This window comes from Antechinus flavipes, chromosome 5, assembly GCF_016432865.1.
Source record: "Antechinus flavipes isolate AdamAnt ecotype Samford, QLD, Australia chromosome 5, AdamAnt_v2, whole genome shotgun sequence".
Taxonomy (NCBI): domain Eukaryota; kingdom Metazoa; phylum Chordata; class Mammalia; order Dasyuromorphia; family Dasyuridae; genus Antechinus; species Antechinus flavipes.
The window spans coordinates 45,898,681-46,187,038 of record NC_067402.1 but is presented as its reverse complement, the minus strand read 5'-3'; the positions used below and the strand labels follow the sequence as shown (position 1 = coordinate 46,187,038).

Genomic DNA, 288,358 nt, shown 5'->3' with positions numbered 1-288,358 from the left:
ATTCAAATTATGTCAAAGTTATCAATAAAACTTTTAAGTTAACATATCCATGTCATCTCAGAGTTATCAGCAACATTTAGTGTTTTGCTGTTCTTACTATGGATATGTGAAATATATACGTCTGAGATTTATATAACAAAAAAACAAATAATCCTGACAGCAAAGCCTAGATAGCTTCCCTTGATTCAATACACATTATCAGGATGCAATATTTGGTTTATATATAATACAGTTTGTAAATTATGTTCCTTTGATCTTTGAGATGGTTGTACATGACTTCTAGGTTCCTTTTGCAATCTTACCTCCTACTATTGAACTTTATATTGGCTACTACCTAATAAACTTAATTACTGACTAGAGGGGGAGGAGAGGTGTCAGGGCACCAGAAAAAAATGCAGTCCCTTTAATACTTCATTGAAAAAGTATAACTTTGAAAAATATATCAGTAATATCTACTTCAAAGGCTTTTCTTACAGATTTAGTATAGGATTTTATATTGATTGTTAAGAGCCAAAAAGAGTGTTTAAGATTTTATAGTTGTGATGTGTGGGGTCTGGCACCAAATAATGTGGTGTGAGGACCAATATGATATGGGTGATGAAGATACAAGATAATGGTAAGCGCCAAAAGTTGAGGTTTGATCATGGGAAGAATTCACAGTGGCAGTTCTCTTTGGAAAAAAAGGTAAATTCATTTAGGGAAGAGGTTACAAACAAAATGAAGGGATACAATAGACACCAGAAATCGTAAATATGAAATGGAGTGGGAGGGCACAGAAAGGAGTTTTAATAATTAATGATGGAAAGGACAAGTTGTCTAGTGGAGAAAAGAAACACCCCATGAGTTTGCTGGCAAGCTAAATCCTGAAAGGGACATAGCACCCCAAAAGGGTTAGCTAGCTGTAAGGAGGAGAAGTGGGTTAGGAAGCAAAGTAGAGTTAGAAGGGATACCAAAATAGCATGGGGGAAGGGGAAAGGGAATGACACCTCGTGGCAGAGGGCCATGGCAGACTGACCCAAAGGAAGGCAGCACCCATGGGATGGTCCATAAGTAGATTTTATGGGGAAAATTTAACCTCAGGAAATGAATGGAATTTCTAACAGGGCATGGCAAGGCAAGACTGCTCGAGACCTCCCCAGAAGGTGGGACCATAGAGCTAAACTGATCTTTACCAGAGCCTTCTCCCTGCCTCCTCAGGGATCAATTCCTCTGCTAACCACACTTAACACCAAAGACCTCATCAGTTGGAGCTAGAATTTTTGAGAAACTGAAAAGAAAGTTAATGAAGATGGTTTGAGAAAAACTGTGAAGACAGAGAATGAGGAAAAACTTCTTTCTTTGGAAAGCTGCTTAATATAGTGAAACATCATAAATATATACTCTTTTATGTTACTTTAAATATAAATACATTTTATAAGTATGTTGTTTTATATAAAAATATGCTGTTTTATATATAGGAAATCTTAAGCTCATAAGAAATCTATAAATAGCTTGTAAGGAGTTCATGCACTTGGATGTGAAAATGGTATCTTTATTTTAATTAACCTTTAAATGGAATTTAACATTTCCTTCTAGTACAACTTTTTAAAAATATTATTCTGAAAAGAGATCCACAGATTTCACCAGACTACCAAAAGTCCATGAAAAAGAATTTAAAATCTCTGAAATATGAGAATTATTTTATGAGGAATGACTAGAGATTTGTGTGAATTATGGCTTGAGAGAAACTATAGAAGATAGACCAAGAATATAAGGAAACTTTCTTTCCCCTATATTTTAACTTTAATCTTGAATAGAATAAAAAACAGTATTCTTAAGAATTCTGGAGACTTTACTAAGAACTGTGAGTTAATTGAAGGATGAGACTATGTCTCCGGAAGTAAGGAAGGTTCATCTGCAATTAAAGCAACAAAACATTCTATGATCATTCTCATAGCCAAAACATAAACAAGTATTTCTGTTATTGTTACATTATTAATAAATTACATAGTTAATAACTTTAACATTTATTAATTCTATCAGCTTCCTTCAAAGTTCTGAGCCATCTTTTCCAAAGTAATTCTTGCCATTTTCCCCAGTGATCCTACTTTGAAGTTATACACACTGAAAAACACTTTTTGTTATCTTCCCCTATTATCTCACATTGAATATCAAGTTTTCTTGATATTCAATACACACTATTGAATTCAATTCAAGACATTTTGAATATCAATATACTGAATATGAAGGCATACACTAACATGATTTAGAAGACATTGTCAGGTTCTTCACAGAATTCTTCTGCCCCTTCATCGGAGCAACAAATGGGAGACAGGTTTTGTTCTTGTTAGCCTCTTTATGACTCCATTTGGGGTTTTCTTGGTAATGGTTTGCCATTTCTTTTGTAAACCGCAATTATCTTTATGATGGTCTTCTTCCTCTTGCTCACATATCTGATAAAATTAAATTTCTTGTTACCTTTGGGTGCCCAATAAAAACTCTGCCAACTCCTTTATTTGCTTCTACAAAGGGAATGTGTGAGTCATCTTCCCTTTAGCAGCAACTTTCTCAATTATTCTGAAAAGTCAGGAAGAAAGGAAGAGAATTCCAGAAGCTACCATTATGTTTAAAAAATTCATTTTTAAAAGAAATAAATGTAATTCATGTTTGTCTATAAACATGAAGCCTTTGGTATCCTTTGTTCCTTTTAGCCATTCTGACACCATCATCGTACACAGAAGAAACAGGTGGGGATCTCCTGGATTTGACTTTTCTTTGATTCTTTGAGTCACCAGATCCAAAGAATTAATTGCCTAGTGGATGACCTGATGACAATTATTTTCTCTGCTTACCAAAGATAACAGTCAATCATTAAGATCATATTGAAAACTATTCCAACTTAGTAGAATCATCACAGTCTATGAAAATCCGACCCTCTCCACATCTTCATGAGACATGAAAATGAGACTTTTATGGACTACTCTGTACTTGGCCATAGCATAAATGCAGCTTAATTTTTTATATTGCTGTGGAATGTTCATTCATTCTTTGAACAAGCATTTATTAAGTACCATCTATATATTGGACACTGGGCAGGAGGAAGAGGAAGGAACAAGCACTTATTAAGTGCCTATTATGTGCCAGACCAATGATGTCATTTGCTATTTATCCACATCTCTTCAATCAGTAAAGCCCTTTTCCATGACATCTTATAAGATGGGGTTCTTGACCTAGGTCAAGCAGGAGCAGCAGGAGCAGGAGCAGCAGGGTACATAAACTTGGGATTTTAAAAAAATACCTTGATATCTGTATTTCAAAATAATTTGTTTCCTTTGTAATTCTCTGTACTGAATTTTATGAACTTAAAAATGTTACTGTGAGAGGAGGTCCATAGGCTTCACCAGGCTGCCAGTAAGGTACATGGCAAAAGGTAAGAAAACAATGTCTAATGTCAACATTAAAGCAATGATAATTTTCTAGATAATGCAAAATCCCTCAAATAGAAAAATGACTGAGATCTTCTTACCAACCCATAAATATTATCAGATTTCATTATAGCAGAATTGATACCTTATAATTTAGTAATAACAATAGTAATCGCTGACATAATAATAATAGATCCATTATGGAGTATTTGACAGTTTAGAAAGCTGTGAATTGTAACTTCATGGAATGAGTCAATTATGAGCTAAAGTGTCAAGGTGGAATTTTAGTGTGGGATTTTTTTTAAATGGCAATAATATCAATCTCTCTTTTGAAGACTTTATAGTTAATATGAATTTACATCTATGACCTGCTTCTCAAAGCATGATTTAAGCTATCTAGCCCATTTCATTGCTCAAAACAACCAGGCACTGTCGCTGTAGTTCCCCAAATTTAAATCATTAAAGTGAGATTGGTCTTTGAATTTTTTAATGATTTGCAGTAAAAATATCAGTTTGAGATTAAGTCAATAAAATTAATCATTCATGACCCTGAAGGCGGAAGGGGTGAGGGTAGGAGGGAGTGGGAGGAAATTGGAAAACACTACAAAATTTAAAGCTGCCAGGAGGGAAGGGACTGGGGGAATTACAGTTAATTCACCACGGTCAAATTCAAAAACAAGCTGTTCTTTGTAACTCAACTTTGGATGTCGTGTTCCTGTCACTATCTGCAAATATAAGCAAGAAATATGGTCAAATCAACCAACGTTGGTGCAGACGAAGTTTGATATAATGGAAAGAACAAGAGCTGGAGAGGATCAGTAAACTTGGGTTCACCTTAAGTTTCAACATTTATTACTTGTGCCACTCTGAACTTATGGCTTGGTTTCCCTACCTGTCAAATGAGAATAATAATGCTTGCACTCTTCATTTCACTTTGTTGTGAGAAATGTGTTTTATAACCTTCAAAGTCCTATATAAACATGTTTTTATACTTGTCTCATTATATTTTATTTTATTTTATTTGGGTGAGAGAGAGGTTTTGACCTGTGCTTCCATTGGTGGAGAACACCTTCTCCCAATGCAGAATGGCAATTCATCAGTCATTCTAAGACACGGTCTTAGAAAATTTCCTGAGGAATTGAGTGCTTTGTGATTTCCTCTTCTACCTATCTCCAACTCCGCTTGATCTGAATTCCATGGAATAAGATGCCCATAGGATTAGCCAATTATCATTCTGTTTGACTCAAATACTCAGCCCCTTCTAATTCCCTCAGCCTCCTCTCCCAGAGGATAGAGCCCAAAGCTTTCTTTTATAGAGGGCTGGACCTGGACTTTGCAACTCACTCAGCTTTCTATCTCTAGCTCTGCTGGATGATACAAGAGGATCCTGCTACTACCTGGTGTCCTCCACTTAGCCCCACACAATCCCTCTACATCCTTCACCTCTGTTCTAAACTATAATGGCAGTAGATTATTTTTGTCTTATCCATCACAATCTATGATATAAACACTGCCTCTGAGTATGATAGGCACTAACCCGGTCTTCCACATGGAACACATTCTTCTGGTCTGCTTAAAGATGCAAACTTATGTAAAAAATAGGAGTTGTAAATGGGGAATGACAGAACACAATGCTTATGCTACTGCTGTTGCTCCCCCTGCTCCTGCTGCTGCTGCTGCTGCTCCTCCTGCTGCTGCTGCTGCTGCTCCTCCTCCTGCTGCTGCTGCTCCTGCTGCTACTCCTGCTCCTGCTGCTCCTCCTTCTGTTGCTGCTCCTCCTGTTGATGCTGCTTTCACCATGCTGAATTTCTATAGCACTTATTGTCCAAGCAGTCACATTTCATTTGCAAATCTATTCCAGCTTGTGTTCTCCATCTCCAATGTATTCATCATCTTCCCTATTTCCAATTTTGCAATCAATATTTATCAAATGAATGAATTTATCTACAAACTCATCCACATCATCATCCACAAAGCCCTACAACATTCTAAGAACTATAACAGGTAATGGAGAAACAAACAGTATACAAAAAGTACAAAAATAATCCCTATTCTCAGAAATCTTATATTCTATCAGAGAAACAAAGCATGCATGTATAAATAAATACAATCATATACAGAGTAGATGTAAGTTAAATTATGAGTGGGAGGCACTAGCTATAGCAAAGGGGCAGAAAGAACAGGAAAGAAAGGTGAGCGGAGGAAGGCAAGGGAATAGAAGGAAATAACCATGTCTCTAATGCCTGCAAGCACCAGGCATTGTGCTAAGTGCTTTGCATCATGTGATCTTCACAACAACTTTGCAAAGCAGATTATTATCGAGTTTTACAGATGATGAAACTGAGGCAGACATAGTCAAGTGACTTGCCCAGGATCACTCAGCTACTAAGTGTCTAGCTCTTTCAGACCACGATACAAAGACAAGACCCAGAATGTCCTGCATGAAGAGAAAGTAAGCCATTTTCACTGGTAGTCTGAGGAATTAATGATGTACTAGGCCTGAGAAGAGAGAATGAAGCCAGATTTTGAAAAGCTTTAAATGCCAAAAGGAAAAGTTTGCATTTTTTTCCTATAAGCAAAAAAGAGAGCCTTTTTGAGCAGTGAATGAATGAATAGTAAATGCTCAATAAATATACCTGCTCTGACTGCATGATTCTAAAGACAGCACATGTTTTTATTCTCAACTTAGTTCAACATCTCTTGCCCCTGGAAAGTGTTTACTATATATCATGACATATAAGTGGGTCTTTTCAAGGTTTTTTAAAAAAAAAACCCTCCAGAAGTGTGAGTGTTCCAAGCAGCTGAGCCCACCTCAGTTGGCTCTATTCTGTGACAGTGACAACAGCAGGTTTCCCCTTACCTCTCTCCTAGAGGAGGATGCCCCATTCAGCAAATATTTATTGAGCAATCACTTTGGGCAAAACACTGGGCCAGGCTGTTTCTTATACCAGTCCCAAGTGGACAGAGATAAAGCTGGCTCTGCTGCTGCTATTGCTATTACTCATTAATCCTATGCCAGTTCTTCAGTAAAGTCAAATCCTGCATTTTTCATATAGAAAAAGCAAGGCTGACATACATGCTAAGCCCAGCTGGGCTTTTCAATGTGCAGTGAACTTACTGATAAAAACAGGTCGGCCCTAAAGAACAGCTTTCTTGACTCTGAAGCTAAATGAACATGTTGGTTTGGAATGAAAATTTAACTAAACCAGTCAATAATCCACAAATACTCACTATGTGATTTTGAGCCCCTACAAGGCAGGAATTATGTTTTGCCTTTCTTAGTACCCCCCAAGGCAGGCACATAATAGCTGCTTACTAAATATTTATTGATTATTGCCCGTGTATTTTGTACATACTAGGCATTGTGTTAGGCGTTGGAGGTATGAGATAAAAATGAAATAGCCCCTGACCTTATGGCGCTTGAGGGTCTGCTATTTAGCACCTGCTCAAATCCTTCCCTTCCCATGAGTTCAATCTTGTGCCAGATCAGAGCTGTTGAAAAAGAGCTGGTCTCATTAGTTTTAGTAATGAGGGCCATGTTAGTCAGTCTAGACTCTTTTTCCCCCGCTAAAGGTGTTTTCTCTGTCTCTGTCTCTGTTTCTGTCTCTCTGTGTCTCTCTCTGTCTCCATTTATGTCTCTCTGTCTCTCTCTCATTATTGGTAGAGTTGCGAATAAGTACCAACATTTTGGAAAACAATGTGAAATTATGCAAATTAAAGTAGCTAAAATGCCCTTGATTTTTGAACCAGAGATTCTACTACTAAGCTTGTGCCCCAAGAAACCTTTTAAAAAGAAAGTCTGTCTATCTGTCATCTATTTATCTATCTATCATTTATCCTATCTGTCTATCATCTATCCCATCTGTCTGTTTATCTACCTATTTGGTAAGTCTGTTGATCCTGTCTATATGTCTATCTATGTATCTATCTATTCATGAAGATCAAATGATCTCTAATATCTCTTTTTTGCTCCAAAGCTTTTTCCTACAAACAATAAATTGGGAAAACATTTTTACAGTCAAAGGTTCTGATTAAGGCCTCATTTTCAAAATATATAGAGAACTGACTCTAATTTATAAGAAATCAAGCCATTCTCCAATTGATAAATGGTCAAAGGATATGAACAGACAATTCTCAGAAGAAGAAATTATGGCTATAAATAGTTATATGAAAATATGCTCCAAATCATTGTTAATCAGAGAAATGCAAATTAAGACAACTCTGAGATACCACTACACACCTGTGAGATTGGCTAGAGTGACAGGGAAAGACAATGCAGAATGTTGAAGGGGATGTGGGAAAACAGGGACACTGATACACTGTTGGTGGGATTGTGAACACATCCAGCCGTTCTGGAGAGCAATTTGGAACTATGCTCAAAAAGTTATCAAACTTTTTGCATACCCTTTGATCCAGCAATGTTACTTCTGGGCTTATATCCCAAAGAGATACTAAAGAAGGGAAAGGGACCTGTATGTGCCAAAATGCCCTGTTTGTAGTGGCTAGAAGTTGGAAAATGAATGGATGCCCATCAATTGGAGAATGGCTGGGTAAATTGTGGTATATGAACGTTATGGAATATTATTGTTCTGTAAGAAATGACCAGCAGGATGAATACAGAGAGGACTGGCGAGACTTACATGAACTGATGCTGAGTGAAATGAGCAGAATCAGGAGATCATTATATACCTCAACAACGATACTGTTTGAGGATTGTAATGGGCTGAGGCTTGAGTTGATGCAAAAAAAAAGAAGAAGAGAAACAAACAGGAAGCCAGCTAGCAGAGAAAGTGGGGCCTGAGCTCTCCTCCCCTTCCTTTTCCACTCCCCTGCCTCCACCCACCAAAATCGTCATTTTCTATACAACACATCAGGACTTGCACAAAGAGTAGGCGGGGGCCATTCTTTCTCCAAGCTTATATATTAATAGAGTATGGTCCAATTACTATTTAGCCTCATGTGCTTGGGACCTCAGTGCATCAACTCAAGCCTTAGCCCATTACAGAGGATGTATTCTGATGGAAGTGGATCTCTTCGATAAAGAGAGCTAATTCAGTTTCAATTGATCAAGGATGGACAGAAACAGCTACATCCAAAGAAAGAACACTGGGAAATGAATATAAACTGCTTGCATTTTTGTTTTTCTTTCCAGGTTATTTATACCTTCTGAATCCAATTCTCCCTGTGCAACAAGAGAACTGTTCAGTTCTGCACACATATATTGTATCCAGGATATACTGTAACCTATTCAACATGTAAAGGACTGCTTGCCATCTGAGGGAGGGGGTAGAGGGAGAGAGGGGAAAAATTGGACCAGAAGTGAGTGCAAGGGATAATGCTGTAAAAAATTACCCTGGCATGAGTTCTGTCAATAAAAAGTTAAAAAAAAAAAAAAAAAAAGTGATAAAAAAGCTTTTTCCTACAAATCCACTTTACAAGCTAGTTGGGAAAGGAGTCGCTCAAACAGAAACAGATACTTCTTTCCATTCTATAACAATATCAGGAATTTGATTTTTAGGCGTATAAAAACTAGCTTTCAGTTCATACCTTAGAGATAAATAAAGTTTCTGCTTGAAAAGGTATTAAAATATCAATAAATAAATGGTCAAAACACATGAATAATCAATTCTCAAAGGAAGAAAGTCAAGCTATCAAAAAGCCAACGGAAAACTGGTTCAAATCATTAATACTTGGATAAATACAAGCCAAAACAACCCTGAAATTCTGTTTCATAAGTGACAGATTAGTAAAAATGACAAAAAAGTAAATCACTTTTTTTTAGAAGCTTCAGGGAAACAAGTACATTAATACATTATGAGTAGAGCTGTGAATTGGACCAGCCATACTAGAAAGCAATTTGGAGCTTTATCCCTAAAGTCACCAAACTATGCATATTTTTGACCTACCTATACCACTACTAAACTACTAAACTGATAAACTAAAGAAATAAAAGAAAGACAAGTAGGATTCATATATACAAAAAAAAAAATTTTAGCAGCTCTGTTTGTTGTAGGAAAGAACCAGAAACTAGAAAGGGAGTATGGATTAAAACAACACATTTTCATGTACAAAGACTGAGGGAATTTGTTTTTGCTTGACTATTCATATTTGTTAGGAGAAAAACGAAATTTGGGGGATTATTTTATTTCTTTCAATGTGGTAGAATAGAAGGAAGAGAAAATAAATTTGTTAATTTTTTAAAATAGAGATAGGGATGCTACAGATGCATTTTCATATGAGGTTACTATATTATTAATTTACATATTGTTTTATTTTATTACAAGAGATCTCTCACAAAGTGGGAGTTCTGTAAATGTATGTAATATTAAAAATAAAACATACCAATAAAAGTTTGTTGTTATTTGGTAGTTTTTCAATTGTATATGCTTCTTCATGACCCCATTTGGGCTTTGTTGTTGTTGTTTTGTTGTTGTTTGGCAAAAACAAAAAAACTAGAGTGGTCCCCTTTTCCAACTCATTTTTACAGATGAGGATCTAGAGCAAACAGGATTAAGTGACTTGACCAGGGTCACACACTGGTAAGTGTCTGAGGACAGAAGAAAATGAATCTTTATGAAAATGAATCTTCCTGACTCCAGGGCCAACACTCTATTCACTGTACCACCTAGCTGCCCCCCTTCCTTGCCATTAGGACTGGAAATTGAGTTTTACATACCATTGTGACACAATGAAGGATAGAAAAGAAAGATAAGGTGCCCACTACTCTGACTTCATCCTTGTCCAAAACTACCCTGGGAATAAAATTATGCTATCTTGCCTCCTGCCAAAAAACTTAAGTTATAGCCCCTAGCTTTCCAAGAATGGTCCTTCTCCCTTGTCTGACAGGGCCTGAGCCACAATCCAAAGTTGTAAATACCAAGTTAACTCCTCTCTCTCTGAAATAAAGATAATAACAGCTGCAAAATGTTAGCCTAATTGCATTCTCAGCTTCTGTATTCTGCTTGCAAACCCTAATTAGCTAAAATCCTATAAAAATTCCTCAGTTCCTCAGGACTAAATGATTATGGACATGAGTCCCATTAGGTAGGCTAGTCTAAACTTTCCACATTAAAGATTAAAAATCAATCTCTGTCTTGCATCAGTTTCTCTGGTATTACATAATGAATACAATGGAAAATTCTTTCACTATAAGAAATGACAAAAGGAATAGTTTCAAAGAAACTTAGGAAGATTTGCATCAACTGATACAAAATAAAATAAGCAAAAGCAAGAGCACTTTTATACAATAGCAACTTATAAAGACTTAAAAATTCTAATCACTGGATTATCCACAGTTCCAGGGAACAAATAATGAAGAATTTTACCCACCTCCTGTCAAAGAGATGAAATTAAGGTGAAGAATACATTTGGGAGTATGACCAACATAAGGAAATGTTTTGCTTTGCTATGAATATTTCTTACAAGGGTTTCTTTTTCTTTTTTTCAATGGGGAGAAGGGAAAGTAAGAGGAAGTAATAAGGAGAGTTTTAGGGTTGCCCCCCTCAAAAAAAGAGAAAGGTCACTGAAGCATTTTAAAAGACAGAAGAAAGCTGAAATGGGTTCAGAAGGAAGCAGAGAAAAGCAGAAAAATTTTAAATGTTATATGTTGAATTTATCATACACAGATTTACAATCCTCATTTTCTCTTCTATTTTGTATGTGTATGTGTATTTGACATTTAAGTTCAGAATTTTAAAATTTTTTAAATTAATAAAGAGAAATGAAAAAATATTAATATTTGTGTTTTTAATTTTTTAATTTATGCAATGTATTTATGTGTTCTGTTCTTTTACAACAAAGAATTGTAATGTAAAGCTGATCTATCATTTTAAATTTTAGTCTCTCTGAAATTTAGAGTAAGAAAGAAATCATCAAAACATCCCAGTTAGCAGTAGCCAGATCTTGCTAACTGTTCCTATGAATTATATTGTTAGATATCTAATTCAAAGATGATAATGATAATTGCTTTACAGAAAACCCAAATAAAACCTTTTCAACGATTCAATCTCACAGGATTATTGTGAGATTAAAATGTAATAATGGACATAAATATTCTGGACTTTCATACCAATAAAGCTGAGAAAGCTTAGCGGTAGGTTAATTGCTGAGTCCATTCTATCATTTAAATTCATTTAGAAGCTTTCCCTTCTTGATGACCATACACACTTGTAAGTATCTCATGTCAAAACCATTTGGCCATCTGAATGTCCTTTATTCTCCATTACTAATGAAGTTGTAAATACTTTCATACTATTAAATCAGCAGAATTCCCAAACCCTGATATCAGGAACCAATCAGTCAATGAATAATCATTTATTAAGAGCCTACTATGTGCCAGGGAACTACCTGGTGCAATGGACAGAGTGCCTCATGTAGAGTTATGAAGACTCATCTTCTTGAGTTCAAATCTGGATTCAGACACTTACTAGATGTGTAACAGTGGACAAGTCACTTCACCTATTTGCCATAGTTCCTCAACTGTAAAATGAACTGGAGAAGGAAATTGCAATTCACTCTAGTATTTTTGCCAAGAAAAACTCAAATGGGGTCACAAAGAATTGGATACTATTGAACAACAATAATTTGTCAGGCACTGTGTTAAGTCCTAAGGATACAAAGAAAGTTAGAACACAATTTTGCTCTTAAGAATCTTACAGTCAATGGGAGAGACCATATGAATGCATCTGAGTACCAACAAAATGCATATAGGATAAAATGGAGATGCTCAACAGAGGAAGAAGATATCATTAAGAAAGATAGAAAAGGCTTGTAGAAGGTGGGATTTTATCCTACCAGAGCAGCTAGGAGGCTAAAATGAGGAGAGAGAAAGTTTCAAGCAAGGAAAAACAGTCAAGAGATGAAGCAAGGAGGAAGAGTACAGGAAGGGTGAAATGGGGATATAAAGTGTAAAAAAGCCTAGAAATGTAGAAAGGTACCAAATTATAGTGGATTTTATAAGCCAAACAGATGGTTTTATATTTGATCCTAGAATAGGAAGCCACTGGAACTGAGTGAATTAGATCTTTCCTGGCAACCATTCTCTATTAAAAATCCTATCACTGCACTTTCCTGTCACATAGAGTTAACACTGAGATCTCAAAGACTAAATCAGAAGAGTATGAGCTATGACAAGTCCTTCCAAAATGGAAAGAATTGGAGTATGTGCCCAGGAACAGATTGTGCATTTGTCTTCCAAGGACCAGCCTAAGTTTTCCTTGTTCCCTTTCTCACATATGTCCCTCACCTACATATATTCTCCTACCAATAATTTGTAAGCAAAGTTTTCTTTCTACTTCCCATGTTCACATGATAGGCTCTATATCTTGGCTTGACATACTATTATTGGAACAAACTTTCAGAAGATAAATGTGAAGATGTATTTGACAGTTTATGGATCATTGAAAAAGTATGTGAGAACCAGCAGGGTGGAGGAAGGAAGCTTTTCTTGTCAGTTACCTAGCTCTACTATTTAACTTAAATACCTTTTTTTTAAGAATGTGTCCTCTAGTTTGTTCCAGTAAAAAGAAACATCAGTGGGGGCTCATAAATCATGGCTTTGAATGACTTAAACTGACTCAAACATTCCTTGAATCAAAGTCCTCATGCTTCTCATTTAAAAACTGTAAGATTCAAAGATGGAAAATATTTTAGACAACACTGAGTCCAATTCCCACATTTTCCAGAAGAGGAAACCAAGAGCCTAGAGAAATGGAATGGCTTACCCTGAATCACAACCAGGAAGTAGCAAAGCCAGGATTGAAACTCTGGTTCTCCAACTCCAAATCCAACACTCTTTCCATACCATCCCACTGACTTTAGCATCACATTAGACAAGGATAATGCTCCCTTATTCGGAAAGTAGATAATAATTACTGAGTGTTCTCCAAATGGACAGAAGCTTAATATCCAGCCACTTAGTATATAATGAGCTGAAGTATGACCAGTGAAGGGAAGGGAACAGAAGAAACATTTTAAGGATTTACTGAACCACAGCTTCAAGCTATTTGGCATAGCTGTGGATCGTTGGCAAACCAAATACAACCCACAGACCAACCTGGCACACAACTATGGGGAATAGAATTGTTCTCTTTGAAAAAAAGATTTAATTAAAAAATTAAAATCAAAAATTGGAAATACTGACAGGCTCTTCAAATTGTGGCCACTCCATCTTAGGAAAGAAAGGATTTAAAAACATGGAGAACTGGCTGAATGTTTGTTTCAGGTTAGTCAAAACTAAACGGGTAAGCAGAGTTTCCTTTCCATCTGCCATGTCCACAGGACAGTCTCTAGATTTTGGCATCTGATATTGTTATTAGGGTCATTTTCAAAGGGGTTTAAGTGGGGCATAAATAGGAACACACAATTGCCAATGGTAATGGAGGATGCTGTGATTGGAGAATAAATGGAAAGAGGCTCTCTCTCTCTCAATAAGATAGATAGATAGATGGATAGTTAGATGGATAGATAGATAGATATAGATGTTGAGGTATTTCATATGTTATTCATTGTGGATGACACATGACTACAGCAAGACAAATTGTGGTCAGGATTTAATAAATGGAAAGAGACTTTCTATAGCCTCTCTCTCTGTATCTCTTTGTGTGTGTGTTTCTCTCTCTCTCTCTCTCTCTCTCTCTCTCTCTCTCTCTCTCTCTCTCTTTCTGTCTCTGTCTGTCTCTCTGTCTCTGTCTCTGTCTTTTTTGGTCTGTTTGTTTCCTCTCTGTCCCTCTGTCTCTATATATAGAGACAGATGTTGAGGCTTTTCATATGTTATTCATTGTGAATGACACACATGACTACAGCAAGACAAATTGTAGTCAGGTTTAACTCAGAGAAGGAAGAATTCAGAGACACAGAAAATTGGCTAAGTAGTTTAATTAGATCACCCCAAGCTGAATTGGTGAGCTAAACTCCCTTTCTACTTGGGCTAGAGGATCTCATAGAACTCTTTTAAAAAATATATTTCCCTTTTCTCCTCCATCACAGATATTAGTATATAAACTGTCAATGTCATCATGGTAGCCTTTGTTCACAGAAACTCAAAAGATAAATATTATTAACCTCATTTTATAGATGAAGAAACTGAGACTGAGATAAGTTAGATAATTTCCCCAAAATCACACAACTAGTACATGTCTGAGATGGTGTCATGAACCAGTTTGACAATCTGGTAAAGCCCATGAACTCCTCAGAACACTATTTGTAAATGCACAGAATGAAATGGATAGTTTACAAAGGAAACCAAAGATTAGTGAAAATAAAGGTGTAATTTCCGCCTCCCCACCTCCCATTCAGACTGAAATCCATGGTTAAAAACCTCTATTCTTAGAAAAGATTGTCCTGTTGACTGTTAAACCCAGACCTCACATTTAGAGTACCAACAGTTAAATGAATATGTATAACTTTTTTAAAGTGTTCATTGAACATTAAATGTATGGCATAACAGATAGACAGTTAGCCTGAAAGACCTGAGTTCCAAGATCTGTCTCTGACACATGGTATCTGGTCAAGACATTTTTTGTGCTCTAGGCAACTCTATCTACAGACAACTATAAGTTGAAGAATAGGTATCAATCTACATAGATAGAATTTTACTCACTTAGAAGTTCCATATATCAACAAATCTAGTCCATGCTCCAATTTTTAAACATACTAAGTGCTAAATAAATGCTTAGTGAATAAATTCTAACCATCTTCAACACTTCATCCTCTCAACTAAAAAATAACTACATTATCTTAAGATGATATAGTCACTGAAACCTTCTTTGAAAGTAATAATGTAATATCACATTATCATTATGCTCATTTTTATGTACATAGACTTCTCAAGTCATGAATCGTATACCTCTAGATAAAAAATTAATTTCTTAACAATCACTATAGCAATTTTGTGATGAAAGAAATTATTAAAAAGTTGATTTTTTTAATGTGAACTTACATTAAGAAAAAAGTAATTTTTTAAAAATTTGAACACCAATTAGATCAGATAGAAATATATATATTTTATATATATACATATATATATATACATATATTAGATAACATTATACTTTCCCCCATAAGAAAAAACTTCCACTGAGTAATCAAAGAAAAAAAGGGTAATAAATAAATGGTTTTTTTCACTAGTTCTAAAAGTTGCAATCACACAACCATACTTGTAAATAGCAACAATTCTTCAAAACTAGAATCCATTTACAAGGATTGTTTCATACAAACAAGATGCAAATTGACTGTCCATATTTTCAATTCATTTCATACTCAAAAGGTAAGATTGACCAAAGTTCAAGGGTAAACATTTCATTATGTTCAAATGGTCTCATGGTATTCAAACCATATGTAACATTACAAACCATCCATACCTGTGTGTCCTGTATAATTCTCATCCATGTTCTCTTACAAATACTCCATAGCAGATCTATGCAATGTGCTCAAAGTTTCTTGAGTACCAGGGTACCAAATGGACTATCCATTTGTTTTTTTTGTTTTGTTTTGTTTTTTGGTTTTTGGTTTTTGGTTTTTTTTTTTTTTTATTATTATATTTCAATTTTATTTTATTTTTTAATATTTTATTTTATTTAATAATAACTTTGTATTGACAGAATCCATGCCAGGGTAATTTTTTACAACATTATCCCTTGCATTCGCTTATGTTTTGTTTTTTCCCCTCCCTCCCTCCATCACCCGCCCCCCCAAGATGGCAAGCAGTCCTGTATATGTTAAATATGTTGCAGTATATCCTAGATATAATACATATTTGCAGAACCAAACAGTTCTCCTGTTGCACAGGGAGAATTGGATTCAGAAGGTATAAATAACCCGGGAAGAAAATCAAAAATGCAAATAGTTCACATTCGTTTCCCAGTGTTCCTTCTTTGGGTGTAGCTGTTTCTGTCCATCATTTATCCATTGAAACTCAGTTAGGTCTCTTTGTCATAGAAATCCACTTCCATCAGAATACATCCTCATACAATATCGTTGTCGAAGTGTATAATGATCTCCTGGTTCTGCTCATCTCACTTAGCATCATGGACTATCCATTTGTTATCCTTCTTTCTTACAACAGAATTAGCCCACCTTGATTCAACTTAGACATTTTTGTGTGTCCATTATTTACAAAGTACTGTCCTTTTCTGCTGGGGATACCAAAACAAACACAAACTAGCTCCGGCCTTTTAAAAAATGTACATTCTACCTCCTTTTCTTAGCTGTTGAAGAATTAAGATGGAATTTGTGATCAAACAATTCTTGCCATTGCTCATTTCACCTCCAACTCACTATAATTTTGAATAGAGCATTTCACTTTTCTGTATCTCGGTTTCCCATCTATAAATGGGGAGGATAGTATTTGTCAATTATTTTTAGCATATTTAAAGAATAAATAAAGAACTGTGATATCTGACAAAGTGAAAATCTGGGAAAGAAATCACTAGGTCGGAATCTAACATGATGCTAATTATCTCCAGTCTTTTATCCAATATAATCTTGGTGCAGGACATACTTTACATGTAAATATTTAAAAGTATCATTTTCATCATTATAATTAATAAATATTTATCGACTGTCTGCAGGGTATATGGCAGTTCACTGAGCACAGATCTTACATCAAATAGGAAAAGATTCACACTATAAAGGAATAGAAAGACCTGAAGCAAATTACAGAAGCTGGAAATGGAACAGTTCAACTCAGAGAAGAAAAATCCAAAGATAGAATTAGTGGCACCTAAACTGCGGAGTTGAACTACTTTTTATTTTCAAATAAACAACCAATTTATCAAACTATCTCTATCTTATATTACCAATTAAACTGAGCTGCACGCATTTGTGGGGTTTGCATTTCTTTGTTATTTTTCAATATAAGCAATATTAAACATCATTGCAACTAAGTAAACATGACATGGTAGATAGAAAGCTGGCAAGTGGACCTGAATTCATGACCTGTCTCTAGCATATATTGGTTTTGTGATCCTGATCAAGACTTCTAAACCTCTTAATAGTCTAAGCAATTAAATAAGGTGCAAACCTACTCTGGTAGAGGAACTTTACTCACAAATCACAGATCCAGTCACTATCAGAACAACCAAATAAACCGGCTTTGTGACTATTTATTCTTAAATAAATAAGTTTCAGTGCATAAAATGACATAACTTTTCAGCCTCTCTTTCTAAATCTCACTAAGGATTCTTTATTTGCATATTCATTCCAATTAATTTTCCCTCTCATATGGTCTGGGTTAGTCTGAATTCCATCTTTTTGGCAGCTAAATTAGTTTTTTTTCTAATTGCCATTCCTTCACATTTTTTGCCTTCAGACCTGTTTTATTCAGAAACACAATTCTAATGCCAGTTGATTGGCCCACAGGTCCAGAGATGGCTAACATCCTCCAAAACATTCCTTCCTACAATTTTGTGAATTGAAATCAGCTGTTCTCCATAGCCTATAAGCCTCTTACCCAAGGGAGCTTCCATATTAATAAAATTTCAATATCCCTTAGGTCTCCTCTACCTGCCCACTAAGTATCTTCTGTTTAGAATTCTGGACTTGGCTTCCCAGATTGAGAAATTCTTATGCCCCATTTGTAGAGATTCAGTCAAGACAGGAAATGGCATGTTGCAAGAGAATTAAGTCAAGCCCTCACTGTCGGGGGCCCTAAACCTCATTCTCCATTTGATGCATTTTATGACACTGTGAAAGTTACTTTACCCCTGGAAATCTTTTTCTCATCCAGTAAATGGAAGAACTAATGCTTACTGCTTTGATCAGGAGGTTATTGCAAAGGAGGGGAAAATGATCATTGTAATAGACTTAGCAAAATACAAAGAACTATAGAAATTTTTATAATAAGAGGATTGTCTTTTAAAAAGTATCTGAGAGTTTCCTGTTCCTCAGTATCACCTTCTGGTGAACTCACCTTCTTCTCTTCAATAGACAAAAGAAAGAACCTTCTATTTCCTATCCACGGAAGACTTTTTTCCCGAAATATCAAAATCTTTTTTTATGCTCATGTTGCCTATACTCCTGGGCACAGCTTTCTTTTCCCCATCATTATACATGCAAAATAATGAAGGATTCATACCAAACCACCTGCTGATGTAAACATTTGCAAGCTGGTCGGATAGCCAACAGATGTGAACCTGGTTCATGAGAAACACAAGAAACTTTCTGCCACTTAAGAAAAAAAGAAAGAATTCTCACTTTAGGATTCTGGATCTCAGTATTGTAAAATTCCTATATTTTGTTGCATATGGCTCCCTTTATTATAATTTAGAATCATTCAAATAATCCATCTCATCCATCCTCTAGCATGTATGCTTCTTCCCATCTCAGCACCTTTCTGCAGGCTAGCTTCCTCTACCTGGGGACATACTCTGTCCCTTAGAGAGACTATTGTTGGTATTATGATCTTCAGAATAATCATAAATTTTAATGATGTGAGCCTGTGATGAAAAGGAGGTGGATCTGTCATGTGGCAAGAAACATGAATGACCAATGGGCAGCCCAAGAGTTTTAGTGGTACATATAAAATGTTAAAAGATGTCAAGGAGGGCTTCAAGAAGAGCATGTACAAGAATCATAGAAGAGAAGTCATGGATGGGTTATGATTTACATGCTTATTGATGAGAACACAGAACCAAAAAAAAAGTTAAAATATGGAAGTTTTAAAATACTGAGATTGTCTCCCATTTACTCTGTATGCATGGTTGTGTATCATATATTGTATGTGTTTATATATGCACACACAAATAAACCTACTTCTATAGATATATAGATTTTCTATATATAGCTATATTTATATAGCTGTAGATATATATATAAAAGCCCTGTTCCAAATCCCTTTGATTCTTCTTATAAAGAGAGATGAGGGTTCTGCCCTTTGGGAGGGGAAGAATATAGTGGTCAAGAAAAGTGAAAGCTTCACTTCAGAGCCAATCCCCTGTAAGACTGGTCAAGCTTCAAATTTTCTTTGAGCATCAAGTTACTTTGGGTGCTCCTAGCTTCCAGCTTCAAGAGAAAAAATGGAAGGGGTCAACACCACTTCAGATTGCTGAAGGAAAAGGCTCTGGGAAGATATAAGAGGAGTAGGTGGTCTTCATTATATCCTTCTCCCCCCTCTTGCTACTGTAGAGACTTCTGGAGTTTTCCCTTGGGTGAGATCAAGGATGCTCTTTCTTGGTTGAACTCAATTACCTTGCTCTCAGTGGGAGAACTCTTTCATTCTATATTGTCCGGGAGATTATCTCTTATCTGATTTCTCCTTTGCTATTGATTTGGATAAATGGATTCCTTTGCTATTTGCTGTGGAACTGGCATTAGTTGGAGAAGGAGGCAAACACTGGATATGGAGCTTGGGATCCTCCTTGCCCTCCAAAAAATGACAAAACATCCAAAAGTTAGATGACAATCAATCATATCCCCTACATGAACTGTCTTTAAGAGAGCAAATAAATATAATTCTTAATTCTAACTCTATGAGGAAAGACAAGGGGTCTCAGACCCCAAGCTCCAGATCCACTTCATGGCAGAAATTAAAATCTCCCGTGGAAATGAGTGGGGGGAGAAGAAGCTAGAAATGTTTGTTCTGCCTCCTTTTGAGTCACACAAAATGACAGCCCTCTTGCCACAGTATACTCATCACACACATACCCCCTTCCTCTTCCCCCCACCACAAGCTCCTAAAGCACAGATAGTATCGTTTGCCTTTCTATGTATCCCCAGGACTTAGCAGAGTGCCTGCTTTGTAATAAGCACTTAGCAAATTCTTTTTGAATGACTGACAGGTATCCCACCAGAAAATGGCACCAATTCACCCTCAAATGACAATTTTATGTGAGGGGGCACAAAAACTGTTGAAGCTATCTACTAAGTCACTGAAGAGATCTCTGACAGCTGATGGAGTGGTAGGCTGCCCTCCGCCACTTTGGAAAACTGTTCCATCCAGAGTTTGAAGGGCTACCTAAAAGTCACCCCATCCCTAGTTTATCTCCCAAAGTAAGCTGTCTTTGATGGCCCAGGGAGTGCTTAGAACTTAGAATCAGTGGCATCTAATTGACAACAGCTTTGATTATCAGGAAAGGTCATCATGGATTACTCAGCCTTGCTTTGCAGCACACTGTGTTCTTCACAAACAGCAGTAATTAATTTATAAGATGAATCCTCACTTCCACAAAGAACTGCACCATGTGCACTTGGATCTGCTGTCAATAACAGAAGGAGATGACCTTTGTAAGGAATGATTTTCAGTTATTTTTCTCACTACAGTTAAACTCACAACTGTAACTCTTCAGTTTTTTTTTCCATTTTAACATGTACATATATTTCTATTTGCTCATTTCCAAGATAGCAAGAAAAATGCATTTTATTGTTGTTGCTTTTTAATGGAAACTTGGGGTCACAAATGGCGTGTTTATAAACCCGTCTTCTTTTTTTCTTTTTTTTGCAAATCTCTTTAATTAAATTATTCCTTCTTTTAATCAAACACCCTTCCAACTTGTCTTCCTTTATTGTACTAATGATTTATTATTTCAATTCACTCCAATTGGCAAGAAGGAATGAACTGGTGTTCTGTTGTAACATGTTTCATTCCAATTTTTGTTCTTCATAAATGTGTTACAGTCCTTCCATTGGCAGTCAGGGAAACTTAGTACAAAAGCAGCATTTACTCTTGGCTCCAATAGAGCCAAAGAATACATATGCAATTTGACAATTTGGAGTATCTATTTTCCAGCATTAATCTGGAGTTGTTATTGGAGCCATTAAAATTATTTTTCTACCCAGTTTTTAAAGGCACAGGACACGTTAACTTATCCTGATGGGTGATATAATGTGTTCACATAAAAAATAAGGATCAAATAAAACACGACTTCAGTGACCAACACCTCCTCTTTGCCATCCCTTGGAATCTCTATGTTTGACACACTCCTTATTAAAAGTGGCAACCAGGGGAAATAAAATCCCAATTTCTGCTTTTCTTTTTTTCTTGGTGATATTTGCACCTCTTATCTGAGCAGCAGACATTTGTGATCCAAAATAAGACTGAATTTTTTGCTTTCACATAAAACTAAACACAGATGGTTGATTGAAAATGTAGAATGCCATACAGACCGCCTCATTTAAAACAGGCCCATTTAATGCCACGTTCCATTACATATGACCTACTTTAAATGAGACAGCCTATCCTACAAGAGACTGACTATTTGGGCCTGTCTGTCCCTATAAAAGACTTTGCTTCCTTTGTACAGGATGGATACTCAAGCTCAAGAGAGAAGGTGAACAACTAAGACATGAAGAGCATAGGTGGGTTGCATTGCAAACATTAGATTCGGTGTCTCCTATTTTGGAATTTGCATGATGCTCTCCCATTAAAAACAATGCTATAAATGGTGGCTGGGTTCCCAGACTAACCTGTAAAAAACTAAATTATCATTAGAGTGTTAAGTGTCGGGGCAAGAAGCAAATCCTTGGATTCTGAAATCTGTCCACTCCCATTATGCCACAGAATCTTCCGACTCTCACTCGGAGGCATCTATAAGAGTTGAGAATATAAATACTAAGACAACAAATAAAGGGTGTACCCCATCCTTTCTCTCCTCAGCAGAGGTCTTCTGCTTATTCACATGTCTAAAGAAGATTGCTCATCCTTCATACAAAATCTCAGAGTAGGAAAGGACCTTAGGTTATAACTCACACCTTCTATAACATGCCCAAACAAATGATCATCCACCCTTACCTTTAATATCTCAAATAAAATAGATTGCTCAGTGGATAGAGCATTAGATCCAGAGTGAAAATAGCCTCTGACACTTATAAGGCATGTGATCCTGGACCCTGTGACCCTCTATTTCTTCTGCTATAAAATAAAAATAATAATAGCACCTTGCTCCCAGTGTTGTCATAGAGGATAAGATTAGATGGTATTCACAAAAGGGTTTATAAACCTTAAAATTTTATATAAATACTATTATTGTTATTATTTCCTGAGGCAGCCAATTCTACTTTTGAACGATTCTAAAGGTTAGCAAGTTTTCCTACTATTTAATCTTCATCTGGCTGTCGGTAGCTATCTTTAATTATTCTGAATTCTTCTCTAATAGGGCAGATGAGTAGCGTGAAGGATAGCACCCTAAGCCTGGAATTATGAAGAACATTGAGTTCAAATTCAGCCTCGGACACTTAATAGCTCCATAACTCTGAGGATACCATTTAACCTTTGCCTGCCTCCAGTTTTGTCAATTATAAAATGAATATAAGAATAGCACTTCCTTCTCAAGGTCCTTATGGGGATTGAATGCAATAATATTTGTAAAGTACTTAGTCAGGTACATAGTAGGTGCTTAACAAATGCTTAGTTCCTTTCTTCCTTTCCTATAGGATCAAGCAGAATAAGTCCACATGACACACAAACCTTCAAACGTTTGCACACAGCTATCACATCTGATCTAAGTTTGTTTTAAATAATATCTCTGCTTTTTTCAACTGCAAGTATATGGTATAACTACAAAGCCCTTCGTTATCCTAATTGCTGTCCCTTGACTGCTTATCAGCTAAACAATATCTTTTCTAAAATGTGGCTCTCTGAAAGTAAATAGTTTTCCAGATATTATCTGACCAGAGCAAAATAGTAACAAATAAATAAACAAGCAAATCAGTCAATCTTGGAACTTTATTTTCTGCAATTCTTGGGTCTGAAAAGGCATCATTCTGTTTCTTAAAATGCCTGGGCTGGTCTCAGCTTGCTGATGTCATAGGCAAAGATTCTAGTTCTTTGGGCGTGTCTACAAGGTGTGAGATTGAAACGAGGAGCATTTGAATAAGAAGGGAAGGTGTGAATGGGGTAAAGGAGAGCAGAGGAGCCCGAAACCGATCTAGAAGTGTCAGAAAGCAGACTCTGTTCACAGCAGTGAATTAAAGGGGAACATGAAAGCCATCATGATCCACCCAAGGAATCTGAGCCTGGGAAAGTGAACTTGATCCCTGATGACTAAAAAGTTAAGGGAAAGGCTGATAGTATTGACAGGTTGCCCCCAAGATATTCTCAAGAAAGAAATCCTAAGGGATAGATGACCCACATTGTAAGGTTGGCCACAAGATCAATGAACTCTAAAGAAACTATGACCTCCCTGAAAAAGGCTAGAAAATCAGATTTATTAGACTATAAATCCCTTGTTAGGATAGAAGACCATTTCTATTTGTGTCTTCATGCTTGAGTTTATTTTACTGGTTGATTGATTCCCTTGCCTTGATATCAATATGGTTTCCTATCCTAAATAAATAGTTGGTAGATTTGTGACTTCTGCAGCCCAGCAATAGAAAAAGGATTGGATTGGGGGCTTCAGGCCCTGAGTTCAAGGAAAAACACAACAAAATAGCTACCTCAAAGAGAAGAAGATTAAGAAGGGAGCTGCTACAATTGTATCTCACAAAGTTTATAAAGCACATCATAGGTATTATCTCACTACTGTGTGTTTGATGGGCATTGTAGGTATTAGTATCCCCATTTTGCAAATGAGAAGACTGAGTGAAGTCCTGAAAAGTTAATTGATTTGTTCATAGCTACACAGCTCATTATTATTCCTGATTCAAAAGATCCACTATGCAAGTTATTTTTTGATAGGATTATCACTTCTTTCTTCCTTCATTCTAATAGATACTCCATTTCTTCACTCTTAGATATACCAAATGTAGCTCTTTCATTTACTATATGATCACTTCCCCTCGTTTTAGAAACTTAAAAAATGGATGGGTGGGATCAAATGATAACCAAAGTCTCTCCTAACTCTAAATCTCCCAGGTACTCTAAATGTGAAAGGCCACAGCTCCCACTGTCATATTTTCTGTAGAAAAAAAAATATCAAATTTAGAATCAGTCATTCAACTAGCATCAAAATCCTGTTTCTGCCATTGACTTGTTTGGACAATCCCAAGCTCATCAGAACCTTAATTTCCTCATCTGCAAGATGAAAAGAATATTTGCAATTAGCTACTCCTACCAGAATAAAGCTACAGAAATGCTAAATAGGTAAGACCTAGAAAGGCCAGATAGTTACACTGATCAAAGAGCTAAGCCCTGGTCTGGTCCATTCATTCAATGAGACCTGGAAGACAATAGAATTTTTTTTCTCTCCTCTCCTCTTGCTCTTGGAAGAGAAGGTACCTAGCTTGGGAAGGATGATGGAGAAGTTCAAAGGTACAGCTGGGTGGGAAATGAATAGATAGCCAACCTGAGTATCCTCCTGTATTGGAGATTTCTCCACTCTCACTCCACTCTCACCCAGTCTGTCCCAAAGTGAGATAAGATCAAAAGCAAGAAACCAGACCTACTTTCTCTGATAGAATATAAGGTCTTTGACAATGGAGACTGCTTCATTCATGCCTTTGTACCTGTAGTACCTAGAATTGGCATATAATGAATACTAAATAAATACTTATTGATTGATCATTTGATGAAGAAGGGAAAAGGGGTAGCATGTGGAAGCCCAAAGTCTACAGCATCAATGAAAAGGTGGGCAGATCTGGGGACAATCTACCTGAGAAGTCATTTGTGCCTGAAAAAGGCATTCCAGCAGTTAAAGATCCCTGCTTTGTGTTGTGAAATGTCAATTTTTAGGGTTGGAACCTTGAAAACATGCTCAGTTGTGATAAGTGCCAGATACAAGCTATTGCCTCGTCATGAGGCTCCAGTATAACAGATGTCCACTAACTTGGCCAATTAAGAGGTGCAATGCTCTAATGAACACATCATATGGTCTAATGAATAGCTTTACCCCAATTCATCTTCTTGCTCATTTGGGCTCTAACAAACAAATACTTATTGTCATTCACTTGTATTTAACAACCAAATATAAGATCACAAATTTAAACCTGAAAGGGAACTATTTATTCCAGGAGTTCCCAATCATATATGGTCTTCATCCCCCTTGAGTCCCAGGAAACTTTCCCATTTTTTTTTTAAATTCATGCACCATCTGACAGTATTCCTTTGGACTTATCCACCACACTCCCATGTTGGGTATCTTCCCTTTCTTCCCTCTGTCCCTTGCTTCTCAATTTCCTTTTGAGCGCTGTTTTCCCTAATTAGATTGTAAGTTCCTTGAAGGTATTTATATCCCCATTGCCTAGCATGGAATCTGGTACATAATAATCACTTTAAAATGTTAAATGATTGACTAAGTATGAGAGGAAATAAATTCCACAGTTTGTCCATCCTTATGTTAAACTTTCTGGACATCTAATTTGTACTCTAGCTTCTTCCTTTCTCCTTCTGAAAGAATTTGGATCCCCAGCTCCTGGGACTTTGGGCTCTGATTCACCTTATCTTACCTGGTCCCAGGTCCACCACACTATTTCCTAGACAAGCACTTTCTGATTGGATTCCCTATCAAGATTCCCTCTTACTTCTGCAACCTGAGTTAGACCAGTTTTTCCCTGATAGCTGGCAAAGCTGTCCCAGCATTTGATGGGCAAAGGGAAAATTGCGCTTCCCCCCCCTTGCAGTTTCAAGATACCATAATGGCTTCCTGGTTAACTAAGAACATTAAAATACTCTTAGAGCATTTTAGAGCTGGGGCCTTTCAGACTTGATGAATGTTTCAAAACTGACCATACCATATACATACATATAGATAGATATAGATATAGATATATACATATATATAAAGATATAGATATAGATATATGTACAAAAAATCCATTTCTAGGTTCTAGAGTATCTTTATGGAATATTTCTATGTTATAGCTAAGTAAAACTCCCTTTGTCAACTATTGAATGATTCATTCCATTCTAACAGTATAGTAACAGTATAGTAGCCTGAGTATCCAGTTCCACTCTATGTGGCTCTCCAATGTTCCTTCTTATTGGAATGTAAGACCCTTGATGGCAGGAACTAACTATAAATACAGGCCTGTATTTATATTTGTTTCTTGTTTCACCAACATTCATAGGATTCAAAATAATATTGACATTTTTGCTTTGTACATAGCCCAAGATAAATGATTTTTTCTATTATTGATATCTATGTATGAAATGAAATTAAGTGATTTTTCATTTAAAAAACTATTTGGTAGATAATATTTTAGCATTGTAAAATTGCATAATGATTATCAGACCACAGTCAACTAAATCAGTGAGAATCTTGATTCTCTTGCTTGTCAGCCAATAGTTTTATTCACAGAACAATTTTTGAAAGAGATATCTACATTTTATATTCAACTTCCAATTTATTTCTTGCTTTGGAATTGAGAACAGGATAGAAATTTTTGATTCACAGAAATAAGTTGTTACAAAAAGAATGAAATGTTGTGAGCAGCACAAAATGGGATAGATACCCAAAAGGTATACAAAAAAATTGGCAGTTTTACTGAATATCAGTTCAGAGTTAATCAATTAATAAATTTTTATTAAGTTTGTATCAGGCACTGTGCTAAGCACTAGGAATATCCCACTCCCCACAAAAAAGGTAAAAACTTGTGTCTGGCCAATCTAATGGGGAAACAAGACACAAAAAGAAACTAAAAATTAGGGGAGCATCTCTGGTTATTCTGAAGCCAATTAACACATCTTTCATTAAGTCCCTATGGCTGACTTTTTCTAGCTAAATATGAAAAGTTTTATATCTAAGTCTCATTCATTTCGTTCTGATCAATAGGAATCATTCCTTCAAATCTTTCAGATTTCACAGATGTTCTACAATACTCCCTTCCCTTCCAATCCTTTGGAAGGTTTCTACACCATTCTTTCTTCAATATGTTTTTTTACTACTAATAATAATAACAACTAGCATTCATATAGAGCCTACTATGTGATAGGTATTATGCTAAGTATTTTACAAATATCATCTCATTTGATGCACAAACAGCGAGGTAGGTGCCATTATCATCCTTGTTTTACAGTGGGGGAAACTAAGGCAAACAGAGATTAAGTGACTTGCTCTGACACAGTAGATATCAGAAGCAGGATTTGAATCCCACAGCATTCCTTTATCCAATCCCAGCATGGCATATACTGTGAAACACTGCCTCTATTGAATAGACACTTGAAGAACCAAATAGACAGACAATCCCAAAACGCAGGATAAGAAGCTCTCAGAGAAGGTGGGAAAAAATCCATTAGTTAAAATGTCTTATTTTTACAATGGAAAACTGAGGTTTAGGCAGAGCACATGATTTGTTCATGGCCACACAGCCAACTGGTGGCAGAATTTGAGTAAAATCCAGCTCTCCTGACAGCCAAACTAGTACCTCTTTAACTACAGCAAACTGCCTTGAGACCTAAAAACAAAATAAATATGTATAAATAGAGCATACTTAGGAGTATAATTTTAAAATGTGCAGACGTACTTCTCTAAAAAAAAGTTGTTCTGGCCAACATCACTTTGCAATAACATCATTAATGCATTATAACCAAACCCCACCCTGAAGTCAGAATTTCCGGACAGTAATGAATCCAGAAGACCTGTTCATCTCAGCCCTAGTGCCCAGTCTGAGACTGTTTTTCACAAAGAGCAAAGTCAAAAATCACTGATGCAAAAAGCATTTTCTACAAACAGGCCAGGGCCCCATTCACCAGAAAGACTATCAAGTTAATTGCATCACATAGCTGCTTTTGGAACACACACACACACACACACACACACACACACACTGGAAATTCTTGAGTGTTTTCATTAAAAAAAAAAAAAAAAAAAAAACCTTTTAGCCTAAGTTACTGCCCCACTGATTGCCCTGCTTTTCCTATCCCTTAAAAAGCAGAGTGGGATATCCGGGGGATTTGGTCCCTGAATCCCCAAGTTCCAGTTTTCATTACTTTTCAGTTGCTTTTTCCCCAAGGAAAGGAATTTAGCTCCTCCCCCATCCTCCCATTACCACCCCCCAAGTTGTGGATCATAGATTTTATTTTATTCACTCTTTCATTCCCTTGTTTAGAGAAACTATCCAGACACACTCAAGAGTTATCATCTCTAGCTTGATTTTAAACTAAAAATTGAAGGATTCCAAGGAAGGAAGTTAACCTTTTCCCCCTTCTCTTTCCAGGATTTAGCTGAATTCTTGGCTTCTTGGTTTCTGATCATCCTTCATTCTTCTGTCCCAACCCCAGAAATTTGCCTAATGTCTTAATCTCTTGAATTTCTACCTCTGTCTTTAGAAGTCCTGCTCAGTTCAGGTCTCTAGAATCTCAGATGTCTGTGAAGACCAATTTTAATAAAAGCCCAAATTGTATTTATTTGAGGATTTTCTATTTATAACATGGTTGCTTTGGAACAGACTTCCTCCTAAAACAATATTTCACCTAAAGCTATATTTTGGGAAAATCCAGTTACAATAGGTAAGGGTGTCTTTGTAGTATAGTAGGTGGGGAAGGGATGCTTAATTTTTATGGAACTGCTCAATCAAGACTTTAGGCATGGAAAAGAGAATACGAGAAAGATGGCATCTTCACTTAATGATAGGATGCTACCGGGCCAGTGTTACTGAGTCTCCAACTCATTTAGACATTTAAAAACATGCTACTTTGATGTCAACTCACAAAAAAGTTAAGAATTGGGGAGTTTTAACCCCTTTGAGATTCTCTCAGTTTCTCTAGATTTTCAGTTTTTGCATTGACTCAGATCAAGATGATCTCTTCAGATTTCTGATATATCTGGCAACATGGGTTCAATGGCTTTCAAAGCTGGTTCTCCAAAGGTTCCTGGCCCTGGAACCATGCTATTGCCATGATGACTAGTCTCTGTTCACTGGAATTTCTGATAGGCTGGCATCTTACAGGCTTATCTTTAGGGGGGCCACTAACCCAGCTGCACTCACCACCTCCCCACCCCACCCAGACCCCTACTGGGAATCTTTTCTAGATCATAAAATCTTTGTTCAATTTTCCTTGTGGCACAGTGGACAGAGCCTTAGCCCTGAAGTCATGAAAATATGAGTTCAAAACCCACCTCAGATATTTACTAGTTGTGTCTAGGCAAGTCTGATCTGGTAGAGTCACTTAAAAAAACTATTTGTCCCTGTTTCCCCATCTGTAAAGGGAAGATAATAACTATCTATATCAAGGATCAAATGAGATAACATTTGTAAAGCAGTTTGCAAATCTTTGAATAGTCCATAAATACTATTATAGCTATATATTTGGGACTACTTCCTTTCTTATGACATTCTATATTCTCACATCCCCTATTTTTCCTAATACTTTGATCTTCAAAGCCATGGTGTCTGGAATAACCAAAGCATTGCAATAAAATATTAGATGAGTAATGAATAACACTCTTAGTCCATACATACTCTGCTAACACATTTATTTTAAAGGTCTTCTGGATAAGAAAGAAAAACATTTCCTTCCATAATTAGAAATGGAAACTTGTTCATTGAAATCTGTGAACCATAAGTATTATAATTAGGTCCTTGATGAAAAGTTAAAAAGAATACCTCTCAAGCTTCTACGAAAAGAACTGAATTTAAGATAAACAAAGGCATCATGGACTCAGTTTCCTCGCGTATGAAGTAAGAATTTTGGATCAGTTAAGGGGACTGGCAAGAAGGAAAATAAGCATTATTTGCTACCTATTTTGTGCTTTATAATTATTATCTCATTTGATGTTCACAATAACCCAAGGAGATAGATGCTATTATTATCCCCATTTTTCAGATGAGGACACAGGCAGACAGAGATTAAATATCTTGTCCAAGATCACATAAATAGTAACTGTCTATAGTTGGATTTGGAATCAGGTCTTCCTGACATTTAGCAGCCTCTAAGATGATCTCCAAGATCCTTTCTAGCTAGCTTCAATATTCTTAGTTTGACAGACACCTAGAAAAAATTTAACAGACAGTGGCTCCATTTGGGATTTCCTCTCCACCATCTCATGAGATCGTAGAAAGGAACTTAGCCCAAGAACTTAATTTTACAGATGTGAAAGTGAGATCCAAATAGTTAACTCATGCCCCAAGGTCACCTTGGCAGAAGTGGCTAAGCCAGGTTTGTGTGATTTAACACACAAATCACTGGACTCAAGCTTCAGCACAGCTGTACCTTATACTGTATTTTGTGGATGTTTTGTCAGTAGCAGGTTTACTTCCACTTAAAACAAAGGTCCTACTTATCTCATGCATGGATGACGAAAATTACATTGGAGAACTTGGCTTATCGTGGCTCGTGGATCAGGACAAGAAAGGAGAACCTTAGAGTATTCCTATTTTGATATTCAAATGAGATGAGCTTCCTGAGACGATTTGAACCCAATGTGAACTATAACCAGAGCACCCCAAGTAAAGACCATTTCAGAACTGCCCAACACAGCTAACTGGCAATTGATTTATTCAAGGGGAATATCAGAATGACTAACTATACAAGGCCAACAGCTTGTTCGTTCTTTTAAACAGACATTAAGCTATGAGAAAAATAAATAGAAATGCATCCAAGAGTTATCAGTGTGTTTTCTCTCTGCTTGAGGCTAACAGAATTCACAGATCAAGTGGCCGGCTGCCAATTTTCCCTTTTGGTATTTAAAGGAGTCTTTGCTTAGTTTTAATTAGCAGTGGGGCTTATAGGGAACTCTGTTTGAAAATGTTACCTATGAGAAGCTCTACCAGTCAACCCTCAGTCCCTCAGCAGTCCCGCCTGGAGCACATGAGGCTTCGAGTACATCCCCGCATTTGGCCCTTAGGACCTAATTTTAATCCATTTGCCAAATGCTGAATAATTGCCATCTGTGAGAAAAGTCACATTTGAATATCTTTTGTAGATTTTTTATGGCACTTGCTTAAGCTGAGAAATTATAGTCACCAATGCTATATATGAACTACAGGTCTCTACTATGTGATAGAGGCTGAGAAGAAGAAACGGATTGCATCTCCCACCTCCATGCCTTTGCATTGTATCTCCAAAATGCTTGGAATGAATGCCCTTTCTCCCCCACTTCCCTTCTTAGAACTCTTAGTTTCCTTCAAGGTAGAGTTCAGATTGTCAGCTCTTACAGAAAGTCTTTCCTGCTTTCTCTAATTTGTTAGTATTTTCTTCTTCCTGAAATCATGTTGTATTTATCAATCTGTTTCAATGTTTCATCAACTATAAGAAGAGAAGAGGGGGAGGGAAACAAGAACTTCCCTAAGACATTCTCAGTAAAATAATACACATACACAGACACACACACACACACTCACACACACACACATATATATGTGTGTGTGTGTGTATACATATATATATGTGTGTGTGTGTGTGTGTGTGTGTGTGTGTGTATATACACACACATATATGTTTTCAAGGGAGTCAGGATTAGTGACTTGCCCAGAATCACACAGCTAGTATCAAGTGTTCGAAGCCAAATTTGAACTCCGGTACTCCAAACTCCAGTATTCTATCCTCTATCTACTGCACTGCCTATCATTATATATGAAATGCAATCCAGAAAAGTCAATGTTTGCTTCTTTTTAAGCTCACATGAAATACAAAAATAAGACTTAGACATGTTAGTGAGACTTTACAGCATATATACTTCAAAAGATGTATATGTTATTCTTTAAAACAAATCAGATTTTCTATTTTTGCAACCAGTTCCGATGAGATCATGGAAAGAACAGTGCCCTAGGAAATAAAAAGTCTAAGTGAATAGAGAGCTGCCCTCAGAGTTTGGAAGATTTGGATTTAAAATATGCCTCTAGCATATATTGGCTGTGTGACCCTGTGGCTCCAGCAAACTCCATGTAACCATAAATTGCAGGGCTGCTGCAGATCTGGATTGGAAGAAGTTTCCTATATAAATTTATAGATCTAATTTTTTAAAAAAAGAAGAAGAAGAGAGTGGGGAGAATAACATCATCTGACCTGTCTCTCTCATAGAACTATTCTGAGAATCAAATTAAGTAATGTCAGTCACCCAGCATTAAGTCTTTATTATGCACCTGACAATGCTAGAGATATAAAGGAAGGAAAAAAACATTCTCAACATTTATTTGGGCCTTCAATATCATAGAAGAGACATTATTTATATAAATGTCTAGATTCATAGAAGATTTTTACAGTGTAGATGAAGCTAATCTGAAAGGGGAAGACATTAGAAGCTGGAGGAGAATGAGGAAAGAGTCTGGGAAAGGCAGAAAACCTCCTGCAGGGGGATTTGAGATGAGCTTTGAAGAAAACCAGGGGAGCTAAGAGGCAGAGATGAAGAAGTACAGCATCCGAACTTGGAGGAGAGCCAAGGCAAAGGTAAAGATAGCAACTACCAATAGGTTAATGTACTTGGTAGATAGAATGTGCAGGGGGGAATAAGTCTGGAAAGGTAGAGTCCCTTGGCATTTAAAGCTTTTCACAAGCTGGCCTCTACCTTTCCAGTGTAGATGTTCTGAAAGGGGGAGGCATTAGAAGCTGGAGAAGAAAGAGGGAAGAGTCTGGGAAAGGCAGAAAACCTCCTGCAGGTGAGATTTGAGATTTCCAGGAAATCATTGGAGTTTACAGAACAAGGGAATTTGGTCAGACCTATATTTTAGAGAAATGTCCTTGACAGTTAAATGGAAAATAAATTGGAGTGGGAAAAGATGAGCTAGAAAGACCTATTGGAAGAATTCTGCAGTAGTCTTGTCACAAGAGGTGATGAGGGACTGACTACTGTTGTGGCTATGTGTATAGAGAAATGGGGTCATAGATATAAAACACTGAGAAAGTAGAAAGAACAAGATTTGTCAACAGAGTAGATATGGAGGATGAGTGGTTCCCAAGTAAGGAACCCAAGGTGATACCGAGAGAGCAATTGGAAGAATGGCAGTACCCTGGACAGTGTATGGGGAATTCAGAAAGAGGGAGGGTAAGAGGAAGGAGTAGGTAGAGATAATGAATTCTATTTTAGACATGTTAAGTTTAAGATATCTCTGGGATATCTAGTTTGAGATATCCAAGAGGGAGTTAGAAATATGAGATTCTGGAGCTCATTAGAGACTAGATTTCTCCATCAAGGAAGCATTTAACACAGAGATGATAAATGAACCCATGGGAGATGATACAAGCCAGTGAAATAGTATAGAGAGAAAAGGGAAAATATCCTCAGATAGCACTTAAGGGATACTCAAGGTTAGAGGACACGATGTAGAAAAAGAACCAGTAAAGGAATCTGAGAATCTAAGGACTGGTCAGGAGTAAACAGTATTATAGGAACCTAGAAAGGAGACTGGAAAGGAGGATGGGCGAGGAGGATGAGAAGTGAAAAGAGCTCAATAGATCTGACAATTAAAAGATCACTGGAAATTCTGGAGAAAGTCAGATTACAGAGGGTTTGGGATCAAGCAAGAGGGAAATGGAGGCACTAATTATAGATGCCTTAAGGGATTTAACCATAATAAATGGGAAAATACTTTAAGAAACATAAGATAGATATTAAGAGAAGGACAAGAAAAGAGATAGTTTAATATGATGGAAAACATAATGGAGCCAGAGGACCTGAGGTTAAATCCTTTGTTAGAGGAATACTGCATTCTGGGAGAGGGCCTCCATTTTCAGTCATGCTGGATTTCTTGTGATCCCATTTGGAGTTTTCTTGGCAAAGATACCGAAGTGATTTATATTTCCTTCTTCAGATCATTTTAAGGATGAGAAAAGTGAGGTAAACAGGATGAAGTGATTTGCCCAGGATCACACAGCTAGTAAGTATCTGAGCCACATTATGTATCAGGAAGACCAGTCTTCTTGATCCCAAGCCCAGTGCTCCATCCACTGTCCAATTTAGATGGTTTGCTTCTTCTCTCTCAGGTATTCAGTGTCCTATGCTGGCACCTTACCCAGGTAATATCTGGGACAATTTAATATGCTCAGATATAAAATGAGTTTTAGACTAGAAGGTCTCTAAGATCTTCAAACTCCAGTTCTATGATCCTACGGATGTTTTTTATTTTTGTTTTACTATCCCAAAACCTGGGCTCATACCCGTCATGTAGAAAATACTTCAGTCTGATACTTAATTCCCTCATCTGTAAAATGGGTATAATATTTGGATATAATAATACTTCATAGGGTACTTGTAAAGAAGAGTGGAAGGTATACTGGATTTGGACTCAAAGAATATGGCTTCAATTCTCTGCTCACTCAGTTACTAGATGTGTGACAGTGGTGAATGACTTAGGCTCTCTGGACCTCGGTTTCCTTCTCTGTAAAATGAGGCCATTGATCTAATGATCTTTCAGCTCACAAATTTCCAGCTCTTAAAAAATATAATCCTAATTGAATTATCATCATTAGTCCCTTATATCTAATTGACCCACCAGATGGCAGTATAAGCTAACTTTTCTAGGTCTCCCCTTGGCAAAGCACATTTTCAAATCTACTTCCTTCCAGATACATCAAAATGATTTAATTAAATTATACCAGATGTATAGTGGGCATTGGATAAGTGCTCCTTCGATTGACAAATCAATCAATAGATCAATTAATAAGAATCATGAAGCATCTACTTTGCTCCAGGCATTAGAGCTGGATTTTGGAGATACAGGATAATGAATGAAATGAGAAAAAGATTGGAGAAATATGCATAAAAATATTAAAGTATAAATAAAAAGAATATACACATATATGGTAGTGATGTATATACAATCAGGGATCTCTGGAAGGGTATAGACATGAGATTCAGCCAACAGAAGGACCCAGAAATGAGAGATCATTTGATGAACAAAGAAAGTCAGTTAGAATAATTCACAGAGCTTTAAAGGGAGAGAAATTTCCAAAAAGGCTGGAAAGGTGGTTTGAAGCCAGGTTATGCAGGCAAGCTTTCTAAAACACAACCATCCTTGACGTGTTGTTTAAATAACAGCTTTGAATCCTCTCTAATAAAAGTTAAAAATGTGGGATATCCTGTATTAATCAAAGAATGTGAAATTTAAAACCCAAGGTGATGAAAAAAAATTAGATTTTTTTTTTCTTCAAGGAATCACTACCCTAATGTAATCAATTCTGTCTAATCTGAACATCATCAACTGACAACTGTATTCCAGTAGAAAACAGTGAAGACATAAATCCTTCTTTGGAGGCAGATAGCTGATAATGTGCCACACATGGGGTCAGAAATACTAATCTTCCTGAGTTCAAAACTGAACTCAGAGACCTGCTAACCATGTGATCCTGGGCAAGTCATTTAACTCTGTTTGTCTCTGTTTCCTCATCTATAAAATGAACTGGTAAAAGAAATGGAAAATCACTCCAGTATCTTTGCTACAAATAGAGTCATGAAGATTCCAACAGAATTGAAATGATTCAACAACAAAAAGTCCTTCTTTCCAGGAGAAATGCAATTTGAAAAACTGCCATCATTGATCTTTCTAACTCCCAAATAGTATTAAGGAAGTCAGATCACCCTATTAAAAAAATTTTTTTCCAGGCAAAACAGGAAGAGAATAAGCATTTATATAGCACCTACTATGTGCTAGGCACAGGGTTATATGTTTTATACATGTTATCTCATTTGATCCTTTCAACAACTTTGGAGGTAGGTGATGTTATTATCTCCATTTCACAATTAAGGAAACTGAGGCAAATCAGGTAAAGTGACCCAGTGCTAAATATACTGAACCACCTAGCTACCTGATATGAAAAAGGCATAAAGATGCATGTCTAATAAATTACTTTCTGGGAATACACCAGCAATCTTCTTGACGGGCAAGCAGGTCACTGTGGATAAAGAGTACACTTGTCACAACATGCTATGAGAAGCCTTGTGGACCAAGGGTCAGCGGTTCAAATCCTGACTCTGGCACATATTGGCTCTAGTCCCTCTCCTGTGGATTTTTGCATCACATTCCCAGGAATCCCTTCATCCTGCAAGATCACTTCAGCCTAGTACCTCATGTGTCATTCGAATCCTCTGCCCCTGAAGTCAAGGAGAGGAGAGGAAAGGAGAGGGGAGGGAAGGAAGGGGAGAGGAGGGTAGGGAAGGGGAGGAGAGGAAAGGGAAGAGGAGAGGAGGAGAGAGGAGAGAACCTTCCTCCCCTCCTTTTTCAGCTTCTTTTTCTGTGTTTTCTTCTCCCTTTGTGGATTGTAAACTGCTTGAGGATAGGGGCAGAATTTTTTTTCTTTGCCTTTATATTCTTAGTCTGTGCTAAATCTGGCACATAGATAGGTGCTTAACAAATGTTTATTGCTCCGCTCTTGGGCAAGTCCCTATCTCTTTCTAAGCCTCGGTTTGCTCACCTCTAAAATGAAGGAATTGAAATAGTAACTTCAAACACCCTTGTAGCTCTAAATCAATTATCCTATGATTCTAAGTACCAAGCTACTAGCAAATGGTTCTTGTTTGAGAACGTAAGCGCCTTACTGGAAGGAACTGTTTCATTTTTTGTATTTTTATTGCCAGAGTCTGGAACCCAATAAACGTTTAAGTAAACCACTTGGGATTGTTGTTGTTGCTTTAAACCTGCTTATTGTTTGATTGGGAAAACAGGAAAAGAAGGAAAGGAAAGGAGAAGGTTAAAACGTCTCAGGCCCTTATTCCTAGGCAAGGGTAGCAGAAGGCGGGGAATAGAAGGGGTTCAAACTCTTTCCCACCACTACCCAACCCGGCAAATGATGCAGGACCCAGACCCAGCCGAAGGCTGGGGAGAACGGTTTAGGGTCTCCTTATCCCGCCCTGGGGCAGGTTAGCAATCCAGGCTCAAGCCGGCTGGGTACTATAGGGAGTTGTCTCGTAGCCAAGGTCACGGCCACGGCGTCTAAGCCACTGCAATGACGAGCACTTCGGCGGCGTCCAGGCTCTTTGGAGCCCTCACACACCTCCGCAAACTTCTTCGGAGGTGAAAGTCCAGAGGAAGTTTAGAAGAAACCAAGATGAACAACCGCCCTTTGCGGCTCCGGCCCGTTCCCCGGGCCTGCGGACGTATCCGGGCCGAGTCCAGCAGATGGCAGCAGGAGACCGCGGAAGATGCGGCAGAGAGCCGCCAGCTGCCTCCGCCCCTACCTGAGATTTTGTAGCTTGGGTCGGGAGGACCACCACCCTAACCCTCCGCCCCGCCGCTCACCCTCAGCAGCAACCACCGTTAGGGCAATAGTGACCAAAATAATAGCTGGAGTTAGAGTGTCTTAAGCGTCTCAAAGCGCTTCGAGATCACTGGCTCTGCGCTTCTCGATTTATCCAACGCTGCGCCTATACATAGGAGCGGCTGCAGTGCCCACAATTGTTCTACACCCCAGAGTGGGCTGGGGAGAGACGGAGAGGGAGGGGAAGACTGACGCGGACATAAACAAAGAAGATGCTCCTCCCTTGGTTGTCCTAAGCGCACACACGCAAGCAAGGATGTATGTAGAGGCTAACTAACTCCACGTGATATCGATGTCTATTTGGTACCTTAATATTATTTTTTTTTTTTGGTATTACCTTTTCTTTTTTATTATTATTATAGCTTTTTATTTACGAGATATATGCATGTGTGGTTTTACAGCATTGACGATTGCAAACCCTTTTGTTCCAGCTACCTTAATATTACTTTGTTACCATTCAACTGCTCCCACAATACAATTTTGTGTGCGCATTAACACCTCCAAACAGATCAACTCAGAGGTTAACACAGGAGAACGTGGGTATGATCAGAGCGCACTGCCTGGTACTTTGCAATTCCGTAAAATCAGCTAGATAAACAATAGGTAAGCAACTCACAGGAGAGTTCCATTTGCCAACAAAACTGATGTATCCTGCAACCTTTAATCACGTGAGGGTTTTGGATTGGGATACTCTGAGTCTTTGTAGATGTTTCCTGATTTCAGAAATTAATTTGTTTCTGAGGCGTGTTATAGTTTGTTTTTTGACATATTGGTGGATTAGGATGTTTAAATAATAATCATAACAACAACAACTTGGAAGTAATCAAAGAAAACAAGCTTCAGTATGGCAGTCTGTGGACCCTTTATTGTGTGGACTGCTGTTGTCTCCAACTCTTTTCTCCAACAAAAGGCTTCTCAAGCTTTGGGAGTGGTGAAACAGTGAGCTCTGACTGCCACTGGATGGTGTCTGGTCTCACTATGCTGCATTCAAATCGCTAGAGTTCAGAACAGCCATCTCTTCCTTTGTGTGGAGAAAGACAATACCTTAAAAATGTGATTAACACCTGCATTAAAGATGAAGAAAAAAAGAAAATGGGGAAAGGGGGAGGGCAGTATGGAGAGAGGATGTTTAGAGCCAGCACTGAGAATAAGGTCTCGAAATTTAGGGCTGGATTAATTCACTCACTCATTGAACATTAAGTAAATACCTACGAAGTGCCAGGAACTGTGTTAAGTGACAGGAATTAATTGCCAGTAAAGAATCATTATCCCTGTTATCCTCCCCAATGTGGATGTCCTAAAAAGAATTTTTTAAAATATTTTTGTTCCTCATCACCTTCATTTTACCATTTCCCCAAATCTCAAGATCCTAGCAAGTCCTCCCCAACCTAGAGAGTCAGCCTTTGTTAATAAAGAAAGGGAGAATAAAGCAGCTCAGTAAAAATGACCAAATGTGTCAGTCTAACAGTATATGCTATGTTCCATACTCATAGACCCCTCTTCTGCAAAGAAGGGAAAGAGGTACATTTTCCTTCTCTCCTTTGGGGACAAACTTAATTGTTATCATTAAATAGAATTCTGTTTCAATTTTATTATTGTTTTTCCACTTGTATTATCATAGTCTTCATATACATTATTTTTCTCCTTTTTCATTCTATTCCAGTTCATTTATGTATAATGCTGTTTCTGCTTTATTCCATTCAATTTTCATTCAATAGAATTGGGTTGCCAGAGGACAGCTAGTAGTTCAGATTCTAAGGTACTCTTCACCATATTGCTTCCTCTACCATTGCCTCTCACTTAGTAATCTGTAATATAATAAAAGACCTATTAGAAGGTTTCCAGAAGATCAGATAAAGCCTCCATGAAGGATTTATGGAAGGACATGGACAACAGTCATGAAAGCTAAGAAGACGGGTAGATTACAGGCTGCTCTAGTGGAGGAACTGATTACTCACACTACTGAAATCCTAAGATCCCAGGTTTTGAAATATTATCATCTAGAAAGAGTAAGCCAGAGTGAGGGGACAGCATAAGACACTGAGTACTAGGGAGGGAGGAGAGGAGCACATGAAAAACAAACCCTTTAGTTCATAATTTTACCCAGGAAGGACCTTTCCCAGAAGACTTAAAGATCTATGCTTGAAAGTTGCCCATCTGAAGCCAGAAAAAAAAAAATTCAAAATCATTTTGAAACACTTCATATACATACTTATCAAGTATCTTTTCAAGATTTAAAATTAAATTTTATTGAAGTATTTATACACTTCAACAACAATACTATATGAGGATATATTCTGATGGAAGTGGATATCTTCGACAATGAGAAGATTCAATTCAGTTCCAATAGTTCAATGATGGACAGAATCAGCTACACCCAGAGAAAGGGTGGACTACTTGCATTTTTGTTTTTCTTCCCAGGGTTATTTTTACCTTCTGAATCCGATTTTCCTTGTGCAACAAGAGAACTGTATGGACCTGTACACATATATAGTATTTAAGATATACTTTAACATGTATGAGACTGCCTGCCATCGAGGGGAGGGGATGGAAGGAAGGGAAAAGTTGGAACAGAAGTGAGTGCAAGGGACAATGTTGAAAAATTACCCATGCATATGTTCTGTCAATAAAAAGCTATAATAAAAAATGTTACTGAAGCATAAATACTCACTTGGGATATAGAAAAATTCATGCAAGAGAAATCCCTGAAAAAGTACTCTCTTATTAATTTCTTAGAGCTCAACAAAATCCAGAGAGATTTGAAATTCTTCCTGCTATTACTTTTTTTTTTTTTGGAACAGTATTACTGAAGAAAAGTATTCTTCAAAATATCCTGTTGCTTCTTTTTTTTTCTTTTCTGAATGTAAATGTGGTTTTCCCCCCTTATTTTTAAAAAATATATGTATTTATTTAATTGATATTTTTCCCAGTTACAGTCAAAACAATTTTTTTATATATTTGTTTTTAAGATTTTTGAGTTCTAGTTTCCCTCCCTTATCCCCACCTACAATTAAGAAACCACATGTGAAGTTAGGTAAAACATTTCCACAAAAATCAAGTTGTGAAAGAAAACATAGATCTCCCACACTAATGAAAATAAACTCTCAAGAAAAATTAAGTTAAAAATAAAGAGACAGAGAGAGAGAAATGGAGAATGCTTCTATCGGTATTCTATCTCTATCAGTTCCTTCTCTGGATATGGATAGAATTTTTCATCATAAGTCCTTCAGAGCAGTTGTGGATGATTGAACTACTGAGAATAAAAAAGTCATTTACTACTGGTTATCCCAGAACATTGCTAATTATTATTACAAATTATTACACTGTATTATTACAAAAGAATATGTATACAGTATATATCACTCATTTAGCATTAATAATCAGATTGAGTAAGAATGAGAATCTATGACCTGAAAGCTAGTTTTATTTATGTACTATGTACATATATACACATAGATGGAAATAGAATGATATAGATTTATTAAGTAAGTGCTTGTTGGGTTCCAGGCACTATGCAAAGCCCTGGAAATACAGGTAAAAACAGAAATAAAAACTGTTCTTGTACTCAAGAAGCTTGCATTCTAATAGGGGAAGTAAACACACACACACACACACACACACACACACACACACACACACACACAAAGAGCTGAAAAAGAATGGGAGGAAGGAAAGGAATGAAGATATCCTGGATCAAAAGCACAATTAGAAATAGAATTCCATCATGATCATATTCTACATATTGTTCAGCCATCCTCAGTACTGAGTGATAGCTTCTCAGGGATTTCTCTTGCATGAATTTTTCTGTGTCCCTAGTGAGTATTTATGCTTCAATAAAATTAAGTTTTAAATCTTGAAAAAATACTTGATGAATATGTATATGAAGTCTTTCAAAATAATTTTCCTTAAAATTGAGTTCATCATTTATTTTTTTTGAAAGACAGTATTTAATAATAGGAAGAACTAACATTTATATACAATCTATGTACCAGGCATTTTACTAAGTGCTTTGTAATTATTATCTCATTTAATTCTCAAGACAATCATGAGAAATAGTTCCAATTATTGTTCCTACTTTACAGGTGAGGAATCTGAGGCGAACAGATCACATAGCTAGCAAGTATATAAATATATAAATATGTGACAAAATTTAAACTCTGGTCTTCCTGATTCCAGATCTAATATTCTCTTCACCAGGTCTTGGTTACTTCTAAATGGGAATTATAAAGAGTACAGATATTCCTTAGCAGCTTTTCCTAAAATCATGTTTTAGGTTGCAAAGGACTCTAAAAGAAATGGAAAAAAGAAAATTATAATAATAAATACATCTTTTGTAGACCATAATGCAATGAGATAGTAGAGTTCATTATTTCTTGTAGCACAGTAGTCTTCCATCATGATCATTCCACATACTGTTCAGCCATAACTCAGTTGATGGATATCCTCTCAATTTCCAGTTCTTTTCTTTTCCTTTTTCCCTATCATTTTTTGAAGCAGACCTAGTGGTGGTATTGCTAAATCAAAGAATATGGGCAATTAATAATGGGATAGTTTCCAATTCATCTCCAAAATAGTTGGATCGAGCAGCAACCCTGAAGTCAGGAGCGCCTGAGTTCAAATTTGGCCTTAGACACTTAACACTTCCTTGCTGTGTGACCCTGACAAGTTACTTAATCCAATTGCCTCAGGAAAAAATAAAAAATAAAAATTATTGGATCAATTCACAGTTGCACCAACCATGAATTACTGTCTCAATTTTCCCACATCCCTTTCAACATTTTTTTCTGATAAAGAAATCAAAACAATTTATAGTCCTATGAAAAATGCTCCAAATGTCTATTTATTTTAAAATGCAAATTAAATTAAACGCCTTTTTAAAGACATACAGAAAATAGGAAGTGAAGGCAGGTAACAGGAGATAACAGGAGCACAAATCTGAAAGATTAGTATCAGAAATGTTAAAGTTCAGAATGAGCTGAGTTTGATGAGGAAAACTAAAGATTAGATAAGGTATTTTTCTTTAGTTAGTTAGATTAGAGTTAAGAGAAGTATCAAAATGACAAGTCCACTGCTAAAGATGGAGAGGAGAAGGGTGATAAAAGACAAGTTATGAAATAAAGAACTGATCAATTTTTATTTTGTTTCAATTTCTTCTGCCAAGGGAGAGTGGGCATTGACATGGAAAGGGCAGCACATAGATGGAAATAGAATGATATAGATTTATTAAGTAAGTGCTTGTTGGGTTCCAGGCACTATGCAAAGCCCTGGAAATACAGGTAAAAACAGAAATAAAAACTGTTCTTGTACTCTAGAAGCTTGCATTCTAATAGGGGAAGTAAACACACACACACACACACACACACACACACACACACACACACAAAGAGCTGAAAAAGAATGGGAGGAAGGAAAGGAATGAAGATATCCTGGATCAAAAGCACAATTAGAAATAGAATTCCATCATGATCATATTCTACATATTGTTCAGCCATCCTCAGTACTGAGTGATAGCTTCTCAGGGATTTCTCTTGCATGAATTTTTCTGTGTCCCTAGTGAGTATTTATGCTTCAATAAAATTAAGTTTTAAATCTTGAAAAAATACTTGATGAATATGTATATGAAGTCTTTCAAAATAATTTTCCTTAAAATTGAGTTCATCATTTTTTTTTTTGAAAGACAGTATTTAATAATAGGAAGAACTAACATTTATATACAATCTATGTACCAGGCATTTTACTAAGTGCTTTGTAATTATTATCTCATTTAATTCTCAAGACAATCATGAGAAATAGTTCCAATTATTGTTCCTACTTTACAGGTGAGGAATCTGAGGCGAACAGATCACATAGCTAGCAAGTATATAAATATATAAATATGTGACAAAATTTAAACTCTGGTCTTCCTGATTCCAGATCTAATATTCTCTTCACCAGGTCTTGGTTACTTCTAAATGGGAATTATAAAGAGTACAGATATTCCTTAGCAGCTTTTCCTAAAATCATGTTTTAGGTTGCAAAGGACTCTAAAAGAAATCGAAAAAAGAAAATTATAATAATAAATACATCTTTTGTAGACCATAATGCAATGAGATAGTAGAGTTCATTATTTCTTGTAGCACAGTAGTCTTCCATCATGATCATTCCACATACTGTTCAGCCATACCTCAGTTAATGGATATCCTCTCAATTTCCAGTTCTTTTCTTTTCCTTTTTCCCTATCATTTTTTGAAGCAGACCTAGTGGTGGTATTGCTAAATCAAAGAATATGGGCAATTAATAATGGGATAGTTTCCAATTCATCTCCAAAATAGTTGGATCGAGCAGCAACCCTGAAGTCAGGAGCACCTGAGTTCAAATTTGGCCTTAGACACTTAACACTTCCTAGCTGTGTGACCCTGACAAGTTACTTAATCCAATTGCCTCAGAAAAAATAAAAAATAAAAATTATTGGATCAATTCACAGTTGCACCAACCATGAATTACTGTCTCAATTTTCCCACATCCCTTTCAATATTTTTTTCTGATAAAGAAATCAAAACAATTTATAGTCCTATGAAAAATGCTCCAAATGTCTATTTATTTTAAAATGCAAATTAAATTAAACGCCTTTTTAAAGACATACAGAAAATAGGAAGTGAAGGCAGGTAACAGGAGATAACAGGAGCACAAATCTGAAAGATTAGTATCAGAAATGTTAAAGTTCAGAATGAGCTGAGTTTGATGAGGAAAACTAAAGATTAGATAAGGTATTTTTCTTTAGTTAGTTAGATTAGAGTTAAGAGAAGTATCAAAATGACAAGTCCACTGCTAAAGATGGAGAGGAGAAGGGTGATAAAAGACAAGTTATGAAATAAAGAACTGATCAATTTTTATTTTGTTTCAATTTCTTCTGCCAAGGGAGAGTGGGCATTGACATGGAAAGGGCAGCACAAAAATGGCTAATAAGGATCTGATATCCAAGATATGTTGGGAAATTGATGCTTTTGATGAGGTCATCACAGTCCAGCTGAACTGCATCTTAATGGAAGTGAAAGACATAGCACATGTGACTGGTGAACTTTGAAAGATCACATAGAATGAATGAGAGAAATAGCACAGAATTACAGAAGAACCAATGTCTCATCTTCAAAAAAAGGAAAAAGAGAAGATTGTGCATTTTAGGCACCTATGATTTTTGACTATAATTCTTGGCAAAATTCAATAAAGAATTATTCAAGTGATAAATTGAAGTGCTTATCCCAGAGACAACATGCCCCCATCAAGAATAGATTGTGCCAGACTAAATTAATTTCCTTTTTAATGGGATTACTAGATTTTTCCTAGAAAGCTGGGGCATGATATAACAAAGTAAAGAGGGTGAGGGGAAAGAGGGAAAAGAATTCACCTTCTTAAAATTGAACCTGGAACAGAGAAAGTTCATAAGAACAGAAAAAGGAATGGACTCGGTGTCTTAGCCCTCTAGAACCAGGAGTGATTCCACAATATTAAAGATAACAACATCCCTATCCTCTATTAGGAGCATCCCCTTTCATTGAGGGAAAGATATTGTTACAGAATATCACAGACAACAGACTCTCAATTCACACGGACAACAGTATTCTTTCGGTTCTGATTATTCCTCATCTGGTCTTTTGGAATAGTCTACTAATTGTCTCCTTGCCTCTGGCCTACTCACTCCAGTCCATCCTCCACACAGCTGCCAAAATTCTATTTCTATGACATTTGACCATGCCACCGGCTTCCCAAGAAGTACCAGAGGTTCTTTAATGCCCATGGACTAAAATATACCCCCACCCCATTTGACATTTCATACTCTCCATTCTCTGGCTCCATTCCCCCTTCTCAGTTTTATTACATATTGCTTCCTTTCATCCCCTCTATGTTCTAGCCAAACCTGCCTAGTAACTATTTCAGAAAGTTAATATTCCATCTCCGGTCTCTGGTTTTACACAGGATACTCAATGTGCCTGAAATATATACCCTTCTCACCTGTAACTCCTGGAACCACTAACTTCCTTCTAGACTTAGCTCAAGAGCCACCCTCTTAGCCAGAGCCAATCCTGACCCTTCAGTTAACTGATTCTCTTCTCTCACCCCCCTTCCAGATTTATTTTTATTTAAATGTTATATATTCAATATATTTTATTTATTTACTTATTTTTGTACATATTGTTTCCAAAAGAATGTAGGTCCAAGAAATGCTTATTCATTAAGGGCTTACTATGTAATAAGCATTCTGTTTTCAGGCCCCAAAGAATTCCATTTTCCTGCTTCCCCCGGGTTTTTTGTTTTTGTTTTGCCTACAACTAGTAGCCTGTGCTGGCCACCATGTTTCAATCTTCGTCCCTCAATGAAGTGGGAAGATTCTGCTACAGACAGGGGTGTAATGGAGGAAGCCCTACTCAAATAGTCCAGCATGACCCTCATATGTCCCAGTCCCCACTCCAATCCGACAGAGTAGGTATGCCTGGTAACTAGGAAAAGTGATTTTTTAAACACCTTGGCCATGAAACCCTAGTTCTGAAATTAGAGGACTTGGTTTCAATCCTACTTCTGGTGCTTATGGGACACAACTTCCCTAGGATTCAGTTTCCCTACTTGTAAAATGTGTAAATAGCTCTTGAAGTCTCTTCCAGATCTAGACCAATAATGCTTTGACCCTAATTGTTGTTTCACAGTTCTCTTTTATTATCCTGACTTAGTTTCCCTAATTATCCTGACTCAGTTTCCCTAATTGTCCTGACTCAGTTTCCCTGAATTAATCTGCTCGATCCTGCAAAACCACCCCCTCCCTCTTAATCATCAGAATATTTGATAAGGATAAAAGAGCTTATATTTTAGAATATCAGAATGCCTCTCCCCATCCCAATCTATCAGAATATCAGATACCGTCTTATCTCCAGTGCCTCCCCCCATTATGTCATCTCTGGTGCCTTCCCCCCCACCCTGTCAGAGTCCTGTTCCCACTCTTAGCACCCTGACTCCGCCCCTGCCTCAGTCTATTCCCTGTATCTGAGACACACACACACACACACACACACACACACACACACACACATATATATATGTTATTGAGAACTCACATTGTTTGCTGGATTCTCATCTATTGTTTCATTCAGCCCTGGGAACAAACCATGGATCCATTTGGTCCTAGTAAATCTTTCCCTTTCAAATAAAATATTAAATACTTTCTAATCTCTATCCTGTCTCAGTTTCTCCAGCCTTACACTAATTAGGATGTTATAGATTCCAGAAATCTTCACAGGAATACACTCTATTTAGTTTCTTCATCTCATTCCAATTCATTCTATAAATCCTAGTTCCTAAATCCCTTCTGCTGTGGCCACGGTCCCAGTGTTTTGTTCCCTCATGGGGATACTTTGGTTTCACATCTCTGCTGAGGCAGGTTACTATCCAGGTAAAGCCCAGACTGATATAAAAAAATCCTCAAAAAGCCATGACTAGCCCCCATCCCTCCTATGAGAAGATAGAATTAGACCAAAGATTTCCCTCTTGGAAAATAAAGTGAGACTAGAGAACCTAGTGATTGACATGGCTGAAAGCCACAGTTAAACTGTGTTCATTAATGCTTAATGTCCTCATCATTCCACCTTCTGCTAGGTTGTCAAAAGATTCACATGCTGGGTGAAAAAGGCAATAAAAAGCTTGTCCCCTAGTAAGAATTATTCACAGGAAAGGGAGTGTTTTGTACACATCAAACTGACTAGAATAATTAAATGTGGCTCAATGTGGGCTGAGAACAATTATAGAAAGACTATTTACATTATTCATTGCAGGTAAAATTGTAAACAGAATTTTTTGGAAAATCTGTCACAACAAAAGTTACAAAAACAACCATAGTTTTTGAGTCAATAATTCCATTTTTGGTAAAGGGGGATCAAAAAGAAGCAAGTATGAAAAAGCAAGCAGGAAAATTTTATAAACAGTTTCTCCAATAAAGTCTCATATCTGAAATATATAGAGAAATGGTTCTTAAAGTAGTTCAGAGAATTCTGAAGCTGTCTGAAACTTTTTCAGAAGGTCCCCAAATTCAGAATTACTATTTCTAATATAGCAAATATCTATAAACATAATCCACATAAACAAAACCTCTTTGGACAGATCCTCAACAATTTTTAATAGTATATACATACTGAAAACAAAAGTTTGAGAACCACTGATATGAATTTAGAAATTTAGAAATTTTAGAAAATTTAGTCATTTTTATTTTTAGAAATTTAGAAAATTAGAAAATTTAGTCATTACCCTATTGATAAATGATCAACAAATAGGAATAGGTAGTTTTTTAATGAAGAATTCAAAACTCTATGCAGTTATATGAAAAAATGCTTTAAATCATTATTGATTAGAGAAATGCAAATCAAAACAATTTTTTTGCTATAATATCACATCTATCAGATTGGCTAAAATGTGAGAAGAGAAAAATGACAAATGTGGGATGTGGCATGTGGAAAAATTGGGATCTAATGCTGGAGCTATAAACTGATCTACTTTGGAGAGCAATCTGGAATTATGCCCAAAGAGTAATTAAACTGCCTCTATTTTTTGACCCAGCAAAACTACTATTAGGTCTGTTTCCCAAGATGATCAGGGAAAAAGGAAAGGAAATATATTTTCTAAAATATTTAGTAGTAGCTGTTTTTGTGGTGGCCAAAATCTTGAAACTGAGAGGATGCCTATCAGTTGGGGATGGGATCCAACATCCCCAAAAGAATCCTCATCAGTTGAGGAATGTCCAAACAAGCTGTGGTAAAATGATTGTGATGGAATATTACTGAAATGATGAACAGGTTGATTTTAGAAAAACATGAAAGATTTGCATGAAATAAAGAGTTAAATGAGCAGAACCAAGAGAACACTGTATACAGTAATAGTAATATTGTTCAAAGAATGACTAAACTATTCGGAGTATTATAAATATTCCAATGAACTGCAAAGGACTGATGAAGGAGGATGCTATCCACCTCCAGAGTAAGAACTGGTAAATAGAAATAAAAAATAGAAATGCATAGTATGATTTTTACATATATATGTATGTATAGTTTGTATAGGTATATACCTATAGATATAGTTAGATATACACACATACGTGTGTATGTGTGTATTTGTGTTAAATTATGGCCTTTAATACAAAGTGGAGAAGAAAGGAAATGGTTTGGAATTTTAAATGTAACAAAAATAAATTTTTAAAAGGAGAAGTAAGCAAAGATAAAGTTAATTGTTCAGAAGTGCTCATGGTAACAATGCATGCCTCTCTAAAAGGCTGAAAACATCCTAAATGACAAATAATAGGTGATAAAATAACGTAACGAGTGGCAGGACATTACAATGATATACCACTAGCGTCAGAGGCAAGAAAACCAGGAATCAAGTCTAATCCCTGGGCAATTCACAACCTCTCAGTTCTGTAAATAATGCTCAAAGACTAAGTTTCAGAGAAGATGCTAATTTTCATTGTTAGCAGAAATTCCTTTACAGAGATTCCATGTGCAGACTGAATGACCGATGAGATAAAATCAAAAAATGAATGTGTCAGAATGCTATAATGCACAGTTAAGACCAACAAGCATAAAGAATCCAAAGAAATAGAGAAAGAAGTTTGTAAAATTATGTAAACTGAAAAGAAGAGTACAACGATGCATACTAATTATGATGAGATGAGGAAATGAATGGGAATGAATAGACCAAGAATCCTAATGAGAATTTGGAAGGCCAAAAAAAAAAAAAAAAAACTGTTATACTTTATTCATTGAAATCAATTCATTTAAATGTAAAGATTTACTAAGCAACTTTAGTTGGTTGAATTGATGTTCAATGTGAATCTTTAATAAAATTGCTTATATTTTTAAGGGAGGAAAGGTAAGTTTAGAGTAAAAACAATTCAGATAAAGTCCACAAAGAAATCCACTGAAATCAGGGCCCAGATTAACAAAAGGATGCAGATTCAAAAGCATCTTTGAGGTCCGTACACAGGGAGTTCATCAGGCTGGGGTTAACAGAGCTCATAATCACTGAGGTTTTCTTGCTTGAATAGTAATCTTCAGCTTTCTCTAGCTTTTAACTCTATCCGCCTTGCTTTCTGATTTCTACTGCAGCCTTGAAAGGAAAGACTCATACTTTATGATTAGGTTTTGTTCTGTTTTGTTTTTAGCACATTTGCATGCTCCTGGAAAGAACCCTCTGCTCACATATTTGAAATATTACAAGGGATGTCAGCCATACTGAGTGTCTATAAAAGCCTATTAAAATGGGTAGCTGAATTGACTTTTCTCCTGCCCCTTTTTTCCAAATGAAAGCCGGTTTATTGCCCCTCTCTGCACTCTCTCTCTTCCTCTCTATCAGTCTCTCTCATACAAACATTCTCAGTTGGCTTTGAACAACAGATGAGTTGTCCTTGATCATTGTTGTTACTTATAAGCTGGAGTGAATAAATGAATGACCCAACATCTCTTCCTCACCATCTCTTTTCTTTCCCTTCATAGAATAATGCACACCCCATGGTCTCTCTTTGTTCTCTTTCTGCCACAACTCACAGTTCAGTTATTTTTAACTCAAGCCAAATCTTTCTCACACATATCCTCCTTAATCCTTTTTCTTTGTTATTTGCATATGGTATTTAATAAATGTTTATCTGAATTATTTTTACTCTAAACTGAATCAAACATAATCCAGATGGGCTAGAACATAAAATGTTTATAGAGAAACACTGTGAAATAAAGTTAGAAAGGTAATTTGGAACCCCCTTGCAGGGCACCTTGAATTCTGTACTAGGGAATATATATTTTATCTTATAGGCAAAAGGATTTGTGATTTTTGAGCCAGAGAATGATGATCAGGGCTGTGCTTTAGAAAAATTATTTTATGTTTTCCATAATTTCACATGTGCTTTCTTGATGGGGGCTGGCTAAAGAAAAAATCAGCAACTCAAAAGTTTTAAAAACGAATATAAAAATGTTTTAAATGTTAACTGGAGATTTGAAAAGCAAAAAAAAAAATTATTTTAATAATTGCAATATAGGTTGAAATAGGGAATGTCTGGAAGCCAGTTAGGAGGCTTAGCCCAAGTAAGAAAAAACCCTGGCTCTGGTAGTGTTTATGTGATTGTTTTTAAAAAGGGGACAGATAAGTGAATTGTTGATGCATAACAACTAATTGAATGAAAGAGATGAGGGAAAAGGAAGGGTCCAAGATTGCTAAGGTTCCAGTGAAAAAAATTCTAAAGAAGTATGACAGAAGCTAGCTATATAAACCAGTATTTCATACCCTGTAGCAAAATAAATTCAAAGTGGGTACATGATTTATGCCTAAAAGGTGATAGTACAAGTAAGTTAGAAATTATCTGTTGGTGTATAGGTAGGAGAAGAAGAATTCATAACTAAACTAAAAATAGAAAGGTTCATAATAGGTTATATGGATAATTTTGAGTACATAAAATTTAAGTTTCCGTACAAACAAAACCAATGCTGTAAAAATTAAAAGAAAAATAGGAAACAGAAAAAAAATCTTTGTAGCAAATTTCTCTGATAAAGGTCTCATTTCTCAAATACATAGGAAACTTAGTCAAATATATAAAAATAAGAGCCATTACCCAACTGATAAATGTAATAATGAATATAAATAAAAAATTTTCAGAAGAATCAAAGCCATCAATAGCCATATGAAAAAAAAATGCTCTAAAATAGTGACAGGGGTCACTAAACTATTCCTAAGAATTCCTGCAGGCTACCTATTTTCTCAGAAAAACAAAACATATATTTTATGGTATTTGTATTTATGTTGCTAAATATTTCCCAATTATATTTTAATCTGACTAAAATTACATTTTATTCTCATCTTCAGGCCATGTATTTGACACCCCTGCTTTAACTACTAATCATTAGCAAAACACAAATTTTAAAACTCTGAGGTTCCACCTCACACCCATCAAACTGTCTAAGATAACTAAAAAGAAAAATGACAAATGCTGGAAGGTCTGTGGAAAAAGAGATATACTAAGATACTACTAGTGGAGCTGTCAACTAGTAACTATTCTACAAAGGAATTTGGAACTATACTCAAAAAGGCATTATTAACCTATGCATGTCCTTTTACTTAGCAATATTGCTATTAAGTCAATACTTCATAAAGATTAAAGAAAGAGGAAAATGAACCATATGTAGAAAATATTTATAGCAACTCTTTTTTTAGGAGTAAGGAAATGGAAAATGAGGAGATACTTATCAGTTGGGGAACAGTTGAATGAGTAACAGTATATAAACATGATGGAATATTATTGTGCTTTAAGAAATGATGAAGATGGGACATCTAGGTAACATAGTGGATAGAGCACCAGCCCTTAAGTCAGGAGGATCTGAGTTCAAATCTGGTCTCAGACATTTAATACTTCCTACTTGTGTGACCCTAGACAACTCACTTAACCCCAATTGCCTCAGCAAAAAAAAAGAGGAAAAAAAAAATGATGACGGTGATGATTTCAGAAAAACCTAGGAAAACTTGTATGAACTGATGCAAAATAAAGTGAGCAGAACCAAGAGAACAATTTATACAACAATATTATAAAATCATCAACTTTGAAAAATTTAATAACTGATCAAGACAATGACCAACCACACTTTCAAATGATTTGTGATGAAACATGACGTACACATCTAGATAAAGAGCTGATGGCCTCACAGTAAAAATCAAAGCATATTTTCTTCTCTTTGTTCTTTCTTCATTCCTTCCTCCCTTACTTCTTTCTTTGTTTTTTGACATAGCTAACTTGGGAATTTGTTTTCTATGATGACTACAGGTATTTATAATGGGTTTCATTTTTCATGCCTTATCAACGGATGGCAAAAGGGAGAGGAAAGGGAAAGAAATAAGAAATGAATAGAAAATACAATTTTTTAAAGCAAAAAAAAAAATTCCAAGCACTATACATCTAACTTTTTAGAGCAGAGGCTGCAAATTGGAAATAATATGTACCATATTGATCAATGATAGACTATCTTAAAATAAAGACTATAGCCTTAAAATGAAATCTCTTTGGATAAAAACAAAACAAAAATAAACAGAAAAATATCAGTTGTAGCTTGGACATGGATGTTTTATAAATCAGATTAAGTAGAAATCATAAGCTATGTTTGGACCAGTATTCTGGAAAGCAATCCTGGGCAGACGTGAAACTGAAAATGTACTCCACCTTCCAGTGTCAGAGGAGACAATTTCTTTGCTTTTTCAGAAGAATCAAAGAACAAAGACCCCTCAAGTTGTTTACTGCCCCCTCCAAAAGAATAAAAGATTTTTAACCTGAGGGGAATATATTGTTTGTGAATTCCCCAGAGGATAAGGGTTCAATAAACTATGGCTGTCTCTGTACACACAATGTAGCAGAACAAAGAAGTCATAAGTATTGTTCATCTGAATGAACAATGATTTCATTGCCAGGATCCACCCTCGGAAAAGTACTTTAAAGCTCTAATACTTATAACATTAAGGATTAGCTCTTTAATATTTGAAAGATACAACTAATAATAGTGGTTAGAATTTACATAGTGCTTTTAAGTTTATAAAACTTAATGTGTTTAATACACATAGTATTTGTAGTAAGAATTTACATACATTATCTTGTTTGATCCCTGCTCACAAAAAAATGCTGGGAGGTTCTATTATTATCCCCTTTTTATAAATAAAGGAACTGAGGCACACAAGACTGAGCTATTTGCCCAAGGTCATATAACTAGCACATGTATGAAAGAGGATTTAAAGTCAGTCTTCCTTACTCCAAGTCCAGTGCACTAACCACTAGACCACCTCAATGTCCAATAGGAAAAAAGAATAGATTTGGAAGGAAGGAGGAAGCAGGACCTATTGAAGGACAGAAAAATATAGATCCAAGATAGACAGATCTTATTAATTGTGATATCATTTACAGTGATATATGTATATTTGCAAAAGCTAATTAATAGCAAAACTGTTTCGTTTTTTCAAGGGGTGTGCCAAAAGGAATGGGGACTCTGACCTCTAATTTGGAAGTAGCTAGAAGTTATTCTATTTAAATGTCTTAAGGAAAAATTAAAACAATCATCAATTTTTCCATGCTGCAGTGTTCTGCATGCTCTGCATGCTCTGCAGTGCATCAGAGAAAATAATTATTAATATGAGAGCTCATATATTTCTTGTATGTGTGCTCTGCAATGCACCAGAGAAAATGATTATTAATGTGACCTCATGCATTTCTTGTATTTAAGTTAACCATCATGAGGGCACTAAATTATCTGCATTATTTAAACCCTTACTTAAATTTCTTCTCTCCACATATCACTCCTTCAGACTAAATTATTCACTTTGTCAAACTCCCTAAGCTGTGGAAACAGATCTATTTTCCAGCTAAAGTCCTGTTGTGAAGGAGACTACCAGGGCAACCAGAAAAGCTACGGTCCTTTTCCTGTTAATTAAAAGATAAAGAAGAAGATTCATCATGTCAAAAAATAGATATGTGAAGCTCAAAATCTGTCAGACTATTTGTTATACAGCTCCAGGATCGAGAAAACAAAGACACTCTGATTCTTCAGAGGGTATGTATGCATTATTGCAGTCTGGTGAGGTGATGGGTTTTCAGTACATTTGTATGACAGTCACCATTTTAATACCACTGGGGGACAAAAGGAGCTGAATTCCAGGGCACAGTGGAGGGAAAACACTAGCAAAGGAGGATTGTACGCATGTGTGACTGTGCCCACGTTGTGAGAATGCACAAAAGCTTTAAGCAGGGCTGATTTTTTTTCTCCCACATAGTATTCATCAGAATTTTCTCAAGGAAATTCAGAACCATATTTTTTAAATAAACTAGGTAGCTAGTAAATTATTTTAGATTACCAAATTCATAGTGGCCTACTTAATATGTTCTGAAAGTACATACATAATAGATTGGGCATAATATAGGGTCTTCTTTAAACTATCTATATAAAAACATGATATTTGACTCATTTATAGGATTTAAGAAAGATCTTAGTTTATATTGAAGTTAATGAATTTAATATTTCCTTTTTTTATTTCTTTATTTGATAGTAATGACTCAATTATTAATAAACCCCAACACACATCAGAAACATTAAGTATTTTTATATTGTAATGAAAATTCAGCACCCCAGTTAACCAAGTATGACAGTTAATTCTCTCCAAGACAGTATAAAATACATTAGCTACCATATGTGACTAGTGGAGACAATTAGGGGAAGAAGTACTGTTTTAATTTAAATCCTAAAGAGAAGTTCACTCTCTACATTGTTTTAATGCTTTGGACTATGTAGACACAGCCTCTGCACCATCTTGACAAGGCCATGGAGTCTTGACATTTTAAAGCTTAGGAGATGTCAAAGTCTTTAATAGCTTGTCAAGGACGGGGCAGATTAGTTGCCAAGGCTGAAAATGTTTTGTGCTTCTGTTATTGATTGATTATCAACAAAGAAAAGGCCATTCAGTGCTTTGCAACAATGAAAAGGAAGAAAAAGAATGAATAGTGGATAGGAAAAGCAGGAGCAATCTTTAGTCAATAAGCATTTATTAAGCTCTGCCATGTGCCAGACATAGACATGGGTACAGCTGTTAACTAGAAGGGTCTTTATCCTCCAAAAACAAAGAAGTTTTAAAATATAGTATAGAAAAAGGTACAGAGGAGGATCACAGGATCCGGGTTATCACCAGGTTATTTCTAAGTTTATTGACAAACAATATGGTTCAGTAGAAAAAATGATACACTTGGGGAGTTACAAGATCTGGATTGGAACCCCAAGTCTACATTTGTTGTGTGTGTCTGTAGGCAAATCACTTCCCAGTTTTCTTACCTGTGAATGCAAGAGATGAACTGGATAGCCTATAAGGGATCTTCCATCTGAAATTCTGTGAACCTATGAAAATTACTGATTGCTAGTTTCTGTTTCAAGGCCAAGAAAAGCTGTTGAATCCTTCTCAACTGCTACAAAGAATGATCAGATTTCCACTTCTACTGTTATTAAAGTTATTTTCCTAATAATGCTAATCATAACTTTATAATTTATTTTTATTTTTTTATTGAATCTGTAATTCATCCAAGTGGGAATTTGCTCTTTGGGGAATATTGGGCATTTGTTTTGCAGTTTATAGTCTTATAAAGATGGCAGAGGTATAGAGATAAGTGACTTGCTCAGCATGGTAAACACCATTATGTGGCAGAGATGGAACTTGACCCAGGTCTTCTTGACTCTGAGACCAGCTCTCTAGCCATTATACCCCTCGCTGCTTCTCAAATAATTATAAAATAGAAGAAAACTCTCAGGAAATTTATAATGACTGTCCAAACAACCAAATTCCTAATTAGTCTATTTTTGCCTAACCTGAAGGATAACAGGAAAATATTGCAAAGCAATTAGCTCTTATACATGAACTGATAAAAATTAATAACAACTTCTATTACAAGCTAAATGATATTTAGAGATTTGCCACCACAAGATATATATAGCAGATTAACAACAACAATAATAGTAACTAGCATTTATATAGTACTTTGAGTTTTGTAAAGAGTTTTACATGTTATTTGATCACCACAAGTCTGAGAAGTAGATACCATTATCTCCATTTTACAGATGAAGAAATTGAGGCTGAGTAGAGAGGAGAAATTTGCCCAAGTTCATAGTTAGTAGTATATGAGGCTGAATTAGAACTCAAATCTTTCTCAGTCTTATTGCAGAATTCTATCCATTATGCCAACTAAATGCCTCAGACAAGTTTGGGGAAGAGTGCTGGATTTGGAGTTCCAGTCATTCAGTCAGTCAATAGCATTTTTTATTGTTTGACAGTCACCATGCTAACCATTGATGATACAAAGAAAGACAAAAACACAGACTGTTTTCCTAAGGACCTCATAGTCTAATGGAAATGCAATGTGCAAAAAACTACATATCAATGATATACACGTGTGATTATGAGTGTATATAATATATGTGTGTATGTGCATATGTATGTATTGTAAATAAAAAGTAATTGTTCAAGAAACTAGGGTAGGGATAAACTAGGAATGGTCTCATTCAGAAGATAGAATTTAAACATAATCTTGACAGAAGAAAGTAAAATTTTGAGTTGGAGGTAAAGAAAGAAAGCATTCTGGGTATGGTGGACAGCCAGGATAAATGTACAGAGGTGAGGGAGAGGTAAGGTGAAATGTCATGTGAGAAGCAGCAAGGAAGCTGGTATACTTAGATCATAGAAGGAATACATCAAAGGTCGTCAAAAGTAAGAAGACTAGAAAGGTAGAAAGAGATCAGTTTGGGAAAGATTTTAAAAGCCCCAAAGAAGAATTTCTATTCGATCCTTCACGATCTAATCTTGGAGCCACTGGAATTCATCAAATAAAGGGATAACATGGTAAGACCTAAACCTGTAGGACAATCACATTAACTGCTGAGTGGAATGGAGAGAGACTTGAAACAGGAAGACCAGGTAGAGGCAACTGGAGTTGTCCAGGTATAAGGAAATAAGGACCTGAACCACAGTGTTCTTGTTGTGAGCAGAGAGGAGATAAATTAGAGAGATGTAAAAGTAGACACTTCAAAACTTGGCAACAAATTGAATTTGGAGGTTGAGTGCAAATGAAGAGTTGAGGATAATCCTGAATTTGTGAGCTTGGATGAGTGAGAAGATGATGGTTCCTTCTAGCAATAGAGAAGTTGGGAAGACAAAATGGTTGGGAAAGAAGGAGCTGAGATTATAACTTCTGTCTTAGACAACTTGAGTTGAAAGTGTCTATGGATACCTATCCAATTTGGGTTTCCCAGATTGATGGTTGGTAAGATAGGATTGGAGCTCAGTAGTGAGATTAACACTAGAGATATATATTCTCACAATACACTGTGAGTTTATGGGAAAAGTGGGATCTACTTCAAAGGGATAGTGAAGCACATGAATAGAGAACAATGTGGCAAATGGGTAGTTTCCAATTTCTGGTCCTGGAAATCTTTTTCTCCCTTTGTAGAGTACCCCATGGAGTTTGCTGGAAAATATGGAGTTAGTAATGGGCAAGATATACCACTGTTCAGCCAAGTCAAACAGGTTGCTCACCTAAAAAGCTAGTTCCTCACTGGGATTGGCTATTGCTAGACTGGTTTGAACATGTTGCTTTGCCACTAGGCACAGCTGCTGCTAGACTGGGCCAAGTTGTCTACTTAGCCACTGCTGCTGAGCCAGCTCTGGTTGTTGCTACTACTCCTGCTATTCAGCTTGGATCTCTAATATGGTTCCTGCTAGGACCTCCAGTTCTTCAAAATTTACAGGGTCAGCTGGCACTTCTGGCTTGATATACTCCTTTACTTCTCACATTCTCAAGACAAGCTCAAAAATAGCTCTTTCTTGATGAAATTCAATTATTTCAATTTCAATGAATTTCAATTATTATGAAATTCAATCTTCATATCAAGAATCTGAATTTTATATATATCTTATATATAAATAAAATTCAGATTCATGATATGAAGATTGAATTTCATAATAAAAAGACTTGAGTTCAAATCTCAGCTTTCACATTTAATAGCTGAGTGACTCTGGGCAAGTAACCTAGCTTTTCTGTGACTTTTTCTTCCTCTTTATAATAGCCATTTTGATACTTGAAATACAATCAGATTTGACAACCCCTTTAAGGAGCTAATATATGCATTGCCCTGTGCTAAAATCCACAATTTGATTCTTCTTTTTCAAAACTTATCATCTAGTATTTCTGAGGTGCCTATAATGTGCTTCCAATGAATGCAAGAACCTCAAACTCCCATAGCCTAATATCATTCTTTCTTCCTTTTCATTTCTTCTGGCTTCACATTTACTCAGTACTGACCATCTTTAAGACATGCCAGGATTTAATATACTGATCCCCTTTTCCCAAGGATGATGGCATTGCACATAATAATTCAGGGATTTAAAGAGAATTGATTTTACATCCCCCAGACAACCCAGCCTCCCAGTACAAATTCAGAAATCAATCTTTTCAGCTCTGGAATAATGCATTTTGCGTGTTCTCCAGATGCCGCTGCCATGGTGACAGAGTTGCCAGCAGCATTCTCTCCTGCCTCATTGTAACGAACTGCTTGGCTTCTCTTTCAAGCAGAAGAACTGAAAGAAAAAGCTGGGGCAAAGATAAAAATGAAGTGCTCTTGAGTCACTCCCTCTCGTGTGTATCCATGGTGCCTGCCCTGCTAAAAATCCAACCATATCTGTCCTAATATCCAGTCATTTCTCCCATGCTGAAATTATATGCCTTTTCCTAGTCTTAAAAAATAATCGCTGAATTCATTTGCATTTTGTGGTTAGATGGAATCAGTGAACTGACAATTCCAGGGATATTTTATTAGCTATTTGAACAACTATTTGCCATGCAATCAATTATATCATACAAGATGATTAGAGTCAATTAATATGGCCAAAGACTCAAGATTCATTAATATTTTATCTAAGTCAATTACTTTTAATATAATTATTATCAATGGGAAATATTTCACAGTAATTTACCTCTCAGCCACATCTTGTAAATGATTCTGACACCAGACTGTAGTGAAATAGCTCCATAACCTGGTTCTTCTCTCAACTTCCCTGTTTCTATTTAGGTCACCATCATTCTTCCAGTCACAAAAACTAGAAATCTCAGAGTCATTATCCACTGTTCCCTTTTCCTTTTCTCTTCCCCCTACTTTATCTCCCAACTCTAAGCATGTTCTGTGACTTCCCTTTTCTCCCCCACCACCCACTATGACTGAAACTCTCTTCCTCCTTATCTCTGCCTGTTGACATCCTAGGCTTCCTCCAAGTCTCAACTAAAACCTATCTTTGCAAGAAGTCCTTCCTAGTCCTCTTTAATCATAACACCTTTCCTCTGAGACTATCTCTAATTTTCCTTTATATACTTGTTTGTAGATAACTATTTCCTATTTATATTCCCAGTGCTTAGTACAGTACTTTGTAAACAGTAAGATCTTAATAAATGTTTTATTCATACATTCATTAGACTGTGTACTTCCTGAAGATGGGGACTACTGTTTTTTTAGTCAAGTGTCTGGGACATAGTAAGTGCTTAATGATTGCTTCTTGACTGTCTCACCATCTCTCAGCCTGTTCCTATATTTATTCATTTAGCAATTTCTATGAATTCTGTCTTGATGAAACAATGAATATGTTTACTTCCTTAAGAGTTCTTGCATAATCACTCACATAATTCCAGTCATTTCCTGTCTGGCTATTGTCATAGCTTCTGGACTCTACTGCCTATTCTTTCCTTTCTCCAGGTCATCCTTCACTATGCTGCCAAAAATAATCCTTAGTCAGTTAATGGTTTCCGAAGTAATATTCATGTTGGATGAATGAAGCTACAATTTGGGAAAGACAACAATAACTTGGAGCATATACAGAGTTGGTCAAATAAATATTGAGGGTCTTTGAGCCTGTCATATAAGTGCTTAAGGCACAGAGACACCATATACACTTTAGTATGTAGATAGAGAGCTGTCACAGAGATACTTTATATACTGTAATATACAGAAAGAGAGCTGTCACAGACACTTTATATACTGTAATATACAGAAAGAGAGCTGGCACAGAGACACTGTATACATTGTAGTATATAGATAAAGAGCTGGCACAGAAACATTGTATACTGTAGTATATGAATAGAATACTAGCATAGAGACATTGTATACACTGTAATATATAGAGAGCTGGAGAGACACCATGTAGTATATAAAGAGCTGTCACAGAGACACTGTGTACATTTTAATATATAGAAAGCTGTCCCAGAGACACTATATGCACTGTAGTATGTAGAAAGTTGTCATGGAGACACTGTATCCACTGTAGTATATAAATAGAGAACTGGAATAGCGACATTGTATACACTATAATATAGAGAGAGCTGTCACAGAGACACTATATGCACTATAGTATACAGAGAGCTGGCACAGAGACACGGAATACATTGTAATATATAGAGAACTGTCACAGAGATGCTATATATACTGTAATATGCAGAAAGAGAGCTGTCACAGAGACACTGTATACACTGTAGTATATAAATAGAGAACTGGCATAGAGACATTGTATATACATTGTAATATAGAGAGAGCTGGCACAGAGACACTATATGCACTATAGTATACAGAGAGCTGGCACAGAGACACGGAATACATTGTAATATATAGAGAACTGTCACAGAGATGCTATATATACTGTAATATGCAGAAAGAGAGCTGTCACAGAGACACTGTATACACTGTAGTATATAAATAGAGAACTGGCATAGAGACATTGTATATACATTGTAATATAGAGAGAGCTGGCACAGAGACACTATATGCACTATAGTATACAGAGAGCTGGCACAGAGACACTGAATACATTGTAATATATAGAGAACTGTCACAGAGACGCTATATATACTGTAATATGCAGAAAGAGAGCTGTCACAGAGACACTGTATACACCGTAGTATATAAATAGAGAACTGGCATAGAGACATTGTATATACATTGTAATATATAGAGAGCTGGCACAGAGACACTATATGCACTATAGTATACAGAGAGCTGGCACAGAGACACGGAATACATTGTAATATATAGAGAACTGTCACAGAGACGCTATATATACTGTAATATGCAGAAAGAGAGCTGTCACAGAGACACTGTATACACTGTAGTATATAAATAGAGAACTGGCATAGAGACATTGTATGTACATTGTAATATATAGAGAGCTGGCACAGAGACACTATATGCACTATAGTATACAGAGAGCTGGCACAGAGACACGGAATACATTGTAATATATAGAGAACTGTCACAGAGACGCTATATATACTGTAATATGCAGAAAGAGAGCTGTCACAGAGACACTGTATACACTGTAGTATATAAATAGAGAACTGGCATAGAGACATTGTATATACATTGTAATATATAGAGAGCTGGCACAGAGACACTATATGCACTATAGTATACAGAGAGCTGGCACAGAGACACTGAATACATTGTAATATATAGAGAACTGTCACAGAGACGCTATATATACTGTAATATGCAGAAAGAGAGCTGTCACAGAGACAACATATACACTGTAATATATAAATAGAGAACTGGCATAGAGACATTGTATATACATTGTAATATATAGAGAGCTGGCACAGAGACACTATATGCACTATAGTATACAGAGAGCTGGCACAGAGACACGGAATACATTGTAATATATAGAGAACTGTCACAGAGATGCTATATATACTGTAATATGCAGAAAGAGAGCTGTCACAGAGACACTGTATACACTGTAGTATATAAATAGAGAACTGGCATAGAGACATTGTATATACATTGTAATATAGAGAGAGCTGGCACAGAGACACTGAATATATTGTAATATATAGAGAACTGTCACAGAGACGCTATATATACTGTAATATGCAGAAAGAGAGCTGTCACAGAGACACTGTATACACTGTAGTATATAAATAGAGAACTGGCATAGAGACATTGTATATACATTGTAATATAGAGAGAGCTGGCACAGAGACACTGAATACATTGTAATATACAAATAGAGAACTGGCATAGAGATATTATTTATACTGTAGTATATAGAGAGCTGTCAGGATGATTTCAAGTCTTGACTCTGACCAGCACTGTTTGTGTGACCCTAGTTAAATCACTTAATCTCTCTATATAGAGAAGTTGATACTTTACATGTGTGGAGTGAATTTCTCCACTAGTTCTTAACTCTTAGGAAATCACAGTTCTGGAAAAAAAAAATTTTAAATATGCTTGACATTATGCTAGGCACTAGTGATAAAAATTATATTATATATTATATATATAGACAAAATTATATACCTTCCCTGATCTCCAAGCTTTTATATTCTATCAGAACTAACAATATGTACACATACAATTGCTACATATTAAAAATATATCCAAAGTAAATATAATTACCCTTCACTCATACCAACAGACATTTTCTTAACAGAGTGTATCCTTATTCCCTCAAGATTCATTAGTATTTTATCAAGGTCAATTACTTTCAAATACAATCAGTTACAATGGGAGACACTGCAGGTAATTTCAGCAAATTACCTGTCAGCCATAGCTTGCAAATTAATTCTGAGATCAGACCATAGTGAAACATCTCCATCTAAAAACTAATATGATGATTTTGATAGGAGAAATGTTGATAGAGGATACATAATAATAGATTAAAACTTCACTTACATCATATCTTAGACAGTTACAGGGCATTGGGCTTGAGTTAGGAAATGCTGAGTTCGAATCCTACCTTAGACATTTGTCAGCTGAGTGATTCTAAATAAGTCACTCAGGCTCAGTTTCCTAATCTATAAAATAAGAGAGTTGGAATAAATGGCTTTTAAGATTCCTTCTAGCTCTGCAGTTATGATTGTATGAAATGGAATGTTCTAGAGCAGTGGTCTCAGGATCAAATTTCATCTTTGTTGCAAATTAATGCCATTTGTCAATTTTCACTGCTACTAATTCAATATTTGTTTTTCTTTGCAATGATTTGTTAATCTGATATATTCCTCTGAACAAAAGGACAAAGGACTGGAAGCAGCCCTGATGCTCAGGGAAGCTTAAGGTCCATTTTTTTTGTTTTGTTTTGTTTTTTAATTTTAGAGAGGCAACTGGGGTTAAGTGACTTGCCCAGCATTACGAAGCTAGTAATTGTCTGAGGCCCAATATGAATTCAGGTCCTCTTGACTCCAGAGCCAGAGCCTAATCACTGTATCAACTAGTTGCCCCTGAATTCTACATTATTAAAGACTAAATCTTCATGTGCTGATTTTTTGTTGTTGTTGGTTAGTCTAAGAGAGAATGTGCTTACAAACATCCCTAACTAGATAAACAGAATAGAGCTGATTCACAGCATTCATGCATGGCCTTCCTTCTAGAAGTTCCATAAATATATGGTAGTTAAACTAAAGGAGTGGATCTAGTGTCAAAAGAATTGGGTGTGAATACTGCCTGGGAAACTAAATAGTCATATAATCATAAAAAAGAGGAAAAGAATCTTTTAATGCACTATTTTCTTTACTTCTCAAATGAGATAATGAATGAATTAATGAAAGAAAAAAGTATTTACAAAGCACTTACCATATGCAAAAACTGTGTTGAGGACATAAGCATTAGAGATAAAAAAGAAAAAGCAAAATAGAATCTGCTTTCAATACTTTATCATAAACCTTGAATGCCTGCCTCAGAAACTGGTTATGATGAAAACATTTTGTGCTTTAAGTGACATATAAATGTGAGTGTCTATATATGTTATATTTGTATGTATATGTATGCATATATAGTTGTATATTTTATATTATATATCTTAATTATAATAATAGTACATATGTAATTATAATTAATATCTTTATAAATGCTACTTTATTCTGGTCTGAAAGTAGAAAAAAAGAGGAATGATCTATTGTCAAAATATTGATATAGCATATCAAGATGCCAAAAACAATGGATTTGTCATCAGAAGACATGAATTAAAATTCTCTCTTTGGCAATTAGTACTTTTGTGGCCTTCAGTAAGTCATCTAATCTCTCCAGGCCTTAATTTATTAAATTATAAAATGAGAATTGGAGTAATCCTAATCTTACAATCTCCTCCTTTTTCTCTTCCCCTTTTCTAATATTCCCAGTGAGAAAGGTTGTATAGAAAAAAACATAATTTTAGGAATATTTGTCTTTCTAAGAGGCAGTTTAGGTAGTACCATAGTGCAGAGAGTGCTGGCCCTGGAGTCAAGCAGACTCTTCTTCCTGAATTCAAATCCAGACTTAGACACTTCTTAACTGCATGATCCTGATCACTTAACCCTGTTGCTTCAGTTATCTCATCTGGAAAAACAAGCTAGAGAAACAAATGGCAAATTGCTTCAGTATCTTTTTCCAAGAAAAATCCCAAATGGGGTCACAGAATCAGGCATGACTGAATAGTTGTTCTATAACCTATTAGATTCCTTGAGAGCAGGTCCATGTCACACTTTTGTAATACAAATACAGAGTTTTACACATAGAATAAATTTTTCATGAAATGAAAATTAATTGAGATATAAATCAGACTGATTTAGTAAGGTAACACTAGACTAGTTCACTGCCTTGGAAAACCAGAGCAGAATTAGAGAAAACTGACATTTGTCATCTTACATGTTAGTCCTAAAATAATGGCACACTTGCAATCTATCACCATGGCCAAGGCAAATTTGAAAAGACATTAAGTTTTGTCTTTTATTGTCTCTTCCTCCCATTACTCTTTTATCAATTCCTTTCTTCTCTGTGTCTCCCTTCCTCTAGCCATCAGACTTCCAATAGTCTCATGCTGACTCGTAGCACTATTTCCCAAGGTTTTCAACACTAATCCTTCCCTCCTATATTCTTACAGATATTCATACCCTTATCCTTGAAACTTTTTCTGATCCTTACCTTACTCAACCCTTCAACTGCCATTGTCCTAGATCTTTTCATTTGAGTCATAAAGCCACTATTGTTGAATTGACATTAAGAGTCTCTGATCTCATTTGAGAATTAGTAGGGAGAGATGTGTATTCCTGGAGTACTGCTATGAAGTCCTGATACCTTGTTATTCAGTGGTGTCTGGGTGCTATAAGAATACTACAAAATAACTGAAGCTTAATTCTATATAAAATAGATTTGACCTATCTTCTCTATAACTCCACTTTCTAACCTGTAAAACGGGAATAAATAATACTTGTGATATTCATATCAATCGGTTTTTTGAGGGAAATTGTATAAACCATCTAATGGTAGAAAAAGGGATACAATAAAAACAGCATAACTTAAAATCACAAGATCTGAGTAAGATTCTCAACTCTGTTGTCTACAAACTGTGTGACCTTGAGTAAGCAATTAGCTTCATTGACACTCAGCTTTCTCATCTACCAAATGAGGAAATTAGATTCCATGGCTTCTAAAGTCTCCTTATTCTAGATCTCTGATCTTATTCTTGATTTGTAATTTTGAAACTATTTACACGCTATGTTTAGGCGTAGATGAAGGGGAATAAATATGAATGCAACCCAGGACAACTTACTCTGCTGAACTATCTTTGGTTTATAGTTATGTTTCTACATACCTTCCTGAGAGCAGAGTTTAATTTCAAATTCAAAGACTGAGATAGCTATCTCCTATATTGTTTTTCTTCCCTCAATAAAATAATCAGTTTAAATAAGAGCAGGGGCTCCAAATTATTTTTGCATCATGGATTATCTTGAGCAGTCTGGTGAAAATTATGGACTCTGTTTCTTAAAGATATTAAATGCATAACATATAATACATAGAATTAAAAAATGAATTCTAACACATAGTTATTTTTAAAACATTTAAAAAAAACACCATGTTCATAATCCCCAGGTTAAGTACCTCAGATTCAGAGATATCTTTTTTTGTCAGTTTACTCAAAACATTCTTCTGTTTCTGCAGCAATGACCACTTCAATCTCTTCTCAACTTCAATACATTTTCTAATTTTTTTGCATTAACTTCATAGGGAAAAATCTTCACTTTTAGAAAGATCATTAAAGTAGTACAGCTAAATCTGGATTACTTTCATTAAGAGGTCACATTACCTGAATTTTCATGGCATATTTTCATTGGGCTAGAACAAATTACCATATTTTGTGTATAATTAATCTCAAATAATGCAAATTCAAAGAATGCCACTACACTTGAGGATTCATTAGTCATAGTGACATAGTAGTTTTGCAACTTTTTGCAAATTCATTCTGTCTTCAATTTTTTCACTTAGTCATTTTGATGTTGTTCACTCATGTCCAATTCTTCATGATTCCTTCTGGGACTTTCTTGGCAAAGATACTAGAATTTTGCTATTTTTCTTCTCTACCTCAATTTACAGATGAGAAAATTGAAGCAACTAGAGTTCAGTGACAGAGTCAAGCAATTAGTAAGTATCTGAGGCCAGATTTGAACGCAGGAAAATAAAGCTTGCTGATGGCACTCTCTCTACTATGGAGTACCTTGTGCTACTTCCAAGTTGTAACAGACTTAATACTTCAGGGTACCAGACACAAGAATCTAATATGCTGCCAGTCAACAGTAAATCAAGAAATATTTACTTATTTATTACAAACTTATTATGTAACAGGCATAATACTAAACCCTAGAGATATAAAGAAAGGCAAGAAGCAGTACAATTAGCTTATAGTTCAAAGGTTTTTAAATATAGTAGCAAATGTTATAAAAGAAACCCAAATATTTCATGAAAAAAATAGAATCAATCTTGATTATATAATATAACCTGCAATCAAAACGTGACCTAAAAATGCTACTTTACTGCTTCACCTGCTGTTTAGAATAATATGTATCCTTAGACAAGCAGATAGAAGTGCCAAAGCCTTATGACCCAAGCAGGATACCATTATTATTTCTTGTCTTTCTGTTTTATAAATCCTCAAAACACTACTCACTCTTTTATTTATATGACTGTACAAAACATATTAAATTCTTTGTAGTCTTTGAATTCTTTGACTGTTTACTTGTCATAGAGATTATTGAACATTTTATGACTAGTTTCCAATTAGCTTCCTATAATTGATATATAATATGTATATATATATATATATATATAGTACTTACTATGTTATTGTACATTAAGGATTATAAAGATGAGATTGCATACAACAAAAATAGGATGATTAGATTTTTTATAGAGTTGTCACTGGGATGACAAATATCTTTTTGTTATTGTTGTTAACTCATTTTTCAATCATATCGTACTCTTTATGATCCCATTTGGAGTCTCTTGCTAGAGATACTGGAATGGATTGCCATTTCCTTCTCCAGTTCCTTTTACAAATAAGGAAACTGAGACAGTGTTCCTGACTCTAGGCCCAAAATTCTACTCACTGCATTATCTCTAGTCTCTTTCTAAGGAGACTTGGTTAGTACTTGCTTGCTTTAGTAATCTCTTTAGCTAAACCTTCAGTGTGGTAGTCACTCTAATATCTCTTCTCTCTCCCGCTTTTTTTGAGAGCCATTATGCTGATCTTATTGTTGTATGCCTGTAAAACCTAGAGAGTATTCCAGTGCCATTCCAGGAAACTGAATCGCTTCCATTTAAATTGTCTTAGGAAGATCCTGAAAATCACCTGGCAGGATAAGATGCCAGACACTGAGGTTCTTTCTCAGACTAAACTGCCAAGCTTTCCAAATCTCCTGCAGAGAGCACAACTCCTTTGGGCCAGCCACATTGTTCGAATACCAAAAGTACACTTGCTAAAAAGACTATTTTATGGAGAATTCACACAGGGCAAGCACTCACAGAGTTATCAGAAAAAGCAATACAAAGACACCCTCAAGAAAGCTCTTAAGAACTTTAGAATTAATTATATGATATGGGAGACACTGGCATAGGACCACCAACATGGTGTGCCTCCATCAGAGAAGGTGCTGTGCTCTACGAGCAAAGAAGAATTGAATTAACTCAGAAGAAACATGAAATGCACAAAATTAGAGAAGCCACCCCAGATGTTCATAGGAACTATATGTGTCCGACCTGTGGCAGAACATTGATCAGCCACAGTCGGACATACTAACTTGATTTTAATATAGTGATATCATTTTGGTCCTCTTCAAAAACAAAGAGCCACAACCATCAACCAACCAATCGATCTCCTTAGCAAATGATACTATCAATATATGCTGTCATTTCATCTCTGAGGGCATTTACTACATCAATATAAGTTCCAATTCTTTCACTTCTTATCCTATGTAATTTTTGTCTTTTACAAGATTTATCTAAAATGCCAGAAGCCTTCCACTAGTTGTTGTAGTATTTCAGAAATAACAAGATAACATTCTGGCTGTCCATCTGCCATTCCAATTCTCACTCTACATTGCACATATGTTATAACAAGTTGCTACCAATAACTTCACTCAATTCACTATGGAGAATTCTTCTTTGTACTTTTATAATGAGATCAAAGTGTGAAGTAACAGTGGCAAGAGCAGGTAATATCTGCTGGTTTGCTTGGTTTCATTGACCTGTCCACTAAAATCTCACCTTTTGGAAAAAGCCTTTCCCCATCGTTTTTAATACTACTGCCTTCCTGCTGTTGATTATCTCCAATGGACTCTGTTTGCACATATGTATTTGCATATTGTCTCTCCCATTTTGATAGTGAACTCCTTGAAATCAGGGACTACTTTTTGCCTTTCTTTGTATCCCCAGCACTTAGCACAATACTTAGCATATAGTCAGTGCTTAATAAATGCTCCCTGACAAAATCTGATTTCCAAATAATCAAGGCCAACATAAAATCTAAATAAGATGTTGAGGATCCTTTGAATAAGTGAATTATAATATGAATAAGTAATTTTTAAAATGTCCATTAAAAAACTCTTAGTTATTTGTTTCTAGTGGAAATGTATAGTACATATAGATATATGAAGATAGATATGTATATTTAGAATTTACAAGGAAAATTAGAGAAAAATTAGGAGAATTGAATAGTGTAGTTTGAGAAAATTTAGAATTTATTTGAGAGAATCAAAAGCATATCTTGCTGTAATTCTCTACTCTTAAATAGAGAATAAAAAGAAATTATTTGAAGTCATAACAATGAGACCTTAATTGGCTTTAGGAAATATTATCAGATAAAGGTAGCCTAATCCCAGAAGAATTGGTCAGTGGTTTGGTGATGATGAAAGAAGAGAAATGAATTACTGACTGCAAGTCATTGAAATATGAGAAATGATGATATTGGAGATGATGAAGAAATAAGAGGAGGCAATAAAGAAGAGGCTTTGAATTATAGGACAGGTGAGAAGTTCACCTGAATTAGAGGTTGTGTCTACACACAAAAACCAAAGTGATGAGCTGTTACAATTAGTTGAATATTTCAGTATAGACATTATTTTTATTTTTGAAATGAGTTATACAAATAATTGCCTAAAATCTCCATGTAATGTTGCATGGATAGATTCAACCTATATGACTTATCAAAAGGGAAAAAAATCCAAAATGGAAAACAAGTAAAATTGGAATAAGCTCCATGAATTTATTATTTGTATTCCTTATTCCCCTAGAGTTTATTCTGCAAATGTATATGAAAGTTTAATTAGATCTAGACACATAAAAGAGAAATTATCGCAAGAAATTAAGTAGGAAAGCATTTAGTATTTCTATCAGTTGAACTCTCAATTGAGGAAAAATCACCCCAAACCTAGTAATATTGGTAATGGAATACATTATCAGAGTTTTGTGTTTGAAGCAATCAGCCTAAAGGTTTCTAAAAGCTATTTTTAAAAGATTCATTTAGTTGATGAAAACCATTGAATTTCATTGACATGTACCTTGACATGCCTTCTTCCTTAATTATTCAGAGACAGGATGCAAAACCTAAAAAAGATGTTCCTACCCCAGGCAAGGATAAGTTTTGTGAAGTGGTTATTTATACTTTATGCATCTGAAGGAAATGTACAGGACATTTTTTGATAACACATTTATATAAATCTGTTGTATTATTTACCATTGCTTGAGTTGTTTTTTTTTTTTGAGAACTGTCAAGGCCAAGACCTTTTTGCAAAGAAAATGGAAATCAAGCATAGCCTGGGAACATGATGATATGAAAATTTTTATAGTGGTGTTTATTATTCTAAAAAATAGGACTGAGGTAAAAGAGGCGGGGAGTGGAAAAACTTGAACCATTTTCTCCTTTATCTACAAAATGGGTAAATGTTCCTTATGGAGTAAAATCTTCTTGATCAATGAAGTTTTTTTTAAATTATATTAAAATGTCTGCTTTATTATGATTATTCATTAAATGTTAATTAAACAGAATTGATGTTCTGAACAAAACTTTAAGGTGGTCAGAAAGAAAAAAATTTCATAGTTGCATTGGTATCTACTTAACTGAGCATGCCATCAAGAAATCAACAAAATGTCTATATTCAATATAAAGACTATAGACATTTTGGGGAACATAATGTTGAAGCTGATATTATTAATGTAAATGCAGCAAAATATAACAAATACGTTCTTAATTTCATGCTGTTCTCTGATTTTATATTCTGCATTAGTAATCTTTGCTGTACTTTCTATTAGGGAAATGGCACTGGATCCTGTGTTATTTATTTTTAAAGAAAAATTTATTCTTTTACTATTAAGAAGGTGCATTAGAACACCAGAGTATCACTTACTATGTTCCTGAAGATTCCAATATCCTTCTTCATTCTGGGTTTCAAGTAAAGAATTGTAGTAACCTAATAAGTTCCAAAGGAAGTTCAAGAAATTTATTGTTATCACTAATATTCTAAAATGAAATTTTCAGCTAACAACTATAAATGCTCTTGGGAATGGTGTTATTTTAACAGGTTCCCTAAATTATATCTGTCTATAAACAACTATTACTACTACTGTCATTACTACCACCATCACCATTAATACCACATACACACACACACACACACACACACACACACACACACACACACAGAGAATATTTTTGCATGTTTTCATATTGTTGTATTCTTCCTGTTCTTTGTGGTAAAATCTAATTCAGATTTTTTTTTGAGAAGACTTTGAATGGTTTGCAACTATGTTGCCCATATCTTATAGTATCCAGTTATAGAAGAGATCATTTGAAGAAGCCATATATAACCTTTAAAATTTAATAAGTAAATATATATCAATAGATATCTTAACTAAGATTATCACATAGGTTACCACAAGTCTTTTTTCTTCACCATACATTAATTTTCTTTTCTTTTCAATCTTTCAACAGTAGCCAAATCAAATAAATACATAAACACATCTATCCATATATCCATAACTGCTTGGTAATTATTCCCTTTCCTCTTTTGTTCTCCATTTGATCATTCATTTATGCATTTGCATATATGTTTTCCCTTTCAAATCTAGCCTTACTTAGCATGTATACTGTCTCCAGTTCTGTTTGCTTCATATTGTTGTTTCATGTATCTCTATATTTCTTTAAATTCCTCATCTTTGTAATTTTAAGAGCATTGTGATATTCCATTACATCAACAGTTAATTCAGATATCCATCCACTGTTGGAGAGTTTGGTCATCTGTATTCTTTACAATGACAAATAATGTTTATATACACATATGTATACGCATAAAGATAGACATAATACATACATGTCTATTTGACAAATTACCAATTAAATTAGACTCGGGAGGTTTGAATTCCAAGCTGATAGACATGCAATACTGATGTTGTTTACAAAACTGCTTCCTTATTTATGCTAAGGATCCTGAGCTATATCTGCTTAATTGCAAAATAGTTTTACTCCAAACATTCCTTAGTGTGTTCTGGCTTTTTATAATGAGTTCCTTAGTGTTTTATCTTTCTTGCTTTTGTGCATTAACTTACTCATATATCATAGAAGACCAGTCACATGTGAGCCAATATTTACAAATGCATATTTGCATTTTATGCTTCCCTTAATACGGTAAAATTTTGTATTTATGAACATTCATAGACATATGAACAAATATAAATTTGCTTGTTGACACAGCATATTATACAGCTTCTATTAAAAGCTCGCAGCACTTAATTCCCCTTTCCCCTGATATCCAACCCGGGAATATCAAGTTACAAAGGACATCCTTCACATTTTAAAAATGAGCTCTGTTGACTATCCTGTGTATCCCTGAAGATCATGATATGCTGATCTGGAATACTGTTCAAAATGTGTTTTTGGACAATCTCTTTTTTTTAATGTATCTTTTTGCCTTTATTATTTTACTTTTCATTCTTCGTATTTATCTGAATTTAATTTTCATTCATGATGTAGTTTTTGAGTTTTTTCGTTCTTTGAGCTTATTTGAATTTAATTCTGATTCATAGCTTCCATTCTTACAGAAAGTTTTTATTTCAGATTGTTTTATTTTTAGCCTAATTGGAATTTTAAATTACAATGATTAATTAAAATGCCACTGATATTGAATATGATATTTTGAGGTTGTAGTTGTCAAGAGTCACACTCAAATCTGACTCCATTCTCTCCGACCCAATCCAGGCTGCCAATTTATCACGTCTTTAAACTGAATCTCTTGCTCTCACATGCATATAGGCTCTGGGCTACCTATGTAATGGAATGGCTTTTGCTCCAGAAAGAAATACATAAAAAAATCTTTCTCATTTCTGCTACTCTAGTTCCTAGTTTGACTTATGCCTTTGGCCATACTTAGATCACCAGATCCTGTACTAATCTTAAGCCTTTCTTAAACTGCTGCCTTCCATATATTCTTTGGCTCATCTAGTTCCAACTTCTCAACTTTGACCATTTCCTTGGTTCTAAGAGGCTGTGAGGTACAATTTGGTTCTTTTTAGTGAATCACTTGACAAGTACCCACTAAGCTTACAACTAGTAATAAACAGAATACGAATGAGGCACCAGAAATTATCCTAGTCCCTGATAGTGTTTATTTCCAGTTGAGAAAATGACCTTTAAAAGAAATTGTAAGAAATGACAGCTAATGAAGGTAAAAGAATTTATCACAGGGGATTCTTAACTTTGAGTCCATGAACTTTTTGCAAAAATATTTTGATAACTGTATTTCAATATAAATTTTCCTTTGTAATCTTACATATTTTATTTTATGGCATTTAAAAGCATTCTGTTAAGGGGTCTACAGGCTTCACAAACTGCCAAAGGGCACCATCTTTCTCTCTCTCTCTCTCTCTCTCTCTCTCTGTCTGTCTCTGTCTTTCTCTCTCTCTCTTTTTCTTTTTCTGTTTCTCTGTCTCTGTCTCTCTTTGTCTTTCTAGCTCTCTCTCTCTGGCTCTCTCTTTGTCTCTATGTCTCTGACTCTCTCTTTGTCTCTGTCTCTGTCTCTGTCTCTCTGTCTCTTTGGCTCTCTGGCTCTTTCTCTTGTCTCTCTGTCTCTATTTCTCTGTCTGTCTTTGTTTCTATCTCTTTCTCTCTCTGTCTGTTTCTCTCTCTGTCTCTGTCTTTCTCCCTGTCTCTCTTTCACACACACACACACACACACACACACACACAAATTAAAAACACTTGATGTAAAAAAGGAGGAGAGACAGATTATGTGAGCTAGGCCATCATAAGTTAAGTATATAGAGAAAAGATAGATAGAGAATAGAATAGAAGTAAGTGTATGCTAGGAGGGAAAAAAGCAAGAAATAAAGGCCAAAAAATGCCATTGTCTTTTGAGGGATCAGAATGCAGAATTCCTTTTGAGAAATAGTGAGAGATAAGTTTCCATGATAGAGATAGATAGGTTCCAGAGATTGCAGAAAACTTTAGAAAGAAAAGTCAAGGCTTTTTCACCTAAATTGTTAGAACAGGGAACATAGCTGAATTACTTATGTGTTTTCCCCAGCATCCAACAGAGTGTGTTGCATAGAATACAAACAACAAATATTTGTTGACTGAATATATGCTGAATGTTCAGATGAGGGAGGAAGTGGCTTTTTTATAGGTGTGACATAGTGAAAGTGGATTTTTTGTTGTTTTGAATTTATCTGGAAGAGTTCTGAAGGACTGATTGATGAAGGACTAGAGGTGGAAAGATTAGCTAATAGCTTACTACAGTATTTCACATATGAGATAATAAGGCAGAAGTGGTATGGGATTGCCAAAAGAATACTGGACATGGAATAAGGAAGCAAATTATAAATATGCATTTATTAAGTTACTCTTGTATACCAGGCACTGTGCTAAGCATTCAAAATGTAAAGATATTAATGAAGTCACCCTTGCCCTATAAGTGGTAAGAGATGGAATGTCATGTCCTGGAAAGAACAAGCAGACCAGTTTGGTTGTAATATGGGGTACATGAAGATGAGTCATGTGTCATTAAATATGTTAGTGATTATCATAAGGTGCTAGGTTAGCATTATAGTTATGAGATGAATTTATTCCCTGGAAGGAAAAAATAATAAAACTTAGTGAGTTGATTCTGAGGGATAGAAAGTTTTGTCTCCAGTAGAATGGGCTAGGCTGAGTCAGTGGCTGGGGCCAAGACTCAGAATTAAGTTTGGCTAAATTTAGAGGAAAATGTACTTGGAAAGATGGGGGAAGGATCAATATCATTCATCATATACAATGGCAGAACTTATATCCTTAACCTTACATTCTTAGCCTGAAGTCTGTGAACTTATTTTTTTTATTTTATTTAATAATAACTTTGCATTGACAGAATCCATGCCAGGGTAATTTTTTACAACATTATCCCTTGCACTCGCTTATGTTTTGTTTTTTCCCCTCCCTCCCTCCACCCCCCACCCCAAGATGGCAAGCAGTCTTATATATGTTAAATATGTTGCAGTATATCCTAGATACAATACATATTTGCAGAACCGAACAGTTCTCCTGTTGCACAGGGAGAATTGGATTCAGAAGGTAAAAATAACTCGGGAAGAAAATCAAAAATGCAAATAGTTCACATTCGTTTCCCCGTGTTCCTTCTTTGGGTGTAGCTGTTTCTGTCCATCATTTATCCATTGAAACCCAGTTAGGTCTCTTTGTCATAGAAATCCACTTCCATCAGAATATATCCTCATACAATATCGTTGTCGAAGTGTATAATGATCTCCTGGTTCTGCTCATCTCACTTAGCATCAGTCCATGTAGGTCTCTCCAAGCCTCTCTGTATTCATCCTGCTGGTCATTCCTTACAGAGCAATAATATTCCATAACATTCATATACCACAATTTACCCAGCCATTCTCCAATTGATGGGCATCCATTCATTTTCCAGTTTCTAGCCACTACAAACAGGGCTGCTACAAACATTTTGGCACATACAGGTCCCTTTCCCTTTTTTAGTATCTCTTTGGGGTATAAGCCTAATAGAAACACTGCTGGATCAAAGGGTATGCACAGTTTGATAACTTTTTGGGCATAATTCCAGATTGCTCTCCAGAATGGTTGGATTCGTTCACAACTCCACCAACAATGCATCGGTGTCCCCGTTTTCCCACATCCCCTCCAACATTCATCATTATTTTTTCCTGTCATCTTAGCCAATCTGACAGGTGTGTAGTGATATCTCAGAGTTGTCTTAATTTGCATTTCTCTGATCAATAGTGATTTGGAACACTCTTTCATGTGAGTGGTAATAGTTTGTGAACTTATTTTTAAGACTATTTGGATAACTCTGTTTCAATATAGTTCAATGTAGTAATTCTGTGTATTTCATTTTATGCAAACATCATTCTGAGAATAGATTCATAGACTTCATCAGGGATCTATGATTTTTTTTAAAAAAGACTAAGAATTCCCTGTTTCACTATTTTGCCTGAAGATAATCTATCTTGGGGGTTAGTAGACAAGAGTCTGAGACCTCATTTGTAGATTCAACAGGCTTAGGAAGCAGGGAAGAATTTATCAAGAAAGGCCAGCTTGGGAGGAGGGGGAGAAATCTTGGTCAGAAGTCAGCACCATGGATGGCTCCAAAGGAAGCTTGTTGCTCTAACACCTTTTATAAGTGAGGCAAACTGGATCCTTTTCTCTGGAGGCAGGCTGCAAGTTCTTGGCTGGTTGTCTGCTATGTTTTAACAGACTAGGTCTGTCATATAGAGTCTGTTACAGTCTATTATATACAGCCTACACTTTTGGATTTTCCTCCCTCTTCTGTTTGAACAGCATTTGAGAGCTTATAAATCATATTCCTCACAACAGCTTGTGAAGTAGGTTGTGAAGATAGTTCACTTCCCATTTGCCTCATCTACCATGTCACACCCTCCTTTGCCTAGGAGAGTAAGAATTTGGTGGTTATGAATTGGACCAGAAGAACTATGAGACTTCTACACTTCCAATATTAAAATTGCTAAAATTCCAACACCAATTGTTGTTATCACTTTGATAAATTCAGTTGTGTTATTTTACTAAAGTTACTTCATTACTTCATTAATCAGGATTGTTTATAAACCCGATCATATGTAATAGCACCATATTACCCAAAATATGTTGTACCTGAAGTTCAAAGTGATTCACTCTTCTTCTTTGCCCTTCTGTCCCAAGCAATAGCTATTCTACAACCATTACTTAAGAAGAAAATTTTCTCATTATTTGGATTTCTGGAAGAGAAAAGTCTAATTATATAGACCCTTATGAATCTCCACTTTCTTTGATGGTTGGCCATCTTTGTGGAATAATCCTGCATGGTGTCAGCAATAGGCTAGAAATCTATGATGAGTTTTGGTCCCTCCTCCCTTCCCTACAGCCATAGAGATGTTTGTATGAAACACAGTCAGCTAAAGCCTTAGTATAGCTTCATATAACATCTTACCAAAATGCTCAATGAATTTTCTGGCTGATTAATCCCCAAAACTTCTTCAGGCCTATACCCCTCTCTGTGTGGTCAATAGTTGGCTTTTCCTATGACTAATATATCTTTCCACCTTCCTATTATCCTAATCCCAGACTGTGGGTTTGGAGTATGGAAAAACTTGGACATTAATACTATCCCAGACATATACTAGTTTCAAACTAGGACAAATTCCATGAGCTCTCTGTACTGCAGTTTCTGAGGTAGAAATAAAAATGAATGAATAAAAAAGCATTGAGTTGAGGACACATAGTGTTCTAGACACTATTCTATGTACTGGGAAAGAAACACAAAAATAAATCTAATTTCTGACTTCAAGAAGTGCACAAATTTAAGGGAATCATGTCTAAAGAAAAGTCCTTCCATTTACAAAGCCATTTGGAATTTAAGTGAAGTCACAGGAGAGTTGTTTGAATGTTCTTACTCAAAAGAATCTCTAATATCATAAATTCTCCCATTGAAACAGATGACAATTCATCTATGCTTGAACATCTAATCTCTCAATAGACTAGAGGTCTTCTTGCTTGCTCCTGACATCAAGAGAGTATGAGTGAAGAATCCTGTCATCTCTCACCCTTGTAATGTGTGACCAGCCCATTTTAAATTCTTATCACATAATTTCTTGATGTCTTTTACTTCTATTTTTCTTTAAGCTCCTTGTTAGTCATATGTTGTAATTTGCTCACACCAACCAAAAGCTCTCTCCATTACCCTCTTCCTTAGATGCATTTCTAATTCTTCAGAAACTGTTGGATTCCACGCCTCTCTGTCATATGACAATACCAGTAAAATGCTGGTATCGAAAAAGATGGTATTTGCCTTCAAGTTAAGCCTAGAATCATTAAAGGGGATTTGAAATTTCCTGAAGGCAATCCATTCTGCTTTCCTTCTATTATTCAACTCTAGGCTCAACTTACTGATCATTTATTACAAAAGTGTAAAGTTTATGGCCCACAGACCCTCAAAACCCTCAGTACTGCCCAAATCAAATGAAAATGTAGTTGGGGAAAGTCCAAGAAAATAGATGAAAATATAGTATAACATAAATAATGTTAATTTGTGATTTTCTAAGTCAATATAAGATGATTTGTTCCTTGCTTTCAAGGGGCTACATGCAAATAAGGCGCTTCTAGGTGGCTACATAGTGCGCAAAGCACTGGGCCCGGCGTTCAAATCCAGATTCAGATACTTACTATCTGTAAGACCCTGTGAAAGTCACTTCACCCTTTGCCTCAGTTTCTCCATCTGTAAAATGAACTGGAAAAAGAAAATGGCAAAGTATTCTGGTATCTTTGTAAAAAAAAAATCCAAATGGGGTACAAGAGTGGGACATAACTGAAAAATGACATAACAACATGAAAACTATGTTTAAACAAGATAAAGATAGAATCAATTGGAGATAATAACAAAAAGAAGAAATTAGGAGAAGGGACTGGCATTAAAGGGAGAAGTACAGGCTTCTTGTTTAAGACAGGGTTTTATCTGGGACTTCAATGAAGTGAGAAAAGTCACAAGATAGAGATTTAGAGGAAGATCATTCCAGGAGTGAGGGTGAGGGAAGGGGAGGACAGTCAGTGAAAATGCCCAGAGGAGGGAACTGGGCTGTCATGTGTGAGAAACACCTGGTGAGCCAGGGCCACCAGGATACAGAGAGTGAGGAGGTAGGAGGGAAAAGTAAAGTGGAAGAAAACCAGAAATGTATTCAAGTTATGGAGAACTTTGATAATCAAAAAAGATTTATATGTGATTCTGAAGGGTGATAGGGTTATTGAATAGCAGGTGACATGGTCATTCCTGCACTTTAGGAAGATCATTTTGATAAATGAGTAGAGGATAGGTCAGAGTAAGGTCAGACTTGAGGGAGACTAACCAAAACGCTGTTGCAATAGTCTAGACATGAAATAATGAAGGTACAGGTACAGGGAATAGTCCAACTGAGGATGCAATTGTTGCAGGAAAGAGTTCATCCCACTAAGAATTCCACTCATACTCTGGAAAGAGTAAGAGGAAAGGTGGGCCCTGGAAGAGGGGTACCATGGTGATGACATTGGGGTTGCCCTGACCAGAAGACAATTGTGAGCAAGAGCAAGGCATTCCAAGGCATTTACAGTTTCTAAATCACTATGAAGAGGAAGCATGAACTCCTTCCCCAACCTGGCTTCAGGCAAAGTCCTGGATGTTCTGCCCTAGTAATATGACTCATGGTAAGAGGATTTGATAAATTCAGGAACATGGGATGACAGTTTCTTAGAAATTCTGTCATCATAAAGGCCTTGATGCATTCAAAAAGAGTGACTGAGGAATAGGAGGAGAGAGATGATAGACCAAATGCCAAAGACAATGAGATAGATGGGAGAGTATTGTAGATGAAAGTGACAAGAATCTTGGACCCTGAAATTCCTCTCTCTCTGAGCAGTCCTCTGTCCTACCTCGCCCACTACTTTCCTCCCTTCATATCTATTCTTTGCTCCCAAAAGGCAGGAAGGGGGCATGGTGGATAAAGCACTGAACTTGCTTTTTCTGATGTACTTCAATCTCTATCTCTCTTATGTTCTATTTCAAAGAAATCACTGTTTGGGTCTACTATCTCAGAATATATCATATTATCTGTCTCCTTACTTTTAATGTCAAGACTTCTAGAGAGAGAAGTTTATTCTTGCTGCCTTCTCTTTTTCATTGTGCATTCACTCTTCCTTCCTTCACTTTGACTATTGACCTTACTGGCTCCCTTCATGTCAAAACTATTATCTCCCCTTCTACCATAAATCTTTCCCATCCCTTATTAATTCTATTGCCTTCGTTTAGTTAATTAATTTGTATTTATCCTACCTTTAACTTGCTTTGTATATATTTCTTTGCATGTTGCCTCCCTCATTAGCTGCTTTGGGGCAGAAAATTTCTTTTGCCTCTTTTTGTATCCCCAATGCTTAGAATAGTGTCTGGTACAGAGTAGACACTTAATATTAAGTTTACTGGTTGATTATCTTTTATATCTAACATTACTGAATCTGCTGTTTCCAAAGTCACTAATGATTTCTTTACTGTCTAATTTGATGGGTTTTTAAAAATTCTAATCTTCCTTAACTTTTTCTTTAACACTTGAAACTCTTGATTGTCTTTTCCTTTTGGATAATTCCTTCTCCCTTCAATTCACTTCAATAAACATTAAATGCCTACTATTTACAAGGTCTTGGAGATACTAAAAATGCCCATGTCCTCAAGGAATTTATATTCTAGTGAGTGATAAAAACAGGCAAATAGATAAGGAAACACAAGATAATTTGAGGAGCTTGGGTAAACATAGAAGATAGCATCTAGTGGAGATCCTCATTGGAACCTAAGGATTCTAAGAGGCAACAATGTGGAGAAAGTCCATTCTGGGAATGAGACTATGCAAATGAAAAGGCACTGGACAAACAGATGGAATATCAGGTTTGGGGAGCAAGTGGGTCAACTTAGCTAGAATTTAGAGCACATGAAGGGATCAATGTGAAATAAAATCTGGAAAAGAAGACTAGAGTCAGATTCTTTTTTTTTCTTTTTTTTTTTTTTTTTTTTTGGAGTCAGATTCTAAAGGGTTTTAAAATGATGAACTGAAAAGTTTTCAAGTATTTAGGGAGCTGTCATTTGGAAGGGGTATGAGATTTATTCTGTTTGTCCCCAAAGAACAAACCCAGGTACAATGAGGCTGCAAAGAAGCAAATTTAGGCTTGATTTCAGGAAGATTTTTCTAACTATTAAAGCTGTCCCAAAATACTATGGGTTGTATCAGGAAGTGATGAATTTTCCTCCCTGAAGGTCACAAGCAAAGGCTAACTGACCAATTGTAAACAAGTCAAGTCAACAAATACTTATTGAAAATTTATTATAGAACAGACTTTACTAAATTGAATATACTGGTTGGGCATGTTACATGGGGGATTCCTTATGAGTGCAAATTAGCCAGAGTGCTCTTCCAATCCTGTCATTCTAAATTTGTATTAATATAGTACTACTAAAGATTCTTAATCAAAGGAATGCTATAGGAAGATCATTTTGGTTACTATATAAGAAATGGCTTGAAAAGGGGAGAGCCTGGGAACAGGAAGACAAATTGCCAAACTATTATAATAGAGATGATGAGGGCCTAAACAAGGGCCATGTAAGTCAAGAAAAAGAGACAAATTTTGAGTGATATTGAAGTAGAACTGGCCAAATTTGGTAACTTAATATGGGGGGGGGGAAGAAAGGAATGAATCAGGGATAGACTGGTTTTGAAAATGTGGATTACTGTTAGATTGGTAGTATCCTAAATAGAAATAGGAAAGTTTGGCCTTGTTTAGGGGGAAAGGTCATGAATTCTGTGTTAGAGCTGCTGAGTTTGGGACGCCAATAGGACATCTCATTGAAAATGTTAAAGAGGCAGCTGGTGACGCAGGGCTGGAACTCTGGAGAATCATTAAGGGTAGATTTGGGAATCATCTTCATAGAGATGATAATTGGACCCATGGGAACTGATGAGATCACCCAGAGAGCATAGGAAAAAAAAAAAAGAAAGAAAGAAAGTGCTCCTAAAGGGAACCTCATGACCTTTTTTGTACTTAATGCTATTTTATTTTCTTTGAATTGTATTAAAATTTTCAACATCCACTATTATAAGATTTTTTTCTTTTCCTCCCTCCTCTCTCTCTTCCCCAAGACAACAAGCAATATGATATAGGTTATCCATGTACAATCATATTAAACACATTCCCACATTGGTTATATTGTGAAAGAAGAATCAGAACAAAAGGAAAAATCATGAGAGAGAAAAAACAAAAACAAGTGAAAACAATGTGCTTTGATCTGCATTCAGGCTTCATAGTTCTTTTTTTGGATGTGGATAGTCTTTTCTATCATGAATCTTTTGAAATTATCTTGGATCACTGTACTGCTAAAAAAAAAACTAAGTCTATCATAATTTATCACTGTACAGTGTTGTTACTATGTACAATGTTCTAGTTCTGCTCACTTCACTCAGCATCAGTTCATATAAGTCTTTCCATTTTTTTCTGAACTCTGCCTACTCATTATTTCTTATAGTACCATAGTATTCCATTACATTCATATATCAAAAATTGTTCAGCCATTTCCCAAATTCTTTGCCATCACAAAAAGAACTGCTACAAATATTTTTGTACTTGTGGGATCCATGATTAAGATACAGATCTCTTGGTTCTCCTCCTACCACTCTGGCTGATTCTTTTTTGGAATCTTTGCTATCTTCTCATGCGTGTATCAAGGTTCTGTCTCTGCCTCTCTTCACTTCTTTCTCTCTGTCCCTTGGTGTTCTCAAACAGTTTCTGTAGCTTCAATGATCACATTAGAGAGGTGATAAAAAAAATTTGCTACCATCTGGTTGGTGCCTTCTGCATCTTAAATACTGAATATAAATATTTGTTGAAGAATATGTGGGAGGAGAATAGTGAAACCAGCTGTCTAGGACAATGATAGTAAGTTTTCTAGACGGAGAGATGGTAGAATAGTGACACCATTAATTAAAAAAAAAAAAAGTCAAATTAGGAAATGGAGTCATTCAAGGGGAAAAGTTCAGAACTTAGAAATAGATCATTTTCTTTTTTTAAGTTTATCACATTATTTAATTTTTTTGCATTTTTCTTATTTTCTTTTTTTAAGCTTTTTATTTTTAAAATATGTACATAGTCTTCAATATTAACCTTTGCAAAACCTTATTTTCCCATTTTTTTCTCCCTCCCTTTCCTTCCATTTTTCTCTTAAACTGCAAGTAATTCAGTATATGTTAAACATATGCAATTCTTCTATACATATTTCTACAATTATCATGCTGAGCAAGAAAAAATCAGATAAAAAAAAATGAGAAAGAAAACAAAAAGCAAGCAAACAACAACAAAAAGTAGTGGAAATATTATATCGTGATTCACGCTCAGTCCCCACAGTCTCTCTCTGGGTGCAGATGGCTCTCTCCATCATAAGACCATTAACGGGCCTATATCATATCATTGTTGCAAAGAGTCAAATCCATCAAAATTGATTATTATATAAACTTCTTGTTATTGTGTACCATGTTCTCTTGGTTCTACTCACTTCACTTGGCATCAGTTCATGTAAGTCTCTTCAGACCTCTCAGAAATCATCCTGCTGGTCGTTTCTTACAGAACAATAATATTCCATAGCATTCATATACTATAACTCACTCAGCCATTCTCCAACTGATGGGCAGTCACTCCGTTTCCAGTTTCTTGCCACTACAAAAAGGGCTGCCACAAATATTTTTGCACATGTGATTCCTTTTCTCTTTTTTATGATCTTTTTGTTATATAGGCCCAGTAGTAACTCCTTCATTTTCAAATGAGAAAAGTGAAGATCAGGGTTTTTCTCTTTCTCTGAGGTAACTGGGGTTAAGTGACTTGCTCAGATACACACAGCTAGGAAGGAAATATAACTATCTTAGGTCACATTTGAATTCAGTTCCTCCTGACTTCAGGGTTTGTGTTCTATACACCACACCATCTAGCTAATCCAAGTTCAAAGTTTTTCAATGATTTTCCCAGTATCACATAGATAATAAGGGGGTTGAAATAGTATTTGAATCCAAATCCAGTAACTTTTCTGTTTTGTGGATAGTTGCAGGATGATAAAAAAGAAGAAATGTTAGCAGTAGGTTGGAAATAATCCATGAGAGATTGCAATGGAATAAAGTCAAGCAGAAAAGTACAAATCTGGGCTACTACTTTTTATACTTAGAAATCATTAGAAACTAGCAGATCTAAACCACTCTACTCTAACAAGAACTTAATTAAGCATCTGTTATGTGTAAGGAATTTCAGATAGAAAGACAAATAAAAAATAATTTAGATTCTACTGAGGGAAATAGCAAAGAGCAGAAGACTTAAGTGAGGGAGAGTCAAATACAATTTTGTGTACTTGTCCATTTTATAAACTGAATAACATGTTCAGAGGCACAAGATTTTCAATGTTGTACACCTTGGCTCTTTATTATGCTAACCAACATGTTGACAAGCATTAAAAATAATGCAATTCAATTCTGTGATTATTTTGTTCCATCGTACATATTTATCAAAAAATGAGGAAAATAGGTGTATTCTTTATTGGGTGCATAATTAGATGTTATTTAGTCGTGTCCAACTCTTTATTACCCCATTTGGAGTTTTCTTAGCAGAGATAAATTCTAGTTTGCCATTTCTCTCTCCAGCTCATTTTATACATGAGGAAACTGAAGCAAGTAGGGTTAAGTGACTTACCTGGGTCACATAGCTAATAAGTACCTGAAGCCAGATTTGAACTCAGAAAGATAAGACTACCTGAAACTCTATCCACTTCCCCATCTAGTTGCCCCAATTAATTAGGTAGCATTTTCAGCCTGTATTCAGACTGTATTATTTAGCATTTTTATCACTCACTTCTATAATGGAATAAAGAGGTTGCTGGTTTTTTCTTTTGTTTTATTTTGGTGTGCCAGTGGGTGGGATAGAATGGCTGGTACCTTGTAATCCTGGATTAACAATTTTAAAAATTCAACAAATTGTAGAAGTACTTATGATGACGTTGAATTAAGCTAATGCATTCACTCAGGCAAGAACAATTTACAACGTGGACTTGTGAAGTTCACAGGAAGAAGTTTTCAGTGCAAACAATCTGGATGTTTAAAGAAATTACTAGACAAATGATCCAATAAAAAAGGGCTGTGGCTTAAAATAAAATCAACTAGGATAGGTAAACTGGAATTTAGAAGGTAGGAACCCCAAGATAATCTTGTTAAACATTCCTTTGGCCTTTAGTTGAAAGCTGTCAAATCTAATGGCCTGCAAACTTGAATGAAATATGGTGAACTTGGGATGGATCCAGGGAGAAGATTCTATTTGGCCCCACGAGAAATTCTAAAGGGGTAGAAGTTACAAAGAGGAAGCACTGCAATATATTATTATATTATTTTTGAGGGGAGAAGGCAATCCGGACTAGGTGACTTGCCCAGGGTCACATAGTTAATAAGTATCTGAGGCCAGGTTCCTGACTCTAAGGTCAGTGCTTTATCCACTGTGCCACCTACTTGTCCCAGAATTACACTATTATAACAGAAAGCAATTCAAATTATATGAAAGCTTAATGGGCTACCATAAGGGGGAGTGGGGCCTGCTTTTTTCCTCCTCTCCACACCCACTCCTATATCTCCCAGAGGTAATCAGTAAGTAGATGATTACTTGAGGAATCAATAAGAATTTATCAACTGTTTACTCTGTGCCATGCACTGTGCTAAGTGTAGAAGGTTCCAAAAAAAGGCAAAAACCAGACTCTGTTCACAGTATGTTTAGAGGGAATTTCTTGGATCACTTGTTGCCAGTTCTATTAACTAAATGATATAGTTTGGAATATAGGTATAGGTTGGTCTAAAAGATCTTGGAAGTGTCTTTCAGTTCTAAGAGACTATAATTCTAGGACTTGAAGTTGTGATAACTGAATAACATAGAAATGGTGATCATAAAGACTCTGAAGAAAAATAGCATATAGGTCTATATTTAACAGGATGTGTAATTTTATTGATGAGAGATCAATGCAAGCTGATCTATATCAAAATCCTCCCTACCTTAATAGCTAGTTTCATGAATTGTGAGAAAATAATTTACTTGTTGACCCACCTTTGGGTAATAAACCTCTCCAGACTCACCTAAAATGCAGGTGGTTAATTGTAAAGTCATGCTCTAATGTTTTTATTAAGATATTGAAGTTATCTTGGAGACATTTGTGTGTAATTTATTTTATATACCATAACTTGACATTATCCAACTAAAAAATACAACATACAACTAGGAGGTTCCTTTTAAAAGTCACTTTAAAAATTTTATTGTCCAAACAAAAAATAATAGCTAATATTTATATAGCACTGGAAAGATGCAGAATACTTTATATGTACTGTCTCGTTTGATTCTCATAACAATTCCTCCCTTGCAAGGTAAGCACTATTATTACCCCATTGCCTCAGTTCCTTCTCTGTAAAATGAGCTGAAAAAGGAAATAGCAAACCATTCCTGCATCTTTGCCAAGAAAATCCCAAATGGGGTCATGAAGAGTCAGACATGACTGAAAAACAGCTGATTAAAAAAAATTAAATTAAAAAAAATTTAAATAAAAAGAAAAAAATCCAAGATTGAAAGTGGATAAGGACTTGCTTAGAGCACACAGCTAGCATGAGGCTAAACAGTACTTGAACTTAGATCTTTCTCCCTCCAGGCCCAGATCTCTGTATGCCACAGGACTTCAAACAAAACACTAACTTTGCTGAGAATAAAATAGAGGACTCCCCATCTTCAGTGATGTAAGATCAGGTTGATATTGAAGAAAACATAAATCTATTAAGATATTAAGTTAATTTTTTAAAAAGATTTTTACAATTTGAACAGAGAATTATGGAAAAGTATTGTCATATAAGTTAGAATCTGTAACACAAGTAATTTTCACTAGAAAAACATTTTCAGAGTGAGGGAGCAGAGAGAGATGGAGAGAACTCAATTGAAAGTCAGGAGATCTGGATTCTAGGCTTGGCTCTGCCCCAACTAGCAATGTGACTATAATCTTTCTGGGTCAATTTTCTCATCTGTAAAAAGAGAAGGTTGGGTTAGATGATCTTTAAGGGCCCTTTCAATTATAAACATCTATCATTCTACTGTTTGAATGTCACATGTCCCTGAACTGGTGTTTCAATGATGGAACAAAAAAACTGAATAATTTAAAACTGAAGATCAAAAAACTCCTCCCAGGCTAGGCTTGTTTTTCCTGTGTGGAGAGATTTAGCTGGTTTACTCCCCTAATAAAAAAGAATTAAAAAAAAAAAACCCAACAATATAGAACCACCTTATCCCTGTTCAAATTAAGAGCAACTGACACACTCACATGCTGGGTTCTGAAAGTTGCAAAAACACAGAAACACATATCAAATCAGGGGTGTTGTTCATTCTTTCCTTTGATATCATCTTGATTTCCTCAGCACACACACCCCTTTTCCAGATTGCTAACCTTTCAATCCTCCTCCTTAGATGCCTTAGACTACACTTGTCCTAAGTTCAGGGCAAGAAAGGACCCTTTAAGGTAACCCTTGGGATCCTTGTCATTTTTAAACGACATTTCTCCGAGATTGAGTTATTGTTCAGCTCCAGAATTTGAGAAAGAGGGGGAGAGAGAGAGAGAGAGAGAGAGAGAGAGGAGAGAGAGAGAGAGAGAGAGAGGGGGGGGGGGGGGAGGAACGAGAGAGAGAGAAGGAAAGAGAGACAGAGACAGAGAGACAGAGACAGAGAGAAGTAGGGAGGGAGAGAGGGAAAGAAAGAGAAAGAGAGAGAGAAGTAGGGAGGAAGAAAGGGAGAAAGGGAGACATAGAGACACAGAGAGACAGACACAGAGTCAAAGAAAGACAGAAAAATACAGAGACACAAAGACACAGAGATAGAGATACAGAGACAGAAAAGAGAAAGTGTGTGAATGTGAGTGGTGCGGATAAAAGGGAAAAGAAGAATAGTAGTGGGAGGGAATTGGAAGATGGGGAGAATGAAATTAGAGGGATGAGGTGAGGGGAAGGTCCAGTTAATTCAATCTAACTAACCTTTATAGATAATTGATTATGTGCATGGTAGCGCCTTAAGGATCTAGAGAATAAACACAGAGATGAGTAATTCCATCTCTGTCCTTAAAAATCTTACAATTCTATTAGAAACTGGATAGGTTGGTTCCTGTCTCACTCAGAAGACCTCAGGGCTTAACCCAGTTAGTAAACTGAAGCTTGGGGTACAGGGAACTTCCTCAAATCTCAGCATTAAGGTGGGGCATAGGGGTGTGCCCACAGGGGACCAAATCACTGTCATTCACCCAGTTTCTTCAAGGGTAAGATGAAAAAATTTGTAAGGTCTTTTCCAGGCCAAATCCCATGACCTTTGGGTCATCCCCTTCACTAATCGTATCTTCACAAACACTCTTTCCTTCCAAGGTCATGGGCAAAGAGCTGATTGGAATCCCTTTCTTTCCCAGGGAGATTTAGAATCAAAGAATTATATCATTTAGCAACCTCATACTATGTATAAGGCACTGTTCAGAATTTGGGGAATAAAAAGATAAAATCAAGATGTTCCTATCTTTCAGGAAATCAAATTCTACTGGGATAATGCAACAAGCACATAAAGAAAAATAATACAAAATAGGGAGTAAAGAAATTAGCAAACCAGATAAAATGGTATAGGATAATGTGAGGTGATTAACTGGGGAGAATTAAGGAGGAGATGGCACAGAGGAAAAAGTTGAGAAGTTAATGTATCCCAGACAGAGGAGACAGACTGTGCTGAGAAGAGTTTTCCAGAACAACTCAGTCTTTTAGAAAATCTTTTTGAAACTTTGCCCATTCTTCTGACCCTCAGGTGAGCCCTCTTGCTTCAAATCAGCTTCAAATCCCCCCCAGGTCCCCTAGTACCCCCTTTCCCTCTACCTTGCATTAGTTATCTAATGATATGTGGAATAGGATTTCCAGCTGCAATGGAAAGATTTTGAGCCAGGGAACAGGGATTTTAATCTCAATTCTGCCATAACAACCCGTGTAACCTGGGACAGGCCAGCTAACTACTCTGAGCTTGTTTCTTTATTAAAAAAAAAATCTATCTCTTAATTAATAATCTAATGTTACACTGCCTGCTCTTAATAATAATAAAGCAGCTAACATGCATATAGCACCTACTATGTGTCAGGCACTATCCTAAGTGCTTTATAAATATTATTTCATTTGATCCTCACAACTATTCCTGGAGGCAGATGCTATTACTACTAATCCCATTTTACAACTGAGGAAACTGATGAAGGCAGAGGCTAAGTAATGATACTAATGATAATAGCTAACATTTATATAATTATGCTTATTATGCACCAGGCACTATGCTAAGGGCTAACACTCATTATCTCATTTTATCCTCTGGACAACGCTGAGAGGGAAGTGCTATTATTAACCCCATAGAAGATAAGCTGTTTTGAAAACTAAAGTAGAACTTAGAGATCATGTCTTTTAGGGGTTCTTAACCTGGGATCCACGAATTTTTTAAAAAACTATTTCAGTATATAATTGGTAATTCAATATAAGGATTTCAATTCAATTGGTTTTCTATTTAATGCTATGTATTTTATTTTGTGTATTTAAAAATTCTGGGAAGGGAGTTCATAGACTTCACCAGCCAGCCAAAAGATTCTCGGACATAAAAACGTTTAAGAAACCCTGTTTTATCCAATCGCCTTCATTTTACAAGTGAGGAAACTGAGGTCCTGAATGTTAAAGCGTTTGATAGGATCTCAGATTAGGAGCTAGAAGGCACCTTAGAAAGACCTAGAGGGTCATTCCTTTTACAGGTGAGGAAGCTGAGACACAGACAAGCCAGAGGTTTGCCCACCCCCTTTGTCACAGAGCTAGTGTTACTTGAGACCGAATTTGAATCCAGCCCCTCCCTTCCCTAAATCCAGCACTTGTATCTAGTCCTCCACACTGGCTCTTAGGGCTCTACGTCCAAATCCAGAGCTGTTTCTAGAGATTCCATTCTTGGTCCCTTGTTTGAATAAAGCCAAAGAACAAGTGTGCATCAAGGGCTAGAACAGAACCTTCCTCTCCAAGCAGTGAGCGCCCTTTAAACTATTAGACAGTATTCCTGGTTTAGAATCTTAATCCTCTCTGCTCCTCATTTGCTAAAGAGCTGAGAATCAATGCACTTCTCTTGCCTCAGTTTCCCCATCTGTGAAATGGGGGAGCGGTCGCAGCGACAGGTCCCCCTCCAAGCTGTAGATTATGACCCATCTCTACTCTCTCTCGCTGGACCTGGAGCCTCTCCCATAGGAACACCTGGCCTGACTTGCCCAGTCCGTAACCCTAATGTTTAGCCCCCGGCACCACGTGGTGTGTCCTTAATCTAGGCTGCTAGCCTTGACTTAACTGGCAGGTGGGCGAGCGGTAGGAGGCGGGGCCTGAAGCGCGGCGGGGGGCGGGGGGCGGGGGGCGGGGCCTTAAACGTGGCGGGGGGTTCAGGGGGCGGGGCTCCCGGCGCACCTGCAGGAGTCCGGGTCAGCGGCGGCTGCGCCGACGTCCCCTTCTCTCTCCACCCCCCACCCCCCCCACCCCGCCCGCGGCCTGTCTGTTTACGTGGAGACGAAGATGGCGGCTGCGCCGGGAACAGTCCTCCTGTGAGCCGGCTACGGGAGCTAGCGCGGGGCCGGTGGGGAGCGCGGCCGGGACCTCTGTCTCAATCGGGCCCTTCCTTTCCTCTTTCCCTCCCTCCCTTGCTCCCCAGCGCGAGCCATGGAGGACGAGGAGCGACAGAAGAAGCTGGAGGCCGGCAGAGCCAAGGTAAGCCCGGCCCGGCCCGGCCCGGCCTGGGGAGGGCGGGGAAGGGAAAGCCCGAAGCGAGGCCGGGGCCCGGCCGGGGCCCGGCCCCTAGAGTGGGGTGGTAGGAGGCGCGAGGAGGCGCTGCCTTCGCTGCGGGGGTCCCTGCCCCGCCCCTTCTTGGGCTGCCTCCGCTGTGCCTGCGGAGGGGCTGCCGACCCCGCCCGGCATTCCTCGGACAGCGGACCCCGGCCGGGGTGCTCTCCCCAACCCTGGCTTTTGTCTCCTCCGCGGCAATCAGCTTTTGCGGACTTCTCCCCATTTCCCACCTTGGGGAAGGGCTGTCTTTTGTCTCCTCCCTCTCCCCCCTCCAGGTTGATGTCTTTTGTCTTTTCCCTCTTTCTCTCCTACACACCCCCCAAGACACACACACGCACACGCACGCATGCAGCTGATGTTCAGGTTTTGACAGGTGGACTCTTTCTTTCACTGCTCCACAGTCGCAGGAAGAGCCCCCACCCGGGTTTGAGAGGAGCCCATTGGCGCCTCTGGATCAGCGGGATCGGCTTGTGACAGCTGTCCTGGGACAGCCCTGCACAGCTATGTCCTGAATGTGCCACAAGTGCCAGCTGTGAAATGCTGCGAGGGAAGGGGTGTGTTTGGGAGAGAGGGGGGAAGTCTCCTCTCTCTGGGCATTTGAAGTTCTTTGTGATGGGAAGGGGGCTTGGTGTTTTGTGGAGCTTACAGATTTGACAAGAATGGAGGCTTCTGTGAGAATCACTAAGCATGTTCCACACTTCCAGGATGAACTTGGCTCAGCACTAATAAATCTGGGGCAAAAGGAATGGACATGTTAGGAATTTCATTTTTTTTTTTTAGCATCATTTCAAATTACTTTTCAAAATGGTTGGATCAGATCACAATTTCACCTTACAAGATTATTTCTATCTTTTATGTTTGTGATACTTTAGCTATATATTGTACCTACTGTCTTAAGAATCTTTGACTTAGTATTTTAAGTTTGCAAAGTATTTTTTTAATTTTCACCTTCCTACATGGTGGGTGCTATTGTTGTTGCAATTTTACATATAAGGAAACCCCACTCAGAAGTTGTGACTTGTTAATGTTCCTACAATTAGTATTTGAAACAAAATTTCCAGTGAGTTATTAAGATCATATTTACAGTAAACATTATTTGGAGAGGTGGCTTGTAGTGTAGAATATGATATCATCTAGAATCAAAAGAAATGTAAGTAGGTATGAATCCTGCCTCTATCAGTAGCAGTAACTCATCTGCAAAGTAAGGATGATAATGCCTTCCTTATGAAGTTGTAATCAAATTATTCTATGTAATGCTTTTAAAAGTACTACATAAATATCAGGTATTGTAGACAAGATGCAAATTATAATAATGAATCTCTTTTTTAAAATTTCTGCGTGAATTGTTAGAATTCTCTAAAATGCCCTTGAGTTTTTTGGATCATATTCAAAATGTTTTTATAACTTTATATATAATTTTAGTACTTCAATAGTTAAAGGATTTAAACTCTCACACTAAAGATAATTACTACTATTTCGGTACTTGAAGGATTCATGATATGGGTATATCGACCATTGATTCAAATTAAAACCTCTGTTGTGGCCTACCAAAATAGTCAGCACTTGGTATTCCAATCTGCTGAAGCTGCTGTGTTTTCAAACTTAGCTAGGCTGGTCCTCAGATAAGGAACTACGTCTATACTTTTTAGTCTTTCCTGAGTCTTGCCAAATCTGCTGGCATAGTTTTCAAGATTCCAGTGTGGGCTGCGAATAAGATTCCTCTCAAATTTTGTCCCCTCCAAGTGATTTCAACAAAGGAGTCAAATTTGATCTCTAGACAAATTTGTGTTAACTGTTAAAGTTTTAGTGAGCACAGTTTTAATTGAATCTTCACATTAGTACATCAGGGCTTACTTTTCTTAGAGTCGAGTCTTGAGTGACTGAATTTACTGATCACTGTTACAGTTACAGTTTTTTGTAAGTGATGGGAGAGAAGGGAGCATGCTTTGAAGCCTCTTGATTGCTGCTTGAATCTATGCATCCTGAGAACCTAAACTTACTTTCTGAGGCTTATATACAAGTAAAGAGAGCAAAGAGGCTACACCTTCACAAAAGCTAATAAAAGATGAAGTGGCTTAGTGAAAGATTTGATTGAGAGCCAGGGACACAGTCAAGGACACCCTTAATATCTGTATGACCTTGGAGATAGTTTTTTATCCTCTTTTATTTGAAGTTCCCTTATCTGTAAAATTAGGGAGGGTTTTGAATTCTTTGACCTCTAGGGCCATTTATAGTTCTAAATCTTTGATCACATGATCTGATTTATGAAAAAGCTGGTTTGACTTTTATCTGGAATTTTGTCTACCTTCAATCCAGATGTCATTCTTTAACTGAAAATTAAAATCATTCTTAAAGAACATAGCTTATTGTTTGGGTAATGATACAATGTTTTATTTTTCTCACAAGGATCAGAGGCTTACAGAACTATAAAGATCATCTAGTCCACCTCTTAAGCCCCCAAAGTAAAGAAACAGAGGTGAGAGAGAAGTTAAGGCCTGGGATCACCCTGTAGTAGAGAGGAAATTTGAACTTAGGATTCTCACAAAACTAAATTCTAAATCTTTAGGCTTTTGAAAAAAATCATCTTTGAAAATTCTTCTTGAGAAAGAGGGACAGAACCCTGATTCTTCTTATCTGATCCTATTTAAAGAAGCAACAGGTATGATGTGGCAAAAATGCTATGGTTTTCCATGGGGTTGAAAGGGACTGGTATTTATAGTAGCAGATCTCTTAGGTATCTTGCTAACTATCTGGCTGCCTGTGGGAAAACTTAGTCACTTTAAGCTTTAGGTTTCTTTTCTATAAAATGCAGATAATAATGTTTCTGCTGTCCTCCTACCATCATCGCCCCCAATTGTGAGGACAGAAAACCCAGTATAAATCATAAATTCCTATTATTAGGATTTCACCTTTAACCTTTAAATATTGACTTAATGTGGAATTGAGTTCTTTTTTTTAAAAAAATTGTGAACTACATTTGAGAAAGATTTTTGAAAAGTAATTTTCTGATATTAATGGAATTTAGGTTGAAAAGAGCAAAAAATGTACCTTATTTCCTAAAATCACTTATTATAATTGGGCTTTGTAACTAAAGCCCTAGTATTAAAATTTTTGTCATTACCCTCCAGGGGCATACGATTAGAATCACATTTTATTTCTTAAAATATATTTATCTTATTTTTATTGATATCTTTTGATTTTATATTCATTTCTAAATACATGTTTTTCTTATACTGTTAAATAATCATTTGAAATAATTATTTTAAAAGAAGGAGAAAAAAGACAGTTCTGCAAAACCAACAATCCCTCTTAATTCTAGTGCATTCCCTCTGTTGATTATTTCCCATTTTGCTTCTAAATAGCTTGTTTGTAAATATTTTTTCATGTTTACATGTTATTTCCCCCATTAGATTGTGACTCCCCGAGGGACTGTCTTTTGGCTTTCTTTGTATCTCCGGTGCTTGGCATAGTGCCTGGAACATAGTAGCCATTTAATAAATGTTTATTGACTGACATACAGTATATGCAGCATTCCATACCAAGAATTCTCTACCTCTGCAATGAAAGAATAGTGTATTTTCTCAATTATTATCTTTTCCTTCCCCTCCATTATCTTGTCTTTATATTGTATATTTATATATTAAGTGTCTTCTTTCCCTATATTGTCTTGAAGAATGTAAGTTCCTTAAGGTCAGGAATGGTTTCATTTTCTTTTAATATCTCTTGCATAGTGCTCTAGTAAGTATTTAGTAGTGGTTTATTGATTGATTCTCCAAGGACTTGTTTAGTCCTTATAATTACATAATGTTCAGTTTCTTGTTTTTTTCCCATTTATGTTATCATTTATTACTTTTTGGTTCTGCTTTCTTTATAAGTTTGTTCATATTAATCTTCAAATTCTTATCTGAATTCTTTGTATTCATTCTTTAGTAAAATAATACCCATTACTTTCATGTGTTTAGACATTCTTGAAATAATGGGCATCTACTTTGAATCTAGTTCTCTGACAGCAAAAAAGAGGGCATCTGAGAATGTTAGAGGGTATTTGACCTCCCTGGGAAATATGCCAAGCGGTAGGATCCTTGAGTCAAAGAGTATGGATATTTTAGTCACTTAATTTTGTTGAAGAATGCTTTCTAAAATAGTTGGATTAGTTCAGGTTACAGCAATAGTGTCTGATGTTAACAATTTTTCTCTGTCATCTTTGCCAATTTGCTGGTTGTGAGGTAGAACTGTTGAGTTGCTTTGATTTGCATTTCTCTTATTATTAGTGATAAGAAGTAATTTTTCATATGGTGCTTGTAGTTTCTTTGAGAACTACTCATGTCTTTTGACTACTTATTTATTGGGGAATAGCTCTTGATTTTATATATATGTTTTAATTCTGTATACAAGATGTTTCAAAAGTCTTCATGCAGTTTTAAACTATTAAAGCTTAGATATGTTTCCTTATCAGAGATTTTTGATGCACAAAATTTTTTTTTTCTAGTCAGTGGTTTTCTTTCTCATTGGATGATTTCATTCATATAAAAGCTTCCTGATTTCATGTAATCAGAATTATCCATTTTATCTTTTGTGGTTTCCTCATTATTTTTTGTTGTTGTTAAGCATTTTCCCGTGTCATATTTATGAAAAGTAACTTGGCTCATTATCTTCTACTTTTTAGTGGTGTGACATCTCATGTTCAGATCAAGTTTACATTTTGAGGTTATTATGATATAAAATGTCCATGTCTGATTCTTGCTTAACAAATATCTTCTACTGATCTGCTTACCTTAAAAAAAAAAAAAAAAAAAAAAAAAAAAAGTTGATACCAAATAGTTTTAGTGATTTTTGCTTTATAATAGAATTTGAAATCTGGAAGTATTTCCATTCTCATTTCTCTCTCTCTCTCTCTCTCTCTCTCTCTCTCTCTCTCTCTCTCTCTCTCTCTTAAATTATTAACTTTTTCCCTCACTATCCAATGTCAACATTAGGCATGCTTTTGGGATGTTTTTAATAGGAAACCAAGTAGTTAGATTTTACTAAAATTATTAGGTATTGAATTAGAATCAGCCTCTGAATCAACCTGAAAGCCATTCCTATGAAACAAAACATGAATTTTAGTGTGTGGCTTTGTGAGCACCCATTGTAACAGCACAAAGGCTTTTTCACCTGCTTTGTTCTAAATGGCCAAGATTACTAGGAGGATTTGTACTAGAGAGGAACCTTGTAAATGTAATGAATATTTAGCATTAAAGAATTTACATGGCAAAGTTTTTTTGTATGTAACAAAAACATGAAATCCTTTCATACACCCTTTCATACACATCTATATATTATTAACATCAAATAACTTATACAAGGGAAAAGCTATATTTGGGAATTACATCTCTATTCACTTCTAGAGATGTAAAACATTATTATATTATACATACTTATGACCTGTGATACCATTGCTAGGTGGAAACTCCTTTCATTTGTGCAGATCAACCCATCTATAATAAATAGTCATAAGAGAGTTGACTGTGGTACAGAGTTTAAGTGATTTGCCCATAATCACTCAGCTAGTATGTCAGATGCTAAACTTAAATCCAGATCTTCCTTACTTCAAGTATGTATTGTATACTACATGGACTTTTCTGTTATTAACAGAATTAATTTTTTTCTAGAACTATGCTAGCAATATTCTTGATGATAATGATACATATTGGTGAGAAAGATAAAACAAACTGGCCTTGTGGAACTAAATGGTTAATTCCATTGCCCTTCAAAACTGTTGCAGCTTTTTCCAAATAAAAATATTTACAACATTATATATAAAGAAAACATAGTATTTGTGAGCATAAGAAAGTAAATGTCAGTTATGTTAAGATTAGTAGTAAACTATTGCTGATGCAAATTCATCTCTGTAGTTCATAAAGTTTTAATTCTCCAGTGGAATCCCACAAACCACAGCAGTGCACTAATGTACAATTTTTTTTTATAATTGACAGTACCTATTTTAAAAGAAAAAAAAAACAGTACAGTAATATTAAAACTAAACCAACATTTTTTTTTGGTAGTCTTATGCTTTTTCACTTGAATAGTAAAACTGTTAGTCTTTTTTCACTATCTTCAGCAATAAACAACATAGTTTTGCCTGTAAATGTTGTGTCATATTAGTACTGCCTGAAAAGCAGTGGAAAAAGTTATTGTTAATTAAGCCATGGTCCCACAAATTCTCAATGATTGAATCTATGAGTAAAGAAAAAATTGTAACTATCCAAAATTACTGTACCTTGGAAATTAAAGCTACATTATTCTAATGTAAAGAAACTAGCTTTTTTTTAAACTGTTCTATTTTTCAGCATTGTTTTTTGCTTCTTTACAAGTAATGAGTCTTACTTGGTTCTTGAATTAGAATCAATTCAATATCATCACAAGATAAAAATGTGTACAATTTAAAATTGTTCTTCATGGCTTTGGGGCTTTGTTGGAAAATTATGTAAATCTCAAAAGATGAAACTAAGTGTGGGAACAAAATCAAAGGAAAAGCTGAAAGATGGAATGTTTAAAACTTGTCATAAGAGGAGTCTCTTCAAGAAGGAACTAGAAAGTCCTGAAGGCAAGTAAAATTGAGAAGTGATCCATTAAGAGCCATAGCATGATGTCACTGAATAGTACCAGTCTGGATTTGGAGTCAAGAGGACTGGGCCTCACATGGCAATTGAGCTACATCTGCTCAGGTGATCATGAGCAAAGAATTTAATCTTTTCTGAGACTTCATTTATTTCTCTGCACAATGAGGGGATTAAATCAGATGATCTTCCAGCTATAGATCTGTCATCCCATATTCCAGTAAGGCTAGAGTTATTAATAAGGAAGATTCCTATATATATTAACAATCCAAGTGAAAGTGAAAGTTGAATGATAGAGCATTCAAAATAGGAAGTGAAAAGAGAATTTGGTAATATATTCAAATAATTTGAAGATGAAAGAATCACAGGGTAAAAAAAAAAATACATTATTCCATGAAGTAAAACCTCACTTTTTTTAAAAGTTAAAGAGTTAGAACTTGATTCTGCAAAATATTTTATATGTTAAAACATTCTTTTTTGTTAGCCTTTATCTGCATGTCAATAGAAATAAATGTAATTACATTTTAAAAGGGTGGTTTTTTTTTTTTTGTTGTTGTTGTTGTTTTTTGTTTGGTAAGGCAAATTACAGTTAAGTGATTTGCCTAGAGTCACACAGCTAGGAAATATTAATTGTCCGAGGTCAAATTTGAACTCAGGTGCTCCTGACTTCAGGGCCATAGCTCTATCCAGTGCACCATCTAGCTGCCCTCATCTAATTACATTTTATCTCAAAATGGGCAATCTGTGAAAAACTCAATTATTCTTGTCATAATACAACAACTGGAAGAAATTTCCTTGTTTATTTGCTTGACTTATATAAGACAATTCTACTGAAATTCAATTTAAATTTTCATATCATTAAAATACCTTATGAAAAATTAATTTTATTTAAACTTTAGTTTCTGTTAACAGTGAAGTTTTCATTTTAGTGTAGTGGAATAAACACTGGACTTAAGGTAGGTTGGTTAGACCTCAATTTTGAGTTTTGCATTTGCTACTTATTAACTGCATAACTGTGAGCAAATCTGTTATCTTTCTAAGTCTCAGCTTTCTTATTTAGGGACATAATTGTACTACATATTTCACAGTCACTGTGAGGAGAGTGCTTCATAAATTGTGGAGTGTTATAGCATTAAAACATCACTATTAACTAAGTTTGTAGAATTGTACAGGTCCTTTCATTTTTCTGGGTATCAGGTTCTAAATTTATAAAATGAGTTAAGGATTGGATTGAAATTCTCTTCCAGCTCTGAAAGTCTGTAATTATGAAATGCTACATTAATTATCAAATATAGAGAACCCTAAAATAGGTTTTAGGATTTGAATTCTACTGGAGAATTTTATTTGGTTTTATGATCATGGATTAGGAACCTTTCAGTAGGACCAGTGGCTTTTGGCCCTACCCATACTAGAAAAAAACAATTTCCAGTGTGACACCTTTGATTAAGTGATTTTCTTTAGCCTTAACAAGTATGTTAGAGCATATGAGAATTCTTAAGTATTAAAAACAACTTATAATTATAGATAATATTAACATTCCTTGATCATTGTAGGTTCCCCCCCCCCCTTTGGTTACTTCCACAAATTTCAGAATCTTTTGGAGAAATCAAATCAATAACCATTCCCTATTTGCCAGGGACTGTGCTGAGTTCTATAAGTAGAAAGAAAGACAAAACAGCCCTTACTCTTTTTTTTTTTTTAAATAACTTTTTATTGATAGAACCCATACCAGGGTAATTTTTTACAGCATTATCCCTTGCATGCACTTCTGTTCCGATTTTTGCCCTCCCTCCCTCCACCCCCTCCCCCAGATGGCAAGCAGTCCTATACATGTTGAATAGGTTACAGTATATCCTAGATACAGTGTCCCTGTTTTCCCACATCCCCTCCAACAGTAAGCATTATCTTTCCCTGTCACTCTAGCCAATCTGACAGGTGTGTAGTGGTATCTCAGAGTTGTCTTAATTTGCATTTCTCTGATTAATAATGATTTGGAGCATATTTTCATATGTCTATAAATAGTTGTAATTTCTTCGTCTGAGAATTGTCTGTTCATATCTTTTGACCATTTATCAATTAGAGAATGGCTTGATTTCTTATAGATTAGAGTCAATTCTCTATGTATTTTGGAAATGAGGCCTTTATCAGAACCTTTGATTGTAAAAATGTTTTCCCAGTTTATTATTTCCCTTCTAATCTTGTCTGCATTTGTTTTTGTTTGTACAAAAACTTTTCAATTTGATATAATCTAAATTTTCTATTTTGTGGTCAATAGTGATCTCTAGTTCTTCTTTGGTCATAATTTCCTCCCTCTTCCACAGGTCTGCGAGGTAAACTATCCTATGCTCTTCCAGTTTATTTATAATCTCATTCTTTATGCCTAGGTTATGAACCCATTTTGACCTTATCTTGGTGTACGGTGTTAAGTGTGGGTCAATGCCTAGTTTCTGCCATACTAATTTCCAATTTTCCCAGCAATTTTTGTCAAATATTGCATTCTTATTCCAGAAACTGGGGTCTTTGGGTTTGTCAAACACTATATTATTAAAGTTATTGGCTGTTTTGTCCTTGGAACCTAACCTATTCCATTGATCAACTAGTCTATTTCTTAGCCAATACCAGATGGTTTTAGTAACTGCTGCTTTATAATATAATTTTAGATCTGGTACAGCTAGGCCATCTTCATTTGATTTTTTTTTTTCATTAATTCCCTTGAAATTCTTGACCTTTTGTTTTTCCATATGAACTTTGTTGTTATTTTTTCTAGTTCATCAAAGTAGTTTTTTGGGAGTCTGATTGGTATAGCGCTAAATAAATAGATTAATTTAGGTAGTATTGTCATCTTTATTATATTTGCTCGCCCAATCCAAACAGCCCTTACTCTTAAGGAATTCACATTCTAATGAGACACTACATGCAATTAATTACCTATGTACAAATAAGATATATTCATAATAATAATCTCAGAGGGAAGGCACATCATTAAGGGGGACCAGAAAGCAGCTGTTGCAGAAGGAACCAGTGAAACAAGGAGGTGGCGATGAGGGAGAACCTTCTAGTATCATGGTCAGCTATTTCAAATGAACAAAATCCAGATTATTTTGTCTGAGAAATGGCAAGAAAACTAGTGTCCTTAGATAATAGAGTATATCGAGGGAAATAAAGTGTAAAAAGATTGGAAGGTAGAAAGGGACCAGGTTATGAAGGGCTTTAAAACTGAAACAGGATTTGATATTTGATCCTAGAAATAATTAGAAGGACACTGAAAGTTTTGGTTAGACCTGCACCCAAGAAAGATTCCTTTGATAGTTGAGTAGAGGATAGATGGGAGACCAAGCAAAAGACTTACACTAAACCAGGCATATCAGCAGAAAGAAGAGAATTTATAGAGAGATGCTGTGAAGGTAGAATTGTCAGGACTTGCCAACAGATTGGACATGATAAGATGAAAGAGTGAGAAGTCAAGGACAGAATATGAGCCTGAGTAATATATAATGATGGAATCCTCAATCATAATAGAAACATTAAGAAAAAGACAGCATTTGGCAAAAAAGATATGGACTTCAATTTGGAAATGTTGAGTTTAAAATGCCTCCAAGATAAACAGTTTGAGATAACAAATTGTCAGTTGGACATGTAAAACTAGAGATTAGGAGAGAACTTATGTTAGATAAATAAATTTGAGGATCAAATGCATAGAGATGATAATTGATTTCATGGAAGCTGATTATATTAGCAAGGGAAATAGCATAAAAGGAGAAGAGAAGAGGACCTAGAACAGAGCCTTGGGGAACATTGAAGGTTGGCAGGCACTACTGGATGAAGATCCAGCAAAGGAGGCTGAGAAGGAGCTGTGAGACAGGTAGGAGGCCTAAGAGAGAGGAGTGTTCTAAAAATGTGGAGAAAAGAGAATATGAAGGAAAAGAGGATAATCAACAGTGCCACAGGAAGCAGAGAGGTCAAGGAGAATGATTGAGAAAAGGCCATTAGATTGGGCAGATGTGAGATTACTGACTACTTTTTGAGAAAGCAGTTTCAATTGAATGATATGATCAGAAGCAAGAAGTCAGAGAGTTAAAAAACAATGGATGTATTAATTAATGTAGCTTTTGGTAACTTATTAGATTCTTGACAAAACAATTTCTGTGTTACGGGCTTTGCTGAGGTATTTTAATATCACAAACAATAACAGGTAATGAATGGGATAATAGATTCTGCATGAGTAGTATTATTTGATAAGTGATATTCCACCTTGTCAAGAACTTTAATCTGCATTATGAACTCATTAGTGTGTTCATTAGATAGATCAGCATTATTACTGATTCATATAAAGGCAAAAAAGGTTCAGTTGGGTAGTTACATTTCACTATATCAAGCTTCTAAATGGTTATTTTTTTCTATCATTTAGTCTAATTTGCTTAGTACAGTATGTTAATGAATCACAGTTTGTAGAATTTGAGCCTACCCCACCTTGTTGTCACTTAAAATATTGTAGTTAACTGTTTTACAAAAATGTTGCTATCAAGTATCTGTCCAACATGTATTAATTATTTAATACAAATGAGCACTGTTAGAAAACAACTTGTGAACAAATACAAATAACAGTGCATCTGGGCTCAATTTTGAACAGTATACTACTTTTTATCATTTTAGTTTTAGCTAAAATTTCCTCCTTTTCCAAGTAGCCTTCTCTGATTCCCCCTCAATGCTTATACCTTCTCTCTGAGATTACTTCCAATTTACCCAGTATATATCTTAAATGTACATAACTTTTGCATTAAATTGTAAACTCCTTAATGACAGGGACCATTTTTGTCCTCTTGGTATCCCAGAGCTTAGTAGAGTCCCTGGAACATAAGAAACTTAATAAATTCTTGTTGGTTGTTGATTTATGGTATGCCTCTCCAACTTTGGTGTTTTAGTGATTGAGGCATCTAACATAAGAACAACAAAAAGTTCGGGATTCAAAATCTTGCTCAAGAGAAATGTCTGTATTAATGTTCCTGCAGATGAGTTTGGTTTTGTAGATAGATGTGTCATTTTACAATTTAGGAGTGTTCTAGCAATAGCTTTACCTAGATTTACAGTGATAGCTTTAAGTGCAATGGGAAAATCCTTTGTTTATCCATGAATTTTGCAGATTTCCTTATAATAAATAGCATAGTGCATAAATAGATCTTTTAAACTAAAATATGGATTTTGCAGCACATGAATAAATGAATCTCTAATTGTTGACTTCATAACCTCCATTTGAAACAGTAGATAGAGATTTTTATAATATAATTTTAAAAGCCTGGAAGTAAAGTAATTTAAAATGTATGAGCCTTTATTAAGGTAAAACATCTGGAATTAATTGAATGAAATTTGAAAAGGAATAGGTTAGTAGGAATACTTGTTAATATTCATGGGTTTGGTAGGAAAATGCAATGTGACTTTTAATGAATATAATAGCCTATGTTCAGATAAAGAAATTTTTGCTATCCATAGTTAATATGTTCTGCTCAAGTTTTGGCTAATATATAAACTCATTAAAACAAATCTATGTTTTGTTAAGTTCTCCAAAACTGCAGAAGACCATGAAGCAGGAGATAAGGATGTGCAGTGCTGTTTGGAGATTACTGGTTTGGTCAGATTAGGCCTCTTCCACCAAATAGGAAAGAAGGCACATAGAAACTATTAAAAATGACTCATGAGTTTCTAAGTAACTTAAAGAAATTCTCCTGCTTATTCAAGATGTGTCTGGAGTTACCTTTGATTTGATGCAATTGTTTTTTATTTATTTCCAGAACATTAAATAAAATGAGCATTTACATATACAGAGGAGAACAGAAAAAGAAAATTGTAAATGAAAAAAGCAAATCTCTTTGGTGTACTGTTCCCCCACTCTCCCAAATTTAAAAAAAAGGAGAAAAATAAAAATTATATAACATCTGTCAAACAGAGCATATCCCTATATTAGTTCTATCTCAATAAGGTTTTCTCATTTTGTACCCTGAATTCAGGGCTTTTGTCAGTAAGTGGTACTTTTTCATCAGTCCTTTGTAATCTTTTCATTGAACATAGTTCTTAAGTCTTTTTAAATTGTTTTTTTTTTCCTTTTGAAATGTTACTATAAAAATTATTCTTGCAGTTTTACTCACTTTATTCCATTACTTCATACAAGTCTTCCCAGATTTCTCTGAAAGCATAACTTTCATCATTTCTTATGTAGTTATCAGTGAATTCATATGTCATAAATTGTTTAGGCATTTCCTATTTGAGAGTCATTAGTCAGCAAATATTTGTGACATACCCACAGTGTGCCAAGAACTGAGGATACAAAGAAAGGCAAGACAGCCTCTGCTTTCTAGAAGGTTATAGTTTCATGGGGAAGACATAGGCAAACATCTGTATACAGGATAAACTCAAAATAATCAACAAAAGAGAAAACACAAGAATTAAGGGAAATCAGGAAAAACTTCTTGTAGAAAGTAAGATTTTATCTGAGATGAAGAAAAGCCAGAGAAACCAGGAAGCAGTGATGAGAAAGGAGAGTATTTCAGACATGAGGGACAGCTAGCCAGTGAAAATTCTGTTAAGTTTTTAGTTTTTTATTCTAACAGAGCTCTCTATTTAAATATTCTTATGGATATGGATTCCCTTCTCTTTGATCTCGTGTGACTTAGTCTTAGTAGTATTAGTGTTACTGAATCAAAGGGAGAAAACACACAGCACAGAATTTAGTAACTTTTCGAACATTGTTTCAAATTGCTTTCTAGAAAGGCTGTTATAACTCACAGCTATTTCAACAGAGTATTAGTGTTCCTATTTTCCCTAAACCACTTCAACAATTGTAACTTTCCATTTTTATTATCTTTGCCTATTTACTCATTGTGAATGAAATTTCAGGCCTGTTTTAATTTGCCTTTTTTTTTTTTTTTTTTTTTTTTTTTTTGCTTTTTAATCTGTTAGTGATTTAGGACCTTTTTTCTTTGGGGCTTTGATTGCTTGGATTTCTTCCTTTGAGAATAACCTGTAAATATATTTGACCATTTATCTATTGAGGAATGGCTCTTATTCTTATATATTTTGATCAATTATTTACTTATCTTGGATAGCAAATCTCTATCAGAGAAAAATCAATTTACTTATGTTATCTCACTTAACCTTCAAAATAATCCTATAAAGTAGGTCCTAATATTATCTGTACTTCACAGATGAAATTAGAGATTGTGTCAAAAGCTAGCATCTGAGGCAGTATTTGAACTCTATTCTTCCTAAATTCAAAATCAGTATTCTTTCCAGTATGCCATGTAGTTGCCTTAACTGTTCAACCTTCTAATTTAACTACATTGTTTAACTACAACAACTTTTAAGTTTTACTTATATAATCACAATTATCCCATTTTATTTTTTCTGTGATCCTTTGTCATTTGTTTGCTCATGAATTCTTTACTTATAGTTGGGAAAAATATTTCTTTCTTAACATTTCTAATTTGTCAATGACATTTTTATATTCAAGTTGATTTGGAACTTATATGTGATATGAAGTATTAGTCTAAATCTAATGTCTGTTAGATCGCTTTTGAATTATCCCAGAAGTTTCTGTCAAGTAGTGACTCACTACTTTAGTGTAGGATATGAAATTCTTTTTTTTTTTTTTTTTGAGTCAGTTGGATTTAAGTGACTCTTACCCAGAGTCAGACAGCTAGTAAGTGTATCATACTGAATTTGAACTTAAGTCTTCCCTACTTCAGGGTTGGTGCTTTATGGCTACTAAATTCTTATCATTCTTTTGTAATGTATCCACTCTATTCCAGTGTTGGCAGTCCTATTTCTTAATTCTTACCAAATAGTTTTGATGATTATTGCTTTGTAATATAGTTTGAGATCTGAAATCGCTTGGTATATCTGAAAAAAGGTTACAGTTCACTTTTGCCTACCTGTGTATAAATGAGTCCTATTGTTTAGTGCTCAAATCACATGGTGGGATTCGTTTCATACATTGCTGCTCATCTCTTAAAATCTAATATAACTGTGACTTTATGTGTGGCTGGCAAAGTGAATTCTTTGTCTTGAGTGTGTCCATCTACAATCCTAGTAGTTTGTAGTATGGATTGGATTGTTTATTCTTCCTGGAGATCTCAAACCAGTTTTCTTTAAAGGTTTGTATTTTTTTGTGAACTTGAAAAAGGTAAAAGGAAAAGGATCCGTGTTTACGAAAATTATTTATAACTGTTCTTTTTATGATGGCAGAGGAATGCCCATCAGTTGGGGAATAACTGAACAAGTTGTGGTATATGATTGTGATGGAATACTATTATGCTATAAGAAATAATGAGCAACATGGTTTCGGAGAAACCTGGGGAAGAATTATATGAGCTGTTGCAAAGAGAAATAAGAGAACCAGGAGAGCATTGTACACTGTACAATGTTAGTTTTTAGTTTTGTGCAATGATCAACAATGATAGATTTATCTCTTCACAGCAGTACAGTGATCATTGACAATTCCAGTGGACTCATGATGAAAAAAGCTATCCATCTCCATAGAGAGAAAATTGATAAACTGAGTGCATATTAAAGTCTTTCTTTATCTTTGTTGCTTTTTTTCCCCTTTCACAATATGATTAATGTGGAAATAAGTTTTTCTTGACTTCATGTAATAGTTACTTGATTTCTTACCTTCTCAGTGGCTAGGGGAGGATAAAAGAGATGGGACTTGTAACTGAAAATAAAAAGGTTTTAAAATAAAATAAAATTTTACATTATTTAAAATGCTCTTTTCTGAACCCTGTTCTGACACAACACATGCTTAAACTTCTGCCATTTAAATTCTAGTCATACAGTTCAATTTTCATTTTACCATTTTTAGCTTTGTTTTAAAATTTAAGTTTCTTCTCATAATTTTATAATTTCTAATCATTCCTTGCATTTAACTATATAACCTTTTGGTTTTCCTTAATTCCCACTTTTTAAAAAACCTTTCTTTAAACATGGAACATCTATCTACTTGTCAAAGTTATCTGAAGTCTTATTGTTATAAAGTTCTTTAGATTCCACCTTCACCTTTGAGGAAATTAGGGAAGGAGGGGTTACTAAGAAGCATCTGAAAAGTACTTTGAAATTTATATTTGATCCTTGCAGCAACCCTGTGAAGTAGGCAGTATAAATGTTATCTCCATTTGTTACAAGTGATGAAACTGATACTTGGAACAGTTAAGTGGCTTGTTATAAGAATAGCAGGCAATAGAGCTGGCACTCAAACCCTGTACTTTATGCAACATTGCCTTCTATCCTGTCGTCTCCTAGGACATTAGTCTTAAAAGCAAACATCCAACTATAAGGCCACCTATCCACCAAAAGCTTCCATGGGATGCCTGGGCAGAGAACCACCTTAAATGAGCTTCAAGACTAAGAAGCCTGCACAATAGCCTCTGCATTTAGTTGCCGCCACTTACCCTGTCATTGTGCATGGATCAGACATGTATTTGTCATCAAACATTTCCCTCTCCCCTGTGCACACAGGCACCAATTTTTTTTTTGGGGGGGGCAGGACAAGAGATAGTAGAAATTCAATAATTTTTGAGATTGTTCAATTCTCTTCAAACTGCTCTGTGTCTTAGAGAACAAAAAATTACTGAAGGCAACCTCATCATACAGAATCTTTGTCTAAGATCCAAGTAATTAATACACTTATAACAAGTGTCTTCTATAAAATGCTGCTTTCTTCTCCCTCTTCACTAACCATGGTACAAAGGGGCTGAAAGAACTATTGCTAAGTAATGATAATGAATGTGTGTATTTATACATGTGTGACTATAAGTGAAAAACCTGTATTTCAATTACTTTTCATTGTGAGAATTTTTTTAACCAGCATCAAATATAATATCGAAGGTACAATGATAGAGTCTGATCCTAACAGGCCTCAAGGAGCCCACAACTCATATGGCATTGATCTGTTTCCTCCTCCTGTGTTTCTTCGGCTGCTGCCACAACCACAGCCCTTACCGTCTGTCACCTTTGCTTCTGTCTCTTCAGCGGCCACATCTTCTGTCACCCATCTGAATTGAGGCGACTTTTTCTGCCTCCTTTGTTTCTTCTTTAGTATCTGCTGGATCACCACCAGAGCCTCTGTTAAACCCTTTGTCACTTTCACTGCTCTATCTGGTGACACTACAAGCCATTTTGAGAAGAGTAGCATTTATTTTCTGTACTGTTACCTTCAAGTCCTCTTCATCCCGAGGATGCCTGACTTCTACATAACATGAATATTTATTTATCAAAAACACGTATGCAAGATATATCAGTCAAAGAGGATTCAATAAAGTGAAATATCCATAGAGTACTGATAGTTATCTTTCAGAGGAATATTGTAGTACGGAAGAACTTGCCCGCACAATAGCTCATCTGTGGCCTATTTATGGACAAACTATACCTTAGTTTTCTACTGAACATACTTCGGGTAACCTCAAGATAGTGACTGGAAGTGTGAATTCATTGGTGGCATCACTTAATAGTCTCACCTATGTTGACACTGAGAGGTTAAGGGGACTGTCCAGGGTTACATCAGCTAATATGTGACAGGTGGAATTTGAACTCAACAGCTTTTTGTAAAATCTTATGGAGAATGATGGTCAAAGATTATGGTGGATATTGTCTCATAAGGCATCAAGAAACAGTGGAAGAAACATATGTTTACAAAAATCCTGGTGAGAGATTCAACTAAAGAAGGTAAATCAGAAATTTAAAGAGTCTAGTAAGAGAACACTTCAATAGAATAAAATGGAAAAGATCAGTAAAAAAGTTTGATAAAATCTTTTTCTTCATCAATGATGGTGACATATTTGTACTCTTGATATCACATTCTCTTTATTTTTTACATAAGGAAATAGAGGCAGTCTATTTGAAAGAGGGAAAGTTAATTGATGAAAGAAAATGTTTGGATCTTAATAAGTTGAATTGGATAAGATTGAATTGAATAGAATTTTCTGTAACCCCTTAGTGATAGAGGAGTGCATGTCAGTGATCCTACTGCAACACATTACAAATGAGTAATTATGCAAGAAAAGCATTATTAAAAATGTCACTTGTAGAGCAACAGTCTTGGAATTAGGAGGATCTGAATTCAAATTCAGCCTCAGATACTTAACACTAGCTGTGTGATCCTGGGCGGGTCATTTAATCCTAATTGCCTTGCTGCCAAAAAAAAAAAAAAAAAAAAAAAAAAAAGACTGTCACTCAGCAGTGAACAAAACATCTATTAAGCACCTACTGTGTGCCAGGCACTGTGCCATCCTCTAATGAACTAAAGCTAAAAGAAGCGTCTCAGCTCTCAGGGAGCAAGCATTCCCAGAGGGAGATTTGACTAGGAAAAGGACAAGTCAGCCAGTGTCCTCCAGTGTTAGTTATCTCCGCCTCACCCCTAGAGCTAGAGGAAGCTGAGGAAGCCTCCGCAGTGTATTGGGTGCTGCCTGAGGCATGTTCAAGGTAGGCAGTCATCAAACACTTATTAGCTGCTTCCTCTATGCTTTGCCCTGGGCATACATGAATGAGTGGTCATCTGTGGGTGGAAGGCTTGTACTATTGGGATATTGGACTAAGAGATTCTCTGGCTTTACAACTAGGGGATAAGGACTCCACAACTTAATTGTAGTCTTGTGCTAAAACTCACCCTTTCCCTCGCTTTAATTCAGTTTAATTCATCTTGGTTCAACATGCATTTATTAATTAATCAAAGAATATTTATTAAATTCTTACTGTGTACCAGGCACTCTGCTAGGTGCTGATAATCTAAAGACAGAAACGAAACAGTCCATGCATTTAAAGATGCATTAAAGATATACTTATATTTGACCAGAGGGAAAAACTGTATACAGAGTCATTAATGCAAACTATATAAAATATAAATCCAAAATAATTTTTGGAAGGAAGGATAAAAACTAACAACTGGGAGTATTAGGAAAGGCTTCTTTCAGGCAGTGGCACTTGAGCCTCCCTAGAGTTAGAGTTCCTAAGAAGGAGAATTGAGTAAGAGAGTTTTCTAGGCACAGGCAAAGCCACAGAGAAGTTACATTGTCATTTGAGTGAAAAGCTCCAAGATGATTAGTTTGTCTGGAACATAGAGTGTATGAGGAGGAGTATTGTGGAAGGGACCTTACAAGATTGTTAGGAGAAAAAAAAACTTGACCAAACTTGAAAACATTCTGTTCATGTGAGCTCAGATTATTATTTAACTTAAAAAGATGTAGAAAATGACTACTTTATAAATGTGAATTTTGAATTGAGCAAAATAAATGGATAAGATTACTAAAAGTTTCCATTATTTAGATTATCTCAATTTTTCTGGTCCACTTAGAAGCAGAAACCTGAGTAAACTTTGATAGACAGGTGGGTATGGATGCAGTATCTTCCAACTGCAAATCTTGTAACTATTTCTGGGATTGCATATGTTAGTATTTTTATAATTGGCTTCTACATGAGAAACACAGATGTCAGTAATCTGGAATATTATTATGTTTTTGAATAAGGGAAAATGTTTTTATATGGTCACAATAATTTCAAGAATCTTGTTTCAGTATTAAATATTTACCAATTTAATTTAATTTCTGTTTTTATTTAGTTCTGCTAGCTTATAATTTTTCAAGTAAAAGGCAGTAAGTGAATCAAATGACAGAATTTCATATCATTTGCATGTGTGTTAGATTTTCCTTATAAGCTTCAAGAAGGAACCTAGATTTTATCAAATCTTTGAATCTCCACTATTAGAATAGTGTTCTGTGCATTATAGGCCCTTATCAATGAAATAAAATTGCTGCCATTTTTTCAAATCTATGGGAATTCTGGTTTTTATTTTATCCAGCCATCATTTGTGGTTTTCTATTAGGATTCTTCTTCTTCTTCTTCTTCTTCGTCTTCTTCTTCGTCTTCTTCTTCGTCTTCGTCTTTGTCTTCTTCTTCGTCTTCTCCTTCGTCGTCTTCTTCTTCTTCTTTTTGCTTAACTCATTTAATAGGCTAATCAAAATTTACTTTTAACACTCATCAGTGCTTTTCAAATTTCTTAGGATTGTCCACTCTTTCAACATTATATAATTTAACATAATTGCTTTTAGGATACTTTTCAGGGGCGGCTGTACTATTAGTGGAAGAAATACTAGATTTTTAATCAGAGGACCTAAAATTATCTGTATGATCTTAAGCAAATTACTTAATCTTTCTAAGTGCAGAAAGGTGGACTAAATGACCTCTAAAATAATTTCCCATTAAAATTAAATCCCATGATTTTTTTTTTTCCTTTGGAAGGCTTTAGAAACTTTTGTTTTGTTTTGTTTTTTTCAGAAGTAATTGGGCAATTGTGGTTAAGTGACTTGCCCATGGTCACAGCTAGTTGAGTTAGGCCACTTTTGAACTCATATCCTCCTGACTTAAGGGCTGGTGCTCTGTCCACTGTGCCACCTAGCTGCCCCAACTATTGCTCACTTTTGATTGATTTTCTGTGAAAGATAAATTTATATTGACTTAAAACATTTAACAATATAAAAATAATTAGTCATCTCAGAGCAGTATATTTTGGAGCCTCCTAAACATGTTCCATAATTACTCAAAAGAGTACACGGGAAAAGCAAAGTGAATGAAGAATACCTATTGCCCAGAGATTGACATGTAATTTAATTGACAACCAGTAGAATTTGTTCATCAGTTCATATCTTTTAGACACTGCAAGTAGAAAATAAATTAGCCCATAATTGAACAAAAGAAATAGGTGTAGATGAAGTAGGTGTTTGGGAAATTGAACAATATTTAATGACCTTCCCCTCCCTCCCCTCCCCCCCCAGTCTTCTCCCTGAATTAAAGACCCATCTCTGAATTGTATTTTTCCAATGATGAAGAGTGACTTGAGGTAGTAGAATACCACAGTCATTTAAGAATGAAGCCTGGGATCACCAAGTGGCAGTGGAGAAGTAAGTATGCATGGGCTTTCTTGAACATATAAATGAGGAATTACATAAAAGTGCTGAAGTTGCTATCTGAGAAAGGGGTATGAAAGGAAAAAAGACTGGTCATGTAAAATAATAGAGAACAGATGGAAAGGCTGTACATACTCACTTGGTTGAGGCCCTCAGCTTATCAGATAGTCCACTCCCACTGTGGTGTTTAGGGAGGACAGGCATGATAAGTTGCATTCAGCATTATTGATGGTAATATCTACATTGTTAAGATTAGAGATTTGTTTAAGTATTAATCATTCAAGTATTAAAATTATTTCTTAGTTTTCCTTTATATTAATAGACTTGATAGATATTGGTTATTTTTCCTTGACACCATGAGAATACATTTATAAAACAAAGCAGAAGGCAGTCCATCTACACCTCTTCTTCCTATGTGATTCCATATTCTCCTGACATTGTATGGATGCCTGAGGAACACATGGCATGGGTGTATTCATTGATTTTCCCTTAGTCTTACTATATGACTGGCCCATCTCTTTATGTCATATTTTACTGAAGACATCCTTTTTGATTCTTCTCCAATGTATAGGTTACAGTGCCCCAAACATTCTATTTATTGCTTTTAGGGCTCCCCATAACATTTTTGGAGACTGTTATATTACATAAATCAAAGTAATATATAACCAGAATAATATTAATGTTAAAAATATGAGCTTTTTTTTCCCCAGAGAGGCTTAGAATAATTTTAACATAGTACCTAGCTTCTCAAAAGCATTTTAGCCCAAGATCTGAATTTGAATCCTGCCTCAGATATTTATTAGTTGGCATTTTAGTCTGTTTTCTTATCTGCAAACAGTGTATAATAATGACAGTGCACTTAGAGAATTGTTGTAAATTATCAAATTAAATAATAAATCTGAGGTGTTCTGCAAATTCTTGTTAAGGCCGGCTTCAGCCTTGCTTCACTTAATTTTCTGGCTATCTTGCCAGGGGCCTGATGCCACCCAGACTAGAAACCAAGACCTAATTTAATTTAATGCTTCTAAAAGGAATATGGGTCAGCCATCCTTACATTGTATTGTTACCTCCCTTTTGCCTTCGGGATTAATTTTATAGTGGGAATGTCAAAAGTGATAATATGTTCCTTCAGTTGCATTTGTTGGTTATTGTACAAAGATCTCACCATCTTAGAGATAGAGATAGAGAATGAGAGTCAAGCTTCTCTGTTGGTCAGTGTTGCTAATTCTCCACAAAATCTTCCTCATCAGTCTCTTTTCTACGTAGTTGGCCACCCCCTAAATTCAGGTCCTCATAATTTCTATCCTGGAGTACTCCAGTAGTTTCCCAATTGGTCTTGCTGCCCAAGTTTTTCCCCTCCCTAATCCATCATCTGCATAGACATCAGGGATGTTCTTAAAATGGAGATGTGATTATATGCGTTCCTCTGTTCAAAAAAATGCATTATTGCCTCTTTTCTCAGATACAGATTCTCCTGTTAGGTATTTAAAGTTTTGCATTACTTGGCTCCAACTCTCATTTCCAGGCTTATTCTATATTATATCACTTCACACATGCCATGTTTCAGTCAAATTGGCCTTCTTGCTTTAGGAAATCCCATTTCCTATGTGTTTGGACCTTTGTAGTGGCTGACCCACTTCACTTGGCCTTGTCAAATCCTAATTTCCTCTAAACATTATCCTCAAGTACCATCTCCTGCATTAAACCTTTCCTCTTCCCTTTTCAATTCTCTTTTGCCTTCCCCCTGCCCAAGTACATTTTTACTTAATGAACAATTGGTATATGTATGTATTTTTTAAAAATGTGATTCTTAGCATCCTCTATTATTAAAGAAATAGAAGTGGGGTTAGGTGGGACAGAAACCATTTTTGTGTTTTTCTCTGTTTTATGAATTGTCATGGCTGAAGAATTAATCACCAAGTAGCTAGCTACTAGTGATGAACTTCTCTTTTACTTTAGTAGTTGAGCCTCATAAAACAGATGTATTTTGTAGCGGGGCCACTCCAATCCTTTTATGCATAGCTAGAGCCTGCCTTGGGCCTGGACTCAGCTTTCATAGCCTTCAAGAACTGAGAGTCACCTGAGTTTCTCACTCCTGAGTCAAAATGCATTTTCTGATCTTGAAAATATAGAAGTGATTTCATTTCCGAGTGTGAACACAGGCAAATGTTAATAATGTGCTCTTTTTCTAAGTTTTTCTTATTTGGTTCTTAAATTTCATTATTCCAAGGGCTTTTTAAAAAACATGCATAGATATTTTATAATAATGCTACAATTGACTGCTTTTTGAGATTGACTATTGAGCATGCTAAATGATCCAAATAGTCCAAACTACTTGACTACTCTACAAGGGAAACAGCTGGACTTGCACCTGTTCCTTAGAGTGACTTTTAGGATTTATTTTTTTTTTAATTTAGTGTGATTGATAAGAAGTGACATGTTTAATAGTCTTTTATTGAATTATTGAAAATAGAATTTTCTAATTTTTTAAAAATTAAGTTCCTTTGGTAAATATATATTATAAGTTTCTTTTATTTACTTCAGATCCATATGAAACACAAGTTATGTTCACCAACAATTCCCTGTATGTAATTTTGAATATTATTAGAGTTCAAATACCATTACCTTGTCCACATCATAAAATATTTTATTACATTGTAAACTGTTAAATTTTTTATGACTTATAGTTCATACTGTCATATGTTTCTTAAATTGCCATACATTGTGTTCTTTTTCTGTCTGTTTATAGGATTCAAATTAGTTACTGAGATATATAGTTTACAAGCTATTCCTGTAAGAGTTTTCTTTTATTGCCTTTTTCAGTTAATGCTTTGGAAAGTAGTCAAAAATTGAATGTGTCAATAGTATCAGACTCTTCATAATCAAATCTGAGTTTAATTTTTCTGATGGTCTTTTAAAATCCAATGTGGAAATGCTTTTGTTCAGATTGAAGTCTGGATAAGGTGTACCTTACCTGTTCTCTCACATATTTAAGATTATAGCTATAATGTATGTCTTGCTTGATTTTTGAAAATACATTGTGATACTTTAGCTTTATAGTAATTTCTGTTTTAGAATTTAATAAGTTTGCTTTTAATAGTTTCATGTATACATGATATAAAAATTTAATGTAATTCAATTGAGCCATGTAATTTTACAAAATCACAGATCAGGGCTTTTCTCTTTCTTCCTTCCTTTCTCCCTCCATTTCCTTTCATTCCCTCCCTCCCTTTGTCCCTTTTCTCTCTCCTTTCCTTGTTTTCCTTCCTTCCTCTTTCTCTTCCCTTCCTCCCTTCTTCCCTTCCCTCCATTTCTTGCCCACACAGTTAGTTGTAAATTTTTAAGTGTCTGAGACCTATTTTGAATTCAGGTCCTCCTGACTCCAAGGCTGGTGTTCTATCCATTGCATCATCTAACAGCCCTCTGGCTTGATTCTTTAAATGTCATTACATATAGTAAAATTTTCATACAACAGTCTTTAATAATAATCAATACATAAAATAGGAGTTATTTTTGTGTTCCAGCAATGTTGTAAGGAGATACTATTACTTTAGTTTTAATACTTTTAACATCACTTGGTTCATTTGTAATAAATTATATTGGCAGGTTTTAAGACTCTTAGTATCCCAAAACATCCTTTTTTTTAAAAAAAGTACTTTATCATTATTTTTATATAATTTTGTAACATAGGATGAACAGTATATTCAAATCTGTAACATAGTCAACATTCAATCAGTAGACATTTATTAAGTATTTATTATAATTTGTTCCAGACAGTATATTAAGTACTGAGAATACAAAGAAGGGAGACAGGGGAAGATCCTGACCTGAAGGAGATCACATGCCAATAGTGAAAAATATGTAAGTCCAAACAAGATATATAGAAGCAAATTGGAAATCATTTTGAAGGAAGGCACTGGCATTGAAAGAGACATGTAACGTTTTCTTATAGAAAGGATTTTAATTGAGACTTGAAAAAAGCTAGGGTTGGAGCTGTGGAGTAAGAATATTCTAGGGGTGATGGATAGTCCAGGAAAATATATGAACAAGTTTCAAGGAAGTCAGTGTTACTGACTTATGAATGAAAGTGAAATATAATAAAATCAGAAGGGTAGTGAGATAAAAGTTATCCAAGGGTCCATTCATTAGGTAGTACAGTCAATCACCAAGTAAACAATGCAGAGATAGTTTCCCTCAGAGCTTTATTACACCCAGAGTGCAGGTTCCTCTGTATAAAGTAAATCAGAACACCTGGAGCATCTATTTCAGCAGCCCTACATGGAATGTGAATATATGAGCAGAATAGAAAAATGGAATTTCATAGAAAATAGGAAGGAAGATAGGAATATTTATGCCTGGAAATAGGAGGGGAAATAGGAACACCTGCCAGGTGGCAAAAACAGGAGCTGTGGCTTCTTTCCTACTCTGATTCTACAAATGTAGAAGCTTCAAGCTTGGTAGGGCAGAGCCAGGATGGGGGAGAATGGTTGGATCTTTGTCTGAGCTCATCCTGGCTTCCCTCAGAATCAACACAGAACAAGCCTGTGAATGGGTCTTGGAGGGAGAGAACCCACAAATATTTAGAGTAAAACAAATTTCCAGCAGAAGATCTTTTGGAAAAAATTCAGGAAAGGTCTGTCTCAATTGGGTAGTAAGGGGTGGGGGGGAGAAGGACGAAAATGATCTGGCCCCACATAGGCAGAGCACAGAGAGACCCAAGGTGGAGAGGCCTCTGCATTGGGGGAGAGAGGGGAAGAGGAATCTAGTGGGAGGTTCGCGGCCAAAATAGCAGCCTCGCTCTGTCCTGCCTCAGAAGGCAGTGGGTCAGCAGACTAGTTGTCAGATTTCCACCTCAGCTTCAGAAGGCAAATAGTGAGCCCCAGAAGCCCAGCATAACAAGCAGGACTTGGGCATGGCCATGCAGCACAGGCCCAGGACAGTGGGAAGCTACTGTTGTCTGTAGAGGAAGCTTGGGACAATCTCCTCTTTGCCCTAAGAGCAAACCTCAACCTTTCAAAATGAGCAAAGAAGTAAAAAGACCTCTGACCATAGATAGCTATTATGGAGACAGGGAAGAACAGATCTTAAACCCTGAAGACACTAATGACAAATCGTCTCCAGATGAAGCCTCAAAGAATGATAAGAATTGCTCTTCAACTAAAAAGTCTCTCGGGAGAATTCAAAATGAGAGTTAAAAGAGAAATGGGGGAAGGAAGTGAGAGCTTTGGAAAAGGAAACACAGAAATTGTCTGAAAAAAGCACTTTAAAAATAGATTTGATGAAATGGAAAATGAAACTAACTCCTCTTTAGAAATTAGATTTGGCAAAATCTTCTAGGAATAGGGACCAGAGTAGTACCTCCTCAGAATAGTGGTGGCAAGAAGTTCAAATCAGAGTTTCTTTCTGATCACAGTCTTTTATCACAGTGGTGTCAAGAAGCCTGAGCCAGAAATTCTGCCAGAGTAAGAAGGTGCCAGGTGAGGAAGGACTTTAAACACCAAAGACTTTTATATTCAATCCTAAAGGTAATAGAGCCACTGTAGTTTATTGACTATGGGAGTGACATGGTCAGACTTGTACTTTAGAAAGATCATTTTGATAGATGAAGGAGGGTGGACCACAGTGGTGAGAGACTTGAGATGAGGACGCCAACCAGAGCCCAAGCACGAGACGGTGAGAGCTTTCCAGAAGTGTGGTGTCGGTGTCAGAGGGGCGAAGGAGGCATTTATGAGAGACTCTGTAATGTAGAATCAAGAGAACTTGGATTTGAGAAAGTGAGAGCGCATAAGGTTATTGGGTTATTGGCAAGACAGTGGTACTCTTAACTGTAAGAGGAAGTTTGAAAAAAGTGGGGTTTGAATGACCAGCAGGGTGATTTCAGAAAGGCCTGGAGAGACTTAAACAAACTAATGCTGAGTAAAATGAGCAGGACCAGGAGATCATTATATACTTCAACAACAACACTATATGATGATCAATTCTGATGGACCTGGCCCTCTTCAACAATGAGATGAACCAAATCAGTTCCAATAGAGCAATAATGAACTGAACCAGCTACACCCAGCGAAAGAACTCTGGGAGATGACTATGAACCACTACATAAAATTCCCAATCTCTCTATTTTTGTCCACCTGCATTTTTGATTTCCTTTAAAGGCTAATTGTACAAAATTTCAAAGTCTGATTCTTTTTGTACAACAATATAACTCTTTGGACATGTATTGTATTTAACTTATACTTTAACATATTTTAACATGTTTTGGTCAACCTGCCATCTAGGGGAAGGAAGGGAAAAAGTTAGAACAAAAGGATTTGCAACTGTCAATGCTGAAAAATTACCTAAGCATATATCTTGTAAATAAAAAGCTATTTTAAAAAAACCCGAAAGAAAAAAGGGGGGGTTGGTGGTAGAAAATAGTTCCATTTTGAACATGCTGCATTTAATATGTCAAGGTATCCAGTTCAAGATATTCAGCAGGCATTTAAAAATTCTAGGTCAAAAGAAGGTTAGGACTAGATAAATTGATCTGAGAATCAGCCACATAAAAGATTATAATCAAATTCATGGGAGCTGATGACATCATGAAAAGAAATAGTGTGGAGGGAAAAGAGAAGAAGATGAATACAGAATCTCCGGTGTATGGACACCCATGGTTAGAGGTTTGATCTGAATGCAGATCCATCCTGGGAAAGAAGGCTCAGCCCAATTGGAGAATCTCCAGGAGAAAAGAGTGAACAACCCTGGCGAATACTGTAGAAACTGAGAAAAGGCCAGGAGATGTGGCCTTTTAAGAGATGATTGGAAACATTGGAAAAAATATCTCGAGAGAAGTTAAGATATGGACATATTTATGGGCTTCAGGGAAGTAGTCAATAAACTTGAAGGAATTGAAGATAATTTAAAATGTGGAAATGCTAATGGGGGCAATCTACTGGAGAAGATGGGATGGAACAGGATCTTTTGTATGTGTTCATTTGAGACAAGGGTAGAGAAGAAAATAATGAGGGGAAGGCATCCAAGTGATAGGAGATGAAGAGGGTAGAAAATGGAACTATAAGCAAATGACTTCATTTTTTTTTCAGTGAAATATGTCAAGAATGTCATGTACTTGTCCTGTGTAAAAATAGAGAAAATAATTTAAACATTCAATTTATGAGAAAGACATTAAAGAAAATATAATTACAGTGGAATTTGTAAAATATTGATTAAAATATCTAATCTAAATAGACCCTGTTTCTAGCAAAACCACTGACTTTAGTACATTTATACAATGAATAATTCAGTTTATTTAAACTCATTTCATTTCTTTTTTTTTTTTTTTTTTTTTTTTACAATAGCGTTTTTTTTTTTTTTTTCCAAATCCATCCAAGTTCTTTCTAGGCCTTTCTGAAATCATCCTGCTTACCATTTCTTATAGAACAATAATATTCCATTAAGTTCATATACCATAACTTATTCAGCCATTCGTCAATTGATGGGCATCCACTCAGTTTCCAGTTCCTTGCCACTACAAAAAGGGCTGCTACAAACATTTTTGTATATGTGGGTACTTTTCCCTTTTTTATGATCTCTTTGGGATACAAGCCTAGTAGAGTCATTTATGCACAGTTTGATATGCTCATTAGGCATAGTTGTTACAAATTGTTCTGTAGGAATGTTTTGATCAGTTCACAACTCCACTTAGTGTCCCAGTTTTCCCACAACCCCTCCAGCATTTATCATCATTTTTTCCTGTCATTTTGGCCAATCTAGAGGTATCAGAGGTACTTCAGGTTGTCTCAATTTGCATTTCTCTAAACAATAGTGATTTAGAGCATTTTTTGATATGACTAGAAATGGCTTTAATTTCTTTGCCTGAAAATCATTCATATCCTTTGACTATCAGTTGGAGAATACCTTCTGTTCTTATAATTTGAGTCGATTCTCTATGTTTTTTAGAAATGAGGCCTGTATCAGAAACACTGGATGTAATTTTTTTTTGTTTTGTTTTTTAGTTTTCTGCCTCCCTTCTAATCTTGATTTGCTTATCACTCTTTATGTCTAAATCATGAACCAACCTTATCTTGGTATAGGGTGTTAGATATTGGTCAGTGTTTAGCTTCTACTGTGCTATTTTCCAGTTTTCAAGTTCTTGGATAATCTTAGTCATTGACTATTGTGTCTTGTGAGCCTAACCTATTTCACCAATCCTCTACTCTTATTTCTTAGCCAGTACCAAAGGGTTTTGATGACCACAGCTTTATAATATTATTTTAAGTACATTTAGGCTACTTTTGTTTGCATTTTTTTCCTTTAATTCCCTTGAAATTCTTGGCCTTTTATTCTTCCAGATGAATTTTGTTATTACTTTTTCGATAACTTTTTCTATCTCTATTAAGTAATTTCTTGGCAGTTTGATTGGTATAATACTGAGTAAGTGGGTTAATTTAGATAGAATTGTCATTTTTATTATATTAGCTTGGCCTAAGCATAAGCACTTGATATTCTTTCAGTTGATGAGATCTAACTTTATTTGTGTGAAAAGTGTTTGTAATTGTGTCCATATAGTTCCTGGCCTTGTCTTGGCAGGTAGATTCCCAAATATTATTTACAGTTATTTTAAATGGGATTTCTCTTTCTATTTCTTGCTGCTGGACTTTGTTGATAACATATAAATGCTGATGGTTTATGTGGGTTTATTTTATATCCTGTAACTTTGCTAAAGTTGTTAATTGTTTTTAGTAGTTTTTTAATTGAATTTCTAGGATTCTCTAAGTTTACCATCATGTCATCTGCAAAGAATGATAATTTTGTTTCCTCATTACCTACTCTAATTTCTTCAATTTCTTTTTTTTCCTCTTATTGCTAACGCTAACATTTCTAGTATGATATTAAATAGTAGTGGTGATAATGGGCAATCTTGTTTCACCCCTGATTTTATTGGGAATATTTCTAGTTTATCCCCATTACACATGATGCTTGCTGATGGCTTTAAATAGATGCTGTTTATCATTTTAAGGAAAATTCCATTTATTCCTGTACTTTCTAGTGTTTTTAATAAGAATGGGTATTGTATTTTGTAAAATGCTTTTTCTGCATCTGTTGAGCTAATCACATGATTGCCATTAATTTAGTTATTGACATGATCAAGTGTAGTGTTCTCTCTAAAATGTAATGTTCTCTGTTAAGGTTTTCTTGGGGGCTCTGGAGGCAGCCTTGGTTTCAGTTTAGAGTAATCACCACAAGTGCAGCCAGATGTTAAAGTCCAAATCCTTTGTTGTCTCCTTCAAAGTCTTATCTCCTTTCCTGGGGCCAGGTTTAGGTCTTAGAGGTCTATCTCTCTACTAAGTTCCGAGAGCTTGAGCTCCCACCTGCCTTCTCTGGCATCTGAATCTCCCCCAATTAACACTGGCTAAGGCTTCTAGCTTATATGCTCTACACTGAGTATAAACCAATCATTATATCACTAGAAAACCATTATTTGTGGTAGGATTAAATCAATGCTAAACTAGATTTAACCATTGTCTCCTCAATTCCACTAAGTATCTTGTTTCAAGTTCTGGCACATAACAATCAAGTATGCTGATAGTTTTCCTGATGTTGAATCAGTCCTACATTCCTGGTATAAATCCCATTTGATCATAATGTTTTATCCCAGTGATAAATTGCTGTAACCTCTTTGCAATATTTTATTTAAGAATTTTGTATCAATATTCATTAAGGAAATTGGTTTGTAATTTTCTTTGTCTGATTATACCCTTCCTGGTTTAGATATCAGCCCCATATTTGTATCATAAAAGGAATTAGGTAGCACTCCTTCTTCCCCTATTTTTCCATGTAGTTTATATAGTATTGGAATTAATTGTTCTTTAAATGTTTGGTAGAGTTAACTTGTAAATCCATCTGGCCCTAGAGATTTTTTCTTAGGAAGTTTATTAATGACTTGTTCTTTTTTTCTAAAATAAGACTAGTTAATTAATTTCCTTCCTAATCTGTTTATCTGTGCAGTCTATATTTTTGTAAGTATTCATCCATTTCACTTAGATTATCAGACTTATTAGCATACAGTTAGGCAAAATAGCTTCTAATTATTGCTTTAATTCCTTCTTCATTGGTGGTACGTTTATCCTTTTCATTTTTGATAATGGTCATTTGGTTTTTTCTTTCCTTTTTCTAATCAAATTAACCAAAGGTTTATTTATTTTGGTTTTTTTCTCCACAAAACTCTTAATTTTGTTTGCTAATTAGTTTTCTTACTTTCAATTTTATTAATTTCTCTTTTGATTTTCAGGATTTCTAATTTGGTATTTAATTTGTTCTTTTTGTATCTTTTTTATTTGCATTCCCAATTCTCTATTTTATTCATGGTAAATATTTAGAGATATATAAAATATCCCCTAAGAACTGCTTTGGCTGCATCTCATAAGTTTTGGTATGTTGTCTCATTATTATCATTCTTGGATGAAATTATTGATTATTTCTATGATTTATTATTTCAGCCACTCATTCTTTATGATTAGATTATTTCATTTCCAATGGGATTTTTGTCTATCTTTCCCTGGCCCTTTATTGAATGTAATTTTTACTGCATCATGATCTGAAAAGAATGCATTTACTATTTCTGTCTGCATTTGAATGTAAGGTTTTTATGCCCTACTACATAGTCAATTTTTGTGTAAGTGTCATGAACCACTGAGAAAAAAGTATATTCTTTTCTGTCCCCATTCAGTTTTCTCCAAAGGTCTATTATAACAAATTTTTCTAAAATTCCAAAATTTCTAAAATTCACCTCAACTTTTTTCTTAATTTATTTTGTGGTTAGATTTAGCTAGTTGTTTTGATAGAGGGAGATTGAAATTCTCCATCAATATAGTTTTGTTTTTTCTTCTTGATGCATATAGGTTTAGTATTGACAGTATTTATTTATTATTTAGATTTATTATCTATGGTATCCTTTACCAGGATGTCATTTCCTTCCTTTTCTCTTTTAATTTGATCTATTTTTGATTTTGCTTCATCTGAGATCAGGATTACTACCTCTGTTTTTTACTCCAACTGAAGCATAATAGATTTGGTTCCAGCCTTTTATCTTCACACTGTATGTTATCTCTCTGTTTCAGATGTGTTTCTTACAAACAGCATATTGTAGGATTCTGGCTTTTAATCCACTCTACTATCTACTTCCAATTTATGGAAATTCCATTCACAATCATAGTTAAAATTACTAACAGAGAGCCTTTTGATCTGGACACCAGTTCATATCTCCCTTTGACGTTTCACTGAGGGCAATTTGCCTTTGCTGTCTTCTGGGTTTGTGTCCTGGTGTTCTCTCTCTCCACAGTAGCTATCTAAGGTCAGGGCTCTTTTTACTTTTTGTTAATTTTTTTAAAAGTTGAGCTCTATTCCTTGGGCAGAGAGTAAATTGTCCCAAGCTCTTTTGAAAGAGTACAGGGGCCTTTCACTGCCCATGCTGGGCTGGGGCTGGTGGTACTGCAGGTTTTACCACAGTACTGTGTGGGTCTAGCCAAGTCTCACTTGTTATGCTGGGATTTGGAGGCTCACAGTTTGCTTTTTGTAGTTTCATTGGAGGTCTCACAGCTAGTCTGCTGATCAACTGGCCTTCTAAATAATGACAGAGTAGCCAACACTGATGTATTTTGTCTAAGAGTTTCCCACTCAATTACCTGTGTCAGACATCCCCCTCACTAGGCCTCCCTGTGTTCCTTCTGCCCAAAGAGACAGATCTTTCCTGAAATCCTTACAAGGTATTTTAAGCTGAAAAAAATATTACACTCCAAATGTTTGTGGGATCAGGGGAGACTGTTTATATCTGTTAAAAAGTCTCAGGTGCCTAAGTGAATATTGGAGGTCTTTCATGACTTTTTTAAACTAGTATGAAGAATTCTCCTTAAAAGGGTGGAATCCTATCCATATCTAAATTGATCTATCAGGGACTTTGTAATAGGATGACCTAATTGTGACTGACACCTGATGAGTTCAGACAGGATTTTGAATCAGTAGGTCAAATAAGAACATAAACATTTTTATTTAGAAGGTATTAAAGCAGATCTAGAACCCAGCTAGCTATATAGCCCTTTAAGTAGTCTAGGAAGTAAGCAGTTAAACTCCTTGTTTAAAAATAGCTGTGTCAACTAAGCTGAAGGAGTCATCCAACTTATCTTAATCTTTCTGTCTCTTCTTGACTTGCAATCCAGTTAGCTTTTTCACTAATGTATTTGCTTTGACTACTTCACTCTGAGTGGTACTCTGGGGTGGGGACTGGTATCCCCTGCTCTTATGATTTTATTGGTGTCTTCTTCATTAGGAACCAGCCCCACCTCACCTCCTTTGGCTCTGAGCTCAGAAACTAAGCAGGGTAAAGCAGATTATACTGCCTAATATTATCCCAGTATGTCAATTTGGGACTGACAATATAGATGCTTTCATTTCCATAATTGGGACTGCTTACTGCTCCTCTTTCAGGATTCCTAATCACATTTCCAATATGTGAACAAAGGGACCCAGTCAATGAAATAATTGATAAGGTCTTCATGAGACTTCAAAATATAAAACAATTTTATTTTTATAATCAAAGTTAGAGAAATCCCATTTTTGTCCATTAGTCTACTCCTACAAGACCTATCTGCCTAGCCTTTGTGACTTAAAATATTGCCTTAGCTAGAATTCCAGCTAAACAAATGTTTACTCCTCTGTGCTGCATTACTCTTTCACCCACACCTTTCTTCTGGCTGCTTCCCAACACCCCCTCTCATCCAAGACCTCAACTGTTTGGCTGTCTCTGACTTCCCTTTCTTGACAGGTTTTTGCTTGGATGTTCTCTGCTGTTCCCCTGTCCTTTGGCAGGTCTCTAGTGCAAGTTATCTCCTCCCAGGGAACTGCTGTAGGGTAGCCTGCACCTTAACTTACAGTTTTAATAGCTTTCAGCCAATTTTTAACCTCAAAAAAAAAAAATTCCTACCTGACTGGCCCATCTTTCATGAAAAGGTCATTTCAGTTGACTAAGGAGACAACTTTTCCTTGATCCGTTTGAACGGGCCTCTTTTCCACTCCGTGTATTTTCTAGAGGAATTTGTAGCTATTTGGTTCCACCTTTCTCTAACACCTGAATTTAGCACCTGTCTTTAAGACTTCTAGGATTCAAAGAGGCACTTCTGCCCTCTTCTCATTTATCTGAGGTGACTAGGCAGGATTATGCACTTTAATCAGGGGTCTCAACTGTTCCTTCTGCCCAAGGAGACAGATCTTTCCTGTAACTGCCAGCAACTCATAACTCAGAGTGAGCCTGAAACATATAATTACTTTAAAATTTGTATTCTGATTTAAATTCAGATGTATTATTGCATTGTCCTGAGGAAAAAAAGGTGGTCTGGATCATAGGATAGTTTTTATAAGCTGTAAGCTACTAGACATTTGGGAATCATCATATTTAAATTAGTGCCATGGGGGTTCAGTGGATCATCTCTTATCCTATAACTTTTTTCCACACCAAAGCTCATTAGTACCTTTCAGATTTTCGAGCTACTATCTTTTTCCTTACTAACTGGGGTCCTCAAATCCCTAAATCTTCTACAGGGAGAAAAATAGAGGTGTGCATCACTTTACCCTACTTTTCCACAGTAAGAGTATATCAGAGCTACAATCTTTCTAATCTTCTTTCACTATTCCACACTCATAGGTAGAAAAAGATTAGAATTTATATTTTATAGCATTCTTCCAGAACATAGACTTAATCTCCTAAAGTCCCTTTTGCTTTAAAATTCTTTTTTGAGTTGAGCTTTCTCATTGATTCTTTTCTAGTTCTATTGCCGTAGAATGGGCTGGCCAGAGCTGGACAAAATAAATTTATAGAATCTGCTTTACTAGTTCTTAGTATGCTAAATGGGAATGTGGTCTTAAACAAAGGCTTTTCTTTGGCCCTTAAGCAGCTCAGAATTTATCCCTCTCACCAGTGTACTGCTTGTGTCCTGGCCAATACCACCCTAAATCCTTCCCTTTCTCCCTTTAGTCTCCACATCCCCAGAGCCCAAAGAATTCTTAGAAATGATCTTCTTTATCTAGGCTCCACATCTGCCTCTTCTCTGTTTCTTTCCACTCTTATCTGGAACTTTGTATTTTCTGCTTTTTCTCAGCTTCCTCTGACAGACTCTATGGCCTTTGCCAGTGCTCCTTACCTTCTGTGGCAAGCAATGATCTGTTTCAGGACAAGGCTGTTTCTATCCCCACTTTGGCACCATGGTCTCCTGACCAAATTTTGATACCTTCTCCTCTTGTTTGGCACCTCCTACCCATACTTCCCAAAAACACTATTGCTCATGCCTTTCTTCCTGCTTATCTTCATTCTCTGCCCCCCAACCAGGTTTACATTTCTCCTCTGTTACTCCCTTTTCTTCTTGGACTTTGAAGTTGTCCTTATTTACAAGTCTTAGGCCACAGCCTTGGGTTTAACTTCAGGATCTGGGTGCCTAATATACATATCCACTAGGATTGTGGACAGGGTGATGGTACCAGGATGGTGATCCCTAGAAAACCTCTATTCCATCTTCCTGTGATTTCTTCACACATAGATCTGATATGTGTTCCATCTATGCTTTTATCCCAGATATTTGCAAAAAAAAAAATATATATATATATATGTATGTGTATATATATATTATAGCACAGAACTAATAATTAAAGATCTCTGGATATTATACTATGAACTTCTTTTTTGTTTCAGCCATTCAGCTGGTTCTGATATCTCTCAGGGGTTCTTATATATTATTTTTTGTATTATGAGTCCTCTGGTGAAAACTCAGAACCATTTGAAAATAATGTTTTTAAATGTATAAAATGAAATACAAAGGATTACAAGAAAATTGACCACATTGAAATACACCTATCAAAATATTTTTAAAAACAAGTTTTTCGACTCCACATTAAGAACTCCTGATGTAAATGTACTATTATTTAGCTCATTTCCATCTTCTCTACAAGAAAGCATAAGAGACATCCAAGATCTCACCTCATGAGATCATTCTCGATAGACAGAAATATCTCCCTTCCCTCTAATATATCCAGAATTGATATCTCAAAAGTATAAGTTTTCTTGCTATGAGTGCCAGAAAAGTTTTGCCCAAAGCTAGTCAGAGAAAGAAAACAAATTTGTAAGAAATTATTTTCAAGCAAAAAGGCCTTCCATACTGGGATTTGTACCACCTCATTATTATTGTGCCTGAGCTCTAAAAGGAAACTCTTTTAGAAAAAGAAATTGTCCATAAGGCAAGCTGAAGCCAAATCTGTGCTTCCATCTGGCCCTGTAAGGTGAATAATTCTGTTTTAGGTATTTCATTTCTTTTAAAATGATGATAGGGTTCTTAGGAGAAGTATGCAACTGTTGCATATTGAATCAGATTTGTGTTCCAAATATCCCAGTATTTTGCTTCTAACAAAGGCATCATAGGCCATATTAGGGAAGTTCATGATTATCTCAACTCATTTATCAAGGGCATGTCCTAAAAATCCAATTTCATTACTTTAGGGATCTGTCATTTTGTTGGTGAGAGTACTCTTTCATGGGCACACATCAAACTGCCAGTTCCTATTCCTCCCTTCATGCCTTAGGAGAAACTGTTGGGGCAAAAAACTTCTTCATCCCACTGGTAACTTTGTGATGAACCTGTCCAAATTTAGGCTTACATAGTCATTCTTAAAGCATTTGCAGGTTGCTGAGGAATTCTTAAGTCTTCAAAAATCCTAGTCACTTCTTTTTTTATAAAAATTCATTTAAATTTAATTTATTTAAAGAAACAAAATAAGAAAACAGAAAAACGAAAATAATACAAAATAAAATGAAAGAGAACATTGTCATGTGCCCAGCAAACATCAGGAAGAACTCAAAATATATAACAAATTATCAGTTCAAGAAAGCAGATATATATTAATAGAAGAAATGATATTCACGAATATCCATCTTTTCATTACTTCCTTGTAAATTGTTCTTTGGTTCTCTGCTGCATATCTTTTTTACTTTATTCTTTTTTTCCCCTTTTCATCCCCACTCCCACTGAGAAACAGACTAGTTAGGAAAGGATATATTTGTGTTTACATATGTAGACACACACACACACACCCTCTCACACACCCTCTCACTCCTCCCACCCCCCACACACCCCCTCTTTCCTATCCCTGCTGATGCTTTGCTTTAATTCTGCTCCATAATTTGCCTTGCTGTTACCTCTCCCCACCCATGGCTCCCTCCCTTATCTTCTTCCCATACCCCTTACTTCTAAGTCCACCTATCCCTTCTTTCTTATTCTTTATAGACTTTGGAGGGTTCTATAACCTTCACAGAATATTTGTAGTGTTACCTATTTTAACCCATTCCTATTGTGACTAGGTTTTCACAACTACGAGCCCTCCTCCCCCTTCTAATTGTTCCGAGTCTATTCTTTTTCTGTACCTCATTTGATTGACATAATTACTATTTTTACTTTAACTTTGCCACAGTCTTTCTTCTGAGCTGCCCTACAGTTGATATCAATCTTAAACATATGCTATCTATTTCCCATGTAGGGAAAAAAACATAAAACAATTTATCCATGTTGAGTTCCTTGAAACTGCTCTTTGATATTGACTCTTATATGTTAAATTTTCTCTTAAATTCAGGTTTGATTGATAAAAAGTCCTGAAAATCTGCAAGTTCATTGAATGTCCTTTCTTTCTCATTCCTTATAATCTGTTTTGTTATTTCTTGGTCTCTCATAACTTCACTGGCTTCCCCTTGCCGGATTCTAATTTTCAAAGCAGTATTTTCATCTTTGATACTCTATATTACCTTTTCTAGTTGGTTGACTTTTTTCATAATCTTCATCTTGTTCTTGGATTTTTTTTCCTTCAATGTCTCTCATTTGATTTTTGAATTTTTTTTTTTTTGAGTTCTATATATTCTCTCTGGGCAGGGAGTCATTTAATATTACTCTTTGGGGTAGAAACTTTTTTGACTTAAATGTCCTTCTCTGAAGCTGAACCTCTATCCTCCCTGTTCCCATAGTATGTTTCTATGTTGAGGTTTTTTCTTCTTTGCCAGTTAAATTTTTTTTTTAACTGAGGCAATTGGGGTTAAGTGACTTGCCCAGGGTCACACAGCCAGGAAGTATTAAGTATCTAAGGTCAAATTTGAACTCAGCTCCTAACTTCAGGGCTGGTGCTTCATCCACTGCGTCATCTAGCTGCCCCAAGCCAGTTCATTTAAAAAAAAAATAATAATAAGACCTATTAGTGTAAGCACCTCTAATCCTGGGATGGGGGATGGTGCTTCTGACTTCATCTCAGCTCTCCCCTCTGACCTGGACCCCCAAACCAAGATCTCCCCCTTAAGCATGTGCCTACAGCCAGCTGTGTCCCTGCCCCCTCCCTTTGCACTCACTGGGTGCTGCTTCCTTCTGCCTAGGGCCGTGGCTGGCCTGTGCAGCTGGGTCCCAATCAGCAGAGGTTCGCCCCTCTCCCAGGCCTCAGGCCTCTGGATTCCACACGCTGAGAGCTTGGGGAGTTCTCCTGAGACTCCACCACGGCCAGGAAGCCCAGGCTCTCCCTTGGTGTTTCTGCAAAGCTAGCCCGGAGCTGTTTGCCCTCACCTGGGTTAATCCTGGGTCTTTTTTCAAATTGTATCCGCTGGACCCTGTTCTGCCACAAGTCTTCTTGATTTTACACCAGTCTATATTCGCCCTGAGGTAACCTATTTGTGGGAAATCTGGAGAGCTTGAAATTTGCCAAACTACTATGGCATCCTCCCCTAAACCTCTCCAATCCTGGTCACTCCTGTGTCATGAAGAGGCAGCTCCACAGTACTTTGGCAGAGCTCAGCATTTCTTTTCATTAAAGTAGCCTCTTAATGAGTCCTTTGCCTTGAAGATGTTTCAGTGTAAAATTTTAAAATCTTTGATTTAAACGTTTTCACTTACCGTTCTTATGTAAAGTAAGTTACACCTGTAGATGCTATAGCTATACTTCTTGGGAGAAAAAAACCTGCCAAATATATTTTTGTAAAGGCCATTTCTGCAGTTAAATTACACATTCAGTTGTGTTAGCTTTATTTCAGGTGACGTTTTCATTGGTAATGACTCCTAACATTTTCTCTTCAAGTCTTTTGTGCCCATTTATAGTAATTAATATCCATAGTTGTATGTGTTTGGAAAGTATGAAAGGAACCTTGCAGCTAAATCTCTTTATGAAAAGACTTGTTTCCTAGTTATCTCTTCCATACATTTGATTTTCCTAAAGTGTGCCTGGAGCGTGAGTTATATTTAACACTGTCTAGGTACTTATTGTCACAACCAGCACCTCCTCTTGAAACCTTGAGTTCAGTTTTATTTTAATACTTCACTTTGACAGAATCTTTAGAGAGCTCCTCACAGGGATTAAGGTGCTACAATTGGTGCCTTGATATTTATCAGTTAACTCTGCCTTCTCTAGGCTTCCCTCTACCTGACTGTTCTTTCTCTCCCTCCCCCCCCCCATTATATTCTGTCTTCTATTACCCAAGACTGGGTATACCCCAAGGCCACGTTTTGTGCATTGATTCATTGGCCTCTGCCTCTTGGTGTAGCTTCGGGTGTCTTTTGCATTTTCTTGTTCTTGCCCAACTGCTGTATTTAATCTATAACTAAACCTCCACCACTTTCCTCTGCACTAGCTTAGTCATATACATGCATACATAGCTCGTACACCCTACTCATCTCTGGCTCTAAGAATCCTTCACTTCCCCAAGGATAGCTTAAGTGCCACCTCATACAAAAAGGAAGACTTTTGATTCCTCAGATTCTAATATATTCTCCTTTCTCAAATTAATTTGGATAAATATTTTATCACCTCCCTCAAATAAAATGTAAACTTTTTAAGGACAAGGAATATTTTTCATTATTTTCCTTTGTATTTGCCATTCCCATTTTCTCACTGTTTGCCTTCTACATAGTAGATACTTAAATTCTGGTAGAGCCAAATTGTATATTGAATTATTTTAAAATGTAGTGTTGATTTTTTACTTTGGTTTAATAGATTTCTAAAAAATACTTTCAAAAATTTTATCCTTTAATGGTCCTACATTAAATTACAGCATCACATTATAGCAAGTGTTTTTTTTTTAAGCATATCACTGTGCTGGTTGTTGGAATTAATGTAAATTCTTTGAATGGCATATCATAAATTTATTATTCATTATTTTACTTTATCTGTGATTTACTGTTTAAGCTCATGTTGAAATTCATTTGGAATATATAGTTTTAATTTTATAGTATTTTTGTATCTAGACATTATTTTGATCTTTTAAGGAGGGAACTCAAGGCTTTTATATTATAAAAGTTACTGGTAGTAAAATAGGAAACTTTTCAAATTGTTGGTTTTGTTTTTGTTTTTTTAAATGTAGTTTGCCCAGTTTCGGCAAAAGAAAGCTCAGTCTGATGGACAGAATCCTTCCAAGAAGCAGAAAAGGAAGAAAAAATCATCAACCAGAAAATGTGAAGATTCTTCATATACTTCCAATATTGATCATTCACAGGGTGGTGAGTTATACATGACTAACTCTCAAAAAGGAGCGGCAGTGGCTCCTGAATTCAGTATAATGAGAACTTTACATACTGGAGAAATAATCAAACATGACCAGTCCTACACCATTGAAGTAAGTATCCAGACTGAAAAAGATTTCTGAAACCTTTGTAATTACAATAACATTAACATCCCTTATTTTATTTTATACCATTTAATGTCATCTTTATTTTTTTTAGTTTCATAACTAAGTAGTCATACTTATGAGTGTCCCTTTTTGTAAAATACGGACACACATTGAATTTTTTTTCTTTTCAATTTTTATTGATGTTTTTTGTTTTTATGTAACATTCGTTTTTCAAATAAACTAATGGAATCTAGATACACAAATATTCTTTTGTTGAAAATAATTGCAACAAAAGAATATTTGTGTATTTAGATTCCATTAGTTTATTGAAAATAATTGCAACACAAATCATGGCAGAAAACAAAGTTTGTTTTAAAAGCAGTTCAGGATCATAAATAGAATAGAAAGTTGTTTGCATCAGTACAGTTACTTGCACATTTTTTGGTATTTTACAATGGCATATGGGGTCAGAAATAATTATTTCCATATAATGAGCCATACATATATATATATTTTTTTTAAAAAAGGAATTATGGTGCCTCTTTTGCTTTATTAAAAGGAAATGTGATTTTATAAGATAATACCTGGGGAGAAGTGTTTTTGAGGGACAGAAGAAGATTCAAAGAGCTTAGGTTCAAATTCTAGCTGGAAGGGCTTGGCCATGTCACCTAAGCTGTCTGAACTTCCATTTTCTTATTTTTAAAATTAAGAGGTTAGACTTGGTCATCTCTGAGTCATTTTCACCTCTAAATTCCTTGATTTTTTGATTCAAGAATCACTTGAATTCACAGAATCACTCTGTGACACTTAGCTTTTTGGGTTTTTTTGTTGTTGTTTTTTGTTTTTTCCTGTGTTAATGTACTTTTCATTTAACTGTTTTTGAGAAGTGTCTGGTCGTCATTGAAACACTTATAAAATGGCACAATTCCAACTGGTTTCCTTTTTATCTGTTTATTCAAAGATGGTATAGGTTAGGGATCAGTAAGAATGGAAAGGAGACACGTGGGTAGTTTTATACAGAATTGGCACCCTATTTTCCTATTTTTTTCTTCTGATTGTAGCATGAGGCTTGTTCTTAAGGTCATGTACCTGCCACAATTATCTCAGCCTCTTTTTCAAATTAGTTCTGAGAGCTATAAATTTATAAGTCATTTATCTCTATTGTGGAAATTAAATTTCTTAAGTTGGCATTTCATTAACTTGATAAAAATTATAATATATCTTTTTATATTTAAATAGTACTTGAACTAATTTTGTTATAATTTGGATTGTTAAACAGCCAATTAAGATAAGTTTTTGGAAAAGGCAGAGTTTAATAGCTAATTAATTATTCATGTTTACCATTTTTGTTAACTGAAATAACATATTTCCTTTCACCCATTGTCATTCATTGGATGTGTTTGTAGGTATAGCTACAAAAACTTTCATGTAAGAAGAATTTTCCTTATTTCACTTTTCAATGGCTAGTACAAACACTCTCAAATTTTGTATTGTGTTTAGTGATTTTTTTTTCACAATGTTCTCTAGGTCAAAAGAAATACCCAGCACTTCTGTATATTAAATAATTAGTTCCAAACAAGTTAGTAGCTATGTGAAAAAAATAATACATATAAATTTTTTTTAAGTATTTTTGTTTTATACTTAAACTACCATAATTACTTAAAAGTGGAAAGTTTATGTCTGTTGATCCCCATTACCCAAACATTGAAAATTAGATTTAATACCACCACCCTCATTTCTTGTGGTGTTTGTCTCCATGTTTCCCTCAAAATTTTAAAATATCACTGTTGCTATTGTGTCAGCAGAATTTGAGAAACAGTGATCTAGTCAGTTAGCTTTTTGCAAATGAAATGGAATGCTAACACTGACTCCTTCTGGAATGTTCAATGTAAAAGGAGTTAATATTTCCCCCCTAATTAAGTGTAACTCATTCTTCCTAAAATAAACATTTAAGACTTTATCTTTGTTACAATATCCTCATTTCCAGGCCACAATTTCCCAGATTATCCTCCTGATAATGACTGCCTTTTCTTTGAATTTTAAGTATTAGGTTAATAGTAAATGCAGTAGCAGTATGTAGTAAATTGTACAACTGTGTGTTCTGTGGGAAAAATAAATTTTCCTGTTTTTTGAAGTTGGGGAGTAGCTTATGAACAACATTGATACATTTTGATTTTACAGAGTGCTTTGTGTTTGATATTTCAGTTATACTTTTACTTTGGTATTTTGAAAGATTCGTAATTTCATCGGGGTATATATGCCCTTCAAGAATACTTCTTTTAATCCTTCAGTTTAAAAATTCATTACTACATAGCCAGCCTTCTCCACATAACCTCTCTATACTTAACTAGCCCATTCTGCAGGTGATATTCCCACATGTGCTTACTGTCTTGTAAAACCAACTAAAGATTTTTCTCTGTGGACAAAACCTTTGAAAATCCTATGTTGTTTTTTTGCCATCCCAGTTTTTTGCATTACAGTGAAGACAAATACACTTTAGTCTATGGGAATATCTCAAGTATATATACTTATTATTTGAATAGTTAAAACACAGCTTTATGCTGCACATTGCATACCACCCAAAGCCTTTTAAAAGAGTAATGTTTGGAAGGCAGCTTAAAATCATAGTCTTGTCCCTGAAAAGTAGCTTAGGAATCCTTTAGTCATAGATTCATAATCATAGTTCATTTACATTTTACCAACCCACCCAATCATTCCTGCAGATATATAGCCTATGTTTTGATGCTTTGAGCTCTGTCAGACATTTATGTAGCATAAGAAAGAGTCTTAGAGGTATCTAGTCCAATGCTTTCCTGGTGTGAATGAGGAAAATGAGTTCCAGAGAAGCCTTGTGATGGTGAGTGCCTTTCAGCTCCTTAGATTATTCTAGAGAGTCTTGAAAATTTTCCATGGGGGCTGGCTAGTGCTCTTCTCTCTCTTTGTGGTGCTTTGTGGTGTTATCAGTTGAAGAAAATTTCTTAGCATTTCTTAGCATAGATACACCTCGAATATAGTTTTTCATTTATGTACACAAAACCTAATCTAGAAATACAAGAACCAGTAGTAATTTGTGAGTTAAAATTGTCAAAAATATGTAGAGATTGTAAAATCTTGATTTTGCGGAATAGTTGTGGACTAAAGGCTAAAGGATTTTTTTAAAAGGAAATTGGCAGTTTTCCTTTAAAATTATTTAAAATATTTATTTATAATATTCATATTGGAAAATGTTGATGAAAAATAAATTAGGAGATAGAAGAACTCATTTACAAATCCAAATTGTATTAAATATTCACATTGTTCTTAACTTCTTTATTTTTTAAAACTAAACATTAAAATAATATAGTAAAATCTGGCTTATCTGTCTAAAACATAAATAGAAATTTCATTTAAGATCAGATTTTTGTTGTGCAATCAACAAGAATTTATTCAATACCTATTATTGGCCAGGCTTTGTGCTAGTGCTTGCGATACAAAGACAAAAATGAAATTAGTTCCTGCCATCACGGAACCTTACATACTATTGGGGGAGATAGCTGCACAAATAATCATATGCAACATAGAAAAAGTCATTTGAGAGTGGGAAGGCCATAAAGAAAGACTTCATTTAAGAGGTGGCATTTGGGCTATGCTTTGAAGGAAATAAGGATTCCAGGAGGCCATGTACTGTAGGCATGAGGGACAGATTCTCCACAAGTTCAGAGACTGAAGGTGGGTAGCAGAAAGGCCAGTTTCATTGGGCTGAGATGGATAAGTCAGTGTTATATATTGAGACTCAGAAATGTATTGGACCAAAGCTGTTAAGGGCTTAAATAACAGATAAATTTGCATTTGATTGCTGAGGAAGAAAGGAGTCATTGGAATTTTTTTAAAAGAATAGTTTAGATATGGTCAGCTCTGTACTTTGGGAATATCATTTTGGTAGCTGTGTGGAAGATATATTGGAGAGGGAAGACTTATAATAGGAGTTTTTTGTTTTTGTTTTGATTTTTTTTCAAATTTCTTTTTGGAGTCCAGGAATCTCAAGGTTAGAACAAGGAATATTCTTGTATACTGAATTTCATCAACATTAATTTATGTAAAAAGGTATTTTGTATTTATGTTCATTTAGTTTCTGTGTCTGTTTTGGCAGGTATACACTCAGGTGTTTCATATTATCTAGATATTTAAATGGTCAGAAGCGATATTGAAATATATTGCTGACACAATGTAGTTTCTCTGTTTTTCATTTTTAATTAAATCTATTTTAACTTTAACTGATAACATGATTGCTATCCCTGCTTTTTTTTTTAACATAATAAATTCTTCTCCTGCCTTTTTAGTTTATGTTTGTGTATATCTCTCATTTTTATGATGTTTCCTGAAAACAATATATTGTTGAATTCAGATTTTTAATGAGTTCTTTTTTATGGATAAATTCATCCCATTCACATTCAAAGCAACTGTTTGTTCTGTATTTTCTTTCTTCCTGTTTTTCCTCACTATTCTTCTCATCCTATTTACCCTAACCTCTTCATTTTATTTCCATCTACTACATTGTCCTCTTATTCCTTAACCTACCTACCCTTCTAAAAGTGCCTTCCTCAACTTCTCTCCCTATCTTGTTCCCTTGCCCTCTTATTTCTTTCTGAATTTAGAAAAATTTTTAAAGTATTCTTCTTGACATATATGTTATTTCCTCTTTAACCCATTCTCAATGAGACTAAGATTCCAATACTACCTGCCTTTCCCCCACTAACTTCTTCTGTATAAGTTTTTCTTTTTGTGTCTCATTTATATGAGATAATTAATATTTTTTATCTTTCCTTATACAGTTTTATTTTTTTAAATCACCCTATCATACTTCAGCCCAAACCTTTCTTTCAAAGTACCCAAGTTATGATGACAATTATAAGAATACTGCAAATATTTTATATATACAAAACAAACAATATGACCTTATAGTTGGTCTTTAAGGTTTATCTTATATTTCTCCTGGATGTTAAATGTTGAATTTTCCCTTAAGTTCTAGGGTTTTTGTCACAAAAATCTGAAAGCCTTTTAGTTCATTACATGTTTCTGTATGTATGTGTGTATGTATTGGGGATTATACTTGTGTGGGACAAGACCACTGGCTCAAATAAATTAAGGAGCTTTCTCAAGGCAAAAGCAGAAAGGAATTTTATTCCGATCTTGTGAGAAAGGGCATCCGTTTCCCCACAAGTACTTAGGTAAGGAGAGGGAAACCCAATTAACAGACAAGAATTATATAGGGGTCTGGGATAACATTCTGTATGGGCTGAATCTTTGCTCTCATTAGTCAGGACAAATGACTTCATATGCTAAGTCAGAAATGAGGAAAAACTTTCAACCCAACCATATCTTTAGGATTACTAAGTTACTATAAAAAATTACTAAATTACCTTTTATGGGAGTTTAAATGCCAAGGTGGCCCCAATTTAGTCTCACAAAGGAATGGGCCCACTCCTTGTAAACCACATGATTTCTGGAGAAAGAAACCTGGCTCTGAGACACAGCCGACCTTCACTCAGTTTTTAGAACACTGTCTCCACCTTGTGAGATAGCTTTCACAGTTCACTTCATTTATACTATAACTTCATTTATAAGGGTATATACTTTACCCTTGGTCAAAATCCCAGTTCTTTTGCTCTCTGGAATATAGTATACCAACCCTTACAATTCTTCAACATAGTAGCTGCCTTGGGTAATCCTTATTGAAGCTCCGTGATAATTTTTTTTTCCTTATTGCTTCCAATATTTTTTCCTAAATCTGGGAGCTTAAAGTTGCTTTGCTTCTAAAAATCTATCATTTTGTTACACTTTGAATACCTCATATTCAGAGAATTTATGACATATTTTTAAAAATCAGTCTTAATACTTATTTTTAGTCAACTTGTTTTAGAGTCATCTAATTTTATCACTCATCTTATTCAGCAAGCATGACTCTAGGTACTTTTGATAGTTTCCAAAAATCCAAACTAAAAATAAAAATCTCGAACTTTGCATAGTGCTTTTTATCGTTTACCAAGTGCTTTCTTTACAAACCTTGTAGTACAAGTATTTATTATTTTCATTTTACAGATGAAGAAACTGAGCTTTTAAGATACAGTCTGAGGCTTGAACTCTTAAGTATCCTTATTCTAAAACCAGTGATTTTTCCAATAGATTCCTTTGTCGAAGGATTGATGTCAGTTCCCAAAAGGGATTTTAAAAATATTTTTGAACAATGACATTGTAGTTGGAATAATTGTATTCTCCCAAGGTGACTCTTCAAAGGACTCATTTGTATATTTAAATTCATGCTTGTTAAAAAAAAAAAAAAAAAAACAAAACACTCTAATTGTTCCTTTATAATCCTACTTCATACATTTTGATAGGAAAAGGTGACAATTAAGTCAAACAAGGTCTTGCAATTGAATCACTCTTTCCCTTCCTTCTTCCCCTTTCTTTTTTCCCTTCCCTTTCCCTTCCCTGCCCCTTCTCTTTCCCCCCTCCCCCGGAAAAAAAATCCAAGTGATTTTTCAGGATCTGAGATTTTGATGAAGGAACTGTGAATTTTCTTTTGAACAGCTTGGAGCTCTCCAAGAGGTCCAGAGTCAGGTCCTTTTTACCCAGGCACGCTATAGAGCCAATATTTCACTGTTTTGCAGTTTTGTTGCTATAAAGAAACGGAGCAACTGTTTCTCCTTAAGGTTTCTAGTATTATCTACCAGGATAAGAAACAGGATATTGCTGCTTGGGGAAGAAAGACTGCCCAACCTCTTCAGGATATTTATCTAGTCGTTCAATATTTATTTTTGTATTTCTCTTAGAGCCCTTCCAAGGGCTCTCAGCTCTAAGAAGCTAAGAGACTTTAAAAGATTTAGTCATTTACCCAGTGACCACCAGCCAGCCAGGCTGAGTAGGAAGCTGTCCCTTCCTGCATGGAGTTTACCTTTTAATGGGGAAAGACTGCCTCCAAAAGGACACTATGTGGTATGCATCCCACCCAGTAAATCTCAGACCTCTCCAGGTGTAGAGAAAGTTATATTCATTTCTCCTGAGAAATGAGAGTCACTCCTGCTTTGTGAGGGGTGAAAGTGAGGCACTGGGGGCAACATATTCTGTTCCTTGGGCAGCATTAACCCCGCTGCTGGCCCATCCTGATTGACTGAGAATGTGACCTTACATTTTAAACCTGAAAACTACAGCAAATGGGGAAGCAACACAAATTCAAATTTAAACAAAGACATTACTTTTGCTGACCCTGAGACATGTGCTTTCAACATATGGGCTGGGTAGATAAGGGCTCAGTCATTCTCTTCTATACCTTCCCAGAATTGTTCCTTCCACCCATATCTTGGGAGTTATTTGCCAGGGGAATACAGGAACCTAATCCCATAGCTTGGTTAATTTGTAGTTTTCCTTTTAAGAAATAAAGTGAGGATGGTGGGGTTCCTGCTTGGGAATGAGAAAGTCTGAAGCTGAGCCAGAGAGGGATCAGAGGCTGGCTAGCTTGAGCCCCTCCCCAAAATGAAGCTGCTAGGAAGAACTCACTATGGGATAAGGAAGCTGGCACAAGCATGGAATGTTTCAGGATATGAGACCCCAGGACAAACTGGGGCTTGCTGTCCATTTAGAAGGTCGGAAGCCCATATGTTCAAAACATAATTTGTCTTTCCTTGCCCATCCTTGCCCATCCCCCTTTTCTCTATAGGACACAACTCCCTTTCTAGGTACATAGATTTGCAACCTTAAATTTCCCTCAATCAATAGACATTGACTAAACATGAACTACTTTGCTAAATGCTGGGGATATAAAAAAGAAAAAGGGAAAATAAAATAGTTCCCTCCATATACTAATAATCTCACAGCTAATTAGTTGCAAAGTGATATGAATTGTACTTTCTAATTTCTGTCTCTTTGGTCCCTTGGTGAATCAACTATTAACAAATAAGGTTATACATGGTCATGGAAGGAAGGAAGAAATCCAGTGTGGATGCTCAGAAGACTCATCAATCAAGTTCAATTTTACATTGAAGATCGTTTCTTGATTATGTTCTTAATTGGAAACCAAGTATTTGAACTTTACATTGATCCTCATCATTCCTGATCTTCACCCATGTTGGATACCATGTTTCCCCCTTGCAGGCTCAGAGATTTCCTCTGATAATAATAGTAATTATAGCTAGCTTGTATACTGCACTTTAAAGTTTGCAGATTGCTTTATAAATTTTGTCCTACAACAACTCTGGGAGGGAGATGTTGCTATTATTCCCATATTACAGATGAAGAAAATAAAGCTGACCCTAGGGATCACACAAGTAAACGATGGAGACCAGATTTGAGCCCAGGTGTTCCTGACACCACTGCTCCACTTGGTACCCATGAAGAAAACAGTATAATTTCTTGAAATTAGCCCTCCCTTCTCTTTCTTTTTAATAAGATGTATGCTCTCAGAAAGATTCCAGGCATAAGTTAGTCTTATCTTCCCTCTCTGGTAATTATGAAGTCAAATTTACCTTCTTAGTTTGCTAGTCCATTCTTTGTGCATTGTTTGCAGCTTTCTGAGGCTGTTGGTTTTATTTCTGGTTTCTTATTCTTTAGTTATTGTGAATGTGTAGGTGCCATTGCTACTATTCTTCTTCCTACTTTGTATCTACCCTCTATGGAGTCAGGCTTGGTTGGATATATATTTTAGACAGTGTTCCCTCCCCCCTTTACTTTTCTGATTTAAATATGCATCTTAAAAGCAGCTATATGGTAGGGTGGTTGAACTTGGGAAGACCAGAGTTCAAATTCTGTCTGAGACAACTCTCTTAATCTTATTTACCCAGTTCCTTCATCATTAAAAAGGAAAGGATAAAAGAGCTATCTCCCAGAATGTTGTGAGGATAAAGCTAGAAAATAATTGCAAAGCAATTATATAAATGCTTATTTAACATTTTCATTATTATTATGCCCTTTGAATTACATTTGTATGACTAGTGGCAAATACATTCTCTTTAGCCATTGTGTACACTCCACCTCCAGGCAGGTACCATTTTTATAATTTAAACTGTTACATAAATCTAAATCTCCTTATTGAGTATCAGTTAACTCTTCACTTATCAAATCTTTACCTCCTGAAAGTGTTGGCTTTGATGAGTAATAGTTAGGAAAGGACTATCACTTTTTCATTTTTTGCAGGATTTTTTAAACTTCAGAAATTCTTTCTAGATTCCTTCTGAAAGTATCACTTGTGTTCAGATGAATTACTGAAATGGTTGCTATTGCTCCATCATACTCTTTGTGACCTCATGGCAAAGGTATTGGAGTGGTTTGCCATTTCCTTCTCCAATAGATTAAGGCACACAGAGGTTAAGTCTAGGTCTGGGGAGTATTTGAGGCCAGATTTGAACTTAGGTTTTCCTTGCTACAGACCCAGTGCTCTATTCACTTAAATACCTCCATAACATATATGTTTTTGTGTACTTGTATGTGCCTGTGTCTATAAGCATATATATTTGTTGGTTGTTTTCACTTGTATCCAATTCTTCATGACCCTATTTTGAAGTTTTCTTGGCAAAGACATTGGAAAAGTTGGCCGATTCCTTCCAGCTCCTTTTACAGATGAGAAACGGAGGCAAACAGGGTGAAGTGACTCCCAGGATCACACAGCCAATAATGGTCTGAATCTGAATTTGAATTCAGGAAGATGAGTCTTCCCTGCTCCAGACCTAGTATTCTAGCCATTGTGCCATCTAGCTGTCCTTCATAAAAAATACCTCCATAAATCTCAAGACATCTCATCTTGTGAAAGACATTTTTAATTTTAAGCTCAACTTGTTAAAATTTAAAATATTTTGCTAGTTTTTAGAGATTTTTAACTCTCTAGGTATTATTTAGTAAAATCTAAAAATGGTAAAAGCATTATAACCTTTTTTTTTGTTTGTTTTAATTTTAGCCAGAAAGTGAAATTTCTACCACTGCGGATGATTATAGTTCAGAGGTAAGATTAAATGTTTTTGCTGTTTCAGAAATCAAAAAGTTGAACTAAGAATTTTAGGGAATCAAGCCCTTTATCTCCACTCTTTCCTTTAAAATGCAATCATAAAATACTAAATTAAAAAAAACACAAAATTGTTTTATCATATGGCCTCTTTATTGAAAGTCTTAAATCTATTTTACTAGTTTCAGTCTTATTCAGTTAAACCTTCCATTGTAGTTTCTCTGAGTTTTCCATATACATGTATGTGTCTATATAAACACATGTGTACATACATATACATATATATATAAACATGCTATTATATTGGATTCCTAGAATAAATGAATATTGGAAGATTATTACATTTAGAGGAAATAGAATATGCTCTGTCATTCTTAATATTAATTGTTCTACTTGAATTCTCGTTAATTATATTAATTTTTATGTTGAAAGAAGTATTGAGATATGGTTATTCTTTTTTTACATAGCAAAGCTAATCTTGAAGTTACATAATTATAAGAATATCTTGTTTATACATTGCTAATATATATAAACATAGTCATTGTGTTGTTATTTAATTCATATCCCTTTTTTATTTTATTATCTTCTTTGATCCAGAGACATAGGAGGTAGTATTTTTTATCTGGATGATTCAGCACTTCAGCCTATATACATTGACCTAAACCCTTAAGAGTATTAATTTCCTTTGGTGTTTAATTTAAAAAGCACCATGCTCTTACTTTGGGAAGAAAAAACCAACCACTTTAAATTAGTTGTAGGCCATAAAGGAAATGGAAAATTTACATTTTTATGAATTTTATCTGGATGGAAGGATTCATTTAATATTTGAACTGAGACATAAAATAATGAAAAAGTGATTAAAGTGCTAATTTTTAAGCTTAAAAAGTATTTTGGAAGGGGAAATTAGCATTGGGAAAACCCTAGTATTTGCAAATTTGTCATTAATTTTCATACTGTTATTAAGTATTCGGAGTTTCTCGAAGACATGCTGAAAAGTGTAGCACTTGTGAAGTGCTGCTAGAAATTCAGCATCATCCTAACAGAAAGAAAAAATTAAACAAAAGCTTTCAAGACAGATGGCTTTTCTAAACCTTTTTATTCTTTCTGAATCCTCCCATGGCTCCCCTTCCCTCCCCCCACTCTCAGTGGGAGAACTTTTTGTTATATTTCACTCCAAAAATTATGATAATTCTCCATGACTTCTCTTTTCTCTCCTGCTTATCACACAACACTAAGATGCCTTTCACTGCTTTCGCCTTCTTCACTGCTGTGGCCTGTGAAAGAATGGCCCTTCTTGCCATGGCAGACCAAGTGCAGATATTCCTGTTCCACCCCATCTTTTCCAGCAGATAGCCCATTCTGTCATCCCCATTCTCTCACCAATCTTCTGTCTTGTCTGTTAGCAGCTTTCCTACTGCCCCATCTTTTAAAAAAAATAACAAGAACAAAAACAAAAAAACCCGAAAACTCTGGCTTGATCCATCCCTTCTTTCTGGATTACTGCCCTAAGTTTCCTCTCCCTTTAAGAAGGACATCTGCAGTGGGTACCTCTACTTTCCTTCTTTTTTTCCCACTCTCTTCTTGGATTTCTGCATCCTGATTTTCAGACTCATCCACCGCACTCTCCAAAGTTACAAATGATTGTTGAATTGCCAAGTGCAATGGCTTTTCTCCTGGCTCTTGTTAGCATGTAGCACCAGCAGCCAGCAGCCCCCTTCTCCTTGGGACTTGGTTCTCTTTAGGTTTTCATGGCACCTTCTCAGTCTTTGCTGGATCTTCATTCAGGGCATGCCCACTAAGAGTCCCTCATAATTCTGTCTCTGCCCTTCACCAGCTTGCAAGGACTCACTTACCATCTTCCATGCTGAACATTGCCAGATGTCCTTATCCAGGCCCTCCAACTCTCACATCTCCAGCTACCCACTGGACAGCTCAGACTAGACAGCTCCTGGCTATCTTAGACTCACCGTATGTAGAAGTGAACCTTCCCCCTAAACCTCCCCTCTTTCTAACCTTCCCCATTAGTGTTAAGGGCCCAACTCCTCACTCTCTCTCATCCCCCACATGCAGAGTCATTCATCTGCCAAGACTTGTGATTTCTACATTATGTTTCTCAGATAATCTCCTGCTCTGAGGCTGCCATTACTCCAGTGCAGACCCTCAGCATTTCCATCTGCAGTAACCTGCTGATTTGCCTCCTTATTCTAAGCTTCTTTCCTCTCTAGTCCATCCTCCATTCATCTGTCTGAGTAATCTTCCTAAAGCACAAGTCTAACCAGGTCTAACCCTCTCTTCTCTTACTGTAGAATCAATTCTCTCTCTCAAGTACAGCCATTTTTCACTGTCCTCCATGGCTAGAACTCTCTCCCTTCTCATCTCCATGCCCTGGCTTCCTTTAAATTTTGGCTCAAGTCCCACCTGCAAAAAGCTTTTCTCCATTTTCATTCATCTTGGTGCACTCCCTCTGAGATGATCACCAGTTTGCCCTGTATATACTTTGTACATAGACTTTCATATGTTGTCTCACCTCTGTGACAGCAAAGGACTGTTTTGTGTCTTGTAAATTCAAAACATAAATGCTAAGCCAGTGCCTGACACCCAGAGGTGCTTAATTAATGCTTATTTACTGGAAAAAGAATCCAGTTATATTATTGGGGACGAGAGGATCATGGACAAAACTAGTAAGATCAAGAAAAGCCTCATGCTTCAGAGCTGAGTACTGCCAGTGGCCAGAACTTTCAGTAAGACAGAGGAGAGAAAAGAGTATGCTGGTCACAGGGGCATGAGGATGGAAAGTGGACATGTGAGCAAGAGTAGGGAGGCAAGCTCTATGGGGCTAAGGGCATGAGGGAGGCAAATGGGAAAGAAATCCAGCCACAGCCTGAAGAGCTTTCAGTTTTAACCAGAAATTTAATCATTCTAAAGGGAAATGCTGCAGAAATTTATTTTAGAAGTTTTTCTTCTCAGATTTTTAAGTTACTTAAATTTCAGGCACTCAGATGTCATCCTGTTCTGTCATTGGGTATTAATTTCAAGATTGTAAATGTAAGAATTTGATCTTAGACCCTTTGATTTTAGAGTCACTGCTCTTTTCATCCTACTAAATGATAAGGAAGACTTTCAAAGCATTTAGTCTGGTATCAGTTGTCGATTAGTTTTTTGTTCAATAAAATCTTAATTTGTACCATAGTGATTCAGAATATAGAGAAATAGGACTTGGGCAAAAATGAATTTATTTTTGTACATCAATGAAGAAAGTTGATTCCCTATGCAAATTAATAATGCAAACAAAATTGCTGCCATGTTTATTAGTCCACTGTAGAAATGAAAAGTTTTAAGCATTTCAAAGTGTTTTATTAGTGTCTATTTGTATTTAACAATGAATGTGCTATTCAGATTGTTGTTATCACTTTATTAGAATAGGACTAGAAGTATCTCACTTCTTTAAAAAATAATTTATTCAGAATTTTTACTAATTTAGGTCAGCCTTTCCTGCTATGGTTACTCTAAATTTTTTTGAAAGAGAGTAGTGTATAAAATAGTGTTTGAAATAAGCAATACACCTATGGTTCTACCAGAGAACTCTTAAGGAAATACCAAACCCTGGAGAACACAGAGTCCAAAAATATTTTCTAGAAGTTTGTTTTTAAGTTATTATTTATTAGTTTGATTTGGAATTCTACTTTTGGAAAGAGCTGTTGTGATTCCTGATAAAGAATACTGGAGATTAACTTGAGCTGTTCTGTGAGGGCAGAAATAAGGAAAAAAATCAGTCATGTGGAGATAAATGTTCTTAACAGAATGAACAGGGATGTTGATTAGCAGGATGTTCCAAGCTTTGTCTTCAGTAATTTATGTAAACTTCCATCTTGACATAATTTTCATCTTACAGCCAAGTCTCCTGGATACTTAGATGAATGTTATAATGTTAACCTAACCATAGCAAACTATTTTGATTACAAGTGGATCTGGCATGAACACATCTTAAACATAACAGTTTAAGAGAAAAATTTGATGAAATGTTTCATAAGAACAGGACTAGTTTCTTATTATTTTGTTAAAACAGCTTAACTATTTTGGTTATAATTGATATATCTTATCCTTCTGAAATGAAAAATATACTTATTTTGAATTTCAGTCTTTGTCATGCATCTATAAAAATTTAATCTGAACTGAAGAAATTACTAATGAAGTATTTTGTCATAAAGTTTTCTTTAGGAAAATATTTCTATTAGCTATAGATTGTTATATCTAAATTTATCACATATTAAGAAATTGTTCTTATACAGGTAAATGGTTGCAGTTTGGTGAGAGCAGATATTCCTACAAATTTGTTAATGGTACAGTATTACAAGTTATCTAATAATAATAACAGCGGTGTTTAATATTAAGTGCACTTTTCTACTAGCTTACTAATCAGTCTTTACTCCTGCATGTGGTGCTGTCTTTGTGATGTGTAGGTGGCTTTAACTTTGTACACAACATTCACTTTTCATTAAAAAGCTTAACATTAACTGAATTTGCAATTATTCTTTATATCAGAGCTTTTGGGGTGCAAAATTATATTAACTACACAACAAGTCAAAAAGTTCCTAGATGATGTGTTACATTTTAACGATTTTTGATACGGAAGTCAGCATTTGAATAAGTTCCTCCTGAAGAATGCTTTGCAAATTGATTTTTAAGAAACTTGGATTGATTTAGGAAGAAGAATTTGGAGTTGGTGAATCTTATTCTGAACAAGGAGCACAGTATCCTTCAACACAACTAGAGATGATGGAGAATGAATTGGCTGGGAAGCAACAAGAGATTGAAGAGTTAAGCAGAGAACTAGAGGAAATGAGGGCTGCATATGGCACAGAAGGATTGCAACAGGTATACTTACCTCACATAGCTTTCTGTTATCACTTGTCAAAACAGAGTCTTTATTATCAATTAATGATCAATTTAAAATAGTTTTAAACTTGTACATTGGAGTTAGAGTTGTTTTAATGTAAAGTGACTCTTGACCCATTCCATTCATATTGCATGGTCACAATTTTCAGTCCTTGCATGTTGTTTGAATAATATTCAGAAAAACAAAAAACTTAAGAATCAAGTCTTGTGGGTTTTGGTTTTTTTTTTTACATGACAGGAAAACTATTATTTATTAGGGCTTTTCTGATTCCAGCCTGCTCAAAGAATGAATTCTTGCTGTGACTAACCAGTTTTGCTATATGTTGGCTGTTTAGATATATAGTGAGACTTGTAGAATATAAGAATGTGCCATTTGCTTTTGAACAACTTGAAATAAGGGTACTATTGACATTTATATTATTGTAATAGCTGTTTTTTTCATGCCATTTAAAATTTATTGATTTCTATTTATGCTTAATTGCTTTGTTTTTATATTTCTACATTCAAGTTTTACAAAAATTCCCTTTTTTATTTATGTACAGTAATTTTTAAAGAACCTTAGATAATTTAAAAAGGTAGATGCTTGTCATTTCTTATTATTATGTTTTAGATTGCTGTTCAAGAAATTAGGTTAATTTTTTTGATAACTGAATCAAAGGGTAGTTATAAAAAAAATTTGTTCTTCAGTGGTTGTTAGTTCTATCTGATTCTTTATTACCTCAGTTGGGTTTTATTTTTTTAATAATATATATTTTTTAATTTTTAATAGCTTTTTATTTACAAGTTATATGCATGGGTAATTTTACAGCATTGACAATTGCCAAACCTTTTGTTCCAATTTTTCCTCTCCTTCCCCCCACCCCTTTCCCAAATGGCAGGATGACCAATACATGTTAAATATGTTAAAAAATAAATTAAATATAAAATATGCATACATATCCAAACCGTTATTTTGCTGTACAAAAAGAATTGGGCTCTGAAATATTGTACAATTAGCCTGTGAAAGAAATCAAAAATGTAGTCAGGCAAAAATATAGGGATTGGGAATTCAATGTAATGGTTCTTAGTCATCTCCCAGAGTTCTTTTGCTGGGTGTAGCTGGTTCAGTTTATTACTGCTCCATTGGAACTCATTTGGTTCATCTTATTGCTGAAGGTGGCCAGGTGCGTCAGAATTGATCATTATATAGTATTGTTGCTGAAATATATAATGATCTCCTGGTTCTGCTCATTTCACTCAGCATCAGTTCATGTAAGTCTCTCCAAGCCTCTCTGTATTCATCCGGTGGTCATTTTTTACAGAACAATAATATTCCATAACATTCATATACCACAATTTACCCAGCCATTCTCCAATTGATGGGCATCCATTCATTTTCCAGTTTCTAGCCACTACAAACAGGGCTGCTACAAACATTTTGGCACATACAGGTCCCTTTCCCTTCTTTAGTATCTCTTTGGGGTATAAGCCCAGTAGAAACACTGCTGGATCAAAGGGTATGCACAGTTGGATAACTTTTTGAGCATAGTTCCAAATTGCTCTCCAGAATGGCTGGATGTGTTCACAATTCCACCAACAATGTATTAGTGTCCCTGTTTTCCCATATCCCCTCACTTGGGGTTTTATTGACAAAAATACTAGAGGAGTTTGCCATTTCCTTCTCTAACTCATTTTACAATATGAGAATTCAAAGCAAACAGGATTGAGTGACCAGGGTCAGTCACATAGTTAGTTATTGTTGGAGGTTAAATTTGAACTCGGGGAGATGAGTCTTTCTGACTCCAAGCCCAGTACTTTATCCACTGGGCTATCTAGAGGCCAGTTATAACAAGTCATACATTTGTATAGTGCCTCATGATTTATGTTGTTCTTTTTAAGAACTTAAAAGTTTTGTTGTTTTGTTTTAAAGACAATCTACACAATTCTGTTACTTCACAGGGTTTCTGAAAGTAACATATGTATGTTGAGCAAATGATGTTCTCCCCATTTAACCAATGTATAAACTAAGGTTTGGAGACCAGTGCCAGAGTCACACCACTTTTCATATCTTGTGCTGTATTTCACCTGCCATCCTATAATAACAATGCAGAAAACTTTGTTTTGTAACAATCCACAAAAAAAAAAAAAATAGACTTAAAATACTGTTATATAGTCAGTATATAAGTTCTTATGGTATGTATCTAACTTACTGGTTGATAGCTGGTTAGAACAATTCTCCTGTAATAGTTTACAGTGAAAAAGAGAGAAAAAGTGTTGCGATATACTACTAAGGTTAGTTTACTTGAATGGAAAATGAGAGGAAGTGGAGTTTTCTTTTTCCTAGTGAAGAGTTAACAGATTATATTCTGTGGAACTAGGAAATCTATACTTTTCAGTTAAAATAACGAGTCAAAAAAAAATCTAAATTACCAGCTTGGAACAAGGGCAGAAGAAACTGACTTGACTGATATAGCAAAAATACATCTATCTACTATTTTTTAAAAAATAATATCTACTCTATTTGTTAACACAGTCAAGAAGGCAGCATATTCCAAAAAAACTCCTGTGGCAATCAATTCCAATGTTTGAATTTCAATGTTGAACAACTGAAAAAAGATCCTGAGTATAATTAATGGTGGTATTAGTCTTATATTTTTATTTTCTTAAAAGTATGGGAATAAATTTTGTAATTACATATTTACATCCTACTTACATGATATTATTGCCTTGACAATTATATTACCTATTATTTTGGAAGAGAAATACAGGCTTTTGTTGGATGATTTGCAACATGTTTTTCTATTATTGAATAATTTAAAGGTTCTTAATTTATATAAAAAGAATTTGACTGTGAAATTCTTTTAAAGGATATTCCCATTAAATTGTATATAGTTTTCCAGATGTAGGAAGAGATAGTAAAATTCTATATTTTCTCTCTACAAATATTTAGGAATAATTTCCCTCTAATAAAATCTCTTGGTAGAGGATTCTTATTTTCTTCTATGACTTATTTTTCTAACTGAATTAAAAAGCCAAGAACCCAGTGTTTCAATTAATTTTATTATGAAAATCCTTTTAAAATCATTCATCTTAATGGTAACATTGCTATCATAAAGCTAACATTGCTGTCAGCCAGCTTTGATAATAAACACAACTATATATCCAGAATAAAAGATTTATTCCTTTAATAAATTTTGTGGATGAAGTAATGTTTTTCTTTGAAGGTTCCCTTTGGAATGTGTGTCATAAATAGAAAAGAAATTTTGCATAATATAATAGTTATTTTCTTTAGAAAGAATACAAAGCAAAAAGGGGGCCAGGAAGATCAGAAGGTGAAGATGAGGAGGGAGAGAATCCCTGGCAGACAGCTAGTAAAAATGCCTGAAGATGGGAGATATGATGTTTTTTGTATGACGAAAAATAGATTAGTCACTGGAGAGGCAATATATAAAGTCTGCAAAGGGCCAGGTTATAGATGGCTTCAGTAATCAGACAGAATTTTCTATTTGATCCTAAAGGCAAAAGGGAGCCACTTAAGATTATAGAGGAGTGGAAGTGGGCCTGGGGGAGTCACACAGCCAGACCTGCACTTTAGAAAGAGCTCTTTGAAAGGCAGATGGCAGAAACTTGAACAGGAAAACAAACCCCTAGGCTGCTGCAAGAGTCCAGGTGAGAGATTCTAAGTCACAATGGTTCTCAAAGTCTGGTCCAGAGCATCCTGGGAATCTCTGAAATCCTTTCAGAGAGTCTGCAAATTCATAATTAGTTTTTATTTTTAATGCGATCAATATCTATAACTATAAACCACATAAACAAAAACTCTTTGGACAGATCCTCAGTCATTTTTAATAGGATAAAGATATTGAGAACAAAAATTTGAAGACCACTGCAAGACTGGGCCAGGTAGTGGAGAGTATCAGAGGAGAAGATGGTCTGTATGAAAAATAGTGTCCTGGTTATAGAAACAATGGGCCCTGGAAAAAATGGAAATGTGAGAGCGGCATCAAGGAGGATACCTGGGGAGTGAACTCTCAGTAGTGATAAGTAAAGTGAGGAAGAGGAGAGGGCTTTAGGGAAAAGAGTTTTAGACATATTGAATTCAAAATATTGATGAGACATCCATTTCAGCATGTGTAGTAAGCAGCTGGAGATGTGACACAGGACAGCTAAGAGGTGAGGGCTGCATAAAAGGCATGTGGGAAGCATCAGCCTAGGGAGAAGAGGCTCCAGGGGAACTGATGTGGCCAATAAGTGAAGTTGTTTAGAACAGGAGCTGACCCATGGACGAAACCCTGTCTGCAGCCTGTTTCTGTAGAGCCTTAGAGCCAAGGTCATATTTACATTTATAAGTAAAATTTTATTACATTTAAAAATGTGTAATTTGCCCATCTTTGGTCTAGAGCCCAGTTTCTTAAATTATGGGCCACAATGCCCTATGGGGTCTCCTGACTGAATGTGGAAGTCTTGAAATTATGATTTTTTTAATCATCTAGTGTTTGATTTGTGTACCTATTATATTTACTTCATATCCAGGGTCACATAAAAATTTCTTGGGCAAAAAGGCAAGTAGAAAAAGTTTAAGTTGTCCTTATTTAGAGGAAAATATGAAGATCCAGGGACAGAATTATGGGAGATCTTCCCCCAAATTAGTGAACATGCCCTGGATCAAGATCCAGGAAAGGGGCTTGAGAAGGATTGGTTAGATAAGTAGATTCAGCACTAGGTAAGAACAGTGTCATAAAAACCTGAAGAGAAGAAAGAATCAAGAAGAGGATGGTTAACAAGGACTGCAGAGAAGTCAAGAAGAATGAATTAGGATTGAGAAAACTGAATAAATTACTAATGACTTTTTTTTTTTTGTCACATAAACTAGGAAATTTCTGTTAGCCAAAGTTAAAAAAAAAAAATGAAATGCCAGCTAAAATGAGATTTTAGAATCTAGCATATTATTTCAACATTTAATCATTTAATTAATAGTAATTAAGTAAGTAATTAGCCTATACTTTCATTTTTAAGTTGGTTTTTTATTACCCTTTTTTGCTTTTTTTTATAGCTTCAAGAATTTGAAGCGGCAATTAAGCAAAGAGATGGCATCATCACCCAACTTACTGCTAACCTACAACAAGCACGAAGAGAAAAAGATGAAACTATGAGAGAATTTTTAGAGCTGACAGAACAAAGTCAAAAGTTGCAAATACAGTTCCAACATGTAAGTCTTCTTACTAATGAGCGCCAATTATCAGATTAACCAAACATTAATTTATATTCCCTTTGGTGGTTTCCCTTTTCTTGGTTTCTCTGCTTTCTCCTTTTGTTTTCCATTTCAAGAATTACAAATGATACAAAGTTCAATGATTTTCATCGCCATTGTTTCCTAATGGTCTCTGGCTGAGATTGAACCTTCTCCTCAAAATAGTAAAATGGCCAAATAATTTTCTAGGCAATAATAATAATAATAATAATAATAATAACAATAATTCCCTGGAACAATAAAAATTTTCTGAGTAAATAATAAGACTAATGATTAATCTTTATCTTCCCCTCAAAAAATTCCTTTACCATTCATTTAAAATTTGAAGTTTGTAACTTTGGGTGGGGGAGTTGTTTGTATATGAGAGACAGAGAGAGAAAGGGAGGGAGAAAGAGAGAAAGAGAGAGACAGAGAGAGAGGAGCAGAGAAAAATGTGTGTGTAGAAATTTTTTTTTTTAAATCTGCATAATAATGGCCAGGGCTAACATTAAAGACCAGGTGGGAATCTCTTTTTTCCATGATGATGGTTTCCTTCACAGTTGATAAATTTTTTCAGCATGATTTATCTACAAAAAAAAAAAAAAAAAATCTGTAAAAAAGCAAATTTCAGACTTGAGATTTGATTTTCATCATGCCACATCTTTTTTCAATGGACCTAAACACATTTTCATATGCAAGACCAAGGTTATTCTCTTCCAGAACCTTCCACAAACTTTGTGCAAGAGCTGCTCTGATAAGACCTTGACTGGGTGGACTTTGATCTGCAGCAAGGATTCTTAACTTGGGGTACATGAGCTTAGTGTTTTGATAACTTTGTTTGAATATAATTGGTTTCTTTTGTAATTTTTTATGTACTTTAATTTTTTTTATTTTCTGAGAGGGTAAAGTCAAGATGGCAGAACAGCAGAAGTATCACTCATTTCTTCCAACATCAAGATTTCAAAAATGCATCAAGCCGATAAAAGGAAATAAAAATAACAAAAGTTCTCATAATAAAAAGAAAAGTTATTGTTATAAGGGCATGAGAGCCATAGAGAGTTTGATGATGAGATTTCTGTAATTTTATAATAAAGGTATATAAACCTATACAGAAAATATCTGTAAAGATACATGCTTTGCATTTAAATGCCTAGAAGGAGACTAATAGTCTCCTAAACATAATATATAGATCCAATTAATCTTGACTGTGCCATTTTTCTATGATCATGTTAGTTGTATGTCTGTCACTTTTATTGATCTTTGGTGTTCATACCATTAGTTGCATTTTCCTCTACTTCTGTTCTTAGATCACTAATTGGGAAAGAGGAATTAATTTTTCTGGCAGTGTTATACTTTTAACTTTTTAGAATTTCCTTCTTCTTTGTTCATAACAGAATGAGCTGACTCCTGCTCTCCCTATGTGTTAGTGTTCTCCTATGTCTTAGGCAAAATTACCATGTATTTATTTTGTGTATGTCGCGTGTGTGTGTGTGTGTGTGTGTGTGTGTGTGTGCGCGCATGTCATCTCCAATAGAAGGTAAACCCTTGAAGGCATGAATTGTTTTTATTTTTGTATCCCTAGGACCTAGCATAGTGTCTGTTAATAAATGGATATTTATTGATTGAAAGGCACTCTTTTTTTCTAGCCTCAGGATAGTTATCTATCTTAATTCCAACAAACTAGTCATGCACAAATTGCTAAATTGAAGGGGTTATAAAATTGCTTCACAAGAACTTAGTTAACTAGGGAGTTGTGAAGGCTGAAGGGAATCTTTGGTAGGAATCAGAGCAGATCTACTTTTTACCAAAAGTTGTTCCAAGTTTCATAGTAAATTTCCATTTTATAATTTATGATGGTAATAACTTTTGTGAAAGGGCACTTCTTTTTCTATTAAATAATTTATATCCTATTAAGTGATTGTCATCCTGGGTCAAGATGGAGTTTTTCAGCTGAATTGGGGAAGGAGGAAGGGGATGGGAGGCACTGATCATAGTAACAACAACAACAAAAAGTCCCCTTTTCTTCCTTTTTTATGAAAATGTATTCACTAACATTTTTAATATCATTTTTTTTGTTTTTTTAAAATTTCAGTTACAAGCTAGTGAAACTTTAAGAAACACCAGTCATAGTAGCACAGCTGCAGATTTACTTCAAGCCAAACAACAGATTCTCACTCATCAGCAGCAGCTAGAAGAACAAGACCATTTATTAGAAGATTATCAAAAGAAGAAAGAAGAATTCAAAATGCAAATTAATTTCTTGGAAGAGAAAATTAGAACTTATGAGATGGTATGCTCTTTTTTAATGATAGTCTACCAAAAGATTTATAGCTTTGCAATTAACTTTATGTTAATTTTTATCTCCTTTTGAATTAATTTAAAAAGCTTTAGAAATAAACATTCATTTCATTATTATTATGCAAATGACTCACAAAAGCTTTATAATGAAGAAAAATTCTTCTCATAGATAAAATAATAATTTATTTTGTAACTTTTTACAGCCCCATTTTAATAACACATGTATTGAATTCTAAGCCACAAGTTAAACTTTTATGTGGTAATGAGGTCTGTCTGCTAGGTCTTATGATTAAGGTCTTTGGAAAAGTTCTAGCATAAATCCATGCTAATTCATTGTTATAAACAGATTACATTAGAGGGAAACTATAAATTAATAATATTTATGTATAAACTCTGATTTCTGACTTTGTTAGTATGGTATCTAAGATCTCTTTTTTCAGACGTTATTGTAAAATTCTGAAAATATTCTCAAAGCAAAATTTAAATTTCCTTTTATTAAAAAATAAAATATAACACCAGTTATTTGCTCAAGAACATCAAGGGCCTATTTTATGGCAGGCACTGTGGTAGTCACTAAAATATGAAAACAAAAATGAAACAGCTCTTGCCATTCAGGAGATTACATTCTGTTTGAAGGAGAAATATAACAACTGATAAATACAAGTAGGGCATCTCATTGGATCTAAACTCGCAAAAAAATTTGGAGCTATAGTAAGTGACTTCTATCCATGGAGAGCTGTGGATGTGTTTGTAAAAACAGAGACAAAGTTGGAATTACAAGTATAGGAAAGTCAGCTGGCTGATAGGTAGAATGAGAGAGGGAGTACTGTGCACTTGCTTGACTGAGGAGTTGGGATTTTGTTCTAGAGACATGAGAAAGCCAGTGGGCCTTCATGAATCATGGTCAGAATTGGGTTTTAGGAATGTGATTAGGGAGAAGACTGGAAGCAGGGAGACCAGTTAGGAAGCAATTGAAACCATCCTAGTAAGAGATGAGGAAGGCCAGAACTGGGGTGGTTGGGATGTATGGAGAGAAAGAGACAAGTCCAAGTAATTCTCTGTAGCTACAATCAAAAGGATTCTTTTATATATTTACATAATTTATTTTACATAATTGAATATGAGCAGTGAAGATGAGTGATATATTAAGAATGATGCCATCCTTTTAATACTAGCTAATTGGAAAAGAGAGTTTATGAAATTAAACAATGACTATCTATAATAAGCCCTGAAATAAGGGCAGCTAGGTGGTGCAGTGGGTAGTGCACCAGCCCTGAAGTCAGGAGGACCTGAATTCAAATGTGGCCTCAGACACTTAATGCTTCCTAGCTGTGTAACCCCTGGGCAAGTCACTTAACCCCAACTGCCTTGGGGGGGAAAACTAGCCCTGAAATAACTGGAAATAAATGACATATAAATGTTAAAGAGAATGAAGTCAGGATAAATCTTATTATTTATTATTCATTAATTATCATTAATTATGTATTTATTATTCTAATATGTTTATATCATATGTGTTGTATATTATTTTAACAATACTTATTAATTTATTATTTAAATATAATTAATTTGTTTACTTATTTTGTTATTCGTTTGTTAATTAGTTTATTTATTGTTATTTATTATTTAAATATATTTAATTCATTATCATTAATTGATTTGTTATATGATTGTGTAATATATAATGTTATATATAATGTATATGAAATGTAATTATATAATAATTGATATTGATTATTTATTGTTTAAATATAGTTATGAAAAACATGTCAAGACCAAATTGTTATATTTTTAATTGACATACAGACATTTTACTAGTGTTAATTGAAAAATATACAATACACTAATCTGTATAAAAGCTACAAGAAGCCACAGTCTTTGCTTCAAGAAGCTAAAACCAGGGCAGCTAGGGTGGTGTAATGAATAGAGTACCAGCTCTGAAGTCAGGGGACCCAAGTTCAAAGGTACCTCAGACACTTAACATTTCCCAGCTGTGTGACCCTGGGCAAGTCACTTAACCCCAATGGCCTCAGGAAAAAAAATTAGTTACATAAGAAGCTAAGACCCTAGTAAGGCAAGATAACACTGACAGAAAGAATTGTAATAGTAGTGTAATAGAATGTGATTTATGCCAGATGAGAAAAAGTGGAGAAATTGTTATCCGTATTGGAAGAGCAAAGAGAGAATCTTCTATGAAGAAGATTGAGTTTGACCTGACCTTGGAAGAAGTAGAACTATTCCAATAGGTAGCTGTAGAAAGGGAGTGTATTCCAGGTCAAGTCAAATCAACAAGTATTAATTATGTGTTTACTGGATGCCTATCACAGGTATAGAGAACATCTTGAACAAAGAGGAGGAAGCATCTGGGAAACCATTAGTAGCTCAGTTTTACTGAAGCAAAGCCTCAGGAGAGGTGCAGGGGGAAAGACTAGAAGGGTCAGGTAGGACCAGGTCATGTAGGGTCTTGAATGCCAGGTTACAGAACGTGGACTTGATTTTATATATGGGAAGTCATTGAAAGTCTTTAAGAAAAACAGGTGATGTCATTAGAAACATAAGAAACTGAAACAAACATGAAAAATCTCTTACGTGCCCAGTATGTGTGATAAAATCTTTACAAATATCTAATTTAAGTAAGTCTTTTCAGAAATTTTATTGTTAGCATTGTGTGAGGCTATTCAACTTTGGAAACCATTTAGGTAGCTTTTGGAATCAATTTGTTCAACACATTTATTAAGTGTCCACATGATTAGTCAACTCAACCACAATAATACTATATGCCAGGCACTGATCATGTAAAGCTATTTTTCTATCAAATGAAATAGATAATACTTGGGCATGTAGTAGGTGCTATTAATTTTTATTTCCTTCCCCCTTAACTACAGTATAATGATTACATCAAATTTTGAACTATTCTTAATTCACTGGCATTGATTTAATGAATTTACAATATAAAATTAGTAAATGCAAAGTGATATATCAGTTAACAGTATTAACATTTTTATACATAAAATGAATAAGTAGTAGTCTAACTCAAGAGACTCACAGCCCATAAGGCTGTGTTTTTGTTGGAAATAATTCTCTTTATCCATGAGTCTACAACTGAAACCTGAATGAATAAGGAAAGTTTCATCCCTATCTCCAAATTTCCATTTAAACCAGAATTCTGGAGTTGGGTTGCCAAGGCAGAATATTATAGGTGTCCTTGATTATGCTTGGAATTTAGCTATTTTAAGTGGCTTCTAGTTCAGACATACCATCAAGATAGCAAGCATCTATAAATACTTTTTCTCTATCCTTTTCCAGTAAATCACCTCTAGGTCACCAGTAAGAGTTAATTACTTTTTTTCTCTCTTATTTTCAGAAGGAACAAAATAAAAAAGTAGAAGATTCAAATAAAAAGGAATTACAAGAAAAGGAATTAGTCATTGAAGAGTTAAAAATGAAAATAATAGAAGAAGAAAGAAACTCACTTGAGCTAAAGGATAAACTATCAGCTACTGATAAATTATTGGGGGAATTCAAAGAACAGATTATGGAAAAAAATCAGGAAATAAATAATATAAGACTAGAATTAACTAATAGCAAACAAAAAGAAAGACAGTGCTCTGATGAAATAAAACAATTAATGGGGACTGTTGAAGAACTTCAAAAGAAAAATCATAAGGACAGCCAGTTTGAAATTGATATGGTACAAAGAATGGAACAAGAGACTCAAAGGAAGTTGGAGCAACTCCGAGCAGAGCTGGATGAAATGTATGGGCAGCAGATTGTGCAGATGAAACAAGAGTTAATAAAGCAGCATGTGTTAAAGATAGATGAACTTAATGCACGACATAGAGGAGAACTGGAAAATACTTTAAAAGCATGCCCAAATATTCCAGTAAATGAAAATCAAATACAGTTAATGAATATGGCAATTACCGAATTGAATCTAAAACTTCAGGATGCTAATTCTCAAAGAGAAAAAATAAAAGAAGAATTAGAAGTAGTTTTAGGAGAAAAGTCTACTTTACAGAGAGAAATTGAAGACCTTTTTGAAGAATTAAGCTTTTCAAGGGACCAGATTCAAAGAGCTAGACAGACAATAGTTGAGCAGGAAGGTAAACTTAATGAAGCACACAAATTGCTTGGCAGTGTGGAAGATTTGAAAGCCCAGATTGTTTCTGCATCTGAATTCAGGAAGGAGTTGGAATTAAAACATGAGGCCGAAGTTACCAATTACAAGATAAAGCTTGAAATGCTAGAGAAAGAAAAGAATGCTGTGTTAGACAGAATGGCCGAATCTCAAGAAGCGGAATTAGAAAGACTAAGAACGCAGCTGCTATTCAGCCATGAAGAAGAACTCTCTAAACTCCGGGAAGACTTAGAAATTGAACATCAAATTAATGTAGAAAAACTTAAAGATAACTTAGGTATTCATTATAAACAGCAGATAGAGAAATTACACAATGAAATGAGTCAAAAGATAGAAACCATGCAATTTGAAAAGGACAGTTTAATAACTAAGCAGAATCAGTTACTTTTAGAAATTTCTAAACTAAAAGATTTACAGCAGTCTCTTGTGAATTCAAAATCAGAAGAAATGACTCTTCAAATCAATGAACTTCAAAAAGAGATTGAAGTACTCAGGCAAGAAGAAAAGGAAAAGGGCACACTTGAACAAGAAGTACAGGAATTACAACTTAAAACTGAATTTTTGGAGAAGCAAATAAAAGAGAAAGAAGATGACCTACAAGAAAAATTTGAACAACTTGAAACTGAGAATACTGTTCTTAAAAATGAAAAGAAAGCTCTTGAAGATATGCTGAAAATATATTCTCCCATTAACAAAGAAGAAAGCTTGATTTTCATAGATTCAATTAATCCCAAATCTGAAGACTGTGACTGGCAAAAAAAAGTTGATATACTTCTAGAAGAAAATGAGAAGCTCACAAAGCAATGCACTCAGCTAAATGAACGGATCGAGGAACAAAGGAACACATATTCATTTGCTGAAAAAAATTTTGAGGTTAACTGTCAGGAGTTACAAGAAGAAATTGCTTGTCTTCTAAAGGTAAAAGCTGATTTAGAGGACAGTAAAAACAAACAGGAAATAGAATATCAAATGAAGCTAAAAGCTCTCACTGATGAACTTTATCACTTACAGAGAAATCAGCCAACTTTAGTGAAAGCCAGAAGTGCAGATTCTGAAGGCTGTAAAGATGACAAGCCTTTTGTGGCAGAAGTTTTGGAAGTTGGTGAAGTTGTTGAGAAAGATACTACAGAACTTATGGAAAAACTTGAGGTTACCCAGAGAGAGAAGTTAGAACTCTCCGAGAGACTGTCAGATCTTTCTGAGCAGTTAAAGCAAAAGCATGGTGAAATTAATCACCTAAGTGAGGAAGTGAAATCTTTAAAGCAAGAAAAGGAACAAGTTTTAAACAGGTGCAAAGAGTTGGAAACCATAGTCAGCCATAGTCAAGCAGAACATGTGGATGAGTTAAAACTTAAGCTGTGGGATTTAAAAGGTAGTATTCAAACAGAGGGAAGTAAAGATCCTGAAAGTCCTGTATTTAAAATAAATAAAGACTTTAATGAAGGAGCAAAGATCATAGAGGACAATAAAATATCATTTGCAGATGTGACTATTAAAAAGGAAAGCAGGCAAGAACTGGTGGAAGCCGAGAAGTATTCAGTTTTGGATCATGTGGACTCTGTGGCTGATCAATTGGCTAATGAGTCATCATCATCATCATCATCTTTGGATAGTGCACAGAGTGAAAATGACCGGCTTCGGCAGGAGCTCAGTATTCTGAAATCTGAACAGGTTTGTTTATTGATCCATCTGTGATTAAGGTTGAAGAGGGAAAAAAAAACCTTCTTACTTAGAAAATATTTTTGTTGTTCACAAAAACATAAATGAACATTCTGAAAGAGAGAATGAAATTAATCTTTTTCAAGTTATTCTCATTAGGGCTTGTTTTTTTATTTTTCAGGCAGACAAATATTTTAAATTATTCTAATTTCCTCTAAGTGTTATGTTAGATCCCTCAGAATAAAAAACTCTAAATAATTTATGTGTTCAGATAAAGCTAGAGGAAACATTTGACAGTTTACATATTGCCAGCTATAATGCTGTGAATAACATAATTAGTGAAAATTATTATGACGTAGGAAGTTATAAGAATGTATATTATAACCAAGGTGATACATGTTGCTGCCTTACCAGGATAGATTTTTTAAGTTTCTGGCTAAAAAGGCCACTTTATACTGATCTAATTATGACTCTTAAGTCTTATATTTTAATCACTCCTAAAATAATCAAGAAATATTTATCAACTGCTTTAAATCTGTTGAATACTTGACTATTTTAGAGATAGTGATATATGATGTTTTTTTCTTAAAATGTCCCAAATCACTTAATTTTGTGAAGTAAAAATTTATTGGGAAAGAATAACTGTGTTTGAAGACCAATTGCTTAAATGATCAGTTTTCTGACTAATGTTGAATTTTTTTTTAAATAACTTTTTATTGATAGAACACATGTCAGAGTAGTTGAATTAAAACATTTTCAACTTTCATTTAGTTCTCATCTCTTTCACATGGCTTGAGGAATGGATTGTTTTATTAAATAGCTTAAAAGGTGATCAAGTAGTCCAGAATGTTTTACAGCAGATTATTTTACTTTTCTTCCTCAGAGTTTCCTTTTGACTATGTGGTTATTATGTGGGCTAAGTTCAGGGTCAGACCATAGAAGTTCAGGTATGATTGTTGCCACTTAAGGCCCTCAGTAAACTAGAAGTTGACTTTTCTGTTTTATTTTATTGAACCAATAGGTTCTCTGCTCTTTTAAGTTTTGTACATCTATTCTGTAGTCCCAGTTTTTCCATTCATTAGCAACATGATCCTGGGCAAGATATTTCACCCTTCTCAGTATCTGTTTCCTCATCAGTAAAATAAAGGAAAAAGACTTTATGAACTTTGTGGTTTTCTAGATTTGTAAATTTAGATTTCTATGAAATACAGTAACAGAATATTTTATCCATTGATATGGATAATCATATCCATACTTAATAACTCTACAAGGCTCCAAATCAAATAATTGTGTACTTTTAGTCATTATGTTTTCATTGTTTAGCTTTCTAAAAAGGTCCTAATTTTATTGTTTTCCACATTTGATGCATGCTTAAAATTCTGTAGCCTTATTCAATATTTAGTCAGTGTAATTATGACCTAGAAAGTATAGTTTTTAAAAAATTCAGAAAATCTGTGGTATTCATGGCCTTGAAAGTGATGAGTTTACATCTCTTGTGCCATTATTATCTGAGTTTTGTAATAATAAAAAAAAAATTAACAGTGGTAATGGAAAGAATTAAATTGGTTTTGGCTTTGGTGTTAGTGTAAAGAAATATTGTTTATCCTGCAAACTAAGTTAATAGGAGATAGAAATCAGTAAAGAAAAGTAAATTCTGAGATACAGCTGATAAGGACACTTTTTTGGGTAGTATGATAAGGATGAATGCAGAGAAAGGATGAATGATCTCACTCACATTGTAAGGCACTTGCCCTGTGTGTGCTTTACACTGAAGGAGGATTTGAAGCTTCAGATGGAGGCCCAGCACCTTTGCCTCTCCCTGGTTCATTCAGCTCACGTGAAGCAGGTGTGTGTCTGCATGGACGAGGAGAGAGCAAGTGCCCTGAGCAGCCTGAGGGAGAGACTTGCTTCTGCTCATGAGGACGAGCTGCGGGAACTTCAGAAAAGGCATATTTCTGAGCTAGAGAATGTAAAGAGACGAGAAGCAGGTAAGTGCTGGGAGCTTGGTTTTGCGGGCAAGGTCCGTCCCGATTGGTGGCTGGGGTGCTTTTTGTACTGTCTGTGCCCCACTGGCCCTCAGGGTGATTCAGTCTTGAGGGGCTTAAAGGCTTGAGAGGCCGTGGGAGTCCAGCCTGGGGAAACCAAGTCCGTGCTTAGGCCGCTGCATGGATCAGTGCCCATAGGCTCAGCCTGACCACACGTCCCTGCACTGCCCACAGACCAACCCAGCCCCTGAGAAACAGAAGCTTGGGGCCAACTGGCCCAGGACAGCTCTAACTCAGACCCAGCTTCCGAGAGGAAAGAGCCAGGAGTTTTCCCCAACTCCCTATGAGAAACCCTCATTTTCCTAATGAAATATTTGAGCTGAATAAATAAAATTTGAGTCATATTCATAGTTGATCTAAGTATACTCATGACACCTACTTAATTCTTCCTGAATACTGGCTGTGGGGAGGTAGGAGGCACATTGTGAAGGGCAGAAGGGTCGGATATGTGGCCTGGACCAGATTGAAATTGAAATGTAATTGAGAGATTTTTAACAGATAAAATTACATTTAAAACTTAGGTTATAGGTGACCCATAGTCATTCTCCTGTGTGGGTTGTTGATCCCCATTTCTGTTTGAGTTTGACCTCATGGGAGATGTGGTTGGGGACCAGAAGTTATGATATGGTCCCCTCCTGCTGTGACCTCAGTGAGTAAGGGAAGAGGACTTACCACCTTGCCCCTCCTGCTACACCTGCAGGTGCGTATCTGGGGACCTGGGAGACTCCAATTTAGAAAATATGCCTGTCTACATTGGTAGGGCTCCCTCTATCAAGGAAGTTGCAGGTTTGCTCAAAGAAATGCATTAATTATACAGGCTGTATTTTCCATGTATCAAGCCTCCTGTTTCCTTTACCTTTATCACAAGTGTGAAACTAGCTTTTTAGAGAACCTGTTAATCAAAAATTAGAAGTTAACTTTGAATGTGATAAATCTGAAATGGTTTTATTGCAGTAAGGCTAGATATACCAGAAGCCTAAGCTTTTATGGATAAAATCAATGCCAAATAAGCTGTGTTTCATGTGCAAATTGATAGGCATAATATATTATCTATTTTAATAGATGATGAAGGAATGTCTTTAGAGATGCTTATGGGAAAACTCCACAAGGCAGTGATGGAGGAATGCTCTCATTTTAATCAGGTAAGATACTAATTTGAAAATAGTTTTAGGAGAAGAAACATTATATTTAGAATTGCTATATTTGATAAATAAAATTATCCCTTCCACTTTCCATATGATGATGGCTAATATAGGATGCTTTTATACAGTAGACCATTGATAAGCAATTTTTTTATTTTACTTTGATGCACAATTTCAGTTTATTCTTTCTCAACAGTTTCCCTGAAACTAAGACCAGAAAATGATATCTCTTCAGTAACAGAGGGAGAATGGGGAAAGAGAATACAGATCTAGAGGTCACACTTTGTTATTTCCAAATGTGTGTGTGTGATGTGTGCCATCACAGATCACCCCTGCTCAGATCCTGCCCCTCTGGGCCAGCCATGCTTTTAACCCTGCAGTGAGAGAATCAAGGAGCAGCAGAGGAAAGTTCACAGCCATAGCAGCTTTTCTTTTTTTCAGTAACGCAACAACTATTTCTAATCCCATTTTCCAAACTGTCAGGTTTGGGAGATGGATCATTTAATAATTTTGCCTCTCTGTTCTCAGTTTCCATCTATGTAATAAGAATAACATTAACTTATATTTCCAGAGGGCATTCTGGTTTAAAGGTACTTTCTCTTTTTCTGAATTAGTGTAAGTTTCATCCCCATCTTACCAGTAAGTCTCAGATTAAGTGACATACTTAACTCTTCATGCCTAAGGGATGCAGAGCTAGGATAACAATCCAGTCCTTCTGTATTTTCCACTTATCTGTAAAATGAGTATGATAATGAGTATCTTTGTAAGGCTCTTAGGAAGATCAGGTGAGATAAAGTATGCCATGTGCTTTATGGACTTGAAAGCACTCTATACATGTCATTGAGGAGGGGGACACTGCCAGCAGTGTTGTTTCCTACCTCTGAGAAAAAACTAGAGCTCTGATTGATTCTACTAATAGAATTCTGCATATTCCATTAGGACCCATTAAGAATGTACATTTAACAATGTTGAACCCCCCCAAAATTACAGAATTCTGTATATTGCATTATGAGCCATTAAGAATGTAAATTTGACAATGTTGAACCCAAAAAAATGATTTAGCAGGATTGTTTTGGTTTTTATGAAAGAGCATTCATTGATAAAAGCAATATGTAGCTAGCTATTTTTATTAAGAAGAAATTATTTAAAATCATTATTCATTTCAAATGTTTTAGGGATCTTTGAAAGAAATGAGAGGAAAATTTTAAACAGTTTTTCACCTATTTATCAATAAATGCTGTTTCATATAGATTTATTTAGATCTGAAAATAATACTGTCATTTGTAAATTTTCTGTTTGATTTCTCAGAGCAGTTAACCAAGTTAACATATCAAATGCTTCTGAAGTTTTTATACAAGCTACAAAAACAACTCTTAAACACAAGGGGAAAGGTGTGTAGAGTATAATGTTCCACTTGTTGGGTTTCTGTCATCTTTATCTTTTCAGGATTGTCATTCCATGCAGTGTCTGTTCTGTAATAGACACAATGTTGATAATGTCAGGGTAAAGTACAAGATAGGAGAGAGATTAAAATTCAAAATAAATTTCATCATTAAAAGGATGTAGAGATGATCCAAGGTATAAAATTTAAATATTCAAACAAAAATCTCAAAAAGGAAATCCATTTTTTTTTCAATTAAAAAAATATTTCTGTCTCATGGTAAAAAGGAACTTTTTCTTTCCTTACCTAATTTTCTATGTAAAATGTTATAGAAAAACATTTTGTTTGAATATGCTATTTGCAATTTTACTAATGTGTTTTGCATTACTAAATATTTTATATTTTTCTTTGTTTTCTTTTTGCTTTCCCCTGTCCTTTAAAGAGTTAGCTATATCTGCTAATATAATTTTGAATGATATATTTTAGTTGAAATAATAATTTGCTCCCTTATAATTTTATTTAATTTTGGTATCCACAGTCTTTACGCAACACATTTGATACATGTAACAGAGCTCCTTTGAAATATGAAGCAAAAGTAGGCAAAAAAGAAATTCCTGATATTTATTCCTTTGAAGTTCAAGAAGAAAGCCCAGAATTGCAGAATGGTACATTTGAAGTTCAAGGTAATATTAAAAATCTTTCAAAAGGTGTCTATATTAGATATAATAGTCTGACTTTTCCCACTCTTTATTATAAACCTTAATTAAAATAGTTATCACTCAGCAAATTTAATTTTGTAATCTAAATGTGAATTTTATTTTGTTTTGTTTCCATAGTTTTTACTCACTCATGAAGAGTGGGATTTTGTAACTCTGAAGAATAGAAATGCTTGATTGATGTGAAGATGATTTTTTTTTCCATTATGACATAGGGATATATTGTACACCACTACCTAATAATGCAGAAATTGAGTAAAGTACCAAAAAATGTGATACTGTTATTGATTATTTATTTAGAATTGAAAAGAGTCAGCATGATTTTGAAAGCCCTTAGTTGTACATCTTTTAAAAATTACGAAATAGGGACTTTGACCATAAAAGTCAATATATTTTTATACTGTAAATGAAGTTTAAGTTCCTATTCTAGAAACCTGAAATGATTGTCACTAAAAATGAAGGATTTCAAGATTAAGGAATTTCAAATTGGGGCAGCTAGGTGACACAGTGGATAGAGGACCAGCCTTGAAGTCAGGAGGACTCGAGTTCAAATTTGGCCTCAGACACTTAACAATTCCTGGCTATGTGCCTGGGCAAGTCACTTAACCCCAATTGCCTCAGCAAAAAAAGAAAAGAAAAGAAAGAATTTTAAATTAAAATATTGCAAGATTACCTATTTTTCAAAGTATCAGGCAAGAATCAAAAAAAATAACAGATTCTGGAAGTATTTCCCCAATATCTTAATAGCATCTCTTCTTCCCTATTTTCCTCACCTTTCCCAACCCCCCAAAAAATGTTAGTAAAGAAGCAAAAACTTTGCTTCTGAGATTATACTTTCAGTACCAAAGAGAATATTGTCACTGTCATCATATAGTATAGTTGCATAAAGCCAAATTGTAACTTTTAAATTTTGATAATAGGTAGCTAGAAGGGTTTTGAAAACCTACTCCCATGATACATATGCTTCATATCTGTCATCAGGGAACCACCCAAAGTAACTAGAAGGTTACTCACCAAGTATGAATTTTATCAGCCATAATAATTCATGAAAATTACTATGCCATGAAGAAGTTGTAATCATTGGTGGAAGAAATATTCCCACTGATAAAATCATGATTCCTTGATTCATGATTTAAAGTAAATTGATAAAATCCAAGTGATCTCTTCATAATACTGTAAAACTATTAGAATTTCATGGAGAAATAAGCTATGGTTTAAAAACAAATTAAGGTTTCTTTCCAAAAGTAGAAGAGTTATTTCTTAATGGGGAAGGAGGTTATCTTTAACATTGTTAAAAATTAATTAACCATAGTCATAGTGTTTACTGACAATAGACCAGGTGAACAGCAAGTTGTATTGTAAAAAACATTCACCGCAAAAATTACTAAGTGATTATCTTTTTCCACTCTCCTCTTTCTTCCATCTCTCATTCTTTCATTCTGTTGTGGCTGTCTGTTTTTCTCTGTTGCTCTGTTTACCATTGTATCTCCGTCTTTGATTTTTTAAGTCTGAGTGTGCATGTACCTCTAAATCTTTTTTTATATGTTACATATGTGGTCTGGCCCTTTGTCATTTTCTGTATGTGTTTCTGTGTATTAGTATTTCTTTGCTTTTGTCCATTTCTCTGTCATTATCTCCTTCCTGTCCCTTATCTCACCATAACTGAAAATTGAGGGGGGTTTTTTGTTTGTTTTTTAAACAAATGTCTTGTATTTTTAACCTATGGCTCAGAGCTATAGATTCTGTGATGATATAGACTGGGTTCAGTTTGGAGGGAATCTCCCAAATGCCTTCACTTGGCTTTTGCTTTCATCTGAAATTTCCCATGAGAAATTTAAACTCTTATCTCTTTATAGATGTCCACAAAGAAGGTAAAAGCCCCATGGGCTGGCATGTAAACTTTCAAGGTGAAAATATCTTAAATAAATATAAGACAGGTTTTATTTTACCTAACAGTGAACACAACAGACTTACACCCAAGTCAGTAAACAGTCAAGAAGGGAAGTTGGAATGTGCTTGGCACATAGTAGGCACCATATACATGCTGGTTTTCTCTCTCCCCTGTCTGTCCTCTCTTGTCTTTGAATTTTTGTTCTTTATAGCACTCTACTCTGAGTGAGCTCTCCCTTTGAAAGGTCAGCATCCTGCTGGGACTCAGATTTATGCTATGGCAGTGGACTAAATACAAAGTCAGGATGCTTATTCCCATTCCATCGAGGTCAGTGCCAAAACAAAATTTCACATGGTACTATAAATTGTAAGTATTTATGTGAGCTAAAGGAAGACTTTTTTTTATTTTTAATAATAGCTTTGTATTTTCAAATACATGCAAAAATAGTTTCCAACATTCATCCTTGCAAAACCTTGTGTTCCAAATTTTTCTCCCTGCTTTTTCCACTTCCCTTCCCCTAGACAGCAAGTAATCCAGTATAGGTTAAGCTGTGCAGTTCTTCTAAACATATTTTATTTTTTTTAATGTTAAATCTAATGTATGCATACATATTTATACAATTATTGTGCTGCATAAGAAAAAGCAAATCAAATCTGTAAAAGAAAAAAAAAGAAGCAAAATAAAATGCAAGCAAGCAACAACAAAAGTAGTGAAAATGGTATGTTGTGTTCCATACTCAGCTCCTACGGTCCTCTCTTTGGGTATAGTTGGCTATCTTCATCATTGAACAATTAGAACTGGTTTATGAATCACTTCATTGTTGAAAGGAGCCACGTCCATCAGAATTGATCATTGTATAATCTTGTTGTTGCTGTGTATAATGATCTCCTGGTTCTACTCACTTCACTCAACATAAGTTCATGTAAGTCTCTCCAGGCCTCTCTGAAATCACCCTGCTGATTGTTTCTTATAGAACAACAATATTTCATAACATTCATATACCATAATTTATTCAGCCATTCCCCCACTAATGGGCATCCACTCAGTTTCCAGTTTCTGCCACAAACATTTTTGCACATGTGGGTCCCTTTCCTTCCTTTAAGATCTCTTTGGGATATGAACCCAGGAGAGACACTGCTGGATCAAAGGGTAAGCACAGTTTGATAACTTCTTCTAAACATATTTTCATATTTATCATGCTGCACAAGATTTTTTCAAATGTGAATATTGAAAGCTATCTTTGCATGTATTTCAAAAATAAGAAGCTATTATTTTAAAAAACAGATCAAAAAAGAAAAAAACAAGCAAACAATAGCAAAAAAGATAAAAATATTATGTTATAATCCACATTCAATCTCCATAGTCCTCTCTCTGGGTGCAGATGGTTCTCCCCATCACAATTTTATTAAAATTGGCTTGAATCACCTCCTCATTGAAAAGAGCCACATCCATCACAGTAGAGCATTATATAATCTTGTTGTCGTGTACAATGATCTCCTGGTTCTGCTCATTTCACTTAATATCAATTCAAGTCTCTTAGGCCTCTCTGAAATCATCCTATTGATTGTTTCTTATAGAAGAATAACATTCCATAACATTCATACACCATAACTCATTCAGCCATTCTCCCACTGATGGGCATCCACTCAGTTTAGGAAGACATTTTCAATGCCATAGAGAGAGCCCACATTCTTTAACCTCCAGCCTGACATTTAATGGATCAACTTTTTATTTAATCTAAAAAGCATTTTTTAAACACTTAATATATGTGAGGTATTATTTTAAGTTTTTAAGGTACAAAGACAAAAATGACACTGTTTTTGTCCTCCAGGAGCAATATCTTTGATCAGAGAAAACAACACGTACACACACACGCACACGCACACACACACACATGTTTGTGTGCACATAACACAGTTTGTGCCTAGAGGTATACATATATGTATATAGACTAGTAAGAAGCCCAGTTGGGGTGACATGTAGATGGTATAAAGGAAAGCAGTATATACAAAAAGCCTGGAAAGGTAACGTTTAAAGCCAGGCTGTGAAGAGCTTTAAAGGCCAGCCAGGAATTTGTATTTCATCTTGAAGTCATTGAGCAGAAGAAAAACCTGGCTAGACCATGTTTTAAAAGTTTCTTATTCTTTTTTTTTTTTGATGGCATTAAATGAAATCTATTGTATTTCTCTGCAGGAAAATGGCAAGAAAGCAAAAAGAACCTCAATACTAAATTCATTTATTTTCCCCTTGATTTATTTAAAAATGGGTCTGTGGTTTGCTGTGATATGGGAGCCATCTTCCAGTGGCTGCTGGAAGTCTAACTCAGACCTGTAGAATGGATCTCTTCATGTGGGAGGATGATGATGATACAAGGAGACTGACAGTCAATGCATTTCTCTGACCTCTCCACTGAGAGGCAATGGCATTGTCTGACCTCTCTCTTCTTCCCTCTGCCTCCAATTTATTTCATTCCCAATCCACAAGGAACATCTCCGTTAGTAAAGGCTGCTTTGCAACTCCTTCAAGTGTTATGAGATTCTCAGAGAACTGACCTATCCCTTCACTTAGGCATGGTCCTTAACAATGATTCATAAAACAGAAATTACTTCCTTTCCCTTGCAATTGAGCTGTAGTTGCAGGAATAATGAACATGATGTTTACAGATTAAACATGACATATAACAGTTTTGGTACCTTTCACAGGGAAAGAAGATATTCATTTTTTCTTAAATATACTTGTTCATTATAAAGTTTTTATCTCAGTATGACTATCTTCACTTATCATCTATGAGTACCATTTTCACAGTTTTTCCATGGAATAATTTGATAATTGCTAAATTGATTTTTAAAATATATTTTCTTTATAATCTAGACTTGCAATCAAATCTGCAATCTCTTATTAACAAAGTAGCAGAAGAATGCAACAGACTATTGGTACTTCAGTCACAGCTAACTAAAGATTGTGAAAAGGTAGGTATTATGAACAAATACGTGAAAAAAAAAACCCACTTATTTAGAATTCTTTAAATCCCTGGATTTGGGATATGAATTTTTTTTATTAATAAGCAACTTTTAAAAAATTAAAACTTATGTTAGATTCAATGAGAAAAGTATGCCAGAACAAAAATTCACAATCCACCTGGCTGACAGAAATTGTTTTTAATTTGAAATGTATGCTGTATAATAGCTGCTGCTCAGATTTTTGGCAGCTTTGATACAATAGGATATCAAACTTAAAGCAACTGAATTCATTTGGATGGCTTTTCATGTGTATTTCTGCTTATCTGTATTTTTTTAATATTATTCTTATAAAAGGTCTATGGCAAGTTAATTCAGTTGATGAAAACCTAGACATAATATAACTAAACATGTAAGTTTTATTGCTTTGAGGGCATGGAGCATCATGAACTTCAATTAAGATCAGAATCAGTGTGTTGGAGATATATTTAAAAAGAAATAAATGATGGGACCTATCACTAGTCCTGGAAACAAACAATAATTCCTAACCTTTTTCATTAATGTCATTTTCACTTCATCTCTGTGAATATATATATTTGTTTCTTGCAACAAGTTCAAAAAGACAGTGCTTAACTATTTGGATCAGATTTTGATGTTTAAAATCAGCAAAATACAAAAAACTGATGGGATATTTAAAAAGTTCGAGGGACATATAATTTTTAGATTACCAATCATTAGTAATGCTAGAATATTATCAATAAAATGGGTCAGTAACTCTCAAATACCAAATATAAATCATGGCGGTAGCTTGTAGTTACAGAAGGTATGTTCTGGAGAGGATGCCAATCAAGTCTGATTGAGTAACAATTAATGAGAGAATGAATATTATACAATAATTATACAATTATACAACAAATAATGAGAGAATGAGAGAATATAGAAAAGATGGACTTTTCTAATGTGGCTCTAGAGGATGTGCATTTAGTTCCTACTTCCCACGTCCGCCATCACCCTCAGGGAAATTTAGACAAAGGACCTATATCCCCACCCAAGCCTGACTGGATGGGGAGTTTTACCTTGGCTTTGAAAGGTTGAGTAGAGTGGCAATCTATTCCTAAATTGAGGAGAATGTTAATCCTATTTACTCTTACCTGTCTGTCCTTCAGAGGCTGAGTCTCTAAAAAAGGCTTCTCTTTCTTTTAGCTTGGCCTTCTCCCACTCTAATCCAGGCCCTGTGGCTACAGGTGTCCTACCTCCATTCTCTTCCCTCTCTGCCACCCTTATTGTTTCTGCTCACTTAGCCTAGTCATCTATGCCATAGTAAACCTTTAGTATTTGCTAATTGGTTGAATTAGTGTGAGAACTTATTTGAATCTTGACTCTGCTGTTTACCATTCCTCTCTTTCAGGGAGGGGTTTAAACTAATATTAGGATTTTTCTCTATACTGGTAGTATGACAGTGGAGTTTGCACCATTTTTAGGAGCTAGGATTTGAGAAATTTGGAATAGGGACCTAGATGGAGAGCTGAAAGAGGGACCTCAGAGACCATCAATCCAAGTGTTTCATTGCATAGATGAGGAAACAGAGACTCTTGATGAGTGATTTAACTAGGTAGTCTGCATCAGTGACAGAATGTAAGCCAAACCCATCCTCTGAGCACAGAGCTGCTGGGAGCCTGTTCTGCTGTGTCTCCTTGTCTGCAGCAGAGATGGAAGAAAAAGGGGGGGGGGGGAGGAGGGAGAGGAGGAGAAGGGCATCTGGGATTCTGGTTTGATTGATTGTTTAATGGTTTGATTGATGTACAGAAAATTCAAGAGGTGATAGTAAGTCTGGTATTAATGCATGAGTAGCATTGAATGGATTTTTCTCTTACCATTTTAATAGATTCAAGAAAAACAACAGGCAGAGAATGCAAAACTTGAATTTACGAAAGAAGAGGAAATGACTGATCTCAAGATATCAAAAGCAAAGTGTTTAGCAGGCTCTTCTCAGACAAAAGATGGTGGTAAATTTTGAATTTTAAAATATTTTTTATTTTTTATAAAGTATGTAATCAATACTTGACTTGATTAAGTTAAACGGAGAGATAAATTGCTTTAAATATAAGAGATCATCAAAACTATAAGTTTAGATGAAATAACCTTGGTCTATTTTACTAATGTGTACTTGTTTACATCAGTCAGCAATTTTATATTTAACCCTAACATTAGCCTCTAAAAATGACTTTAAAATGAGAGAAAAATGAATTTTCTTTACAAAAAAATTATGATGATTACAATTAGAAATTTGAATTAAAATTTTGTTTTCCATGTGTGTTAATTCCATACTTAGTGTATAAATGTTGAAGAATTCTTAACCCTTTCTTTTCTTGACTTCAGATATTGTAGAGAGTTTGCCTCTTTTACAAGACATGGAAAAAGTGAAAAATCAGCTTGAAGCACAAGATGTTCGAGAACCAGAACACCTTCCATGTAATTTCCAGCCATTGTTGAAAGAAATCGGAGTAAAGGGTCCTCCAGAGAGCCCCCATTTGCAAGAGGAGCTTCAGCTTGTTAAAGAATCCATTCTTCAACCAAGGTATTTCTATTCTGATATTTCACCTAATAATATTTGTCACTCAGAAAAAAGCCACAAAACCAGATGACTTAAGAAAAAATATAGACCAGAAGAAAGTTCTTGAAAGGTGATGTAACGTGGCAACTGAATTTAGTGAAAAGCCTACATCTATTTATTTGGTCAAAAGTCATTATAAATAAGAAGTTTTTTGAAGTGTTTTTGCTCTGCAAGGATCCTGATTGTTAGAGATGTGCTAGCTGATTATCAGTCAGGTGGCATGTATTCACTATGTGTAAGTAAGCCCCTGTGCTGGGCTTATGTAAGGTCTGTAATCTAGTTGGGGAGTGTCCACTGTAGATTTGAGTTTAGCTATGTGACATGGCAGCCTATTATACTCAGTCTTGTTTTTTTTACTTTCATGACATCTCTGTCACTTATTCTGTCTTCCCTATTCCCATTGCCATTACCCTTCCTTTTTAATGTCTATGCTAGGTTATGGTAAAAGCTGCTGCTTCTTCCTTTCTCTTCTCTCTGTCCCCCTGTAGTCAGTTGTCCATTCTACTTCAGGGCACTCATGCCATTTTTCTTCTCAAAAATTCCCAGCTGTTCCCTCTTGATCTCTGAGTACAGTTCAGAACCTTTGCTTGGCATTCAAGGTATTTTCCAATCTGGTACTACTTTCCTTTCTGTTCTTTTATACTGATGCCCTTTCTCTTCCTCACTCCCATTCTACATTTCAATAGAAATGTCTCTCTTATCCCTTCCTTGCCTCTTTACTCCTCTCCTTACTTCCCTCCTTAACTACAATTTGTTATTCTCTAATTTCAACCAGGTCTTCCCTTACTACTATGCCATAACCTTTTTTGATTGAAGGTATTTGTTCCATCCTTTCCTGGGTCATCTAGAGACTTGCTCCTTCTATAATTCCCAAATTTCTCTTCTTTCCAGGTCCACATATCTTAACTTCCCAACTGCCTAAATAGATCTTTGGTTGTCTCCCATTCTTAAACAATTTTAATTATCTGATATTTCTTTTTTCACTACCATTGATTCTTTCGGCTGCTTCTTACCATCCATTCACTTTTCTGCTTCTTATAATCTGGCTTCCATCTGTACCATTGGACTGAACCTATTCTTTCAAAAGTTATTGATTTTAAATGTTAAAACGATGTTAAAATGAAGGCTTTGTCAGAATAAAGTCGGATTTATTTTGTGTTCACAGCACTTACTCAGAGTAGACATTTATAAGACGTCTTGATTAAGTTAGGAGAGAACTATGTTTCTTTAAAATAGGAGAATGTGCCTGTGGAAAGAGAGGAAAAAAAATTACTCAAGAGTCTGGAAAAGTCAGGAAAGGAGTGAGTTCCACTTTACAAGTATTACAATAATAATAAATAATTTTTTGTATTTTTTTGAGGTCTAAATTTGTCTATGGCTATAGAGAAAGATGAAGGGAGGAATTTTTCAAAATGACATGTTGAGGTGAAGAGAAAGGTGTTATGATGATAATAATTTGCTGTAATGCTTTTTGGTTTTTAAAGCACTTTGAGTAAAATGGAATGGGCCTAAGCTCCCTCTTCAATAGAAGTCAATATTCTCCTCTGCGCCTGTAGAGTCTTAGAGAGATGCTTCCAACACTTAAGTTGAGTAACACGCCCAGTGTTACACAAGCTCCTGTATGGCAGAAGCAATACTTGAGCCTGTTTTCCTTGGCTCTGAGGTTAGCTCAGCCCCACTGCCATGTTGTCTCTCATAGCTGAGAAAGAAGCTTTTGAAAATGTTTAAATTTTAAGTAATGGCTACATATGAAAGAAATTTCATTTGGTTTCTCAGAGAAGACATAACTTTGGGGTCTACTATTTATTTCTGCAATTCAGTTCTGTTAAAAAAAAAAAAAGCACTGTTATTACAAAGCAAGGATGGGATTATTTGTAACATGATAATGATCTATTGGATAGAACCCTGAACTTGTAGTTAGGAAGACCTGGATTCAAGGCCTGCCTAATACACTTATAGATCTGTGACTTCAGGCTAGCTTTTAACCTATCTGAGCTTCAGTTTCTCTGTTAAATAGTGGAGTTGGAGACTAATGGCTTCTTGATTGCATCTAGTTCTAAATCTATGATCCTATAAATAAGAGAAGCTTAGTGGAACGAGAAGAGGAAAAGCAGGAACAACATTCCCAAGAGCATTATGAGAGTGCATGAAAATGTGATCAAAATCACTAATAAGAGAAATTCAAATTAAAACAATTCTGAGGTTTTACCTGACACCTACAAATTGGCAAATGTGAAAAAAAATATTAACAGATGTTGAAAGAGCCATGAATTAGTGTGATTGTTTAGTGTCATGTAGTTTGGAATTTTACAAGAAAGTGGCCATAACATATATACTCTTTGGTATGAATTACTATAATACTGGGCATATATGAAGGAAAAATAAAGGCAGAAACAAAGATCCTCAAAATATTCATAGCATCACCTTTTATGATAATAATTAGAAAAAGAATAAGTTCCCATTAATGGATGACTGAAAAAAATGGAAATGAATCTAATTGAATATTAATGTATCTGAAGAAATGATGAATATGAAGACCAGAATAACACAGAAAGATTTTTATGTGGCTTGATGAGAGTGAGATAAGCAGAACCCTATAGAAATGGTTCTTTAACAATATTAATAGAAAGAAAGATGAGTCCTTAATGGCCCAAAAGAATGGGGAATGTGAACCCTTTTTCCTCATTGTAAGAGAACTTTGGGAACAAGTGCTGAGGGTCGTATACATTGTTAGAAAATCACAAGTTCATAGGGCTCTTAGAATCTATGTAATCCAAAACCCTCTGAGCCATAGGTCCAGAAAGATTGAGTATCCAAGATCATATAGTTATCAGATATGGAACTGGAACCTAGGTCTTTGGACTCCAGAGCCTCTGCTTTTTCTGCTGTTGTACAGCACAATTGTTCTTTTTTGCAATGGATGTTCACTTAAATCTGGGGGCTTGAAGGATTGGGCAGGAAGCAGCACAGGTATTTCCAGAAATGATTATAAAAACAAGAAATGTCAATAAAATTTAATTTTAAAAATAAAAGCCAACAAAGTGGAAGTGACAGTGAGAAATTTAAATGGCTAAAAGAAAATCAGAATTCTAATTCATCTTCTCTACTCCCTCTTTATATTCCTTCAGTTTTATGATTCAAATAAGCATATTTTAAAAGGATTTATAAAACTGGATAGAATCCTAGCATAGCATATTTTAAATGCTCTGTTAATAACTGATATTTCATAATTTTTTGCTTTTTTCACTTGTTGAGTTTTCATGTATATACTTTTCACATATTTTAAATTTTCAAACTAAATAATCTGAAAGGGCCATTATTTTGATCCATTTTTTCTCATTTGTATTATAGCTTATTCACTGAATCAGTGGCCAATATTGATCAAGTGGTGCTGAAAACAAAACATACTGAAAGTTGTCTTCAAAAGACTGAAGATGGCTCAGCAAAGGTATTTTTATTTTTTTCTTCTGGTCTGTGGGTTACAACAATATTTCAAGAAAATTAAATTCCCTCAGTGTGGGAACTCCAACTACTGACACAGTTTGCATCTCTCTTCTCTAACCTAGTAATTGGTCTTGAGAGTTGTTTTTTGTCTGTCTAAGAATATTCACTGAAAAATGAGCATGGTGGAGAATTAACTATAATAGCTTCATAATTCTTGATGCATTTATTGATGAGGAAACTGTTTTTGACACAGTTCATGCTAAAGATATAGAAGAATTTATGACTAAAGAAATTGGAAGGTACTTGGTGCACAAAAAGGCCTAAATAAATTATGACCTTTATTTTATATATTCTCAAAATTAATCCCAGCTTCTGTCAGGTATGTCAGTTTATATGCCCAAAACAAATATTGCCTTTCCAATCACTCCTCAAACCCAAAAACCAAGGCATTTCTGGCCTTCAGAAATCCCTATGACTTTTATAATAGATTAGATCTGATTGAAGATAGTCTTAGGGTTTCCCCAAATTAAAATTGTTTTCACTAAGAAATGCTTATTTCCCCAAATGGACCTCAGAATAAATAAATAAATATGGCCCTATAATCTGAACATTTGCAGGAGGACAATAGTCAGCCCAACTTTGTGGTGATAGTAAAAGTCAAAACATACTTTCTGGGGCACTGATCAAGATTTATATTCTTAGGGATAATCTTAAACAAGATTATTTCCCAAGACTAGAGGAAAGAACATGTAATACTTTGTTAGGCATATTATTGATAATTTCACTACATTTGATGCTAGAGGAAATTAAGGCATTTATTCATTCATCATGGATTTTTTTAAATAAATATAGTGGATGCTCCATAAAAGTGATAATATATAATATGAAACAGTTAAATAATAATTTTGAAGTGATACATTAAATACCATTAAGAGACAATAATTATTATCAAAATTTGAGAATAAGGAGACCAGTGGGGATTTTTATCAGTCAAGAAAAACTTCATTGAGAAGGAAGAAGTCTCCATTAAGGAAATAGAACTGAGTATAGATTAGGTAACCAAGGAATAAAGGAAAAGGGAAATTGAGAAAAATTTAGGAACAGACTAAGCACAGTGGGTTCAGAGAATGGGGAGATAATTAAGCTTGAATTTAATAAATGTTAATTTGTTCAAAACATTGTCTTGGATTGGGACTGCCCTAAATTGCCCTTCTGCCTTTAGAACTGTGCCTTAGTTCTTCTTTCTCTAAATTTCCATCAATACTTGTTGTTTAGTAAGCATGGATAGAGGGCTTTACGTGATCCCTTAAGGAATATCCTTTACCATCCATTAGACAGCAACTAGAGGTTTTGGAGCTGAGTAGTGATATTTTGACAAACATGAGATGGATCTGGTGATATGTGGGATGGATTGTTTAGGGTAGGGATGGAAAAAAGGAGCCCAGTTAAAAAGCTCTTATAAATCTGAGATACTTAGGAATTGAAGTAAGATAGTATTACTTGAGAGGGAGAATAGGGGCATATTTCAGAGAAAAACACAGCATGATAACACCACATATACAACCTGAATTCAAGATGATGTCAAAAGATAACTAAACATTTGAATCTGTAGTTCAAGAGGAGTGTAGTAATATTGACAGAGAGTAAGTTATTTAGGGAAAAGCAAAACTAGTTTTTAGAGGAGGTTAGAGAGAAGATGTAAGTTAATGTTAGATCTCCTGAAATTTGAGATGAAACTAGGGTTTACTTTATTTAAAATTATAGAATTTTTTGAGTATTCATAACAAAAGCAAGATTCTTCTTTCTCTTATGATGGGCAATATAGAAATAAGATAAATATAAATGTTATATGTTTTCTTTCTCTTAGTTTACTAATGAAACTGGAATGAAAGAAGAAATGGATATTGTTCAGTTATTGAAAAAACAGCACCAAGAAAAATTAGAAGAAGAAGTGGCTAAGGTTAGTTTACATTTTTTCAGCTAAAACCTTTTTTTGAGTTTGAAAGTCCAGATTATGTACATTTTACTGAAATTAGTGTCATTACTATCAAATTAGTATTTGTTGATTGAATTTATATAAGGATTAATTCCAAATTATCAAGTTTTTCTTTTTTAAAATAAATAATATTGCTTTTAAATTTATTTTTCTAAATATTCAGTGCTTTTCCTTAATACTTTGATGGAGATTAATGTGGGTACTTTGTAAAAAGATACTAGTCACAATCTGTCTAAACCTTTTTACCTTATATTATAGTTCTTGTGCGTGTCCTTCATGCATGTGATGGGCCTTCCTCTTGATAGTGATTGAATGACAGTGGAGCCCACAGGTTATCTTTGGCTTATCCCTGCCTCTGCTTCTCCATTGCTTTTTCTGTGACCACAACTTTAATTAATCTGTCATTTATTGGGGCAAGTTAATTTGCTATTTCTCAAGTAGTAAGGATGGATTCACACAGTACTTTCCATCTGTACTTCTTTAGCACTGTTTTATAGGTTTGGGTTCCTGCCTGTGCTATTGAACATGGTGAATCCCAAGTAGAAATTGAGTACATAATTTGTGACATCATCATCATCAGAGATCTCATTTCTCTAGGGCCTCTAGGGACATGTAAATATATACACACATATCACTTACATGATCTTGTTTGTGTAGGAAGATAATTTAAATAGCAAATAAAAAGCCTCCTGTTTGGACATCAGACATAACCATTCAGGGAGTCATGTGCCTCATTTGCCCTGACCAGAACCCTGAGTAACAACTTATTTTACAAATATCATATGCATCTACCATATGCAAAGTACCACATTAAATAATAGGGATGTAAAAGATGCTTGCTTTCCACAAGTTCACATTATGCTGTGAGATTCAATATTGGTAGCTTTTGCCTTCTTTTGAGCATTCCAACGTTCATTTGCTATTTGCTGGCCAGCCCATAACTTGAGAGAACTCAGTACCCTAAGTTCTGGTTTTAACTTCTCTCAGTGTTAGAGCATCTAGGTAATTGTCAGTTATCAAAACAACCTAAGTATCTAAGGTATAAAATAAAATAGTGCTAAGATAGTTTATCAGAATGAGTTTTCCTATTTTAGCTGCCTTTATTCAAAATTTGCTCACATCTACTTGGTTAATTTCAGGGCTTTAGAATTTAGTTCAGCTCACAGCTAAGAAGCCCTTGGGATACATTGTCAAAGATTTTCATAACAGTTCAAATTGTTTGTTAACCATCTACTCACTGCTTGTGCATTACTAGAATGCTATTCGATAACTTAGTTGCACAGTTCTCCCTCACTTCCTAACTATTTCACCCATCTGCTACACTTGCAAAAATGTAAATTGGCAAATGGTTCTAAGCTGTTCAAGTGCTGATATGTAATGACCAGCAGAGTTATAAAATACATATGCCAGTGTATGGCATAAGCCTCTTTTCCTCAACATTTACCATTAACCTGTAAAAAATAAATTCTTTCAGACAACCCTAAACCTAACATTTCATATCTTACCAATACATGTTGCTACATAAGTCAGAAAAGGTTTTAGATGTGCCTCTGAAGGATTTTAATTAAGTTTGATTTCACTGGACAAGCAAAAATTTTATTATAGAAATTTCTTTAACTACAGAACAAAGACTTAAAGTCTTAAAGTCTTGCCTTCCTGTTAAAAATGAATATATGTTCATCTAGTTCAATCTTTATGTATCTAATTACTATAAAAATAAATGGAGCTTACATTTCACCAACTTTTGTTCCATTAATTATGTTACTACCTTTTTGAAAAAGTTATTTAAATTTTCATCTTTTAATAACTTACTTTTCCCTTAACAAATAGTTTTGAAATCGCATTGCTACTTTTGTTAACCACAATACCATAATTGGAAATTAAAAGGACCTTTTTTTTTTTTTTTTTTTGGCTAGACCTGCAAATATCAACTGTATTTGCTAAAGATAAAAAGAATAATAACTCTAAGACCTATTTATATGTCATGATTTTTTTTTTATTTCATATCAGACTATTGGCTGTTCATTTCCAAAAATGGGCAGAATCTAAGATTCCATTGTTACAGAGAGAAAACTTCTTTTGTCATTGCAGATCAGCACCTATTAATGTGATTTAATTTCTTAAAAATTTACCTAATACCTTGTGATGTGTGATTTGTACCAAGTCATACAAAGCACTATATACTAAAGTTGGAATTTAAACCCAGGTCTTGCTCTCTTTCCACTATACTACATTTCTTTTCAAAAAAAAAAAAAAGGATAAAGAAAAAGGAAGTCATTTTATAAAGATGTTCATGAAATAGAGAATGCTAAAACATACTTAAAGAAAAAAAAGATAGTACTTTGTGTTCCTTTTTAATTGCCTTTTGTAAATCACTTTGTTCTTCTCCAAATTTGCCCTTTTTCAAAGGAAATTAAATTATAAAAAGTAACAGTATTGGTTTCTACTAAGTATGCTAGTAAGATGAACTATAGTCATCAAAACATTTCCTTGGTTTTAGAATACAAAGATGTGTGCAGTTTAGAGAGTTTTAAAATATGATCACCATATGTAATAACACTACTGACATCACAAAATCAACTGAATCAACTTATTTCAATGAAATAATGTAGATATAAAATTCCCATTAGTTCTATGAATTTTTAGTTTTGCAGTTTCAAATTGTTACATGTGATTAAGACTCAAATCAGTCTTATTCCAAAAAGATAACTTACAAAATTAAGTTAGCAAATTTATTTTTAAAATTTATTGATATTTTACAAAATGCATTCCTGTTACTTCCCAATGATTTCCCCTTATCCCTTCCAGCATTCCTACTATTTTCTCATTCTTCCTTTTTTCCCCCCTTTCTACCCCTTCTGCCCCTTGGAAGTTTTGCAAAGCAAAGGTAATTAAATAAATACATTATCTTAGTTGGATGTAACAACATTTGTGCTTCACTACCTTCCTGTCCTCCCACAAGAGGCAGACATACTTCACTGCTAGTTCAGAGTCACTCTCAGGATCTGCATTGGTCAGCATTCTGATCTTTCAATGTTGTTCTTTTTTGTTATACTGGTCTTTGTCTTCCTTTTTTTTTTTTTTTTTTTAATATCTATTCTCTCTTCGTGTCTCCATTTATCTAAGACCTCCCAAGTTTCCCTGAAATATACCAAATTTCAAATGATTTTCTAAACTTGTTGAAAATTACTGGAATTAATGCAAAATAAATTTCATTTAACTATATTATAGCCAATCAAGTAATTCAAATTTAATCATTTAAAAGAAGCAATAAAATTTCTGCTTTGATTTTGGATTTACTGTTGAAAGTATAAATTCTCTTTACTATTTCATTGGTTTCTTTTGGGACTTAATTTGAATTCAAAGTTTTCTTGAAGATTATTTCAGATTATAATATCTGAAGCTCCTGCCTTGTTTTATGTCTCTAAATGAGTCTTTTAAATTTTCTGCAGGTCATTGTGTCAATGAGCATAGCATTTGCTCAGCAGAGTGAAATAGCAAGACTTTCTAAGCAAAAAGAAGACATTGCATCAGTAACTGAAATAAATGCCTGTCAAGAAAAAGAATCCTTTGCAACTGATATGAAATGGTCTAAGAATGAGTTTAGCATGCAGGCTTTTGAGGCAGAAGAAATGAAATTTAAAGAATTGAAACCGCTTAGCAAAGAGTTGAGTGAAGAAGAATGCAAGGAAACTCTTTTATCACATAGTAATAATCTTGAAAGCACATTTGAATTGAAGGACCGAGAACTCGATTTTTCAAGAGAAATTTTCTCCCCAAACAGAGGGTTTATTTTTACAGAACATGTGAGTACTTGCCTCTTTAAATGTAAAAAAGAAATCATTGTTTGTTTTTTTAGTATTTCTCTTTTTGTTTGGATTCATTTCTATCAGTACAGACAGTACAAATGGATACCCTTGGAATGCTGACTTTAGAAGGTTCAGTGGCTTTTGTTTCATATTATGATCATTTGAATTTGTTTGGTTTTTTTCCCTTCTCTTTAAACTTTTCATTTCACACTGCTCTTAGAGATAATTAACATGAGAGTAGTTCCATGTTTCTGTGTGTCTCCTTATTATTTTGCTGTAAGCCTGGATCAAGCCTGAGGTAACAAACTTTATGGTGAGAAGAGATAAGAAGCTGATCTGAAATCTCTTCTTCACTTCCTAAACCCCATCTTTTTTCACTTGACCCTACAATAGGTCTTAGGTAATAGCATCATTAATTACTACCATCCCCCAAACTCATCTTTCTCATAGGTCCCATCTTATTTGTCATCTCAGATCCCTTACCTACCCAGTTCTTAAAATAAAATGTCCGGAACAGCCAAATCTCTTCCTTTGAAGTGTGCATGAATTTTGTTTTATTTCTTTAGATGCTCAAAGATTATATTAGCACCTACCTGTCTACCTTTCCCAATATTAACAAAATCTGTGAAAATAGATAGTGAAATAAAACAAGATAATAGGGGGCATAAAATAATTATACCATAAATGTGTGATCAGCTAAACAATATTATAGCAGGGTTTCACATCTTTATGGTACTACTTGCTCTTCACTTCTCCAAATGATTTTGTATTTGTTTATTTGCTGAGATGCTGTATCTGTCCTCATAAGTTGGAAGTTCTTTGAGTACATGAACTATTCTTTGTAGTTGTGTTTTCATCTCTGGCCCTTAAAATATGATAGGACCTATTTAGTGCTTATTAAATTGAATTGAATGTCATAGGGCATATAGAGTGCTGCATTACAAAGTGTGGCTCTCATATAAAATATCATGTTAGTTTTGCATAGTGCAGTGTTACTCACAACATACTGTGAGTTAAAATGATGGTTCCTGGCTTATAGAAGCCCATTAAAAATAACTTAATTCATATTATTTGTTACCAAAAATATGTCAGAAGGGATAATGGAGTTGTAGAGTAACTTGGCTGAGAAGAATCTTGAAAGAGAAATTCTTTAACCAGTCACTCAGGAAACATTCATAAGACACCTACTATGTGCAAAATACTATGCAAAGCTCTGTATATACAAAGAAAGGCAAAGACAGTCCCTGCCCTCAAAGTACTCACCATCTAATGGGAGAAACAGCAACTATGTATAGATAAGTTAAACTAATTATTTCATATTAACGTGGAGTATTATTATGGTGTGCCTCTTTTAATATTTCTTTAGAGGAAACTTAAGAGGATACAGAACTACAATGATTTCATATTCATTAAAATATGTGAATGCCTATAAATTTTCTTTATATTCTAAAATACATTATACTTGCAAACTGCTGTTAAATTTTATAGATCCAGGATGAGATTTTGGCATCAAACACAGACACTTCTAGGCAACTGATGGTACATGAAGAGCAGTTGGAAGATTTGAGGCAGGAGTTGGTGCGGCAATACCAGGAGCACCAGCAGGCCACAGAGTTGTTGAAGCAAGCTCATATGCACCAAATGGAGAGACAGCGGGAAGATCAAGAGCAGCTGCAAGAAGAGATCAAGAGGCTGCACAGAGAATTAGCCCAGGTAAATAAATGTCCCATGTGCAAATGAAAGGAGAAGCATTTTTACATAGAACTTTATTCCTCAGTATAAAGGAGCTTTTGTTTTGCCAAGTTTCTAATAACCTATTCAAAGAGAAGATCTCATTGTGCCAGGTCTTGTAGGGAGATTTTCTGTAACTGCTCCTGGAAGTCTGCTATGATTTCCTAGCACAGGATTTAGTTCCTTTATCTTGTTTCTAGGCCTTTTTCATCACCGATTTGATGATCCAAGGATTGGTTTTGCCCCATTTGTTTTTTCTTTGTTCTGCAGTGGATATAATCTGCATATGACTTCATTCAGTTTTGTCACATTCTCCATAGGCATAGAGGTTCACTGGACACCAAAGAGATAGATCTCTTTCCTGCTCTAATCTCACTAATTACTAGTAAACTCTCTCAAAGGTGACATGTTTCCAGAACTCTTTCTAGGGGAAAATCTCATTTTGATTCTAGAAAAAAATTTATATCATATTTCTAACCCTTTCCTGACTGAACATGTATGTACTTTGCTTGAAATTTGGGAACTGGGTTCTTATAAATTTCTGTATGGAAAAGCATACTCACAAAATCAATGGAGAAGAATTATAGACCAAACCAGCCTTTAATTATCAGTATTTCTTGAGAGAAAAGAATTTCAAACCTCCTTGAATTTAGATTCATATGCCTTAAGAAAAAAAAAAGACATGATATGACCAGAAAAATGTTTAAAATTTTTTGTCAAATGTAATGATAGACGTATTTTTGAAGTATAGAATTTGTGTTGTACCTGATGAATTAGTTTTTCTCCATTGCATTTTGTGAATTTAAAATTTTGATTTTTCAATGCAAAATCAGTTTTTGAAATCTGAAAGGCTTAATCAAGTCCTTAATAGTAATGTGAAACTAATATTTTTTTTAAAAATCTGATAATTTTGCATTGAAAACTATGAATATTTTTAACCCCTTGAAGTCTTCTGGTTCTTGGGGTTAAAAGATATCAATCATTCAATCAATAAACAATTTTTAAGTGTTGGGTTCTATGTTCAATGCTGAGACTTCTGCTTTAATATTCCTGATTTCTCTCCTCCCCTCCTATCGCAAACAATATTCTTTTACTACCTTTTCTCTTATTTAGAGTGCCTCAATAGATAATGAAAACCTGGTTACAGAAAGAGAGAGGGTGCTTTTAGAGGAGCTGGAAGCCCTAAAGCAGCGAACATTAGCTGGAAGAGAGAAGCTGTGTTGTGAGCTGCGCAGCAGCTGTACGCAAACACAGGTAGCGTGGACGTGGACTTGGGCCGGCGTGGCCATGGGAGCCCCAAAGCCTTGCATGTCGCGTCACGGGAACGTCAGTGGCCACGTGGCCAGGGCCACAGTCCTCTGGACAGGAGCCTTGTGACCATCTTTATGGGAGTGTGTGTGTGTTGCATCCATGATCTTTTTTCTTTTATGTATTCCAGTGGTTTGTCATTTCTTGATAACACTAATCTCTTGATAAACTCTAGTTAAATATTATTTTAAGTAGTATTTAATTTGTACATAAATGTTTTGGTTTCACTTTGTAATTAAGCGGAAGAATGACATGCCACTTCCAAAATGATCGGATTTCTGTCTGTCTTATCCTCCCTGCCTTTACAAAAACTAACGCAGGATGAAAGTGAGAACCAAGAAGTGGAAGAACAAATCTCTCAAGAAGAAGCAGAAGAAAAACCTCAAACTGCAGCTTCTGACATTCTCTCTAAAGAAAGGTATAGGAGATGTGTGTGTCATTTTATAGTTTGAAGGATGATTTTGTTCATCTTAAACTACTTAAGAGAATCACTGTTGTCTCGCTGCTCTTTTATATTTTGTCTAAGAAGCAGTGTAACCATTGGGCTACAGAACTATGAGTATATGTGAAGAGGAATGCCAGTTTTTCTACAGGATGCATTAGACAAGCAGGCTTTACAGGATACTGTGCTTTTAGTCAAGAACCTGCTTCTGGTACTTTGTATGACTTTGGGCAAGAGAAATAATTGAGATTTTCTTATTTGAAAAATTAAGGAATAGGACCAGATGCCTTAGAAGATCCTTTCTAGCTCAAATCTGTGATCCTAAAAACCATCCCTTTTTTGACATTCTGATTGTTTAGAATTTCTCTTGTCTAACTTCACAGCTTTATATACCATTTTACTATTACAAGGACACCATTGTAGTTATGAGTTATTTCATTATTTAATGTAGATTGAAATACATCATGGAATATTTCTTTTCTGGTTTATTCATATTCAAAACATTGTGTAATTTTTGTTTGATACTTGTTTCTTTTCATTTAGTGCAAACAGGAAACAAAAATGCTTTAATTCATGTATCAGTATATTTTAAAAAGTAGACACATGCTAAGCACTCTTAAATTTCACCTATTTATATAAATATTATAAGTGAATTACTGCAGCAAAATATCAGTACAAAATATAAAACACATTTATGTGTTCTTAAGGAATTTTTAAATGACATTTAAAATCCATTATTATTTAAATAAATAGAAATTATGCAACTTTAACAAAAATTAATGCATACTAACTTCATTTCCTCCTTTTCCAATTCCTGTAATTGCCTACTCTCTTTGTATACTCTTAATCCCTTTGCTCAGCTTTCATGGAGGCACTTGGCCCCTAAGATTTTGGCTCCCCAATTGGATCCTCAATATGGCGCACAATCAGTATGGATCTCAGACAAGAAAAACAGTGTATGAAAACTAGAGTTTCCCTAGAAATATAAAATAAAATAATTTATTTTATATTCATTCTCTAGTCAGTAGACTTGGTTACTAAATATTTAGTATTTGTAGGAATTTGGGTAATAAGTAGTTTTGAGGGGTTTTGTTTCTTTTTCTAATTATATATTAGGTATTACTTTTGTTTAATTTTAAGGAACCTTGTGAAATAGATAATTTTTGTTATAGGGAGAATTTACTTGAATACTACACTTGTGTTGGTAGTAAAGAAGCTTAGAAAAATTAAGAAAAGGTAAATGAGGATTCTTATTTAAATTATTTGATTTTAATTTTTCAATTTCCAAGTATATACCCAGTCACAGAATGTGACTTACATATGCAGATAGCATGATGACCATTCATTTTACAAACTGGAAAAAAAAATTCCTCATTTATCACTCTGAAAATGCCATATGTCTGATATGAAATATACTGTGACTTGATAATCAACTCATGTAGTAGGAAGTTACTGAAAAAAATTTAGTTTCTAGACAAATTGTCTTTTAAAAAATCCCATCAGTTAATCTCAATAGGTGTGCATATAGAAATATAAATAAAATGTAAGGAGAAAGAGAAATATTACAGTGCCTTTATTAAACTTAGTTATTAAAAACAGTTATTTAATTATTTAAAAGTTTTATCCATTAAGTTCCAAATTATTCATTGTATTTAGAGAGGTTCTTGTAAAGAAAACAATGTGCTTTGTGTTTATTGATAAGAACCTGTCATGATAAATGTCCCATTCCCCATCACTCAGTTTTGACCATCTTAATCCAGCATCTGCAAAGCCAGAGTTTTCAGTATTTGGAATCTGAACTCATTTCTAGAGAAGCACAGAAAGTGTTAGAGATTTTTTTTTGAGGGGGAGCCTGTTTTTTAAGTGGGTGCCCTTAAAATCATCTTCTTTGTGAGCTTGCAGGTGCAATGAGATAGTCACTTTATTTGTTTCAGTTCAATGAACTACACATTTTTGTGCATCTTGAAATATCATGGTTTATGGAGCCAAATCACATGGTTAAAAGAACCAGTTAAAATTTAAGTGTCAAAAGACTAAGTGAGAACCTTATAGATCCTTTAGGAGAAATGACTACATACAGGTTTATCCTTTAAAAATTAATGAGTATTTCCTTATGAATTTACTGCATTTTATGTATATGATGGTTAATTCATGCCAAGTATAGTAAAACAATATAATTAATTTATATGTGTTTACATTTGTAGGTATGCTCTCCAGAAAGCTAATAACAGACTCCTTAAGATCCTCTTAGAAGTAGTAAAGACAATAGCAGCTGTTGAAGAAACAATTGGCCGTCATGTTCTTGGTATTTTGGATCGATCTAATAAAGGGCAGTCATCAACTAACATTATTTGGAAGTCAGAGCCAGAAGGAACAGTGAAATCCTGTATCCATGAGGAAGAAGGTACCAGTTCTCTAGAATCTTGAAATCATTTTCATTGATTAAAATCTATTAAGTAAGTATCTGCTAGGTGAAAGACAGTGCAATATTCATAGTAAGCTATCAAAGCGTCTGTCACCACAGCAGACCCCCAAAACCTATCTAAGGAGCTTTTCTTCTAAATGTGTTCTTCAAAGTACACAATCACAATCAAAGTGCTGTTCTGTAAAGCTGCCTCCAGCCATACAGCTTCTGGAAAGTCAGTCAGTCATCTAATAAGAAAAGTCTCTGTGTGGTTGAATCCTCAGCCAGTGACAGAAAACATATATCTCTTTGCCCAGGAACCACTCACATCATCAGTATCCTCCTGAAATGCTTCATAATTTGAGAATCTGCAAAGAGATAAAAATTTGAATTAAAAATAGACTTTATTAAAGTTCCCAGAAGAAAATCACTATGTAAATCTAAGATATTAGCTTATAAAATAAGCTTTAAGATGAGAGGAATATTTAAGAGGAAATAATCCTGTGCTGAAGCATGAAACTAAGCTTGGATAATGTCCATTTCACATTTTATCTTTGCTTTCTGGCCTGGTTCTTTCCCATCTTCTTCCTATTCCTCTTTTGTAAGGATGAGCCAGAAGAATTTAATTCTCCTGGAGAAGGAAATCTTCTCTTCTCTTTCCTTAGTATGGAGGAAGGCAGCCCCTTGTGGCTGCATGAAGAAGGCTGTGGCTTCTCCCATTTAATTTTAAGTCATACTTCAATATTTCCTTTTTATGGGTGCTCAATATCAGTTTAACTTATGGCAACCACTTGTGTTATTTGTTCTCTGCACAAATCCAGTCTAATTAAATAAATTCATATGTTTCTTACAAACATATCTACAATTACCATCCATCTCCGTGGAAATAACATTTTTCCTTCCCCCCTCTTTTTTATTTGTTGAAGTTCAGTTCAGTTCAACAAAGAACTCTTCTACTAAGGGATACAACATAGATAGGCAGACATAGGTAATCTGGGAAGGTCAAAAAACATTAACAACAAAAGAAATTAGGAACTGTTTCTCAAGGAAGTGAATGCCTGAATGAACATTGGAGAAAGCTAAAGATTCTCAGTCAGGGAAGGATGTTGCCCATTTCAGGTGAGAGAACTGTCACAGACCCAAGCAGAGAAGCGGCTTATGGAAGGCTGAGTGCAGACAGTGTGAAGGAAATCCATCTGGCTACAGGTGAAGGGGCAATTCATGAAGGAACCTAAAAGGGCAGGTGAGAGTAGGAGGGTGAACAATCTGAAGAGCCGTAGCAAGGCTTTGATTCTAGAGGTGATAGGGGAGTGTGGCAGTTTCATGAGCAGAGGCGTGACGTGGGAGGCACTGTGTGCAGCACAAAGCTGGAGGTGGAGGGCGCAAACCTATGGGGTATTGAGTGACGGGTCTGGTAGGTCCCTCTGGACCTGAATTTTTTTCAACTGTTTAGTCATCAGCTTATCTAGAGAGCTTTAAGAAAAATTTCTACTTTGGGCCCTAGTATTTTTAAAAGAATTCCTGGGAAAGTTGAAATATATGTTCAAAATATTCATCTGATAACTTTTTTTTCATGGTTTTGATTATAAACTCTTCCCTTCTCCATAGATCTGACAGGTAAATTATTCCATGTTCTCCTAATTGGCTTATGGTATCACTCTTTATGTGTAAATCGTGTACCCATTTTGATCTTATCTTATAGGTTTGTTGCTCAGTGCCTAATTTCTGCTGTACTGCTTACTGATTTTTGCAGCAGTTATTGTCAGATAATGAGTTTTTTTCCTAAAATCTTTGTAAGATTTTAGGTTTATCATGTACTAGATTACGATGGTCATTTGCTACAATATATTTTGTATCTAATCTATTCCGTTGATCTACCATTCTGTTTCTTAGTACAGATTATCGATAATTGAGCTTTAACTAAGACATTTTCTTAGGTTGCTAATTGGTTCAACAAAAACATATCTTTATACATGACCTCTATACTTGTGGATTACCAACTTTCAAGACTGAGTATGCTGACCTATTGTTGTTTAAGAAATAATTTATTTACTAGTATTTGCATCTTCACAGTAGTGTTGGACTACATGCAAAGGAAGTTTTAGGGCCAAAGGGATATCATTGAATCTTCATCTAAATTTATATCACAGGGGTAGTTGAGATTCCAAAAGGCAGTTTTACTCCAGAACCATACTAGTCACAGTCAATAGTAAAAATTTTTTCTTTGCTTGGGAGAGATCTAGTTTTGATTTCCAACCAACATAAATATAACATGAAAAAATTTAACCAAAAAACCCATAAAAATATAACATAAAAATTTCTTTTAAAAAAAAACAAAACATTTCTATAAAAGTCTTGTGAAAGAAAACATAGCACCTTCCCCGAGAGAAAAATAAAACCTCAAGGAAAATCAAGGCTAAAAAAGGATGCTTCAATCTGTACTCAGAAAACATCATTTCTTTCTTTTTTGGAAGAGTAATGGATAGCATTTTTTCATCATAAGTTCTTCAGAGTTGCTTTGGTTCATTGAATTGCTGAAAAAGCTAAAACATTTATAGCTAATCATCTTACAATACTTCTCTTTCTTTGTACTTAGTACATTTCACTTTTTATCAGCTTATGGAAGTCTTTCCAGGTTTTTCTGAGGGCTTCTCATTTCTTATAGCATAATAATATTCCATAATCACATACTACAATTTGTTTAGCCACTCTCCAATTAATGGGTGTCCCTCAGTTCTGAGAAAAGAGCTTCTATAAACATTTTTATATATGTGGATCTTTTTCCTTTTTTTTTAAATCTCTTTTGCAAAACATACCTAGTAGTGGTATTGCATTATTTTATAGCCCTTTGGGTATAATTCCATATTTATCTCTAGAATAGTTGAATCAGTTCACAATTCCACCAGTAGTGTATAAATGTCTTACTTTTCTCATATTCCAACATGTGTCATTTTCCTTTTCTGGCCTATTAGCCAATCTAATGGGTATGAAATAGTAATTCAGAATTGTTTTAATTTGTATTTCTTTGACCAATAGTGAATTAGAACATTTTTTCATATGGCTATAAATAGCTTTGATTATTTCATCTGAAAAACTTTTATATCTTTTGGACATTTATCGATTGGGAAATGGCTCTTATTTTTATAAATTTGACTCAGGTCTCTATCTGTTTGAGAAACAAGACCTTTATCAGAGAAACTTGCTTCAAAATTTTCGCAATTACTATTGCTAAATGTATTTATCCCTGCTTCTTCTATGCTCTCTCTATCCTTTTATCCTGTCCCTCCTCAAAAGTGTTTTGCTTCTGACTATCTTGTCCCCCCACCCCCCAATTTACCCTTTCTGTCATCCTCTTCCTTTCTCATATTCCCTTCCCCATTTCTTTTCCTATAGGGTAAGATAAATTTCTGTCTGCAATTGAATGTGTATGTTATTCCTCTTTTGATCTAGTTCTGATGAGAGTAAGGTTCACTCTTTTCTCCTCTAGTTCCCCTTTTCTCTTCCACTATAAAAGTTCTTCTTGCTTCTTTTATGGCAGATAATTTGTCATTCTACCTCTTCCTTTTCCTTTCTCCCAGTATATTCCTCTCTTATGACTTAATTTTTTTAATAATGTCCCTTCATATTCCACTCAAACCTGTGCCCTCTCGCTTTCTCTGTGAGTATGTGTGTTTATATGTGTGTGTGTGTGTGTAATATATACATATATAGTGTGTACATACACACACACACACACACACACACACACACCCTCCTTCTAACAGCCCTAATAATGAGAAAGTTCTTATGACATATCTTCCCATATAGAAATATCAACAGATAAATTTAAGTTTCTTATCATTTCCCTTTCTTGATGACCTTTTTATGCTTCTCTTGAATCTTGTATTTAAAAGTCGAATTTTATATTCATTTCTGGTTTTTTCATCAAGAATGCCTGAAAGTCTTCTATTTCATTGAATATCCATTTTCACCCTGAAAGATTATACTCAGTTTTGCCGAGTAGTGATTCTTAATTGTAATCCTAATTCCATTGCTGTCATATCTGAAGCCCTCCTGTCCTTTAACATAGAAGATGCTAACTTTTGTGTTATACTGACTGTGGCTCCACTATGGTTGATTGTTTCTTTCAGGATACTTGTGGTATTTTCTCCTTGACCTGAACATTCCAGAATTTGGCTCTAATATTCCAGGGAATTTTCATTTAGGGATCTTTATTAGGAGGTGATCAGTGAATTCCTTCAATTTCTGTTTTACTCTTTGGTTTTAGAATATTAGGACAGTTTTCCTTGATAGTTTCTTGAAAGATGATATCCAGGCTTTTTTTTTTTTGATTATGGCTTTCAGGTAGTCCGATAATTTTAAAATTATTTCTCCTGAATCTGTTTTCCCAGTTAGTTGTTTTTCTATCAAAATATTTCACATTGTCTTTTCTTTATTTATTCTTTTGGTTTTTGTAATGTCTGGGCTCGCTTTCTGGAGGTCCTCCGAATGGGCCTTGGGACCAGCGTTGGTCTCAGCAGACTAATCACCACGAGAATAGTCAGGAATAAAGTCCAAAGTCTTTATCGTCTCCTTCAGTCTCCCAGTCTGTGCCAGCAGTCTCAGTCAGTCAGCCAGTCTACAGTATCTCGTCTCTTCCAGTCAGCAGTCTGCACATCTCAGTCTGTGACTTTGGTCTGACATACTCAATAGAGTACATCAATTTATCATACTGAGTATAAGCCAATCATTACATCACTAGGGAACCATTATCTCATTAATTCCACTGAGTTAATATCTTGTTGTAAGATTATGTTAATCATACTGGTTCTTAAGTATACCTTTAAAAAGAATTCTTGCCCTCTACAGGGTTTGTTTTATTATAATTTGATTTCTTATAAACTCATTAGTTTCCATTTGCTCATTTCCAGTTTTTAAGGAATTATTTTCTTCAATGAGCTTTTGTACCTCTTTTTCCATTTTGGGCAATTTAAGGCATTCTTCTCTTCATTACCTTTTTTGTATTTCCTTTTGCATCACTCTCGTTTCTCTTTCCAATTTTTCTTCTACCTCTCTTACTTCATTTTCAGAATCCCTTCTGAGCTCTTCCATGGCTTGAGACCAATTCTTATTTTTCTTGGAGGCTCTGGATATAGAAGCTTTGACTTTGTTATCTTCTGAGTATGTTTTGATCTTCCTTGTCACCGTACTAACTTTCTGTAGTCAAAATCTTTTTCTATTGTTTGCTCATTTTCTCAGCCTATAACTTGACTTTTAATTCTTTGTTAAAGTAGGGTTTTGGCTCCAGGGTAAAGAATTCACTGTCCCAAGCTTCAGGAGTTTTGTGCAGCTATCTTCAGAGATCTTTCTAGGGCCCTTTAAGTTTTTTGTTCTTCCAAAGTGGTATTATCAAAAGAGAGGTATGTTTACTACTTTGCTGATGTGTTCTGGTCTGTGAGCAACCACAAGCACTCTTTTCTTTTTTCTTTTTTTTTTTAATATTTTATTTTATTTTATAATGACTTTATATTGACAGAATCCATGCCAGGGTAATTTTTTACAACATTATCCCTTGCACTCGCTTCTGTTCCGATTTTTCCCCTCCCTCCCTCCATCCCTCCCCTAGATGGCAAGCAGTCCTATATATGTTAGATATGTTGCAGTATATCCTGGATACAATATATGTTTGCAGAACCGAACAGTTCTCTTGTTGCACAGGGAGAATTGGATTCAGAAGGTAAAAATAACACAGGAAGAAAAACAAAAATGCAAATAGTTTATATTCATTTCCCAAAGTCTTTCTACTTTTAAAGATACTAAAAAAGTATGGTCTTCTGCCCTGGTTGGAGACTTAGTTTAGTGTAAGCTCTAGCATTCCATCTGGATCCTTGTGAATGTAATAATTACAATCTTTGGAAATAGGTTTTGATTCTCTCCTTTTCTGAACATCTCTGAGAAGTTGCCCTTGTCAGGCTAACACCAAAAATATTTTGACTGGTCCCAGAGAGTACCTAGGAATTAACTGAGGGCTGGATTCAGAGATCTGAGAATCATGAGCTTCAAGATAATCATTAAACCAGCAGGAGTAGATGAAGTCATGGAATGTAGAGAAAGAGAAGAGAAAAAGAAAAGATTGTGCCTTTGGGTACTTATAAGATTTAGAAAGGCAAAGTTTTGCCTGTGATCACTCTGACAAGAAATGGAAGGATTTGAATCCATGTCGTCCTATCTCTCCTATGCTGTGTTCTTTGTCAAGAATGTGAAGTGCTGCCATGAAGAAGAGAGATTAGATAGCTATGTTTTTCTTGGTTCTTTCCACTGAACCATGACTGTTCCCATATCTCAGCTTATCATAAAGGTTATATTCCATGGCAGAAATGGGTACCTTGCACTTTAATTTATATTTACATAGAAGGCACACCCATGCTTTATTAACTTTAAATACATATAGATATAGTTGACTTATATTATCCAGAAAACAGAAATAGTATAGAAGAATTAAATGTAGTCTCATTAGGAACTCTTATTTAGGTTAAAATTTACTATAGTAATCAAACCTTTAACAAATCAAATTAAAATTGTCTAGAGTTTAAATAGGTTTTTTTTTTTTCACCTCCTACCTAAAAAACTAGGTATAGTCAGTGAAACATTCAAAACCAAGAAGAGGAGAAAATCAAAGATCTTAAATAATGCCTACATTCTTTTCTACAAGGCTTGTATTGTTCTCTTTTATACTGTTTTTTCGGTTGTTGTTTTTTTTTTTTTTTTTTTGGCTAGCTGTTGAACAGCAAAATAGTATTGCATTTTTTGTATTGTCAGATATTAATTTGATAAGTAAATTCTAATTTGTTTTATGGCATCATAATTGTGAAAGGTAGATACCTATACAATTTCTCTGTGTTGTTCAGTAGTTTTTTAATCATGTCTGGTACTTCATGATCTCATTTTGGATTTTCCTGGCAAAAAATAGTGGGATAATTTGTCTTTTCCTTCTCCAGCTCATTTTACCGATGAGGAACCTGAGGCAGACGTGCTGATGGCCTGCCCAGGGTTAAGTAGCGCAGCTAGTCAGGGTCCGAGGCTGAATTTGAATTCAGGAAGAGGAGTCTTTCTGGCCCTAGGCCCAGCACTCACTAGGGCACCACCCGGCTGCCCCCACCTCCTGGACAGCTGCTTTCACAAGTGGACTTGCCCTGTTTCATTTTCAAAATGTGTCATAACTTCTGAATGTGAATTTTACCATCCTGCATTCTCCCTCTCACAGAGGAGCCCGTGGGCCCTTACCGGGGAAGCGGCGTGCCCGGCAGTGCCGCGAGCGCCTGGTCAGAAGTGGCCGAGGAGAGGCTGGAGCTGTGTCAGCGGCTGGTGCGATGTGGCTTTGCTGGAGCAGAACTGGACCCTGAAAACGAAGGGCTCGTCCTGAGCGTGAGCTCCCGCCTCCAGGCAGCAGTGGAGAAGCTCCTAGAAACCATCAGTGAGACGAGCAGCCAGGTAAGGTTTCCTTGGAGCTGGAGGTCCGGGGGCCCTGCCAGCCTGGCTTCTGGGGGCGTCTCTGACTTCTGGGCTGGGGGCCTTCTGTCAGGGCAGACCATGTGGACACCTTCTCGTCAACTTAAATTATTAGCGAGGTCCCTGAAGCACCCCTAGCCGTATCAGAAACAGCACAGAAACTCCAATTTTTCTCCTCCCAGCACTGTCATCTCCTCCTCCACAGAGATTCTTCAGCTACCTCCTTAAATCAGAAGCAGCATGGCGGACTGCAGGTGAGAGAGAGCTGGCTTTGAACAAGGGAAGACTTGGCTTCAGATCCCTCCTCCAGTATATCCTGGCTAGAGGACCCTGGGAGAATCATTGAACTTCTCAGTGGTTTAAGAAGTCCTTGAACCTTGTGCCAGCCCTCTGCTTCCCTGGGCATGTGCCCCTCTCCTGCCTCCTGCCTATCCCCATCTCTGCAGGCAAATTCATATTATAATAAAAATTGCTTTACATAGAGGTCTGTAGAAAAGTCTGCTTATGTAAAGCAAGAACTATCTGTGCTCATTTCATGAAGATAGTTCTGAAAGGTTCCTTCTACCTTCAAATTTTTCTGGCTTTCTGGGAGGTTGTACTCAGTTTGATGCAAAGATTACAAAGTAAACCATCAAGTACTCGCCTATAAAGGGCATTCATATAATATTTATGTCTTTTCATTTTTTGTCTAAGTTTTCAAGTGTCCCAGGAGATTGTCTGCTATATGCAGTGAGACTAATTGTTCAAGTTAAATAGGAAATGTCATGATTGGATCTGAATGTTTCAGTTGCATCAAGATATTATAAAAATTCTAGTTTCCTCAAATATTACTATGACTTAAACATAATTCATTTAGTAATTGGTTTTGAATTTTTAGGAAGATATGAAATAGTTATGGTAACTTTAGACTTTCTGATTTGTTCAATTGCACTTCCAAGATAATCAGTAATAAAAATGAGCCTGAAATCAATGTATATATTTAATAGTTAAAGTAACACAAAACAACAACTTAAATAAGTGAGTTTTTTAAAATCAGCATCATGTATTTTAACTTGGTTTCTTTGTAATAGATTTTTTTCACTTTGACCTTGATTTTTTCAGTAATCTATCTTAACAATCAAGAATCATTCTGAAAAGCAACTTTGTTAGATGCTGAGTTCATATTCGTGGGGAAATTTGGAAATGGAATTCTCATGGTCTTTTTTTCTAAGACTCAGAGCCCAAATATATCTTCTCAGAAATGTGAATATAGTTAAAAGCACTTTGCAGCAAACTTGCCTCCTGTATATATCTTGTACTTATAGCAGAATACAAAGACTGCTTTCATTCTTCTAGTTGTCACTGAGAGAAGTGCCCTTTTGTGACAGCCTCTTTGGCTGTCCTTTAACACTGGCTGCACTTTGATTTCCCCCTGACTCACTGGTAGAGGTAGAAGAGCCAGGAGTACTCCCTTTCTCACCGCCATTCCAGGTTCTGTCCCTCTTGGTAATCTCTTTTCCTTTGAGGTTTCCTCAGTCCACATGTACCACCCAATCAGAATTCTAGTAGCTGTTGTCTACCAGGACCCTTTCCTTCTTCCTAAATGAGTTCAGTATCTAACTTACAGTGTTTTCTCTTCAGCCCTTGTACAAGGGGACTTGAACATGTATAGTGATATTCCCTTAGATGGTTAGATTTCATAGCTCCTTATCTTACTTCTCATGACTTACTTCTTCACCCCATCTCAGCCATACTAGAGCATCATCTTCCTTACTTTGCTGTCATCCACAAATGTTCCACTTTTATGCTGAAGAACCTAATCACAATATATTTTCTGTCCACCTCTTCCCTGGCAATTCCAAATTCTGTTTTTTAGCCATTCTGTGGTTTCTGGTTTGTTCCCTGGCCGTCAGTCGCCCCTGCAGGAACATTACTCTTCTACCTTCCCCATCTTGACTCTTTAGGGAACCACGTCAGCCTCCATTGCCCTTTTCTCACATCACCAGACTTATGCTGCCTTCTGCCGCTCCTCCCCCCAGATCCTCTTCCTCCTGACCACGGCATCGTTGCTTCATCCCTCCTGTGGGGGATGCTCTCCCTCCTGATCTCCGCCTGGCTCCTGACTTCCCACCAAAGCCCCACCATGGACAAAAAGCCTTTTCTGGTTTCTGGCAGTTGTAGCACTTTGCCTGTGGAGATTATTTACAGTTTTCCTGTCTTCAGCTCATTTGTACATAGGGTTAGCGTGACATCTCTCTCTTTTGGCTCCTGGAGAGAAGCGGTGATCCTCCTTGTATCCTCAGTCCTGAGCCCAGGGCCCAGCCCCAACATTAGGGACACAGAGTACTTAGCAGGATGGGTGCCTTCCCTGAGGAACTCTCCCTTCCTCTCCTCAAAGCAAAGCAGACAAGAGTTCTCTGACTCTCTCAGCTTAGGCAGAGAGATGGTGAATGGAGAGAAGGCACCTGTCCATCTTCTTAGAGAGAATCCCTCCCTACCCAGTGAGTCCAGGACAGAACGTACCCTTTCGTAGGGTACTGGAGGCTCAGCCCCCATCCAGACACTGATTGTGGGAAAAGACCAGCAGTGCCCTCTCCCCATCCTTAGGCACTATTGACACAAGTCTAACTCTTCGGAGACCAAGCTTACCCCAACCTTCTCTCCTTTGGCTGGGCACATCATAACACATTCTTCTCTACCGAAGAATTGTTAGAGGCAGACCCCATTAGTGTGCCACGGTTCTTTTCAGCAGACCACACATCTAAATAAAACTTGTACTGGGAAGGAGAAGTGTATTTTTAAAAGTCTGTTAAAACAAGATCACATGTGTAAAATGTAAGGTTATTAGATACTATAGAGCAGGAAGTGGAAGGGAATGGGACAACCACAGGTGATGATGACCTGAACACTAGGTACAACAACAGCCTTTCAATGCTGGAGTTGTATAAGTTGAGAATTTTGTATGGCCCGCATATGCTATTATAAATATCTAAATGGCTCCCTACCTCTGCATTATGTTTCTACTACAGCACATTACATTATCTACTGTACAGCATATTAAAACAGCACCAGGATTTTTGGGATACCCCATTTAAGTCTCTAGTATTGCCCCAAGGTTTGATGGGTGTATCTTGCTTTCATTGGATAAGTTAATGGATGAGCTTTTTGCTTTAAGAAGCAAAGTCGATGATGATTATATCAAGGTAGAGAATTACTATCTACCTTAAAGGTAAATGATTTTTGTTATATGTAGTTGTTTTGTGTCCAGCTCCCTGTAATAATTAACTATTATAATATAGTCCTGCTGGATTTTACCCAGACGAGCTAATTATAGGATCAAGCCTATTTGAAAACAGTCAACCAAGGCTATGTCATTAGCATATACTGAAAGAGATTTCCCTCACACTGGCAGAAAAGTATCTTTAACAAGTTGTTGTTTTTGTTGTTTTATTTGTTTTTACTACATTTTTTCCTTGAAAAGTGATCTTTGACCATAGCTTTCATAAATTGAATGGCTACAGACAGCTACTTCCCTGAAGTAGTTTTCCACCCACAAATGTTTTTCACCATCTTAGGATGCAGTTTAGGACCAAAGAAGATAATTTTCCAAGTGATGTCCTTAGGCCCTGAAGCAATTAATGAATGAGCAGTTAACTCCTACAGACTGTTTCTTTAACTATCTGATAAAGTCTTTAGAGTTTTCCTGATCCCACATCTGAGAAAAATGTCATGTGACCCATATGTCCTGAAAAATGGTCAACAATTTTGTTTTCTCAGAAGGGAGGCTATTCCTGAAAATGAGTCAGCTACATAATGGTTGTCTGTTTTGTTTGTTTGCTTTTTAAAAGCATAGATGGAATAAAAGCAAACAAGAAGTATATAACTTACTCCTCCCACTCTATTGAACATTAGTCAGTTTTGTCAGGATTTGGCCTGATAATTAAATAGTTTGGAAGATTTGTTGAAAGTAATAGTCACACTGATAGAACATCAGCCATGTAAAACTCCCAAGAATTCAGTCGTATCACTACATTTTTTTACATAGTTAAGGATTTTAGCCCTTTAGGTACCATTTAAAAAATGATTATCATTCTGAATAAAAATATTGTAGCATGTTTTATACCCTTCCTTTACTCTTTGAATAGACTGTATTTAACAGAATTTACCTTTTCTTGATTCAAGTTAATGAAAGTCAATAAATCAACAAGTATTTCTGAAATACCTACTATGTGCCAGGCACTACAGATATGAGTACAAAGAATGAAATTATATCTATTTGCATTTAGCTTGCATAAGACAATAAATATACATAAAACTACATACAGCACAAATATAAATTTGTGAAATACAAGGTAGCCTAGGATGGAGGTACTCCTGTGCCCTTTCTTAAACCTGCTTTTCATTATCTTTCAGCATTTTCTTGTGCTTTCAAAAGTTGATACTTTAAACTGCCATTAACATTATTTCTGCCTGAAATAGAGCTTTAAATATAAATATATTCATTCCAGTTTTCTGCTTCTGAAAAGTTCCTAGAGGGCAACAATGGATTTGAAGGCCTAGCACCTAGCATAGTGCACATAGTAAGTCACCTAAGAAATGATTATTTATGAATTGATTCTATGCTTGTATGAGTTTGAAAACCAGGTAATCAAGCATATTTTGTTGTCAATACGATGCTATTTGCGTGGTCTGGATCCCTGGTGGTCTAGAGATTAGTGGCTATAAGAGAGTCATCAAGAATCCCCTTTAAATCGGCCGGAGGTTCTAGGAATGAAAAAATTCATTCATTCCCGATTATCAGTTGCAAAATGAAAGTTTATTGTTAGATAGAAATCAGTTTAACCAGAGACTGACTGCTATAGTGGCAGATCTATGGAAAATAGAGTTTTGCACTGAGAATGCAGTTCTCAGTAGACAGAAAGTCCTGGCAACTGAGTAAGCTACGAGGTCCATCTGCAAAGGACGCTTATTATATTGGCTATCTTAGTGAGGGTTGGGAAGCCCGAGCTAGGTGGCCCAAGCAAGTCAGAATGGGGGCTGGGACAACCGGAGCAGATCAGAACCAGTGGGGGCGGGGAGAGCCCAAATTGACTCAGATCCAGTGGGGGCTAGGACAAGCCCGGATCTCTTATTGGAATTCAAAAGGATGTTTTTGACCAGGATTTGTGAATCAAAGGCCCTGACTTCCAGGAAAGACATTTTGTCTGGAGAGGATATGCCTCAGCCAGTAGGGGCTGGGAATCTGAAAGGAATCACAGATCAATAGGAAATACAGTTTCTTAAAGGGACCCCATCCCACTTCACATATAATAAGCATAATTATACTCTTCTGTGAGATTCTAAAGTGCATGAGCTTTAATATATATCCTTTGTAGCATCTATTTCGACTCTTTTGTGGCTTCTTTTGCTGATTTACTGATTCCTAACTGCGTTCAGGGTAGTTAAAATCTCCAAAGAGCAAGTCCCAGAGGAAGTCTTAATGAATAATAAGGGGTTTGCAGTTCTACTCTATTTTCACAAAGGACAAGATAAGTAGGACTGGCTTTTGAGTAGCATAAGAAAATCAGATAAAACCATTCAGGCACTTTGGAAGCATGGAAGGAATATTGGACATGGTCTCAGAAGATCCAAGTTTGAATCCCAGCTCTCAGTTTGAGAGCCTTAACCACATGATCTTTGGGCATTGCCATCTATAATTGTCTCGTGAGCCTTCAAAGTGGGCTTTCCCACTTGGGACCTTGATCTGACATACCAAGAAGTAATTTCACTGATTTGATAATATTGAGAAATTTTAAGAAGATTTGTTAATAACCATACCATTCAGATGGCATTTTATTAAAAACCACTTGACAAGCATTGGGAATGGCAAAATTAATTCTTTTCTCATGCAACAAATTTTAACCCAAACCACACTGGGTCATGTTTAGAACAATAGACTAATTTGAAGAAGTTAATTCTTCTCCCTTTAGACTTTGGGTCAGATACCTTCCTCCAATTAAAAATCTTTCTCTGTTCTAAAAAATCCTTCTTGAGGTACTTGGAAATTTTCATTGTTATTCAGCCTCTAATTAAATGATGGGCCCCATTAATGAAATTTTAAAGTTGGTATTGAATTTTTATTAGAGCCATCTGCTTGTCTAATGCTTATCATTTTTGAGAAAGAATTGTCAAGTTCAAGATATTTGGAAGCTTGCTCAGAAAAGATACTTAAAGAATGTCTTTCATTTCATCTAAAGACGTTTCCCATTGAAAATGTCATTTAATTTTTCATGTACATTTTTTAAAAATTGAAAGCAGCTTACTAGTATCAGTATTCGTTTTAGAGCTCTAATTGCACCAGTTCACTACTGTTGTGTCATTGTGTGCTTTTCAGCTTCTGTTAAGGTTCATTAAGTACACAAACTGGCATAACTTCAGCAGCTTAGTGCCTTGTGCACCTTCATTTTTAAAACAATGCCAAAAATATTTTCTTTTTGAAAAACAACTAGTCTCAGTGCATTGGAATATCCAAATAGTTTGTAGTTGAATTATTTGTTTTTTTCAGCTAACTATTTGAGAGGATGGATATCCTTTGTTAGAGAAATATCAGGTTAAAAAAATGCCTATAAAATTCTCCAGAATTAAATAATGAACACACTACATGTTTAAACAAGCTTTTCAGTAAAGTGGACCCATGAACTCAGTGTATGCATATATTTTAGCTTTTTTAACATTGAGAAAAGTGAGCAGATTATTTTAAAAGCACAACTTACCTAAACACCCCTTTTCAAAGTCTGACGTGGTACTTGGATCCTGTTAGACAAGCTTCTTTGTGGGCGTGTTAATTCAAATTCCACCTGCCAGTGCACCTATAGGTAAAGACATAAAACCACTCCCTCTGCCTTGAACTTTTCCTGAGGGAACATTGACTAGAATCTTTTGCCTAGCCTAATGGACTGTTTGAATAACAATTCAGAAAAGCTTTTCCTTTTAAACCAAGCAGCAAGAACAAAGACAAATAATGTTGCTGCAGCTAAACTTCTCCTCTTTTGCTTCTATGGAGATTTCAAGTGTTGACTTTCCCTGCCGACTTCTACTTGCACTCCTTGCTTTCTGCGGCATAGAGCATTGACGTTGAAAGAATATTTCATCGCTTTGTTTTGCTGATTTGCTGCTTATGGTCTCATTCTTTCACTTTTCAAGGAATTTATCACTCTTCTGGAGAAGATTTTATTGTGAGAAGAATGGCAGAGTCTAGTTTTTGAAAAGTGACCTTTTAATAATTCAAGTGTGTACATTAATTGTTCAAGATTTATGCCTTTTTTGGTGCTGCTCTGGTCTTATCTTCAGAAATTGGAAAGAAGAGAAACCCTTTTTAACCAACTATAGGTAGCCAAACTGCTCATTCAGTTGAACCAGATCATCAGTGACCTCGTCTAGAATGGATTCCTATAGGACTTACTGGGCATCAAACACCTTCAGTGGCTTGTGGTTGGAAGAGCAGGATGAAGACATGTATGAGGTTGAATCACGAGTGCCTTTACCAAACCCTTTTCCTCTCAGTGAACAGTTGGATGAAAATAATTCAGTTGTTGTTAATACTTCTATTTTTCATTTTAGTCATAAACGAAATGGGCATATATTAAAGCTCATTTCAAAAATCTCCTTGCCTACCCCACCATACTCAGTAAGTACTAAAATTATTCCTTTGGTTGAAAACTGAATGAGAAAAGAAATACTATTTTACATAGTTGAGATAAGACATAGAAGTGATGGACGCACCTTTTTTGCCTCAGTTTTTTGGTTTTTCATTTAAATTATATGATGCTATTCAGCTTTAAGTGAATTAGATTTCAGTGATCTTCAGTAACCTAGTGTACAAATCTACTCTGAAGTTGAGGGAGAATAGTAGTCTAATGTGACAGTTGTTCAATTCTAGTTACCTACAGGAACTTTCTTAAGCTGGTTTACTGCTCTTGACTGGTGTAAAAATTTGGTGGTTTGGTGGACGTGCAAGAGAAAGTGATTAGGGATATGTTCTCTATGAAATGATGACAAGTCAAGGAGTGCATTTTTTTAAATTAAATTTTATTTAAAATTTGAATTAATTTTCAACAAATACAAGAGTGTCATTATACCAAAAAGAAGAAATAAGCTTGTAATAAGAAACTATGAACGTATACAATTGTGTTTTCTTAAGGAATAAATGTATTAAATTTAATAGTGTAGTGCTAGAGCTGTTCCATTTGTTTATGCCTCAGTCATGCGCCTTTTTGTTTACTTCAGTGTATTTCTAGTAATGTTTTTATTGAATTCAGCATCAGTCATGGAATAAAGGTACCTGGGTTCTTAATCTGATTTTATGTGGAACTTAACTTTTTCTATTTTAAAAATATTTAGTGTGCTATTCTGAGAAAATATTATCTGATCTCTTTACAGGAATCATAATATTATAGGTTATGTAGTTATCATAAAGAATACTATATATTTAGTGCTTGTGCCTTAAGTTCATTATTGCTAAGATAGATATTTTAATCAACTCTCTGTGTTCTTTAGTATGATATAAACCACATTCTTGTGAAGTTCAGTGCTTAAAACTATAATATGCTTAGCTAATATTTAACAAGTGCTAACCACACAAAGCAGGTGGTTTTCAGAACTTTTATTATCCTTCCCGGAACTTATATTAAAGTGACAGTGAATTTTATCAGGGTTATTAAAAATGCTCACCTAAAGTTCAGTTACAATTCACAAATTCACAAAATATTTTTTAAAATATTTAAATGAAAATGTTTAAGACTTAATATTGTCATATAAAGTGGTAGTAAGTCATTTTAATTAAATAATGTGTATTGTAAATGTTACACAGTTCTCATAGAATAAAATGTTACTTCTTTAAGATAATATAACAAGAAAAGATTTTATGGCTTTATAGGACTAACGTATGATAGCCAGAAAGCACCTTAGAGATCACTCTGTCCAATCCCATCACTATATATTTTAGATCATTTGAGGGCCAGGGAAATTAAGAAGCTTTCCCCAAATTGAGTGGGTTCTAAGTGACATAGTAGGGACCTCACCTGTGACTTCATGCTAAATGATGTTTGCACTATACCATGATGCCTTCTGCTCTGTTTTTTATTTTATTAAATTAAAGTCTTATTACTATAAATTAGTGTGGTCAGAAGTGAAACTTTTTGTTTTAAATGGGGAAATTAATTCATTATTGGTGGTTTTATAGTACCATGTTGGACATAATAAGGCTCATTTTTTTTAACCCAAATTTGATTTAATATAAAACTTCAATGCAGTTATAATCAAGAGTTATTTTAAAGCATGTGTGCACACATGCATTTATGTGTGTGTATGTGTGTGCATTTTTCTTCCAAATCTTGTTTCAATAATGCGGTCTGTATTGGGGATTAAGCTATATTCAGAGCAGTATAGAAAAAAATCACTTAAGCAAACTCTCTTTAAGGATATTTTTAGATATTGGTAGATTACAAAACAAAACAAAGATAAATACTATTTCCTTATACCAGTCAAATATGTATTTTCTTGACTTGTTTAATAAAATTCAATAGAACAATTAAAAAATCCTGTGGCTTAGCTGACCCACTTGGTTTGAATTTTTATATATTTTCTAAACAACCACAATGTGAATTACAAACAAAAATGACAGAAATAGGTCAGAGCAATCAATATCATTTAAATATACATATTTTACTTGAGTAGTGACTGATTATTTCATACAGAATGAAGAGTGGACTTGAAGTTAAGAGACCTGAGTTTAATGTGAACTTAACTTCACATTGTAACCATATGCAATTGAATTGCTCTAGCCTATCCTCAGTTTCTCTGAGTTACAAATACAAAGACTCTCCTTGCTGTACCAAGCAAACCAATTATATAAATTTGATCTCATAAAATATAGACAGAGCATTTATTTGCAATTTACTATATGCCAGGTAACATGTTAAGCAGTAGCAACAGAAATACAAGCAAGCTAATACTGTCCCCAAGAGACATACATTCTGATGAAGGAAGATAATACATTAAAAAGTCCCTGTAATTTATTCTACAGATTAATAATAGCATTCATTGAAAGTATTTAAATAGGAGCAACTAGATGGTGCAATGGATAGAGCACTGTCTTCCCTCCCAAATCAGAAGACCTGAGTTTAAATCCAGCCTCAGACATTTAATACTTACCAGCTATGTGACCCTGGGCAAGTCACTTAACTCCAGTTGCAAGGAAGAAAGAAAAGAAGGAAAAATATTTTAGGACTGATTTCACTAATTAATGCAAAATTCTTAGGCTTATCTTTTTCTTAATACCTCCTTTTAATTTTATACTGATATTTCATACAAGTTATAAGATTAAAATAGAGAAAGACTATTCTTCACTTTACTTTTAAGAGTTGATTCTCAACTTTTGACCATGATAGATACACATGCATTTTAATTTCCTCTTTTGTTAATCAATTGAATTTTTCTCCTAATTTAGCTTGAACACGCCAAGGTCACACAGACAGAATTGATGCGTGAGTCATTCAGACAAAAACAGGAAGCCACAGAGTTTCTGAAATGCCAAGAAGAACTACAGGAGCGACTCAATGAAGAGTTGAAAGCCAGAGAACAGCTGGCTGTGGAGCTTAGTAAGGCAGAGGGTGAGTTTCTTGGCTATATCTGTCAATGGTGTGTAGATGGGTTTTTTTGGTTGTTGTTATTGTTACTGTTTATTTCTCTTTAGTTTTTTAGCATTGATGGGGGAATTATCTGTGTTCACATGTAGTACAACACAAACACACGCCTGTAAGGTTTGCTTTGCTCATCAGTCATCATTTAACTCACTTTCCAAAATGAATGAGAGGTAAAATGTAAATGAAATGAAATTATGAAAAACTATAAACAATTAGATTTTATGAAATGTTGCTGTTTTTATTGTGGTTTATGGCCAGAGTTGAGAAATTTTTACTACAACATGAATCTTGAATTTGACCTCATTCAGGTTTAGAGAGACATTTCTAAAAATATATGACTAATGAAATACTTAATTTATACTAATAAAATGTTCTCATTTCATTTGTAAGGCCTTTTTCCCAGACATATTAACTGTATATCTAGGTGTTTTAGTGAAACAATGTTAATAAGTATTAAATATCCACATTTTACATTATAGTTATAAATTTGAATTTGATTATTTATTTCAATACGTTCATGATCTGTTTATTTATTCTGGTTCAGTGGCCAGAATATGCCTCAGTAGTTAAAAGTTGCATACATATTAATTTTATTTGGGTAGAAGATAGGGGTTTCTAAATTTCTCAGTTCATGGTACCCTTATTATTCCAGTAACTCATTCATGGCACCTCTTGGCCAAAGGAAGTATCTTACAAGTTCTCTTTATTAAGAAGTTAGCTCCAAACAACTTAATAAGCATTTATGTCCTAATAACTTGGTGGATTTTTTAAAATTTAGTACACATAAATTGAAAATAAAATATTTTTCATTCATCCTTAAATAGCCACAATTACTAATGAGATGTGCACAACATCTGTTGTGCATTAACTTCTCAAGCCTTGGAATCAAATTGGTCACTGCCATCTTTATTTCTATTCCACAGTAATTTTCTTGAGGTAATTTTTTTTATCCCAGTAACCACTGAAAACCCAACTTTGGAAAGATGAAGTTACTGACATTGCTGACAGTACAAGTAAACAAAATCTTATCTCAGACATTTGAAAAAGGAATGTAGTGCAGGCATATAGAGTGGAAACTGTATTACTTTGAGCTAGTAGTTTGTGTAGTTGAATTATTGAATTCAAAATAACCCATGTGGAATTTGATTTAGTGCTCTGGAATTCCCTGGGATACAGTTTAGGAACGGTTGATTTAGACAATAGTTTAGTAACAATTAGAACTATCTATTAGTGAAATGAACTGTCTCAGGAGGTAATAGATTCATTCCAAATCTTTCAGTAAAATCAGTAAAATTGTCTGATCTGATCTCCTCTGTAATGGAAAGAAAGGAGATCCCTTTTTAGGTGTTTCCACAATTTTTCAAGGATGCTTAACCAGGATAAACCAGTTGCCACAATGAGGAATCTAAAGATCTTAAATCTGGCAAAGATGTTGATCTTGCCACATGGAGAAGTATGGTAGACAGGGCCTAAAACACTTAAGGATAAACATGCTTGTAAAATGTTATCTTAGTTATCTTAAGAAACATGAAGGGTGAAATCAGGAGGACTGTAGACCCTAAGTGAGAGAGATTTGTCAAGGAGTCTCTAACAAACTAATCTCTCTATTTGTCAGAATGGAGTCACTATCTTTGATTCCCAGGATGCTGTGTGAAGAATAAGTAGCTAGCTGAGACCAAGTATACACAGAGAAGGTCATCAGGACAAACCATATCCTGAAGTACTCTGTCTAGACTCTTGTATGCAGTTGGATGGACAGCTTGGAGAGGCAGTCCAAATTGAATAGTAGGATGATAGTAGACTGGATTTTCTTTGGTAAATTTTGTGGGGTTTTTAATAACTCCTGTATTTTCTGCTGATTCTCTTTGGCTATGGAGCACAGAATACCACATAATCCCAAGAATTAAACTTGCAGGTCACTCCAAAGGGGTGTATAATAGAGGGGTTTGGGTTATGAAGATTCTGTGGCACATTTCCAGGATGAGGCACGGAAGCAAAATTTGCATTCGTCATTGGACAGCAATGCCCAGTATCAGAGGAAGGCCCTGGCATGCTGGTGGCCCCTCTGGGGATTATGTCCAATCCAAACTATCAGGTGGATTCCAGCTTATTAGGACAAAAGCTATGAAGTATTGAAATTCGAAAATGAGCAAACTGTGGCTGCAGGACATTGAGTGACAGGAATAAGCCAGGACTAGACAGACACAGTATCTTTCTACGGCTTGAGCTCAAGCTCTGTGACTCTCAAATCACTGATCTACCCTACCAGTCTTTATTTTTAGAGACTGATAGATGGATTTAGAATAGTCACAGGGAAGGACCACAGAAAGAATTGTCAGTTCGTTGGAGCATTGCATAATGAGAGAGAAATTTGCATAATTCTCTCCCTCTCTGCCCCTCCTCCTTCCCTCATTCTCATATATCTGCTCAGAAAGGCAAAATAACTCTCTGAATCCTATAGGATAAAATATTGATTGCTCCATTTGGTAGCTAAAACCCTTTACAATTTGGCTATAGCCTACTTTTCCAAATATTACCCGTCCTGTGATCTATGATCCAGCCAAATTGGTATCAGCACACCATGGTATATATAAGTATGATGGAATTATATTGTGCAATAAGAAATAAAGCATATAAGGAATTTATATTCCTTGATGCATATGAATGAATATAGAATGAAATAAGCAAAATCAGAAGGATATTTTGTGTGTGTGTGTGTGTGTGTGTGTGTGTGTTTGTGTGCGCACGCGCGCTATAACAGTGTAAATGAAAAGAAGTGAATTTTGTGCAATTTTTTAAAAAAAGACTTTTGTGAGGAGAATTAAACGTATTTCCTTCATCTTAATAGACAGGCAAGGGCTGACTAAAACCTACATCATCAGATGCAATATCTGTTATCAGCTATTTTTACTTACATCTTTTCCTTCATTATAAAAGTAGTCAATTTCACAAAGTTGGGAGGTTCAGAAGGGAATGGTATTTCTAAAAATTACTGAATACTTGTGGCATGTAAACAAAAGACATTAAGAAAACATTAAAAAATAAAACCATACCTTGGTTAAATAAATAAATGAATGAATGACTTGGAATCAGAACTTAAGTTCAAACTTTCTCATCTATAAATTGTATCCAACAATCACACTGACTTGCAAATCCCAGATTTCAGGCTGGTTCAAGTCCTTAATGTTTCAGGTGAGGAAACTGAGGTTCATAAAGGGTGAGGGAAGAGAAAGAAGTAGGAGACAGGATTGTGACACAGGTCCTTTAGCTCCAAACTCAGCAGTATTCATTAGTCTATCAGAATCTTCAAAAAAAATTATATTATTGATACTAATTGTATAAATATTTCACACTGCATCACTTCATTTAAGTTACTTCATTTTAAAAAATCTTATATTTCATTTTGACTTATACCTATATAATATTCATCACAGTTATATACAACTTAGCCATTCCTCAATTGTGAACATGATCTTAGCTTACAATTTTTTTTGCCACCACAAAAAGAGCTGCTGTAAATATTTTTGTGTATATATGCTTTTTTCTTCTTTCTTTGATCTTTTTTAGGTGTAGATACCTAGCAATAAGTATAGCCAGGTCACAGGGTATGCACACTTCATAAACTCATGAAGAATGAAATGACAAAACCAAGAGAAAAGTTCAGAAAAAATAATGTTTGAAAGCACTGAGAACTATAATCAGTTCAATGGCCATTCATAATTCCAGAGAACCAGTGATGAAACATGCTATCCACATCAGAGAGGTACATAATGCATAATGCTTCATAATGAAACATACATATACACAGACACATACACACATACATAAACATTATATATATATACATATATATATGTATATATATACACACACATACATATTTGTATTTATGTCTAAATATAGCCCATAGGAGAATTTGTTCTGCAGCCTTGTGCACATTTGTTACAAGAAATGTTTTTCTTCTTTCTTTTTTCCTCCATTGGGATGCAGAATGGGAGGGAGAGCAAGTTGACTTCTGTTCATTTTTAGAAGTGGAGAGGTAGGACAAGTGATAGGAAGATGGCATGTGATGCAATAGATGACATCATTATAGTATTAATTTTGATGAACTGTTTCACTTTGCTACAACAGACCTCTCATAGAATGTGCGTGATCTGTAGTTGTTTGTGATATGAAACAAGACACACCCATAAAAGTTTATTTTTTAAATCTGGTATACTTTCCATCACACCTCTCCTTATTGTTCTATACATTAACCTAGTTATTCTAAGGCCCCCAAAAGCCTTATAAATGCAAACTGTTGTTATAAGGGACATTTGTAAGTTAGAATAGTATTTAAGCAACAAGAAAAAAAATCAAATAGCACTTGAAATGGTATGCATGCAAGTTATAAATTGTCATGATATTGCATCTGTTCTTCTTTTGAAAATCCACTAATAAAACCACAGACTAAAACAAACCCATTCTGATAATTTTGTTTTCCAGGTATCATTGATGGCTATGCAGATGAAAAAGCTCTTTTTGAAAGGCAAATTCAGGAAAAAAGTGACATAATTGACCACCTAGAGCAGGAGCTGTTATGTGTAGGTAATAGATTACAGGAATTGGAAGCAGAGAGACAACAAATCCAGGAAGAAAGAGAATTACTGTCTAGACAGAAAGATGCCATGAAAGCAGAAGCAGGACCAGTTGAACAACGTATGTATTATTTTGACTGTTTCTGTTAGATATTATGATATTTATTATATGAACATTCATTTTGAATTGATTGGCTTTAGTTTTTTTTTGTTTTTGTTTTTAGTGTCTTCGGCACACACTATACTTAAAAATTTACTTTAAAGATGTTGGAGCATATAAATGTATCAATTAGTAATTGGGATATAGTTATTTTTTTTCCTCAGATATCAGTAGAAAAGAATACTTTCTCCCTCAACTTTATGTTCTTATCCCAAGTGGAAGTGGCTAATAATGCAGAATATGAAAGAATTTGTGAAAGGTATATATTCTAATGGCAGAGATTAAAAAAAAAATTTAGTTGGTTGGTTAACAGCACTGACTGACAAATGATGAACAGTTTAGAGGGATGAGATAGTTAATTGTAGAGTTGAGCAGAATAAGAAAGTTAAAAGCAGGTTGCCACTAATTTTATCTAGTTGTTTGTAAGTAATAAGAACAATAACTTTTATACAGAAAATATTTCTTTTAATTTTTCAAATAATTAATATCTTAAGAGTTTAGAGGTAGGGTAAAAACTAAGAATTTTTGTGAGGATGATATCTGAAGTGTATTTCATTAAATTCTTATTTTTGGTTTCTTTCTCTCTCTCTCTTTTTTTTTTTTTTGGTCTCTTTCAAGCCATGTCAATTTCATATTACAGGTTACAATTAGAATTATGAATTTTGTAGCCTCACAAACTTCCATAGCAATGTTTAATAATTCTAAAATTTCTGACTTGCAATAAAGAATTATTTGTGGTGTTTGTTGAAATTAACATATTGAAAAATTTCAGCTGTAACTGCTAACATTTTTCACATCAGAAAAACAAATCTACTGTCTTATATCTAATAGGGATTCAATAAATGTTAAGTGAATTAATGAGAAATATTTAGAATTTCCAAGAAAAATTGCTAATGTCAGTGCACTTCAATCTTACCTTTTGCTTCATTTTCTCTTTTTATATTATCCCACTTGAAGAATAGATGGCCTGTAAATTACTGTGCTTTTGTTTCCTTTTTCTTTTTTCTTAGGGCTAGTAGATGCTGCAATCGATGCAGCACCCGGCGCAGGTGTGTTTGTATACTGCATGGCCAGTCTTTAGTTGGGTGATAGATTTACTTCCTAAAATTAAGTAAATAATGATTCTTGGACTTCAACTAACTATTTCTCTAACTCTGACACTTTGCTGTTGTGTTTCACACTTACAGCTTTTTCCTTTAACAACAAAAAAAAAATTTCTTGTAATTAAAGAGCACATTCCTTTGTTTGAAATTAACAAGAGATTCATATTCACCATCATCTTATTGCATTCAATTTTTGAACGAATTAATTAAGACTAGTTTGTTTTCTTAAAACATATTACCTTGTAACTTCCAAATAGAATTAATACCAATAGTTAATTAGTTTGCCAAGGGCTGTTAACATTGATTTGAACTAATTGTGTAAATCAGGAATTGGTTAAGTGGTAGATAAGATGATGGCATCACAAGAATCTTTGATGTGTCGTGAACAAAAATTTTCTGGTTGCTTTAAATATTGACAGTGTTTGCAAAAGTCACACAGAAGGTGGTTGGAGCCGGGGCACCAGCCTGACTGACATCTTTCCTTGATCGAGGAGCTTTACATTTGATACTCAGTTGCCAGGCCTCCCTGGCGGGAAGTGAAGGATAGGATGCAAGGACAGTCAGGAATGGGTCTCTGAAAAAGGGACAAAATAGGGAGTCTCGCTGGGATTGAACCGTTGCTCTTTCTCTGATTCTCAGCAGCCCTGCGTAAAGGTTTATGATGTGGTTCCTCTACTGTGGCACGTGCATGTACCTAAGAAATATGTTTTGGGTTTGAGAACAAATTAACTGCTTTGTGTGAGTCAAGTGATGGTTTTGCATTAATTAAACCTTGTCCTTTCCTTATAGTTAAAAACGTGTAACTTTGACTTTCTGTGCTTTTTTCCCCACAAGAATCATCATTTAGTGCTAGCACTCATCTGTAAATGATTTATAACGGTGAGCTATGGTGGCACGTTAGAGATTCCAAGTATTTTAGAGAGAGAGAAAGCATAGCTCATCGCCTCTTGTGTGTGTTTGAATTAAAATCTGGATTCTCTGCTCTGAGAGGTTTAAATCCTGTGTACGTAGGATTGTGGCGTCAGCCATCATTAACTTGGTAACAAAACCTGCAGTGCTCTTTCATTTGTAACAGAATTGCTGCAAGAAACAGAAAAGCTAATGAAGGAAAAACTGGAAGTCCAGTGTCAAGCCGAGAAGGTCTGTGATGACCTCCAGAAACAAGTGAAAGCTCTGGAAATGGATGTGGAGGAACAGGTCAGCCGCTTCATGGAGCTCGAGCAAGAAAAGAACGCTGAGCTGATGGACCTGAGACAGCAGAACCAGGCCCTGGAGAAACAGCTGGAGAAGACGAGGAAATTTCTAGATGTAAGTAGCGAGAAGAATGGAGAGGAATCTGATTTCTTACTTGGAAGCGCGGGGGTCGGCCGTGTCTCGGCGGGACCATAGATTTAGAGAGGGCCTCCTTAGGAGCTTGGCGTGCATGCTACAAGGGAGAACCTTTCCAGGCTTCTGGGGCTTTCCATGCATCCGGGAGAAGGACAACGGGGACCTTCCCGGCTTGCAGCTGGGACCTCATGACAGCTCGTTCCCACGGGTTTGGAACTGGGAAGTGTTTTCCATATTGTGTCGAGCGCGAGGGTGGTCCTCGGTGTCGATAATAGTGCGACACCATTTGTGGCCCAGTCCGGATGCAGAGGAGCCCAGCACAGAGGCTGGTGACAGACCCATAGCTCTTCTCCTTGCAGTGGGGGGGGGGGGGCCCACACCGGCATCCCCTTGGGCCCCTGGGAGCTCTGGTCAGGTGTGTCGTGCTTTGGGGGCCGGGGGCATACCCACATGCCCTCTGTGCACTACACGGGCTTTCCTTTTTTTGTTTTTTTCTTGGACGATAGGGGGAGGAAAAACTTAAGACATTACCAGATTAGAGTTGTTCCTTCATTCACTGCATCTTTATAAAAGAATTCTTATTACCTTGTAGACTTGTGATCCCAAATTAATATTCTAGGCCTCTTTTATGCAAGAAATTAAATAAATTTTAGAGTACACTTAGCCAGTTTTTTCACATTTTTCATTCTCTGTGAAGACGTTAGTGGCACAGTAGGTGCAGCTCTGGGCCTGGACCCAGAAGACCAAGTTCAAATCCAGCCTCTGATTCTGGGCAAGTCACTTAACCTGGGTTTATCTCAGTTTCCTTGTCTGTAAAATGGGGATAGCGGTAGCACTTACCTTTGAGGGTAGTAGTGAGGATCAGATGAGGTAATGATTGTAAAGCACTTAGCACAGTGGATAGACGCCCAGCCTGGAGTCAGGAGGACCAAGTTCCAATGTAGCCTCAGACACTTAGTGGCTTGGTCACTCTGGACAAGTCACTTGGGGATCAAATGAAAGAATGATTGAGGAGTGCTTCCAACAGCTCCTGACGCGTAGTAAGCACTGTATAAATGTTGGCTTCTATTCTTATAAGGTGGATTTCCTGCTTCCGCATATTTCACTGACTCAATATATATTCGATAATAGCTTCATTTTATCTGAAGTTCTAAATCAAAGATAATCTTCATTGTTTTGAGTGCACCCCCATAAGAGCTGTAGAGCTCGTGAAGTTTTCCTGCTGCATCTCTTCTAGCTCCTCCCCTTCAAGCAGGACTCTGGCTATAGCGAGGCTGTGAAAGATCATGTCACCATTAGGCATTTCTTCTTTTAATCTTCTTCTCTCATTTTAGGAGCAAGCAATTGATAGAGAGCACGAAAGAGATGTGTTCCAGCAAGAAATACAGAAACTAGAACAGCAGCTGAAGGCCACCCCAAAGTTCCAGCCCATCAGTGAGCACCAAACGAGAGAGGTAAGAAAGACTCTGGGCCCCTGGCTGCACCTCACAGCTGTACTTGGAAAACCTGTTAGAGGCACCTGAAATCAAGTAGACTTACAACATTTATCCCAATTAATAATTTTTCAGAACAAGAAAGTAAATGGGGGAATTGATACTGTTTCTCTATAAAAGGTTCTCAATGCCCTCAAATGCCCTTAATGCTCTTGCTGACATTTGGATTGCCCTTCTTTTCTCTTTGGATCCCTTTAAGGGAATAGGGAGAACTGTAATATAACTCACTGCCTCATGCTGCCCAACATTTTATTTAAGATCTTGTTTTTTTAATCTTTCAAGTTGCTTCATCTTTTTAATTTATGCTCCCCCCGCTCTCCATTTTCAATAAACATTAGGCTGCAACACAAAAAGATTGTTCCTTTCTTACTGTAGGAAAGTCAAATTTGTTTTCAGTGGTTAAAATGAAATTCCAAATATAAATATACCTCTGTATTCCACTTTTTTTGAATTATGCATTTCCAGTGCAAATAAGGGACCATTTCTTTGACTGAACCTGTGGTTTCATAGAGAATTCCTGATCAGGAATTTCTTTCCTAACGTGCATCAGCAATTCATTTGAAATTCTTCAGTGTGGAGAGTCAGTTGTCTGGGTCACTGAGAGGCTGGGTGATTCAGCTCTCTGGGTCAGAGACAGGACTTTATCTCCGCAGACTGATTACTCATTGGACCTCAGAATCTCAAGAGGTAAAAGAACCTCAGAAGCTATCTAGTCTAACTCATGTACCAAAAACTTCTATAGCCCTTGTCTTCTGGTCTGGAACAGGCTCAAACTTTTTAAATAGGGGGCCAGTTCACTGTCCCTCAGACTGTTGGAGGGGTGGACTATAGTAAAAACAAAACCTTTGTTTTGTGGGCCTTTAAAAAAAGAAACTTCATAACCCTGGGTGAGGGGGATAATCGTCCTCAGCTGCTGCATCTGACCCGCAGTCTGTAGTTTGAGGACCCCTGGTCTGGAACATCCTCTGCTTACTCATTTCTGTCCAGATGGCCCCATTCCCCTTTAGGATAGCTCTCATCATTAGGAAACTTTCCTGCCACAGAATCATTGTCTCCCTCTCTCCTAGTCCTACACTCAGGAGCCACCCAAAGCAAAGCTATTCTCTCTTCTTCGTGACAGCGGTTCAAAGTCTTGGTCCAAGGAGCCAGGTGAAATGAAAAGAACAATGGATTGGGAATTGGGGGGCCCTTCCTCACTGTTTGACCAGAGACCAGTCACCTCAACCCTTAGCTCTTCTGTTTCCTTATCTGCAAAATAGCAGCCCAAGGTTCAAGGCTCTAGAGCTTCCCCTCCCTCCAACCCTCTGCGCCACTCCGCTTTTTGCAGCTCCAACAGGGTTGTGGAGTCTTAGCGTAATTGTAGCGCCGGAATGCTGGGGGAGTGTCTCAGCATTGTTTTATCTTTGTTTCTCCGTTGCCTAGTCGAGTGCCTGGCACAAAGAGTAGCTAAGTGCTAAATGCTCGTTGATTGATTAGGTAAAGTAAAAGTAAGAAGACACTATGATAAGGTCCTTAGTTCCTCTGTGCAAATTAGTCCTTGCATCTGAAAGTGGGGCAAAAGGCATATATATGATCTAAAATAAATAAATCAGGAGTAGTTAATAATTGATTTTGAAAATCCACTGATTTGCCCCAGATTTGTCTTTATTACTCCTACATAGACCAGCATTAACCATGTGATCACCAAGTATGTATGGCCTCCTAAATCTCAACACTTAATTGGTAGTATGGGGAGATAAGAAAATAATTAAACCCTATTATAATGTGGAAAGAAAGATAAATATACATTAGCCCATATTGTACAGCACAAAATAACATATAATTAAGTGCTGAATCATGTGGTGAAGACAAAGTACCATAGGAATTCAGACAGGAAGGACTTCATATGAAGGTAAGAGATGGTTTCATGGAGGAGAGTGGGATTGATTAAGTGTAAAGGATTAACAGGGTAAAAATGCACCAGGAAAAAGAAAGAAGACATTCCATGCAAGGACTACAACGTGAATCAAAGCACCTAGGAAGAAATGATCTGGCATGTCTGTGGAGCCATGACAATCATAATGAGGAAAGTCTTTTTGGATTTAACTAAAAATTAATAACTTTATACATTTATCTTTCTGAATACTAAAGGAGATACAATTCATATAGGAACATGAGTCTTTGATTAAAGAATCACATAACAGTGTAATGTTCACTGATGCAACAAAACCAGTTACATGGTTTATAGGTCACATTTTTAGTACACAAGTACACATATTTTAGTATACATGACGTTGATTGAAGAATTATATGTTAATTTAGTTTTGAATTTTTTTCAGTATCTCCAGTTTTAGTAAATAAACTTTGTCTTTTTCGTCCTACCCTTGCAATTACAATCTGAACTCCTGCCTTCCCAGCTATATCTACTGCTATTGCCCTTCAGGGACCCTGCACTTGAATCAAACTGTACAACTCTCTCTGCATCCTAAAACTTCATGTACTTTCCTGCCTTTGTGCTTTGAATGTTACCTTTTATCTTTCCCCATTTCTTCTCTAGCTATGAAGATCCTGCCAATTCTTTTAAGGTCTAGTCATACTCTTAAAACTTTCTTAAATCTTCCACTTTGAAGTTCACTCTGTCCTCTCCTGTAGTTCTCAAACATTTCGCTGCTTTGTCTTTGAATTGCATATGTATATAACTTGTCATCAATCAGATGATAAGACTTTTCAAGAGAAAGATTATCTCGTATATTTTTCATTCCCCACAGTGCCGTGTTTATAATAGATACTCAGTCAATAATTCCTCTCAAGTGATTATTCACTTTCAGAGGCAGAACTCCCAAGTTAAAGTCATGTTGCCCTTCTTTCTTGGATCACCTTATTTCACTTCCATTTCTGCTCTATAAATAACTTTCAGTGCTCAATAAAAATACATAGCACTCAAAACTAAATTAACAAGTAATTCTTCAATTGGTGACTCCTTACATTACTTTTATTTTCATGCACAGAAACATATAAACTAAGGATTGAAAAGGAGCCCAGTTCCTGTGGCTAATCAGAAATCCTTTCTACAGTGTCTCTGAGAAAGAATGATCGCCTCTTTACTTGAAGACCTATTGTAATGAAGGGTGCCCCTCCTATTTTCAGACAGCTATAGTTAAGAAGTTTTTCTTAAATCAGTGTGAATCTTCCCTCTGAACATCCATCATTGTTCTCTGTTCTGCTCCCTGAGATTTAAACTTGGAGCAGAATAAATTTCTTTCACATGAGAGCCTTTCAAATACTGGAAGAGAACTATCATCCCATCCTTTTTAGTCCTGGCTAAACACCTTTACCTGCTTCAAGGGATTCATCTATGATTTAGTATCTAATCCCTTTACCATTCTGCTTGCCTTCTTCTGAATTCCCTCAGGTGAATCATCCAATACTAAATGTAATCCTCCAGGAATTGGTCTTTCTTCTTTCTGGGTATGAACCCTCATAGAGCCTAAGATTATGTGAGTTTGGGGGATTGTTGTGTCTTAATTGTTAATATCTGCTGAACTTGTGATCCACTAAAACTTTCAAACATTTTTGACACAAATTTTAATTAACCTATATTTATGAAATTGATTTTTTGAGATGTGACACATTACATATATCTCTATAAAATATCATCAGCTCAGCCTGATAGGATCTTTCATGATCCTGATTCTCATCTGTTGGGTTAGCTAATTGTAGATTTGTGTCACATGAAGATATTGTAAAGATGCTATCACACTGGTAATTATATATCTTTGTGACACTCCACAAAAGATTTTTTCCCAAGTTCATATTGATCGATTAATGGATCTGGTCATTAAGCTAGTTTTAAATCTATCTATCTCTGAAATTGTCCAGTCTTCATTTTTTTTTTTTTTTGGAGGTAATTGGGACTTAAGTTCCACTCAAGTGTCTGAAGCCAGATTTGATCTCAGGTCCTCCTGACTTCAGGGCTGTTGCTCTATCCACTATACCAACTAGTTGCCCCACTTCCTCTTTTTTAAAAGAAAGCATAAGAGAAATCCAAGAATATCTATCTCATTCCTTTGATCAATCAACAGGTAGTAACCCTATCAGAGAAAATAAGAAAGTCTGGTTTCGATCAAAATATGCTGGCTCTTAACAATCTCCATTTCCTGTTTGAATGTTCATGAGACATATGAGACATATATATATATATATATGAAATGATTTTCAGATCACATAACCAACAAGAGGTAGAGAACTAGACATTTTTCTCCACTCCTCATGACCTCTCCAAACTCTCCAAAATAGAAATTATGTGCCAAAGATACATTCTTCTCCAAGTCTAGGATACTAAAAACTTAAATGAGACCTCCAAAACCCCAACTTCAACCCAAAACTTGATGAATGACCAAGAAAGCCAATATTCATCAAACCTTAAACCACACTCATTTGGCAGCCCCTTGTACACCTCTCACCAGTAAGATTTACATGCTGACCCATAGGCTTGCCACAGAATTCACCTCCATACCTCAGTTCTATCCTTCCCCTTCTCTTGGCGAACCAAACTCTTAAGTACCAGAAATTTGCTCAAGTGGTGATGGCAGCATGGCCATGCTCTACACCTTTGGCAGAGAGAAAAGGGTAGGACTCCAGGGAGATGGAAGCCAATGTGGCATTTCACTGAGTCTGAGGGCAAGAGCCCAATATTCAGCTGGGACCAGTTCTCTCTGTCCAAAAGTAACATGGGTCAAAGATGTAGACTGAGAAACTGCAAATTGCCCAGCATGGGAGGAGGCTGAGAAGCTTTGAGATCCAGTCCCTAAAGAAACTATCATCAGAGAGCATGAAAATCAAAAAGAGAAAGGAAAATAAGGGGGAAAAGACTGAAAGATCTGAGGAAGAAGAAAATTTAAAAGACCTTGAGCATAAGTAGATAAACCAACAACACAGATATTAAGAACCTTCAGAGCTAGGAAAAGAGTTTTATGTATTTGAACAAGTGCTACAAAATAAGGAAAAGGATTCAGCATCTGAGGAGGCACAAGATCTTAAAGATTTTGAGGAACATGGAACTACAACAATGCTGCTCCTAGTTCTAAAAGAGAAATAAGAATTGAGAAAGTAGAATATAAATTCATAAATGAAACCTTAAATGAGCTACAAGAATATACAGATAGCAATACAGTAGTGAAAGGAGAATCCCTCTTATTAATTTTGGGCAAGTTTGACAGAAAGATAAAAGAAAAAAAACTGAACTAATTTCTGGAGAAACTAGATCTAAAAATACAGTATTAACTCTGAATTGGGGCACAGAGATTTTGCTAATATATTTTAAATGATAGATGTAATAAATTCACCCTTTACATACCGAAATCCAATAAAAGTAGTAATCAATGCAGAGAATACAAACAAACAACATGGACTCTAATGGAGACCTAACAATAAAACCAAAAATAATGAACAGGTCAAAGAATAAATCATAGAAACAACTAATAATTATGGGAGGGGCAATATGACAATGAAACAACATACCAGAATTTCTGAGATTCAGCTAAAGAAATCCTTAGCAAAAAAAATCATATCCCTACAATCATACATTAACAAAATATAAAAAGATAGGATTGATGAACTGAATATTTTTTAGAATTAGAAAGCCAGTCAAAAAAGCAAACCTAAAAAAAGCACAATTAAGAAGATATTAAAAATTAGAGGATAAATAGATATTGGAAACCCAAAAGAAGCATAGAAATTATAATTAAAATTAAAAGCTAGTTCCTTGGAAAAAAAACGAAGAAAATTGTCATACTTTTAGCCAATCTGATTAAAAAGAAGAGAGAAGAAAATCAGATCAATAAAATAGGAAATCAACATAGTGAAATCACAACAAAACCAGAAAAAAAAATAAAAAGATATTATGCACAATTTTATGCTAACAAAAAAATATGAATACAATAAAATATAGGAATACCTTTAAAAATATAGAACACCCAAACTTTGAGAAGACCAAATAAAATCTTAAGTAATCCAAACTCAGAAAAAGAAATAAAACCACTGTAAAGGAACTACCATAGGAGAAGGGAAGTGCCTTGTCCTGAAATGATGTACAGGATTTTGATTTAACAATTAGTATCAGAGTACATATTATTCTCAAAAGTTGAGAATATCATTTTTTTATACAACAAATACTGTCCTATTTTTTAATGACAAAAATACCCTAAACCTGGGAATGATAAAATACAGCCTAATAGTTGAGATCTATACAGGATGAATGGGAGATGATCCCCAGAGGGAAGGCATTAGCATTAAGAAGAATCAGGAAAGGTGGGACTTTAGGTGAGACTTGCAACCAGTAGAAAATTAATTCTATTTGATTACAATGTATTTATACCATCAAACCCTCTAATCTAGATTTTTTCTGACGTGGTTTCTCTCAAATGTAAAAATATTTAAATTAGATAATAAAAAGTAAATCTTAAAATTCATCCAGAAATTCATCAGAAATTAAAATCTATAATACAAGCAAGGTAATCTGATGTTTCTCTTTTTCTTTTGATGATTAGATTTTATCTCAGTTATTCAGGAAGTAACATTTGTTAATAGCCAGGAACACAATTGCTTATCCTACTATCCAAAATTAACAAAATAATATGGGATCATATTTTACTAAGCACTTTTGTAATAGGAATAGATTCTTTTCTACTACTACTATTATTATACTAAAAATTAAAAACTCTAAATTTATCTTGTACATTACTTTGCTAGGTTGAACAATTAACAAATCATCTCAAAGAAAAAACAGACAAATGTAGTGAACTCCTGCTATCTAAAGAGCAGCTTCAGAGAGATGTGCAAGAACGGAATGAAGAAATTGAGAAACTGGAATCCCGAATAAGGGACCTGGAACAAGCATTACTTATTAGTGCGGACAGTTTACAAAAGGTAAACTTTATGAAATTGTATTTGACAGATATTGAACAAACTTTCAATTATCCAATTTTTATTTTAAGTTGTTTAATAGGTATATATTCCTCGAAATTTGTTTTTGTGACCTAAAAAAAATAAACACAAAAATGACTCAAAATTGGTATCCTTTGAATGAGCAATGTCTGAATAAGTTGTGGTAAATGAAGCAGTGTTTTATGGCAAATTTGGAGACATGAGAATATGCATTCAAAGTAAAGAAAGCAGAACAATATAAGCAACGAAGACAAGAATTTAAATGAAAACAGTACTAAAATACACGCAACTCAGACTAAGCACAATAACTAGTCTTGTTCCCAGATGATAAAACACATGAGGCAGGTGGGCTGACTAGGCATGTGTAATGCTACATGAGTTATCAAAAGGGGTTAATATCCTAGTTGACTTTACTTTTCTGTTTTCCTTTGTTAAAGGATTGGATTCTATTGCATTTTTATTGGTTGGATGGTAGACTAGGAAATTATTGTCATCTAAAAAACAAAAGATATAAAACTGGAAAAAATAGAATAAATAAGAAATTGATTATAAGAATAAAAGTAAGATACATTGTACAATGACAACTCCGTTTTTCACTTTTTTATATAAAGCTGTATCCTTCAAAAACTCAGAAACGAACAAAATAAAGACATTGACTCTGTCATTGTTGGCAGTTTACACAGAACAAAATAGACATCACAGCAAGGAAGACAAATGAGTAGATGACCTGCTTAGCTAGAACTCTCCTTTTCAGGAGAGAGATGGCCGTTAGTGGTGTCACTGATGTAGAATGCAAGCCCACTTTCAGAATGTCACAGATGATGATCATTAGTGCAGAAAAAGGTACCATATTCAAACAGAGCCAATGTCTTAGTCTGTGGACACTTGTTAAGAGCTGGGCTGGGTATGACTTATAAAGAAAAACAAAAATATTGTCCCCGTCCTTAAGGAGCTCTCATTCTAATGAGGGAGACAATTTAAAAACAATTTATGTACATACCAAGTATAGATATGGCAAATGGTGGTTTAATCTCAGAGGAAGAGGATCAAGGGAGTTTCTTACAGAAGGTGAGATTTAAACTGACTCTTGGAGGAAGCTAAGAGGTTGGAAATAAGGGAGAGAGAGTATTCTAGATAGGGGTGACAGGTGGGTGATGGAGAGTGGGCAGGAGTCACTGGATTGTAGAGTTAGAGAGAGTCCAGTCTAAGAAATTTGGAAAGGTGGGAAGAGCTTTAAAAGCTGATCCTAGAATTGGGAGGTGGGGGGAGGGTAACATACTCAGACCATACTTTAGGGAAATCACTTTGACAGCTGAGAGGAGGCTGGATTGGAATGAGGAAGACCAGTCCTAGAGAAGTCAGGGCATGAGGTGATGAAGGCCTGCTGGGGAGAGTGGGAAGCAAGAAACCTGACATGCGTACCGATTGGATGTTTGGAATTAGAGTAAATAAGAGCCCAAGGGTGATACTTCAACTGAAACTGGGAGGTTGGAGGGGCTCTCGGCAATAAAAGGGAAGTAGAAAAAATGGGAAATAGAGGAGGAAAGAGAGTAATTTTGTTTTAGGTTTGTGCTATCCACCAGATATCTGCTTCAAGATGTCTAGTACACAGCGTGTAACCAAGACCAGAGGACAGAAGGAGGAAAGGAAACCTGTTTTTATTAAGCACATATTTATTAGGTGTCAGGCACTGTCCTAAGAGAAAGTAGCCAGGGCTGGATAAATAGACCTCTAAGAATCCTCAGCATAAAAAATGATCTTTGAACCTAGAGGGGCTAATGATATCCCCAGAGGAGATCGTATAGAAGGAGAAGATAAGAGATCCAAGCACAGATTCTTGGAGACCATCCAAGTTTGGTGGGTGTAACCTGGGCAAAGATCCAGCAAAGGAGATGGAGAAGGAGCAGGTAGAAGAGGAAGCAGTTTCACAACTGCCTAGAGAGGAGATAATATACTGGAGAAGCAGCCAATCAGATGGTGCAGAGGAGTCCAGAAGGATGAACATTGAAAAAAAGCCAATCAGTGTATCAGTTAAGAGATGATTGGAGGGGCAGCACTGAAGTCACGAGGTCCTGAGTTCAAATTTGGCCTCAGATACTTCCTAGCTGTGTGACCCTGGGCAAGTCAGTTCAGAGAAAGAGAGAGAGAGAGAGAGAGAGAGGGAGGGAGGGGTGGTCATTGTGGAAATGGCAGTTAGGAAGCAAAGCAATCGCTTGATTTTCCATAATCTGACTCATCCCACTTCCCACTCTCTCACCCTCTTCTCCAGCCCTTCCCTCCCATGTCCCACTCCTGCCCTGTCTGTCTCTTCTCCTGGGCTCTGTAGAATTTCCAGTCCATCTTGAGCTAATTCCCCCCATCTTGGGCCTCTTTCTCTCACTTTCATCCCACTCTGAGAAGCGATTCCCCTCGACCGCATCCCCAGCTTTCCTCGTCAGCACTGGCTGTGCTTTCCCTCACATACACACCCTCGACATGGGTATCCGGATGGAGTCAGCCCTCCCTGCTTTCCTCCACCCTTGACTTTTATCTCCTTCATTCAATCTTTCCTCCTTTGAAGGTTACTGGGTCAGAATCCAAAACACGGGAACTAGCAACACCAGGTATTTCCCTTTCTCAGGGATTGGAGCACCTGATTCACTGTCTTCCTCCTCCCCCCCCCCATTCCTGCTCTTATATTGGGACTTTAATATTCATGTTGGTGATTTTCAGTATTTATGTGTGTACTTGATGTCTTCCCTTATCAGAGAATGAGTTCATTGTGTGTTAAGGATTGTTACATTTGGAAGGGAGGGAGTATCCACAGTGACCCGTACACAGTGAATACTTACTAAGTATTTGTTGCCTGATTGATTGAGTGAAGTGGGTAGTGGTAGAAATGTGGGAAAAGAAGTAAAGGTCATCAGTAAAACATTTAAAATGCAGAGAAAAGAGCAGAAAGAAGTTCAGAAAGAGATGCAAAAAAAAACAGGGCAGTTTTATTGCTATTATTTTAAATTTGACATACTTAAAAATTAAAACTCTGTATAATAGAAATTCTCAACTGGATATATAATCCTCTACTCTGTTCTTTGTATGTTTAAGTGCTTATATTTATTATTAAAATAAAATTGTATCTTTTAAAAAGAATGATGCAGATGAAAGTTTGATAGATTGAGGAAATTGAGAGAGAATCAATATGCATAAAATCATAAATCTGTTAAAATAGCAACACTATATTGGAAAATTCTACATTACTAATTTATCTCTACTATGATATATAAATAACTTTTTGTTATACATATATACCCCTTAATCTAAAATTGAGAAAACACTTTTTATGTCTCATTCTTTTTACAGGTAGAGAACCGAAAACAGTTTGGAGCTGTGGAAGCCAAAGAATTGCTCTTCGAAGTACAATTACAAGCAGAACGAGAAGCTCTAGATAGAAAAGAAAAAGAGGTAAAAAAAAAAAAAAAAAAATCTTAATTTTAAAAATTGAGATTTGAATTATTCTGTGTTATCTTAAAAGCAGCACTTAATGTAAGTTTCTTCTCTAAAATGTTATGTGCATGTTAGATTAAAAAGCTTTTAATTTGCCTTCCTAATGCTATATCACTGTGCAACAATAGATTTTGCTTAGAAATTGTGATATTTTTAAACAAGCAATGTTTATCTTCTTTCTGAACTTGCTTTATCAATATTTTTACTATGTGAACTCTCCAACCTCACCCTTTCCTAAACTATTTCATGACTGAACTTTTTGTAAAGAAAGTACAATTTTTAAAATAATTTTTTCAGTATCTATTTGGTATTTTTTTTTAAGAGAAAGATCACTTGGGATTAAATAAACATGGTTTTTTTTTAAATGGGAAATTGATAACTTATGTAAAATCAATCAAAAGATGATAAGAAAATATTATCAGAACACTAAAACTTATTAGGACAATCTGAGCCTGACTTAGGTGTTTTGTTAGGTTTTTTTTCACACTGGATTGTGATGACCGCGTATTTAAAATCAGCCGGAGTCAGGAATTCAGGTTTAGGGAAAAATCTTCAATCTTTATTGCAGTGAAGAAGTGAATAAGAATTGCAATAGCAATATGGGCAAGAAAGATTGCGATAACAATATGGGCAGCTGCGATAGGAAGCCAGCTAACAGAGAGCGATCTGAGCTCAAAGGCCATCGCAATGGCAATGCAAGCAGTCTCTCCTTCCCCTTCCTTTTCCACTCCCCTGCCTCCACCCACCAAAATCATCATTTCCTATACAACACATCAGGACTTGCACAAAGAGTGGGCAGGGGCCATTCTTTCTCCAAGCTTATATATTAATAGAGTATGGTCCAATTACTATTTAGCCTCATGTGCTTGGGACCTCGGTGCATCAACTCAAGCCTCAGCCCATTGCACTGGATTTTTTAAAGTTGTATTAGAAAAAGAGGCAGATAAAAGAAGTGAACTATCCTCAGAGTGGCTGAGATAATAAGAGATGGCAGAATTTTCAACTTGTTTTCTTCTGTTTTCTCTGCCAAGAAAAATGATTGTTTAGGAATGGGCAGAACAGACCTGGTTAATGAGGAGCTGAAATCCAGAATTAGGAAAGTGATACGGAGAGAACACTCTCCTTGTTCCCTTGGGAGTTCCTGTTGAGGCTGTTGAGAAGGAGTGAAAGTTAGATGGGGGAAGACATAGAGAGGGGAGGGTGGTACATCCTCTTTTGAGTGCTTGCACTCTCTAGTACTGTGCCTCCATTCATTTAAACAAATTCCGAGATGCACAGATTCGAAGGTATACAGACAGGGCTCTGCTGCCCTAGAACAGAGGGAATTCCTAGTGTGGCAGAAAGACAGCTAGATTGGGCTGGGTGACGTGAGGTGCCATCCCAGTGCTTCCACTCACTTCTGTGACTTTGGATGTCATTTCACCTTGATGAGCCTGTTTGCTCATTTGCAAAATGAGAATTGAACCAGATGATCTCTGAAGGCCCTTCCAGCCCTCAATTTCTGACCTTTTAATCTCATTTGATAATTTCTGAATTTGTAAGTAGAAGTTACAATAATAACAAAGCAATAAAAATATATGATTCTTTCCTGTTAAGAGATGTGTTAAGAGATTAAAATCTGAATTATGGTTCTTTTTCCTTTGTAATCTTACTAGTAGTTTTCTAAAATATGTTATATTTTTCTGCAGAACTTAAAATGTGTTTCAGCTTATGAGCATTTAAAAATATATGATTACATTCTTTAGCACAGAAAGAGCTATATTTCAATTCTAAATTGAGTCAAGCAAATATTTATTGAGTTCCTATCATTTGCAAAGCAAATTGCTAGAAATCACAGGTGCTATCGCAACAAATAAGACAGAATTGCAGTATCTAGCAAGGTACCCTAGTCAATGTAGAAGTGCTTAATTTTTTTGAATTTGTTTGTTGAATTTCAGTAAAATCTTCAAAGAGGAAAATAGCCTGGGTTTGGCTCCTGGCTCTATCACTTATTAGCTGTTTAGTCTTTTCTCACCCAACTTCATTTTCTCATCTGTAAAACAGATTGCACAAGGTGGTTTCTAACCTCCTTGACAGTTCTAACTTTCAGTTAACATTATCTGTGACTTTTAACTCTCAAGAAATGTATATAAAAGAAAATGCCAGTGGAGGGTTAGAGGTATTAAGAAAGACTTCATAGAGAAGCTTGTGAGAAGAAGGATTTGTTTCATTCTTGGTATTTGTATTTTGAATAATGTAGATCACGAATTTAGAAGAACAGCTAGAGCAGTTTAGAGAAGAGCTAGAAAATAAAAATGAAGAAGTTCAGCAGCTGCACATGCAATTAGAAATACAGAAGAAGGAGTCTACCACGCGCCTTGAAGAACTCGAGCAAGAGAATAGATTGTTCAAGGTAATTTTTGGAGGCAAATGATGTTTCCTTCTTGTTTTGTCTTGTTCAGCTGAATTATAGCCCAAAAACACAAATATAGTCTATTACAGTTAAAGCATTTCCTTTATTATACATGAAAATTATGTAAGTGCAAAGTGGTTAAGAAGGCATTTACCAGATTTGTTTTTTGTTTTTTTAAACCAAGTGGTTGTCTTTTTGAGCAGGAGGAATGTGGAGTGGCAGTGTGGTACCTTGGAAAGAGTGCTAGATTTGGAGTTAGATTCAGATGGCAACTATGGCACTAACCAGCTGTGGGAGCAAGGGGCCAAGAAGCCTCCATTTCCTCTTCTGTAAAATGGCTATTATACCAACCTCACAGAATTATTGTTAGTAAAACACCTTGTAAAATTTAAAACATCATAGAAATGTAACCCTTGTTATCATTGTTTTTTCCATATTCTTGGTTGTGCATTTTGACATTCTAATGTGCATAATCTTTAGTTGGAAGACTATTCAAAAAATGTCATTATAATCACAGCAGTTGTGTTTTATTGTTTGTTAACCAGGAAGAAATGGAAAAACTAGGTTTTGCTGTACAAGAATTTGAAGATTTCTCCACAAAGGACCATCATCAGCTATTTGGGAAATTTACCCAGATGATACAAGAAAAAGAATTAGAAATTGGTAGACTAAGTGACCAAATTACACAACTTCAGCAGCATCTTGAAATTACAACAAATAACAAGGTATGGCTATCTTATATTGACCAATACCTGTACCTAAAATAACTTTTAGAGCTAGAATTATAAAAAAAGCAGAAATGTTGAGCTTTGGTACACAGTGATATCAAGGAGATTTCAAATATTTCTTATTTTTTTAGGCTCCTAGAATTCCTATTTATTCACACTTACTTTATGATTTTTATATATTAAGTAGTACTCTTTTGTTTATCTCTGGATCTCCCACCCACACACCCCTTGGTCATTGTAGCATTCTGGCATTTCCTAGTGTATAGGTATCTCAGATTTCTTCATGGAATTCTAACTAACCTAGATAGATGGAAAGACACACACACACACACACACACACACACACACACATACACACACCTACACACTCTTATCCACATACATCGGTGTAGTATATGTGTGTGCAGTCTTTATACCTAATGAAAATGCCTTTTGGAGAGTTATTGGTGACAGCATGTCATGATGGGTTTGGAGCTGGGGAGACCCATGTTGAAGTCTGACCTCACACATATAAGAGCTTTATGATCCTGGGCAAGCTACTTAATCTCACTGAGTCTTAGTTTTCTTATCTGTAAAATGAAGATGAATCACAGTGCTACCTTTTAGCATTGTGTAACTATCACTATTATTATGTTTATGAATAATAAACATGTAGATCATAAACTCCAGAGAGTGACTAGAGCCATTTGGGAAAAAGTTGTTAAATATACCTGCATGTCACAGATTGGTATGGGCTTAGCTCTTGGTGCCATCTTCTGGATCCTGTTTTTATTTTAGCATTTAATATTTAAAATTCAATTCAGTAAACATTCTAAAAGATATGCTATGTGATGAAGAGAAGAAAGAGAAATTGGAGAAATTAGAAGAGTTAGTGAGGAAACAAAGCTATCACTCTGCTTATGAGATGATGGTATAATTATTAGAGAATTGGCTAAAAACCTACTTGAAATAATTAAGAATTTTAGCAAAGTCACAGGATATAAAATAAGTCCACATAAATCATCAGCATTTCTATATATTGCCACATCCTGACACAAGGGATAGAAATTACATTTCAAGTGACTGTGCCTAGTGTCACTGGCCGGAGGTCACTTCCCTAGGCCTGCAGTCCGGCCTGGTTTCCTTGGCCCCCTCCCTGCTCCTTCATCGTGGCTGTGCTGGGGGTTACGTCCCCCCCACACCTCCTGGTGCACCTCAAGGGGGCCAGCCCCAGGCGGGAGGAGGAGCCATGAGGGAGTCGGGGACAGCACATGGGCCCAAGGTGCCATGAGGAGGATTTTGAGGAAACAGAGGAGCAACTTCAACATAATGGGGAAAGAAATCCATTTGGTGAGAGTTATGGCAGCCATCTTCCTATCTGAAACGTCCCTAAGGAGGATTTACCTCACTGGAGTTTGCAATCAGATGTCTTCATCCCTAAAAGTAAAAATCTCCCACTTGGAAGGGAGAGTACAGCAGGCGGTAAGCTGAAAAAGAGTTATTTGGAAATCCCAATAGAACAAATGATAGAACTTAACTTGTCAGAGAACACTCAGAAAGGATCATAGGATGTTTCGGTTCTGGGGCTACCCTAATGATGAATCAGTAACTGCAGAGAATAGGGATTTCCAAAAATCTTCAATGGAAACTGGCTTTTATGTTAATAATATCCTCTAAGACTCTTTGTTCTGAACTACTCACTAACAAATGCTTCAGCTGACACACAAGCTGGTTCTTACCCTGGAATGTAGCAGATGCCATTAAGTCTTAGCTGGCTTATGCTGATGGAGACTTTTGTAAAGATGGAAGTGAGCCTCAGAGTACCTCATATCTAGCTGTAGAAATCAATAATGTGAAACTTCATCTGCTTCAAATTAGAATACAAAATATGGGAACAGCAGAATAAAAGAAATCTTACTGATAAAAATGATTTATCGGAAAATAACAAACCCAGGAACTGTATGAACACAATTATAAAATACTTCTCACACAAATAAAGTCAGATCCAAAGAGTTGGAAAAATATTAATTGCTTATATGTAGACTGAGCTAAAATGATAAAAATGAAAATTCTGCCTAAATTAATCCATTTATTCAATGCCATAACAAACAACCAAAAACTTATTTTATAGAGTTAGAAAAAAAAATAACAAAATTCATGTGGAAGAACAAAAGGTAACAAATTTCAAGGGAATCAATGAAAAGATGACCTTACCATACCAGATCTCAAACTGTTTTATAAAATGGTAGTCATCAAAACAACTTGACACTGGTTAAAAAATAGAGTGGTGGTAGATCAGTGGACTAGATTAAGTCCACAGATTATTTTTGTAAATAGTAATTTAGATAGAAAAATCCAAAAACCCAAGCTTTGGGGACAAAAATTCATTCTTTGACAACAACTGCTGTAAAAACTAGAAAACAGTGTGGTAGAACTAGTTACAGGCCAATGTCTCACATTATATACTAGGATAAGGTCAAAATGGTTACATGATCTAGACATAAAGAGTGATAACCATAAGCAAATTAGGACAGATAGAATAATTTACAAATCTATGGATAAGGGAAGATTTTGGGACCAAACAAGATATAGAGAAGATTATAAAATATAAAATGAATAATTTTGATCATATAAAATTTGAAAGATTTTATACAAACAAAAGCAGAATTAGAAAGAAAACAAAATTGGATGAGGGGATTTTACACCAAGTATCACTGATAACTCATTTCTCCAATATATAGAGAACTGAGTCAAATTTATAAAAATACAAGTTATCCCCCAATTGATAAGTAAGTGGTCAAAGCATATGAAAAGGCAATTTTTTAGACCAAAAAAAAAATTAAAGCTTTCTACACTCATGTGCTCTAAATCACTATGATCAGAGAAATGCAAATTAAAACAGCTTTGAATTATCATTCACACCAATTAAGTTGGCTGATCATACCATTTGGCCCAGCAAAACCATTACTAGGTCCATATCCTTTCCCAAAATTTTTTGTTAATTAAAAAAATAGAGAGGAAATGGACCTATTTGCACAAAAATATCTATAACTGTTCTTTTTTGTGGTGACTGGGGATTGGAAATTGAGGGCATAACCATCAATTGGGAATGACTGAACAAGTTGTGGTATGATTATTGTGGAATGGTATTGTGCTGTCAGAAATTTGAGCAGGCCAGTTTCAGAAAAACCTGGAAAAATTTACATGAACGGATGAAAAGTGAAGTGAGCAGAACCAGAAGGACATTGTACATAGTAACACCAGTTGTGAACAATGAACAATTGTATTTGACTTAGATGTTCTCAGCAATACAGTGATTTGAGACAATTCCAAAAAACTCATGATGAAAAATGCTATTTGCCTCCAGAGAAAGAATTGATGAACTCTAAATACAGTAGATACGAATTTGTGTTCCATTTGGGAATATAATTTCTTAGCTGAGTTTGTTTTGGCAATTTTAGCTACATTTAATCAAATTATGTTGGATTTGGTAATGCTTTCTGTGTGATTCCAGTTTTTAATGTGATGAATAAGGAAGTAGTTTGTATCAAAATCAATAATATGTGATATAGTTAAGAAATTCAACATTTTTTGAGTGCCCAGTTTTGGTACAAAATGACATGAAGTGGATAAGATGTAAGTGTATCTTTTGACAGTTTGTAAAAAAAAAAAAAAAAAAATGTTTTCATTAACTTGTAGGTCATTGAAGAAAAAAATCAGCTGATACGGTATCTGGAATCTCAGCTAGAGTGTCTTAAGAGTGACCAAGAACGTGTAAAGAAAAATAATGAAGAAGAAATAGAACAGCTCAATGAAGTAATTGAAAAACTTCAACAGGAATTGTCAAGTATCGAACAGAAGGCACCAGTGGACTTCCCTTTGCTCCCAGAGGAGTCCGACAGCCTGAAACAGCAGCTGGAGTCTCTGCAGGCCGAAAAGCTGGCTTTGGAGCAGCAGGTGGAGAGAGCCCGCCAAGAGCTGGCCCTCGCCCAGTCTGCCCTGGCGGAGAGCCGCTCCCAAGCGGAGCAGGCCTGGGCACGCACCAGAAGCTCCACAGGCCCGAGGGAAGGCCCGGCAGCAGCCTCGGAGCTCCGGCCCCTGGGAGGACAGAGCGAGGATGGGGCCAGGAAGCTGGAGCTGGCGCTGCGGGAGAAGGAGGCGGAGATCGCCCGGTGCCAGCAGCAGCTGGAGGCCGTGGAAGAGCAGGCTCAGGCCCAGAGGGAAGCCCTGGAGAGGGAGCTCGAAGAGAGGCTGGCCGCCCTCGTGGTGAGTCAGGCCCAGCTCGGAGCGGTGCAGGAGTACGTGGCCGCCGGACTCTCTGGACAGCAAGGCCCCGCGCCTGCAATGAGGGAGGGGGAGCCGGCAGAAGCTGCCGAGAGAAATACTCTGGAAGAAGACGAGAAGGAAGAGGAAGGGGAAGACCCAGGAGTGATGGAGGTCAGTTTTAGGTCGATAGTTTACCCAAAAATTACTCGTACTTTAAAATCATAGAATGAATCACAGAGCGATTTTGAGTGAAAAAGACCTTCTAAGATTTTCCCATTCAGCTTGCTCACTCATTTTACAAAGGAGGAAACTGAGACACAAAGGAGTTATTGGTAGAGGCAAAGCTCACACAGGTTTCTTGACTCCTGAGTTTCATGAGCTTTCTAATATTAATTAGTAATTGTATAAAGTTTTATTAAAACTTAACTCACATAGTCTCTATATATAGTGTATATTCCACAATATGCACTCCTTATGCCTGTTCTCTGACGTGGTGAAAAGAGCACAGATCCTAAGTTAGAAGGCCTGTGTTTGACCCTTCGTGGGTATGTAGTCAATCTCACTCATCTATCAAATGGGAAGAAAAACAGTTGCTAGCATGATGAAAGCACATTTTAAAGCATTTCATAAATGTACATTATTTTTAATAATACACTATTGCTGAGGTTCCTTCAAGCTCTAAAATTCTATGATTTTGTTGTTATAACTGGAATTAGTCAACAATTTGTGAAGTTTCCATTGTGTGGAAAAAAATTTATTCTGTAGTAATTAGGTCATTGCAACCTTACCAAAAATTGGATACGGAATTTTCATTTCTAAACTACAGATGTTCTCCAACTTTCTTTGTTTCTTCTCTCTCTCTTTTTGAGAGGTATTTGGGGTTACACAACTTAATGAGATTCACACAATTTATATATCTGGAGGCTGGATTTGAACTCTGTTGTCCTGATTTTAGCACTGGCACTTTATCCACTGTGCCATCCAACTGCCCCCTCTCCATCTTTCAAGTCCAAAGAATGGCATCTTATAGTGAGCAGAAAAGCTGGATTAGGAGTCAGGAAGACTCATGAATCTCTGAGGTTTCCAAGCAAAGCAGTTAGCTTCTTGAAGCCTCAGTTTCCTCATCTGTAATGTGACAGCAGTCCCAGCAATGTCTTCCTTCAGTCTTTCAGTTAATCAGTCAATTAATATTTATTGTCTGTGATGGACCAGGCTCTCTGCTTAAGTTCCAGGATTGTGAAGAAAGGCAATAAATAGCTCTTACTCTCCCAAAGCTCACAGGGAACACACAGACAAATAAGCTGAGTGAAGGACAAAGTGGAGAGCGAGCAGCTCAGATGGTGGGATTTCAGCTGATACGTAAAAGGAAGCCCAAGGCGGAAATTGGGGTTGGGGTGGGGGGGCGGGGCAAGGCTGGTGGTGTTCCTGGAATAGGGAACAGCAGGGAGAATATGTGTATGTTGGGGGGAAGATAAAAAGGAGGGGGATGTTGAGGGTTTTGAACACTAAATGGTGTCTTGGATCCTGGAAGCACTGGAGTTTATTGAGGGGAGTAGAGGAAGTAACATGGTTAGATCTGGACTTCAAGATCACTTTGCTCAGGTAAAACCTCTCATAGTTGTCTTTTTCCGTTGACATTTTATATACAATTATTACTCTCAGGATGGACACCCCACAAAGGTCATTCAACTCATTGATCTGAACTCTAGCTAGACTATTGTGTCCAACTGTGGCTTCTTTGGCGTAGGGAACTCTAGGTCACTGTCCATTGTCAGTCATTCTGAGGGTTAGGGCCTGAGAGTTTCCTGGTCAGTGAGAGATTCTGGGTCCCCTCCATAACGGCCACTGCCTGTCCTAAAACATATCATTGTACCAGCAGAACCATAAGATGACAAGGAAAAATACCCTCAGAGTTCCAGCATCCCTACTAGTGTCTGCCCCTGCCATGAACTTGGAAACCTCCCCCTCCTCAGTATGGCAGTGGGAGCGTCCCCTTGCTGCGGTGTGCTAGCTCAGGGATAAGGCAAGTTCTCCTGATAGCCAAGATGGATCCTTCAGCGGTCCGGCAGCAGGATCCCTCAGGGCAACGCTGCCTTGCTGCCAGTGTAAAACCTCAGGGCCACTCTGCGGCCCCCCTCACTGGTCATCTGCTGCTCCCACTTTCCACAGTCCCTCCTTTGCCAGCTCACAGTGACTCCCCAAAGTGAGCATAGCCTTTTCTAGCGTCTTTAAAAAGATTATTTGGGGGTTTGTTGGTATGTTATTTTTTCTTTTTATTAGTAGTAACAATTGGAAACAGGAAGTTACTTCTGTCTTTTCTCCTCCTCAACTATCTCTTGTTCTACATAGACTCTGTGGGGAAAGTCACCATTTGGTACTTGTAAGTTGATTGAATTATAATGGACTGAAGTAAGATTGAGGGACCTCTTTGAGGAGTCAGTCAATAAACATTTATTAGGCCTCGATTATGGTCATCTAAGGGCTGGAGATGCTGAGAATGGCACACCTGCCTTCCAGGAGCTCACCATCTAATGCAGGGATGAGGGTACCAGCTGCAGGGCCAACAGTGACGCCCTGCAGCCAGGAGCATGGCATTTTATGTTGAAGAATGATGAGCTTCTGGGAATGTCATGAATTCCAGGAAAGCAGACAGGTGTGGAATGAGGAGGTGAATTCCCAGAGAGCCCTTCCAGGGCTGGGGGTACTGAGGAGGTGGGAATGTCAAGGGTCAATTCCATCTGACATAAAATTGGTGGCAGTGGGACATGAAAGGGTTTGGACAGACAAAGATCTGGTTATATTCTGTTCCTGTTAATAAATATGATTAACATGTATCATTTCACTTCATAATTAACTTTCCTAGTTTATAGACATACCATTTCATGTTGATGCATTTCAAGATAGAATTTATTAGTGACCCATTTAATATATGAATGACAGGAAAAGTATCACAGTTTTGAAAGATTTAGTAATTGCCAATTTATCCAAGACTTGAGATGCAGAGTTTCTCTCAGGGGAAGTAGACTCTGGGGCAAGTTTGATAGCTTCCCACCAAGTTTTCACTTAAATTAACAGGTGTGATTCTATCTGAAGATGTGGAGATTTTCCTGGTAATGTGGAAAAAACACTGGTCTTGAAATCAGGCTTCCTATCTGGATGCTAAGGTGACTTGGGGTAAGGTCTCTGGACCTCCTCACCTGGAAAATAAGAGGGTTGGATATAAGGGCCCTTTGGGCTCCCTGCTTTCCTCTTAGGATTCTCTGATTCCAGACTGATCATTTGTTCAAAGACTAAGATAATATGTTTTATTCTCCATAATATAGTAACCTTTCCTAATACTGTGTTCCTTGACAAGTTTCTCAAAGTTATCTCAGTCTTTTTTTTAATCATTCAGCTTTATTTTGATTGTGCATAATGCTATATTCATGATATCATTCATTTGAGAGCCACAAAGACAAATGAAAGTAGAAAAGTCTTTTCTGCTAAACTTGCCATCATTAAAGGAGCCAAAGACCTGACAAACTATAGAGAAAAGGCAGAAAATTTTCAAGAAATATTTGCACAGGAATCAGTGGCATGATCCCTATTACTTGCCTGTTCTAATAGGCTTTCTCTAGTTGGATTAAGCAGGAACCAGCTGGAAGTTACACAAACTAACTGAGAAATTGTGTGTAGTCTAACTCTCTTTATTATCACCTTTTTGGTCCACATTTCATGGAAGTCTCTTTTTGCTGGAGGAAAGAAGTCCATAATCAGTCATTTGATAGCTATATGTTCAGGTGCCTTAATAGGTCAGTGATCATAGTCCCAGGTTTGAAATTAGGACCTAGGTTTAAAACGTGCTTCAAACAGTGACTGTGGGACCCTCAGTAATTTCCTCATCTATAAAGTGAGGATAATAATAGCATCTGCCTCATAGAGTTGATGAAAGTTTCTGATAAATTAACATATTTAATAAATCTTACAAACCTTAAAGTGCTCTATAAATACTCATCAATATTTTCATCATTGCATATAGGCTTGATATGGGTTACAGTGGTACAGGCAAAGTTAAGATATAAACATGCTTGACTAAGGAGATATTTTACAACAGGACTCAGTTTGTGATATTCAGTCTTCTAATTTGTGAACTTCTTCATGTGATTTTTTCCTTTTATCTTAGTAAAGATCAATTTATATCATCATGATTTATTAAGATAAAATTCTTCATTGTGAAAATGTTTCCAACTATCTTGTATTTGTTGCTAAAAAAAAATTGCATTATAAAGAAGTTCTCTTACTCCATCCTTCCTATTTTAGATAAGAGACACCAGTGGAGCATTTCAGGAAGAACTAAGCCAAATTAAGCAGCAGCTCATGGAAGCCGAAAAAAGACTTGAATATTACTCGAAAAAAGAAAGTGAAGTCACAGTATTAGAAAGCAAAAAGTCCTCGTGTGACTTTGGACAATTTTTTGCTGAAAGAGATTCTCCCTTTATTGGTAAAAACTCCTCATCCCAAACAGACCAAATCCTTCAGGTCAGTAGTGGCAATCAGACCCTGCAAGTTCTTGTTAAAAACGCAGGAATCCAAAGTGATTTACAGAGCAGTTGTTCATCAGAAGAAATCACTGAAATAATCAGACAGTTCACTGAAAAGATTGACCAAATGCAGGAGCTACATGCTGCTGAGATCTTGGATATGGAAGCCCGGCACATCACAGAGGCGGAGAACTTGAAGAGGGAGCAGTTTGTGGCTGTCCAGCTATTGACCGAGGAATGTAACACCCTCAAAGCGGTGATCCAGTGCCTGCGAGCCAAGGAGGTAGGGGCCTTTTAAATGCCAACTTAGCCCACACTGGGCTTGGGGTCAGGTCAGAGCTTTACAGCAAACTCCTGCACAGAATGTGATGATATCAGTACCAGGTTACTTCTGTAATGGTTATTTAAAGAAGAAATTGAAATGGATAAGAAGCTGAAAAGTAACCCACACTTAGTTTATTTATCACAAAAAGGGACAGAAATGGATTCCTGATCTTGTCAGAGAAGAACCCAAAGCATTCACTCTAGAGCTGGGTGGCAGAGGGTGGGACTAGAAGGAAGGAAGAGCTCAGTTCTCCTCCTGCCTCAGATCTTACTGGCAGTGGGACGGATCTCAGTCAAGACACTTAACTTGTCTGCCTCATCGGTCAGATGGTGATTATATAGAGCCTGCTTGGCAGAGTGATTGTGAGAGTCATATGAGAAATTGTAAAGCACTTTGTAAGCCTTACAACCATATTGAGAGAGAGATCGACATATATACATATACACATATACCTGTTATTTTTATTATATATTGGGCAAGATGATAATACCTCTTCTTTCAAATGTATTTGTTCTGTCCAATATAGGGAGTTTCAGTCCCTGGATCAACACACTCTGACTCATATCAAAGTAGAGAAATGTGTTCTAGTGGTAAGTCATGAAAGAATATTTTGTTGTTGTTGCATTTTCTATAACTTCTAAGTCTTTTTTTTTCTAATATTTGAAAAATTCCTTTCATTTTTATGATTTAGATTAAATTTACAATTATTTTATTTGTATTAAATAACTCTTTTTATTTACTTTAGATTCTGGATCAGACTGGAGTCAAGGTGTCTGTCTTACACAAAACCAGGGATTTGATACAGCATCGGATGGGCCAGGAGAAGAAGGTGAAAGTTCAACAGATTCATTTCCAAAGAAGATAAAGGTATTTTTTTTTTTTTGCAAAAGGTATATTTATTTCAGGAAGAGTTTACAGACAAGATGAAGAAGGGATACAATAGACACTGGGAATGATAAGTAAATGAAATAGAAGGAGAGGGCATATGAGAAACAAGTTCCTCAGTGGAACTCACAATTACCCAGTAGAAAAGGATTACTCCATGAGGTTGGAGCATGTCCTTAGCTGGCAGGCTAAATCCTGAGAGGGAATTAGCACCCTAAAAAGAGTTAGTTAACTAAGGAGAAGGGTTGAAAAGCATAGTACAGTTAGGGGAGATACCAGCTGGCATGGAGGAAAGGGAAAGACACCATGAAGCAGAGTGCTGTGGTGGGCTGACCCAAAGGAAGGGAGCCAAAAATAAAGGTATTAATTAATTGGTATCTTTCTATCAGATTAAAGCCTTTCATGAAAGATAGTGGTATGTTAGGAATACAAGTACTACATATATAAGAAGTGAGAGAGAGCTTATAAAGCATTTTATTTCATTCCCATCTTTTATAAGTAAAGAAATTTAAACTTGGAGAGTTTGAGATTTTTCTCCATCTGTCTGGTAACAGTTAAAGCAACAATAAGGATAGTTTTTACAGACCTAAAAACAAGATCTGTCTACTTTAAGCCACTGAGCAGCTGCCTAGGCAGGAGCATGCTGTCGAGAAGATAGCCATCTCGCTTCTGGGGCCTTCTATGTGCTGTATTGTCCTTTTTAGAGACCTTGGTGGCTGCCATTCAGCCCCCAGCAAGGAAGATGTACAGCCCCCTGCTTGATTTTCCCAATCTATCTGTAGAGAGAAATGTAGATACCACTGCCTTTTCCTCTAGTTTGACCAGTATAACTTTTATTATTCAGTCATCCAGTACAGGATCTCATCAGTTTGGTTTTGGGCTTGTTTTACAGGGGTTGCTGAGAGCAGTCCATAACGAGGGCATACAAGTACTCTCTCTCACTGAACCCCCCTATAGTGAAGGAGATGCCAGTTTTGCTCAGCAGGCTTCAGAATTTTGGCTGGAAGAAAGAAAAACTTACCTCAACACAATCTCATCTCTTAAGGATTTAATTACAAAAATGCAGGTGCAAAGGGAAACCGAGGTACTCCAAAAAGTGTAATGCAATCATATAAATTTTCAGAATTTAAAAATTTTTTTCAATCAACCCTATTTTCTCAACTAAAATTTATTCTTTGTGTTGATAAAAGATGCTGTGAATTTGATACTTAAGTAATGCAATTTTTACAAGTCCTACTTTAAATATTTGTCATTTCAAAGTTATGAGTATATACATCATTTTTAGAACCATTTGGAAAGTGACATTATTTTACATTCCTTTAGCTTTATGAGAGTTCTCAGTCCCATGAGAATCCTCCAGATTGGCGAGGTGAATTTCTGCATGCCCTTCAGCAAGTCTTATTAAAGGAACGCAACATTCTGCTAGCCATGTGTAAGACTGATCTGACAGCTCTGGGTACTCGAGATGCCCTTGGATTGCTGAACCAGTTGGAGCAGAGATTACAAGAACAGGTACTGAAAGAAAACTTCAAAAGACATTGATTTCCATAAGATTATTAAGAAACACTTATATGTGAGGGGGAGATACAATGTAAACCCAGTCCTAAATTTTTTAGTGTTATTTGTTAGTTCTTTGTGCTCTCTTACTGAAGGACAAGCTTCTTCATTAGTTTTGTGGTTTTTTCAATTCAGCATTTAAAACTAATATTAAGCATACACATTACAGAAAACACTGCTAGGTAATAGGAGAAAAACACTGGAAAAATAACATGCAGTCCCTTCCCTCATGGAATTCACTGTTTGATGTTGCTTACGGATTTTTATATCACTTTGAAATAGGGCATTGAATACCGAGCCGCCATGGAGTACATTCAGAGTGCAGATAGGAGAAGCTTGCTGACTGAGATCCAAACATTACAGGCTCAAATGAATAGTAAAAAAATGACCACGAAGAGAGAACAAGAGAGTGATTCTCAAAGCCAAGGTATGTTGTAGTATCATGTATGCGCGTGTCTGTGTGTCTGTTTCTGTGTGTGTGTGTGTGTGGAGATATACTGATAGTCCTAATTTTACTCTTTTTTTTTGTGATTACATTTGCCTTCTCCATAGGCCACTTAACAATCACATGAAAGAAGGATTCTGGCATCTAAATAGCTGTTATTTTAAACAAAGATTTCCCCCAAAGGTGACATCTAATCTTAATTATGCCACCCTATACATAGTCAATTGTGCATATCTTATCCAGTGTGGTTAGAGAGTGTGTGCTATCATTATTGTACAGCATTTCAATTCTTTTGAGACTCACTAAAATGTAATTTAAGTAATATAATAAAGATAATCCAAATATATTCAGTTAGACTCTATACCTTTCATTTCTAGAGAAAAAAATGATTGAAGATGATTTAACAGTACAATATATTTTATTAGATCAGCAAACATAGTAATGTTGTTGTTTAAATGTATTACATTGTGATTACTCAGTTAATGAAAACTTTTTATTACTCAAACTTTACTGTTATTCTCATAAAACTGTACAAAATGAAGATCAATTTTTTGGCAGTATAAATTTTATAGAAATGTTTTGCATAACTTCAAAATGTGCCTTCTCAATGTACCCCATTGAGGTGCTTTCTTTTTCCTTTTTTTGAAGGGAGAGAGTCTGGAACTCAAAGTTTTAAAAAGAAATGTTAAAAATTGTTTTACTTGTAAGGAAAATAAAATATTTTTTTAAAAGACAAAATGAAGATCAAAGTAATATCTATTAGTATTAGAATATTGCATTTTTGCTTATAAAAAATTACCAGTGAATATTTCAATGAAATGACACTAAGCGTACTGAATAAAGTCAATACCTTTCTCTATTTTGTATCTTATCCATTTTGAGATAATAAAAATACAGATTGCCTTCTCCCTATGCTACTTGATGGCCACATGAAAGAAGGATTCTGGAATTTAAACAGTATTTCTTTAAACAAAGATTTCACCAAGAGGTGACATATAATCTTAATCATATTACTCTGTACATAGTCAGTTGTGCCAGTTTTATCCAGTGTGATTAGAGAATGTGTGCTATCATTGTATAGATTTTCAGATATTCCATTTTTTTTAGAATCAGTAAAAATGTAATTTAAGTAGCATAAAGATAATACAGATAGATTCATTTAGACTCTATACCTGGAAAAAAAAATTAACTGAAGATGATTTTACAATATAACATATTTCATTAGATCAGTGAGCACAGTATTATTTAAATGTACTAAGCTCTACATTTATTGATTTCCATATACTTCAGGTAAAATCAGTGTCTTCTCCTCTACAGAAAAATACACATAAAGGTTAGCAGTTGTAACATTACCGAATTGCCCTTCCTAAAGACACAGTGTTTGATAGCATCATAAAAATGGAATTCAATATTTCAGTAGTAATTCTTGAAACAAATTAAATCATAGATGAAGTCAAAAGAGAATCAAGTAAAATCTAACCAAGTTGAAAATAATTTGTCATCCTCTTCAGTTTTATGATAACAGTATGATAACAGAATCTATATGACTGTGACACAGAATTTATATTTATAGGATATTGAACCATATCTGTCTGCCACTAAAAATGGACATAAAAGTGATTTTAGTAATACAGCCAAATTCATGGTTTATTTTAACAAGTACTTTTTATCTAAACCTAAGTTTAACTGAAAGTTGCAAATAATTATGGCTGATTTTATTTTTGAGGTTTTCATTAATGTTCATTAAAATCCCATCATAACACAACATGTCATTACTTAGATGTACATGTGTATCACAGGTCAAATTTTGCTCCCCAAAATATAGACAAACATGAGTTTAATATAGCATTAATAACCTGTAAAGCTAGTGTTGCTTCTGTTTCCTAATACCATTTTTACTAACATATTCCACTTAATTTAGGTAGGGATTTTAAAATTCATTTTCTTTTCAGTTTTAATGTCACGCTACAAATTTTTGTGTGTGTTTTGTTTTTTTGTTTTTAAAGAAAGTATCGTGAACAAAACCGCAGATTTGGACTTAACTTCTACAGAATTATAGTAAAGTTCACAGAAACTGTCTACACAATGGCTGCACAGAAAAGAAAGAAATAGTCGACTAAAACTGAAAATTGTAGCGTTAGTTAAATGGATAACTCATGCAAGTACTTTGTATAGATGACTATTTATGGAGTATAAGGGTGAGGATTGTTAGTGTGAGCTAATAAAATTTGTAGGTGACTAGAAAAAATAAAGATTCTATTGTTCATATTATTATTTGAAACTTTAAAGGATGATATATATTTGAAATATTATATTAAATTAATTTGTATTAATTCTAGGAATCTTTTTATAATTTGTTCTATAACTATGTAATTTTTATGATGTTAGTATAGAATGGGGAACTTGCTTAATGTTTAGTCATAGATTTCACCCAATAATACCAGATCATTATCCTTTTGCATCTGTCTAATAAAGTATTGGAAATGGTACAAAATTTAAATTATAAATAAAAGTATAAAGCTAAAAAAATAAAAAGAGAGACCAGATCTATAAATCAAATAATGCTATGACATAATTATTCTTAAAAACAAGCAGTTGGATCACAGATATGCATGTGTTCTTTTTTAGAACTGTTGGAACACAACATGCAGCAGAAGCAGGCTCAGCTCCTGGAGATGCAGGTAGAGCTGAGCTCACTGAAGGAAAGAGCCACTGAACTGCAGGATCAGCTCAATTCTGAGAGAGTGAGGGCCGCCGAGCTCCAGGATGAACGGACACAAGCAAAGCTGGAACTCGAAACAACGCTCAAAGCCCAACACAAGCATCTGAAGGAATTGGAGGCATTCAGGTGTGTCAGGCTACCTCATGTCAGCTTCCTGTTTGGGGGGATCTTGTGTTCTAATCCTTTCCGCTTACATTGACATGCTCCAGAATTACTCATTAATCAATAGGGAAGTCTAATGCTGTGCAGACCAAATTTCTTCTGTCTTGCTAGAACTTAATTTGGAAATAACATGAAACAAGAAATTTTAAGGCCTTCCTGAATTTTGACTGTTTCTGTGATTGCATTGGGGAAGACTTAGAGTGCAGAGCTTTAGAGTTGATGGATATCATGTACTGAGAAAGGCAGCAATAAAAAAAAAAAAAAAAGAAAGAAAGAAAAGATTACACACTGAAATAGAACTTCTATAGGCTTCTGTAAGCTACCTAATGTAGCTTTTAAGGATTTTCCTATCCTGAATCCAGGAATTTTTTTTAGCCCCAGGTTTATACATTAATATGATATTAGGAAAGCTATTTAATTTTGGTCTTTATATTAACTTAAGGTAATAATTATGGGATGAATTAATTAGTATGATTGGGGATTAGTTAGTATGTGTACATTTTAAAAAGTAACATTTTATATAAAGAATAAACATTTTTGTAAATTTCACTGAAGTTTGGATCCCTTAAAAAAAAAAAAAACACCTCATTTATTATTTTAAGAAATGGTACAGAAAGAGATAACTATATAATGGTTATTTACCATACTCGGGGAAAACGATGTATTTGCAACTGTAGAAAGTTGTACTTTTAATTAAAGAAATGTGTACATTTTCATTAAATATTGTATTATCTGCTTTAGTAAAGGAAAGCTTTGTTAATTTTTATTAGTATTAATAGTAAATATTAATATTTAATACTAGTTAACTACTATTGCTCCTGGAATAGGTTAACTTCAAACTTAATAATCATTTATTAGATGTCTTTATGCACTAGGCACTGTTCTAGGTGCTGGGGATGCATATAAAATAGTTTCTGCCCTTAAAAGAGTTCACATTCCATCAGGAGAAACCATGTGTCCTCATATAGTTCAATATGTGTGCAAAATAGACCCTAAGAAGGAAGAGATTCTAACAATCAAGTAGATCAGAAAAGGCCTCTTGCAGGAATTGGCTCTTAGACTGTGCTTTGAAGGCAGATTGCAATTCTGCAGAGAAGAGGGAGTTTACTCCAATTATGGGAAATGGCTTACACAAGAGAAGAATAACATGGATATGCTTAAGATAAGCCACAAGTTATGTGTACTCAAGAATCTCTTATATGATTAGATTATTGAATTAATCATTTAATTTTAAATTAATAAATATGATTAGGTTATTAAATGGGGCATATTTAGCTTTTACGATAAAAATCCAGCTGCAGCTTTTCAGTGGAGAATGCTTCTTGGTATGATGCCTTAATGAAACACTGTTTTTAAAAGATCATTTCTGTCTCTATTTTAGGATGGAAGTCAAAGAAAAAACAGATAAAGTACATTTGTTAAATGATATGTTAGCCAATGAACAGAAGAAAACACGAGAGCTTCAGTGGGCTTTGGAGAAGGAAAAAGCCAAGTTGGAACGTAGTGAAGAAAGAGAAAGAGAAGAACTTGAGGTATGATTACCTTTTTCTTTAAATGACCCTGAACAGTTTTTTTTGGTGGTTGTTTTTGTTTTTGTTTTTGTGCTGAGGCAATTGGGGTTAAGTGATTTACTCATGGTCACACAGCTAGTAAGTGTTAAGTGTCTGAGGTCAGATTTAAACTCAGGACCTCTTGGCTTCAGAGCTGATGCTCTATCCACTGCACCAAATAGCTGCCCCAAAGGTATTTTTTAAAATAAGTTTTAATTGATGTAGTTTGGGATGGTCTGGGTTTTTTGCACTAAATCCTTGGGTTCCCTCAACAATTCACTTTCTCCTTGAGAAGAACCATCTTACATAGCAAATACTATTTTCAAAGAGGAAAAATCAGTATAATTGATTAATACATTGAAAAAAACTGCAAAGTTCAACACTTGAGGACCTCCCACCTCTGCAAAATAGTGGAGTGGAAGTCTTTCTTATAGCTTGTCTTTTAAATCATGCTTTTCTTTATAATTTTGCAACATTCATTTCTGATTTTTGTGCATGTGATCTTTCCTTTCATATTGTTGCAGATATTGTATATATTGTTTTCTTGGTTTTGTTTAAGAACACAATATTTGTGAGACACAATAGGGTGAGCAATAAGTATATTGACTTATTATTTTATCAAAACTATATACTTCAAAAAAAAAGTAAAACATGTTAGTTTTACATCTGATAAGTTATATAATCATTCTTGAATCAAGTTAATAATGGATGATATGCTTCAGATAGCTGAGTGGAATCTGACATTGATACTAGTTGGAAATAATCAGCCTTATCGTGTCCAGACCAAAAATAGAAATTATACCACTTGATATCCTAAGATAGTCTTAGCATATCCACATACATCACTTAAAAAGAGGTATGGAAATTATCTTAGTAATATAAAATTCTATTATACTCATTTAGAAGTATATGAAAAACCAGTACTGGGAATGTAGAGCCAATGGCACGGCCATGGGACCATCTTCCAATGGTGCTGGCCCCAATTGTGTCCACCAGGATTCTAATTACCAGAGGACCCTGAAACCTCAGCTCTGGCACTGTGCCTAAAGATCCAGCCTGCAGCTGAACCTTCTTTATGTGTTCTCTCTCCCAATCCGAATATAAGCTCCTGGAGAGCAAGGATTACTTCACTTTTCTGTTCTTACTCTGTTTTTATTTCCAGCACATCCTTAGGATAGGGTTTGGCATGTGGTAAACACTTACTAACAGCTTTTCCATTCCATTCTTAGGGGGGAAAGATATATAGTCATTTTCACTTCATATTTCCTCTTTCACTTCATATTTTCTCCTCTTAAGAAGGATAAAAATAATGTTCTCAAAAGAATTCTGTCTCACTAATTTTTTAACATATATTCTTTCACTTTGAAAAATGATTTATTAGTTCCAGGGGGTGAATCACTTTTACTTTGATTACGCTGTCAGAATTAACACTGATGATCACAGTATCCTAAAAAAAAAAAAAAAAATGTTACTAATATCAGAAATTAGTTAATAATAATATCATGTTCCTTCATTTTATTTTATTACTCACAAGGACCTAAAATATTCACTGGAAGGTCAGAAACAAAGGAATGTTCAATTAAACCAACTTTTGGAACAACAGAAACAACTCCTCAGTGATTTGCAACAGAAAGTAGTTTCCCAGGGCACTTTGTATGATGCCCAGATAGCAGAAGAGCGAAGTCAAAAGTCAGAGCTTCAAGGACTACTTGAATCAGAGAAAGTTCGAGTCCTGGAAATGCAAGAGACCCTTGAAAGGGAAAGAGAATTACATGCCCAGCTTCAGGCTCGTGATGACCATGAGCAGGATAAGGTGTCCACAGCAGAGGAAGAAGTGCTCAGAGAGCTACAAAAACAATTGTATGAAAAGCACAACCGCATAGTAGAGCTGGTCAGTGCAATTGAAAAATATAAGCTGGACTCTTTGCAAATGAGACAGCAGGTGGAAAAAGATAGACAACTCCACAGGAAAACATTGCTCACGGAACAACAGGCTAACACTGAGGGACTGAAAAAGATACACGAGCTACAGTCAAAAATGGAAGATCTCCATTGGCAACTGGAAGAGAAAAGGCAACAAATTTATAAATTAGAACTTGAAAGGAAGAGATCTCAAGAAATTATACTGGAGCTTCAGAAACAAAAAAGAGAAAAAGAAGAAAAAATTGAAACTGGAAGAGTATCATATCAGAATTTCAGTGAGGTATAGGTTTTCATTATTTGTAACTTATTTTAAATGGAATGTTTAATGCAGTTCTGTGGTCATAAAATTTGTTTGATTAGATGACAGATAACATCTGAACATAGGGAGAAGCCACTGAGGTCAAGCTATTTAAATTCTTACTTAGCACTTTATTTAAAGTAGCAGGGAATTGCTTTTGCATTTATTTAGGAAGAAAACTTAAGTGCTGCACAGTAAATTAATTAATATTTTCTTGATCCTTTCATTACAGTAAATTAATTTTTATCTTCTTGGTCCTTTCGTCAGCCAACCACTTGGGACTCATCCAGTGATCGAACAAGAAATTGGGTTCTCCAGCAGAAAATTGAAGGCACAGAGAAAAAAGAATCCAGTTATCCCCCACTTATTGAGATGAATGGGAATGGAACAACTGAGGATATTCATGAACTAGAGACAATTAGACAGAAACTGAAGCTCATATCATCAAAACTACAGCAACTGGCTCACAAAGCCTCTAGCAGGTTTCGTAAATCTTGACTTTCCAAAATGGTATTTGTAATCCAGATAAAGTCAGATAATGTTGTTTATTAAGTCCAACTTATAGGAAATTCACCATTTTTACACTATACATCTGAATAATGAAATATTTTGTATTCATTCAAAAAAGAATATTTTACAAATTGTCCTTTAATAATATCTGATATTTATTTAGGCAAGTAAAAAAAAAATGTAGTACAGCTATAAATAAATCATGTAAAGCTTTAGCTAAGAGGGAAAGTGTGAGAAGGGAGTATTATATGAAAAAAAAGTTTTAGTTTTGGTTGTCATATTTACAGAGTTCAACTCCCCACAAAAAATTAATAGAATTAAACTATGGGGCTTTTTTTTTCATTATAACAGGTTACAATTTGAAGCAGCAGATGATGAAAATTTTATTTGGGTCCAGAAAAATATTGATCACATTCTTTTACAATTACAAAAGTTTACTGGATTATCCCAGGAAGGGGAGGTGAGAATTTTTTTTAGCCTTTTACAAAGCCATATGGACTTTAGTTTTGTCAGGAAATTTTAGGATTCTTTTGAAAATAGCAGTGTAATCTGTCCCTGAAAACTTTTACCTTTTAATGTATTTTTAAATATATTAGCTCTCATTGTTACTTCTAACAAACAATAGCAAAAATTTTCAGGAGAGACCACTAGTTCCAATTGTCTTTATTGTAGCCTCTCCTTTTCTTTCACTGTATAAAACAGAACTGTTTTGTGGCTATTTACATAGGGCAGAGAATATTCTTTATGCATAACTCCTTGAATCTCTGCTTCTTATCCTTTGTTTTCCTATTAAGATTGCTTTGGGGGATTTCTTAATGAGTTAATAATGAGGATGTGAAGAGAATGGAAATGAAACTTAAAGTCATCTTTTTTGTCATTTGTTATTGAATCATTTTAAGAAGTTTAGTTTGAGGATAAGGATGAAAGAAACTGATGTTTAAGGTTTAGAATGTTCTGTAGTCTATTTGTATCATCTCTCTTCATCATCATGGATAATTGAGAGCAATTTCATGTTATCTCTGTATATAAATACATATATACATATACATACATACACATACATATATATGTATGTATAAATATATATTTACATTGCACAATTTCTTCTTTCTCACAAAATATATATCTGGTGGCAGTATAAACTCTTCCCAAGACTGTGATCAAACATTGTATTTTTGTTACTATTTTAAAATTTTATTGATCTGATTTCATGTCACTTTTTTTTCCCTTTCTAGCCTACACTAATATCACCAGGCATTTCCTGTAGCTCGTTAACTGAAAGATTACTCAGACAAAATGCTGAGCTGACAGGACATATCAGCCAGTTGACTGAAGAAAAAAATGATTTGAGAAATGTGGTTATGAAGCTGGAAGAGGAGATCAGGTGGTTTCGACAGACAGGACCTTGTGGAGACTATGTATGTCTTTTGTTAATGTCTTTATTTAGAAATATTCTGAGTTATGTTTCCTAATAGTATATGAAGAGACGTAACCTTTCTCTTCCTACATCATACTGGTAAAATTTTCTTTTTCCAAATTTACACAGATTTCATCAGTGTAGGGAATTTCTATTGAAAAATTTCTTCAAATTGGTACTATCTCTGTAATTTATAGTGCGAAAGACATATCCGGTAGGTTCCTCCCAGAACCTCCATTTTAAGGAAGGGGCCCAGATCAAATAACCAGGGCTTTCTTGTTCTTGGCTGCAGACTCCCTCCACTGTGCTTTCTCTAACCATCCCTCTGTAAAGGGTACCTTGACTCCTCTTTTCAACTTCCATTTATGGGCTGTTTTTCCCTCATTAAAATGCATGTTCCTTGAAGGCAAGAATTGTCTTTGTTTCTGCTTGTCTTTGTATTCTCAATATTTACCATTGTGCCTTGCTGTAGTAAGCACTTAAATAAATGCTGTTTGACTTGATTTCTCCCTAAGCTATACAGGAGGCAGGCCTCTAACCTAAAGGAATCTAGGTCAGCACTCTATCCTTGGTGTACTTACACACACACACACACCATATAGACAGAAACTTTTATCACACATAAGAAAAAAATGAAACTCCTAAGCAGACTATCTCATAAATCCTAGTGAAATTTTTTTAATTGAAAAAAATAGGAAAATAAAATAATAGTTTATACAATAATATTTTAATCAAAGACAGAAATTGAAAAGTCAACCTGACAGATATTAGAAACCCTTTGTCTTTGGAAGAGCACCTTTCTAGAACATAATAGAAAGCCTCCCTCGATTTGGAGTCATTCATATGATTATGAGGTGTATATAAACAGTGAAGGATAGAACCAGTTTAAATAAAGCTTGGCAAGAGTTCCAACTAAGCAAAATAACTAAAAGCATTTTTCAGGATAAAAAAGAACATAGACAACCAACAGAAGAAAAATAGGAAAGATCTGCAAAGATTCTTAATACAAACTGCTTTCTGTATCAAGCAAGGTACAGACATCTCACTTGAGCTCCAGCATCCTCATCCTAAAAGTGCTTGTCAAGGAGGTAGAAATGAGACTAAAAAGAACAAAGATGGAAACAGCAGCTGCATTGAACAAAGTACCTATAGAAAAAAGTACCTCATGCAAGAAACAATACCGCTCCAGCTGAGAAGGTATTTGATAGTAGAAGAAGATATTAGATGTTTGGAAGGAAAAGTCAAAAATTAAAAACAGAATTTCATAATAGATTTGAAGATGTATTCTATTGGATGGTGAAGTCTTTCCGTTATACTCCTCTTTACAGATGACTTTGTGCTGGCTGCATCCAGAAGCAGAACATGATAGAGTCCCCGGGAAGAGTCCACACTCATTCAAGAGTTTACCCTAATTATCCACATTGGAAAGATCAAGTAGTTGAAAAATGTCTGTAGCCCATATTATTACATGCAATTAAATGGACAGCTTAGAGAGCTCCCTATCTTACATATGTAGATGGAGATCAGTAGAGAGTTGGATGAATAGCTCAGTGGATCATCTGGTTAGTATCCTAGACAGTACAAATGAATATCACGTAAGGGAAGAATTACACAGAAGTAATCAAGTACCATGGAATGCCTTCAGCCAAATTACAAAGCCTTGTTAATAATTCCAAACTCCTCCTGGAAACCCAAGCTTGTCTTCTGATATTAATATCCTACTAGTGTCATAGTATAACTGTGAGTCATGGAATACTGTGGTCTCTGAAGAATTAAAAATGAGTATAACAGGGCAAGGGAAAGATGCATGGTGGCTGCGAGACAAGCTGACATAAAGGCTCTCATTAGGAAAATTTATGATCGAGAAAGAAGATGGTTGGCTCCTGTGATGAGAGAGAAGAGTGGAAGATGCGGGTGTTCTCTGTGTAGCCTCACAATGTCAAGAAAGGGTGAGGAAAGCCCCCAGCTCGCCGAGTTGAGCTCACGGTGGCAAACTCACGAAAGGTAGGTGTAAGCGTTATGCAGAACGGACATTTACAGATGTGCTGTGGGTAGGTGTAAGCGTTATGCAGAACGGACATTTACGGATGTGCTGTGGTCTCAGTCTTAGAGGGAATCTCCAAATTGTTGAGATCACAAAAGCATGTGGATATGATTTGATTACATAAAAATAACAGAAACAATTATTAGAGTATGACTTTCATGAAGAATAAAAATGTATAAAAGTTACATGGCAAGGATACAAATGGATGTTTTGCCAAAGAGGAAACAAGTTGTAAACAAGCATTTGAAAAATCTTACTGTTAAGCAAAGAAAAAAAATGGGTCAAGAAATTGACATCTCTGAGATACCTTCCTAGAAGAAGGAAAAGAGCCCTGGATTTGCAGGCAGAGACCTGGGGAGAGCATCAGGCTTGGAGCCAGGAAGATCTGAGTTCAATCTGACCTTGGACACTTAATAGCTATGTAATCTTAGGCAAGCCACTTAACCCTAATTGCCTCAGTTCCTCATCTGTAAAATAGAAGTATACTGGAGAAGGAAATGGCAAACCACTGCAGTATCTGCCTGGAAACACCACAGACTAAAGTCCATGGGGTCACACAGAGTCAGACTCACCTGAATGACTAAATAGCAGCAGCAGCAACAGAGACCTTAGCAAGCTACTCGACTGCTTTGGCCCCAGTATCCTCCATTAGATGAGGGATTTGTAAGATAATCATTAAGGTGTCTTTCAGAAATAAGTAAAAGTGATAAAATTCCATTTTTCCTGGCACTTGAGCAGACTGGCACCACATTGATTAGTATGATTGGTTCTTAGGAGTCATCATTAACATACCATAAGAGTCACAAAACTGATCACACTCTTTGGCCACGCAGTCACGGTCTCGGAGGTATACGCTAAGGAATTCGTGTTTTTGTAATTATATAAAGTGGGTTGTTTATACGCCAGAGCTGGCAGCATCATAAAAGCCTCATAGTTTGGATATTGTTAAAGAAATTTGAATGGTCTGTGAATGGTTACCCTGAAGAATGTTGTACCCAGCTCACAGAGTCTGTGAAGATCAAATGAGATAATATTTGGAAAAAAAAAAAAAAAAGCACCTTAGCACTTTGCTTGATACATAGGACACTATAAATATGTTTATTCACCCCCACATTAAAAATGACAGATAAGAGGGGAATACATAAAGATAATAAGAAAGAAATCACTTTGAAAAATATCTCAAGTATATTGTTCATTGTGAATAACAAATATTCAACAGCAATTTTTATTGAAGCTTTAGGAGATTGATCACAAAAATCATTTAATGGAAAATTACATAATATGAAGAAAAAGAGCAAAAATAAGTTAACAAAATTTGTTCTCTTCCTGCAGTCTTCTCGACATTCACTCCATCATGGTACTAACATTGAAGCAGTCATAGCTTCTGAGAAAGAAATCTGGAACAGAGAAAAGCTGGCTCTTCAGAAGTCTTTGAGACGGGCTGAAGCCGAGGTATGCAGACTGAAAGCTGAGCTAAGGAATGAAGCTTTGTCACAAGACTTGAACCCTAGTTCAGAAAATGCCACTTTAAAGGTAGGTCACTGTTGTTTTTGGTTTTTAATGTTCAGTGCCCTTGATCCTATTCCTTTTTTCTCCTTTGTGACTTTGCTTTAACGTAGTCCTCTCTTCTGAATCTCCACTTGTCCTTGTCTGCTCAGTCCTTCCTCTCAATATACAGACATGTTCAAGTCTCCCCAGTTTTCACAAACAAACAAAAAAGCCTTCCTTTGACTCTCTTAAGATATCCTCCTCTGTCAAACTCTCTTTAGTGATCAGAAGTCTACAAAGGGAAGTCTGTACATACTTGTTTGTATTTATCTCCTCCAAGATCAATAACAACTTTATCATTAAATCTAGCATCCCTTGTCTATTTTTACCATTATGGCTGCCTTTATGGGGTTTATTGGATGAAAAGAGCTTTTGTCATCTCAAAAGAGTGTAAAAACATGTGTGTTTTATTGTCATTACAATGATGGCTATCCTCTCTGGTGCCTTTCTTGGGTTCCTGTGACACTGCATTATTATCATTCTCTTCCTATCTCTCAGAATCTCAAAAGGCATCTGGCATAATTCAGAGCTGAATAAGAATCCTCTAAAAGCCTTTATATCCGAGAACTATTCTGATCAGTATTTTTTTGAACACCTTTAATGAGGGAACACCCACTACTTCCCAAGGGAGTCCATTCCACTTTTATATTGTTCTGATTTTTAGGAAGTTGTCCCTTAAATCAAGTCTAACTCTATTTTTATTAACTTCCATGCATTGCTTCTAATGCCAACCTCTGTGACCAAGCAGAACAAATCCAATCCCTTTTCATGACAGCTCTTCAGATATGTAAAGACATCTACTATGTCTGCCCTAAATCTTCTCTTTTTCAGGTTCAATATTCTCAGCTCCTTTAATTAATTTCATATTGATCTCAAAGTCTCTTCACCATTCTGGTCTCCCTACACTGGACACTTTCCAATTGATTTGAATCCATAACAAAATGTAGCATAAGAGAACACCGTACTCTGGATTTTGTGTGGCCAGGGCGGAGACCAGGGGCACTATTTTCTCCCTTGTCTTGGGAATATTATGGCTCTCTATATGTAGCCTAAAATTATATTTGTTTTTTTGGCAGCTGAATCACAAGGTTGACTCTGACTAGACTTTGAGGCAGCTAGAACTCTCAATGTGTTCTTCAGACCAACAACTTTTTAGCCATATCTTCTCCTGCTTGTACTAAATGCAGTTGTTTTTTGAATTCTCATGTAGGATTTTACATTTGTCTCTGTTAAATTCAATTATATTATGACTAGCCCAACATTTTAGTTTGGTGAGATATTTTTGGATCCTGTCCAGGGGAGAGGACTGTATAATTTTAGCTATCCCTCCTTTTTTTTGCCATCTGCAAATTTGATAAGTGTGTCATTTATCAATGACTTAATCCTAGTCATTGATAAAAATGTCATCAAGAATAGGACCAAACATAAATCTCCAAAATATTATACTAGAGACCTTCTAAATTAATGTCAAACCTGTTAATAAATACTTTGTTAATAAATATTTATTAAAGACCTATCTAGTCTTTTCAGCTAGTTTTCAGTCTAACTGTGCTAACTTTTATCTCTTCATCTCTTCTCTAAGAATAATGTGAAAGACTTTGTCCAGTGCTTTGCTAAAAATCTAGGTACAGTGTTCCCTCAGCTTTCCAATCTAGGAACTATGTCAAAAAAAGGAAGTTAGCTTAGTGGAGCATTCCCTGATCTGGATGGAGCCAGGCTGAATTTTTTGTGATCACAGATTCTTTTTCTATATGTCCACTAAGTATCCTTTCAATAATCGGTTCTAGAATTTTGCCAAGAATTACTATCAGCCTTAACTGGTCAGGAGTTTACAGAACCTATTCTTTTCCCCTTTGTGAAAATTGGTTCATTTGCTTTCTTCTAGTCATTCACTGAACCAATGAGTATTTGTTAAGGGTTTTCCATATATCAGGCACTATGCTAGTGTACCAGACAGATAGATAGAAATATACCTCTGCTGTGACTCCATTCTTTGTACATCCACAGCAATAGCTCAGGAATCACACCCATCGGGTACTTTACCGTGTTTCCCCAATAATAAGACCTATCCCGAAAATAAGCCCTCCCCTCACTGTGTAAGATTCCCCTAAAATAAGCCCTCCCCCGAAAATAAGCCCTATTGAGATTATTACTGTAGTGAAGGTGATCCCCTGCGCTACACGCTACATTACGGTACCCTCTGTATGCACCGTTCCTCCCCTCCCCCCAGGTGAAACGCACACTACGCTCCGAGCTACATCTAATCAGAGCTGCAGCAGTGAGTGTGTCATCCTGTTCTTCCCCAGTGATTTGCTTGCTGGCACCATTGAGAGCATTAAAATAAGCCCTCTGTTGTTTTTTCTGTCCAAAAAAATAATAAGACAGTGTCTTATTATCGGGGAAATACAGTAGTTACACTGTGTTCTAGTTTGTTCCAGGACTAGAGATTTGAACTCATCAAGAGGTTGAAAGGGTTCTCTTATTAGTATCTGTTCTTTTAGTAGCATCCTCACTTTACTTGGGTTTCAGCTCGCAAACAGCTGCTTTTGTTCTTTTTCTGTCCAGTCCAAAGCCTATTATTCTTGGCAGCAAAAACAAATGCACAATATGAGTTGAGCAGGGCTACCTTCTATTCCTTATCCATTATCATCATTCTTCTCCAAGTAGTTGTCCTATCCATTCTTTGAATATCCTCTTTTCTTTCATTATAGCTTAAAAAAAAAATCAAAGTTTTTCCTATAAGCTTTAACAATTCTGACACTGTAGGTAATAATTGTTGTGATACCAGTGGCTGCTGGAAGTCTAACTCAGACCTGTAGAATGGATCTCTTCATGTGAGCGGATGATGACAATACAAGGCGACCGAGAGGCCCTTGCTGTTCTCTGCCCTCTTCACTGAGAGGCAATTGCATTATCTGACCCCTCTCCTCATTCCCATTTCACAAGGAACATCTGTGTCAGCAAAGGCTGCCCTGCAACGCCCTGCAACTCCCTGCAACAGATGATTGACAGCTATGGAGGTTCTAGGAGAATTGACCTGCCCCTTCACCTAAACATGGTCCTTAACAAATAATGATTTGTTTTTGTTCTCCATTGAATACCTTAGCTTCCATTTTCTGTTTCTGCCTTTTTAAAAATTTATTTTGGTGAATAAATTCTTAGCAAAACACTTAATAATCTCTTTAGGAACTTTCCTTTTTCTTCCTTTTCAGAATTATTTCTCTTCATCTTAAGAATTTCATTCTTGGAAGTTTCTCATCCTTCCTGTGACTGATAATATATTAAGCTACCTGTCCTTTCTCAGAACCCTTTGAAATCTATTCTAACAGATTCTGAAATGTCTGGTTTTTTCTCTCCTTTGCCACAAATTCTAAGACAGAATTCTCCCTTCTCCCCAAAGGTTCCCATGGTTTTTACAATAAGAATCACTTCTTCCTGTTGAGAATCAGGGCCAGAATGGAACTTGTCTTTATTCCTTTACCGTTTGAAGGTTGAATTTGTCATTAAAGTAAAGAAATGAGTAGCTCTTCTGTTTTTGATGGAGAATTTTAGCAGATATCCAAATAATCGAAGTCTCCTGTCACTTTTTTCTTCTGCCTCTGGACCAACATGAGATCTGTCTTCAGACTCCTCATCTGTGTCTTCTTTCTGTCCAGGTGGTCTATAGCATAGTCCCATGACAATATCACTTTGGTTTTTGTTTCCCTATGCTTCCCCCATTCCTAGTGCCTGGATTTCCTCACCAAAAAATATCTTTTTATTCCATCCCTCATCCTCTCTTCTATCTTTATATTCTTTTTTAATAAGTTAGATATTATTCAGAGTCTTAGATTAGTCATGCATCCACTTTTCAGTAATAGCTTTGAAATCAAATTTGCATCTTTGCATCAGAATTTCTAGTTCATCTTTCTGATTTCCAGTAATTTGTGAATTAGTGATAGACATCTGAAGCCATAGATTCTACTACTGGCTTGTTTCTTGGATTTTATTTCCTGTGAATCACTGGCTTCTTATCTGCTCCTTTTCCTTCCCTGTGGTTCTTTTTGGTCTACCTTAATAAAAGTATCTGAATGATTTTCTCATTCCCCCTCTCCTTTTCAGTTTAAAGCCCTTTTGATTAGATTTGCATGATTCCTGGCAGATACATATATATATATTTTTTAATAACTTTATTGATAGAACTCATGCCAGGGTAATTTTTTTTTTTTTTTGGCGTTCTGGCATGTCTTTTTTTATTTATTTATTTATTTTAATTTTTTTTTAATAACTTTTTATTGATAGAACTCATGCCAGGGTAATTTTTTACAACATTATCCCTTGCATTCACTTCCGTTCCGATTTTTCCCCTCCCTCCCTCCACCCCCTCCCCCAGATGGCAAGCAGTCCTTTACATGTTGAATAGGTTACAGTATATCTTGGATACAATATATGTGTGCAGAACCAAACAGTTTTCTTGTTGCACAGGGAGAATTGGGTTCAGAAGGTATAAATAGTCCGGGAAGAAAAACAAAAATGCAAGCAGTTTATATTCATTTCCCAGAGTTCTTTCTCTGGGTGTAGCTGCTTCTGTCCATCTTTGATCAATTAAGGCTGTCTTTATCAAAGAGGTCCACTTCCATCAGAATACATCCTCAAACAGTATCGTTGTTGAGGTATATAATGATCTCCTGGTTCTGCTCATTTCACTCAGCATCAGTTCATGTAAGTCTCGCCAGTCCTCTCTGCATTCATCCTGCTGGTCATTCCTTATAGAACAATAATATTCCGTAACGTTCATATACCACAATTTACCCAACCATTCTCCAATTGATGGACATCCTTTCATTTTCCAGCTTCTAGCCACTACAAACAGGGCTGCCACAAACATTTTGGCACATACAGGTCCCTTTCCTTTCTTTAGTATCTCTTTGGGGTATAAGCCCAGTAGAAACACTGCTGGATCAAAGGGTATGCACAGTTTGATAACTTTTTGAGCATAGTTCCAAATTGCTCTCCAGAACGGCTGGATGTGTTCACAACTCCACCAACAATGTATCAGTGTCCCTGTTTTCCCACATCCCCTCCAACATTCCCCATTATCTTTCCCTGTCACTCTAGCCAATCTGACAGGTGTGTAGTGGTATCTCAGAGTTGTCTTTTTTTTTTTTTAATTTTTATTTAATGATTACTTTATATTGACAACATTATCCCTTGCACTCGTTTCTTTTCCGATTTTTTTTTCCTCCCTCCCTCCACCCCCTCCCCTAGATGGCAAGCAGTCCTTTATATGTTGGATATGTTGCAGTATATCCTAGATACAATATATGTTTGCAGAACCGAACAGTTCTCTTGTTGCATAGGGAGAATTGGTTTCAGAAGGTATAAATAACCCGGGAAGAAAAACAAAAATGCAGATAGTTCACATTCGTTTCCCAGTGTTCGTTCTTTGGGTGTAGCTGCTTTTGTCTGTCATTTATCAATTGAAACTTAGTTAGGTCTCTTTGTCAAAGAAATCCACTTCCATCAAAATATGTCCTCATACAATATTGTTGTCGAAGTGTATAATGATCTCCTGGTTCTGCTCGTTTCACTTAGCATCAGTTCATGTAAGTCTCGCCAGTCCTCTCTGTATTCATCCTGCTGGTCATTCCTTACAGAACAATAATATTCCATAACGTTCATATACCACAATTTACCCAACCATTCTCCAATTGATGGACATCCTTTCATTTTCCAGCTTCTAGCCACTACAAACAGGGCTGCCACAAATATTTTGGCACATCCCTTTCCCTTCTTGAGTATCTCTTTGGGGTATAAGCCCAGTAGAAACACTGCTGGATCAAAGGGTATGCACAGTTTGATAACTTTTTGAGCATAGTTCCAAATTGCTCTCCAGAATGGCTGGATGTGTTCACAATTCCACCAACAATGTATCAGTGTCCCTGTTTTCCCACATCCCCTCCAACATTCCCCATTATTTTTCCCTGTCATTCTAGCCAATCTGATAGGTGTGTAGTGGTATCTCAGAGTTGTCTTAATTTGCATTTCTCTGATTAATAATGACTTGGAGCATCTTTTCATATGTCTATAAATAGTTTTAATTTCTTCATCTGAGAATTGTCTGTTCATATCCTTTGACCATTTATCAATTGGAGAATGGTTTGATTTCTTATAAATTAGTCAATTCTCTATATATTTTGGAAATGAGGCCTTTATCAGAACCTTTGATTGTAAAAATGTTTTCCCAGTTTATTGTTTCCCTTCTAATCTTGTCTGCATTTGTTTTGTTTGTAAAAAACTTTTCAATTTGATATAATCAAAATTTTCTATGTTGTGGTCAATAGTGATCTCTAGTTCTTCTTTGGTCATAAATTCCTCCCTTTTCCACAGGTCTGCGAGGTAAACTATCCTATGTTCTTCCAATTTATTTATCATCTCATTCTTTATGCCTAGGTCATGAACCCATTTTGACCTTATCTTGGTATATGGTGTTAAGTGTGGGTCAATGCCTGGCAGTCCTTTTTATTTATATTTTTACCAGTCCTTTTTAAGGTACTCAACATAGCTATTCAACAACCCATCATTTCTGTATTTTGAGCAGTGGTCCCAGAATCCAGATTGTATTCTCAGAAATCTAATCAGCTGTTAAATTATCTTCCTTCTCTTTCTCTTTTACCAAAGCCCCATCCACTTTCTGTTTCTTTGGCCAGGACGATCCATTGGCCCTTTTTTCCTTCTCTCTGTACATTGTCTTCCTTATTCTACATCCTCTCCAGTCCACTCTTCATACTGTTGCCAGAATACTGATCTAATCATGGCCCTCACCTACTCAAAAACCAATAGTGATTCCCTCTTTTTTTTTTTTTAATATAACTTTTTATTGACAGAATCCATGCCAGGGTAATTTTTTTACAACATTATCCCTTGCACTCGTTTCTGTTCCAATTTTTCCCTTCCCTCTCTTCACCTCCTCCCCTAGATGGCAAGCAGTCCTATATGTGTAATATGTTGCAGTATATCTTAGATATAATATATGTTTGCAGAACCAAACAGTTCTCTTGTTGCACAGGGAGAATTGGGTTGTGATTCCCTCTTATTGACAAAGTGTACACTCCTAACTTGGTCTTCAGGACCCTCATCCATCTATCCAGCTTGCTTCCCTTTTGGTATTCTGTGTGATCTCCATCCCATGTTCTCCTCCTTCACTTGCAAAGTCCAGCCTTTCCTTCCAGTTTGGGACCAAACCTAGAGGAGCCTCTTCTGAGGATCTTGCACAGTAAAAGTGATTAAATCTCCTTAAATTTGTCATCTAATATTTACACTGTCTCATTCGAATCTTATGACAACCTCTTAAGTTAGTACTGTAGGTAGTACTCTCTCACTCTCTCCATTTTACAGCTCAGTTAACTCAGGCTTAGGGAAAGGGTAGTTATCACACTGCTTTCAAGGTCAGCCCTTTCTCTTCACCATTAGATTGTAAGCCACTTTTTCCAGTTGACTGGGGAGTTAACTTTACATGATTTATTAATGCTTCCTCCCCCTTTTCCTTCTTCAAATTTAGAGAATTTATGGTAAATATTTAAGAGCAGAAAGTTTCCGGAAAGCTCTCATCTATCAGAAGAACTACCTGCTGCTACTGCTAGGTGGATTCCAAGAATGTGAAGACGCTACTCTGGCCCTGATTGCACGAATGGGTGGGCAGCCATCCTGTACTGACCTGGCGGTCATCACAAACCAGTCCAAAGGCTTCACCAGGTTTCGGTCTGCTGTTAGAGTGTCGATTGCAATTTCAAGGTAAAGTACCTCAAAAGAAAAAAAAAACTGCATCAGCTCTCTGAAGTTGGGGGATTTAGTAGTCTCTCTTTGTCTTTGCTATCCATATTCATTCATCGTTGTAAAATTCGCCACCTCCTAATATTGAGAGATCATTTAATTCTTCCTGGGTTTTCTGCCTTTGTCTAGTTGTTGCCTCCCTTTGGTTCTTGTGGTTCTTCACAATCCAGTGTAGCTTGCCTTTTTTTCCAGAAACCTCCTTGTTAAATAACATTATGAACCAGACTTTTTTTGCCAGTCGATCCTGACCTTAGTTTTCAGAGCCTCCAGTAATCCAGCCATAGCTCCTCAGCTCTCCCTGTGATCTCCATCCCACATTCTCCTCCTGTCCCTACCTGTCACGCTCATGCTGTTACTAAGCCTGAGGTGGCCTGGGCACCTCCCTGTCCTGCGGCAGATCGCCCCTTCTCTGAAACCTGGCCTGCCCGCCCCGAGAGTACGAGACTTTGCTACGTCTCAGAGGCAGGGCTTGAAGCCAGGCTTCCGGACCCAGGACCCCCCCTCTGATGCTTTTCTGAAGAGCTCCGTGTAAAAGCCACCTGTGCCGAGAGCTGCCAGCCCCAGCCGTCCCCATCACTAACTCTAGCTCCCCATCAGCCCAGGCAAGGAACGGAGACTTGGGACTTGGGACTGAAAGGCTGAAGCCCTGGAGCCCCTGGAAGTTCACCTCCTCTTAGCTAAGAGCTTCCCCCATCAGGCAGGACTCTTTGTGAGTAACCCTGCAGCCTCTCCTTCCTCTCTCCCTGTTTGTGGACCAGTTGCTTCCCCTCTTGCAGGAGCTTTACTCCCTTTAAACTTGCTTTTGTTGCCATGTCCAGACCACTTCTAAGGCTTTGTCATTCCCCCTTTATTCAGAGCTGTAATAGAAAGAACATCAGAAGGAAATTGAGGTTACTCTGACTCAGGCCCAGCTGAGCCTTTGGCATCCTCAGCGTCCTGCTGTATAAGATGGGAGCTTTTTCTTTAAAATGACTGTTTTCTGTTTGCTCCAGCTTGATAGCCTAATAAGGGGGACAGGATCTTTCCTTAGCCTGGCCCTTTCATTTTTTAGTTGATGAAAATGAAATCCAGAGATCAAAGTGATTTGCCCCTGCACCGGTGCCCAAAGCGGGCTAGAGCCAGCCCTGGTAACTAATTCTCAAGCTTGTTTTTTCCAATAACATAAACACAAATTGCTTCAATTGTAGTATTTTATGCCTCTTATTTGTCTGTGTGTGTGTCCTGACTCATTCATTTCTAGACTCAGAGCAGGGGCAGGTCATGGCCCTCAGGCAGGTTAATGTGCAGCTTGGGGAATGACTCACTGCTACAGAAATAAGAGTGAGAATAGTTACCCTGAAAGGTAAATGAGCAGCGCCCTCGCCACCCACCCCTCAGCTTCAGCTTCTTCATGCCCAGTTACTGTCCTGGGTTCCTAAAGGAGGCCTGTGCCTCCCAGTGGGGATGGGTCACCTCTTTTCTTTGCCCTTTGGATTCCTTCTTTGTGTCGATTTTTTTTCTATGATTTTTATTTTCTTGCTTTGTTTCTTTTGGTGCTTCTTTTTCCTTTGCATTTCCTCCAACCTCTACTCCTATTTTCCTGTTTTTCTTCTCTTTCCCTGAGCTCCTTGTTCACTCTTATCTATTTTCCACCATTTTTCTGCTCAGGGAGAAGGGTTGACAAGTAATGGGAGGTTCAAGATGTTAGCTGGGGAGAAAAAGAGCCAACGATTGGGCCCTTCTTTTGTTCCTTTGTGAAGACTCCCTTAAGCCAGGGAACAATATGCAAATAAAGGCTATATTCCTGTATGATTATATGAAACTTATTTTGTATATGGTTTTATGTTGCTGTGTAGCAAGTTCACTTTTAAGCTCTTTTCTCCGCTTTTTGACTTTATAATGACATTTTATATTTAACTTTTTTCTAACTTTTTAGAATGAAGTTCCTAGTTCGCAGATGGCATCGGGTAACAGGCTCTTGTTCCATTAATATCAATAGAGATGGCTTTGGACAGAATCCAGGTAAAAACAAAACAAGCTTCCTTGCGGTTCTTTTAAATTACTCTGTTTTGTAAGACCCAAAAAAAAAAAAAAAAAAAAAAAAAGACATACAGATCTGATGTCTGTGACAGTTTTTGAAACTTGCCTCAGAGGGATCTCAGGGGCTCAAGGGATGCAACCAGGAGCCATGGCCAGCAGTCACAGAAAGACAGTCAGCCCAGTGTGCAGAAATGGGGATGGCCCTGCCCAGGAGGTCTCAGTCGGACTCAGGTCGTGCCCACTCCTTTGCCACTGGCGCCTCTTGGCAGCGTCCCTGGGTTGTACACTTTTGTGTAGGAGTCGCTTGTTGGCACCAGGCCATATTCTTGCTTAGTCATTGTGATGACCTGCACCTCAGTCCTTACACCCAGAAGGAAGCCTTGTAACCCAGAATCTGGAAATGCTGAATAAGGAGGAGTGAAAAGGGCAGCAGACTTTACAGGGACAGCCTCCCTTAGTGTAGGATGTGGATCAGATGGATCCATGAAGCTCTCAAAGTTGCAACCCTCTGGTCTCTTAAGTGAGCAACAAAGACAAGTTCTCAGTTGGGAGGATCGTGGAGGATCCCATAGAACTGTTAACAACGCATTTGAAGGTCAGATGCTTCTAACCTCCATTTGTAATTGAAAATAGAAGAGATTTTTCGATAGTAATTAAGTAGAGCATTAACTGTGGCAGCCTTATCTTAGAGAATTTTTTTAAAGCAATGGTATTTCTTTTCTATTCGAGGTACGTTTTGGGTCACTTTAGGCACAGAAAAGAGCGATCCATTGTATTCTTCTCCTGGTGGACTAGAGTTGTGTGGAGAACAAAGACATTCCTCTTACCGGTCAAGGTCCGATTTGGACTGCCCTCGGTCTCCTTTACACTTCCAGCACAGGTAATTCGATGATACAAAGCTGCCTCAATCACTAGGTTTATTCGTCCCGAACAGAAAAGGCTGGCATCAGGATTTGGCAAAAACAGTGCTTTTCAGACAAGAACATATATACCATTTTCTTTAAAATCCATAGTTCCCTATATTTCTCCCCACTTGTTTCCTTCTTTGTGCTGAATGACAAATTCAGTTCATGGTAATTTGTGGCTCTCAAAAGCCCCTTAGCTACCCCATCTGCCAGCTTCAGAAGCAGTGGTTTGTCTGAAGAACACGGCACATAAAACTCAGGAGACTTATTGCTATGGTTTTGCCTCTGGCAGCTTTTACTTCCCAAAAAATTAGTGAGCCAGCAGGTGCTCATGTATTACTTCCTCCATGCCCAACAAGTGCAGCGCTGTTTGTAGACTTGAGACTCAAATGATAGTTGTTTACTCATTAAAAACTTAGGGTCTACCACACTCAGGAAAACCCAGGGAAGCATGAACTTAAAATGTTCATGTTTTTAAAAATCAGCTTTTTAAATGAAAGTGTGCCGAGTGCCTCGTTTCTGTTATGCACCTTTGGGAAGGATGAGACGAGGAGCGGTGGCAGGACCCGTCTCTGGGCGTCTCTGATTACCCACCAGAGTATTTTTTACCGTCTACCATATTACTGTTTGTATATCATATCCCACAGGTACCAAGGCTCCACAGCCGACCTGAATCCTGGATCCCTTGCATGTTCTCAGCTTCAGAATTATGACCCCGACCGAGCACTGACAGATTATATCAGTCGGTTAGAAGCTCTGCAGAGGAGACTTGGAAACGTCCAGTCAGGTATACTCAGCTGACTATTCTGACAGCGAGCCGTGTCCATAATTTGCAGGTGTTTTTAACCAAAACCTAGCAAAGTCTAGTTAGGAGGATCCCGAGTTTAGCTTCAATAGAGAGTCCTGAGGTCCCAGAGTCCAATCCTCTCACTTAGAGACGAGGAAATGGAGGCAACAGGACGGTTGGGTGTTGGTCCAGGGCCAGTCATGGCTGAGGTGGGAAAGGAGCCCCCATCTCCTGCTGCGTGCTGCTTTAACTTAAAGAACTGAGTATCTTTTTGGCCATGGGACTCCAATCCATGAAGGATACCAACCCATCACTTCTACAGAGTATTAACTACAGGACCTGAACTTCACTTACGAAATACTGATAAGCCCCCAGGGCTTGAATGCAAGTGTACATCTAGCTTAGTGCAGGGCAGGGGTCTCCAAGGTGGGGGCTCCTTTCCCACACAGCCACAGCCACCTTCTCTCCCGTGCTTCTGAACGCGCAGCAGTGTCCTGCCCATAGCGTGCCCGCCCTGGCCTTCAGCAAGTCCTCCCGCTTCAGGGGTGGGCCCATGAGAACTTGGTCCTTCTCCCCTCTAGATGAAGCAGAGAGTCCCACAGAGGGAGAAGTTAGTCTGTCTCCCACTTCTCTGTCTATTCCATCTCTGCCCCCTTGCCTTTGCCTCCCCTCTGGCCCATCAGCGGCCACAGCAGAGGCCGGTCATGTCATCCCTGCTTATTCCCCAGCCCTCTCCGTGTGCAGAGGGCCTCACTCAGCATCCTCCTGTTAGGTAGGGGCAGGAAGATGGCCCTGTGCCCTCAGTGGCATGTCAGGATCACTATGTCTGGGCTTCTTCAGCTTTTTCCACTCATGATCCCTTTTCACCCAAGAAAATTTTACATGACCCCGGGCTATAAAGCCAAACATTTTCTGATAATCAGTTTTATGACCTCTCACATTGAGCTACACAACCCCATGTGGAGTTGGGACCCACAGTTTGAGAAGCTTGGTCCCAGAGCATCACTTGAGGTTAGGTGATAGGTGTTTGTGCCTCAGTTTCCTCATCTGTAACAAGAGGTAAATCACTCTTGCTTCCCAGGGTTGTTGCAAGGAGATATTTGTAGAAAACTTTGCAACCATATGTAAAGCTCTTCTTCCATTTTCATTTAAAGTAACAGCATCTGGTCCTCTCAGGTTTCACCAAAAAACTTGTTCTATTACCTCAGTGACCCTATGAGTGACCCAGAAGCGGGGAGGGGGAAAGAGTCTGAGGTTCTTCGTTTTGAACTTCAGCTTCCAGTAATATTATTGGACCTTTTTTCTTCCTCAGGTTCAACTTCATACACCCAGTTCCATGCTGGCATGAGAAGATAATCCCTTGGACGGCATCATCAGTTGTAGTGACTTTAAATAATTGCCTTTTGTAAATCGATACATCTTTTGTGCTTTTGTATTGTGTATATTTAATGGGACCAACATGAACACAGCTCTATGATTGTATACGATTCCCTTGCCAACACATCTCAGCAAACTGGAATTTATGTATATAAGCATTGTGTGTTCATGCACAACAATCACTAAATTACATGTATATTTGTGGAATGCTAATTTAAATGATTAACTTATGAAAGACTTGTGTATTTATCAAAGGGATGAAACTTGCATATTATCACTGATGAATGTGTAGCTTGAAGTGTCCTGTGATTTTATTGCAGGACTACTGAAGTTACATGATTCTCTCCTAATATATTTGCTACTGGCAGCACAGACAGAAAATATCACTCGTAGAGACCTATTTTTGTAATGGTAGACGTTTTGAATTTTATGGGGGTATTTTGTCAAAGTACTGAAATAAAAAACAAACAAACCTTCATTTTAATCACTGGTGTATTTTTTAAGCTATTTAAATTGTTGAAAGATACCTTCATTTATTTACTTTAAGTAAGTTGTTTGCAAAGGATTTTGATAGGACAAATAGAAAGAAAAGCCTTTGTTAACCTTATGAACTAGGTGGTGCCAAGATATAGTAAGCTGTGCTGAAAGCTACAGGCCTCCATAGAAGTCAACTCTCTTAAGTTCTTTGAGGAGTAAAATTCAGTCAGGATAGCCTATAAAAACAAGAGCTTTTTTTATTGACTATTTTATACATGACTTTTATACATTTGTACCTTAAACACAAATGCATTCATCCTACCCCAAATATTTAATAAGATGATCTGATTAAAATCTATACCATATTTCTCTGCTTCCCACCCAATATAAATAAAATACTTTGTAAATAAATTCATTGTTTTATCCAAAATTATTTTAATGTGAAAACTTTTATTACATTTAATGAGTTCAACATGAGTCCTGAAAACTATTTTAACTTAAGAACATTACTGGAATATACATGATATTTCAAGGAGGGAATATTTCATCCTTACCTAGTAAGAACAAATTGTGCACTCAAATACACAGTATCAGTATAGTCACACACACACATACACACACACATTTCAAATTAGAACATATACATGAATCTGTCACTTCCATTTTACAGTGTGATATTTACAGTGTAATATTTATTCAATCAATCAAAACAGATTTCTACATTTTTTAGATTTTAGGTAATTTGATTAAATGAAGTAAGAATAATGATCAGGCTTACTCCCAAGGATTGGGTACTTGGACTGCTCTCCAATCTTTTAACCGTCTTTCTTCAGAACTAGGCTCTGGGGAGTGGGAGTGAAACAAGTCCTGTTCAAAATATTAACTAACAAATCCTTTGGTATCATCCAAAGTTCTGGCACCCTTTTTTTCCCCCAGAAATACTGAGATGCTTTTGGACAAGAAGAAGAGCTTCCCAAAATTCTGCTGAAGCAGCTAAGTATATAGAAGTTCCTGACAGTATACAGCTTCTTCTTAGATTGTCAATCTAAGGGAGGAATCCTATCATTATCCAATGCAACAATACATGAGTAATAGGTAAGTATAAAAATTAATGTTTAAAAAATTTTAGGTATTAATTTGAGAGTAAAGATTTTAGTTTCCTCATAGTATTTATATGTTCAGATAGCCTTGTTTAAAAAATAAAAAGTTTCTCAAACCTTGTTTGGAAGTCTGATTTTCTAGTGACACAATTTGTAGGAAAGTGGTTATTTTGAAGGAACCCTATTCCCACATGTAACTGAATCTTGACTACAGCAGGAAGACATTTAATACAACTACTCAAATTTTTAAAAATGTGACTAAATCTAAATCTATCCCTGAAATGTGAACGGATTTCATATTCATTATGTGAAATCCAGAACAGACTCCCTCCTCTCCTTCCCAGTCGAAATATATATCCATTTTTCAAATTTTATATTAAAAAACTGCCCTAAAAATAATCTTTCTCAGCTTAATTTTAGAATACTTCAATGAGCTTGACTCCAGTAATGTACACATGGCAAGTAAACTATGAGAGAGCATTATAATCATGTAAACAATTTTAGCATAAGGATTCATAAATTAGTTTTTAAATTGCGCACCCAAAAAACCCAGTACATTTTAGTTTTTTTGTAAACTTCATTTGGTGCAAATGCTGTGTAGCTCACAATACCACAAGCATGTTTTTCCCCCGGTTCATTTTTTCATGTTGTTCTTCGTTTGTATCTGATTATTGGGTTATGTGGGGTGTGGATCATGGTTGTATAATTCACTGCAGGAAAATATCCATTCACCAGATCAAATTCGTATAAACGAAGCAGAGTGGACCAAATGGTCTTAATTTGAACGTATGCAAAGTTTTCGCCAATGCAACGATGCCTACCTACAAGAGGAAAGCAACAAAATGAGGATTTGAATGTATTTAATACTTTAGAGAAAAAATGTTACTTATTTTAAAACTACTATTCTAGTCAGTTTTTGTTAAGTTACTTCAATCAAACAGACTTTATAATCAAGGACTTTATATTCTACTAAAAAAAATAGCATGTACACAAGCCAACACAAGCTATGCTGAGAAAGAAGAAAAGAAGGCAACAATAATAAATATGAATTGAGTTAGAAAATCACGGAGGACCAGATGACTGAAATCCTGGGCCTTGGGCCAGTCACATGGCCTTGATTCTACTTCTTCATGAGTAAAAAGAACAGGGTGAGGCTGGACTACATAATTGCTTTCATGATGTGGCGCTAAAGGTGAGAAACCTCACAGAGGTGACACTTGACGCTCAGATGACTGAGGCTACGAAACTTAGTGGTTAGGAGTAGCAGCAGTGGAATATACGTGAAGCAGGGACTTTGAAGAATAATTTACAAAAACTCTCTTTGAAGGATACTTTGAAGGAGGCAAGTATCCATCTACCTATTTTTCATAGTAAGCAGAGGCTTGGAGAAGCTGCCTGCCCACGATCGACGTGACACATCTAAAAGAAACCAGGTCTTTCCATGAGTGCTAGAAGTTAGAGTGAGCATAAGAAAAGAGCAATAGGTTCAAACTTGAAAGCTTTTTAGCCATGGAATTAAATTTCCAGAGTATACTGGAAAATGCAAGCAGAGTTGAAGTTGGGTCATGGAGAATATTAAGAAGGATAGAGATTGGAGAAAGGGGTGGACAAGTAGGTCACAAGTAGTAAGTCATAGGGTTACAAGTAGTAAGAATTTAACACCACGGCCTAGAGGACTGTTTGAGAAGGAGCTCCACTGAAGCTGCAATCAGTAACATTAATCAGTATTGGCCGGGATTAGGAGCAAAGGGAGTCTAGAGAGCCTAGGATGGAGCCTCAGAAGATACCCTTGATTAGGGAACAGGTGAAGAATAATATTTAAAGAATAATCAGGGGAGAAGAGTCGGAACAGAAGTTTACCAGGTAATGTCTCACTGCTTCCACAGGGATTGCACCCTAGGGTTAGAAGCCCACCTGCAAAGCCTGAAGTGACTAAACAGTGCATGGCAGAAAGAGGGGAGAGAGACTCGTGGCACCTTTTCTCTTAGGAAGCTCTGGGAACAGCCATGGAAGGACACAAGAGGCTGCTCCCTTTTTTGTGCCATGTCTTTTCTTGATTTTAAGAATTCATTTTTAACTGTAATAAAGTAAATTTTTTGCATCCATGGTGGACTTGAAGGCAGGAAGACCTAAGGCCTTGTTGTGCTATGGGAGCCACCTGCCAGTGGCTGCTGGAAGTCTTTAACTCAGACCTATAAAAAGGATCTCTTCATGTGAGAAGATGATGATTATTGCTACAAGGAGACTGAGAGGCAGGTGCTGTTCACTGACCTCTCTCCTCCCTCTGCCTTTCTAATTTACAAGCAACACCTGAGTCCTGCAGCTCCTTCAGATGTTATGATTCACAGCTGTGGGGGCTCTTGGAGAATTGACCTGCCTCTTCACCTAGGAATGGTCCTTAACCTTAACAAGGATACTGTATGAGGATGTATTCTGATGAAAGTGGATTTCTTCGACAAAGAGATCTAACTCAGTTTCAAATGATCAAGGATGGACAGAAACAGCTACACCCAAAGAAAGAACACTGGGAAATGAATATTAAACTGCTTGCATTTTTGTTTTCCTTCCCGGGTTATTTATACCTTCTGAATCCAATTCTCCCTGTGCAACAAGAGAACTGTTCGGTTCTGCATACATAGCTGCATCTAGGATATACTGTAACCTATTTAACATGTATAGGACTGCTTGCCACCTGGGGGAGTGCAAGGGATAATGTTGTAAAAAATTACCCTAGCATGGGTTATGTCAAATAAAAAGTTATTTAAAAATAAATAAAAGAAAAAAAAGAAAAAATATTTACCCTCCTAGGGCTGTTGTAGAGATCAAATGAGATAACATACATAAAGTGCTGCATAAATGTTATTATGATCTTTGCAACACAAAATCTGATTTAAAAAGAAACAATACTGGGCAAAGAAAATAAATACAAAGTCTTGACCTCCCATATACAATTACTCTCAAACTGCTTTGGTAGGAAAAAAATTTAGAAATCAAAATTTTTAAAAATTATTGTTAAAAATTGTTTACACTTAATTGAGAAATATTTAACAAAAATATTTTTCCCTCCCTACCCAAATGTGAACTTGACCAACTGTGTTTTCTCTAGTTGTAATCCCCATTGCTGAGCACAGAACTTGAGATTAAGTAGGGATGAGTTCAATAAATGCTTTTTCATTTTAAAATCAGTAATATTTTTTAAATGCCTCATGAAAACTACTTTTTAATACAGAAAGTCAATAGCAAGATCAGAAAACCAACTTGCCAACAGCTAAGCAACAATTGATAATGTTCAACTAATTGAACTGGATTGAACACAGGTAAGAGATTATGTTTAGTAGAAATATTAATTACATCAGGTTGTAAAATGTAAATGACATACAAAATTCCTAACCAAAAAAGAGCACTCTAGAAATTTCTGATCGATGATGAAACCAAACTAACAGGTCCAGTAAGATAGAACTGTCCAAGACAACTCAGAATTCATAATTCAAGTTACGATGCTTCATGACAGAATCTGGCATATTTAGGGTAAACCTTCACCAAAGAATATTTGAAAATTTTCAGAGATCCCAGTCAATAGTGTGAAACAATAATACCACTCAAAATAGATAAGGGGTGTATTTCAGAAACAAAATTCAGACTTATCCTTGAAATTAAAAACAGCAGAGTCAAAGGAGCTCCAATTTTTAAAGCATGTGCAAAAAAGATAAAAAAGGCAACACATAACCAAGAAAAAATTTATTTGAAAAAACAAGTTCTAAAATTATTAAGGGAAATGATGAAAAGAAAGAAGGAAGAGTACTTCTTAGCCTCAAACTATATTACATAGCAGAAATGTCAGCATAACCATCTGGTATTGGTTAAAGAATACAAAGCTAGGTTCGTGGAAAAGAGCAGGCAAGAGAGATTCACAAATGAGAACCTAATCTAGTGTTTAAGTAGAAAATATAATTACGTACAGAAACACTGCTTATGTGGGGAAAAAACCACTAAGAAATGAGGAAAGCAATCTGGCAGAAATGAGGTTTAGACCAATACCTTAACACGTTTCACAATGTATTCTAAATGGATGTTATCTTAATATTAAAGATCACATAGAAAAATTAAACACATATCAGGCATCTCTCACAGGCATAAGATATAGTATGTAAGCAAACAGAGAGACAGTTACCAAAAGAAAAAACTTTTGATTACTTAAAACTGAAAAACTGCAGACAACATTAACTTTAGCATCTAAATTAAGAGAGGAAGTAATCAAATGGGAAAAAGATCTTTGTATCAAATTATCTGAAAAGGGGGTGGTATCCAAGCCACATCAACAATTAATAAATAAGAATAAATGGTCAAAGGATACAAATAAACCCTTCTTAAAAAGAATTGCAAAGTATTCGCAACTACATGAAAACAATGCTCCAAGTCACTAATAGAGAAATAAAGATTTAAAACACTATGAGATTTCACCTTCACTCTCTGCAAATTGGAAAAAAATGACAACAGTTAATGCTAGAGAAGTTATGGAAGGATAGTCACACTAACGTGTTGCTGGTGGAGTTACGAAATGGTGCAATCATTTTGGAAAGCACTTGAAATTATGCAAATGAGTGACTAAACTGTCCATATATCTTTTGGATCAGGGAATCCAATGCTGAGCTGCTTATACCCTAAGGAAGCCACCAGCATGAAAAAGTCCCCTTTTACTCTAAAATACTCATAGCAGAATTGAAAACAAAGTAGATGACCCTCCATTGAGGAATGGCTAAACAAATGAGTGCATGAATGTAATGGAATAATAGTTTACCATAATGAATACAGCAAGGAAAGAGCTCTATGAACTGATGTAAAAACAATCTGTACAACATAAACAGCAACATAAATGGGAAAAATGACAGCAGACAATACAACAAAATTAAGATGAAAGCAGGTCTTGAAGAGATGAGATGACACCACAACCCACCCCACCTTTGTATAAGTTAAGAGGTTCACATGTTTTCAGACTCTTTCAATGTATTGATCACTTGTGCTCATTTCCTCTCTCAAAAACACTATTTGTCACATGGGATGGCTCTCTGGGAAGAGAAGGGAAAGGGATACTAGGGTAACAATGGGGATAATAAGGCACAAAAGTTTCAATACACTAAAGGAAGTGTTTGTTTAACAAAATAATACAATAATATACACAAATAAATGACTTACCAGCTCCAAATGGCACATATGCAAACTTCTCACCCGATGCAGGGTTATCCTGTAAGTATCGATCAGGATCGAAGTCCAAGCGTTCTTTCCAAAAGTCTTTAAGTCTATGATTAACAGTAGGAGAGACACACACCTGATGACCTGGAGGAATTGTATAGCCTGCTACAATCTACAAGTTAAGGGAACACAATACATTTTTCTTTAGGCAACTCAAAATATATTCCAGATTCATTGAATTTAAATGAACCAACCCCATAAAATAAGTGAGCATCAATATACAATATCATAAAAAAAATATCTAGGTGGCAGGCTGTTGAGGCAAAACCATTATTTTATCATAAACTTACATGATTAAATGATACACTTTCTCTGAATGACAATTACTAAGAAAGCACTGTTAGGTTTTCATCTTGGGCTCATGTTTTCAAAAATAGCAGCATCCTGCCTGCAGGAAGAACGCAGTGCAGTCTGGTGAATGAATTTGGCTCTTGAGTGCAATATTCTTGCCAAAACGTAATGTTCTCTTGTTGGGTTTTCTTGGGCTCTCTGGGAGAAGCCTTCGTTTCAGTTCAGTAATCACCACAAGTGCAGCCAGGGGTTAAAGTCCAAATCCTTTATTATCTCTTTCAAAGTAGTCTTGTCTCCTTTCCTGGGACCCAGTTAGCTTTCTTATAATCCAGATCCTTTATTATCTCCTTCTTGAGGCTGGGCAGCTTTCTGGAGAGCCTTGCAATCTAGCCTTGGTCTTAAGAAGTGCAGAAGTCCAGGCCAGACACCCAGGAAAATCGAATTGAATTTCTCCCTTGGTTCTGAGAACTTAAGCTCCTGCCACCAGTCCTTTACCTTCTCTCTAAAGGCTCCTAGCTTATATGCTCCACACTGAGCATAAACCAATCATTCTATCACTAGGAAACCATTATTTGTTGTAGAATTAAAATCAATGCTAAACTAGACTTAACCATTGTCTCCTTATTCCACTTAGTACCTTGTTTCAAGTTCTGGTCCATAACACTTGAGGACCTGAATTCAAATCTCAGGTCCTGTTCTCAAGAGCACTATCTTCAGCAGAAAGCCCTTTCTAGTCCTCTTTAAGCTCAGTGCCTTCCCTCTGTTGATAAATTCATTGTCTGTGTAACTGTCTGCATGTCATCTTCCCCATTAGATTGTGAGTTTCAAGGCAGGAATTTTACCTTTCTTTACATTCTCAGCACTTAGCACAGTGCCTGGCCCACAACAGGCCCTTCATAAATGCTTGTTAACTAAGCTGACTCTCCATGGTCGAGTTCCTTCACCTTTCTGGACCTCAGATTTTTCATCTGTAAAATGAGAGAGTTGGACTAGAAGGATTGAAGTCCCTGCCAATCCTACACCGAAAATCCTATCCAAGGGCTTGTTTTAAAATCTGCAGTGCACCGGAAATACTCACCTGGGGGGTTTTGGCCAATCTCATCATAGTCATTATAGGAGGTCGAAGTCTTAAAGTTTCTTTCAAACAGCGATCCAGAATTTGGAGATCTCTGAGCTAAAGAGAGAAAAATCTGTGAGCGGCTTTAGGAAGAACAATACACACAAGTCACACTCCACAAATCAAACAGTATAAAACGCTGACTTGTACTACTTGACTAGTACATTGTACAATCTTCATTATCCTCAGTGGCGTTTCAACCACCAAAACTCACAAACCCCTCCTGCTGCCAAGAGGAAGAAGAGAAAAAGGGTGGCAGCTCTATGTGGACACGGCCAGTCAGGTCACACCGTGCAGAAAACCACTAGCTGGCCAATGAGCTCTGGGGACAGGAGAATAGGATCCCAGTGCTAGAAGCCTGCTTCTGTCATCTCCTTCGTAACCTGAGCAAATCACCCAATTCATTGCTTTTGTCCGAGTCAGAGCAGCTCTGGGGTCTGTCCTGCTCCCTCTCAGCTCCCATGGTCAGCACCTGCTCCCAACAAGGGACCCAGAGAACTCTGAGGATTCTAGGAACGCAGAGGCTCCCACACATACACAAACCACACCAACAGCAAGGGGACTCGACTTCATAAGTTGAAGCAGAGGCAAAGGGAAGTAGACAGACGCAGTCATTCAGAGGAAAGCTTATCACTGAACATAGACCATGGCATCTCAAGACATGGGACTTCAAAAGGCATCTACATGATGGTGTTCTTCACAACAGCTTGGCAACACTGCAGTTTTCCTTTACTTTCATACTCAGTTCTCAGGTAAAATAAGAAGCAAAAGGTCTATAGCCAACTTCAAAAGGTGGCATTTCAATGGCACAAACTCCCTCTTTGTGAGTTAATTTTAAAAGAGATACCAGGCCCACTAGAAATAAGGCAGTTAAGTAGGTTTAGTCAATATAAGAAAGTGCCACAACAAGAAAAGTCTCAAATCTAATACCTAACCATACACCTCCAAAATCACCCTTTGGGACCCTACTTAGAATTCTTATTTGAAACCAAAAGCCAAGCAAACCTGATCATAATTTAAAGGAGGCAAATCTTCTCCACAGACACTCTGCTGTTCTAAGAAACATTTTTCCTGTAGTGCTTTGTCTCTGGCCAAAAAGAAGCCCATCCAAGCACTTGTGGTTGAGGACGTGTGCTGCCCTGCTAACAGAAGGCCAATCAGCATCCCTGCAATTTCATCATCTGTCAGAGGCCGCCCATCCCTAAAGAAGTCAACCAGACAAACAACTTTAGCACTTAAACAGTCACACATACACCTCAAAATGTCAATGAAATGTAAAAGTAAATGGAGTACTCAAGAGACTTAAATTCTCTAATATCACAAATTAAAGTTCACATTTTCTTGAAGAAAACAGTAGAAAGTTTAAGGACAGACAAACTTATTTAACCATTGGAAGTGCACTGGGGGAAAAAAAACTTCCTCATGTTTTCAACTATTTAGTTCCTTATTTTTCACAATGATCTGTAGACATTTTAAAGAAAATAACGTCATTCAATTTAAATGCTCACAAATCAGTGCTAAAAACAAACTATTGCCAGTCAGAGGACAAAGATAAAACATTAAGCAAAATTATTAATTAATTTCATTATGTTTGCTCCAAAACAGTTTTTACTTACTTATAAGTAGACTCTAGTAAAGTTTGGAGAATATCATCACTTTTTTCTTTTGATTTCCTCCGTTTTTGGATCGCCTTATAGAAAATGTTTTTGATTGCTTGATGTGCTTGGTCCCGGCGCCTATAATTCAGAAATTATAAATTATGCAAAAAAGTAGAAATAATTACAAATTAAGTAGTTTCAAGGCTATTCAATTCTTGCATAGTGATAAAATTCCAGCTAAGGGGGTGGGGAGGGGACCCATTCTATCTTCTAACGTAAATGAAAGCAGAATGGCCTTTTTAAAAACAGAACCTTAGAATTTTAAATTAATTATTTAATAAGGAGGCAGTGTGATTCCAGTTCTAACAGATTTGCTTCTGCTTTCCCATGTATCGTCCTCATTCCAATCCCTTCTCTTCTCCACTATTTCCCTACCTACAGAATCAGAATTGTTCTCTTCCACCTCCCCCAAAGGAATTGCTAAGTAGGACAAAGCCCATTCTACTTTCTCCACAGCTCAGCACTCACTCCATTCCAAACATAGTGTATAACTAAGTATAGTTTCTACCCTCAAAGAATTGCTAAAACTGTGTCTGGGATATAAAGTTTAGTTTTAATTGCTAACTCGTATTAGAATCTAAAGATGAAGAAATATGGAAGTGTATCACTGCTAAGTACAAACAAACTAGCTACAGTAGTAATGGAAGGCTTCATGAAAGTAGGTGGAATTGGAGCTGGGCTTTTTTTAAAAAAATAAGGATTTAAATAAGTTAGCCATTAAGGAAAGATACTTCAGAGCAGGAAGAACTGTGAAATCAAAACAAGTAAGATGATGTTTAAGAGACAATGATCTAAGTGGAACAGGAGGGGGGTTCATGTAGGGCAATGAGACATGACTATAAGAATGTATTGGCATCAGATTAAAGATGGTTTTGAATAAGAGAATAATAATAAAGCTTCAAAACAAAACAAAACAATAATATGGAGAACGTCATGGGAGATTTCTGACACTCTGTCAACTGATGTTCAAATGCCCAATTTACCACAGGGTACTCAGGTAGCCTTAGGCCTGTGCTTCAGTTTCCTCACCTGAAAATTAATGGTCTCAACTAAAAGGACCTTTAAAATCCCTTCTAAATCTAAATCAATGGTCTTATGATACAATCCAAAAATTAATTTGGAGGAAACTTACAGACTGAGGAACCAATTAATTAAGATTAATTAATTAAATCTGGGTATAAAGCAATAGGAGCAGTAGGGTGAAAGCAATGGAATTACAAAGAGATGTTATCAAAGGAAAAACAGAAATCACTATCAGTGATGCGATGTAAGGAAAAAGTCAAAGATGACTTCAGTCACAAAAAGCCATTCCCAGTATTTTGGGGAAATGTTGCTTTTCTATCAATCTTGAAGCACTTAAAAAACTACTGTCTTTCAGACACAAGGGATACACCACCAGAAAGCAGAATCCAGAGCTCACAGTCCATCCAATGTGGAAGCACAATGATTCAAATGGAGCTAGACTACCTGGGTGGTCCTAACAAAGCCCCTTCACCTATCTGCCTCAGTATCCTCATCTGTAAAATGGGAATGACAGCCCCAAGCCCTCACAGGGTGGTTGAGTCACATGAGATATGTAAACATTTAAGTACTATGTACATGCACATTGGCTTTTTACCTTATTATTGCCACTACTTTTACATGTAAATGAGAAAGATACAGAATGATCAAGAAGTAATTTTAGCAGGGAGGACAAACAGGAAAAGCATCCTGGAGAGTAGCCCTTGAGATAAATCTGGAAGGAAACAAGGGATTTAGGGAAGGGGAGAAGGTGAGGAGGGAGTCCCTTCTGGGCCCAGAGACTACGACCATAGAGCACATTCAGGGATCGGCACACAGCCAGCCTGGGCAAGCCAGAGTACTCCCCTCCAAGAAGAGCAGAGGCAGGCTGGCTGGAGCCAAACAGGGAAGGGCATTTTTTACTTTATTTCAGAGACAATGGGAAGCACTAAGGTTTGGGAGAGAGGGGGAGGTAGGAGAGGACAAAAATAACTCTCAGTATTTGGCGGGCATGTATAAGCACTGGAAAGGGGAGAACAAGGTAAGAGGTGACAGGAGCTAACAGGAAGATAGTGTGACTGGATGGGTAGAGGATAAACATCCAAATATATTTTAAAGTAAGAAACTACCAGATTTGGTCTTTGAAAAGATATATGAGAAGAATGAAAAAGCAAGGATGCCAAGGTTACAAACTTGGGTGTGACCACAAAGTAGGCAGACTACACAACAAAAAATGGCAATTTAGGAAAATAATTTTTAAAATGAGCTTGAAATGTCTATGGGACACATCCAATTTGAACTAACAGGTGATCGGTAATGAGGTATGAGAACTCAAGGGAGAGACCAGAGCTGAACGTGCAGATCCCAGGAGTTACATGCACAGTGATAATTAAACCCATAGCAGCTGAAGTCACCAACTAAGAACACACAAAAAAAGAGAATAAGACAATCCTAAGAGACAGTCACAAGGCAATTGCAATAGAGCCAAAATAAAAAGAGCATTTATATAACACTTTAAAGTTTGCAAAGCCCTTTATAAATCTCATTTAGCCTCACAACAATCCTGGAAGGTAGGGTTTATTTTTATCCACACTTCCAGATGAGGACACTGAGGAAACAGTCAATTGAACTGAATCACATATTGAATGTCTAAAGTCAGTTCTGAATTCAGATCTTCCTGAGTCCAAGTCCAGCACTAAGCTGCCTAATAAAACACTCCTTTAAACTAACTCAATATTTAAAGAAGCCCTGTGATAATAGTTTCATATTGGAAGTAAGTATCCCCTAATTAAAATCTTTTATTTGTCAGTTTTTCTTAAAAATTTCCAATATTACAGTAAATGGCATCAGAGGAGAGGCAGTGTGGCCAGGGGGTCAGGAATGCCCCACACATCCTATCTGTCACCCTAGGAAGTCCCTTCTCGGTGTCCCAAGCACTTTAAAACTGAAAGCTAGAGATGCTGCTCCTCTCCATCATGCGAGGAAATAGCTCAGTGGAAGAGTTCCCTCTGCCAATGCTCACCAGTCCCAACACAAAACAGTCACAAAGCATCACACACAGACTCCAAGTCAGATGACTCAGGAAGAGTACTAAGTACCTGAAACTGGGCAAAGGTAGCCATCCCGGCAGGAGCCAGGCAGCATGGCTAAAGCCTCCATCCAGGTCTGCGTATAGCTGGGCCACTTTTTCATTCAGCTGGCTTCTGATTTCTTTTCCATGTAAGCAGTGGCTAGCCGTGAGAATAATAAGCTCAGAAAGGGCTTCAAACAAATCTGAGGAAGAGACAAAAAGTCCATTTTGAGGCAATCTCAGGGTTTCTCCCACCCTTGGAGGCTACTGAGATGTCCCCCGCCAGGCTCTTAATCTGAGCCTGCCCTTTCCATTACAAAAGACATTCAGAAATGAAAGTGATCATTGTTTGGTTTTTGTGAATAAGGTTGGGACCTCACTGGTGAGAGGAGGAGGCCTAGCTTCTCAAGGATGGGACAGCAGGGAATAAGCCCCAGAAGGTTCTATGAAGTTCAAAAGACTCCAGTAGTCCCATCAGTGGGCAGGGGCCACTGACTAAAGCTAGGCCTTGCTGAGGAGGTCAGGACTTATAAGTGGCCAATGAGTGATGGAAGACAAACACAGGAAATGAAGAAAATAGGAAATGGCCCTCAGTTAAGGAAAAATGAGGACTCAAAAATCTCTCCTCTAAGACATCAACAGCTCCCTTACTGACATTCACTATCTAAAGGAGGCACAACTGAGCACCAGAAAAATAAAGTTTGTAACAAAAGGCTTCTCAGCCATATAGAGCAAGTTAACTAAGGGCTACATGCATTATTGTCATAATACAAATCCTATTATTTGAGAGATGGCTACTTAAAGTTGATTATCTGGTCTTCCCATCCCAAAGCAAACTGGGATCAAATGGAAATGTTGTGGCATTTTAATTGTTGGAGGACAAAAACGAAAAATACAACTCTGACAGTGCAAGGGAAAAAAAAAAAAGACTATAAAAACTTTTTTTACATAAAAGCAAGCAAAGGGTTATTTACCCTACGTGCAAGAAGACCCAATGCTCCCTAATAGTTTTCTAAGACATGGACGTATTATGTTGCAATCCAGTAAAAATGTTAGTGACACAGCATCATCTGGCAATGAAATTCATGGCAATTGACAGTAATCCATTTTGAAAATATTTCCTTCATCATAGGTAAAGTAATTTTTCTGGTTAATAAAGATAAAAAATCCGTTTATGTGGATTCTATTTTCCTTGATGTTATTACAGCATATAATTATATTCTGAAGCTGAATTTGAATGTTCAAAGTTTAAAACTGTCCTCATATGAAAACTAAAATTAGTTTCCTCTCTTGAAAAGACCTCTTCTAAATGAACTTTATATTCAAATTTTCTCTCAAATTTTATCAGGTTTTAAATCATAAACTTTACATTTATCCTTACTCAAGTATCTGAGGTAAACAAATTGTAAACAAGCTACTTTAATTTTTAAGTTACATTAACCATATCCAAAATAGATGTTTAAATGTATACTAATTTTGTTTCCATTCCATTCAAGTTCCTTTTAAAAAATACTGAAATTAAATTCTAAAATTTTAAAATTCCTAACAAAAATTCTATTTTAAAGAATTGGTAGGAGGAGGGAAGAAGCTAGGAGGAGGAAAAGACACATCAAGAAATTAAGATACCAATATGAAAATGTTACCCTCACCTTTTAAAAAGCAAAATTTCCATTTTAGAATATTCAAAAAGCAGTAATGAGATACTATTAAAATCTTGCTTACTTTTTTCTCCACTTTCTCCCCAGTTTTCAAAGTATTCCTTTGTTTCTTTTTCGATTATTGGAACATGTTGTTTAAAATGGGCAATATTAAGGCCAGTTTTTAACATTTTCTTTTGTTCCAAGAATACCTTCAAAAAATGAATTAAATATTATAAGACCAAAGAAAATCACATTTTTTTTTACTATAGAAAATCTACTAAACACATCTATCACAGAAAACTATCTTCTGAATAAGAATAAGATTTAAAAGAAACCTATAGCAAAACTGGCAACCCCAAACCCTAAAAATGAAAAAAAAAAGGTACCCTTCCTAATCACTTTGTACCCAATGCCTTCAAGCTGTCCTGTCTTAAATGCCTCCTCTCCAAGTACTCCATGCTTCAACACTTATCCCTTGAACCCAGCATCCAGTTACCAATCCCAAAATCCTTCAGATTTTGCACTGATTTATATGGTTATCCTGCGCCCTTCCCCCTTCTTTGTTCCCTTACACTATTCTCATCCTCCCTGAACCTCTACTAACTCAAGGCTACTATCAGTAGCAACTGTTAAAAAAATAGTCCTCTAAGTAGAGGGTAGATTCCTAAATAACAACAAACTGTTTGAGAATGATTACTTAGTTGCATCATGATTTTAATTGACATGATAGGTTAAAACATTTAATATTAATCCCCAAAAAGTAACACGTACTGGATTCGGCACATCATAAGCAACACCTTTCCCAAAGACTGGCGTGGTGAGACGACCGTACACGTCTTCTGCATTCAGGTCTTCATTCTTGCTGTTGAAGAGCAGGGCAGCAGCATCGCTGCCCAGGAGGTACGTAAACTTCTTGCCCACCATTGTAAAACTAAATACAGGTCCGTACTGGGAAAGAAGAAGGTATATATGTGATCAAAAAAACAGAAATAAAATGCTCATTAACTTTTCTACATTATAGGATCAAAAAATATCTCAGAAATCATCTACTCCAAGAATTACTTGAAATACAGATTCTTTTACAGCAACTCTAATGTCAATACTCAGCTTCCAATGCAGATCCCCCAGTAATAGTAAGCTCACTGTTTCTTAAGGCAACTTAGTGCAAAAGATGTGTCTAATAATCAAGAAAATTTACTTTAGAATGTGCCATGTTTTGCCTTTCTACAACTTATACCTGTTGGAACTGTGGCCTAACTAGAAAGAATGGAATCTAAAGCTTTCCCATGACTCTTTAGCCCTAAAAACCCTTCTTTCCTTGAAAGGAGTGGTCAGTGGAGACTGGAGAGTTCCTTCCTGGCCTTCCATTTGAAGAGGAGGCTTAGTGCAGCCACTCTCATCATTTATTAATCAGTTGGCAGTAAGTTTTCATCATTTCATCACCCCCATTTTTCAGCTTCTTTTTCATGTTTTTTTTTTCCCTCCATTAGACCATGAGGTCTTTTAGGTCAGGAACTACCTTTTGCCTTTCTATCTTCAGCTTTTAGCAGAGTAAGAGCTTAATGCTTATTGACTGACTGGTTTTAAAGAACAGTGAAATGTCTTGTCTCAGACAACAGTCTCAGATTGTCCCTCCCTCTCCCTATATTAGCTTGAGAAGGCCAGCCCCCAGCATGATTTCCAGAGGGAGGGGTTTCCAAATGACCAACATCAATCAGGTCAGTGAAGTCATTTTAGTTTCAATAGTTAGGTGTACATAGGGAGGCACTGAAGGAAATAGTATCTCTGGAGAGAAAAAGGATGTGAAAGACTGGACACTGAAAATGGGGATATCATAGATTATCAAGAATCCTGGGATGAACGAATAAGGGGAAACTTAAGGGAAGTTAATCTAAATTTTACTGATCCACAGGCTTGACTCAAGTAGAAAACTCACCTTCTCATATGCATTTTCTAGAAACTCAATAGGACTTTTCCCAAATGCTATTGCATGTCCAAGGAATGGAATAGGAGAGAAAATGTAAGGTGGACATTTCTGAAAGAGAAAAAAAAGATTAAAACTTATTTTTGGATCCATTTACAACAAATGCAGCTTCAAAAAATTGAAATAAAAGTAGCTGCTAAAACTTAAAAAAACAAAACCCCACAAAGGGTGGACTCCAAATGAAAGTAATTTAAGATTAGCAAAGCACCAAACACTACAGAATAGCCGTTATAAGAACACCAGAGCACAGAATGGAAGACCACTGCATTTCAGATGCTGGGCACAATTGTGGACATTGCAAAAATTACCATTATAAATCTAGGACAAATTTCATTCAGGAAGCAAGAAAAAAAAGTAGTGGGGATCACTTGCTCCAGCTTCTTCTAAAACCTTTGATTTCAGTTTCCAGAATACCAGTAAATGAAGGGTGGATAAAGAAAGATCTAAGAATTAAAACTAGAGGGTTAGGAAGGATCGAAATAAAAGTGACACCTGTATCAGTGAACAAAGGCATTCCAGAACATAAAAAGCCAAGGAAGCAAAAAAGGAGGGAGGCAGAATTAACATAAACTTTATATGAATTTCCCTTTAACATGATACCTTCTTAGAGTACCAAGTGAGATTAACGTCAAAAGAAAGTTCCCTTGATTTCTAGAAATCAAGCTTGGAATAATCAATGGGGGAAAAAAGCCTGCCCCCTTCCCTATGCCCTAGAGCACGTGACCTTTTCTCAACCCCCAAGGCCATCGGAAATTCTCCTCCGGCCCTTAAGCTGCTGGGCTGCCCAGTCTCTGCCGAGAGCAGCCTCTGCCTCTTGGACAGGTAGTGACCACCCCTCCCCAGTCCCGTTCTCCCCTCCCCCCAGTCCCACTCCATTCTAGAAACCTAAATTAAAAGAATCAGATGCCGGATAACATTCCAAGCCCTCCGGCCCAGACCCCTCAGTCCTGTCCCCCATCTCTCTCACCCTCCGGGCATCTCTGTCACTCCCGGAGAGCCGTCACTCCCATCAGAAGCGCTCCTCTCTCCCCCCCAGGCGCAAGTGCCCCGTAAATGTGAATGGGCTGAGTCCGCGGACCTTGGGTGCAGAGGCACCCAGAAAGGAAGTTCTCCCTTCATCACTGCTTTTACGAGCATTGGTCACAATCAATGCCTAAAAAGTCCGCTGCACCCGTCCCATGTTCGCTCCGTCCCTCTAGCTGGCCAGTGCCTCCTCCCTGCTCCATGCGAGGACCGCAAGAAGAAAAGGATGGGCGGGCGGGCGCAGAGGCCAAGGTCAAGGGGCTGAGGGCGTGAGAAGAGAACCGGAGGGCTGGGGAGCCCCGCAGGGTCCCACGCCCTGCCCCTCCGCAGAGATGCCCCCTCCCCCGGCCGGCCCAGCGTGCGCGCGTCCTTACCGCTCCTCCGGCCGGTGGCTCCGGGCGCTGCAGGCGGCCCAGCCCGCGGCGCAACAGGTAGGCCAGGCCGAGCGTGCACACGCAGGCAGCTAGCACGGCTGACAGCCGCCCGCCCAACGTGAACGCCCCGGCGGCGCCCTCCAGCATCCCTAGCAGCGCCATCCCCGCTGCCGCCGCCGCCGCCGAGCCCGCCGTAGCCGCTGCTACAGCCCAGGAGAGAGACCTGGAGGCCGGGGTCGCCATCCCCGTCGCCGCCGCAGCTGGAGCAACTGCAGCCGCCCACCACGGACTGACCGATCGATGGGCCGATGCACCGGAGGCAACCGGGGTGGGAGGCGGTGACTCGCAACTCGGCGGCGGCTGGGACTTGTCACCTACCTAGATGTCCCCGGCCCCGCCCCCCAGTCCCTCCTCGCGCTACGGGTACGTCACATAGGGAGGGGAGGGGTTCTGCCTAGGCCCGCCCCCGCACCGCCTCCGAGACTCAGCACTCCCTCCGAGCGCGTCTTCTTGCGCCGTCGGTGGCGGAGGTCGGGGTGCCCAGGGGGTAAGGGAAAGCGGAGGCCCCCAAGCTCTGGAGTCGGAGGGGCAGGGGCCCACTTGCTGGTGTTTCCGGAGGGGCGAGGGGTGACCCCCGCGAGGCATCCCCGAGGCACTACTTTTTGCGGGGGAGGGGAATTGGCCGGTTAAAGACAGCTCTCGGAGGCAGCGGTGGAGTCGCCCGCCTGACGGGCGGCCGCGATGCTGATTGCACGGGCTCCACCTGAGGTGATGTCGGCTTATGTGACGTCACGGTCACCATGTGGTGGGGGCGTGCCCTTTACCTAGACCTACGCGCTGTATCGGGGCGGTCTCGGAACTCGGAAAAACTTCTTGGTGAGAGGCTCGCGCCTCGGAGGCCTGGCCGAGGGGCGCCCCCTGCTGCTGGGCGGGGAAAGGGCGCGAGCAGAGCCCAGAAGGTCTCTCCGCCCCACCTCCTCAGCAGGAACGAGTCAGAGCGATCAATCTTTCTGCGAGTCTGGCGCCTCGTATCCTAAAGCCTAGAAATCTCCCTGCCCTCTACGGGAGAGTCCGCGCCGTCGCTTGGCCAGGAGCTCTGCTTTTCGCTGGTCTCGCGGTAATGCTGCGATTTAGGTGCATTGAAACTGAAGAGGAAGCGGGCTGAGAGTGTTACATAGAGACAGTTGTCAAGTCGTGTCCAATCTGGGGGCTCCTTGGCAGGGACGCTGAAGCGGCTTGTGGGGGTCACACAGCTGGGAAGTGTCCGAGGGTAGGCCCAACCTCCCGAGACTGCGGCTCCCGCAGGGCCCAGCGCGTCCCTCTGCGGATTAATCCTCGCCATCCTGCTTTGCATATCTTTATTGGCCCTTTGTCCCCCACCTCCCATTAGGTTGTAATCTCCTTGAGGGCAGGGTCTGTCTTGCCTCTTTTTTTCTATCTCCATTTTTTTTTAATCTTGGCATGTAAGAGATCTCACTATATGTGACTGAATTGAACTGAAAATGGGGAGACCAGGAGAGACAGGGAAGCTAGTAAAAGGAAGGACGGGGTTCAGAAATGCTTTAGACATCAAACACTGGACTGGATGATGGGGTCACAGCTTCTAAGGAAAATGTAACAGTAATCCTGAGGCCCCCTGACTTTAGGACTGCTATTATTCTAACAATCTGTCCTAAAGTCTCCTGGCCTTAAGAATATAATAATAGAAAAAATATATAATAATAGTTATTTATTTCTTCCCCTAGATTTTAGGAAAGATAAAGCGGTAATCCTGAGGCCCCCTGACTTTGGAATGCAATTGTTCTAACACTCTGTCAAAGATTCTAAAGTCTCCTAGCCTTAGGAATACAATAGTAAAGTACTACAAACATTGCTGACCTTCAGATAAATAGCGGATTGATCAGTGATAATCAAGTTCCTGAGATAATCCCATTTATTTTCTTGCTCCTTGACCTCTGCTAAAACCTTTTGGAATTTAGTCTACTTCAATTGGGGTTACAATTATAATAAATTTTGCCCCTTGACTTGGAAATAGATTCATACCTGCACATTCTACAGGCAACACACTACAGGCAACCAGGAGTCCCTGGGAAGGGTTGATTTGGGGCAGAGGGTTTGGCTGCAAGTAGAGCATGCATTGCAGTGAGGAGAGGCTTGGGATAGGAAGACCTTAGAAGATCTAAGTGAAAGGTAATGGACACCTGTCTTATGGTGGCACCTGTCGGACATGAAAGGACAGATGTGTAGCTGGAAGACTTGACAATCGATTGACTCTGTTGTGCATATGATTTCCAGTTAGGAATTGAAGAAAATACCCAAGTTGGAAATCTGGGTGAAAGGGAAGGATGGTGGTACCCTTAATAGCATCAGGGAACTGCACAAGAGGGAAGGAACGCAGTATGATAAGGATGAAGAACAAAAGAGAGAAGGAGCAGTTTAGCAAAAAAAAAAACAGGAAGGAGATAATATCTTGGAGTTAACTGTGTCAAAGGCTGACAGCAGAATTGGGAAAAGGCCTTTTGATTTGGCAAGAGGTCATCAGAGGTAATAACAGGAAACCACTGGAACAGATTGAGTTGAAGTTGTCGGGTTATGTCTCTGCTTTGAAGAAAATATTTGCTCAGTGGAGGGTGGATTGGAATAGAAAGAGGCTTGGGGCAAAAGGACCACAGAAGGCTATTGCAGTAAAGAGCTGAGGGCCTTGGCCCTTTCTATCCTCCTCCCTCTCCCTCACCTCTGCCTTTGGATCTCTAGCTTCCTCAAAGCATGAATGCTGTATCCTATGGGGCCTCCCCCTATTACTACTGTCCCTCTTAAAATAAATTCTATTTATCTTAAATAATTGGCAAGTATGTTCCCAAAGCAAGGTCTGCTACTCTAGTTTTGGCGGTATCTCTTCTCTAATGAGAAGAGACTCAATTCCCTCCAGTTGTGTCCTACCACCACTCCACTGTTAGCCATCAGAGAGAATGATAAGTACTCTAATTCCATTTAAGCACCTAACATCAATTTCCTTTTTGAATGGGATATTTATTTCAAAGATATAGCAATAACAACTGTCCTCCCCAGTGCCTTGGGGCACAGTATCTCCTATATTATTGCTATTGTTCTCTCTCTCTCTGTTGCTTTTGAAAACATACCATACTCCCTGTCACCTAGACTCTTGCCCTAGGGAAAATAGTCACATTTAGCATAATTTCTATATAGCAATGGTGTCACTAAAGTCAATTCCTAGTATGACATTGCTGCTAGAGAGATAAGTCCTCAACTCAGTTATCTTTGGGCTGGATCTTGTACCTTAATGTCTAGTTACATAGAGGGCTCAAATTTTTTGAATCTCCCAAAGCTTCACTTAAAAGGAATGTAAAAGCAACAGTCCAAAGCCTCTTCCCATATTGAAGCTATGTTTCTTATCAGTCACAATCATTGAAGGCACCAGAACCAACAGAAGGAAACCAACAATTCAAGTGTGTCCTGGGATGGTTGAGAGGAGACTTCTCAGGAAGGGATGTGGGCTCCAAAAGGAAATGGAGAACAAAACCAGATATTGTCAGTGGGTTTCCCCTGGGCTAAAGGGTCTTATACTTTACCCAGAGTTCCCCCACTATCTGTGGCCCTCTACAATCTTGTTTGTTTTTCTCATGGTTTTTCCCTTTTTTCTCAATTTTTCTTTCCCAACATGACTAATGTGGAAATATGTTTAAAATAATTGTGCATGTTTAATCTATATCAGATTGTTTGTTGTCTTAGGGAGGGAAGAAGTAAAGAGGAAAGGAGGAAAAAAAACTTGGAACTCAAAATCTTACAAAAACGAATGTCGAATAGTATCTTTACATGTAATGGGAAAAATAAAATAGTATTAAGGAAAATGAAGGACAAACAAGAAGCTCCTTGAGAGTGTTTTGGGCAATTGCACCTACCCAAACTGACTACTCAGCAGTCACTCCAAATGATGTACAGAAAGAATGTATTAGAATCTTGAGAAGCGGACCATCCTGGCCTGTGGGCCTGAAAGGACAGCAAAGATACCCAGAGGAGGAGAGTCATTCACTTGAAGATGCTACAACTTTTATACATTTCAAACAAAGAACCCCCCAAAATCCCACCCTTTACAGGCTGTGATTGGTTACATAAACCTTTATCTCCCTATTTGGTCATGAAAAAGGTGATATACAGCTTCGGCCACTTTATTCCTTCTTTGGACAATGGAATGCAGTCCAGGTCTCATCTAAAATCATGTGACTGGAGCCTATAGGCCTGGTCTACTTTAGTTAACAGTCTCTGATCAATATGTGCTTAATCTCTAAGTTCTTCACCTTTCCACACAAGAGCAAAAAGAAAAGAAATATCACTCTGGCAGCTGTGTGGAGGCTGGATTAGAGAGGAGAGCGATCTATCTTGCCCAGAGTTTTAGACCTGAAGCACCTCTTCACACTCACTGTCTCCACTGACCCCAGATGTATCAAACTCAACCTGGCCAAAACAGAGCTCATTTTTATTTTTATTGTTGTCGTCATAAAGTTTTTTCAATCTTGTCTGAAGCTTCCTGACTCCTTGGGAGTCTTCTTGGCAGAGATGTGGAGTGATTTGCAGTTTCCTTCTCCAGAAATATAAGAAGTGTCAGAGCCAGATTTGAACTCAGGAAAATGAGTTTTCCTAATTTCAGACTGGCACTCTATCCACTGTGCCACCTAACTACCAAAAAGCTCATTCTAGGTGTGGAAATTGAATTCCATATTTTTCCTAAGAAATCTTTCCCTTTGAAACTTACCCCTCTTGGTGACTCCTCCATTTCTATTCATGGCACCATCTTTCTTCCAATCACCCAAGCGGCATCCTAGATTCAACTTCCTTTTCACTTGTATCTGAACGAGATAAAATGAGATCTTTCAAGACAGTTGTGAAAATCAAGTAAGGCTTCATCTATTTCAAAGTTTGAATAGGCCTGAAGGACTTTAAGTCAAGGGCATACTTAAAGTGTCTCCTCCATGCTATCTTAAGGACATACTTAAAGTCTCTTCCTGCTATCCCCTCCCTGTTAGCCCCCCAAGGGCATACTTAAGTCCCCTTCTTGTTATCCTCCCTATTTCAGCCAAATATGGGCAACTATGTACTTGTTGGTCAAGTTCAATTTCTTGGATAGTTCCTGCTTTTAGAATGTAAGATCCTCAGCCAATAAGGATGAGGGTCAGTGGTGGGAGGGGGAATTTGCGTTAGGGATAAAAGCGCTGACCCTACCCCCCCCAAGGTGCCTCCTCCCTTCAATTGTCTGCTCGATTGGTGGGACTCCGGTTCTCGAGAACGTAAATAAACTTTGCTTTGCTTCTAGAGATCTATCCAGTTGTTTTATTAATGGTTTCTGACCCACACATATCCAAATCTTGTTGGTTCTCTCCAGCACTCCTATGATTTCACCTCCTCAGTATTTCACGTCTGGTTGCTCATACAACAATCCTTGGAGTCCATCCAGGGATCTCTCCATTGCCAGCCTTGCCAATTGTAACAGCCTCCTATACTCTATGCCTTTTCAGGCCTCTACAATCCAGCCTCCACACCACTCCCAAATCTGTATTCCTAAAACACAGATATAGTTGTGTCCCTCTGATCTGGAAGCTGAAGCTCCATTTTGGCTTTAGGATAAAGTACAAAAGATTCCTTTTATCATTAAACAATTTCACAATCCAATTTACCTTTTTAGGTGAAGACATTCCAATCCAAAGAGCCATTTGGTGCTCCTCCTTTGTAACATTTCATCTTTTGTTTTTGTACTTTTGAATACATACTAGTCATTTTGTAGATGTTTATGGAATATCTTCTTCCCTCACTTTTACCTTTTGGCAGTCTTCACTTCCTTCAGATTTCAGAGAATGAAGTGCTATCTCCTATGTCAGGACCCAACTCATACTACCAAACCATTTATTTTAAAAAATATATACTGTATTTACTTGTCTGGAATTATGTTGTATTCCCCTCCCCAACCAGTAAGATATAAGTAAAGCCAAGGTTGTTCTCACTTTCATATTTTTATCCCCAAAACCTATTGTCATATATGATACAGTAGTGGAATTAAAAAAAAACACACTAATACTATGTATTACTTAGGGCAGCAAAGTAGAACAGTGGATAGAGCACTAGACTCTTGAATTCAAAGCTGGCCTCTGATGCTTAACTAGCTGTGTGTCCCTCCACAAGTCATTTAATCCTATTTGCCTCAGTTTTTTCCTCTGAAAAATAAACAGAAGAAAATGGGAAACTACTCCAGCATCTTTGCAAAGAAAACCTCCAAATGGGGTCATGAAGAGTCAGACAAAACTGAAACTGAATACCAATAAATGTGCTACTTATACTGGGGATTCAAAGAGAAAAGTGAGATGGTCCCTACTCTCTAAATGAAAGAGACACACATTGGAGAATGTAGCTGCAGAGCAGAAGGAAAGGTTCTGGGGACCACGGGATCAGGGCAGCAGGGTAGACAGGCCTTGTTTTCCTAAGGAGGGTATTTTATGGACAGGTATTTTTCTACTTTTGTGATT

The 288,358-nt window shown here is 36.2% G+C and overlaps 2 protein-coding genes across 4 annotated transcripts; one reads left to right on the top strand and one right to left on the bottom strand.

Moving 5' to 3' along the window:
- Positions 1 to 89,937: 89,937 nt before the first annotated feature.
- Positions 89,938 to 264,325, top strand: AKAP9 (A-kinase anchoring protein 9). 3 transcript variants are annotated; one of them, XM_052001533.1, is made up of 50 exons: positions 89,938 to 90,143; positions 130,160 to 130,411; positions 140,328 to 140,372; positions 144,662 to 144,712; positions 145,077 to 145,247; positions 150,301 to 150,456; positions 152,570 to 152,767; positions 156,140 to 158,584; positions 160,347 to 160,560; positions 161,680 to 161,759; positions 163,679 to 163,823; positions 168,619 to 168,716; positions 170,590 to 170,710; positions 171,084 to 171,282; positions 174,670 to 174,766; positions 176,630 to 176,722; positions 180,211 to 180,564; positions 182,056 to 182,280; positions 183,412 to 183,552; positions 183,927 to 184,024; positions 186,253 to 186,452; positions 193,696 to 193,922; positions 204,406 to 204,568; positions 209,087 to 209,299; positions 210,349 to 210,387; positions 211,517 to 211,749; positions 213,105 to 213,224; positions 219,993 to 220,169; positions 223,527 to 223,628; positions 225,910 to 226,062; positions 226,608 to 226,787; positions 230,469 to 231,206; positions 235,335 to 235,838; positions 236,407 to 236,470; positions 236,626 to 236,747; positions 237,658 to 237,849; positions 238,089 to 238,277; positions 238,605 to 238,749; positions 241,396 to 241,615; positions 243,033 to 243,183; positions 244,736 to 245,404; positions 245,690 to 245,904; positions 246,284 to 246,392; positions 247,168 to 247,350; positions 250,726 to 250,926; positions 258,482 to 258,714; positions 260,669 to 260,754; positions 261,502 to 261,652; positions 262,325 to 262,464; positions 263,777 to 264,325. In XM_052001533.1, exons 1-50 carry the CDS (start codon positions 90,096 to 90,098, stop codon positions 263,818 to 263,820), a joined length of 11,394 nt encoding a protein of 3,797 aa, XP_051857493.1. In that variant the 5' UTR covers positions 89,938 to 90,095; the 3' UTR covers positions 263,821 to 264,325. The 3 variants fall into 3 exon arrangements, with proteins under 3 accessions (XP_051857493.1, XP_051857494.1, XP_051857495.1); XM_052001534.1 differs by lacking the exon at positions 210,349 to 210,387; XM_052001535.1 differs by lacking the exons at positions 89,938 to 90,143; positions 130,160 to 130,411; positions 140,328 to 140,372; ... (18 more) ...; positions 193,696 to 193,922; positions 210,349 to 210,387 and adding an exon at positions 201,325 to 201,585.
- A 232-nt stretch (positions 264,326 to 264,557) lies between these two features.
- LOC127564782 (lanosterol 14-alpha demethylase) lies at positions 264,558 to 282,211 on the bottom strand. The gene is made up of 10 exons (XM_052001537.1): positions 281,826 to 282,211; positions 280,381 to 280,479; positions 279,216 to 279,392; positions 278,527 to 278,653; positions 276,833 to 277,007; positions 273,693 to 273,812; positions 273,082 to 273,277; positions 272,038 to 272,133; positions 270,612 to 270,780; positions 264,558 to 266,239 (listed from the first exon to the last, which is right to left on the bottom strand). The coding sequence occupies exons 1-10, from the start codon at positions 282,066 to 282,068 to the stop codon at positions 266,061 to 266,063; spliced, it is 1,581 nt and encodes a 526-aa protein (XP_051857497.1). The 5' UTR covers positions 282,069 to 282,211; the 3' UTR covers positions 264,558 to 266,060.
- Between the last annotated feature and the right edge of the window lie 6,147 nt (positions 282,212 to 288,358).

Bases quoted from the DNA above. Each gene is read 5' to 3' on its own strand.
- AKAP9 (XM_052001533.1), top strand. From the start codon at position 90,096: ATGGAGGACGAGGAGCGACAGAAGAAGCTGGAGGCCGGCAGAGCCAAG. The intron at 245,405-245,689 runs GTATAGGTTTTC...TCCTTTCGTCAG, and splicing joins CATATCAGAATTTCAGTGAG to CCAACCACTTGGGACTCATC. The intron at 258,715-260,668 runs GTAAAGTACCTC...CTAACTTTTTAG, and splicing joins GTGTCGATTGCAATTTCAAG to AATGAAGTTCCTAGTTCGCA.
- LOC127564782 (XM_052001537.1), bottom strand. From the start codon at position 282,068: ATGGCGACCCCGGCCTCCAGGTCTCTCTCCTGGGCTGTAGCAGCGGCT. The intron at 277,008-278,526 runs GTAAGCAAGATT...TCTCTTCCTCAG, and splicing joins GGGAGAAAGTGGAGAAAAAA to ATTTGTTTGAAGCCCTTTCT. The intron at 272,134-273,081 runs GTTTGCTTGGCT...TTCTCTCTTTAG, and splicing joins CTCCTTTAAATTATGATCAG to CTCAGAGATCTCCAAATTCT.